The sequence below is a fragment of the Pieris napi genome, chromosome 2, assembly GCF_905475465.1.
Source record: "Pieris napi chromosome 2, ilPieNapi1.2, whole genome shotgun sequence".
NCBI classification, from domain to species: Eukaryota; Metazoa; Arthropoda; class Insecta; order Lepidoptera; family Pieridae; genus Pieris; species Pieris napi.
Genome location: NC_062235.1, coordinates 7,375,660 through 7,662,091, shown reverse-complemented (window position 1 = coordinate 7,662,091; position 286,432 = coordinate 7,375,660). Strand labels below are relative to the sequence as shown.

General features: G+C 32.8%; 10 protein-coding genes and 2 long non-coding RNA genes across 20 annotated transcripts; 10 read left to right on the top strand and 2 right to left on the bottom strand.

Annotated features, from left to right (window-relative positions):
* Positions 1-1,235: 1,235 nt before the first annotated feature.
* LOC125062525 (structure-specific endonuclease subunit SLX1 homolog) lies at positions 1,236-3,057 on the top strand. The gene is made up of 4 exons (XM_047668521.1): positions 1,236-1,665; positions 1,799-1,850; positions 1,989-2,180; positions 2,604-3,057. The coding sequence occupies exons 1-4, from the start codon at positions 1,487-1,489 to the stop codon at positions 3,006-3,008; spliced, it is 828 nt and encodes a 275-aa protein (XP_047524477.1). The 5' UTR covers positions 1,236-1,486; the 3' UTR covers positions 3,009-3,057.
* A 7,150-nt stretch (positions 3,058-10,207) lies between these two features.
* On the top strand, positions 10,208-17,330 carry LOC125058831 (aldo-keto reductase AKR2E4-like). The gene is made up of 7 exons (XM_047662978.1): positions 10,208-10,339; positions 11,672-11,767; positions 13,059-13,229; positions 14,063-14,179; positions 16,081-16,248; positions 16,607-16,807; positions 17,111-17,330. Exons 1-7 carry the CDS (start codon positions 10,301-10,303, stop codon positions 17,297-17,299), a joined length of 981 nt encoding a protein of 326 aa, XP_047518934.1. The 5' UTR covers positions 10,208-10,300; the 3' UTR covers positions 17,300-17,330.
* Positions 17,331-19,090: 1,760 nt separating this feature from the next.
* LOC125059944 (ubiquinone biosynthesis O-methyltransferase, mitochondrial-like) lies at positions 19,091-20,953 on the top strand. The gene is made up of 5 exons (XM_047664661.1): positions 19,091-19,337; positions 19,617-19,731; positions 19,953-20,087; positions 20,216-20,483; positions 20,777-20,953. Exons 1-5 carry the CDS (start codon positions 19,210-19,212, stop codon positions 20,890-20,892), a joined length of 762 nt encoding a protein of 253 aa, XP_047520617.1. The 5' UTR covers positions 19,091-19,209; the 3' UTR covers positions 20,893-20,953.
* Positions 20,954-21,181: 228 nt separating this feature from the next.
* Positions 21,182-22,819, top strand: LOC125057679. Its single transcript, XM_047661480.1, has 4 exons — positions 21,182-21,568; positions 21,899-22,120; positions 22,567-22,689; positions 22,782-22,819. Exons 1-4 carry the CDS (start codon positions 21,478-21,480, stop codon positions 22,817-22,819), a joined length of 474 nt encoding a protein of 157 aa, XP_047517436.1. The 5' UTR covers positions 21,182-21,477.
* Positions 22,820-23,354: 535 nt separating this feature from the next.
* Positions 23,355-26,829, bottom strand: LOC125059939 (aarF domain-containing kinase 1). Its single transcript, XM_047664649.1, has 6 exons — positions 26,217-26,829; positions 25,646-26,056; positions 25,286-25,459; positions 24,908-25,108; positions 24,631-24,837; positions 23,355-23,793 (listed from the first exon to the last, which is right to left on the bottom strand). The coding sequence occupies exons 1-6, from the start codon at positions 26,655-26,657 to the stop codon at positions 23,647-23,649; spliced, it is 1,581 nt and encodes a 526-aa protein (XP_047520605.1). The 5' UTR covers positions 26,658-26,829; the 3' UTR covers positions 23,355-23,646.
* A 2,073-nt stretch (positions 26,830-28,902) lies between these two features.
* Positions 28,903-31,054, top strand: LOC125058582 (60S ribosomal protein L18a). Its single transcript, XM_047662692.1, has 4 exons — positions 28,903-29,038; positions 29,474-29,650; positions 30,293-30,472; positions 30,861-31,054. Exons 1-4 carry the CDS (start codon positions 29,021-29,023, stop codon positions 31,017-31,019), a joined length of 534 nt encoding a protein of 177 aa, XP_047518648.1. The 5' UTR covers positions 28,903-29,020; the 3' UTR covers positions 31,020-31,054.
* Positions 31,055-39,354: 8,300 nt separating this feature from the next.
* On the bottom strand, positions 39,355-84,811 carry LOC125062729 (endoribonuclease Dicer). 7 transcript variants are annotated; one of them, XM_047668842.1, is made up of 36 exons: positions 84,678-84,811; positions 84,209-84,324; positions 84,006-84,150; positions 79,793-79,903; positions 79,437-79,611; positions 79,046-79,172; positions 78,085-78,271; positions 76,898-77,076; positions 76,432-76,556; positions 75,757-75,973; positions 75,032-75,150; positions 72,931-73,041; positions 72,380-72,492; positions 68,072-68,174; positions 66,840-67,009; positions 66,164-66,276; positions 65,574-65,706; positions 64,558-64,838; positions 63,508-63,685; positions 62,493-62,578; positions 61,374-61,512; positions 60,928-61,142; positions 58,407-58,489; positions 57,986-58,088; positions 56,678-56,767; positions 55,795-55,882; positions 55,226-55,395; positions 54,357-54,593; positions 53,766-53,901; positions 45,716-45,916; positions 44,782-44,886; positions 44,323-44,478; positions 43,574-43,785; positions 42,564-42,717; positions 41,909-42,093; positions 39,355-41,154 (listed from the first exon to the last, which is right to left on the bottom strand). In XM_047668842.1, the coding sequence occupies exons 2-36, from the start codon at positions 84,244-84,246 to the stop codon at positions 40,995-40,997; spliced, it is 5,145 nt and encodes a 1,714-aa protein (XP_047524798.1). In that variant the 5' UTR covers positions 84,247-84,324; positions 84,678-84,811; the 3' UTR covers positions 39,355-40,994. The 7 variants fall into 7 exon arrangements, with proteins under 7 accessions (XP_047524798.1, XP_047524783.1, XP_047524791.1 ...); XM_047668827.1 differs by having other exon boundaries at positions 84,006-84,133; XM_047668835.1 differs by lacking the exon at positions 84,678-84,811 and adding an exon at positions 84,565-84,583 and having other exon boundaries at positions 84,006-84,133.
* LOC125062762 (juvenile hormone epoxide hydrolase-like) lies at positions 46,747-53,100 on the top strand. Of its 2 annotated transcripts, XM_047668897.1 has the most exons (8): positions 46,747-46,916; positions 48,154-48,339; positions 48,681-49,070; positions 49,159-49,316; positions 49,652-49,842; positions 50,687-50,915; positions 51,344-51,601; positions 51,635-53,100. In XM_047668897.1, exons 2-7 carry the CDS (start codon positions 48,154-48,156, stop codon positions 51,555-51,557), a joined length of 1,368 nt encoding a protein of 455 aa, XP_047524853.1. In that variant the 5' UTR covers positions 46,747-46,916; the 3' UTR covers positions 51,558-51,601; positions 51,635-53,100. The 2 variants fall into 2 exon arrangements, with proteins under 2 accessions (XP_047524853.1, XP_047524843.1); XM_047668887.1 differs by having other exon boundaries at positions 46,748-46,916; positions 51,344-53,100.
* Positions 58,697-59,494, top strand: LOC125062768. The gene is made up of 2 exons (XR_007119326.1): positions 58,697-59,120; positions 59,207-59,494. It is a non-coding gene; the product is annotated as an uncharacterized LOC125062768 (long non-coding RNA).
* A 3,295-nt stretch (positions 84,812-88,106) lies between the features above and the next one.
* Positions 88,107-91,090, top strand: LOC125061228 (PRADC1-like protein). 2 transcript variants are annotated; one of them, XM_047666559.1, is made up of 5 exons: positions 88,107-88,240; positions 88,496-88,632; positions 88,731-88,846; positions 89,074-89,199; positions 89,478-91,090. In XM_047666559.1, the coding sequence occupies exons 1-5, from the start codon at positions 88,180-88,182 to the stop codon at positions 89,647-89,649; spliced, it is 612 nt and encodes a 203-aa protein (XP_047522515.1). In that variant the 5' UTR covers positions 88,107-88,179; the 3' UTR covers positions 89,650-91,090. The 2 variants fall into 2 exon arrangements, with proteins under 2 accessions (XP_047522515.1, XP_047522506.1); XM_047666550.1 differs by having other exon boundaries at positions 88,109-88,426.
* Positions 91,091-115,713: 24,623 nt separating this feature from the next.
* LOC125057661 (protein couch potato) lies at positions 115,714-247,167 on the top strand. The gene is given in 10 exon segments (XM_047661445.1): positions 115,714-115,855; positions 123,015-123,588; positions 238,385-238,462; positions 239,079-239,132; positions 239,206-239,268; positions 239,973-240,117; positions 241,093-241,265; positions 241,648-241,835; positions 242,537-242,741; positions 243,004-247,167. Coding segments are annotated over 9 exon segments (1,002 nt in total). The 5' UTR covers positions 115,714-115,855; positions 123,015-123,528; the 3' UTR covers positions 243,040-247,167.
* A 23,885-nt stretch (positions 247,168-271,052) lies between these two features.
* On the top strand, positions 271,053-273,571 carry LOC125060159. The gene is made up of 3 exons (XR_007118806.1): positions 271,053-271,218; positions 272,300-272,353; positions 273,089-273,571. It is a non-coding gene; the product is annotated as an uncharacterized LOC125060159 (long non-coding RNA).
* Positions 273,572-286,432: the final 12,861 nt, after the last annotated feature.

The following is a 286,432-nucleotide window of genomic DNA, read 5'->3' as shown; positions in this document are numbered from 1 at the left end:
ACGAACGCGAATTAGAGTTAGAGTTAAAGTACAAAATAAATGAATGACATACAAAAGGTAAAACATACATACAAGTAGCAATTTACAATTTTGGATAATATTAAAACTTTATGAACCTAATTACCTATTTCTGTTGCGGTGCATAGTAACCATCCACCATCTTCTTCTTCGCCATGGCTTCGTAATTTTTTTTTTATGGTAAACGTGAAGAAAATTATAATAACTTATTGCACAAAGACAAACAGCAGCAGCGGTTTCCACGTCCATTATTAACGGTGTTTTAAATACAAATAACGTAACGAGTGTGTACAGGCTGCGCTCTTCTCTCGGTCCTCTCGGTCGAGACTCTCGGCGAGAGGCTCTCGCCGAGTGTGTACAGCCACCATAATATTTTAAATATTTTGCTATAATATTTTATAAGCCAGCAAAAGCAGTATATATAAATTATAATGTACTCTGTAGAGACTAGAGTGTAGACTGTTCACTGTAGTTACTGTGCGTTTTCCAATTACAGCACTAGAGCGCATTATGCGGCATAATGCTCAACTTGAATGTTCCAACTACAGCAACGCTTCGCACAATTGAGCACTCTCAAAACTTATGCTCTCGCGTGCTTCTCGCAATCAATACCAACACAGTGACAGAAAATTTACCAGTGTTTTTCTTTAAGTTGGCATTTATCGAAATTTTCGTTAGTAAATATTATTTATTGTTGAAAAATTTGTAAGGCTTTCGTTTCCTCGTAGATTTTGAAAATAATTAAAGTTATTTCAAATTGCTAAAAAAAAGAAATATAGAAATATAAAATAAATAGTTACTTTTTTTATATTCCACATTTAAAATATGAATACAATTTTATTTTAAAATTCGGATCTGTAAACAAATTTATTTTACAGGATTATACTTTTGTAAACATTGCAATGGTTATGAAAAAGTATATTTTTTTTTAGAAATCATTAAAAAAAATTACTCAAAACGTAAATGATGTAAAGTTTACCACATTATTTATACATTAATGAGGTTGCTAACTCTATTAAGAAGATTTTTTTTTCAACACTGACTTAGCGCACTCTGTTGATGCATTTGAAAACTAATTCACGTTCCGACTAAGCTTCAGCATTATGCGGCATTGTGCGGCACTGAGTCGCATAATGCTCTGTAATTGGAAAACGCACACTAGTTGTGATGTTGTAAAAGTAGGGAGTATGGCGTATGCCATATGAGTGAGAGCATTAGTGACATTTGAGGTTAACAGATGTCAATTGACAAGTAACAAATTATCGATATAAAAATAACAAAATAGCGGGATTGTACTAAAATTGAAATATAAAACTGAGTTATATATTATTAAGTGTAATTAAATTCCCGATTGATAATATGGAAGTATTTACTACACTGTTGTTTTTTATCAGAAGCTTTTCCCTACCTATTTTTAGAACCAGTTAAGAATATTCCATTGTTAATGTTGTAAATATGTACATCTAGAATGTCATCTCCAGAAATAGTTGACGATTTTTATGGGGTGTATTTATTGTACAACATAAATCCTAAGTACAAAGGACGAACCTACATTGGGTATACTAGGGATCCGCTTAGAAGAATTATGCAGCATAATAGAGGCACTTGGGCAGGTGGAGCTCACCGGACAAATAATAAAGGTCCTTGGTATGTATAATTAATAACTGAGTGAGAGTAAAAAAAATATCATGTTTAGGTTGAGGTTTCATAAGTTAATGGGAGACCAAATAGTCTCAAAATGTTTAATACTTATTTTTTAAACATACAATTTATCTTACAGGAAAATGGTGTTAATAGTTCATGGGTTCCCAAATAACATTTCTGCATTAAGGGTAGGCAAAATTGAGTCTTGCACCTCTTTTATATTCCTCACAGGAATATATATTCTTATGATTTTTAATTACAGTTAAGCTAGATTTTGTGAAACATATAATTTACATTGATGCATTAACTACATAATTTTTTTTTAGTTTGAATGGGCATGGCAGAATCCTACTAAAACAATAAGATTGCAACATTTAGACCTCAAGAAATTACCAAGAAAGGAGACTGAGATACAATTTAAAATCAGGGTTTTAACAGAAATGCTGAGAGTGGGCCCATGGTATCGTCTACCTTTAACCATTCAATGGCTGGAACATGACTTTTACAAAGAGTTTCCTGTAAGTAAAATAAAACCAAATTTTGAATTTATTTTACTGTAATAAAATATATACTATTTTTATTTACAATATTTTATATTGAATACATTATTCTTGAATACACTCAATAAATAACTATAAATAGTATGTCTAACGCAAGAACTCATCAGTACCAATCTAGTAGATATTATTAGAAAGATACAGGTGTAGACATTTTCGAATTTTAAGAAGAATTAGTAAAAAAAATTCAAATTTCATATAAAAACCAAAATAAATCATAACTCTGCAGGGGTTGACCTTAGAGACCTCCCGTAGAACAATTTTTTGCCGCTGATGACCTCATCTATCCCCTATTTGCGTTTGATCCACGACTTTTTGGCCACCCTGTATAGTAGTAATAATATATTATTATGTAAGTACTTATTATTAATATAATAATTTCAGCCAGAACGAAAACCGCCAGGCCACATTATAACCGGTTTTGGTCCAGTCAAAAGCAGAAACCTCAGAGTCTCCCAAGTTCTTTCAACATTCGAAGTTTGTCAGATTTGTTTCGAATATATTAACGATAATAAGGAACTTAAATGTGTCAATGAAAAATGTAATTTAGTAGCCCATTTAGCTTGTTTAGCAGATTTTTTTTTGTCTCCTGGAGAATATGTTCCAATTGAAGGTTCTTGTCCAAAATGTAATACCATTTTAAAATGGGGTGTTTTGATACGAAAAATGAAAGGACGTAATTATGTTGAAGATACGGAGTCAGAAGTGGTCAACGAAGAAGAGATTTCACAGGATAAAATGTTTGTTGATAATAATTCGTGGTTTCTTGATTGTAATGATGATTTATGATGACGATGAATATAAATTGAAATTAATATTAAATACAACAATTTAATAATTTAATAAATTTTTCGCAGTTTTTTTTTTAAGTTTGCCTTATTCTTAATATTTCCTTTTATTCCCACTGAGATGATGTCATAGAAGGTAGACAAAAGATATGTAGTAATAGACAAAAATTTCCGTGTTTATCATTATTGTTACGATGTTTTTTCTATACATCAATCGTTTCTGATAACCATGGTAACAAATATGGTATAGTCCTTTTCATGAAAGAAGTCCCCCAGACGCGGCGCTGCAATCGCATAACGTAATGTTGCCATTAATGAGTAAAAAATTTACCTATTTTATTTAATAATAATAATAGCAGATGTAATTTATCAAATAATATTATTTTCTGCATACTTCGATGAAACAATATTTCTGTTATGTAAAAAGTATATTTTCATTTACTTATATTAGCGATGTTCTACCTACTTACAGGGAAAAGATGAGAAAATAGGGTAAAGAAAAGCAATACAATTTTTTATTCAGAGTTTTATTGCATAATTGTTGGTTTACAATTTTTTTCGAAGTACATGCTGCTATTATACCTTCGTTTATAATTCTTGTTACAGTTTTCTCTGACACACCTGCAATTGAATTATGAACAATTAAAAATAATAGTAACTTTAAGTTTATAATGCTTATGTAATATGTATATGTTTTAATTTCAGTTACCTAGTTTCATCACGTTATGTATTTATTCAATTTTGTCGCCAAAACGAATTTATATCATAAAAGTCCCATCAATACAGCAAAAAATTATTAAATGGCAACTCTAAAAAGTACCCGTTATGGCGCCAACTCTCTTCCGAACATTGTTTAGTGGTATTAAAACACCTTGATTCTTATGTTCCGCTTCACAGAACTCTTTCACCTTTAATATCATTTCTCGAGCCGAACTTTTTACAACTTTTGGCATTGTAATCAATCTTTAAAATGCACTAAGCTAGTTAAAAATTCACAAAAATCTACCACAACAAACGAACTTCATAACATCGACGAATGACAACACTGCCGACCTGTCAAATTTAGTTCCAAAAATCGCCGCGGGACTTCTTTCATGAAAAGCACTATAGTTAGTAACTTTAGTTTACGCTTTATAATTTTTTTATAAGATGGCGAATGAGCCAACTGGACGGCCATAAAAAGCAGTCCATGGACACCCATTTTGTTAAGTTTTGTTGCCGACGTTTGTGGGAATGGATAAACCTCTTTTTTTTAATACTTAGTTTTCGTATTTTCTTGAGAAGACTTCCACTAAGAGCTGATTAAATAATATAATAAAGAAAATTATTTTTATCTTCTCTCGGCACTGAAAATAGAATCTTTCTTTATTTTTAGGTGCTTTTATCTTTTCACTAAAAGAATTTAATTGCATACATCTTAAGATATAACTTTAAGATCAGAATGCGATGAATATTAAATGTTACTTGTAATTAGATCTGCGTGACGAAGAGCGTTACACTCGATTGGTGTCAAATTACGTTTTGCATTAACGTGCTTTCACTGTCGCGTGACGCATTCACAAACCACCGTGTGTTTTAAGCCGTGTCATAAAACAAGATCATTGGCAAGGTCCATATATTTTATTAAACATTGCGTAGGTATTATTTCGTAAATGTTATTTTTAAAGAATAATAAGTGAAAATACAAATGTATATCTATAGGAATAATAAAATATAAACCAATTTTTTTTAAACATGTACTTTTAAAAACTTATTAAAATACAGATATTGCCTACCAGGTACAAATTCGCTTGGTATTATGATAAAAAATACTTAGTAATAATATAAATAATGGTCTTCCAAGTAGAACAGAGAAGGTAAAATACTTATTTACTAAAATAAATTACCTAATAGAAAATATTATTTACAGTACATTTCTGGCGCTTAATTTTAGCGAAAAAAAATTTAACTAAGAATAAATTACAAAGGGTTCAGTAAAAAATTAAAAATAAATGCAAAAATTATTTGGTAAGTTAAATAAATATACAGTAAACAGCACAATTATAGTCAATAGCCACTCTTATATAAATAATGTACTACATACCAATCTTACTTATGAATAAACTCAATAATCATCAAATAGTCCACCATCATCATCATCATCAAAGTCATCATCGTCGTCAGCTCCGGGGGGTACGAATGCACCGTTTAATATTCCACTTACAGGCTCTTCAAAGCCCAGTACTTTGGCCATACCGTACACTACTCTCATCACAAGCAATCTTGTAAAATCAACTGGAGACGTCTCTTTACGTTGTAAAACTAATTGTTTTTCCGTTGGATAATCCATTTTTCGAGTCTTACACTCACTTACGTATATAAAAAATAATATCGCACAGATAATTAAGTAACGTTTCATTTTCCCGCCAATGTTTTTTTTCTTCTATTTCAGCAACGAAAATCACTGCATAATATTTGAAATGTTAAGTTGTAGTCTAGCTAACGGAATGTCGCACGAGTGAATGAGGACTCTGGTGTAAACTTTTAAAGCAGGGAGGTGTCACCAGAATTGTATGTCATACCAATATGTATATGGATAACTGTCCTCAGCACGTTGCGACCTGAGAGCATAACGATCTTTACTGTTATTTGTCCATGGCCGTGAAACCGTGGAGAGTCATCCGATTAAGTTTGTTATTCGGTTAATGACATTTAACTTTATTATATAATTTATGTCTCTACTCTCTCTTTAGTTGCAGTAACTACATTACAACTACATTGAATTACAATATGTATAATAATACACATCGCTTGACACTTAAATAGGTAAAAGTACCTAATTGGTTTAAATGGTTTTTTAATAGTATGATACTAACAAACTTTTTTTATGTTTATAACGTCATAATAATGTTATGGATATTGTAATATCTATAGTATAAGACTATCTAGTACTTTCGATATTATTTTTTTTCGAATAAAATGTTTCGCTCTGTTGACTTCTCGGAATACCGTCGTAACTTTGTTAATAATTAATAATAACATTTTTTCTAAAGTAAAACCGGCTATAATTAATCAAAAATATTATTTTATATAAGTTTTATGTCTTTGTTTAAAAATATAAATTTGCATGTTTATTGAGGATACATTTATTGTTTAAATTGCTTCATGGCCTTACTGAATCAAAGATACCGCATAGCATAAAAAAGTTTCTATTATCTGTGGCTATTATAATGTCACTTCTTATTTGGCGGGAAAAGGTGATTTAATTTATTGGCTTGACGATTTGGTATCAAATACGCTGGTGAAAGTAAAATCAAAGTAGGACAGCCTGGTTTTCGTTTTGATGTAAATATTCATTGCTATGCAATACGGGGCATTGCATCTCTTGAATATGGACTAAACCGGACCTAGCCTTCATTTCGATACCTCCTAAGTATACTGAGTCATCTAACAAATTTAGGTATTTTGTTTTTTTTATACAAAAGTACATAATAAACCATGATCTTAATGTTAGTGTTATTTTTTTTTTAAAAAGAGATATAATTACCGAGATAATTTCACGTATACTAAATCAATTTCAACATCAGTTAAAATCGTACATTGTATACTGATCCAAATAACATTGTATCAGTATTCGCGGGGCGTGAGGAGGGACGCATTGATACAAGTATATTATGGCTCAGTATACGATAAATGACGGCGAGGGCGCGATTTTTTTTTAATTTTCTCAATAATAAGGTGAATAATACAATGAGCAATATCTCAGGAATCGGTGATATAATGCAAAACAGGGATGAATATGGTAAGTTACATTGATATACTTTATTTATGTTACATATAGTGTGATTTTGCCATTTTTGTTTGATAATTGTTACACGTTGCTTAGTACGCCGTATACTGATACAACTATATTTACACCTGTTTACAACGAACAAACTTTATAAAGAAGACACTTGATTTATCTGGCTATAATAATGTACTAATTAAATTTTTGATATATTTGTTTTAATTGTGGTATAATATATTTTTTTATGTGTTATAAATTTTATAACTTGATATTGGCACGTTAAATATAAAAATATGAATTCTTGTGTTTTTAATTGTTGTTTGTTTTAGAGTCTCCATTGCCACCGGATGCAAATTTTATGGAAGAGGAGCTATCAATACTTGATGATATTGATTAGAAGGAGATAATATTATTAAGACCACAAAAATATCGGTTTGCAAAACTATGTTCTTGAGAACCCTTTCTATTAGTTTTGATTTTGCTTATACAGATTTAGAAAAGTCCGATAAAGGTAATGGATTTATTAAATCAGATCAGCGTGGTCTTTGGATGAACATATAATCCATCCGATAACGTTCACAGTGTTATAGATCACGTTGAAGCATTTTCTCCTGTAGAGTCACATTACACTCGCCAAAAATCAAGTAAAAATTATCTGGAAGGCTTTTTATCCTTCCCAAATCTGTTCATGAATCGAATGGTTTATGGACTACCGTGAGACAATATCTATATATAGGTTTTATAAACACAAAAAAGATATTTGTGAACAATGTCACATTTATGAAAATAACAAGCAAGTTCTGCAGGCAGATAAAGAAAAGCATGAAAAGCATTTTAAAAAAAAGAGAAAGCTAGAAAAAAGAAAACAAAAGATAAAAAATCAGCGTTACAAATTAATGAAATCCTTACATCAGCATCTGATCTTCAAAAGTGTCTTAATGTATGTACCTCACGGAAGCGTGAGTACTTTTTATTATAAACGGAAACATTATTTGTATAATTTCACGATATTAATTCTGGGATCTCGCCAAGGTGATTGCTTTTGATGGTATCAACAGACAGCAAAGAGAGTTGCAATTGAAATTTCCAGCTATCATTTTAAGTTTATAGAAGATACGGGTGGTGAAGGTGTCAATGATTACCGGTTTTAGTCAGACAACTGTGGAGGCCAAAATAGAAATAGGATTTATTTCTTAATGTATATGTTAGGTAGTTTAAAGTGTAGTATAGCTATTAGCCATCGCTTTCTAATAGTGGGTCATTCACAAAGTGAAGGCGACAGTATGCGCGCTTTAATTGAAAGACAGACAAAGATAAAAAGCTTTATATGCCTGATCAATGATATACAGCTTTTAGATACACACACAGTTATTGAAGTGTCTCAGGATTTAATAAAGGCCTTCAAATCATAGTCAAAACTTATAAACAACTGGACAACTACTAATGATGGATCTATCTATCTATCTAAATAACTCTAATGGAGCAGAAGATAGAGTTCAACCTTTAATATTTTCATTTATTTTGGTTAACCTTATAGCAATTTTTTGAGCGTTAGAATTTCCTAGATTTTTAGATATTTATATTATTCATATCTATTATTTTTATTAATATTGTTTAACGTAAGTTACCATTTTTAGTTTCTATTATTTTTATTGATGTTTGTTACTTTTCAAGAAACTTGAATGATACTACATTCTACAAAAAAGGGTCCTACTTAGTATAAACGAAAAATACATCGTGATTATTTAAATGTGTTGTTTTGTTAATGAGACTACTTCTTCCTAACCTTTATTAATTTCGTGAGTTATTCGAAATACCTAAAATGACTTATTAAAAAGCCTCGATTAATTATATTAGTCCAGTATACGTTGAGGTTTTAACTACTAACATAGGTAAGTACTTTCCTAGTATAATGAGTCAAGTGATGTAATTTCAACATTTTATTACTAAGTGGGAAAAAAAAAATTCGAAAATAACCAAAATTAGTATGATATTAATAAAATGATTATCATATTTCGTAATATTTTCGAGTAAGCCATAGATTTTCATGTACAACGTACATGAATATAACTGGTAGTTAAACCATTTTACTATTGAGTTCCGCCCGTGTATAGTGAGTCATGTACATAAAATATCATTTAAAAACAAAATTCAGCAAAATCATGTTATACCAAAGGAAGAGCTTTCAATCTTTATTAAAAAAACATTTAATTTATTCCGAATTAGTTTGATTTCATTAAAATATAAACAATTTGCCTTAAAATGGCTCTCCTGTAAAATTACTAAAATGTCAGTTGACTCAGTATACTTAGGAGGTATCGATTTTATTCTAAATATGTATAAATCTTGATAGAATATTAATAAGGGTAAATACAACATCTAAACCAATACGCTCAGAGAAAATGTAACATGTGAAAGATAGTCTTTGATTTTTTTTAATTTCGTAGGTGGTAGCTTCATTGTCTTTGTAGGATCAAATGTTAAGATTACACAATTTTATGATAAAATGTACCTATTGGAATATTTTCCAACGTGACGTCGTTTGTTATGCACCACTATTCTGAATTCTCCTAGGTATAGTCTGGTAAGCACTAAGCATTTCAAATAGGCATAATAGTATTGGGACGCTTCCGCTTCTGGCCTGTTTTTTTAGTTATATCTAGAAGCAGAACGAATTTTATTTTACGTGTACACTAGCTTTAACAAATCTTGTTTTATTTATAATTTTTTTCGTTATCAATCTTAAAAGTACAATTAAAATATGTATAACGTTACATTATTTTGATTATCTTTTTTAGATTCTTTTTGATAAAAATTTGAGAATAAATCTAGCGTTTGTTTCGTTTATGGTGTTGTTTTCCTTATCGTATATCTAAAGGTTGACCAAGGTGATACAAAGTGTAGCTTGTTTCAAATTCTTATCCCTCGCATTAAACGGTGGTTCGGAAGTAAGGCTCGTATATAGGATTAGGTGTGGATGTAACTTATTATCATAGGTTGTGTTTTTTTGTTGTCAGTACAAATACTGGTACCTAACACATGGACCGGCACATACTTGAATTATTCAACGCGTTCAGCCCGGAAGTCCTAAGTTTTATTCTCTAGGGAACATGCAATATAAAATAAAATTTCCGGTTATAAATACACGGAATTGAATCTGTTTGTCTACTAAGAAATATATACAAAATTTTATTGTCTTTCACGCACAACACTTAAAAAAGAACATAGTATTTGTTTGCTTCTTCACTAAGGCGTTATTTATATTTAACTTATTACTAATTTAAAACATGTATTCTATAAGATAAGCTTAATTGTTATTTGTTGGCGGTTGCGTGTCTTAGCTTATTGGCCGAGGCCTAGTCAACCCTTTTTTTCGTTATTCTTTATTATAAATACAAAGTATTAGATGCAAATAGACTAAGTGAATAATCGTGTTAAATAAACAGATGTTCTTGTACTCGACTAACTAGTTATAAACAAGATATTTGCTGCCCCGTGGTCAGTGGTCGTGGAGCTTTTGTTACGAGATGTTACCTCTGTTCGCCGTTTTTGTGCTTTTGTTTCAGGTAAGTGGTATTAGATTAGGTCAGCATATTGTATAAAAGAATATTTATTTTGGTTACTTGACTTTACCTTTACGGGTCGGTCTATTTCTTCAACTATATCTAGATTTAGGTAGTCTAAAAATCCAAATGTAGTACAAGTTCTAAATCTTGACATTTAAAATTGTTCAAGGATACATACTCTGTCGCAGTTCGCAAAATAATTTTATGTACTAATGTTATTAAATATTAGTTAAAATAATAATTTTACTTCATTATGTAAATAGTATAGACATTCATTATGTAAATAATATAGGTTCGTTAACCTTAGCCATTAAAACTACAGTTATGAAACACCATTAACTTGTGATTTAAATATTAATAAGTATTTTAGATTATAATTATTGAAAATAACTAAGTAAGCACGAGTACATAGTTTATAGGTTTGTGTCTAAACTTGATTCCAGGAACTATGTTTTTTGAAGACTGTAGGTATAATATGTAAATGTTAAAAAACAAAGATACATCAAATATTTTGGCCATGTCCTTGTGTTTGAAAAAAAATAACGTGAATTGCACGCAAAATTTAAATATTTTAAAACCAAGCTAAAGCTATTGTTATAAAAAATAACAAAGACGTGTTAAGGTAATTACGTGTAACTGCACAGGTATTGAATAATCTTTAGACAATTTACGTATAATTGCATTCCAATGAATCAATCCATCTTTTGTTGTTATTTATATCTTTGAAATGTATGCTAATTATTATCTGAATGTAATAAAAAAAATGTTTTATAATTTAAATACGTGTTCTATGTATGACCTTGTGTTATCGTATCTAAATAATGACTGAATCCACTTTATTTTATGTGTTTAAAATAAAATGAAATGAATTGTATATTTCAAAACGGGTTTACCATCCATTATTTAAAAATTTAACTAAATTAAACATTAAATTTTTTCTCGAATAGAGTAAGTAAGCCAGTGTAAACAAGTTATTACTTAATAATGACGTGATGGGTTGTCAGTGTCATTCGGCATTTATCCGTACATATTTGTTTTGATTCAATATTCATTTTACGTTATATAATTAAGTGACCTTGACGTCTTCACAAAATCGATAATAATTAAAGGTTTTTGTTTTTTCGTGAAATCATTAAATATTTTTTTATTTATAATATTTAAATAATATTTTTTTGCTGCAACACTCATGCTGCTGCTGTTAGTAAAATAAATCGTAATTTATTGAATTATAAAATGCAACTGCTCCTAACTAGGTGATCGTTTTATTATCAGATTTGTCTGAAAATCATTTTCTACACATTGAGCATTGAAAAAACTTAATATTTTTTTCAGGTGGCAATTGCTGTGACAGCGCCAGCCATCCTATTGAATGATGGCTACACAATCCCAGCAGTGGCTCTGGGAACCGGTCGAGGTACTGCTAAAGAGGTAGGACAGACAGAAGTTTTTTAACGACGCGATGTATATAATTTATTATTGTTCATTGTAATTTAAATTTGCTGACCTTTATGATAAAATCATCTAAATATAAGTATAACAGTGGTACAACCTTTTAGTTCTGAACGTCAGATTGTATCTGTTTTATGTTATTTTTTTATCTAATAGGCAGAAGACTGACCACCTGTGTTCTGTGCCTGACACACGCCGTCGACTTTTTAGTTTTAATCCATTAAGGTTTCCTCATGATGTTTTCCTTCACTGTTCGAGCCTGTCTTAAATAAGGACATAGAGAGAAAAAGCCCATAGGCGTACAGCTGGGGTTCGAAACTACATCCTCAGGGATGAGAGTCGCACGCTGAAGCCGAGGCTGAAGTAGACCAACATTGTTTTTTTAGAGTATTATCCAATAATAAAATCCTTCGTTGTTGGATATATTGTAAATTATACTTTTTGTGCGTTATTCGATTGCAACTTAAACATGACGTGCCAATTATATTCTAATGAAATATTATACTTATGTATGTAATTATATCTCGTATGGAACTTGCACTGTGCCATAATATGATTTTTTTTCCACATAACCATGTTACTAATTTGAGATTATGAATGAACTAATGATATGATGAGTGATGACTTATGATTTGACATAATATTCCGAATATATGCGCATGTTGTAATACAAATTACACCATAATTATTCAACTGCACTAAATTTAAAAACATCGATATTTGCTGCTAAGAGTGTAAAACCGGCATGCTTATTTGTAACGAGTCATTTTATATACATATTTAATTTTAAACTTCGTCGCATACAGAAATATAATACAATTGACAAAATTAAATGACCCTTATCGCTTTTGAGCGATCCCTTCCAGGCAACCACTGTAAGATTTTTTTTTAAAATTAGATAAGGTTACCAAGACAGATAGTTATTTAGACAAAACTAAAACAGGAACAAAAAGCTATATACTTACACAATATTTATTTCATTTATAAAAATAATATTTACAGAATTATATATACATTTAATTTGTTCATATAATCAAGTTAATAACTGTCGAACTATAATGACGTAACGGGGTTGTGTCAATACAAAAAAGATTTATCACAAAAAAAAATTTGACAGTTCTATTTCCATTTTCCGTACAGACTCAACAGGAAACCGTGTCCATGACTGACAAAGTAATTTATACGAATTGAAATGTATCTGAGATTAAATGGTTCTTACTATAGTTACATACTCTCCATTGTATATGATTTTGTTTTATAAATTTTTCAGTCAGAGTCTGTAGACGAAGTTCGTCAAGCGGTTTATTGGGCAATTCAAGCGGGTTATAGACACATAGATACGGCAGCAATATATTTTGACGAAGAGCAAGTTGGCCAGGGCATTGCGCAGGCGATTGCTGACAAACTCGTTAGTAGAGGAGACCTTTTCGTTACCACAAAGGTTTGTATTATATATATAGTAGTAAATAAAAAGTTTATTATTATCGGAACTAACAATATGATCATGATGATGATAACAATCGTCGCAAGGAGCTTTCATAGATGATGATAGAGATGATAGAGGCATAGAGTAATAACTGACTAATTTATGTTTCTTTTTCTTTAATATAAGTTATATATTCAGGCTTTTAAATATAGTATGGTATACTTTTTAAAATCGTGTACATATACAATTTCGACTAAAATATGTTATCCTTTTTGACTAAATAAACATTTTGTGGTATTAGTAATTTAAAACACTAATTTAAGCGGGAAACTGTCTAGACGTCATCTATAACTCAAATTTAAGAAATATATTATAACTAGCGGACCCCACAGACATTGTCCTGCATGATATTTTAAGCGATTAGAATATTAAACAAAGTATGGAAGTACCGACTTCAGTGCCATCTGCCGGGCTGATTTGTGCATCAAAATCATCCAGGGCTCCACCCAAACGCATATAAAAAAACCATTCAAATCGGTCCAGCAGTTCAAGAGTTCAGTGACATACACACGTACATTAGAATTATATATATTTAAACTATCCTATCTTTTATGTTAGATCAAAATGCACACAGTGGGCAAATTTGAAATCGTTTAAGTAGTTTAGGAGTCCATAACGGACAAACAACGTGACGCGTAATTTATATATACATATTAAGATTAAGGAATTTTATAAATTTTATTGTTGTTAAATTATAATTATTTTAGACAAGAGAATCTAAACTTAAGGTGTATTAACATAATACAAACGGGAGCTCTCAAATTCATTTTGAAATTAATAATTTTCAGTTATGGAATGACAAACATCGTCAAGAGCAAGTGGTACCAGCTTTAAAGGATTCTCTGAAGAAACTCGGCTTGGATTACGTTGACTTATACCTCATTCATTTCCCAGTCGCCACCAAAGTGAGTATATAACATAGTTTTAGTAGTCCCAGAGTCATTGATTAAGAATTAAGTAACTTTTTTTTAATAGTTAACATAATCGTATGCTAATCGAGTATAAATCTTGCATAGTTATTTAGATAAATAATTTAATGCGTTAAAAATTATTGGATAATAAGATATAATTTACTACTACTACTACTACTTGTCTAGGCAACTGTGTACCTATAGCTGTTTCGTATTCATTACAGATGTATATGAGCTAAAAACATTCTTCGTAAACCCATTAAAACTTTTCCAATAACTATTAAAAATAATTTTATATTAATAGTCATTGAGTTGGAAACAAAGTTATGTTTCTAAGAAAACATAATTTCCTTTTGATCGTTTGGTTTTCACATTCATACGAGTTTCTTGAAATGATGTTTACAAACTACGTAAACATTGTAAGCTTGTCTTCTGTTTCTGATAACTTTCAAAGAATAATTAAGTACTAAGAAAATTTGTGCAATAATTGTCCTGTAAATATTTCTAATTACATAATATTTTTATAAACATTCAATATATATATATTCGTTATGTTCATTTATTTTGTATCGTAATTTTCATTAATCCGTTTCAGTGATGTAACAGTTGCCAGCTATTTGGGCTGTTTAAAATATAATTTAATTCATTATACGTCAGTGTTACCTAGTATACTTTTCTATACCACTTAACGCATTTTTCCTAACATTAGAAATGTGTCGACAGCGCGACCTAGGGTTGACGCTATTGACAAAATATTCAAATATGTTGTATCTAATAGAACATGTACAACAATTATACGTGATCAATTAAATAATGCCATTTCTATACAATTAATATTACGAGGTTAAGCCTGAGTATGGACATATATTTAACCCTGCGATCCTCATATTGGGTAAAAAACTCCAAAAATAAGTAAATTGAGCCTCAATTGAATCCCACAACACACTATACTAATTACCCTGGAAACAGATACAAATATACTGGTTTGATATTTTTTGAGTTAAAGTACTAAACTAAAACTATGATTACAATATATTCGATATTTTTATGATTATTATCGAAATATAATGTGTCCGAAGTAAAGTTTCAAGAGTAAAGAAGAAGAAATTGGCGAGACCGGACAAGTGCATAAATTTTGATATATCTGTTTCACAGTTTTCTAATAGAGACAGTCGCAAATATCATAAATTTGTATTCATAAAAATCTATTTACCTCCAGGCAATTTAAATACTCATTAGGTGATAACCCTTGCAATATACAGACGTTATTCTGATTACTTTGATCTAAATGTATATTTCTTTGTAAGTAATCATCATTAGGAGAATGAAAAAGTCTATTTTTTGCGAGTAGATATAAATGCTTTCACGGTTTTGAATAGGAAATAAGATCATGTACCTGTATGTACCATGAAGTATACTTTTATTTTAAACTTATTTACGGGCAATTAGCCCGATGCTAATTTAGTAATTTAGCTATTTGCATATATTAAGTTTTCACAAAAAATGACTGATTTTAAATGATCTGTTTCCCTCTTAGACAAGTACGTAATGTTTAGTTTTCTGAACTTTATACGCCGTCGATTTTTGGGATTTTTTCTCTCGTCACATGACGTTTAGTAATCATAATATTTTCGATAAGATCCATCCATTGTATATATGACATACAGTAATGATTTAATCGCAGGCTCTGAGGTTTAAGGGTAAAATCCAGAGTTGAGATCTAGCGCTAGCTGTGACTCCCGTAGGTAAATAAGTGTTTAATGTTTGTTTCTCTTGTGATACAACTGATATATTAAAACAGTTCTCACTTCACTGTGTCTGCACTGGACGTTTAAATAAGAGCAAAATGTTTTTGTTCGAAATCAGCTTCGATTGAGTCACAATTATTCTTCTAGGCAGATGGCTCCCCAGACAACGTCGATTTCACAGAAACATGGAAAGGTATGGAGCAGGCAAAACACCTTGGTCTCACGCGTTCAATTGGTGTGTCCAACTTCAATATGTCACAAATAGACCGACTCCTATCGACTGCAAAAATCTGGCCAGCAGTCAATGAAATTGAGGTAGTTATTAACTGTGTCTGGATATTTATTACTAATTTGAATATATGTTAAATCATTTTTTTTAAAGAAACAAAACAAAATTAAATCATCGTGTCAAGAATTCGATCGTCGAATTACGTCGTATGTGAGTTGGTTTGTTTCGGAATCCAAAATTAGTTAGTCTATATTCATGCCTTTTTATTAGATTGAATCTCAAGTACAAGATATAAAGATTGTAGTTCATAATCACGTCATTCTGCCTGTAAAAGCAACTTTACTAATATGTGTGTCTGTGGCCTAAAACAATGAAACAAACTTCGAGTAACTTCTCCGTTGTGCTTCAATAAATAACATTATTTCGCCGTGAACATAATTTCAGGTCAACCCAACCCTTACTCAAGAGAATTTGATTAGCTACCTCCAAAGCAAGGGTATAGTGCCAATGGGCTACAGTCCATTTGGCTTTCTGGTCTCCAGAAAGATGGAATCCGCACCACCTCCAAGGGCTGATGACCCAGAATTGGTCAAAATAGCACAAAAGTATGGCAAGAAGACCTCGCAGATTGTACTTCGATACTTGGTGAGTATTCTTAGCGATAACTCCTGCTATATATTGAGAGCAAAGTTGGCGAATATGGAATAAAGATTATTATTTTTAAGATAAAAGTTGTTCTAAAAAGATTGATTTATTATTATTTTCTTTTTTTTTATCTATTATCGTATGTAAACACCATTCTAATTCAGAAATCATACAACATTTTTAATATCAATAATTTGACAGACAGACGAATTACGACAGAGTCATATTAAGTCAATAATAAAGTGCGTCATAAAGTAATTACATTTGGCTTTTGTTAACATGAATTGTATATTTTTGTTTCAGATCGACAGGGGCATAATCCCGATTCCGAAATCCACAAACAAAAACCGCATTGCTCAGAACATAGATTTGTTCGATTTCAGCTTAACAAAGGATGAAATAGCTACAATTAGCCGTTTCAACAAAAACATTCGCGTCATAAACCCCGTTGATTGGAAGGATTATCCTAACTATCCCTTTGTAGAATATTAATAATGTTTTATAAAGATTTTCTATGGTTTTATTATTTTGTTTCATTCTTCCTTTGGACACATTCCCGTGGCAACCTACCTATTAAATATTGTTCGATATATCAACGTTAACTAAAATTTTATTGCATTCTTATAGAGCTCCTTTAAAAATACTAGTAATACTTAGTGCGTATAAAAATCCGCCTTTTTTCACGCATACAGATGTATTTTTATTATACACATATTCTATATTATTTTAATACAATCTGCGTTTAAAATCGAGAAGAATCATTAGTCGTATAATACCTAGTTATGTAGTTTTTTGGTATGTTAGTAGGTACCTTACAGTTTTGCTTACTATCAAATATTATCTAATCTCATCTATTGGAATATAATAATAAATCGTTGACATCAAACGTTTGAATGGCACCGAAATTGGAATGTAGATTAACTAAATCTATTTTAAGTATAGAATTTACGCGCCTTTACGCGCCGCAGGAAAAAAAATTCAGTTGTTTTAACATCGGATTGACCAGTAACGTAATAATTAATATTATTACATTGTATTATATGTTTTTACTTTTGATATTTTGTTTTAATTACGACTTCAAACCTTACGATACTCTATAAGATATAATAACTACTACAACACATGTTATGTATGCATGCATAACAAATTTACTATTAAAAATATTTAGCTATCCTATCCCATACCAAAAAAGAACATGTGTGTTACGTGACTTTACAAACTTTAATTTATTCCTTAATTTTAATGTTAAAAACATTGATAATGTCTTTTTTAGGATCACGCATCGAATTTTTCAAATCATTACGATGTTGTCATCCATGCCTCGGAAATAATGAACACGAAATTATAATGTTGAAACATTTCTTAACACATCGCCGTTTACGCACAACTCCAAATAGAACGCGATTATTACATTTATTTCATCGTAATATTTTTACTGAGAATATTTAAAAGCGGACTTTATGAGATAAACAGTTTGTTGCGAATATGCCTCATAAAGGTAAGATACTAATTTGCATAATTTTAGAGGTTTAAGTGATCTAATATATAAATATTTAAATATATGTATAATGCTAGAAGTCAGTCAGTTTTGTTAGCAGTTCATGAATTCCCTTAAACAATACCGTAGGATGAAAAAAACAGACCAGAGACCAGACAACAGACAATAAATATCTCTACGAATAAATAATTTCCATGAATTTTTTATTAGACATATCTACTAATAAATTTATTATTTCTCTCTGGTTGTTGAAAACTGCAAAGACTGCAAAGTGGATAACGTATTCGGGTTCACGTAGGTACTTCCCGTACGTAAATAAATGCATTTGGTACGCTGTCATCGCAACTAAACTTGACTAAAAAATGTCTATACACTCCGCTATGTATTAAATATATTTATTATTAATAAATTGAGTTGTTTTGTATCTTCATGTCCTCGGTCGTCCCTTGTATTGTGGCACATAATAGATATGCAACATTTATGGCATTAGATTTAAGTATTAAATCGTCGCTGTAAATAGACAGTAAGTTTTTTGTCTTTGCTGTTCATCTACTGATTTATGTATCTATATAGTGATAAAAAAGATGAACGATGTTTTTTTGATTGTCTTAAAAATTTACAATATTTTACCCAAATCAAAAAATATCATATATATGTTAATCGCTACAAAAACATTTTAAATCTTAAAATGACGTAAGTATTAATCGGTTTTGTTTTTTATTCAACTTATACATAATTAACGTCCTCATATTCGTAAAATTTTCATTATACATATTTAATTATATATTTTGTGTAGGTCGACTGCAGGTTTATTATAATTGGTGTTAGTCGTTGAAGACAGTCGCGTGTGTTATAAGAGTTTCAACTGAAATTTATCAAGCATATATCTAAGTTTTGTTAGAGAATGTCAGCTACACATGATGCTTTTACAACAGTTGATGAAGGAGAAATTGAAAGGCATAGAAATATTAAAGACCTGTGGTGGGACCCACATGGCTGCACTGTGACCTTACACAGCTTGAACCATCGCAGGTATCTATATAGTTATCACGTTTCATGTAATATCATGCGATTGAAACAGGTTTTAGGGAATACAATTTTGGAGTTATTTAAAAAGAACAGTGTCACCGTTTTATGTTTTTATTTATTTATTTTATAACGTATTTATTGTATTCTATGTCAAGGTTATATACAAAAGTATTAATGAGATGTTTTTTTCTAGATTTCGAACTCCAATTTTTGTAACAGTAAGCAGTTCTTTTAAATGTTTAAGCGAAATATATTTTTGTTTATCGATAATCATTGTTTTAGAGTACCATATATTAGGGATGGACTTGTATCAAAAGACGAAATATTGAAATTATCACAACCCCTGGCAAACAAGAAAATATTGGAAGTAGGCTGTGGAGGAGGCATTTTATCAGAGGTAATCCTACATCTCAAAATAAAAGGAACGTTTATAATCTTTGCCATTAATACTTCTCAAAAGAAATATAGAACCCAAGCGGAAGTATTGATATGCATGCTTATAATTCTCTCATGTAATATGAACCTACCTAATAAACAGGATTATTTTAAACGATACTATTTGAAGAACCAAATGGAGAATGCTCGGAGTTAATTAGTAATGATAACTTAATATTGTAGGGCTTAGCGAAAATAGGAGCCCAAGTTACTGGGATAGACCCGTGTCAAGAATTAATTGACTTAGCAACTGAACATACAAGCGTATATCCATTAGTAGCAGGCAATAGACCAAAATACTACTGCACAACTATCGAGGTAAGTCTTTATGCGGAGATTTAATCTTCAACATTTCATTAGTTTTCATTCTTAGGGACGATGTATCTAATAACATGCTGCCACAGAATAATTTGTAAGAAACATTGAGTGTAGAATATATTTTTTAGGATCATGCTCAAAATCACCGCAACTATTACGACGCAGTTGTCGCTTCAGAAGTGTTAGACCATGTAGTGAACAAGGAACTATTTTTAAAGCTATGCATAGAAACCCTAAAACCCGGTGGTAAAATATTCATAACAGCGCCAAATAGAACATTAACAGCGAGAATGGGTGTTTTCTTTTCGGAAAATGTTTTTGGTTGCGCCGCAAAGGGAATACATGATTATGAAAAATTTATAACCCCAGAGGATGTTACAAAGATTTTGGAAAAGAGTAAGTTAAATTATTTAAATTATTGATCCCAATCTATCCCAATAAAAACATAAATGCAAACACGATCACGTTTTTGCCTTTAAAAATAAATATATCAGTGAAACATTTATTAGTTTTTGTACCAAGAGAGGAATAAGTATTTCTTTTTTTGTTTGTAAAAAATACACATTAGAGTAACCTCTAAATAGTTTAACTAAATACACCTCTTCCTAAATTCTTCATCTAAAAGAGCTGAGTTGAGACCAGTAAAAAGAAAGTACGCTTGTTTTTCTACTCAATACGTTTATTTTCAGATAACTGTGAAGTCAACAACACTTGTGGATTAATTTACTACCCCTACGTTGAAATCTGGCAATGGGTATTTTTTGAATCTATGTGGTATGCGATTCAAGCTACGAAAATTGACTAGGTTTAACATATATTTATAATAATTTTTTTTAAGGATATTTAATAAAGGTATCGGAAGTAAATTTTCTCGTAATGATTTTAATGATTAAGTTAGAAATTGTTTGGAGGTGCTGAATTTTTTTTTACCAACTAGAGTCCAATAAAAGTCCTACTTTTAGTATATTCAAACCTGACAGATGAGGACAAATACATACTTATTAAAATATTCAGGAGATCACACATAAGAAGACGCCATAATTACTAATAATAATTATATCAATAAAAAAGATGGTCGGAACTCGGATCGATTAGGTATTTTTTGTTTATGAATTTATCATAAACAAAAAAAAACATTTGTACATATTTGATATCAAGCTAGAAAGAAGTTGTCAAACATGTATCTGATTCAGACGCTTTAATATTCGAGAAATTATTATAAGTTTTTGTAATGTTCAATTTATAATATATACTTTTTGTGATTCTTTATATTAATCAAGTAAAGAAAAATGCAATGAAGTTATTTTTTTAAATATGTTATTAAATATTTTAGCAAATTATAGCCTTGAATTTATCATACGAGATGAATAATTTATGATTTTTTTTTGCGATGTCGTTCATTAAAATATTGAAGGCGCCGAGTAAATTATTTAAAAAAGATGTTATAACATTCTTAACAATTCGTCGTCATGATTTAGGCGGTAAGTTGTTTATTATGTAAGTATTTGCCCTCGATTTGGATCACTTGGATATCACATTTACGGATAACAGATATTTTCTGAGTAACGTACCTATGTGTATTCCAACTGCTACTCTATCATCTATGTGCCAAATTAATACAGATCGACTCGAGCGTCCTACCTTGATTAAATTGCTTAAATATTTGTTTGTGTTTTTGTTTACGGCTGTCGTCTCAAAAAAAATACCCTTAAACTATATAAATCTTCAATATTAGTTGAATACGTAACTTAATTCTCTATTAAGAAATCTTTATAATTGGCCTTGAACATTATTCTAGTTTATTCTTGCAGTGCTAGACAACAAACTTCACTACATCGCCGTAAAGCCAACAGCATCAATTTCAGTGCTGAGACAAAAAGTGTGGCATCTATTAGATCTGCCAGATTATTGTGATGAGATTATTAAACTAGAATCGGAGGATGGCAAAGAGCTACCGTTGACAGATCTGCGTATTGGGAATGAACCACAACATCCTTACATTTTAGAAGTGTGGTTACCAGGAAACCAGTCATGTACACCAATATGTTACCCTCATATCACAGTATTAAATATATTATCTAGTATGTATAACACATAGGTTCGATTCCGAGACACAAAAGACGTCATATACACAGTGTACGTTCATTAAAGGCGGGGATATTTTTTGTTGGCTCTTTAGATTTGGTTACGATACTAAAACGTTGTATATATGTTTCATTATTATTTTTCGACATATTTTTTGCCATGATAGAAGTGTTGCGGTAGTTTGTTCAGATGTTCTCGAGTTAATAGCTATAATAACATATACATACTACACAATATAAATAGTAATGTAATCGGAATGACGTAATGGTCTTGGTCTGGTTTACACGTGTACTAAGTACACATTTAATTAATAATTCCCACTTTATACCTATGTAAAATCAAATTTATCATAGACGCAAAAATGCATTGCGTAGCACGCTCACTTTTTTTCTAGACACTTCTGGATTCCATAAGAATATGTTAACAATGGGCGATAGTAGTATCCTTAACCGAAACAGTTCAAGTGGCACCGAATTTGAAGAGAAAATCCACAATGATAGTAGTACAAAGTCCACTGGTAAGGTTTATGTTGTTATTGTGTGGCATTAATGTAACGTTAATGTTGTGAAGCAAATTAATAATTATAATACGAGTTGTATTTTTAAACAGTGATGGTCTTATGGTCGGTTTCATCCCTAAGGCCGTAAGTTCGATCCCGGTCTGTGAACTAATGGACGTTCTATGTGCGCGTTTAACACTAGCTCGGTAAAGGAAAACATCGTTTGGAAACCGGGATGCCTTTGACCTAAAAAGTCAACGGTGTGTGCCGATCTAATTGCAAATAATCACGAAAAGTCTGAGGCTCAGACTTAAAACGTTTTAGCTCCACTGGATTTTTATTTATATTGTATTTTTTAATTTTACATAAAAAATAATTCCATATTAATACTTTAGTGTATAGTTTCAGATTATTAATTTAAATAACCTTTTAGGTACACCAATTTCTAAAACAACAGTGGGAATAAAGACGAAAAACGAGAACAAAGCAAACACTTTGCCTTCAGATTGCAAAAGCGAACTTTGTTCAAAAATTTCATCGACATCGCTCTTCTTTAAATTACATGGAAGGAAAAGTCGTGATAACTTCACTAATATTTTACTAAAAATTCAAAACGACCTCATCGTTTTGAGTAACAAATTATCAAATTTGGAGAATAAAATACAAATTTAAATAAAACACTATGAAAAAAATAACTGATTTATTTTCAACATAGCCGTGTACAAACAAATTAAAATCTACTAGCATAGCCCTACACGATACTTAATATACAAAATGTACAAATTGTAAATACGACTATAACTTAATTATATATAATTTTCCCGTTTTGAAGAGGTAAAGTGTATCGCGTGACTAGCATAAAATACCCCGCAAGTCATAAATATTTCTGCATATACAATTTCAATAAATAATTTGCGCTAAGTTTCTTATACAAAAGTAGACATCTATTCATCATTTCAAATTTTCCTGTGACACTTAAACGGTAGCACAACAATTTGTGTTGTATACATACGAATTCCATTTCTCTCGTACTGTTAAATAGATTGCGTAGAAATAGAGGACACAAAGAGACCACAGGTACTTTATACTTAATAATTGTCGTTTCACTTGTGAATTTTCGTTCTGCAATAAAAATACTCTTATTAACATTGTTAAAATACTTAAATTGAATACATGTACCTATTAATAAAAGCCTGTAAAGAAATATATATTTGAGAAAAAATTCACACTACAGCAAAATAGATTTTGGGTAAGAAACTCACCAAGTCACCTCAAAGTTACAAGACCATTATGGTATTTGGCTAATTGTTATGTAACACTCACTAGGTTAGATTAGAATCTTAGGCCAATTTAATATTGGCCAACAAACACCCAAGACTTGATTTCACTATCTAATTACAATTTTATTGTATCACCAAAGAAATTTTTGTTAATTTGGTGATACATATTTTATTACCATCTCTCCAAGATATTTTAAATATAATTTAGAGCTGTATATCAGAATAAATACCATTGGTTCTTTTTAATACGAAGTCGCAAGATTTATGAATACACTATATGTAAATGAATATTCTTATTTTAAATTCAAGCCAGGAACAAGGAACTCAATATATTGTATCTACGCTAAAGCATACTTTGAATATAAATTAGTATGGACAGAATAACAGGCCTACGCATTTATGTGAATTTTAAATTATGAAAACCATCTGAGGCATCAATGAGTCAACTGCTAATAAACCAAGAAAATTCTTTCCAAAAAAATTGTATTTGTTTAACAAATTATCTTTTAAAATTACTTATTTATGCACTAATTATGACACTGAGAAGTAAATTAAGCCCAAAACATTACTGAAACTATAACCTAGATTTTGATTAAAAGTATATTTTATGATAGTGTAATCATTTTCTTACTTAATTGTTAAATGTTCTTTAAGCAACAAATCAATTACAAATACAAACCTTTAATTCCAGCTTATAAACACTTTCAGTGCAACACTTTGTCATAATCATAAAACCACACATTCTATCTTGCATTTCCAATGAATACTCTATACTTCGTATCAGATCGTTTGTCTTCATAATGAGTAGAGCTTGCCGGTCTACATACTCTAAACATTGAGAGACACGATTTAAGAAATTGGGTAACTCATTTTGAAATGTAACTTTCTGAAAAGACAAATAATATTAACAAAAATTCCATAATTAAAATTTTGGACCTCTTTAAAAAATTAAACACCTCAGATGCTGATGGCTTTGTTATGTCAATGCCCTTCATAATGACATCCCAAGGCCTTCCTGCTACCATACAAGCAAACAGCCCATACAATTCCTCGTTAATGCCCAGTTTTCCTGAATAGAATTTAATACCCTCTTTGTCTTTTGCAATTATTGAGAGCCACAATTTTGAGTAGTGGTAACGAAATTTGTCTGACAATTGCTGAAACAACATTTAGTGATTTAGTGATGACTTCTTTTGATTTCATTTAATTAAATTATTTCTGTTGATAGTTTTATACTTTAATTCTGGTGTCACTTGTATTAAATATATTTTAATTTTTCACATAAATAAAAGATATCTCATCAATATTTACTCTTAAAAATTTACTGCACTTACCGCATAAAGACCATGGTCCAATAAACAAATTGTTACTTCTTTATCTCCAGGTTCTTTTTTAACAATAATATTACCAGGATGTGGATCACTGTGTACAAAACCAGTAACAAATATCATATGTGAATATAGGTCACCTAATTTTGTACATAAGTCAGTTCTACTAATATTGTGACTCTACAAATGAGAATAATATATTAATATAATAAGACATTTTAAACAATTGGAGAAATACATATACATTACTAGACCTATTTAAAATTCTAGATGAAATAAAAAAAAACTATTTACACTGTCTACAAAAATTATTGACTTTACTTTAAGGTTTTTCTCTGCTATTAAGGACTTCTGAAATATACATACATCAATATATTTAATATCATTAACTTGACCTCCAGTGAGATATTCCATGACAAGAACTCTTTCCGTACAAAACTCCCAGAATATCTTTGGTACTTTCAGCCAGGTATAGTTCTTAAATAATTCTGCAACTTTTTCAGCATTTCTACCTTCTTCCATGAAATCAAGTTCTTTGGCAATATTTTTTTTAGTTTCATCAACCAACCATTGCATTTGAAAATCAGGAAAAACTTTTGACATTATTTTTATAAGGAGTTCCATCCATTGGAGGTCAATGGTAGTATTTTTCCTGACATAACTATGTTGAACTTTAACAGCTACTTCTGTTCCATCCTTTAACCTTGCTCTATGAACTTGCGCAAGTGACGCAGTACCAAGAGGTTCAGGGTCAAATTCAACAAAAATTTCAGCAGGCTGAAACACACAAATAAAAATTTATGAAAAAAAAAATTGGTTCAGAATAAATAATATGCAGAAATATTATGCAACAATGATCATAGTAACAACACTTATTATTTTATTAAATTTATTCTAACTATTACTAATAGTTCTAACTAAATATTAAGTTCCTTACATCATGCTTTAGGTCATCCTTTAAAACCTTATATAGCTCTTCGACAGTGTTCCTTGGTGCATCTTTATGTAAAATTTTCATTGTTGTTACATATTCAGAGGGTAACAAGTATTCTAGAGCACCAACGTGTTGTCCAACTTTAATGTACACACCTTTGTTTGATTTACATAATTCAAGTAGTTTCTCCGCTCCCAATTTATGAGCCTCACTTCGCACTTTCAAATATTCTTCTGATGTTCTATCCCAATTCTTACTATAAAGCATTGATTTATACATCTGACTAATCTCCAGAGCAGTTCGGGCAGCTCTAGTATGTCTTACAATGGGTAGAGAATTATAATCCGCGTCCGGGTAAATGGATGTTACAAATGCACCACCACCTATAGCTACACTCCCGTAAAGGCCATACTTTACTACGCGTGATACGTTTCTCCTGAACATTATAATTTTTTAGTAAGATATTCACATTACAGTTTATTATAAATTTTAAATCCTGAATTGGAAAAATATACAATGAACCAGGAAATTCTCAATAATTGTCACATTTCCTACTACAAAACACTAAATACTAATCTCGACATTCGACTATTCGCGCAATTTATACCACAGACAAGGAAGAGTCATACCGTGTACGACGTATTATTTACATAATGCATTCTATGGTACAACACGGTGACAACTGACAGACATGAGATTAGCTCAATACAGTGACGATACTGTGATGGTGGCTGTACACACTCGGCGAGAGCCTCTCGCCGAGAGTCTCGGCCGAGAGGACCGAGAGAAGAGCGCAGCCTGTACACACTCGTTACGTTATTTGTATTTAAAACACCGTTAATAATGGACGTGGAAACCGCTGCTGCTGTTTGTCTTTGTGCAATAAGTTATTATAATTTTCTTCACGTTTACCATAAAAAAAAATTACGAAGCCATGGCGAAGAAGGAGATGGTGGATGGTTACTATGCACCGCAACAGAAATAGGTAATTAGGTTCATAAAGTTACGTCCACGGTACGTAGCCATGAGTGAATCTCGCTTTTTCTTTAATTAATCAATTGGGATATCCATCGGCCGGCTTATTCGCATCCAAGCATCATGTAGAGATTGTTTATTTTTGTGTCCTACATCCTTCGGATTTCATAACAACGATTCCCTTTGGTAACACTCCAAAAACTCTAATTCGCGTTCGTTAGACCACATTGTGCGATACGTCCTGTCACAACCACAGTCATCGAGCAAGTGATTGAACGAGTGTGTACAGGTCGCTCTCGTTTTACTCGCGAGACCCTTTGACTCGTGCGCAAAAAACCGACAGGCGACCGAGAGAGGCGAGACCGACTGCGAGGAAGCGAGGCGAGACGAGAGCTCTACTGTACACTCTCGCCCTCGGCCTGTCTCGGGGTGTCTCGCCGAGTGTGTACAGCTACCATGAGAAATAATGCATGGGAAGACCGAACAAATGAATACAAGCGGAAAGTTTTATTAAAATATTATATTACAAGATTTTTGTATGAGTTGCAAGTTTTTAATTTTGTCTACCTTTCCTCACAATATCAAGCTGCCACGGAACGGCGCCTTCACCACCAAAATATTCCTTAAATTTGTTTCTTACTGAAAATACATACTGTGTGGAATTTCTACGAATTGGATTTAAATCGTGGTGTCGCGTGTTGGTAATGTGCACGATGGACATCGGGTGTCGACACGTTGCGTCGCGTGGCGTTTTAGTAGTATGTTTCCACCTTTATTGTGTTTTATACCAAGGCCTAAAGGTAGGAACTGACCAAAGTTACGAGGTGTAATGTAACACGTTACACAGCAAGCATTCGTGCAGTCAGTACGTCGTTTTACGGGAAAACCAGCGAGCAACGAGCCGCTCGTTGCTCGGTTAGAATGCTCCACCTGGTTGTCGGTTTTTTGGCGAATCCTTCGACTGTTACGCGGTTCAGTTAGTACGCGTCGCACGTCGTGAGTGATCATGACTATGATTTTCAATAAATTGTGTCTTTTTAAGAACTTTTGGTCCAATTAAATTCAACAGTCCTTCAAATCGATTGGAGATACGCGTACAAAGTTTTTATACTGTCCAGTAATCATTAGGTTTTTCAATATTGCAATCAATGACAAACCACCACATACGCCTGTGTTTTTAAATAAGTTTGATGTACAGTAACGTTTTTTCCTCTTCTTAATTTGGATGAAACAATAATTAAGTAGAATCAAAGATACCAACCCGTCCTCGCTGTCGCCGCTGCGCTGCGAAAGCGGACCACAGAGTTTTGACGAGCATGTTTCGCCGTGTTTATCATTCAAATAGATATCCTTTGTCAAACATATCTAATAAATTTTAAATACAACATAAAAGACATTAAAAATAGCAAACAAACTTAGAATATGCGTGAATTTCTAAATGAAGGTCATTAAGAGATGGAAAATTTATGAGAAAGGTATATTATAGTTTTTTGGTTGGACAAGGTTTTTTGTAAATTACTTGAAATATAACGACAATAGTTGGAAGTGTTGGAATAAGTTCCTGTCTGGGACCGGAAGGGATCAAAAGCCATTAGGGATAGGTTATAATTTATAATACAAAGCTATAAAAATACAACAATATTTTCCTTAATTGAGATAGCTAATAATAGTACTTATTTTATTTATTTATAAATGAAAAAAAAAAAATGAAACTCTGATAGTCTGTGGATATTGGTAATAGAGAGTAGAATAGAACAAAGACAATTACGCCATCTTCCTTTTCTGAGTGTTCCGCTTCCGTTGACAGTTCTTTTTAGCTAAAATCACCGAAAATGAAAGCTAAAGGCGAGGTAAGATTTTAAATTAAATGTAGATGTTGCTTATAAATTGTAGTGTTTGTTTTATATTAATTATATCAAAATATGTATAACACATAATACTTAAAGATTTATTGTATTTAACTTCCTAATACGAATAACGTGAAGTCCTGCTTGTATACAGTGCATGTACACGTTGCCGCACTGTACTATTACTAATTATCATGCTAATGTAATTGAATTTGTTTTATATGCTGTTTATTTATATTATTGAAAATGAAACTAACTATGTTCTTATTTGCTTATTGTTTTTTTGCCTTCGAATATAATATTTGTATGGAAATTTTAGGTTATGTCATGTTGTCTGTATGTTGTAGCTTATTAATTTATTTCAGCCTCTTCAATGTTGTATATAAATATTTTGTATAAATTGTATAGTTTACTTTAAATACAATTTAAAAATTTCAGTTGAACGAATATGAAGTCATTGGCCGTAAGTTGCCATCGGACAATGAGCCGAAGCCACCACTGTATAAAATGAGAATCTTCTCGCCAGACCAAATTGTAGCTAAGTCACGATTTTGGTACTTTTTAAGGCAACTGAAGAAGTTCAAGAAAACAACAGGAGAAATCGTTTCAATCCGGGTAAGTTTTTTAAGTTATTAATTGTACATAAAATAAAAACGCATGAATGTAATTCGAGTTACACATTTATTCATTATTAATATTTCTTGAACACATACTGGGTTGGATTTAGAAATATTATCTAGGTAATCGCGACCCACATACTAATACGATTTTATGACATTACGTTACTAGTTGCTTCGTTTTTTTTTAGCTATTGTGTTACTCCTATTAAATTTATTATTTCTGAAAAAAAATCATAAAGAATGTTTTACTATGAATTTTCATAATTTTTTATTGCATTGGTTAAAGAATTATTAAATAAGTCAAATAATGAGTCGGTGTGAACTGTGAATAGATAGAAATGATGTTTGCCTTATTATTAGAAAATTGTTATGTCAGTCATACATGATTTTACCCTTTACTATGAATGAACACATAAAATAATCTCTTATAAAAGGAATATATTTTCCCTGATTTTAACTTTTCATTAATTATCTACTATTAGTAGTAACAGTAAAGATGTTAGTCTAGCTTTTTTAGGTAAGGCACAATTGTACATTAAAATAATTTTTGTATTCAAACCAGTAGTTGTAAACAAACTATTTTGAAAACAGTTATTGCTATAGTATTCATAGATTAATTATCATTGTATAATTCTAGGAAATTCCAGAGAAAAGCCCTATCAAGATAAAAAACTTTGGTATATGGCTCCGTTATGAGTCTCGCTCTGGAGTACACAACATGTACAGGGAGTACCGCGACTTATCCGTTGGGGGAGCAGTGACACAGTGCTACCGTGACATGGGAGCTAGACACAGAGCTCGGGCACACTCTATTCAGGTATGGTAGAGATGCTAGACATACTAATTTTACCTCAATATTCAATACTGAAGGAACCGTGTTACGGTGAAGGAAAATATCGTGAGGAAACCAGCTTGCTTTTGACACAAAAAGTTGAAGGCTTGTGTCAGGCACAGGAGGTTGATTTCCTACTTGTCTGTTAGATTGAGGAATGGTCATGAAACAGATACAGAAATCTGAGGCCCAGCCCTAAAAAAGGTTGTAGAGTCACTGATTAATTTTTTATTTATATTATTTTGTTTAATACTGAAACAGTTTTAACATTTGAAACTCAAATAATTAAAATAAAATCAAATAATTTAAAAAATAATATAGAATTATGATATTCACATATTATGTTATATTTATAAAATAAAAATTTCCTTAGATCATCAAAGTGGAGGTCATTAAGGCAGCTGCCTGCCGCAGACCTCAAGTGAAGCAATTCCACAACAGCCGTATCAGGTTCCCCCTGCCAAAGCGTGTGCACCAGTACAAGAAACTCAACACCTTTGCGTACAAGAGGCCCAGCACCTACTTCTTGTAATTTAACACTAGAATAAAGATCACTTGATGTGGCAATGTTTTGTTTTCATTGGTCTAATTTTAATTATGTCGTTAATTATTCCATCTTACATTTCATACTGATCTGATGATCTTTATATTTACTCTAAAATTGCAAAAACTTTCTGACTATGCAGAAAGACTACTAGTTTGATAACTATAATACCATCCTTTAGATATAAGAAATTATTGAAATTTTAATTTACATTATAATTTCTAAACTATAAAATTAGTTTACAAATAAAAAAAGCTTGCCTCAGACAAAACTGTCAACAATTTAATGTAAATAAGTTTTATAAAATAAACAAATACTTTCGTCTTCTATTAATGGCAACCTGAACCAAAAACAATCGAATTGGACACTTGTTTTCTAAATATATAACGTTTACTGGCAATAAAATTATATAGACAATCAAACAAATCAATAATAATAATTCAAGATTCAAGATTCAAAGCCTTTATTTTTAACTAATACAAGAGAACAAAATATAAATGTATATAAAAAAGAAAAAAGTTTAACAAGCACAGCTGTCCTCTTGTATAGCTTGCCTTTGTGGCACAAAGGCCTCCATCTGTTTCCATTCCTTCCTATCCCTGGCAAGTCTTTGCCACAGAGGACCAGTGGCTTTTTTAAAGTCGTCAGCCCACCGGGCACATGGTCTTCCTCTCTTTCGCTTGGTGTTGTAGCGAGGTGTCCATTGGGTGACTTTTTTCGACCATTTTGCTCTCTGGCCTCTGAGCAAGTGTCCTGTCCATCTCCATTTAAGCCTTTTGGCTCTGGTCATTGCATCTTCCCAGTTGGTGATCCTTCGGAGATCTACAGCTCTTTTCCTATCATTCCGTGTGTAACCTAGTATGCTCCTTTCCATACTTCTCTGGCAAGTCACAAGCTTTTGACTTGTGACTTGCTTAGTGGTCCAAGTTTCGCAGCCGTACGTTAGGATAGGTAAGATACAGGTGTTGAAGATGCTCCTTTTGATCCTAAGTGGGTACTCTTTATTCTTTAGGATGTGTTTTAATGACCAGAATCTTTTCCAGGCATTTGAGGTTCTTCTCTCTATTTCCTGATGGGCTTGTTCTGTCATGGAGATGAGTTGTCCCAAGTATATGTAGGTTGTCACATATTCTAGGTTTTCGTTCTCTAGGATAATAGTATCTGGTGTTCTGTTTGTCATGGCTTTTGTTTTTGATTTGTTCATTGTTAAACCCACTTCTTTGCTTTTGGTTGCCAGTTCTTCGATCATAGTTTGTAGTATTCCCGGGTTGTCAGTTATGAGCACAATGTCATCTGCAAATCTCAAATGGTTGATCCTTTCTCCATCTATGTTTATACCGCAATCTTCCCAGTGTAGGTTTCTGAAGACTTCTTCCAACACACTAGTAAAGAGCTTAGGCGAAAGAGGGTCTCCCTGTCTGACTCCTTTTTTGAGTGGGAATGATTCTCCCAGCATCTCCAGCTTCACCCTGGCCGAGCACTGGCTGTAGACATTTCCGATGAGTCTAATGTATTTCCCTTCAATGCCTTGGTTTTTTAGCGCTCTCCAAATGCATGGGTGCTCCAAAGAGTCGAAAGCTTTGCTGTAGTCGACAAAAGCCAGATACAGGGGATATCCATATTCCTGGCACTTTTCGACAATTTGCTTCAAGGTGTGCATGTGGTCTATTGTGGAGAATCCAGACCGAAATCCGGCTTGCTCGATAGGTTGTTGTTCGTCAAGTTGTTTGGTGATGCGGTTGAGAATGATTTTTGCAAAGACTTTATACACGTTGGACATAAGACTGATAGGACGATAGTTGCTAAGGTCTTCTTTGTCTCCTTTCTTGTGGATTAGGATTATTGTGCTTTGTGTCCATTGTGTAGGTATGTATTCAGTATCCAATATTTCATTGAATAGATTTGTTAATGTTGTTAGTGTGTCCGGAAGTGCAATTTTGATTGTCTCATTTGTTATGTTGTCGGGGCCAGGGGATTTTTCATTTTTCTGTGTCAGGATTGCATATTCGACTTCCCTTTCTAAAACAGGTGGGATAGGTTCTTCGTGTTCTGGGTCAGGGTTGGCATATGTTTCGGAATTGTTGTTACATGAGTACAGTTCTTTAAAGAAGGATGTTGCAGTATCTAGTATTGTTTTTCTATTTGTAACTAAGTTTTTGTCTTTGTTTTTTGAGTCTTGGTATCCATTGTTTAGGTGGTTGTAGTTCTTTTAGGGCTTTCCTTATTCCTCCTGTTTTAGTAATATGATTTATTATGCAGTCCATTGTTTTTTTTGCTTTATCCTTTTTTATACTCTTGTTAATTTCTTTGCTGATCCTTGTTATTTCTTTTAATGTCTTTATCCTTTTTGTTCTTGAATAATTCTTTTCTTTCCGAAATTAGTTGTTTGGTCTGTGTGCTTAATATTTCCTTCGTCTGTTGTTTTGGTTTTTTAGCTTGATACATTCTGTTTATTTCTTTATTGTATCTTTCCTGCATTGCGTTCGGCGATTCTAGCAGATGGTTTGCGTCTAATTTGGTAGTAAGGGTGTATTCCTCAGAAGGTAGCACTTGTTTGTAGCGTTGCCTAGATTTAACCTGGTTTTTGGAGTGTAAGGTTGCTCTGACCATTCGGTGGTTGGTGTAGAAGTTGAACTGGTTGATTACCTTTACGTCTTTGAAAGCTTTGGGTTGATTGCTTGTTATGAAATCGATTTCGTTATGGTAGCTACCGTCTGGTGACTTCCAGGTCCATTTTTTGCTAGGTTTTTTCTTAAAGAATGTGTTGAGGATAGCCAGGTTGTTTTCGTGACTCAGATTTACTAGTCGTTCTCCGTTATTATTTCTCTTTCCTATGGTGTATTCGCCGGTGATATTTTCTTCTCCTGATCTTTGCTTGCCAATTTTCCCATTGAAGTCTCCCATAATTATTAAGTTTTTTTCTGTTACATCTATTGTTTTGGATAGTTGATGATAGAATGAGTCTTTTGTGGCTTCTTCTGCTTGTTCTGTTGGTGCATACACTTGTATCAAGGTCCAGTGTTCTCTGTAGCCTGTTATCTTTATTTTTAGGATTGCTATTCTTTCTGAGATGCCTGTGAATTCTAGTATGCTGTTCTTGAGTTCCTTTCTGACCATGAAGCCTACTCCGTAGTGTCCTTTTGTCTCTCCAATAGAATATAGAATGTAGTCGTCATGTTCAGTGATTTCTGTTCCTAGTCTTCTGACTTCGCTAAGGCCTAGAATGTTCCATTTAATGTTCTTGAGCGCCTCTTCCAGTTCCATAAGTCGATCGCATGTTCTTAGTGTTAGTACGTTGAGCGTGCCGATATAAATATTGGTGTTTATTTGACTTCGTTGCTTAGACTTTGGTAGGTTGGGCTTTGGTGGGTTTGGATTTGGTAGGTTGGGTTTTGGCCGGTTCTTTTGCTCCAATGTGAGTTTCAGAGATCTCTCTCGAGGGTCAGCTGGAGGGCTGCGGTTGCGCTTCCCCACGGAGACCGCTGTCCGGCTTGAGGAAAGGTATATTTTGTTGGTTGTTTGTATTTGTTCTTTGGTTTTATTTTTGTTTTGATTCCGGGGACCGCTGTGTACTAATTGTTATTGGTTAGATGTTTCTGAAATAGAATTTGTTCTGTGGCGTATCATTTTTTCAAATGCATTGGTTACAATCATTTTCTTTGGCTCCGTCTGCCTTGTACCTTCATAGCAGTCAGATTGCGTTGGTGTTTTAGATGGTGAGCGCTTCCTTTTCTCAGTTGCCTTGGTTGAGTTTGTTTCCTTTATTATGAGCCGATCATATCGGATGAGAGCCAGATTTCCTTTCTTTCTTTCTTCTTGTTGTAGGGACTTTAATTCTTTTCTCTTCTGCAGTACTCCTTTGGGGTAGTCTTCAGACACGTATATGTTTGCAGGGAATCTTTTGTTGTTTTTTAAGATTTCTATTTTTCTCCATGCTAGAGTAAACTTTATGAGAATAGGCCTGCGTTTCTGGTCGACTTTAGAGCCAAGTCTACGAGCTTCACTTATTTCCCATTTATCAAAGTTGTCCAACTCGCAATCTTTACCCACCTCGTTAAGGACCTTCAGGACCAGTTGTAGGAGTTCTGCATTATTGCTTTCGTTTTCCTCTACTCCGTGGAGTATTAAATTATTTTTTCTGACTTCTCTCTCCAGATTTTGCACCTTATTCTTCATAATTGCCACGTCGTTTTTAAGTATTTTATTCTCTTCTACCAACGGTTTCAGTTTTTCTTCTATTGTCGACGCCATACTTTGGGTAAGGCTTTTGGCGAGGGCAGTTGTTTGCTCACGAAATTCGTCCCTAGTATCCTTTTTGTTTTTATTCAGTTTCTCGTCAATTTCCATTATTTTTTCTAGTAGACGTGCCAGCTGTTTCTCCATGGCTGTGAGTTAGCGTTAGTACGTGTGTGTAAAATCGATTTTTAGTTGGCAACACTAAGTTAGCAGCACTGGTTGGTAGTTGGTATCACCGGTTGAAGTTTTTTTTTTTTTTTCTTTTTCTATGTAATATTTATTTTGCACCCTGGTATGCTTATTTTCGCATTTACGAAAACAATCTTGCGGACACTGCCCTCTATTGACAATTAGTTAGATTAGTTACTTTATATTATTATTAAATATATTTCCGTAATTGCACAACAATAAATGCTCTCTTTAAAAATGTCTCAGTTAAAATTGCACTGCAATAAATGCTCTTCACAGTAATGTACGTTTCAGTACTTATACTTTATATTTAAGCAACTCACAATAACGGTCGTTGATCCAAAATAAACACGTATTAGACAGAAAAAACTGTCAATCTGGGATCTCAGTTCACTTGCACAAAGTTTTTTTTTTTAGTTCACAATTTATAGTCACCAACACAAAATCATTTTTGAAAAGTCGAACTATTTGTATATATTCCGTACTCCACAAAGCACCTATCACTTCCAGAGATGGACAATTCACTAATATTGCCTTATTATTGCTATTTATGATATAATTCTACTTTTAACTATATTTAATTAATTATGTTATGAGGACACGATGTGTCTGTTATGACTACCCGCCCGTATCAATAATAATAAACCCCATCAATCTATTGCCGCCAAGTACTTTAGTCGATGCTGCTGATATAATGTAGGTTAATTCGCAACTTTGCTTCCTTTTATAAAATGTTGATTAATCTAAATTTTAATGTTAAGTAATAAAATCAGAAAACGTACGTTTTGTTAAAATCGTAAGTACGTTACTAGTTTTTGTTCGTTGTATTTGTTTTGTAGTATCATAGATAACTGTGGTAATGAGGCTTGGTTATCGTATCTGCAGTTCGATTTGATACGCCAGTAATTTAGTTTGCTTTGTTTGTATTTTTTTTAATAAGAAATCCTACAGCATACATCCCTTCAACTTGTGAAAGACCTAAAGCCTCCATTTGGGTTTAATAAAAAACGACCGACTTTTGGCCACAATCCCATCTGATGGTTAAGTGAGATGCGGCAAATCGGAGGGTACGCCTATCTACTATCTAGCCGCGCCGCTTGAATGAACGTTTGTTACGAGCTAGGGGATCGGATAGAAAACGCTGTAGTTCTCTTAAAGGGTTTATTTTTAAATAAATCAACGAGGAATTTGTTAACACTAAAAAGCCGAACATTCTGGGCAGAAATACACTAATTATCATACACAAAATACGGTCACTAGTTACTTCAATGACGCGCACCTCACAGAGTACTTATCACTTGTCTTCACTACTCTTGCGAGTACTTTATCTCTTTCGCACATCGGTGTTGTTTTCGTACGGCGTTCAAGAAAGTTCAGTCTGGCTTCTAGAAAGTTCCGTTCTTCCCTCTCTCTTGCGTGCCATTCCTTCCTTGTCTCACACCTAGAAAGTTCACTCTACAATATTCCTTCTTTAAAAGGGTATAACCAGTCCTGACGCCTGAAAACGGGTTTCCTGAAAGCTACTACACGACTACACTTGTTCTGAAACTGCCTGAATATATATTTCAGCCTCCTGAAAACGACAGTAATATTATGCAAATTACAATTTACTAATATGTGATTGACCCTCTCCTGTTACGGTCAGAAATCACTCTCAGCTTGCTGAAACTGGTGAAAAAATGAAATGAAGAAAACATTTCAGTCCACCCATCTTCGTAAAACTGTTATACTCTTTAGGAAAGATTGAAGATCCAAATCGTGTAGTTCGGCACTTTCCAGCAATTCCGCAAATTCGAGCGTGCTTCTAGACGAGGGTAGTTTGAAAGGGGATGACGAAATCAGGTTGTGTAGTTCATAGGAGCATTCTCCGGTGCAATATGCACTAATAATATTAATCATGTTTAACAGCAGGTAACCCTTATTTGCGGCCAGATTTAACTAGGCACCCATATACGATAATTAAAAGTAAAAAAAATAGCTTCAATTTGATATAAGTATAATTAATAAATGTACGTTATAAACGTTTAAATGTATCCATTTGTGCGGCCAGGTGGGTAACGTCACCCGTGATTTTTTTTTAATCTTTATTTAAATTGCCGTGATGTAGACGATATTTATTTAGATAACACGTGAACGAAATGTTTTCCCAAAAAATCAATTCAAAATAATTTGATTAAAAATACTAGCGGCCAAATTTTGATAGGCAACTTGGTAGATATACATTCTCCTAATTATAAATATACATAAAAATTTGGTTTTAAGAAAATAACCGATAAGCGCATTAATCCTGCAGCCGGATCTCGTACTATAATTCTAATGCCGGTATAGTAAAGCACCAGGCGACAGGCACGCTGGATTTGTTCACGTCTAAATTGCGTATATTTTGACATCAGACATGTATAAGCCACAATGTCGAAGTGTGTGTGGCAAAGATTCAGTTGGTTCTAGAATTGGAGGCGAACTAATCCGCCTTATCTTTTTCTGTATGAGCAAAAACTTCATTGGTTCTTAGTAATTGTGGCAATGACGGGCTACAGAAGTTCGATTTGATCCCTTTACCAAGGGACTAATCTAATCGGGCTGCCCTGATGATGTTTTTGCGACGTAGAAACTTCACTAGTCTCTTTTTGACGCGCTTTGCGGAGCTCTGGCTTCCGCTCAGGCTTAAGCAGGTTATTTGTTTGTTACAGTCACAATACACTGATCAAGAAAGGAACATAATATTCCATACATTGACTAATCACATCAGCGATATTGCCGCACAGGCTTACGGGTGGTAGAGAAAAGCATACCTGCTGCCAAGAAGAAGACACAAAGATATTACGCATCTCTTCCCGGCCCACCGCCGATTTGTATGTCTACACTCTTCTCCAACCCTTATAAAGTGAAGGAGCAATCTCTTTTGCACGGTGTTTTTGTTCTTAGTTTTTATTTCTTCAAGTGAGTTGTTGTATTTTTTTTACTATTACAACAGCTAGACTAGTTTAGAAATGTAATAAAAGACAATGCAGTAATAAAATATTATATTTTGCCCAACATATAAAAGTTCTATAAACATAACTGTGGTCTTTATGAACTAAGTACTAATGAGATAAACTAAACTAAAATTTAAAAAAAAATATACGGTTAATAAACAGTAACCCTTAGAAAAATTCAAATGCACAAGCTACAACATATAAAGACTCTTATATAAATACATATGTTATGAAAGTTGTCAGAAGAGAGACATCTGGTTATCAGTTGACAATCCATTGTAAAATTATTAATATTTCAATGTTAGTCTTTAAATTTAATTTTTATAGCACTTAAACTTTCGTCCGTACTTTGCATTCCTCTAAATAAATATATATACAGGCTGGCAAAAAAAACGTGGATCAAACGCAAATATTGGTTAGATGGGGTCATCAGCTGCAAAAAATTGTTCTACGGGAGGTCCCTAAGCTCACTCAACCCCTGCAGAGTTATAATTTATTTTACGTTTTTTATAAGAAAGTTGACTTTTTTTTACTAATTCTTATTAAAATTTGAAAAAATCTACATTCTGTATTTTTTTCATAATATCCACTAGATTGGTACTGATGAGTTCTTGCGTTAGACGTACTATTTATAGTTATTTATTGAGTGTATTGAATATAATATAAAGTTATATGATATAAAAAAAAATTAATCATAACTTTTACACAACTTTACTAACAGAGGTGGGTCCAAAGTAAACATTACTTCGGACCCCCCTGTGAAAAAAAAATACTGTACCGAAAAGTGACCCTGTACTACAAGTTTTGGTGCATTTAATAGGGATTCTGAAAAGGTATTACACATGACCATGAGTCGCTCTAATATCTTTCTAGAACAATTACAAACAACGATTGTGAAATAATTGATTAATCCCGTAGAACAATTTTTGCAGCTGATGACCTCATCTATCCCCTATTTGCATTTGATCCACGACTTTTTGACCACCCTGTATATATAACATATCCAGTCTTATAATATGCTATTGAGAATGAAAATTAAAGCGTTATTGAGTGATCTACGAGCCCCGATGCAAAATAGTTCGTCTAGTGTGAAGTGTTACTTATGGCATTTTTTAATTATGAACCAATAAACTATTTTAGCTTTTTAAATTTATACATAACCTGTTTTAAATTTTAAGTTAAGATTAAATATAAGCAAAATAGTTCGTCTAATTATTGTTAATGGATGCAAAAGAGTTCGTATTTTGCGAGAGTGACAAGGATAGAGGAATACTTTTGCGTTATGTTTTTTTAGAATATTTTTTAATTTTTTTAATGTTATGTAAAGTCATGAAAGAATTTCAGTTATGTTAAAATAAACTTTAAAATGTTCCTCAAATTGTGGTTTACTTTTAATTAAACGATCTTAATTATTTTACCAATATTTACTTTCTATATTTTACATTTTGCACTACTTCCCATACTTGACGAACTATTTTGCATCGATGCTCGTATATAAAGCTTTAAAAAGCATTATGGAGTTAATTAACAATTAAAAAAATATTAGTTGAGTAAATGTCAGTCATGTCAGCTTCTTGAAATTATGTATGTTTAATTTGAATTTTTAAAGGCAATACTTAACAGTATTAAAAATAACGACTTATATAGCCTACCTATTAATAACCAAATTAGAATAAGTAGTATTAAATGGTAAAACTAGTTTTTGAGATACCATTTGAGACGTGTTTTGAGTAACACATTTTACAAATTTGTGTGGCTTATGTATACACATTAGCTTTCGGAAATAAATGCAGTCCATGTATAAAGTAACTTAAAATTTCGATAAATAGTAATAATAAATTTTGGCATCAAATTCACTTGAAAGTCGAGATCCAAATTCAAAGATTCGCCATGGAGTCATTTTTGAGATTAACATTATTACTAATACATATAGTGTCATTTGTCAATGAAACGGTTTGCATTATGGTAAAATTTATAAGTATTTTACGAATATTTTCATATCTAATATTCTTATTAATTTAATTGTTTACTTTTTTTATTTTGAGTAAAACTTACTAACAAAGTAATATAGGAATATCAAAAATGTATTGCAGTAGGTGTTAACGCGAAAGTTGGTGTCGTTCTAATTAAATGGACAATCGATGCGTTGGAGCTGTCAAAAATTTTCATTTAATCTAAAATTGCATTTGGCAAAGAAGTCACAGTTAGGGATCTGATAAGTCTAAAAATCACCAATTCATATATCACATTTTTTATGCTAGACAATACAATATAGGAAAGAAACCATACATACATCAAAATTAATCTTAGAACTGAAACCTTTCGCAACAGTCCCGACTCGTTTATATCCATTTGATTTTTCCATTGACTCGTATTTCATATCCAATGAAAGTCCCGTTTGCAGCGAGCGGTTACGCATACATGGAAAAATCAATTGATCTGTACTCTGATTTTTCATTCCGTAGAATTCTGACATCATAAATGTTTCTAGTAAAAATAATGTCCACCGAAAAAGTACCAAAAAATAATATTACAAGTATAAAAAATACAATATGCGAAAGATTTACGTCGAGAGAACTTTGAGGGCGAGTTTTGCAGCGGCGCGTTTTGCTTGAGCCTTGTTGGAACCAACGCCGTAATTGATGTGTCTATGGCCGTCGCGTGTGTATGAAACAGGAATCATCACTTTGGGAATACTATTATCCGGAGTCGCCTTAGCTTCTCTGAAAGACGTAACGTAGCTTCGTTAAGAGAAATAAAGGCATAGACGGAGAGAAAAAGCAAAACTTAAAGCAGTTAATAAAACAGTAGATTCGAGGCTAATATTGTGTATGGTTAAGGCAAAAAACAATTCAATTACATTTAATTAACATGTATTATTAACCTAATTCTACGTTCCGGGTGCTTATCAGACAATAATTTGATATTACACATATCGCCTAAATGTTGCAAAATGAATCAGGATTGCTCAAATTTCTTCATTCACATAATGTTACGTTTTAAGTGTAAATACTTAGAGTATGTCTTTGAATCTGGAAATCATCTGCAGGTCGCAATAGAGACAGGGATCCCGACTTTAGCTTAAACTATTAAAAGATATTTAAATCGTATATAAAAACGTCGAAGACGCTGTCGATATTGAAAGCTGCAAATAACATAAATCTATTAAATTTAATACCAGTTCAAGGACAATTTCTGCAATCACTTTGGACTCGTCTTCATTAAGTCACTTCAAACGTATTAATCATGTCTTAAGTACTTTAAGCTCGACTCTTTAATATTCTCTCTTTAATAATTTAATAATAAATTGTAGGTACATACTGCCTTGATTGTGAAGATCACAATATTTCTTCTTTCCCAAATGTTTTCTTGAATCTACCCTCAACTTTATTGAATTTAAATGTATTGTATCAGTTGCAAGTTAGAATTTAAAAATAATTACTTTTGTGCGAAACAATTACTAACTAATTAACTTACCCAAAGCTAGCACATGCGTACATCATCTCCAATAAGACGCGAACGGGCTGTTTGGGCACGCATTGCGAAAATGCAGCGATTTCTTTCCACATTATGCGATATACTACACGCCATACTGTGGCTAAATCGCCATGGCTATCGAGATATATCGCACCTATTAACGACTCGAATATGTCACTTAGAACCTGTAAGGAAAGTAGAAAAATTATGGCGAAATTGTTGAGCCCAAAGTTTTTTATTTTTTATTTTCAGAGAACACACAGCTCTTTATTAATAATTATAATATTTAAAATATAAGAATGAATAGTAATAAGCCAAAAAATGTTCACAAATTAGTTTTTTACGGTCGAAAATTAAAAAAAAAATACAATAACATTTTGTATAAGCGTCGAGTACGAGTCTCAACTTTGAAGTCGTTCATTAAAATGTGATCTGATCTACTGGATTTTTTTCTAGAGCAATTGTTTTAGGTTAATATGGAGTTTTTTTTATTATGTAATTACTAATAATAATAATAATATAAAAAATTTGTTATGTCATATTTCTTTGTATCTATAAAGCATACTTATCGTTTTAAACTTAAAATAAAATTACATCGAAATGTAATAAAATAAAATTACACGATACATTTTAGATTGTCATGTTCCGTGATTACCTTGGGTACTTCAATGTACTCAGCTATGCGGCATTCCTCTTCATCAATAAGGTAGAGTACATCTTCAGAGATGTCATGGTTTCTTTGCTTCTGATGTTCTGCAAAGTTGATAATTGCCGTCTCCAGTGGCGGGTTCAGCTCATAGCATAGGAACCTGAAATATTTACAATATTTTTTTATTTCTGCTACAAATTTACAACTTTGTGGTATTTTTAACTAGGTACGAGCATAAACTAAAAAATTAAAAAGAAAACATATATCTTTAGGTTGGTTGTTCTCAACATTAGAAAACAAATATGTACTCGAATTAATAACATTATTTACATAACTCGAAGTTTCGAGTGCTTTTCAGTGATTAGCGAGCAACTGCCAAGTTGACAGAAAACTATTGATATTTGAATTAGAGTTTTTCGAAATGTTGTCATATGTATTGATGATGGTAAATTTTATTTAATTAAATATGAATATAAATTTTATGTAACTGGTTGTTGGACTGAAAAAGGACCTTATGATTGGCCTAGAGGTGCAGTAACAATTAAGCATTAAGCGAAAAGAGAACTTATGCCAATAAATATATTTTTTTGCCCTACGCGTCATTTAATTTATTTACTCACCAAAATTATATACTTATGGTTTTGCATACTATGTATCAAAACGATTATTACTGCCAACCTATAATGCAACACAACATAAGAGAGAGTTCTTTTTCCGCAAAAACTCCCAGTTAAGGATTAAGAATTTTGTGAGTTTTCTATCTATCGAATTAGGGTTAAGTTGCTGTAATCATGGAAAATAATAAATAATTACTATTTATTAAATAGTAATTATTTATTAGTTTTACTTTGAAGGTTTTAGTAACAGATCCTGGGTTTCGTTCAAGGATGGGACAGCTACCTACTAAGTCTTCTGCGATTACGTATAACTAGGCCAAAAAATTGTCTATTATTTTCACTTTTACAAAAAAAAATCTGCAGTGTAGGCCTGTGGTTATATAAAAATTAACGACTCACTTGTGAAGACCCAATTTAACGACATATGCTGCAAACGTGACGTTATTTACGAGCGCAGATCTTAAGTCTGTCAGCTCTCCGGGCTTAAGGTTGCCGCAGTTTTCAAATATGTGTGCGGTTATGAGGAAATCCAAGATGGCGTCGCCCAAAAACTCCAGACGCTCGTATGACCGAGTGTAGCGGTTGCGGATGTATGATGGATGTGACAAAGCCTTAAAAATATACATTGTTAGTAGTTTATGCAACTGTTGCATGAGGATTATTAATAAAAAAATATGTATGTTAGTTGCGTACACTTTTCTTGCTATCTTAGCACAAATGGTAATTTTTTTTAAATAATTCTCTCTGGGATAATGTAGCATTTTAACAGAGGAATATTTTTTTTTATCAGTTCAGTTGAGTGTACTTATATTATATAATTTTTCATAGACTAGACAGAAATTTTACATCTTTTAGCAAAAAAGTTTAATAGAAACTTCTTGGATGTTGTTGAATTTTATCGTCTATTGCACTTGACATTTTTGGGTTTGAGAGCATAAAATTTGTAGGTCAAAAATTTCCACACCAAAAAAATTAAGGCGTAAATAAAATGTAAACAATCGTCGCACACTTCAAACGTGTTCACACTTCAAACTTCAAAGTGTTTTATTTAAACATATCCATACAAAAAAACCGCCACCAAACTTAACTGCTACACTAATATTCACTCATACAATTTAGGAAGCTTCTAGAAGCATTAATTATCATACCTCTAACAAAAGCGAAGGATCCTTAAACTTGTACTGTATTATGCTTTCAATATCAGCTTTTGTGTAGTTTAGCAAACGATTTATATCGTTTTCGGCAACTTTTCCCTCTTTTATCACTGTATCTACATCCTTTGAGAAGTATGTTAAGAAATTGTCCTGGAAACAAATCGAACATATTATATCCAATGCGATAATCCCAAAAAAAAAACTACAATATAACATACATTTATAACCATATACACACTTGCAGTAACCACACAAGGATAGTTTTAAATCTTTCGTTTTGATAGTGCGAAGTGAGTTAAATTAGAAAATTGTTGTTGTTGTTAATATACACTAACAGACATACTAAACAGAATTTACTCGTTAAATTTTAATAAAAACTGACATTTCGATTATTCATATATGATATTTGGAATTATAAAAAAGTACTACATATTTATTAATTTATATAATTACCTGTATTGGTATAATCCTAAGCCATTCCAATAACAAGCCGGCTGCCTCAACGCCACCACTGAGCAGGTAGGTTCCAATTAGTGCTTCAACGCAATCTGCTACCGACTGTAATATACCAGAGTAACCAATCAGTACTTAATCATTCTTTTATATACTATTTTGTTAATTTTTCATATACTAGCTGTGGCCGCTCCACTCGTGTTAATTTAGTGTAGCCTCTCTCAATCTTGTGTGTAGCCCGCCCTGTGCGTGTCAATCGAAGATCTATTTTTACCAAACCCTATAAAGCTGGGGTATCAACAGTTCGTTCAGTTTAAATTAGCCACATCAGGAAAATTGCTAATGTCAAGTATAAACATATTTAATAATGTATTTGTCGGAACATAATTACATAAGTTGTTGTGTTTTATTTACAACGATGTGAATTCCACGTGAACGGAGTCATGGACACTAGCTACTATAATTATTGACCCATAGTCTATAATTAAAATAATTTTATGTGAGATATTTTTTAATTTCTCAACCACATCCTTCAAGGCACAAATACATTTCTACGTCTGTCCATAATATATTTTTTAATAATAAAGAAACTTTCTGTACCGTCAACCCGAAATAAGTATAAGTATAAGTAGAATAACTACTATAACATTAATTAAAGCAGAATTCGGACTAATACACAACAAATAAAAATAACATTTATACGTTAGCCGTTTCAATTAGGACGAGGTAAATACTATACTGTAACATACTGTACTATACTGTAAAAAAATAGGTGATTTGACTGGGATTAGCGTAGATAGGAGTTACAGAAAATGATTATCGCCATATTCGCCATACTTCGAAACCAATTTAATTTTGCTATGACAATTTTTTTTTATCTTAATGATAATTATTTACGGTGTGTTATAAGTATTTATAAAAAAAGGTATGTTACCTTGTCAGACACTGCTTGTGCCCCGATATACCGCTGCATTTCATTTTGAACGCCACCCTCCGGTTCGGGCTCGGCCGGCCGAAGTTGAGACGTCGCCTCAATAAATCTATTTTGAATTAAATTCATGCTTCTATCTGACAGCTTTCCACTCAATGCTTCCGAAGTTGGAAACTCCATTCCTATAAGAATTGATGGCCGGATCTGAAATCAATGCAAGGCCATTGTAGATGAACAAATATTAATGATATATTTGATTACATACTAATGTCACCTATTATTAATACTAATATTCAAACAATGCAATAGTTAATATCGCAAATGTCTATCCAATACAAACAAATAATTTGGCATTCGAATCCGAAGTTCCTGAATCAATATGTCAATGTTTTGTCATTTAGCATTAATCTTTCGCATAGGTATGTAGTGTGTGGGGTTGTTGCGTGTTCTCAAAAATAGTGAACTCACGTTTACGCGCAAAATAATGCAAAAGTGACGCGCAAAAATTGTAAGGACAAAAAATTGAATAAATAAATAAAAGTAATCAAAATTTTAAACTATCATAAAAAAAGACATTAAAAAAAATCCTAATTAAAATTAGTAATAAATTTTGTTTGGATTGTTTATGAAAAATTTTCTCATATCTCAGCCGTTAAATAAATATTCAAAATTATGGGACCTTACCGAGCTATTAATTATTTTTAATTAAAAATTATTTATAAAAGTTAGAAGTATTTTTTAATTTTAGTTATTAATTAAGGTAAAGTTAACAAGATATATTAAAAGCATTTTTATTTTCCATGTTTATCTTACTGTTTTGTTTAATTACGTTGCAATTGCATTCACGATAAATGTAAAGACTACGTTATATAATAATTGACACCTTTTAATAGAGGCCTAAATTTGATATATAAATAAATGTTATAGAAATATTCAGTATTCTTACAAAAGCAACATTTATAATAATTTTATCATTATCTTAGAATATACCGGTGTCTGCAAGGTCGAGGCCGAATTCTAAATGCCCATAGACACACTAGTGACTAGACGCTCCTCGTGTCAATCCGCGGCTTGCATATCTCCATAATATAATTTCGGCGTCGCGAGCCGGCGCAGACGCACGTGCCACCGGTTGTTAATTATTATAGTGACGTTTTCGCAATCTGTGCTTCTTTAAAATTAATATATCGCCGAAACTGTTAAGGTATTTATAACTTATAATTTTTTTAATAGAATGAAATACATTTTACGTTTTTACCCTTTTGTTTTTTCCTCTTAAAAGTAGGTAGTAATCAATTAAAAACTTTCACGTGTCGCAAATATCAGAGTATTTTGTCCTAAATTTAAGATAAACGAATGTTTAGCGCGTAAAAGAAGCGGTCATCGGCCGTAAAGTACCGCATATAATATTAAAAAATAACTGTAGCTTCAATGGCCGGTAAAATCAGCACAATTCAGACACCTATATATCTACACACAATTTATAAGGCGGTTTTAAACTGTTTGTAATAATACGTTTTCACGTTGGTAATTATTGTGATACTTTTAATAACACTTTGTCAGGCGATCAAGTGTGAATTGTGAAGAAAATTACATTTATTATAATTATAAAAACTATGACAGATTATTAACTCCTGTTAGTTTTTAATAAAAACGAACATAAAATATTACCGCTATGGTAATTGACACGTACAATTTCAAATCAGGTAGGTAGTATGTACCTTCGAAAATACTTTCTTTAAAAGATTGAAATGTATAATATATGTATCAAAACGGGGTAATAATTTTTTAAGCAAGTTTCTATGCTAGAAAACACCTATGTATGTTATGTTTTATTTATGGTAATATATTTAATCTAGCGGTAATTACCGTTTTGACGTACAAATTCATTCATCAGTGAATGATCTTATACTAGTTGTTGGGTAAACAACACGTAAATAAATAAAAAGTACTTAATAAATACGGTTAAAGCGGAAGCGATAAACTTCAAATAATAAAATGGCTATACTGTTTGTATATATTTAGTTGAAATAAACTGTTATAATTATCATTATAACAAATACATATATTTTTAGTAGTTTTACCGCTACATGTATTGGGCAACATAGCTAGCATGTTTTGGTTTTTTCTATCCTTAAAACCCGCCACCAATTAGTATTGTACGTTCAATCGCATAACGTGTACCCCGCATAAAATAAAATATTGCTTACGATAAAAATAAAACCTACGCTACAACATATTATTTTTAAAATATTGATGATCATACGTAAATATAATATTTATAAATAATACACAGTTTAATTAATGGACACATATTTTCGTTTAAATAAAGGAAATGTGTTATTTAAATGCACACTGTTTATCTGATATTTGGAGATGGCTTCTTTAGATTAATTGTCTCTTTGAAGGGATATTTTTCCTTAAAAATATTAATTTTACAGATGTTGAGATCGACGATATTTTATGGTGCTGTTGTGGCTTTGGGGATAGGAATCGGATTTAAGGTGTATCTCCTACGCCCATCTCCATTACCTCCAATGGACTTTGACCGGTGGTGGGGCGATGGCCCACAACCCGAGGATGAAGACGCATCTATACGACCCTTTGTTATTGTATTTAACGAATCGGTAAGTGAATTTGTTTAGCCCGATTTTCCTTTTTGGGATTTGGCAACTACGGCGATAGTAAAAGTGCTGTTTTCATAATTAATTACGAACGTTTTTTCTAACCCTAGAACACAAATATAGCCTTCAAATGTAATGTTATTTAATAGTTTTGATTGTAGGAGGAGACTGTACTTAGTTTTTAGAATACTGGTTTTGTTGAACGAAGAAGTGATCAAAACTTTTCTTTGGTTTTATTTTAAACGAGTTGTTAAAAAATTCTTTCCAAATTCATAATATTGCGTTAATAAACTACTAAAACCTACATTGGTTGTTCGTTTCACTAATATTATATTATGTACCAGATGGTAGAAGATTTGAAGAGTCGTCTGAGAAACAGACGTCCTTTCACACCACCCCTGTACGGAGCCCAATCCCAATACGGTATGAATACCAAATATTTGGATGAACTACTTACATATTGGTCCGATAAATACAATTTTACGGAGAGAGCTGAAAGACTGAATAAATTTCCACATTACAAAACAACAATTCAGGGTCTTGACATTCATTATATTCATGTGAAACCAGAGGGCAAAGGTAAGAAAGTACTGCCTTTGTTGATGCTGCACGGTTGGCCCAGTTCTTCAAAGGAATTCGATAAGGTTATACCGATGTTAACAACACCCAAAGATGGATACGAGTTTATATTCGAAGTTATTGCCGCCGATCTTCCTGGATTTGGCTTTTCGCAGGCAAGCTGTTTTTTTAATTGCGAATTAAAACGAATGCTAAGAATACAATTTATGCTGTTATCGAGTAACGATAAGCTAAATGTTACAGGGAACTCACAAGCCCGGCCTGAGTCCTCTGCAAGTTGGCACAATTATGAGTAATCTGATGCGTCGTTTAGGACACAACATGTATTACATTCAAGCTGGGGATTGGGGTTCTCAGGTGGCGACCCATATGACGACCTTCATACCTCATGAAATTTTAGGGTAAATAATTTACATTCAAAGCAGTAGTAATTTAAACATTGTTGTACCTTTGTAATGGATTTCGTCCTTCGTCACATTTAGAGAAATTTGATTTGATTTTTGTTTTTATAGAATTAGGAGGATTTATCAGAATATGACTTATCCATTATTAATAGCCAAATATCAACACTACTAAACACATTCTATAAATAGGTTTTTTATAGGTATATTCACTCAAAGCGAAATTTTTATGTAATTAAATGCATTTAGATTCTGTAGAAGTCTATTTTTATGTATAACTAATTCAAGTTGTAGATTGTTATGACATTTTGTAATGAATATGATATTACTTTCAGATTTCACACAAATATGCCGGTTTCCTCAAGACCAATCAGTAATGTTAAATATATCATTGGATCTTTATTCCCAAACCTCATAATGGATAAAAAGTACATTAACCGAATATATCCCATAAGGAAACTGTTTGATTATATCCTGCGAGAAAGTGGTTATTTTCACTTACAAGCTACAAAACCAGACACAATTGGTAAGTCAAAATTGCAGTTTAAAGTGTTACTCTCAATCAATTATTTTTTATCTTCTTATCAAGTATCTAATTAGTTTAAATATATATTCTTATCTAACTTCTGCAATCGGAATTGTTATATTATCATCTTACAAAATAAAAATGAGCTTTTTTGTGTGAAGATAATTAATAAAAGACTAAATAAAAATACAATTTGAGGTAAAAATATTGTTCCGATATTACGGTATTATTAAGCAAAAAAAGGATGCGTGTACTTATGTACGCGCGGAAGAAGTTATACTTCTTTTGCATTATTAATAATACATACGGATAGTTAACCTCAATTGTATTGAAGCAATTTTTCATAACGCGCCTAAAGAAGTATAACTTCAAAAATATAAATATATATTCTATAAAATGTTTTTTTTTAATTTAAATTTTATATAGCCTTTTTGATTGTGGTTTTAAAATTCGAATTTTAAAAGTATATCGTTTCTACTATTAAAACATAAACTAAGCTTTAAAAGTATAGTAATGCGAATTGTTAATACACAAACAAAGCAATAATAACGCCACCTTATTTTCAGTCAAATTCAAAGAATAAAATAATATTGATTATGGTATAAGGCACTAATTAAACAATGATCAAAAGGACATAGTGATTTATATTACGAGCTATACATTTCACTTAACTGATTAAGAAATGTGTCTGCCCCATTCATCTGGAGACTTAAACATACTTGATATCTAGTCGTATTACACACATAAGTGTACAAAATTTCATTACGTTTTTGATATATAGGAGTTTCCTAACGCTAAGTCTCGACTCAGAATTTTACTTATTAATGCAAGTATATATTTTCAGGAGTAGCACTGTCCGATTCTCCTGCGGGACTAGCAGCATATACATTAGAGAAAATAGGAGTTTGCAGCAACAGGAATCAGTTGAACACACCCCACGGGGGGCTTGAAAACATTGACAGGGATGATTTGTTGGACACCGTGACCATCGTGTGGGCAAATGAGTGTATCGTCACCTCTATGAGGATATACGCCGAGGCATTCGCTCATGCAGATGTATTTATGATGCATAAGTAAGTATGCCAAGTGAGTAGTCCAGATTTTTCGTGGTGGGAGAAAGTTTGCGAATGCACTTTTGTTAGGAATAAACCTAACGATGTCTCAGTACTTGCCCGAGATATTAAATAAATACGGGGAATTCATTTTTGTTTTGCTGACGTTCATAAGTGTACTTGTTAACATGAATAAAGTTATTTTGAGTTGACTATGTGTCTGATTTAATTATCATTTTTCATTTGACTTGAGATTTGTGACACTATTTTGAACTAGATTCATTTTGGAATAAGTTTATAGTTTCTACAATATAGGGCCTACGTCATAATTAGTTGGTAGTACAGTTTTAAACATTAAATATAATATATTATATTGCCGAAGCAGTTTACGAATCAATTATATACTACATAAACAATTTTAAATTTGAATTAATACATTTATTTTACAGCATACCGACTGTCGTGCCAACAGCAGCTATAAATTTCAAGCACGAAGTGGTGTATCAACCTGACTGGATATTACGGGACAAGTTTCTTAATCTTGTACGATCCACTACCCACGATTTCGGGGGTCATTTTGCCGCCCTGCAAACGCCGAAGGCATTGGCCGACGACGTCTTCGAATCAGTGAAGGAAATCATTAGCTTCCGACTTAATTATTAAGCATGTGTACTTTCTTTTATTTTTGTGTGTGTTTACTTTTGTATTTAGTTTTACTTTGTGTGTGTTTACTTTTGTATTTAGTTTTTAAGTTGACAACAAGCGATACACATTTCCACTGTATTCTCAGGTGTGCACAAACATGAAACATCTTAAACCCAACTGAGAAAACGTGAAAGTGTGAATTGTTTTGTAACAACATCGCTTATACCACCAAATATGTTTTTTTAATTTTCTCTTTATTGTATTTCTAAATTTCTTTTTGTTGCCGCATGATAACTCAACATCTACATGTATCAGTGCTTCCAGCTTCATGTACCTTAATACAAGTTACGCCGGGAGGGCGTAACTTACTTTCCATAAGTATTACATATTCCTAATGTTAGTAGTACTGTAAATGCCTACACTCAGCAGGGGCAAAAGCCCAAGAGCTGACAAAATAAGTGTCAATGCTCAGGTAGGAATCGCTGATGATACGTGAAAACACTACACAATTTATTAATGGTCTCAAACCTAATAGTAATCAAAGAACTGTTTGAATGAATCCAGGAAGTCTACTAATTCTAAGGGCCAATCATCGTTTAAGTCTCATTTAGTGTCGCAATAAATATGAGTGCTAGAATACGCTGATGGCTGATATGATCATTGTGCACATTATTTAACCAAACGGGCGAAAACCTAGCGCTCTTAAACATTGCAATACTTTAATGAGGTCAAGAGGAACTTTGGCTTTTAGGATTGGTGTCTCTTCTATAGCAAGCATTGAAACAGTTCCCTTTGACAGAAACAGTTTTCATGTATTTGTGAATGGCCATCGGACCAACATAGTAGATACGTTTAAGGTACATGCCAACGAAATGTCTGGCGCCTCTAGAATTTTGTTCTACCTCTGTAAGAGTAGTTCACAGACAAATTCACTGACAAGTACAGTAGGTTGTGTTAGTTTTTAGCCACTGAACAATAAATGAAAACCGGCTTTTTTCATTTTTATAAATCACCTGTTTTTTAATGTAAAAAAGTTAACACTAATCTACTGTATTTTCAGTACTGTATTCTTAGCTAGCAGTACAGTAACATTTATTTTGCGAGCTGGAAGCAAAGTTATATTATATGAAACATACCCTAAGTGTAACTGACGATTTGATAATACAGACAGTGTGACGTGATTCCCTATTGACAAACCGAACAAAAATGTTTGGATTACATTGCTGTTGTGATTGACCCTCATATTAATTCTTAACAACCGGTACATTGACCGTTAGTAAATATTTGTTTTAAGTAACGGGTACAATTTGTACAAATAAAAATTGTTTGCGATTATTGTGCGAAGACACAGACTGATCTCTTTCTAGTATTATTTTCTTTATTATGTAATTATCATTCAATGCAATCAGGTTATTATATCGTCTTTGATAATTTTTATAATGTAATGGCGTGATTATACATGGTGTTAGGGTTATTATTTATAATGTAAATTATAATTCGGCACAACAAATTGAAATAATTGAACTGAACAAAAAATAAAACATTCCAATGAGTTCTGAAATTTGTTTTTATATTGTCAAGTATTTTCGTTCTATAGAAGCGTTCAAATTCATTTTTTATAAGAGATATAGGTCATTTCTTAACTAACCTTTATCGCTTTGAAATGGTAACACCTAGTTCCCAAGTACACTGGTGGATAGTGTTCTATCCAATTTCTACATGAGTCGGTGGTAATAAATATTAATGAATCAAATAATTGACCTTCTTTGGACTGCTGGACAAAATAATTTAATAAAATATAAAATTAAAGATAAGATTGTCCATTATATATTATCTTTTCCAAGTTAAATATCTGTCTATCTATCTATTTGCTTTTTATCCTTAACGTGTTATGTATCAAATCTTATCATTTTAATCGCAAGAAAAATAAATATGAATTGCAATAATTATGTAAATATTTTAAAAAACATGCACCGTAGACTATTTTGTTGTAATTCCTTTCAAACTTATAATTATAAAGCGATATATAGTTTATGCTACTGTTAAATATAGCCTTTCTCCAACGTCCTACAAAAATAAGCCTTTAATAAAGGATCACGCGAGTATATTTTTTGGTATTATATGCAGTTTATGAGTAGGTAGAGTACCTTCAAACACAAAGTTGTCGAACTAAATATGAATAATTTTAAACTAAAACCATATACATATTTTAAAGGTAGTACTAACCTTTCGTTCTTCAATAAAATTAATAACTTCTTGAGGAGCTGCAAATCCAGGGACCACAAAATCCATCCTTGGACTAAATTGTTCGACTTTGATTCGCCCACCGAGACCAATACGATTGCCGGCATAGAACAGATTCCTAAAATATTTGAATTTATTCTTGAATTTGGTAAGTTTTCGAATACGGGCTCTTAGCTTCACCACTTCCAGTTAATTATGTTATTAAGTATTTAAGCTTCTACAGCTATACTACCCTCCACCCGCAGCCGCGGTGATAAAGCTCTCATATTTTGGCGAGATTAGTTGCGACCTCTTGAAGATAATATATACACGAAAGAATATAATTCAAGATTCAAATTCATTCAGAAAAATCATAATGTAGTGACAACACAATCTTTGGTGAAAATGGAATTAAAAATCCGTTCGGTAGTATTTGTGTTTATTGCTATCATAGACATACAGACGTGGACGAGGGACTTCATTTTATAATAAGGATGACAAAAATAAGATCACATCCTTAGAGGATCCCCAAGTGCCCGTCCCACCCCCATACTTTAACCAATTTGAAGCATTCCAGAAAAATAATGAAAATACCTGTTTCCTATGAGGCGTCCTTTAATATTTGTTAGCTGTCCTTCATTAAGCTTGGGAAACTTGTGGAATAGATAAAGAGTCGCTGCAAATTTAAGGAAAGCGTCCCCAAGGGTCTCCACTCTCTCCAAATCGAAGGAATCATGAGAGTTGATGGTCGTTAGAGCTGCGAGGACGTCGCGCAATTCCGGCCCGTTGCCTGTTGCTTTACGAGACAAGAGGTTTATCTTGTCTGAATAGCTATAGAAAAAGTATAGACTATACACACATGTAAAAGGCTATGAATAAAAAACAAGCCATTTCATGATAATGTCTTGTCATATGTTAGACCCTTAACATGCCGAGACTTGATAGCAAAATAATAAGGTAGCAACTAAAAAAACAACAGTCAAATGTTATTAAAAACGAAATTCAAGACGTATTTTTATGACCTAGTATCGTAATGAAAGATTTTAGATTTCATTTATGAAAAATTAACACTATAAACACATATAAAATATAAATTAAATTATGCATCACTCTTTCATTTTTTATTCTATTTATAACTAGTGAAATACAGTCCTAAATTTATCTAGCTATATCTCCAGCTATGAGGGTATAATTTACCTTTCGTGCCAATTACAGAACCATACGTTCACGTGTGGTACTTATCCAGTCATGCTCCACTGAGAGGAAGGAAAAATCATGAGTGAAACGAACCGAGAAATGTGAGGGCCACAAGCTCTAATAATTACTATTAGTAGTCGAATAATATCTCGAAATTAAACGCCAATAAACCGTACTTTTGTTTTCATTTAAATTTTTATTGTAGTATTTTTAAATCAAAAGGTGAGTGTGAGCAATGAAATTACATAATGTTTGTGTATTCTTACTTGGGTGGGGGTGGCATTATAGCGGTGCCGATTGGTGGATTTTTGGGCATAGCAATGGCCTTATTTTTCTCATCAGACACAGGAGCCATCGCAAATGTGTCATAGCATTCGATATCCAGTAATGTAACTTCAGTAATATTTCTCTCTATATCAATTGGTTCCGCGTTTTCCTAAAACAGACATATACGCTACATTCAACAATTATTTGTTAGTCAGGGTCAAATCATTGACGGAAACAGTAAACTTTATTTACATGCGAGTATCCCTAGAACAGTAATAATAGTCTATAGTTTAATTTGTAGCTACAAAGAATATCGTAATGATCGAATTCATCGACAGTTTTATAATATAAACAACAGATACCACACTATTTTCAAAATATAGTTTATAATTTTTACCCATCCCTCTGTGTATCATATTTAATCTGTGGAGTACTTTTATGTTTACTAAATGATACATCATACAATCCATGTAGTTATATAGTCATGATACGATTGAGCATGTGATTATAATTGTGCGAGAAAAAAAAAACAACTAATAAGCAATTTGCAACACAAGCTAATACAAACCTCCCAAGCGTATTCCGCACTCATTTTCTTTTTCTGAAGCTGATAGAGACTCTCCTTCATCGATATCGATACAACAGGATCACTTATCCTACACAGTTATGAAAATGAAATAACATGAAGTAACACTGGTATTTATTTGAGATGAGAGGTAACGATTTTGAGGTCCGACATATAGTTGGTATATAATAATAATAATTTATTTGCAAGAATATGGTACAAAAATGTTATGGTGGTACAATTTAAAGTTCGTATATTGTGCCACAAAAGCTGCAAATTTGTCTTAAATTGAATAGAAGTTACAATTACATTAAGAGTCATATAATTATAGGCAATTCTTATATTATTTGATCACTACATTGTATATATTGCCTCGTGTTAATATCCATTTTACAATGCCCAAACCTTTATATTTTTGCAACGTGCTGCCAAAACAAAAAACTCTATCTACCTTGGACATGCAAGGCCGGCAACGCACTCGCAAGCCCTCTTGCATTAAGAGTGTCCATGGGCGGGCGGTATGACTTATCAGTTCTATAAAAAATAGTTATAAGTCTAGATTTAATCGCTAAGGGTTAACAACTCTTTTAAGACGCCTTCATTTTCTCGTTTAGTCCTCTGTACATAATTGCAGCAACATTTAATAATAATAATCCACTTTTCTTCATCATTTAGTACCTTCATTTAATTCCTGTTCATAATACATATATAAACACTGCATATTTCTAATTCTTACGTGATGTGATATAAAAATATACTTTTCTACTAATGATGTGAATTAAGCTTGTCATACAACCCAGTAGATGTACTTATATGTATATGTTTTGTAGTAATTCCTTAAAGTATAAAGGAAACCGTCGAACAGCAAAGATTTTCAAAATCTAACCTTGTATGAGGCGATCTACTCCGCTCGGGTGATGGAATATATTTTCGGTTTTCTGTACGAAATTTTCTTTCTCTTGTATCTTCATCTTCACTGTAATAATGCTTTGCAAATTATTTGTGTCCTATGGTTGTTTATTGATTTAATAAAATTTATTATTCTCTCCCCTGTGTTTAGGTAATGGACAATAACTCTATTTCGGACCAACATATTTTGTACATCATAGAAATTTCTGAAGATTGTTTCTGCCTAGTAATATTTTTATAGCGACTCTTTAAAAAAAATCTCTGTTTCCTCCATTACAAGCAACAGTTTTTTTTACACTTTTTGATTCAAGGAGGCGATTCACTTCGCTCCAGCAAGGGACTAGATTTTCTGAACGCATTTTCCAATCTTTGTTATTGCTTATTTCACCTTAACCATGTGCCTTTATTTGGTGGTATAAAATGTATAAGTCTGATTAATGTTGGATTAATCAGACTTATACATTTTTAGTCTTATGGTTTAGGTTTATTACTGTTACCCTTTCTTTGTGTGCTTTTAAAATAGCTTAGGAAAGCCAGTTCATATCTCCATGCAGTTTTGTTTATGTTTCTTGTATTCAGGCGGTTCAGCTTTGAAAAGCTTCGAATTAGTCCGCGTAATTTGCCATCGCTCGTAAGCAAATCAAGGATTGTTTTACTTAACATACGATTTCCTTGTAAACGATTATAACATTCAGGTAGGTTTCATCTATTTCATTACGTTATCACGCCTAGATTAGCACAATAAAGTAACCGCCACATTTACTGGCATATAAATACCAAAATACAGATCTTCATAAACAACTTACAATTTTAAAAGCTTGAAGCAACGTTACAATAAGGTTAAGCGTTTCATGATTCAGAACCATCAAATCGTTTTTTTACATACAATATTGAACGTCAATTTAACACTTGCTTAAAGGAAAAGATTTTGAGGAAATATCACCGACAGACCCAAAAATAGAAAACGTGTCAGCCAGAAGGCTGATCATTTACCATCATACGATGCAGAGATTATTAATATTTTGCCGTATACTTATTTGCAAATTACCACGAGATATATTAGGAGAAAAGCTTACAAAGCTACTTCTAAGAATATGTGGGAATATAAATAACTGAATTAATAAATAATTAATATTTAATACAAAGGGTTGTAATTAAATAATTATTCACGTTATTAACTAAAAATTAAAGAAAGTCACGATGGTGTATAAAACTGAAAGGAATTCTTGTTGTCACTTTTACTCGGCAATAAATATTAATCATAGATATTTTTTTTTTTAAATACCTGTCAATGCTGTTAATGCTGGCCGCTGCTGGCTCTTCTATTTGCGAGAGTAAGCTCTTTTTCGCTATATTAATATTTGTTTCAATGGGCAACCACTTTTCCCCTAAAGTTATTTAATACGTTAACCGCCAATCTTAGCAATTACTAATAATATTTAATTCAGGTATTATATACTGACAAAAACGATATAATTTGTACGTGGGCATTTTATTGGTAAGATGTAAGATTGGCAATCAAAAAATGAATAAGCGTTATTATTATTAGACTGCAATTAAAAGGGAGAATTAAATTTTAGATTTATGGCACTAAAATGTGTTTATTGCGTCAAACAAAATTAAAATCTCTCAAAAATAAAGTTAATAGTAAGTAGGTAAAATGGTTTATTAAAAATATAATATATCAATATACAAATTTTACTAACCTTTTTGTGGGTGAGGTTTACCGTAACTAATACCTTTCGAAATTTCCGCCCGCAATTCGTAGGCTACCAATAACATAGTTATTCTACAAAAGAAAATTAAAAAAATATCTCTTTATGTTTATTTTTTTATATACCATAAATTAATAAGTACCATGACTACAAGTTTATTTAATTATTTTAAAAATCTGATCTCAAGCTCTTCAGCTCCGCTTCCTACAGAAAAATCAACAATTTATTTAAGCATAAAGCCGCACTCAGATTATACAAGCTGTTCTGTTCGCCATGAATAATTTAGGGCCAGTTTTTTGATCCGTAGTAAAAAATGGTTTTACCATTTGTTACATTAACTATAGTTAAATGAATAACCATTGGTAAAATCGTAAATGCGTTTTTCAATGCCTTTTTTAACTATAGTTAATCTTAACAATTTGTCAATTTGTTGCCAGTGCAATGAGCAATGACATCCCAAAAAATGTGGTTGTTTTTTGTGGGGAACATTTATTTTGTATGACAACACTAGACATATTGAGTGAATGAAATCCATTTTTGCCATCTTCATTCGTTATTTGCGCTTTGAAGAGTTTGAAGTGTCAAATTAATCTAAATAACACGATATAAATAAAGTTGTTTTTCTGTGTTTTAATACGGTTTACACTTTTTACGATACTTAAATATATAAATAACGATGTCCGCAAACAGCCAACGGTCAAATAAGTAAGTAGAAACATATTTTCGTGTTATTTATTCCGGTTTATCTTGTGTTTCGTAATAGAAAGTAATACATTTATATTTTGTTAAAGGGACCATACTGCTAACTTCGCCAAAAAAGAAACTGCCAAACTGGTGATGCTTCTCAAGGATTACACAGTCGTAACCTGCAAACAACTGATCACTGCAGCAATCTACAAAAAGATGCAGCTTGGAAATCTCTGTGACGTTTTCAACTCAGATGGGTCTAGACACCGACGTGTTAAATTTAATATACATTTAATGAAGGTGTAGGCACATTTTTATATTTATTCTTGTATAGCTGTGTCGTACAACAAAAGGAAAAAATCTTTTAACCCTTTGGAAACAAGGAAGCGGATTATGATCCACACGGATAAAAAAAATTGAGTTTTTGAAACAAAGACAAATAAGAGAGGATGATTTGTTCAATTATGCTAAGGAAGAGCATCAAAAACATTTGCTGCACCAATGAGAGGCCCACCAAAAATCCATACTGCATAAAGAGGAGGTGCACCAAAAAGTGATGCAGCAGATGGAAGAAAGGCACAATAAATATATGTAGCAGCAAAAAGAGTTGCATCAAATTGAGGTGAAATGCAAGAAGAAACAATTAGAAAATATTTAATTGCTACTTTAGGGTTTCATGTAAATTTTGTAATGTTTTTTTAATAAAAATGGTTTGTATATATATATTCTTGGTTTGTATAAATTCTTGTAACAAAGTAGGTAGATGCAAACTCACAAATGTAATAAAAGCCCTAAAGAATATCATAGGTCCCTAACTAATGTATAGCTGTAGTTTTTAGTATAAGTACATACTTGTATGTACTTATAATAATTATAAGTTAATATTATTAGTAATATATAAATAATATTAACTCTAATTCATTATGTATTCTATTGCCTATAATATTAACTTATAATAATTATAAGTTAATATTATAGGCAATAAAACACATAATGAATTAGTAATATACTTAATTATATACTGCTGCGGTTCTGTAACTAGTAATGAAGCAAAATAGGTTTGTATGAGCTGCTGTCTATATATACTCATGTTCTTGTATTTTATTTAATTATAATAATTATAAGTTAATATTATAGGCAATAAAACACATAATGAATTAGTAATATACTTAATTATATACTGCTGCGGTTCTATAGTTAGTAATGAAGCAAAATAGGTTGGTATGAGCTGCTGTCTATATATACTCTTGTTCATTGGCAGTTTAAGATCATTCCCAATTTCAGTAACAATCCAGAGCACTGTTCCCTTCGATAGGGGGTAACAGTGACAAAAATCTACATCATCCCAGGTTTCTAATGGCGGATGACATTGCCTAAATATTTTTGGTCACTCATTGACACATTCTCATATAATATTATCGTCTTCTTCATCGTCTCATTAATTAAAGTATCTCAATATGTTTAAATTCATCATTAGATAGTAATAAACGTATTTATCATAGTTTGATTTCTGTGACAAACAGCTGTTACTATATAAATTACCAGCGGCCATCTTTTTAACCCTCCGATACTGAGTAGTTAACTTTTTTGCCTAATGGTTACATATTTTACCATTGGATGCTCTTACCACGGATCAAAAAACGCATTTTGCTGATATTTGACTAATAGTAACGATTTTTTACCAATAGTTGAGTTAACTACGGATCAAAAAACCGCCCCTTAGGAAAAATACATTAATTTTATGCCAAAATTGGGAGTTTCCCAGATCGAAAAGATTTGCTGTAATAAAATATCGTACGAAAACACTATATTATACTTATATTACCTGTGTATTATACTGGGTAGCATATACGCCTTGTACCAAAGAACACTCGGAAACTCGTATTTGGTACACAATTCGGGAACAAAGATCTCTTTAAAGGCTTTCGGCTTTTCATCGTCCTGCGCTTGCGCAATTAACTTCATTTGTTTCTCAGATAGCGACCGGATTGTAGTCCCACGGGGTAATAAACAGTTCATTTTGGTATTTATTCTGACAACCTGAAATTATTGTTTAACGGCTTTATAATCAGGTGTTTTCTTACGTAATTCTAGACTATTTTCTTATTTACTTTATTACTCCAAATGCTTGGTTGTATTATCTCAAAGTATGAGAAAAACGGTAAAAATTTCGGAAAGCCAATACTTTTTTAAGATATAAAAACTTCTGAGTAACGCAGGATTGTGTTTGAGTCTTTCCCTGTTAGTTTAATTATTACTAAAAAGACATACCTCCAACAATGGTTGATCTTGAGGACCCAAGAGCTGTAACTGATGTTTGTTTGTGTAATAATCAGCGTATGTTTCAAATGAGTTGGTTACGAACTGAGATTGTGGTGTCATATATTCGAGCACATTTGTCACAACGTATCTGTAATAATATAATGTGTTTATATAAAAGTATAGTTAATATATATAAAAAACGGGGTTTAATTATTAATTATTAGTACTTGGAGCAACTATTGCTTTTTAGTCCACAAATATTTGATATAACTTTTTATACCTACGTTACATAAAAAACCTTTGTAAAATAACCTTTAATAAAGACTATTAAAGGTTTGAATTATCATGTTTTAGGAAATAAGCATAGAGTAAAATTGTCTTAAATAAAAAAAAATAAGTTTTCAAAATAATTTGTCACATCGATACCTAGTATTTTATTATACTAGAATCCAATCAATAAATAATCACAATAATTTGTACAGTAAATGCAATTTTAGTGTGCACTTTTTGCGCTACTTATGTACTACCAGGGCCGTGCTTACGAACTCTAACTATACTAATCTATTTTAGCAGATTCTTGAACGGTGTGTAGTAACAGTGTAGTCCCACCAAAATCAACGACTAATATAAATCTGAAGAGTTTCATTGAATGAGTTAATCTCAGCTACCTCACCCTTGTAAAACATTTGTGATAAAGTTTTTTTAAGAAGGCTATAGTTATAACGAACTTGGAGGCTACCTGGCAAAAAATCTAATAGAATAAGCAAAATATAAAAAGTTTAAATAAATGAAAAAGAGGCGATACAAAAGTTCCCCACTTTTAATTAAAAATTACGTAATGAAAGCCTTCTACCAGAGTAATTAAAAATGTTTAAACAATATTTATAGATCTTATTAATACTCAAGTTTGACGACAAATTGGTCTAGTGGTTCGATCCCCGGCTGAGACGAACATCGATGTGATGAGCAAATGGTCTTGTGCCTCGGTCTTGGATGTTTAAATATGTATTTATATGTCTATCTATCTATGTATGTATATCCGTTGCCTAGTACCCATAATACAAGCTTCACCAGCTTAGCATGGGACTTGTCTTTAAAAAAAAAATGAATAAGTAATATTAGGTTTACCTGTCAGGAATGAGATAAGGTTTATACCACGGCGTAACCACTTTCCTCTGATGCGTTTCCCGCGAAGCTTTTGTTGACGCCCTTTGCTACAGCAACAAAACAGTTTCAAAATTAATATTTCAGACATGATTTCAACAATATCTAACTAAACTTAACCTTGCACCTCGCCAAGTTAAGTAACGTGTGTTGGTTATTAATTGTGTTTAAAAAAAAATATTTTCAAAATTTTCAACTTCACGACAACTCATGAAGCGAATTTGTCAAATGTTTTTCGGGCTGACCAGCTGTCTGTCGGGCTTTACATGGTTGAACATTTATTATTTTTAATATTTTAGTAACAAATATAGCTCATGTTACTCAAGAATCATCCTCATAATAAAGTAATTTGTTCGTTACTTTCGACTTTCGCGTAATACTGTTGTCACTCGTCTATTACCAAATTGAACAATTGGTATTATAATGGATTATTTTTCCGACCCAAATATCGGCCAATAGAATTGCACCATTCGACGTCACGTGGTACAACCTACATGGTATTATACTGATAATTTTTTGTGAAAATTTTCTCTGGTCGTTGCTTCAAGAAAAGTATTAAGTAGTTGTTTTATTCATTATGAAATTCTTATTTGTTAACTGTACATTTCGTCTCATGGTGCAATTCTATTGGCCGACATTTGGGTCGGAAAAATAATCCCCCGAATACCACACGAGCTTAAAATTTTGAAGCTCTTGTGGTATTATAAGTGAGAATTTATAGGCGAGCCTTCATGGAGACGAAGAAATAGCTAACGCTATTACCCTTAATGATATACAGATATAGTTATGATATATAGGTACTATAACTTATACATATGTGAAACAACAGAAAAGCGACTACTTCAACAATAGGACGGTATAGCCTGGCAAAACTTTTAGCGGGAAGTTATTAAATTATTATCTGCAGATACTCCACATAAATGCGTATATATGAATAAATTTTATTGTAAAATAGATTTAAAAAAATAAAATTAAAAACCTTGTCTGATGGTATCTCATTGGGTTCTATTTCATTATGCGTCCGCATTACGTTCCAGTTGATATCGAATCCGTCCTTTTTAATCGTAGGAACAACGTAGAGGCAATTCACAGATCCTTCGAATATCACGAATTTCTTAGCAACCGCTAACAATTGATCGAATATGAAGAAATGGAATCTGAAAATAATTATCCTGTATAAAGGTGCGTACAGACTATATAACATAACATGTTTCAGATAATATGGACACTGAATGTTATATAACATGTTATTGATATGTATGCTAGGACGAACCCAGCATCTACGTTTTTCTGTTTTTCTTTTGATATTTAAAATGGTTATATAACATTGTTATATTGCATTGTTATTCTAATGTGTACAGTATTGTTTTATGTTATAATGTTGAATAACAAGGTTACATAATGTGGACGTGTTATAAAACACAAGTTATATAATATGTTACAAAGTCTGTACGCACCCTAATATATACGTATATATATTTGATTATTTTTATAAATTGTCTCTTCACTGAGACATAATTTAACATCAATCTTGCCTAACTAAGACTAATAAGTAATTTAAGTCTAACCTAATTTACCAAAAAGGATATTTAACACAAGAAAGTCTCTATTAAGGGGAAGACATTCTGTTCACTGCTTAGCACTTAACACTAACGTGCACTCGCACTAATTCGAATGGTTTTGTCCTTTTCAATCTTTTCGCTAGGCCCGTGGTGTCAAGAGGTTGAATAGCTTCGACATTCACGAATTATATATATATATAATTTGTGACCTATATATTAATAATGCTTTAGGTAATTTCGTATATTCTGAGTTCGTCGACCCAGAACCTTCGGGGTGTTTATTAACTATTAAAGCACGCTGGCGGTTTAAGTTAAAATTCTTAAAAAACAATTTCGAAAGTGTAACCATCCTGTGACTAGAGTATCTTTCCGTATTACTGATATTTCATTTTAATAAGCAGGTGTATTATGTATGTTTTTTTTAAATATTTTACATAAATTTAAACATATTGTCAAAATACACTTACCGTTTGACCAATTGAAGCTGCGCTGTATCCAATGTAACGCAGGCATAATTCATTTGTATATTTGTCATAACTTGTCCAACTCTTAGATACATTGGAAAATCACATATTTCCGGCAAAGGCCGCATTGTAAGAAACCCAAACCCTTCATCCATTTTTAAAAGGTCGTAAAGCGCTATTTCGCGTGATTCAGTAGGTTTTTCGAAAGCGACATCCAGTTTTATTAAATGTAAGTAGAATTTTTGGTTGCCTACAGAAGGCAATGCGTTGAAATAACTGGGATACTGCAATATAAATTATTTCTATTATTCTCTAACGTAAACGGGAATTTGTTTTATTATTTATCGGCGTTGTCAGATAGTCTTTGAATATCAGTTAATGGAGATTTAAAGAAAAAACTTTTTAACCGGATTAAAGTTATATATTATTATAAATTTACAATTATTTAACATAATTTTAAATTTATCCGACGTTTCGCGTGCTTTACAGCGTGCGTGGTCACGGTGACTGAAGGCAAAAGGTGTTGGATGTCAAAAAGTATCACAGCTGCAGAGAAAGTTGCATTATCTGTATTTATTTCCCCGGAGTTGGTATCGACTAAAACATGGAGGGTTTTGGCAAAAATGGCTCACGGTGTCCTCTATTTTCGCGGATTGTTTTTCTTTCTTTGCAACTTTCTCTACAGCTGTGATACTTTTTAACATCCAACACCTTTTGTCTTCAGTCACCGTGACCACGTACGACCACATAACTTTAATCCGGTTAAAAAGTTTTTTCTTTAAATGTGTAAAGGTTATGTTAATCAAAGACAATACTATAATGGAGATTTATTTATTTTAAGTATTTTTAGCACCCTTTACTGGGTCGAAATAGCAATCGTAAGGTTTTTTATGATTTTTAACTATATATAGCGCCGATAAAGAAATATGACAAATGAATGTAAAAACAAGACCCAGAAAAGATTGTATTGAATAATTTTTAATCTCCTTCGGTTTTTTACACTGGGTAAAAAGACATACCACTTTCTTGTGCTTGCGAACGCGTTTTTTTGTGCCAGCGAGTGGTGTCCCGTCTTTATTATCTTCTTTGGGGTCGTCCCATGGCCAATTAAGGAAACACTGCTTTATATCCTCTTGTTCGAATTTTATTTCTCTGAAATGTTTATATTCCTCTATTTAAGCACTTTTTAAAACTTATTTAGAAACATACAGCATTCCTTTTTGTGCAGAATGCCAACCGGCAAAGCGATTCGATTATACGAAATAATAGTACTTATTTACTACGCAACATTTAATTTATTCACAACAATTATATATTTATGTCAAATGATACGACAGGAAAGACTTTACAATAGTATGTGTGGAAAGAGTTGAATACAGACAGACAGATAAGGAGCCAAAGATGGTATTTGTTGCCATGGTTACCATTATTTTTATATAGATTTTTTAAGAAACGCACACATATACATTTACATACAATTTCACAGGTTGTAACTATGTATGTCATAGTTTTTTGCTTTAGCATGGACCAACAGATACATGTTAAAAGTGCAAGAAATATTTAAGACACAATTTGAAAGAAATAATAGATAATTAATTTGTAAACTCACCCATATGTTTTTGGGAGAAGGTGCTGATCAAATTCTTTAGCTAAATATAACTTGACACAGGCTTTTAATGCGGCCGAACGCTTCGCCGTTTTAACACTATTATAGGGGTCGCCCTGGAAAAAGCATATTTTATTTTAACTAATAGTCCTAGCTGAGATGAGAAAAGTTTTTGAAGTTATACTTATTTTGGCGCGTTAGGGAAAAATGATGAGAGTAAATTTTTACGATGCGTGCGCACACCGTCACAAAAAACCGACACCCTGAAGTTAGCTTTAGTCAACGTTTTAGTTTTTTTTGTGATATTTAAATAAACTTTATTGAACTAGATAATGCGTTATAATAAAACTTTCAATGTATTAAATATACCTTTTTTCTACAAAAGTAGAATACAATTTTTAAAAAGATTTTTATCTTATTACGCCAAAGAAGTATAACTTCTAACACGTGTACACACATACACACACGTATTCTTAATTTTGTTTAAATTTAAGTTTTTTTATCGCTTTTTACTCTAATATAATGTTAAATAATGTATCATTTATTATGTAAAGCAATTGAGATTGGTTGACTTTTTGTGTGATATCTATTATATAATAATTTTGCGACAGTTGAGATCAATTTGCCGTTGATTCTATTTTCTTGTTAAAGTTTATTGAGTAACGAAATAATGGTTTACCTTAATCGGTTCTTTGATGGAACAAGCTATTGGCATCACGATGGTGATAACCGGGTTCAATTCAACATATTCTAGTATCCACATCGGAGTGAGTAGCGTAAACTGGTCGGTAGGTAGGCTGTTACAGTACCGATGTAAGAGACTAATGGCTGATGTTGCGAATAGGCGATCTAAGACATAGACATAACACTAAAGTTCAAAGGTAACGTTCATAATTCGTTGTGTATTTAGTTCAAACGAATAATAATTTAATTAGAATGATTACGTAAGTAAAAATAGGAGCTGTAGTGCGTCATTCAAATAATATATATATATACATATACCAATAGCGCGACAACCTTTTATGTCTGGGCCTCATTATCTTATCTTAATATATATAAATTACGTGTCACGTTGTTTGTCCGCTATGGACTCCACTACCGAACCGATATCAATCAAATTTGCACACCGTGAGTAGTTTGATCCAACTTAAAAGATAGGATAGCTTACATCTCAATTTATACCCGCAATGTAATTTTATTGCAAATTATTTGTTTATTATTTGACACAATTCTAACAGATGGCGCAGTGTTGAAAGTACCAACGTTTCACATAAGCTACAATTTAATGGCCTCCAAAAACGCATGGTGATCCCCATGACTGTATTTTCCTGCCGTTCCTTTGAATAGTTTACTACTATGTCATATTACAAAAACCTTAGCCACAGCAACGCTTGGCCGAGTCTACTAGTTTCTGTATATGTTCTGTGATCACTTCTAAAAGGATATTAGGGTATCAACATTCTGGCCTGACACAGTCGACTTTTCGGGTCTAAGGTGTGCCTATTTCCTCACGATGTTTTCTTTCATCGAACGAGTTAGCTAAATAAAACAGAAATCCATTGGTGCACAGCCAGAGATAGACCCTACGACCCAAGGAATGAGAGTCCCACGTTGAAACCACTAGGCCCACACTGCTCATAGAAATTCAAATCACAAAGATGATTACATCATACAAACGAAGATTTGCAGTCGAAAATAAAAAAAGGAATTCCTACCCTACAAATATACTGTGTAATTTGATCTCACCATACATTTAGAAAAACAAATATATATACATATCTATAGTCAATATAGATAGTAGTAGATGCAGCACATATTAGTAACATAAGTGTGGCATCTATCGCCTACCTGCTATTAGTAATATTAATAAATCAGTCTGTCTTAAGTCAATTTCTCTTTATGTATACTAACTTCCATTCGCGGTGACGAAAGGTGGTATATCATCATCTTCATAAGCTGCTTGAACTTCCTCTTCAGTTGGCGACGCTCGATCTTTAGCATTACCCATAATTAACTGTAATGGACAACAGTTATCCAGGGTTATAATAATTAATAATAACTCATCAATTTATGGATAAGGTATAAAACTTTGAGCAAAGTTTAATGGCGAGATAATTTGTTTTAGTATACTTAGATTAGACTGGTAGGTAAGTCTAGCGACTAATTATTACCATAGCTTAAGACTTTAATGCCTAAAATGACACTACTAAGGGGGCGTCCATAAATTACGTGAGGTGTTTAAGGGGGGGAGGGGGTCGAGTCAAATCTCATTTAATCTTACGTTGGAGAGAGGGGGGGTCTCGGCAAATATCACGCAATTTTTTTCTGGTTGAATTTTTTTTAATAAAAATGGTTGATCCTAAAGGCTATCTCTGCAACTTCCCGCTAACTCCATTAGTCCGGTCAATTTAGACATCCAAGGTTACAATAATTCGCACTTGGCTGAATATTGGTATGATTGCTCAATACACTATTATAAAGGAAATGTGAAAAGTCCTCATCGATCCGGCACGTGCAAAAAAATTTACTCGGGGTCCAAGATCACAAAAACGGGTTTTCGCGATTTTCAGCAAGATGGTAAGTTTTATCATAAAATTAGTTTAGACAAAAATTGTAGATCAGATAATTATCTATAAAAAATGTCTGAATACTTTTTTTCCTAAGAGCCACCGTTTTTGAGATATAACGATTCAAAAAGTTGAAAGAGTTGTAATCGTCATAATATGCACACGTTTCCAAGCTACCTTTGAGGTTGTGTACTTAGCGCGTTTTTTTTAAATGTGGTTTCCCCGGTAGGCCTATTCCACTGATCTTTTATGACTCTGTTTAATTTGAAACTATTGAATAACTGTAGATATTGACAAGGGTTGAAAATGATGAAAGGGATGTAAATTACAAAAAATAAGAAAATTTATCCGTCTGAATCTAAATCATCATTAACTTCTGCTTTCTCTTGTTCTTGTTCTTCTTCTCTTCCTTCTCCTTCTTCTTCTTCTTTATCTTCTTTTTTTTTATATAACGGGGGGCAAACGGGCAGGAGGCTCACCTGATGTTAAGTGATACCGCCGCCCATGGACACTCTCAATGCCAGAGGGCTCGCGAGTGCGTTGCCGGCCTAGAACGGCCGGTTGCGTTTCTTCATTCTGGGTGTTAATAAATTGTCCCAATAATGACACATCGCATGTCTCTTCGTCAACATCAAATGAATCTTCAATTGTTGGCAATTCAACATTGGAGCATGACCTGCCTTGACAGTTAGTACATGCTACAGAACAAAACAGTCCAACTTTTTTGCAACCACATTTAGCACTATCATCCCTTTTTACAGTTGCAAAAAATGGTGTATAGTAGTTTTTCTGGTGCAGGTGGAAGTAAAGTCTGAACTGGCTCTAATGAATTGTCGACCAAGTTCCAACCCCAGTCTTTTGGGTCTAACTGATTACCAAGCCACACTTGAACTTGGTAATATACCCGAAAAAGATGTTGATGAGCAGCCGCTGAGGTTGGAGGAAGACATGCTAACTGCACTTGTTTTTTATTTCGAGTATTTTTAACGAAACATGCATATCTGAATTTATCTAAGCACGTAATTTTTTTAGGAGCACCATACATAGCGAGAAGAAAGCGAATTCCGTTGGTGATAACTTCTTGTGAGTTGAATTACTGTTTTTAAAAACTAAAAAATAGGTTACAATAAACACGTGTTTTCACTCCAGAGCGATGTTGCTGAGAGTTACACTGGCGTAAAAAATAAAGGACTGGGTTTTTTTTACCCGAAATTTTCATATTTTATATGTGTAAGTCACACTGACCGATAGAACGATATTTTTGCTTGTATTACGGCTTCAGTGATGTATATACGTGGTGTACTTATACATATTATGACGATTACAACTCTTTTAACTTTTTGAATCGTGATATCTCAAAAACAGTGGCTCTTAGGAAAAAAAGTAGTTAGACAATTATCTGATCTGATTTTTATAGATAATTATCTGATCAACAATTTTTGTCTAAACTAATTTTATGATAAAACTTACAATTTTGCTGAAAATCGCGAAAAACCCATTTTTGAGATCTTTGACCCGGAGTAAATTTTTTTGCACGTGCCGGATCGATGAGGACTTTTCACATTTCCTTTATTATATTATATATTAGTGTATTGAGCAATCCTACCAATATTCAGCTAAGTGCGAATTATTGTAACCTTACCCCTATTTTTTAGTCTAATTTGACCGGATTACATACCTAAACGCTCAACATTACACTTATTTTGTTTTAGTCGTAAATAAAAGCTTACATTTTTTTTCTTTTTACAATAACAATCCAACGCGTTTACGTAAGAAACCCACGTTTTGAAAAATCTCACGTGAGATTGGGGGTTGGGGGAGGGGGTTGAATAAAATCTCACGACATCTCACCAGGGGGGAGGGAGTCACAGAAAATTTTAAAAAACACCTCACGTAATTTATGGACGCCCGCTAAGATCTGTGTCTAAAATAAAAAATATCTGATCATTAGTACTGCAGGTGAACATAGAGAAATAAAGTATTTAAACTAACGTTTGGATAAATCTACATAGGGTGTTTTCGCGGGATATACATTTCTTTCATAATATTTACTTATAATTGAAGTAAGCTATCGTTAAAACACAAAACAATTTATTAGCTTAACCCATTGATATACAAAAAACCCAAGATGCACAGTCTCGAATAAAAGTAACGCTCGAAAGTGTCCCGAAACACTATTTCTGTCCCTTTCTATAACAGTAGGTCTATAACAGTATATGTTACAAGCATATATTATTGCAAAATCAACCTTACGCGAATTGCTTAAAGTTGTTATTACAACGCAGTGTATACGTACTTAAAGCAATAAAATTTTACGACCGACCGTGGTCGGTAGGACAAGGTATTGAGTGGAGTCGAACATGACTTTTTTATTTACAACTATTTAACATAATTTTAAATTTATCCGACTTTTCGGGTGCTTTACAGCGTGCGTGGTCACGGTGACTGAAGACAAAAGGTGTTGGATGTTAAATAGTTGTAAATTTATAATAATACGTAACTTTAATCGGGTTAAAAAGTTTTTTCTTTAAATTAAAAAAAAATGTTAAATTGGCTACCTCCTGACCTACACTTTATATAGCGTAAATATATTTGTCAAATCCTACATACAAAAAAGTTCAAAAGTACATAAATTTATTTATAAAAAAAAACACAAATAAATAACATCGACTCCACTTATTAGACGCGAGACTATTTGAAATGAGCGCACAATTTAGAATGTTGCGCTCATTTTTTGAGGACGTTTTTTTGACGTTGAGTGTGCATCTTGGGTTTTTTGTATATCGATGGCTTAACCAGAATTGGCCCGCCTTATAAAACACTTGTATCTCTGGTATCTAACAGGGTACTCTTTTTAGTCCCACATCTCATAACTAGACCACATATTGGTATGTTATCTAAAGCTGACGGCTTCAACACATGTAAATGTGTAGTGTCTGTGGATAAGCGCGAGGCGTCTTGTCACACTGAATATGCATCATGAAAAGACTGTCCGTCTCTCTCGCGCTCGGTCAAGCTTATGAGTATAAAAGAGACAGTTATTGTTTTGCTACTGTTTATGTTGATCTTTACTGTACATGTTGATCTTTTTTCTCATTATTATTTTGCCTGTGATTGTTTACTTATTTGGTTCAAGGTTAGAATACTTTGAAAAAAATGTCTTATGAAATATATTCCGTCTAAACATTAACAGGACAATCTCGTGAAATGGTGTACAATGTTTTTAATTATTTTAAGCATCCTAATAAAAACAGTTTAATGAAAAATTGTAATTTCTAATTTGAAATCAGATGCGACTGGTGTTTCTAAGAGGAGTATTGAAAAGTAAAAGTGAAGTGTGTTGAGCTAGATGGAGCTTATGTCGAAAAATGAAAATTTATTTACACAAACTACTCTTTTACGTTCTTGGTCGGGCTTAAAACTTTTGGATCCACCCACGTATGTACATAATATTATTTATATGTATTTGACACATTTTTATTTATTTACAACCCACTCAACCTTACTTAAAACCAGAGTAGACCAAATATAGCTTGGCAAAAAAAGTTATATTTTTAAACATACTGTATAGTGAAATTGCATTAGTGAGTACTGTGAACGCGCCAGCTTTCGATAACCGACCTACACGTATTATCAGACATAAATAACTGACCTGTTGAAGGCAACTTTCTAATGTCTGAAATCCATAATATTTACTTTGAAACTTCTCAATTTCCGTTTCATTCACCATCATAATATATTTTGATTCCCTGTTCCTTGCACGACCTATAAAAAATACATAAACATCAATCTAAGAAAATAAATATAAACAAATTCTATGGAATTAGAAAACCCATTTGGGTTGGTGGGCCAGAAGAATTGATTAGTAATAATAGTAGAGCGAAAGAATGTTTGAAAACGTCTATATATTATTGGAATTTTTAATTTAATATGTAATTTTATTTTATTTTAAAAGGCACACTAACGAAACACATACAGATAACACATGACATAAAAAACAAGATACATGCATGTGCATCAATAGCAAATGTGCACAACATTTAGAGGGAAACATTACAATGATAAAGAGAAAATAACTTGAACATTAAAAGTAAAAAAACAAACTAGATTAAAAAATACAAACGTGCAATTTATAAATATAAAAAAAAAGAAAAAAAAAACTAATTTGCAATTATCACTATTGGAGTGGCTGCAGTATCTTACGCTTGAAGACATGGAGACTGTCATTAAATGGATCTGCTTCGCATGTACTCCGAGCGTCGTTTAATGTCGATAGAGATGTGTGTGTTTCATTACAACCGACGTTGGTCCTCGCTGCCCGAACGTAAAAAAGGATTGATGCGTTTCTTGTGTTCCTCTTTAAGAGGAAGTTGACTTGACTTAAAACATTAGGTAAATCTACCAAGTTATTTAAAATTTTGTAAACAAATATAATATCGATAACGCGGCGTCTATCGCGGAGTGATTGCAAGTGAAAGAAATAATTATTATTATTTAATCTAATGTTATTATTTAATCGGCATAGATGTTTGGAGAAATGGCGGTTAATTCGTTCGATTCTGTCAACATGGACAGAATATTGAGGGTTCCAAACAAGACTACCATATTCCAAAATACTACGGACCAGAGAATTGAAAAGTATGATTTTAGGCTTTATATTTCTTCATTATTATCAACAAACACTAAAGCATCAATGTAATGTAATAAACATTACACAAAGCGACATATATGTCGGGATTCTAGCCACAGATTGTTACATTCATACGATAAATTATACATATTTTTAAGCTAATAAATTTTCCTCTGAAATTGATCCCTTCCACTTCTCTTACTCACAGCCACAGACCTATCTTTGTCCAAAATTTGCAATAACTTATCATTTATATCTATTGCTTTTTAAATCACATATTTATAGATTGTAAGAATTCTGTTAGTTTGAAATAGTTATTAATATAAATCAAGCTGTTTGCTTAAAAGGGTGTAAAACAAATTATTATTGCTTTTACGGTAATGCCAGTTGGTAAACCTATTTAAATAAATAAATAAGTTTCTTACCAACAATTAATATGAAAGGATATGGCGTGCGTTATGAACAAATAAAAATTACTAGTAGCCTGTGTGAAATGAGAACTAACTTGGGATTTAAGGTATAGTCCTTTTCATGAAAGAAGGCCCGCGGAGATTTTTGGAACTAAATTTGACAGGTCGGCCATGTTGTCGTTCGTCGATGTTATCAAGTTCGTTTGTTTTGGTAGATTTTTGTGAGTTTTTAACAAGCTTAGTGCATTTTAAAGATTGTTTACAATGCCAAAAGTTGTAAAAAGTTCGGCTCGAGAAATGATATTGAAGGTTGAATGATAAAGAATTCTGTGAAGCGGAACAAAAGAATCAAGGTGTTTTAATACCACTAAACAATGTTCGGAAGAGAGTCGCCGCCATAACAGGTACTTTTTAGAGTTGCCACATAATAATTTTTGCTGTATTGAAATTGAACAAATACATAACGAATGAAACTAGGTAACTGAAATTAAAACATATATTACATAGTATATAAGCATTATAAACTTAAAGTTACTATTATTTTCAATTGTTCATTATTTAATTGCAGGTGTGTCAGAGAGAACTGTAACAAGAATTACAAATAAAGGTATAACAGCGGCGAGTACTTCGAAAAAAATTGTCACCCCGGGGAAGAGTCGCCCGCATCCGAAATAGTGTCAATATAAAAAAGAACGTGATACTGAAACAAAATCTGATTTCCATTCACTCTTCAGACAGTGATGTTCCTATGGCCGCTGATCACAATTATTCAATAAAACTCTGAATAAAAAATTGTAATGCTTTTCTTTACCCTATTTTCTCATCTTATCCCTGTAAGTAGGTAGAACACCGCTTATATAAGTAAATAAAAAAGTACTTTTTACATAACAGAAATATTGTTTCATCGAAGTATGTAGAAAATAGTATTATGTATTTGATAAATTAAATATTCTAAATGTAAAATAAGTAATTTTTTTACTCATAAATGGCAACATTACGTCACGCGATTACAGCGCTGCGGCTGGGGGGATTTCTTTCATGAAAAGGACTATACATCCCTTTGCTCTATTGTTATGTTAGATTACATTATCGAAGTTTTCAAACAGATGTTTTTTGAAAATATTCTATAGACTATACAGGATAATGTAGGATTCTAATGCAGTAATTAAGGCCCGGTCAAACCAAACAAACAATTAAATCTTTTCTCTTCATTATATTAGTATAAAAAAGGAATCAGAAAGTCATTTTATATTTTTTTAATTACCTTTGCTTTGTATATAAGAGCGATAGTCAAGCGGCAGGTCAAATCGCACGACCAGGGAGCATTGTGGTACGTCCACACCCTCTTCTATCACCCGTGTAGATATTAGGCAGTTCAAGTCCCTGTATAGAAATTGCTTATAAATGCGTAACTTAACCTTTTACAATTCAACCACATCTTGTATGCGTTTCAATATTATTATCTTAATATATAAAAATTACGTGTCACGTTGTTTGTCCGCTATGGACTCGGACACTATTTAGGAAAATATCGGAGTCTAGTATCAAAATCTTTCCTTTGACACACGTGAAATTTGTAATATGTATATATTCTCTTCATTATAAGTCTAATTTAAGTGCACAAAAGCGCATCTTTATATTAAAAATATTTTTTTCCGAGTCTATTTTATACAGATGTTTTGTTATTCATTAATATACTAGAATATCAAGTCTGATTTGATATTTGATCTGAGATTTTTTCTTAATCTTAATATATATAAATTACGTGTCACGTTGTTTGTCCGCTATGGACTCCTAACTCCTGTTCTCCTACCGTTTCCCTTGAATAGTTTGCTACTAAGTAATATAACAAAAACCTTAGCCACAGCAACGCTTAGCCGATCTGCTAGTAATTATTATATATTAAACAATTTTAAAGTGGTTTATGTAGTTTTTGACTTTGATTGTGTTTCAGATTAATAGTCACACAGAAACATAAGTTACACGTACCTATTTTTAAATTTCAGCAACGCCTGATTACTGAGTTTCTTAGCGTAATGCTGTTCTCTCGTGTTATTAAAGGGGTTCACGTTAAATCCCACAATAAAATCGTGTTTAAGAAAACCGAAGTCTTCGGGGTTTGATTTTTTTACGGCTTTGAGTAAATTGTATAAAATCTTCGAAGTGAACCTTTGCTGTGTAAATATGATTGCAGATAATGGTTTATCTGAAAAGAGAAGGCCATACATAAGTTACATTGACTGCTATTTACTTTATAGATATGCTAATCGACGTTTATGATAGTAAAATAAATTGCTGTTGACGATTAACATGTTTTAGTTGAAAGTCAATTTGGATAGGTTAAATAAGTATTTTTTTTAATGTTAGCGGGTCAGAAAGTTTAATCAAGACTACAAAAACACCTTAAAAATCCAAATATTACACGAAATAAGTACTAAAAATTTAAACTACGCTCCAGTAACAAGCGCCACACATTTTTAAAAAGCGTTAATAACCAGCGTAATTGCAGCGTCATCTATCTCTACTTACAAGTGCGTTCGAACCCGACTAAATACAAATAGATTTTACATGTGTAGATTTATTGCCTTAATTTGCAATTTGCTGTTATATTTTGTATTGTACTATCGTGTTGCGTGATCACAAAGGAATATTTAATATTCTTACCGTTTTCGGTCACTTTATATTCTTTCAAAATATTTAACAAAACTTTAATTTTAGGCGATGAATGCTTAATAATCTTCGCATATCCCTTTTCATCGTCCATTCCCTCTAATAATACGAGTTTTGCCCTGAAATTTAATAATTTTAATGTCATACAAGAATTACCATCTTTATACTGGACTTACAAAATATATCGATAACATGATTCTCTAATCTCGCATCGTACTATGAAAACTAATACTTTGTATAGATTACTATACGTATTCTATTCGAACTTTGTGCATGCATGCACAAGCGTCTAGTTCCAAGTATGACCACTTAAGTATTCCGAAGAAAGATGTATTTTGGCATTACAGAATTTTCAATGCGCAATTCAAAATCTAGTCATGCACAGTTTCATATACAACTTTAATTTCTTGCTATAAAATATCTGAAATCTGTTTAGAAGCTAGTAAAACGTAGTATTTACTCTGTGCAGCCCGTTATAGTGAATTGGTACAATAATTCTTCTTCGCCGGAAAGTGCTCGTCGTTTTAGCCGTTCGAGTAATATCGTATACGCTATAATGCACAGGGCCCCGCCGTACGCACCCATTTCATCGATATGCAACGACATGGATGTCACCATATTCGCCAACTCCCGTTGAATCTAAAATTATATATTTAAAACCGTTAAGATCAACCATTCATAAAAACTAAATCTGTATCATAAAAAAATATATATTTAAAACCGTTAAGATCAACCATTTATAAAAACTAAATCAGCCTAATTAGGCTGTAATTACTTTCGGACATACATTAAGATGTGATAAAAAGAGATGAATATTAAATAGTCCCTGAGTCGAGATGTTGGATATATCTTTAGCGGTCGGAATAACTCATAATGTGACGTCATGGCAGTGACTGTTACCATACATTGTAGATGTCGCTACAAGCTCAATTAATAACACGTTACAGTTACGTTGTACATAATTTGTTATCTATTCGGAAAAAAGCGATATCTCAAAATTGATATTTGATCATTGTGTATGTTTGAATAAATTATCGGCCGGTTACTGAATTGAGAACACCGGCGTTTTTTAAAAGTAGTTTTCATATTAAGCATACAAAATAAGACGGAAATAGCTGTCACTTCATCAAAAAGTACTAGCTGCCTTTGGCAGGAACCAGCATAAGAGCTAACTTTACATCTACGATGATATTAGGATTCCTGTTATATGAAAGTTAAAAAATAAAGCTTTAGTGTCAGTGAACAGTTACAAAACAAAATTTTAGTAGTGTTATAAGACAGTATTTTAAAATCAAATTCAGTTTAAATTATACTTAATTAGATTAATCTTAAGCTAAAAATACCTTAACATTAATGAAGTCAGAATCTTTATCAATCCAATTTAAAAACTTGCCGAATTTGTACAAAAAATGTTTTTTTTATTGAACAGGGGGTAAATAGGTCACTTGATGTTAAGTGATACCCCCTAAGATAAGACTCGAGTACGTTGCTGGAAGAATTGGTACGCTCTTTTCTTGAAGGACCCTAAGTCAAATTGGTTCTGATATACCTCAAAGACCTGCTGGTTCCATATAGTGGTGCTGCTTGGTAACTTCAACAAATAAAAAGTCTATAGACCTTGTACTTATTAAAACGATTTATACGGACCTTATTAGGATTAGAAGATATGTCCCGCTGTCCATGTTGCAATTGGACATTTTTTTTCACTACTGGTAATTTATAGTTATGGATTAAATTCATCAGTTTCAGTAAAAGCTTTTTGGCCTCCGTCTTGGCTGAAGTAGGGGACGATGGGCAATAGCACTTTAATATTTCTTGCGGGTTTGTCGAGTGACTAAAAACAAAAGACGTTTAGGTAAACGCAGGTCGCAGCGAGTTTTTACGCTATAATAGGCTAAAATTTCGGTCTTTTATTTTGTTAACTCTCATTTATTCATCTAAATCATTCACAAGCAGTTCCTTGTGAATGAGTATGCACTATGCAGTTGTAAAGGTACAACTGCAGCTGCAACTGCTGCTATAGTAAAAAAAATATTTTTTGAAACATTGTCTGTTTTTACATGCTTTATATTAGCTTCACCTGTATGTATGTATGTATGTAACCGACTCCTTTGGACTCGATGACCCACTTTAAACGGACAGATTTAATTCAACCTTTGTACACTTATAAAGAATCAGCGATAATATAATAATTTCATAGGTTTATCTCGAAAAAACAATGAAATTTTTTTTAAATCCACAAAGCAATACGATTAAATTGAGACAACACGTATTGCTGCTAAGACTAAAAAGTGGAAAATAAATATAGTTTAAAAAACTATAAAACACGCTTTTAAAGCATATCAAACTAAAAAGTGAAAAATAATTCCTAATTTAGGCTGAAAATGGTAATGAACAAAAAATACTGGTATTATTGTGAAAAAGCGTGGGTTGCTCGATAGACGAAAAATATGGCACAGAGTATATTTATTTATTTTAATAATAATTGTTAACCAACATTATTAAAATTCACATTCACTCAAACTGCGGCACCAACTTGGATAAATTCTTCACAGGTTGTTAGATAGAATTATTAATATATTTTATAATTATATATAATTTTACTCACTTAAAGATCTCTTGTACATTTTCATGAACTGTGGCTATAGTCGCTCGAAATGTCGTTTCGAGTTCCCGAAGTGTATCCTCAACTTTGTGTAACGTAACGTTACAATTTAGCAATGTTGCTGTTAAACCTATAATAGTGGGGTTTTAAAATCGATTGTATTAATTGCCTCATTAGGCTAGCGGTTAGTGTGTTCAACTCCAGATTTCGACGTGTACAATAATACATTTTTTATAGAAAATTATTTTTAAAAAATCAGTATAAGAAAAGGACGAAAATCGTAAAGAGTTTTGTATCGGCGACAAGTCCAAAACGTTTAGTTTGACCTAAATCGTATGGCATTTTTTATATATTCTCATGCTCTAGATTCAACCCAGACTGATAAATTACATACCTATTACTCTTGGTTGTTCTCCACATAATCCGTCAAAATGCCTCATAATTAACCTCATTGGATGTTCATCAACAGCATGGTGGCATTCATCAAAAATTAATAAATTTATATCTTCAAGCATGATGTACTTGTGTGTGAGCATATCATGTAATATTTGAGAAGTCATTATAATCACCTGAAATTATATTTTTTTAATTACTGACGCAACAGACGTTTTACCAAAATATTGTACAGCCTGATTCAATTCTAATAACATGTGACCATCAATTATTTATAGTTGAGTGTCTCACACTTAGTTTACAAATTACATTTTGGCTTTTGACCAAAACTAGAAAATTAAGACATTATATGCTTACTTGATATTGAGAAAGCTCAGAGTCCCATTTTATTTTGTTCCAATAATCAACTTTATCCTCTCCACTGTAGGCTCCAACTGTGACTGGACACATTTCTTCAATCACATGTTTCTGAAAAAAAAAATGATGACACAAACATTATTAAAACTATAATCTATGTTTGGTTATGGACTTGGGAGACACGTAGTCCTTATTCATTAGCCCCAACCATTTTATGAACACACATTTTTTCTTATTTACAAACCGCAATATACTTGGATGAGCTGTGATAGATTGCTTTAAAATAAATATAGTTCTTAACTACTAGACAAGCTTATTATAGAGCAGTGCACACAATGCAACCTGCACATAATACAGTAATGGTTTTTCCATTTTGTTAGTTGAAGCATCTATAATTCTATAGCCTACCCTAATCTATCTTTCCCAATTAATTCAGAAAAAAATCTGAAATAAATTGGTGTTTTCAAAAAATAAAACACTCTATAAGCTTTATAAAATTAGTAAAGTTAATTAAACAAATGGACTATTGTTTAGACAATAATTTATAATAGGATAGTACTTAGATAAACCAAGGAGAGTTTATTCAAAATATAATTAGTTTATAGTGGTACTTATATTGTAGTGGTTCATACGTAGTTCACTTAAAAAATCCTTATCACAGCTGAGGGTTTATGACTTTTGATAGTTAAATATTTTTTTATTTACATACATTTTATTCTTCACATTATTTTCTTTGAGAAGAGTTAATGGAAAATGATTTTGAAGGTGTATAAGTCAAAATAAATATTAGTTATTTAAAAACAGTTAAATTAAACTGGCCTATTTAATGAGTTATAAATATCGAATTTCTTAATATTATTTATAGTATGATAATTATTATTTATATATTTAAGTTCAGTTGTTACATGCATGGATAGAATGGCAAAAAATCAAGTAAATTTTGAATTGGGATCTAATCTGAATTATAGTTCTAATCCTGTGTCAATTTTGCCAGTTCTCAGTAAGGTGTTTGAAAAGTTAATGCTCAATGAAATGTTATGTCACTTCAATAAAAATACCATCTTTCATGAACACTAGTATGGTTTTACAGCGGGGAGTTGTACGACTGACGCCGGTGTTACCCTAATCAAGAACATTTGTAACGCTTGGGAGGAAGCGCAGGACGCAAATTAGTCAGAATCAATTGAAGATGGTGTTATTTGCAGACACATCATTGATTTTTAAAATAGATCGAGGGTCCCAAATCTTGACGACGTAAATAATTCTAATTCTTTCCGTAATAATTTTCTACTTATTGAAAAAAAAAACACATTTATTAGATTTACGATACCAAATGTGACATCATGTTGAACGGAGGAAAACTGGAATTTATAAACAAACAATATTTCTAGACATGACGGTAGACGACAAATTACAATGGGAACCTCATATCTCTTGCGAGCCAGCTGAGCTGCCTATGCCGTTAGGAAAATAAGACAGTTAACAAATGTAGAAACCGCGCGTTTGGTCTATTTTGATTACTTTCACAGTATAATGTTGAATGGGGCATTTTACTGTTGGGTCGAGCTGCAGACATTGAATCTTATTTTTATCTTGCAGAAGAGAGCTGTCAGGGCCATTTATAATCTACGTCGCAGTGGGGCCAAATCCTGAAAAGCTGGCCAAAAGTCTAAAAATAGAATTCAAGTTTCGGTAATTTCGAGCCGTGGGTTAAGTTGGGTAAGGGTCCGAAGGTCGAATTCTAGGAATGAGCGCGCCCAATCTCTTATTCCTACCATTGTAGGACAATAGAAAGAGGACCCTTAATCGAACTACGCCTGTCGTGAGAAAATATTTCAACGGTATATTCAAGAGGTCGTCAAATCTCTAAAAAGCAACCGATTTCTATTTTGTAAAATGGAATCAGTAGTTGCAAGTAGAAAATGATTATTTAACACAAAATCAATAATAATAGTTTATGCGATAACAATAACCGAATCATTTGTACGAAAATTAACGGAAGATTATTACAAAAAAATTTAAACACGAGTTAGGTAGTGACTAGTGAGCGAAGGCGAAAGGGTTTTTAAAAAACAAGTTGTATGTGTTTTCTCATTTCTGCTTGAAGAGCAAAGCAAGACTGATCTTTATTTATTATTCCAACTTACATCAAGACTTATCTTCTATACTTAAATAAACAAAGGGTTATATCTTAATCGTAATGGCTTCCTGACAAATACCAGGAAGTCATGTGTACAGTAATCTTATTACCTAATTATTCTAAGTAACAAAGGTGGTCCTTATGTAGTGACCTTGTTACGAGGACATAACTCACGTAGAGAAAAGTTTATAAATTCTGTAGAGATCTAAGACTTGACCGATATCATGTTGTGTATGGAGTTATTATTTAGTGACAAAAATCGAAACTAGCTGCCTCTGTCATAAGTACGAGTTATTGCAATGTAAAACAAATTTTCTGAATTTCGTAAACGGCGCGGAATGTTTTACTGTTTACTTTAAATTATTATTATTCTCCAATTTTAGGATTTGTTGCTGATGAACGTTAAGCATGTGGCCTGTCGAGAGGGGAATTTTTTTCCATATTGAAAGGTCATTTGAATGACGGAGCAACTGAAAAATATGCAGCGATTGAAAATTTCATGTCTGCTGAATTGCAATGCACCTTCGCTATATCAGACAAGGTAAAACCTGTCTTCCGCAAGTTGTTTCATGACTTTCGCAAAAAGTGGCAACAAACATCAAGAACTGAAAAGAAATTTTTGCAAAAATATTCTGAAAGGTTGAGCGTGTTTCTTTCGAAGAACAATCTTCAATAAAATCCCATGGCTAAAAAAATGGAAGACATTTTTAACGCTTATTATTAATATCCGATCCATTAATTTCGAGCTTTCGCGAACTGCCACGAAAAAAGTCAAAGTCGTTGCTACCAGAAGCAACTCTATTGATAGTTGCGCCACGTTTATCAGCAAGTACAACAGGAAGCTACAAGTTGAATCAACTGATTGTGAATCAAATTATTCTTCGGATGACGATGTATGAACTTCAAAATTAACCAATTTTATGTTTTACCGTATTATACAACATAAATATATATTTTATACTTTCTCCATAAGTGTTTTTTTTTCAAATCCGCCATTTTGTTTTTATTTTTAATTTTGATTCGTAATCAGCGACCTCGAAAACCCCCGAGGACTGACTTTCAGCCAAATTTATAACGTTTTAGACTTTTGGCCAGCTTTTCGGGATTTGGCCCCACTGTGCGTCGTCGCGAAATATTTAAAAAAAAAAATATTATGATAATGCCGTGTTGTATATGAATATTACGAATGTTAGAAAGAAACCACAAATATTTTTAGTAAAATAAGTGAAAGACATAATATTAATATTAGAAATAGAGATCAAATTGATCAACCGTCATTCAAATTAGGCAAAGTACAAACATCTTTTAGAGGGACTATACTAAATGTTACAATAAAATACCTTGACATTTAAAACTAAAACCTAAGAAAATTATAACTTTTATTAAAAATACATGTTGTAGACTAGCATATTAAAAATGCTGAAGATTATATTCAAGATAAAAATGCTTGGAAACATGCTGGTCCTGCTACATAAGGCAATCAAACTAGACAAAAGCAAATCTAGTTATATAGGTTTATAGTTCTTTTTTTAAAAAAAGGAATCAACTTTAACATAGCTCTCACTGTTTGACTGTATGTTTATTATTTATTTTCTTAGAAAGAATAATGTAATTATATTTGGAAATATGTAAGCATGTATCTACATAATAATATTATAGTTATCTGTTGCATTGTTTTTTATAACACCATTCCTATTTTATTTAGTATAGTAGGTTTTTTTTGTTCTCGGTACATGGTCTTCACATATCAAATCAATGTCTACAAAATATTGTAAAAGCTTTTAAAAGAGTATATGAAACTACCTTTTGGAAGGGGCAACTAATCACTTGTAATTTTGACTTTCAAAAGTGCCATTTTAATAGGCCTAATTGAAATAAATGATTAGATTTTTTTTTGTGTTACTCGCTAAAAATATGTACCACCATTGTTTAAAATATTACTTTGGAAAAGTATGTTGCCAAATAAAATATTGTTAAATTTATTTAATACTTAAATCCTATTATATATGTGATAATATAAAAGAAAGATACCTACTTACCAATCATATTATTATATGAAAATAAATTTATTACCTGTTGGTTGACCAATGGCACTGTGTTGACAAGAAAGAATGTTCTTTTACCACCTTCTCCCCATGGTTTTTTTAACTGATTCATAAATCTCTTAATAAGACGTGCAGCAATAAAAGTTTTTCCTGAACCTAAAATTTTTAATTTCCTTTATTAAAATGATAGCTAAGATAAATATAACTTTACAGTTTTCACAATTAACATACCTGTTGGTAAATATATAATTGTATTTTTTGTTATACATATTTCTTCAAGTTGTACTTGATATAATCTTGGTTGTAAAATTTTAGATCGAGAATCCATTATGTTATGTAAATTGTACCTGAAACATACAAGTATATTATAATTTAGTTTATAGCTTAATGAGCACATTTTAAATGAGTTATAACTGTCGTATATTACGTCAGAAATCATCGGTCAAGAAAATTTTAAAACAAAAGTTAATAAAGAAATAATTGTCACACTCAATTCCACACATGTGGTCCTAGTTTATACCGTCATAATAAACTTAGATAATTAAATGTTATTATTACAAATAAAATATGAAAATGAAACTATATACCGTAGAGTAAAATGAAATGGAACAACAGGATTTAATAAGTTGTTTTTATCAATTAATATATAATAATTTAATTGTAAAACCCACTATTAAGTTTTTAATTTGCAACAACTCACAATTATTTCCTCGCATCAACTGTTGCCTCACCGACGAATCACTTTAATAATAAAATTCGCACTCGATTTGTATTTGTTTTGACATTGTTCAATTTGTTATGTTTATTCGTTCCATTTTACGAAATGCTAATTTTTTCTCATTTATCTGTACTAACAAATTCGCCTTCTCAAATAAAATATATATTTTTTAAATATTATTCAGTAAATCCAAACAAATATTTTTAATTTGTAAGCAAAACTAATTTTAAGTTGTTTATTTTGACATTTTATTTAAATTACATATAATATAATACATTTGAAAAATGCGTGCAATGAAACGTTATCACGAATAATTATTTTGTCTATTCTTGGGCTATAACCCTTTACTTTAAAAACACCGTACACCACGTGGCAAACTTTAATTGGTTTAAATTATTTATGTTATATAAAATTTATTCTATTATCTATTTTAGTAGTAGTTAGGTAGTAACCCCTACAACATTTTCTCATTATAAGGCGGAAAAATACTACTAAAACGCGACGCGACGTGTCGTGTCGACACCCGATGTCCATCGTGCACATTACCAACACGCGACCCCACGACACGCTTGCAAATTCAGAAGTCATTTAGCTGATTTATTCCCCGCGCAATGTGCCAGCAAGTTTTTACCAATTTGAGGTTCAGATTCAAGGAATGTTTGCAGCGCCATGGTGCACACCTGGATGCTGTTATTTTTAAGAAATAAATTTCCCAGATGTCTATTTTACTTGAAATAAAAAATTGTATGTGTATTGTATTTAGTTTTTTTATTATATTTTTTTCAAATTCGCAAATCTTTCTGGCCCACCCTGTGTTTTCTAATAAACTGCATTGATTAGCAGGTTATTTGTATTAAACTAACAACATCCTAATTCCCTGTTTTTGGCCTTGTATTGAGGTAATCTTATGTCATATAAAACAGAATATTGTTTCACCAACTCAATTAATTGTTCGTCGTTCATTTCGCCAAATAAATCCAAAAATATCTAAGTATATAAATTGACATTCGTGTCAAAAACTCGAAAGCATTGACGCATGACGTCATCATCACAACATCCACAACACGCCGATCCAAATCGATTGGATGTTACCACGTGTGATCACATGGCGTGTTGTCTATGTGCATCTGACCATATTAAATATATGGGATTGATAAGTACTGACATGCATCGGATGGCGTGGTGTAGCGTGGCGTTTTGGTAGTATGTTTCCGCCTATAGTCCTTTTCATGAAAGAAGTCCCCCAGACGCGGCGCTGCAATCGCATGACGTAATGTTGCCATTTATGAGTAAAAAATTTACCTATATTATTTACATTTAGCAGATGTAATTTATCAAATATTATTTTCTGCATACTTCGATGAAACAATATTTCTGTTATGTAAAAAGTATATTTTTATTTACTTATATTAGCGGTGTTCTACCTACTTACAGGGAAGATGAGAAAATATGGTAAAGAATAGCAATACAATTTTTTATTCAGAGTTTTATTGCATAATTGTTGGGTAACGATTTTTTTCGAAGTACACGCCGCTGTTATACCTTCGTTTGTAATTCTTATTACAGTTTTCTCTGACACACCTGCAATTAAATTATGAACAATTAAAAATAATAATAACTTTAAGTTTATAATGCTTATGTAATATGTATTATATGTTTTAATTTCAGTTACCTAGTTTCATCACGTTATGTATTTGTTCAATTTCAAAAACGAATTTATATCATAAAAGTACCATCAATACAGCAAAAAATTATTAAATGGCAACTCTAAAAAGTACCTGTTATGGCGGCAACTCTCTTCCGAACATTGTTTAGTGGTATTAAAACACCTTGATTCTTATGTTCCGCTTCACAGAACTCTTTCACCTTTAATATCATTTCTCGAGCCGAACTTTTTACAACTTTTGGCAATGTAATCAATCTTTATAATGCACTAAGCTAGTTAAAAATTCACAAAAATCTACCACATCAAACAAACTTGATTACATCGACGAATGACAACATTGCCGACCTGTGAAATTTAGTTCCAAAAATCACCGCGGGACTTCTTTCATGAAAAGCACTATACTCAGATGAATCAGCTAGCGAAAAAAATCGGTTGTCTGTAAAGTCGGTTTACTGACGATAGTTGAACGTGACAACGTCATAAGAAACGCTGCCGAACGCGGAGGCCTCTTTGTAGGGATGTGAAAAAATAATCGAATATTAAAAAAAACGATTATAATCGATTTTTTTTAAAGTAAAAATCGTTTTTTTTACGCGATTTTTTATGCAGAATGTCACATTCTACCTCTTTGTCACTCGTTCCGCGCTCTTGCTTGCATTTCAAGTCTTAAATGGAACGGCTCAGAGCGAGGTAACGCCGCATGAGTCATGTTTTTTCGTGCGTGCAGCCGGCTCCATCGAATTATAAGACGTTGTCAGGTCAAAAAGTAGTTTTAGTTTTTTTTACCAACTACACAGTAAAGGTTTAATTGAGTTTATTTTCTGAGAGCTGTTTACATAAAGAAAAAACGTTAAGCATGGTCACACTGTGAACGCTCTATATTCAATATGAGAATCGTCACTCAACAGAACTAGGGATGTGACATTCTGCATTAAAAGAAATCGATTTTTTATTAATCGATTATTTTTTTAGCATGAAAAATCGATTAATAAATTATAGATGTTTCTTAAAAAAATAATTAATTTTTTTATTAATCGATTTTTTCCTAATTTTTGAGTTAATTTCAAAATAAACAGCCTAAAAATTTTATTTTAAATGTTTTTAATTATTCAACGAAGAGCGGTTCGAACCGTCGATGACCAATCCCTCTCCGAGCAGCTTGATCCTTTGGCGTTGCGTAGATATGTGGGGTCACTCTGCATCTTCTACCGTATTCACCATGGAGATTGTTCAGAAGAGTTGTTCGGATTAATACCTGCAGCTGAGTTTCAAGATGTCCGATCAGTTGAGGCAGAATACGAAATTCCACCCTTATCACCTAGACGTCCATCATCCCACAACTGAGCGTTTCTTAAGGCAGCATTTACCGCACACCATCACCATGTGGAACCAACTGCCCACTGAATTATTTCCGAACCAATTGGTCCTTCAAGAAAAGAGCTTACCAATTCTCAAAAGGCCGGCACCGCACTCGCGAGCCCTCTGGAATTAAGAGTGTTCATCGGCGGTGGTATCACTTAACATCAGGCGAGCGCCTTCTCGTTTCCCTCTGTACTAAAAAACAATTGTATTGAGTTTAAAATACGAATACAGTCACAAAACTAGCACTTTTTTGGGCACAGCGCGCTTTGTTATGGAATATGGAGTAGCCTGTAGCAACATTGATAACCTATCTTTATTATCTGCAGGCTTCTCAAATCTGTGGCCAGTATACATTTTTTTTTACAATTAAATTTGAACTTTTGAGTCTTATATTCAAATTTCAAACTATTCACTAATAACTAATCTGTGAATATAACCTAAAGAAATGAGGACATTATGTTATCAATGGAATTAAAAACAATTTCTTTAAAAGTTAAATGGTCCATTTTTTTAATAGGTAAATTGGCAATGTACAATAAAAATAGGAAAACCTATAGACTATTATTATTCTAAGCAATGTATTTACTTAACTTAATATAATATAAACGAAAAATAATGTGTTCTATAAAGGCGTACAACTGTACAAATTTTATTTTAGTAATTGTTTTTGCATTGCTAAATATAAAGCCAGTTTTACCTGGAGGTAAGTTACTACTTGACTATAATCTTTTTTTTCTGCCTGAAATACATATTATACTTTTACGATTTTCAGCAAATGATTTGCATTTTCATGATGGATCGTCGTCGGCTGATGTCATAGCCGGAGATATATTTTTTGAGATACTAGATCCGCAAGAATTGCGTTATTCATATAGAATACGACCTGCCAAAGATTTTGGTGCAACTTTTGTAAGTTTAATATTTCTGTTTTTAATATTTTTGTATCCTATTTTAAAATTATCTATTTCTCCCATACAAATATTTAAAGTAGAGGTATTTTTTTTCAGAATGGCAGCTTTCACATGACGAAGGCAAGATTAGTACCAACTGTACCTATAAACAGTTGTTCTGATCTTCACAATCAAGAAGACATCTCTGGAAATATTGCTTTAGCTGAGAGAGGGTAGGTATTGTACAATATTTAATAATTTAAAAAGAATCAGGTTATGCTTATGGAAGTAAATAAGCATTTAATTATTGTTCAATTTAGTCAATACTCTTTGGTCTATTTCTATTATTATTAATTTAATTATTTACATATGGATTTTATCTGTTATTCTTTGAGAAACACTAGTTCAGACCTTGATTCAAAGAGAAATGACTATAAAATAAAATTCAAGTTTTTTTTAGTGATTGCTCGTTTGTTTTTAAAACTGCCAAGGCTCAGCAAGCAGGTGCAAGGGCTATTATTATAACAGAGTCTGTTAACAAATGGGATGACGCATTGGATCATCTAATAGAAATGGTGGATGATAAGTAAGTAGAATAGACTTTTAGTAAAGTTCTTTAGTATGTAATAGAGGGTATGTAAAATTGATAGTCTGTTGCTTTTTTAACATTTTTTTAATGTAGTGAAAGAATTCTTAAAACAAGTCCTTTGACAGAAATAAATTGAAAATTTTTATTATCAGAATAGTTTATGTAGAATTTTTGTTCCATTGAACAATTTGTTTTCTTGTAAGCTAGTTAGGTTTGTTTTCAAATCAAATGTTGATGTTACACCATACAAAATTTATTTTTAAACCTATTTTCAGAATGGACATAGATGTCAATATACCAGCAGCTTTTCTATTAGGCCGTAATGGAGCTACCATTTTAAGAACACTTAAAAAGTTACATATGAAGTATGCTATAATAAACCTGCCAGTTAACATGACTTATGTTCCAATAAATAAAATGAACCAACCACCCTGGATAACATGGTAAATTTGATGTAATTAATTTAAATAAATTTTATCTTTATTTAGTATATACTGTATATGTTGCAGTCAACTAACTTAATTAGCTGTTCAATCAACAGCCTAGACTCTTAACTAAACAGTGCCGTTACTAGCGGCCTGAAAGATATTCAGCCAGTTTATCAAGCAGCTAGGCAAATTACTTGGATCAATGATGAATTATAACTTGCATAGCCTGTTGACTGTTAATTTAAATTTAGTTCCACTTTCTGCCACTCTCAAACTCGAAACGAAACTTTTCAAATGGCAAACCACAACTTTGATGGTGTTTTCTAAAGGTTTAATGTACAACCACAAGTACTATGGAAGAGTGTAGTGACAATTATAAAATGAATTTAGTGAAGAAATATTTTTTATATCAGATATTTCATCTCTTTTATTTCTGGTCACTCTATTGTATGATTGGCCTAAGCATTAGCCAGCCAGCCATATTTAATGTTGTTACAAATGCTACAGCTAAATATCTGTCAGGCCGCTAGTCAAACAGCGCTGTTTATTTAAAAGGCTAGGCTGTTTATTGAATGGCTTATTATACTGCAACATATACTTTTAAAAAAAATTACACTTCTTCATCAACTTGATTCAAGGTTCAGAACATGATTAATAAAATATGAATATCAATAGATGTCTGAAGGAAATAGGCACTTGTCACAATATTTGATGCTTGAATTTTTGCTCACTTTTTATTTATTTTCTATGGACAATAAGCTAAAAATAAAAGTTTGTTGACATTCTACATTAAAGGTGTTTATTATTTTAATTATTTTCTATCATTAACATATAACAACTAGAATCTCATATATAAACTCTTTTTAATTTATCTATAGATAATGGTACAACCATACAAGTTGTATGATTGAACCATATCTTCGAAAACTCAATGAAAACATTTAAATAGAATGAAAATCAAAGGTTAAATTTCCATTGAGAGTTGTTTGTTAATTTTAACTTAAAATATGACTTAACGATGGACAAATAACAGCTATAAATATAAGTGAAGTTTGCAATAACGATATTATTTTAATTATTATATTTATGTGTATGTTAAAATTGACTTGAATTTAAAATGTTTCTGGGATTGGGTACCCTAGAAATTCTAGTCCTGTCAATTTATGTATAATCTAAAGTTCATATAATAATATGGTTTTATGTAAATGACCCTTTAAGTAAACAACTTTACAGTCTTACAATGATGTTTTAGCAGTTAAAATAAGACGTAAATGCATTAAGTGAACTAAATATGGAATTTTCAAATAGGATCTATTTGGATAACATTCTATTATGTGCCTTGTACGGCTGTAAAATATTATTACAATATATTATTTGTGTGAAGTATAATTTATTATGTTAAAACATTCCCTTTATTGTATATAATGTGTGGTTTGTTAATATAAATTGTTTGAAACGTTTTTTTTTTTTTTTCACCTTAGCTATAAACGCAACTCAAGTATAGGTAACTCAACCAAGAGACTGTTGAATACAGAAATAATCAAATAGTAGACAATCATGGGGTGTAAATTTTTTAAAGAAATTAATAAACTTTAATATGGAAATCGACGGATTTCATTAAGAGAAAATTTCGGCCAGTAGTTTCTACTAGAATATAAATCTTATCCACTCTCCACCTTAAACTCCAACATTTCGTTCTTTTATGAGGTTCTCACGGATGGTAGGTTAACCAGCAGCGTTGGTATTGGAACGCTCTAAAGTCCAGACCGAGGGCGAACTTAATCACTGAATAACGTCTGATCAATCCAGAAGATTGGCAAATCTAGGCAATCTTCATGGCTTATCACTAATATCTTCCCCTTGCCATTGAGATAGTACTTTTGATGAATCCTAATTAAAGGAATTACAGCTGTATTCAGTAGTTTATCAAATTATCTTTATTGGTATATCTATATATCGAACGATGTAACTACGAATCTGAATGCTAGACTAGTTCACGCCACATATTAAGGAAAAAATTGTCTGTACTAAAATCTTTAAAAACCTAAGTATTGTTATATACTATCTCTTAACAAACAACAAGCTGTGCAAATAGAAAGAATCAGTAGCGATGGAACAAACATTTGCGTGTGTTTGTTCAACATCATGCGATTGAGCTATTACGATATGATTCCTAGAACGCGCCTTGTGTTATTCCATTAACGCTTTAATTGTATACCATTTTATGGTACTATGCTGAAAAATATTTTATCTACTAGCAGCGACCCTGGTGCAACAACTGCACTGCTATTTTTTTAATTGTTTCGGTGGGTTATTTAAGGTTGACCAGCATTATTATTACAGTTGGCCAAATAGGGTTGATATAAGAACATATCATAAGTGTTTTCTTTTGAAGTTTTACTTAGTTTTAATTTAATTTTTACGATGTGTGCGCACACCGTCACGAAAAACCGACACCGTTAAGTTAGCTATAGGCAACATTTTATTATAAGATACTTTATTTAACTAGATAATGCGTTATAATAAAACTTTCAATGTATTAAATACCTTTTATCGATTGTTAGTATCGTTATTTCTACAATAGAATGTTTGAAAAGATTTTTTTCTTTTTACGCCAAAAAAGTATAACTTCTAACGCGTGTACATAAGTACACACACGTCTTTTTTCATAATTTGGACCCTTCATTATTAAGGTCTAACATAATTGTGTTATTTAATTATATGATAGTTAAATCTTGGGAAATTGATAATTGGACAATAACAAATACTAATAATGCTAATGGTTGCTTTATAATTATGAATATAGTCTAAAAATGTGTAGGAAATGAAAAGGTTCAAATTGTAGCGTAAAGTTACATCAGTATGCAATGTCGTCACAGCGGCGGCCGGCCAAGTGCATAAAAAATTCAGCAATCCCCGTTTCGACTTTACGAACGCTCCTTCTGTTACAAGTAGTATGTAAGTCAGAATACTCTAAAAAGACGATGTGAAGTCTGATTTTAGAGAAAACATACTTATACTCCATTCGAGTAATAAATAAAAGTAAGCAAATCACATACTTAATTAATTTGATTAAACGAGTCTCCAAGATTTGCCCGAAAACAATATATTGTATACGCCATATGTGAATACAAAGCAAAACTCAATTTAGTTTATTTACCAATGGGAAGTCAATAGCTAAATTGTGTAAAGGACTACTACATATATAATTTACGCGTTTAACTAAGACAAGTACAATTTGAAGTTTTAATTTTCAATAGCTTCTTAATATGTATATATTATTAAGCTAACTTCACGACGTTTTTTTGCTAAATCATTGTTTCTTTTAATTTGTACCGAGATACCAAGTTGGAATAATAAGCTTATATAAGAAACCGTTTTTATTCCATAAAATTAACTATGCATAAAATGTCAACGATTCTCCTGACTATATGCTGGCATTTACGATACATAGGTACTTTCTATTTATAAGGACCTACAATTGCCAGGAAAAATTTGAATGGATTGTGTGGTATCCAATAATCACTACTGTTTAGTTGTTTATTGTTATAGTAAGTGTTCATGTTATAGTAATAATTTTAGGGAGACTGTTGTTGAATCTGTTTGATTCATTAATGAGAAGTAAATTATAAGCCGTCTGTGCTTTATCTTGAAAAAAATAATGATTTCTTCGTATAATTTTTACATACACTGCATGTATGAATATACCACGGAGTCGACTTCCTTGGCAATTTACAACATATTGGGAACGATCAATCCCTAAAAAAAAACATGTTATACTAATTATTCAAAAGTTTATCGATGTAGTATCACGCAGGAGATAAATTGTCGTAAATATCTTTGGGGTATCTGGGGGATGAATTGGTGTATTTATTTATCGCCAACAACAAGTCAACTAAAGCATCTAAAATTAGACCTCATTAAACCAATGTCCGTGATCAGGTAGTGGAATTGGAATGTTACAAATGTCACCGCTACATCGTATATATTTTTCGTACAGGGTTGAAACCGACCTACAAACAAACATTGTATTCTAACACTCGAAAAGCCAGTGGTCAGTGATTTGTCACCGAGACCGGTCGTTACCTGCGCGCGCTAGTGAATTATTTTTCCACGAGTGCAATTACCTTCCTACCCTCACTGTGATAGTGACTAATTATTATGGAATCGTTTTTGTGTGTTTTATATAAGTGATAACTTCGCTACTTGCCAATTGTTTCTGATTACAGGAACAAAATGAACCCCCAATCGTTAGTCAATAACCCTAGTTATGCTACTGTCACCCAAAATACCATGTTCCCTAAAAAAGATCAAGCAATTGTCATCGATGCTTTAGAAAACGTTCAAATCAAAGATTATGCCCAAGCTTTAGGAAGAATCATAGACCCATCCCAAATCCGATTTTTATCAAGAATATCAAACAACAGAATTTGTATTTACGTTTCTTCAAAGGTAATCGCTGATGAGATCATTGACAAAAAAAAATTTGTTACGATCCAAAACCACAAACTACCCATCCGACCGCTGATCAGCAGAAACAGACGTATCATAATATCGAATGTTTGTCCCATTATACCGCACATCGATATTGAAAAGAAGCTGTTAGAAATGAATATCACACCGCAGTCTCCCATCTCTTTCCTGCGTGCTGGTTTCAATGAAACAGGCTATAATCACATTCTAAGCTTCCGAAGACAAGTTTACGTAACTCCCGAAGATTTCACCCGACTTCCAGAAAAACTATCTATTGATTTTGAAGAAACAAATTACTGGATCTATTTCTCATCAGATACTATGACATGTTTCATATGTAAAAAAGACGGTCACGTAGCCTCTAAATGCCCGGATAATAGTAACGACTCAAATGTTGTCAACGAAAAAACACTACGGGATACTACGGAGACACCAATTTTCAAGCGGCCACACCCTCCCACTGAATCTTCGACTACAACTGATTTCATGGAGTCTGAAACAACAAGAGAAAAAAACCTAACTAGCAACGAAAATAGTGATGAGGACTTCGATGATAAATCTTCCCAGTCCAGCTTAGATGAAGTACACATATCCAAGAGTGTAAAAAAACTTAAAACATCGCCTCATAGCGATCTTGAATCGATCGACTGGGATCACGTTGAAAAGTTTACAACCAATTCAGGTAAAGAGTACCCACTATCTGGAAAACAAGTCAAAGATTTTCTCACTCACACATATCGGGTTAAGGATATATCGAAAATAACTTACAGCTATACAGAAGACATTAGTGCCTTAATTGAAATGTTTTCTGACTTAATACCGATCATATCATATCGTAGTGTTAAGAACAGACTTTCTCGTATTATAGGTAAACTTAAGCTCTTAGCTATTAAGAAAAATCCCAATTTAATTAAATAAGTTACTTTTAAGTCAATACTATTTACATAATATATTTATTTTTTGTGAGTTTTGATGGTCTCGACCATCGGATTCAAACTTAATATTATTCAATGGAATTGTCAAAGTCTTATACCAAAGTTAAGTGAATTGGACGTATATCTACATTATCAAAAGGTACATATATGCATTCTTTCTGAAACTTGGCTGCAATGCGATCACCAAATTAATTTAGCAGGTTACTCTATCTTTAGAAAGGATCGAGCAGATGGATATGCAGGCTTAGCTATCCTGGTCCATACATCTATAAACTGTAGTCTCAAACTTCTCCCAAGTAATTTTAATAATATTGACGTCTTGTGCCTTGAAATCCTTAATAGCAATAAACTTCAACATATCATAGGGGTCTATTCTCCTACAAATGTCACAGTTAGCGTTGGAGAATACCAGGAGCTTTTTAGTCACTTTTCTGAGAAAACTCTAATAGTCGGAGATTTCAATGCTCATCACATGGCTTGGTCATATACTACTGACACAAGAGGTAGGCTTTTATCGAACGCTAGCATATCACATAATTACGTATTTCTTAACAATGGAGACTTTACCCGTTGCGCTAAGCATAATGATAGTATGATATGCACATCACCTGATGTCTCCTTTTGTAGTGCCGATCTCTCACTAGACTTTGAGTGGAGCGTCACTAACGAATCTCTTGGCAGTGATCACCTCATTATTTCTATTAAAACGTTAGACAGTACCCAAAATAGCCCCGAATTAAAAAGGAACATCAAAAAGGCCAACTGGATAGATTACACTCAACACATAGAATCTGCATGTGAGGGATTAGATTACGGAGATAACGTTCAATATAACTACGATAAACTTATTGAGGTTATTGAAGAAAGTGCTAATAAAAACATCCCATATATTAAAACCGGTTTTAACCCTAAAAAATTCAAACCTAAACCTTGGTGGAATCCTGATTTATCGAAGGCAGTAGCTGAGAGACGATTATCTCTTAAAAAATTTAGGAAACTACGATCGGTCGAAAACTATTTAATTTACAAGGAAAAAGTAATTATTGCTAGAAAACTAATTAAACTTGCCAAAAGGAATTCCTGGCAACAGTTTTGTGATAGTATAGATTACAGTACGCCCAGTTATGAGGTTTGGAGGAAACTCAGATGGATTAAAGGTTACCGAAGCCCAAAGCATTACTTACCAGAAAATACCGCAGTCTCCTTTTTAACAGAACTCACTCCTGACAGTGTTTCCATTCAGCCCCTAGATTCCAATATTGATGGTTTAAGTCCTTTTTTTTTTACTCTTACAGAACTTATCTTGACTCTTAAAAGAGTAGATACTTCGGCAGGTTTAGATAACATTACTTATTCTATGATTAACCATTTGCCGGATAACGCGAAGGAATATCTCTTGCACATATTTAACACTATTTATAAAACAGGTGAGATACCAGAGCAGTGGCGTAGGATCAAGCTTATTGCCATACTTAAGAGAAACACTGATAAGTATCGTCCTATCTCACTCATCAACTGCCTTTGTAAGACCTTTAATTTAATGATAGCTCGTCGGCTTGAGCATCATTTCGAAAGCAAAAAATTATTTAATAATAGCACTTTGGGTTTCCGACGTGGACTTTCTTGTCAAGACAATCTTAGTAGGTTTATTGTAGACACAGAAACGGCTTTTATACACAAGGAATACGTTTTGTGCGCTTACGGAGACATTAGTAACGCTTATAACAATGTGGCAATTGAACCTCTTATAACCTCATTAGCTGAATTTGATGTCGATCCGTTCATATTTAGATACATTAGAGAATTTTTAAAAGAAAGAGTTTTGATATATAGGCTTGGGGATGGTACAGAAATAACTAGAATAAGCAGACAAGGTTTAGCTCAAGGTGACCCAATGTCACCTATTTTATTCAATATAGTGACAATTAAATTGTGCAACTCACTCGTTAAGACAGTTAAGGTCTCACAATATGCCGACGACTTCGCTTTATACTGTATTAATCAAAATATTAATTTTTGTGCTAGTATCATTCAATCAAGTCTTAACACTTTTATGACAATGTTACAGGAAATTGGATTAGAAATATCTCTCTCAAAGACTAAAGTATGCATCTTTACTAGAAAATATAAAGTGCCTTTTATTAGTTTACGAATAAATAACACTGAAATTGAGTTTACAAATTGTACAAAGTTCTTAGGTGTTTGGGTGGACAGCCGCCTGAACTGGACCCGCCATGTTTTAGAAACTGCCCAAAAATGTGTTGCATATGTTAATATCCTTAGTTGCATAAGTAGTTCAAAGTGGGGTGTCCATCCAACTCACTTAAGAAGATTATATTTGTCTCTGGTACGATCCCGACTAGATTATGGATGCATTAATTACGGTAACGCCAACTCTAGGCTTCTCCAGAGGTTGGACGTAATTCAAAACCAATGTCTTCGCCTTTGTGGAAGTTTTATTCGGGACACGCCAATTTTTGCCATGGAAAGCGAACTTTGTATTCCACCCCTATATCTGAGACGATCATATTTAAGTGACAAATATTTTCTGAAACTTTCTTGCAGATCATCTGACCAATTGAAAAATCAATTGGAAACATTAGACAACGATTTAAATTCGGGTCCTAGATATTGGCGCAAAGACCAAATTCCACTTCTGCTTGAGAGTTTCAGAAAGTTTTCCAACTTGGCTATGTCACAATTTGAGATTTTGCCCCAATTTTTGCTTTCATTTGATGTTAAATCATTCCCCTGGGATAATATCATATTACATAGAATTAACACTATTAATGAATCGAAAGCTAAACTACCCATTAACGATCTTAAGAAACGTACCGAAGATATGATAGATGTTCAGTTCTCGGACTATATTAAAATTTACACTGATGGATCCAAAACAAGAGACGGCTCAGGTTGCGCGTTTTACGATGAGGCTACAGATTTTGGGGCAAAATTTCTTATTGAAAATCCAAGTATACCTGTAATGGGAGTTGAACTGACTGCAATTAATGAAGCAATACATTACATAGAGTCGACACCATACCATAAAATAGTTATTTTTACAGACTCAAGAAGCAGTTTACAACATTTGTTAGGATGTGCTAAGGGCGGTAGTGTCGGTAGAAACGAAGCTTACCTTATTATTAAATGTATCTATAAATTGATACGTAACGGGGTTGAAGTTCGTCTACAATGGATTCCTTCACATGTGGGTGTCAGGGGTAACGAGTTTGTGGACTCTCTTGCATCCAAAGCTCTACAGACCGGCATACCTCTCGACATCGTACCGCACTACATTGATCATCTCCCAAAAATTAAAAATCACAATTTTATGAAATTTAAATCTTATTTTAATGAATGCTCTCAGGACAAAGGCATCTGGTACAGGACCATTGTGGACGAACCTCCACGCGAGCCTTGGTTTTACTCAAGAGTTCTCAATAGAAATGATTTAGTTATTTGCTTCCGAACCCGTACTTACCACATGCCACTTAACAAGTTTAATTTTATTATGAAAAAAAGAGACGATCCAAATTGTACACGATGTGAGAGAGAAGAGGACCTCCTACATTTAGTTCTCGAGTGTAAAATCAATGAAAAAGCTAGGTTGGATTTCTTAAAGGAATCTCGATGTTCTACTGGCGACTTTCTCTTCTTTCTCCATCAAATATTAAGTTCAGGGTTCACTGCTGATTTTAGTGACAGATTTATTAGTTATATTATAGAGTCATTGAACCTTAGATCTGAATACTATAAAAATGCTCGTTAATTAGTAAACTGTTAGAGTAATACCTTTGTCAACGTTCTTATATTTTTAAGCCGCCTTAATCATTAGATGTATGGCTTATAAAATAAATAAGATTAAAAAAAAAAAAAAAAAAAAACACTCGAAAAGCGTTTAATTCGCACGTGCGACCCAAGGGTGATATATGTAATATTTCTCCTTTAATTTAGTTACTTTCTAAGAAAATCGTATGTAATGCTTTGTTACCAGGTAGATAAAATAAATAACATGTAAGCAATGATCGATAATGAACAAAAAACATGCGGGTTCATTGCGTATGCGCATAGATAGTTATTTAAATAAGTGCACCTTAAATGAGCATAAGTACTTATTTACCAAAGCGGAAGTCGATAAATTTATATACCTGTATTGAGTTGTACCTACATGGAACTTAAAATTGTAATAAATTGTTTATTCTCTATATGGGGCATATAGCAAGATGCAACATAAAAAAGGTGGACTTTAAAGACAACCATGCGGAAGAAGAAGTTGAGGGTGCTCTAGAAAAAAGTAGAATGAAGATATAGCACCGTTAGCGGCAAGCTAATGGAGAAAGTCGTGAATAGAGAAATCTGGCAAATGCTGGAGGAGGCCTTTACCCGTGAAATGGTTCCGATCAATGGTACCTACTGAAGTAAGTAACGAGTTGAAAAATAGGTATATAGTATATACATATATATTACGTACGTTAGTAATACCTCATCGGGTAGTAATTTTTTTTATATGTATAATTTTATGGTAAGAAGTGTAATAAATAAATTGCCGCTTTGCAAAATATTTTTTTTTGTGTAAAACGCTCAGTTGTGGAACGCGAATGCGGTAGAAGATTCAAAGAGACCCCACATCTCTACGCAACGCCAAGGGATCAAGCCACACGGAAAGTGACTGGTCGTTGACGGTTCGAATCGCTCTTCGTCGAATGCGGTCCAGCGAAGGCTTATGATTATTATTATTATGTGCAAACCTAAACCAGAACCTGCAACTTGTGGATAACACCTTAAAACCTTATATATAATGTATGCTTTATCATAAATATCAGATTTTATATGTATTGTATTATTCACAATAAACTTCATTATTTAACTGCATCACGCTCTAATATCCTCGGCATTTAAACAGCGTACAATGCTTTACGCCCGTCGATTTCTACTGCGAACAATGTTTATGTAGAAAAAAACGGTTCGCGCTTGGCCAACCAACCGCGACCGACACGGCGTGTGCGCTGTGCTCTATGCACGCTAGCTTGGATGCGATGCGCAGATTAGGTTGCGCTTGGTACCAGCGATCATTTACCCACTTTGTTTTTCATCACGGACGTACGACAGTTATATTACCTTCGAAATTCAAAATAAACACGCAGCAACCTTTAAAGTTAACAAGTTATTATCTGCCTCTTTGGTCTAGTGGTTAGGATGTCGACGATTCCAGATGAGGCCTTAGTAGTAGCCGTTCATAAGGTCAGCAGGAAATTAAAAGCACGCAATTTAGATTTTTGTAAGGAATGCAATGATAGATGTTGTTCCCACGAGAATGTAAGTGCGTGCTCCTATTTCACCATGCCTCCTGCTAATAGAGGACAAATCTTTGTTTTTAATTTATTATTATTTATTACTTAAGATGTCATGTGGAACATGGTGTAATGGTTGCAACTCCTTATAAACGTTGTAAAACAAAAAACTTGGCGATTTAAAAGAGTGGCGGAGAGTTTATTGCCAGTTCTTCTCTTCCGTTCTACGCCCATGATTTGAGAACTGGCAGTAAATGTAAAATTAGAAGCATTTAATTTATATTTATTTTTTGACGTTCATAAGCGTACATTGTGTTACCTAAATGAATAAATGATTTTTGACTTTGACTTTAGATAAAATTTCAATCTTACTATAAAAATTGGTGATCTTTGCACCCGTGTGTTGGATGAGCTAAAGTATTTGGTAGCGAGTCTTTAGAGTATTTTTTAGTTGTTTTTATTGATATGAAATATTATTTGTAAAGTAAAAAGGTTTTTTACAAATCCTTAAATTATTAGCTATAGCAGATATCTGGATTGCACTCCTTTAGAAAAGTACATACAATGTTTCAGTCTACATGACCTACAAAATGAAAGCTACACACCAGAATGCTAATCAGTAATACAAGTCTAAATGAAAATGGTTCTAATTAGTATCAGAGAGACGCTACGTTGTTTGAATAGGATTTCTAATTGTTGCTCTTAGCGGATTGTGCAAGGCACTCTTAAAAAACGAAGGTACGATTTCTTCAGAGCTAATTTAAATTCAACAATATCAACTTCATTTTAAATTATACGACAATATAATTGCACAGTGGCAGGGGGCGGTTTTTATGATACCAATGCTTATATTAAAAGTAAAAAAAAATTAAATTTGTTGTCAGAATGACAATGTGATGGTACATTTGTGCATAATGAGATTTATTGCGAATACTAAGAAGCTAAACAAACTATTTCCCTAGAGTAATGCTAACAATTGGTTGGTAACTCCATTTTAGGGGTATTCTGATGTCAAAATTACATTATTACACAATGACTCTCGGCCCCTGATATCTACAGAAGACTGATACATTCCTTAGAATAGTTCTAAGGCACGTACCAGTCCAAAATGATGAGAGTCTCTACAGCTACACTGGTATCGAGTATTGTGTCTTGTCAATGCTTCTTCAAGGCAGCATTTAATAGCAAAGTCCCTTTAGGTTCAAACGTTTAGGCGTGAACAAGTGCACATTATGATTATGATATCTTTTTTCCGTTATGTACTCCATTTTAGTATTCTGATATCAAAATTACGTTATTACACAATGACTGTCGGCCCCTGATATCCACAGAAGACTGATAGATTCCTAAAAATAGTTCTAAGGCACGTACCAGTCCAAAATGATGAGAGTCTCTACAGCTACATTGGTATCGAGTACTGCGTCTTGTCAATGCTTCTTCAAGGCAGCATTTAATAGCAAAGTCCCTTTACGTTTAAACGTTTAGGCGTGAACAAGTGCACATTATGATTATGATATCTTTTTTCCGTTACACGACGAAGACCCAATAAAATATACTTGTGAAGCGCGTGACGTCGCAAAATGTTGTTATATAATCTTAATTCTTCTTCATCGCTAATTCTTCTTCATAGGCATTTATTACTAGGCAATTAAGATTTAGAATATCTATATGTATAATATAGCGTTATTTTTAAATCTGTAATTTTAACCCTTTACTCATAAGAACTAAATCTCAATTACAATACTGTTTTAAAACTGCAGCTGATCTGTTTCTTCAATATAAGCCTAAAACTACTTAGTATAAGTACTAGGTTAAAAGCGTATTAAGACTAGTAATTATTTATATTAAATTATTATGAATAAGAGCATATGTAATATAACTTATTTAAGGCAGTATTTTTTTAGGAACTGCCATGGTTTGGTCTTACACATAATTATAGTAATCAAATCGATCTATCGAAACAAAGATCCATAGTTACAGTCCATTGATCCTTAACAAAGAACAATAAACCATTAATCGGAAGACAGTTTATTGGTTTCGTAACAGGACATTTGACAAACATATTGTTGGTGCTATGAAAATTATTGCATATAATAGTGCTCTGCCAGTCATGTAGAACTAAATGCTATAAAAATTAAAACCAAAACAATGTTTAATAGTACGCTTAAATACATGTAAAATTTATACATTGCAATTAGTTATTAACAAATTAGAATAACATTTAGCTACTAACAATGCTTTAAAATAGCATTAGTAGCCCGATATAGTTAGTTATCTAGGGATTGCCTACTTTTCAATTGCGGTAATAAGTGAAACTAGGGCTATTGCTGTATCGACTTTACCGTCGTACTTGTCAAAACACCTGCACTGCGCATGCGTCCCGTTTGACAACACTGCACGCCTCGTTATAACCGCACCACGTATTTATTATCACGTAAAATAATTAATATTCACAGTTATCATAACATGAGTATTTAGTGCTCACTTTGCCATAACATTTAAGTTTTTTTCCAATTAATTCGTGACTAAAACCACCCTTTTCATTCGGGACATAGCGCGGTGTATAGTTTTTATTTTTCTGTGAAATAAACATAATAAATCATGGACATTGAAAATAGTTATGGACAAAACAGGGACGTCCGATGTGAGAGAGTTAAGTTTTAATCCCTAAGTGCAATGGTGATTTAAGAACAATCTACGTAACGAACATTTAGTTTAATTCAACAAAATACATATCAAATACGTGCCTATATCAATAATTATTCCCTATACATATTTTACCTTTACATTATTTAGTGAAAGACATTTTATAACTATTTTATCAATTTATAAGTGGATATTTTTAAAAAGAGAGAAATCACGCAGATGTACATTTGGTAAGTAATTTTATATTTATATATTACACGTTCACCGGTATTGCATCATATTACTTATTACTATACATTATTTATACGTAATATATATGTAGCACTTCCGGTTATGACATTTCTGTACTAAGGCAAAAATGTATACCTACTAAACGCGCTAATAATTCTCAAAATAAATATTATACTATGTAAATTATTATTACACAAAATTAGACGCTATTATATTCGGTTACTTTGAGGGTTTCTATGGTTCGTAGAGTTTATGTAAAAGAACATAGATGTCACTATAATGAATCTTGTATTCTTAACGACTATTACTTAGATTTTTCTAAGTTTTCTAGTCGTCTTTCTTTCTTTAAGTTTATTCAAATAAGTAGGTACTATATGGATATGTAATATCTAGATATTTTTAGCGTTTAGGTTGTTAAACTGCAATTAAAATATTTATATTTGTCAATTAAATGAGTGCTACTGAAAAAAATTGTGTTATCAAACCACGAAATAATGATTATTTGTTCGCAGACAGGTAATAAAAAACACATTAACATATATTTGCCTACAAATTTCCTCGACAAAGTGATAACCTGTGCAAACTGACAGAAAGCTAAATATAGGTGTGTTAAGTTACGGTAAAATTACATTTTTCCGTGACTCAGCATTTGTACATGTTTGAAGTTTATGAAAAAAATAATGTAACCCTTGCCCTTTAGGAGTCACATGTTTTTTCGTTTTAGTAGCGACATGAATTAATGATTTTAATTAAAGATAGCTCCTTATAAGCCACCGGAGTTTTATGAATATTTTGTACAATATTTTTATATAATTTGTTTTCAATAAGCTTTAATATTAAATCTGGGATTAAACTGTTTTCTAGTACCGAAGTAGTTGCAAAAGTATGTAGGAGGGAAAAGTATTATAATTACTCGCCTAAAACGATGCCATAGGTACTTAAAACAACAGTGATACAGCATTTATTTAAAGTTTTAAAAAAAACCAACATTCTTGCCTCAATCTTGCTTGTTGTCATAGTATAGAATATTATATTGTGAAATAAAACGGTTTTCTTAGTCACGCAACGTCCAATTGTGATAGTTTTATGATTATAGAATGTATGTATAGGCAAATTTGTGTATTATTTAAACGTCAATAACTGTTGGTACATAGATAATGGGTTCAGTAATAGGCAATAGCGGATGCACGTAGCCAGCCATGACGTGCCTAATCCAAACGTCGCGCCTACTTCACATAGAGCGCACTACCGCGACCGTGGCTATTTGCTTCGTGTGTCACAAATGCTTTACTTTGTGTCTTAGAACCCAGAAACAATGTTAACAATCCAGAAACAGATTTTTGCACTACCATAGATTTTTTAATTCAGATTTTTATTTTATTTCCACCCGTTTTTGTTCAGCTGGATCTACCAATTATACAGCATGTTTTATTTTTAGTTATTTTAAACTTATTTTATAATAGAGCTTTTACTGCTTTTATGATTCTATAACTGAAAAATTGCTACCTTGTATCAGATTTAGAGAAGTTACCTACTTCTTAATTAACTTTCTAAATATGTCATTTTGAAATGATTTTACATTTATTTACATTCATTGTTCTAGTTCCCAGATGATATTGCAATAAATACAGATTATTAAATAAAAATAAGATAATTATATAAATAGCGCAATCGACACAAAAATAACGCAATTCAATGAGCCTTTACACAATAGATCAATGTGTCGGACGCGATTTCATATCCTGTGCGCGGGCGCCGACCCGTGAGCCAATTTCCGTCGATGTTACTGCGCCAATTGTTGCAACCTAATAGACTAAACCAAGGTAATCTTTTAGATAAATATGAAAATTTTGTATATTTTGTTAATTGTTATTTAATGCGATTGTCGGGAAATAACATTCGATTTGACTCGGCTGATTTTGGCATCGATATATATAATTGAATTCAAAAGTTTATCTCGCAATGCTTCCCTTACCTACTGCTATATATATATTTTTTATTAGAAGATTAGTTTCCGTTTTCTTTTCTCGCCTATGATTAGTCTTAGTAGGTCAAATATGTATTTACATTTTTACCAAGTGATGTACGAGGTATAGATAATAGTTTATTATCTATGTTTATTTTGTTATATTCGTAATGTATCTTTAATGTGTGATACGTACGTAGGTAAAAGCTTTATTGTAAAAGTCATTATAGAATAAATTATTATAAAACATTGTGTACTCTGAAATACTAAGTAATCATTTTTCTCTACTCTAAAGTATACAATGTGCGTGAGTCACGCATTTTTTTGGGTGTACTAAATTCCGTCTAATACACTGTTTTATCGTATGGTTGTTCTACAGTATTGATTTATTCTACCATTGGTTTGAAAATTGTACTATTTACTTATGGTTAAAAGTTAGTCGCCTGTAGATATGGGGTCCATATCCACAGACAATTCTTGAGTGAAGGCCTCCTCCAACACTTTCCTGCTATTTCTACTATCTCATCTTCTTTTTGGCCTGCACTCTTCTTTATCCGGGTCCAGATTGACGCAACATTATGCCTATTTATTTTTATGCATATATATTTTAAATAGGATTTCTCTAAAGAAAATCTAGATTGTACAAATGTATTCAAGGTTTTCCGTTCGCGTTGAGTACGCTCTTTCAGTGCGTTTCTAAGATCTCCAAAAATTGTGTCAGGACTCGTGAGTTCTAGCGCAAAAGCCATTTGCTTTGTTCCCATTATATCCTGAAAAATATATACAAAACATAAAATAAAAACTTTGCCTTATAAAGTATTTTTATTTTTACTTTAAACAATACAAGTTTGTACTTTATGTAAAGGGTTAAATACATAAATATATGTAAAATGTGTTTTTAGATATGTCAAAATAGCGTAGTAGAGGTTCAGCAGAATCCTGGAACATGAAATTATATAATTATTGATTGGATTACTGATTTCTAGTGGAATAATAATTGTTTACGTTTTGATTGTATAGAAGCCAAAACGAAATTAAATTCCTAAAAATAAAAATATTCACTCTCGTGAATTCGGCAATTGATGCTTAATATGTCCACCTCCAAATTCACCTTCTTTAATTAAAAATATTTAAATTGTAGTTTAGTTTACCGCTACGCTATCACTTGTTCTTAATAAATCAATTAAATTATGAAGCGCAGTAGGTCGTTAACATCTTATACGTACGTATCTAGTTTAAGGCAGTAATTGTAGGATTTACTATAATAAGTGATTTCTATAACATTGCGTAACACTTTACTGTATTATTACTACATTATCTTGGAGCTATAATTTTATATTGTTTCTAAATACGCTTGAATCATATTTGAAAGACTAAAGATTTAGCCATCGTTTGACCATTGGAAATATTGTTTCAATTTGTCGAATGAAACATGGCGTAATGGTTGCGGTTACTTACAATTTACGGTTGATAAAAAAGAGTGGAGGAGGAGTTGTCAGTTCTTCTAGCCCACTCGGCCTTGATTTGAGAACTGGTAGGAAATGTAAATTTAGGTCAGACATGTAGATCTTCCTGTTTTTAAATATTGACATTCATTAGCGGACATAGTTCCCAATATGATTGAATAAGAAAGTCGAAATATATGTAATTAATGATAGAACAGAACAATATTTGTCATAATTTATACAGACATGATTTCATTATGAAAAAATAAAAAATATGTACAAGCATCGTGCGTATTCTTTGCTATTGCAGTCAACTTCGAACCAACAAACTCATAAAACATACACTAATGTATAGTGAATACGGCGCCTTACCGGCGTGTTGTGGGGCGCGTTGCCATAGCAACCGCCCCGCATACCTCCCCTCTCAGCTGACCCAACGACCTCCAGTGAGGAGTTACATTGACAGTATGGGGTTTGCTTAACTCTTTCTTAGCGTTTTTAAATATACTTGTCTGCACGAGATTGCATGGTACTTCACACTTTTCTATGTAAAACTGTATTTTTATCTTAACACGCTAAGGGAGAATAAAACTACGTGGGTTGTACGGTTTAAATATTTTAATAATCTTGGAATTAATATTCGTTTGGATTACGATAAGATATGGACAAAAGTAAAATACAGTTTTATCCAATACTATTTTACTATTTTATCGGACTTAGAATCAATTCATATTTTTATTATATTAATAAAAAGTTAAAATAATTATGGCATAATTAGATGCAAATGAAATTTAACAAAATCTGTTTTTTTAATTATGATAAAAAGTAAATAAAATTCAGACCATACACACATATTGTAATATCAAAGCGAATTCATAATCCAAAACCATCCAATCCCATAGACCGCCAAAAAATTATGTTTTGTACATATTTTCCAAAGTGTACAATGATTATTCTAAGAAAATAAGTATCAAAATATATCGCCCCATAAAAAGCTAAAATACAGTCTTTGTTTGAGCTGTAGATTAAAAACATGAAGAAAACTCATTAGTAGAGCATTGTTTCCTTCGACCTTTTAATACAAAAGGCTAATTACTTTTTAACAACAGCTGATATGGGTCTGAATGTCACCCCTGCGATTAAGTTGTCCTTTATACCTCTTTGAAATAATAACCAAATTAGTCTCGATTATTATAAAATTAATTTCTCAACTTTGTGAAACTCTACAAAACTCTTGTGAAATTCATACATTTCTTCTTGCAGCTACCAAGTGGTATTGGGATACTATTTCTGTCTCTGTTTTTCACATCTTTTTTATCCAGTATATGTGTAGGTGCATGCGAACACAATGCTTTAACTGCACCCATAGTTATTCGCAATATAAGTTTACTACTAACACCCCAAGTAATTTTATACAATTAAAAATAAAGTCTTTCCCTTATTAACAGATCAGGAACGAAATGCCATTCTTTGATATATATAATATAATATACACTTAGTTAAGCATTTAAGACAATTAATTTGGCGAGTTGTAGAACGGCTGTAAGAATTATAAAAGTCTATTCTTAGAATACGTGTCCTTTATGCTGATGTAGACACATTAAATGGATATACTTTAATTAATTGACAATTGTCACACTATTAAAATTATACTATTTTTTTTTATAAAACTAGAAACAAAACAATAAATAATACAATAGCGTGCAACACGCACAACTATTGCGTTCTAATATTATTTATTTATATATTTTTATCGCAATTAAATGTATAAGCGACATCGTAAAGTGTTTTATCGTTTCAATGAAATAAGGGGCCATATATTTCTACAGCGGAGGTACTAACTTAATCACTTTTCATAATTTGCAGCAGCAAATCTCACATGTTGGAGATCAAAGGCATAATTATGAGGCGAGTAACTCGTTTTTATGCAAATTGTACTTCGATGTTGACATCGCATATCTAAAAGGCCTATATGTTCTAGGGGTTAATGAATTTTTATATAATACGTATCCGATAATCATGTGGCATGCTTTTGTTTACTGCATTTCATTGAAGCTTCCATGAGATTCTATGTCACCGAAGAGACAATAATTTTCTGACTCACCCACTACTACTACTGCTAAATTCCAAGTTTTTCTATTTTGTATATTGTGACAAGTGAAATGAAGTGATAAAAAAGTATTATGACTATGTAGTAAATGTTTAGGAATGTAATAAAGTAAGTGTGAAACGAATTACGAACATTATCCTGCAATGCGTCTGTTTTTGACATTTATCATCACGCGGACGGCTTAATAGGCTTTTTGGAACAGTACCAAGCTACCTATATTGTGTGCCACACCAGGGAGCTGTAGGCTGTAAAGAAATTGTGAATTGTGATGTCGAAAAGGCACGCCTTCTTGGAACTTAATATATCAAGTCAAGTCAAAAATCATTTATTCATATTGGTAGCACAATGTACACTTATGAACGTGAAAAAAGAAATATACATTAAATGCTTTTAATTTTACATTTATTGCCAGTTCTCAAATCAAGGGCGTAGAACGGAAGAGAAGAACTGGAAATAAACTCTCCGCCACTCTTTTTAATCGCCAAGTTTTTTGTTTTACACAACGTTTGTAAGGAGCTACAACAATTACATCATGTCATATGTCCTCTAAACCGCAAAAACTAAAATACAAAATATACGTAGCCATATTCAAAACGAATATTTGAAAAAACATTTTTGTAAAGTATTAGTAATGTCATACAAACTACTGTATTAGTACGTATATATTAGTAATATTCACAGAAAAACCATACTTCGAAATATGTTTCACAGATTATAATAAAAATGCTTTCATAGATAAATATATAAATTAACTTTTTATATTGTACTTTTCTCGTAGACATGTGTAGCGGAAGTTCTACGTATAAGCTACGAAGAAGTTATCTAAGCCGTTTCTTTCACACAAATGTTAGGCAGATATCGCATTTGTAATTTTTTTCCGTATTAGGGCTTAATGTTATTGAAACATTTAAATTAATTATTTTAATCATATGTTTCATATTTCGTATTATACAAACGGAAACGTTTACAAAGCACACAGATAAATCTCTAAAAATAACCAATAACAGAAACATTATTTTCATATGTTAATACGTTTACACAGTCGTATAGAATCTCTATTATATTTTAACTTTTAAATGCATGGTGCAATGATGGCGCACAAACGTTCCTGCGTCTGGTTCAACGACAAATGTTCTTTAGTTTCAGATAAGTGATTTGTAATTGAAAATCAAGGCTAGAACCGTGTATCAAGCCGAACTATATTAAAAATAATACATTCATCTATATTTGTAGAAAGAGGAAAAAACAGTGCCGCTGCAACCTTTAAGGTCTGGGCCTGATCAAATGTGCCTAACACCCAACGATTTCTCACAATGTTTTCTTCACAATGGGAGTGTGTGTTAAATGCACGCAAAAACACAAAGTCTATTGGTGTACAGCCGAGCTTCGAACCTACGAGTTCACGGATGAAAGACGCACGCTGAAGCCACTGCTCCACCAACACTGCTTTTATAGAAAAAGGAAAGCCTTGTAATGTTTCAATTACTTTGTAGGGAATTAACTCAAAAACTACTTGACTGATTTAAAAAAATCTACCACATTTTCAAATTATTTAAAAAAGAAATGTCAAGCCATGCGAAGCTGGGACAGGCGGATACTAAAAAGAAATTCAATCCAAACAACAGACTTCCTTAAATAATAATATAAACTAAAGTGCTAATAAAATACCATTTAATTTATGATAAAACAGAATAAACGCTCAAAAATTAATAGCATTCCTTAGCGAGAAGCAAGTAAACTTATTTTTGTATTTACTTTCTTGTAACACAAGTCGGGTTATTCTTTTCCTTAGAATACAAAGGAATTTAATAAAAGCATTGTTTTTTAAACCTTTTACAGGAAAAACAAATACTTTTCTCTTAACTCAATGCAACGAGTCTGAAGGAAATCTTAGATTAATTATACAATAAAAATATCTTGCCTTTTGATAATACGCTTTTTTAATTTTTATTCAAAGCAAACTTAGTATCGAATAACATCTGAAGATAAATTATTAAATTCTAAACGACTTATTAATTAATATAACTCCATTAAGACGTCAATAACTGTCGTATAACCATGTTATGTCATACCGGTCTAATGAATTAAAGTCCACATCGCATCTTTGAATCACTACAAACCCAATCACTAACGTATATTTCACCCTTTTGACAACATTATGTACATTTGCAACGCGTAACGATACGGGCACGGCACAATTTCCATTAACTCGAACCAACACAGGAAAGGTTGAAGATCCTTTGATAACTCGACTTTGACCCTAATACAAACGACATAAGAGTCATATTACAAATTAATATCGTGTTTGGGAAACAGTGCCCCACCCGTGAAACACATATCCTATTAGCAAAGTTATCTTACTGCAATTAGCTTCAGATTTTTAGGTTGTGAGTATCGAATGTGAGAACATGAATAAAAATTCATTTTAAAATTTTAAGGCTCTTAAAATTAAATCCTCGTATTGCAGTTTTCATTCGCTGCTTCAAATACAAATGGTCCAAAATAACAAATAACAACGCGAATTTTAAATACTACCTTAAAAATATTTTCCATTAGGGAAAGCAACTTGAATGGTTAGACAGCGATCGGCTTATACCTGTTTTATAATAATAATTCCAAGCTAAGGAAGAAGTAAATTAAATAACTATTGTATACGTACATATATTAGGACTAAAAATATCTATTATGCGTATAACTTATGTATGTAGTATGAAAAGTTAGCGACGCAAATGACTGGGTCGGATTGCTCGCTATTAGTTGGAGATCCTGGGTTCAGTTCCCAATAAAACAATATTTATTAATATTCGGCAGGATAGAACCGGGAAATGGTTGGACGATACAGAAAGCTGATGATACTGATCGCACACATATATATTTATGTTACATCCAAATAACGCAATAGGGAATAATGTGTAATTACGGAACTTCAAAGCTCATCACTATACGGTACTTGAGGCGGTGTGCTAGTAATTGTATAATTAAATGAAATATCAGATTAAAATAAGTGAATTAACAAATAATTATCAGGCATTCCATTAAAACAGGTGTGTGCAATTAAGCAGGTATACGTGTCGTGTCGGGACTCCACACTCACAGTCAAATTAGGGCTTGTCTGCTTATCCCGAGCAGTGGGTCGGATAATTATTTATTAAAGTTGTTACCATAGCAGCTGTGAGCGGCTCATATGTTATTACCTGCTGTGATATTCTCTCTACATTTGGCATTCTGAAGGATTACAGCGTTATTACGCTTTGAAACTGAAATATTAAAGAAATTCTTAATAAACTCATCTCTCATCGACAATAGAATTATCTCTCGGAGATGAATCTTTTCCGTGTCATAAAACACGCCGATAACGTAGTGTGAAAAGACCGTCTTAAATTTAATCTCTTAGCAGAGCACATCACGTAAACTGAAAGAAAAGTAAAAGCCCTTAAATAAGAGAATGAAAAACGAGCGTACAACTCGTACAACTCACACGATAAGCGTTTTAATCTGTTAAAGTGTTCCCCGAGTTTTGGCTGGGGTACACGTTGCAAAGAATTCTCTATTCACTAAAGCCTTTTAAAGCTTAAACATTAATATAAAATAAATTTATAAAGGAAATAGGTTGCGCGCTTCAGCTATAAATAATTGTATTAATAGTCGGATTTTCTTTTAAACAAGAATATTTTCAAATGTGTCTATGGTGACGATTGGTGCATTGTTTAAAGTAACATAAACCAACAGATGTCTATAAGCGGAAGTATCATTCACCCCTGTCAAACATCCTGGTTCTATCCTGACGAATGTAAAAAAGATAATGTTTATTTAGACGACAAGGTAGCCTTCGTTAAGGTTTAAATGTTAAAAACGTCCGGTATTTTTGGGATTTAATTATCTTCTTGGCGATCGGCTTCGGGCGAGGGTGTCGTGATTGACGCGGCATACTGCATAGCAGGTAACACGTGAACATAACGTATGCATCAGAAATTCAATTATAAAATTTGCCCTATCCTCGTTGCGCTGTTTAAAATTAACTGAGTGCCAACAATTTGGCTACGTAACCTAGGTGCATTACATTAATTTCTAGCTGAAAGCTGGGGCATTAATTTGCGCCTGGCTCTAGGGAAAGCCGCAAAATACTAGTTCCGTTGCTATTCATAATAAAACCGTTGCAAGCCGCTAAGTGCTTCAACATCTGGGTATAATCCGAATTGTATTACAATGACGGAAGACCGTGAAATAACTTAATGTATTAACAGCGTTCCATAAGATATGCAATAGCTATGTCACCGTAAAATTGTAAACACCGTTAGATTATAATCTATTTTGCGAGATTATAAACTGTCGAAAGATTGTGAACCTCAACGAACTGCTTACAATTTAATGTATTATTATTCGGTAGTTATATGAAATTGTTGGAAAGTAAAATTAATCTGTAATTGACCAAAGAAGTTTGAATGATAACTAAGTTAGTGTAGTACAATCTACCAAATAATAATATGTTAGATTATAAGCAGTAAGCTGAGGTTCATAATCTTTCGACAGTTTATAATCTCGCGAGATAGATTACAATCTAACGGTGTTTACAATTTTACGTTAACAGCTATAAAACATAATCAGCCTTTATAATAAACCCACTGCTAGCGTGTTGGTCTCCTATGAAGTGTTCAATAGTATACGTTTCCAAGTGCGGGTTCCCTGGGTCGTTTTAAAGTAAATTTTGGTGCACAGCCGGGGTCTGAAACCTCGACCTCTGACTGCTGCTTCAATTCTCAGCTCGTATAAACATCAAGTTTATTATAAACATTATGATCATCAGTTAACAATTAAAAAAACTCCATAAAAATAAGCGCACTAAAATATAGTATTTACGAATTCACAATGACATTAGATAGATTTGATTAAAAATCGTCTGTTATAAGTCAAGTTTGAGGGAACAATCAGGATGTCCTTGTTATGCTAAGCATGTACCTCATCTCGAGAAATCGATTCTTTATTGAGATTTTCGCAGGATCTCGGTTAACGGTGGTGTAACTGAATTAATTGTTTGAAATAATTCTGACCCGCATCTACTAACTAGAAAGTTTTTTGTCTTGAAAAGTCAAATAATGTTTTTTGTCGTATCTCTTCCTTACAGTTCTAATTCTACTCCTTTTTTAATTTTACAGTCTTCATTAAGTTACAATTACTTGACGCAATAATGATAAATACAATTGAATTAGTATTAAAGGATTATTAAATTAGTCACATTTAGAAGTATCAAAACGTTCACGCGTTTTAGACGCTCGTATTATGAGTAACATATTCTGCAAGTTTTGTTTCGTTTTATTACCCATATGACATTATTACTTTCAGAAAATATCATATAAGAGGTACAAGTTGAGTGACAATTTTAACGTGGAACATAATGTATGTCCAAAAATACATTCGGTGTTACTAAGTACTTTCAAAAAATTATTATGATAATCAAAAATTTACAATATATTTTTCTACTAACCTTCTATATAAATATACTTCTGAAGTATGAAATAGCATTTTAGTGGTTTAATCTTTTTATATACGGATTATACTCGTTTTAATTATCTAAATTCATCCAAAACCGTACAGAGAAATAATTTGTTTTATATTTTGAGCTCTGTCCTGGTGGCTGGTTGGCAGATTAGTCCTCAACTGTAAAGCTCTTTACATTTCATTTCAAATTAAGTTCATGAAAAGCGACGGAAACGTTATTTTAAAATATATTCATTGCATACGCTCCTGGTAAAAGCGATTAATTACGCGGTACTGAATAGTGATTCTTGAAATAATTTAAAAATATTTATCCGTTTTTAAACAGTGCAGGGAATATTATTATTCCATTTAATGAAAATTACACACAATTTATTATTGTCGAACTTGTTTGATGCGCTGTTTCTTTTGGGATTTCAAATGTGTTCTTTCAGTACTGTCCGACGGTTAAGTTAAAGTTATCGCGCTATAAACTAGGGTCAAAGTTGGCAGGCGATCGATAGTCAGGTTTACTTATCCATGGACGCATGGGGCCGGACACATCGCGTGCTACTTTTAATACAAAAATATCGATTTTTCCACAAAGCCGCGTCACCGCAATTAATATGCCTTTCCGCCCTATGCCTAATTACGCCCACCTACATCAGTCAAACATCCGTTAAAAGCCCCGTAATCACCCCGCCGTTGAAATAGGTACCGTTGAATGTCTGAAAAACAGCGCATACTGAATCATTCAAAGTGCACAGGAAAACGCTTCATTGTAAACGTTTTATTTAATTTTCCCTCCATTTACTTTTTTATAATTTCTGCCGGGCATAAAAAACGATCCGCCGCCGCAGGAAGCACGCACACAGCAGCGGTATGTTGTATCTGGATGCACACACGGATGAAAACACCTGTCTCGGGAACGAAAGGTGTGCTCGTGCGTGAGGGAAAGAGATATATATATGCGATGTTAAGTTGTGGGAAAAAGAGATGCTGATGCGCGCGCAAAGAGTTGGCACGCCCGCCGCGCGTCCCGCTCGCTCATGAGCCCGCCTGAGAATTAAACATACCTATAAAGCAAACTAGGCGCTATTTTTCAGCACATTTTCAAAATATAGCACTTTCGTATGCTTAACTTTTGGCTTACACAGTGAATATTTCTTACAAATTACATGTTATCTATTACAGCCTAACTTTATATTTTTATGATATCATATGTATATTTACTAATTGAAATATTCATGTTATTATTGACACTTTTTACTTTTTAATTTTATGTAAAATGTCATGTAATATTTTCCATGAAGAAAGATCATTCAAAAGTATAGAATATTAGGAACGCAAAAGCTAATTAAAAATTTAAACAATGTAGCTTGTAAGAAAAACTAGTAAGAAGTGATTAACACAAACATTAATCAGCGCTAAAAACAGCGGTCTGAATAGTACAGCAGCGCTGTTTTTGTCGAGGAGTGGTGAGTCGAGCTCGAAAATCGTCAGTTAGTCTACCGTGTGCAAAGGTTGTGGTCGTATGTGCCTACCTTTGCTCCGTCGCGGCCGACAGTGTCCGTAACTGGTATTCGGAAAATTGTGCATGTGCGTTTTCCGACGAAAGCAGTGTGTGTGCTTGTGATATGTGCTATTGTTTTCTAGGTAACGGAGGTTTTTTGAAAAAGGCAGCTCTTGTATTCGCAATATAAAATCTAAGTTATTGTTAGCTTTACTTGTTTCGCGTGGAAAATAAACAAAAGTTTATTTTTGTTATAGATTGTGCTTCTGCAAACAAATATCCATTGAAACGGGCATGTAGTATGAAAGCCCGCTATTCTTTTACTGGATACATACTAATTTATGATCCGTTAATTGTTCGCGCCGCTTAGATAAGCATAACAAACGCTCTATATCTACAGCTGTAGTCTGTACTGTATCAAACATGTTTGAAATTACTTCATACGTAGCAAACTATTTCACGAAAACCTATTTATAACGTTAATGAGCCAAGGGGTAAAGTCCAAAGTAAAAAATTACGAATAATGTGTAATTTTTTACTTTGGACGTACGTACCAGTGTACGAGAAAAACGTATAAGAAAATAAATACACTGGTAATTAAGTTAAACACTTAGATTGTTTCATGTAACAATACGTATATCATGATGTAATTTCTTTAATTATAGAGTCAATATTGTAGAAATATCGGTTTCACAATATTACATTGTGAAAGAAATTCCTTAATACTAGAACAGTTAGTATCGCATGTTGCATTGAACTAACTCATTTTTAATGCTCTAATAAATTAAACCACATTCATATAAAATACGCAATTATTTATTTCTTATAGGTATAATTGTAATTGGTTAGTGCTTCTCTGGATCTGCCATAATTTTCCTTGGTTTAATTATATCAACACATTATCAAGTACTTCGTTTACATGTAAAATACATTTGGTTCGATTCCTGGAAATGCTTCTAAGCCAATGAACGAAAGCAGAAAAAGTAGTTCACTGATAAATGTATAATTTGCAAATCATATTATTAATGTATCAGAAAATTATTAGACGACAAGGTAGATGAAATGTTTATTTTTTTGGAAAATGTATTTCTACGAATATGTACTTAGAAATCGAGTTCTTCTTTGTATGAGCAGATGTATTGACTAATTGAAGTTAATTGACAAGAATGACCTTAAGAATGCCGGTGTGATTATTAAATTTAACTGCTCATGTTAAGAGGTTAATCGAATTAGATTCACATTCTGAATGGGGGAATATAAACGCTTATGAGCGTAGAGAAAATAATTTGTCTGATATGGGATTATTATAGGCACTACAAAAATATTAATTAAACCCGTGTTTATAGTTTTAAATCCAAATTTAATGCCATTTAAATAGGTTTGTTACTATGAACGCGTAGTAAGTAAAACACCTAATAAGTAATCTATCTCCATTTCCTTCATATTTTTGCTAGCTATTGCAAACAAAACTTCTTTATAAACTTAGTATCTATTTACATAACGTAGTTTTAAGATATATTTTTTATGTTAGTTATATAACTAATAGGTTCTAATTTATTTCGTCTTTATGCAAAATCATAGATTTTTTGATTTACGAAATAAACATCAAATTTCTATTTACTATCGAAAAATTGCATTTGTACATTTTAAAAAGGAACATTTCTCTATTGTATTATCAAAGAAGTTAAAAACTATAGAAAAGGAATAAGCGATACATACGTCTCGTACTACACTTATTGCGGATAAGACTATGCAATTGAAAACAATACAATGCTATTGTTCTTTTCAATCAAGAGAGTACTTTTCGCTTTATATTCGTTTCATTGTTTTTTTTATTACCCTGTTGCTAGAATATTTTTAAAAAAGTACTTACTTAATAGGAGCAATCATGATTGTTGTAATCGGTTTGATAAGGAAAATCAAGAGTTGTATATTTCATTACATATATAGAATTATAATTTTATAAGTTCCAGTTAGAAATTCGTGACTGTGAGACAACATATCCGTGACGTTTAATGCTAATTACCGCCAAAATGTAAAAACGATGACTATAACAATTGTTTCGCTCGCGCGTAGGTTACATTATAAGTTAAAAACGCTTTCATTATAACTTAAACTCTTTTATCTATAGAAAGATTTCCCGTTATAAATGCTAACCACCAAATTATAAAGATTTTATCTTAGATTTAGACTGTGCCTTGTGCATGAATCAGGACTAGTAGAATGTTTCTAAATACCTGTCGTATATGACAGTACATACAGAACACATCGTGTTATTGCGTAAATAGTTTGATATAGAGCCAGCAATATCCACAGAACATTACAGTAAATCATATTTTTTGTTACGTCTCGATTATTCTTTCCGTTCCACATCTATTATTATAGTTTTTGTTGTCAATCCGTTCTTGTATTCGTTGGCGTAATTACCGAGGCGAGTCCGAATACTCACTTGTACCAAGGCCCGCTATTGTGCCTGTCGTTGCGTCACAAGACCACGCCATGAGAGGGACTAATAGCGGCTTGTTAAATTAATTGCTGGTATTTTGATCTAGATAAATGTTAGGTGTATTTAAAGAACGTCGCCTAGGAACTAAGGAATTGTAATCTATTAAAGGTGCTTGTTTGGGTACGACAGATTTTTAAAAAAGCATAAGTCGAGTTCCTTTATAAGAATTCCGCTATACGAAATTTGTTACTAAAATGATTTAGTGCCTTAGAGCAATATGGTAATAACTTTAAGCAACGATACTAACTGTAATAATATGTTTCTTAGTTATCCATAAAACAGGATTGCTTTAAATGGATTTGTTCCTGAAATATAGCGTTAAATGTCACATTGTTTGCACATTCAAAGATATGGATCACCCGTGATACGATTCAGACTGTCAATCTGTTTTAGTCGTTTTGCAAAACTGATTGATTTGCAATAAAAAATAACTCTGTCACGCTTTCTTTGACTCGATAGTTTCACAATGTCGTTGAAATTGTAAATTTTAATTAAGTTTCTGTTTTTAAATATGGACTAAGAATAATTAGTTTCATTATTGTATTAATGGAACCCTATATCTCTGTGCAGAGTGGATGATTGCAGATATATTATGCAGTTTTCGGTAAGAGATATATTCTTAATTTAATCTGTGAATTAGATAAAGTGTTAAATAAAACACTTCGAAGTGAGAGCCAAGGAAAGGCCAAATAGTGTTAATTTTTTTATTTCATGTTAACGAATGAAATGTATCGCTATGTAAAAATTAGAAACGCTGATTACTCTAGGATGACTGCAATTTCCGGCGAATATAAATATTTGTGGCAATAAAAATCTATTTAAGCTATTAATAAATTAGACGACGGCTTGTTTTTATGTATAACACGAGTATTAGTATATTCGAGAATTAAATGCGCTGTGTCATATTACTAGTAGGTACATACTAACACATAATTTGTTTTAGCTATATTTTTTTCATCAATTTACGGGCTTTAAATAAAACTAAACTAGTATTATCAGATCATAAGGGTTGTTTTAAAGACATGGCTTATTAGTAATAAGACCATCCTTGCCCGCCTAAGAATGTAATTATCTAATCAAAGAGTGTTGTCACGCAATGTAAAAAAATCATCCAAAGGAAATATGGCGGTGTAAACAACAGCTGATGTCATTTGCAACGGCTAGAAACAGGTGGTCGTGGGTGTTCTGTCTCGTCCCAAGTGGGTAAATAGGCCCAATTTAGGACACAAGCCCCGGCTGGCCTGATTCAACACTTCGTTGTGGCAATTAGATTCAATTTGCGGCTCGCTCTACCTAGAACAAAAGTTCATTTCATTTGTAATTAGTAGTACAATGATGAAACTGCTAGAAAGTGTTAAGTGCTATTTGCTATGTATGGAAACTTACGATTTCTCTTAATATTCGCATTTTTGCCTACGACTGTGCTAAAAAGGAAGTCGTCTTAATGGAATGCTTAATTTGTAGTATTTTTGATTAATTGAAAACAGAATTGGATTATAATGATGTTTTGTATTATTTTATTAATAATGCATTGCGTCAATTTCAATTAGCTAACGTCTAAACTTTTTGTCAATATTACTAAATACAATAACTAAATATTAATAAAACGATGTAAGATGAAATAGTAAAATACATCTTATGGCAAGACAACTACAGAAGATATATGACAAATCAAATATTGAAACAATCTTGAAAATGGTGATATGGCACCTATATATGGATAACTAGTCTACATAGTCACATCTATATGTACGAGTATTACAATTATGTTGGCTCTACAATAGAGTTTATTCCAGTCGAATTTCATTACGTGAATGGTTCTATTGGTTGTCGGCCGGCATTGTTAATTAAACTGCTTTGTTTGTTAGCCACATTTATGGAATAACAGTACAGAGTGAACCCTGTATTCGCATTTCATGTTTTTATATAAAACATACGTTTTGCATATGAGCAATACCTAGTATTGAAAGGCATTATTTAGGCTTTTGTTTATATTTTTCCACTACTATTGCAATGGGATTCAAAAGATATAACATTTTTCTTTTAATACTATGACATAGATAACATATGACAAGAGTAAACCTTAATATAATCACTGTGATACGGGACATTTCTTGTTTTGACTCTGTCTAATACACCACTAAGAAGTGATACACAAGTTTTGAACGAAAAAATCACAATGCTCTAGTGAGCTTTCTAAAGGCACTAGCCCTTACACAACATATCAGCCAAGGGCCCACTTAAATCTGTAAAAGAAATCTGTTTTCCAATTTCGGCTACATTAAGTACTCGAATCCCTTTGTCTATCTTTCTTCAAAATAACCCGCGGAACAATTTCTTTGTACCCAACCGCATAGTTTTCGAATTAAACTTGTTGGTTTAGGACGCTCTCCTCATACTTCGAGATTGTTTCATAGAGAAGATATTTATCATAACTGAGAACTATTGTAATATCTTATTTAAATGTTATATGAGGTCCGTGACCACGAAATAGTAAAACATGCAATACAGACACCGCAATTATAAACTATACTAGCTAATTAAGCAATCTACTTAATATATTTTACATAGTTAATAGGTAGGAGACAATGACGTGCAAACAGCAATAACTAAAAGGTATTTCTTGCGGTCTTATTGCGTAGGCATACCAAAGATTAAAGAAGAGTTTGTACAAATTATTGCTTACAATAAAAGTAATATATGACAAGTGGAGTCGTTTAATTGACTTGACGGCTCTAATTGAAATTCTATGATAATCTATTGAAATTAGTATGACTAGTTTTTAAAAGTCATGTGTGAAGCGTAAATAAAATATAAATGCCAGTTAATAGCGTAACGTTCTAGTTTGTGCAGGCGTTAAAGTAGTTTTTTTGAAAGTGTTAATAACATTCAAGGTTGCGCGTACTGCGCATGAGAATTTAGTCTAACGTTCATTAGACATGTAAGCCTAAAGCTAAAGCATGAATCATATTGAATGTAATGTACATTTGCCATATAACTAAAACAGACTATATACACTGTTTTAAAGTATTCATTTGTGTCCTAAACTGACGTTACGCTGTGAAAAAATGCTTCTAATAAAACGAGCGTTTAGTTTTAGAGCTCTCAATTTCCAAGTAATATACAGCATTAAGTGAGACATCCGAAATATAAAAGTATTAAAAAGAAAAGTCGGTAATAGAAGTGTTGTTAAATAAATTGATGATATATTGGAAGAGTTATAAGACTCAATAAATCAAAGCGTCGTCGAAGCTCCGTTCCCGGGGACTTATAATAGATGAAACGCAGGCTTCGTACTTCCGTAGCCTGCAGCTTATTTACAAATCACCTCGGTATAAAACGCAAAGAGACTTTAAGATTATTTGAAAATAGAATTTTATTTTTAGTACTGAATGTGAATTAGTTTTATTCACTAGAACTATAGAACTTATGTCGTATAAAATAACACATACGATTCAAAAAAGTGGCTCAAAAACTTCCTCTTCTTTCTTTTAGTTATTGAAATAATGAATTTCTTATCAAGTAAATGTACAATATAAGGAGCTAAGTGACGTCAGAGCTCGTTTATTGATGCTATTAAAATGATAGGAAAACGTGTTTGTAATTAATTGTTGTAGGCAGTCATTAACGCGTTTATAGACAATGAGCAAGTAACCATATTTCGTTGAATTAAATTCTATTACATTTTTGGCAAATACTGCTTTTGTTTTACCCGTGGGATGACTAGATAAATAGATATAAAAAATAAAAATTACAGGTATATCCTAATAACAAAACGGACTTGAACGAAAAGTAAAAATTAAGGTCAATCATGATAGATCTTATTATTTGATGATCGGATTTAACGTTTCTTTTACACATATTAATTTGATTTCTATGACAACAATTAAATATAAAATCTAAATACACATTATATATTGGTAAAAAACTAGAGCTTTTTTACCCAATTCTGAGTCATGACGCAAAAAGCTGTGGCCTTGAATATGATCGAATTCAGTCGTGATTTTTATATTGATTGTCATTAATAGATTTGCAATGAAAGTCCTCTTTGACAACTTAAATTTAAATTAGAATGATGTATTAAAACTAATTGTGCTTATTACGCCATTGTACCAATACCACTGTTCTGTCTCTATACATAACATTGTTAACATAACGACGGAGTTATAAAGTGTGTTCAGATGCCCAAAATATGGAGCATTTTTACATAACAAAATATATATTAGGTCAATATCAAAATATTTTAATGGACAAAAATTACGTAGGTTACATATTAAATTGCACCATTGCCAGTGTGACAATTGACTTTTAATTGAGTCCAAACATGTCAAAATAAATGAATAAAATATTTGCTGTTTCGATAAACGGACATTACTTTGGGTACTTCACAAAACTCTAATAATATAATACTAGTTAATTGAAATCAGGATCGTGTTTTATCTTATCCTGAAATAATTAGCCAGTAGCAGAAGTTAATCGAGTGATGTCACCGTTTCGCTCTTTAATTTAGATAATTCTAGGTGTTTATTGCGATGACTAACACAGTAAATGGCGGTCTGACACCCACATGCACACTGTGACAAAGTAAAAATAACATTATTTAGCAAAATTTTAGTGTTTAGGACTCCGTATTAGTAATGTTACCATTTGAAAGCCTATTTATCTTTATGATATTGATAATTAGTTTTTAGGTGTGATTACTTTTTATTAATGTAATTTCTATCGAGCTGCCTTTAATTAAAGATGAATATTTTCTGTTTAAAGAGTATTACTTTAACAACGGGTTTTCTTTCCAGGATCGCTTTACAAGTGGAATATTGGAACGAATGAGATCGAAAGTGAGGAGCTGAACGAGAAGTTCGTAGGCGCGTCGCAATAGATTTTTCGGAGCCCCTGTGCACCTCGGTCAGTGCTTGCCAGAGTCCCGCGACTCGGCCGGCACGCCCCGCCTCCGCCGTGGATAACCTCGGCCAGAGCCCCCTCCCGGTCAAGAGGCTGCACGAAGCGCTTCAGACCGCGCAAGCGAAGCGTCAGCGTCTCTCCCCCCCTTATCCAACCGCGCCTCCCGCCATTCACCCCATACATCAACTTGCGGTGCAGCAGCACATCAAAGTGCAGCAAAGCATCGCGCAACAGCATCAACTGAATCTGGCCCATCAGTCGCTACAAAACCTGCAGAACCTCCAGGCGGCGCAGAGCCCAGTGGGGTCGGGTGGCGCAGGAGCGCAGTCGGCGGGAGGAGCGAATCAAGGCGCGCTGGTGCCGCCGCAGCAGCCATCGCCGCGGGCCGCTTCTCCGCATCATAAGAACATGGAGCTCGCCCTGTGCCAGAGCATGGACTCCGTGAATACGGCTACTACAGAGGAAGAGGTATGCAGTGGCGTTTATTATTTTAAATAGATACTTAATAAAGTCTTAATAGGTTTGCTTCACACGTAAAGGCAGCCAGACAAGTTGGCATGTTTTCTCCAAAAGTTTAGCTTGCATATTTCTCTAGGAATTTTTTTAATTCAACTTTCAGCTGGTCATGATTTAACAATAGAAACTATAATGGCTCTAAAGTTGTATCGCAGAGGACTTAATGTATCGCTTTAGCAATTTGTCATCGAACAATTGTTAAGTAATAGCTTAGAGGCGCGGCGCCGTACCCCGTTTCAATAGGAAAACGTTCAGATATACAATAAGCATTCACTAACACAATAAAAGGAAATTCATCGCGACTGGCTGCTACTGGAAAGCGTAACATTATTCACAGTCACAGCTATTGTAATATATTAGCTCTTATTGCAACAATTGTGGTTAAATCGACTGAAATGTTTATCGATATTTGGCGCTATCGAAACATGTCTAACTGATCATTAAAATTGTTTGTGAAGTCGGTAATGAAGTTTGCGTATCCTTACAACGGCGTATGTAACGCGTCTGAAGTAATAGTGCATCTCTTTGATGTGAACTCATGCACTAAGCAAGGGGTGAGATTATGGGCAAGAGCCTTTGGCTCATGGATGCAATCATTCAAGCGACTACATTGCTATGTATACTAAGTTGAGCCGCTCGGGACTTGTCCTTTATTCATATTAGGTTATATTAGCCTTGCACGTTTCCATCTCTTAGAACGCGCACAAAGTTTGTGCATGTCATAGTAGCGAATTTAATGAATACTTGAGTTTATGACTTGCTGAATTTCTTATATTACAATGTCACAAATTTGACACGCGATTTCGACAGGTAATTTAAGATATGCATATATTATAGTGATCCAGTGATTCTGTTATATTTATAAAAACCATGGATGTAAGTTACTACATATATTAGAAACGCTCTTAGGATCTCGTTTTTCGTCGAGTTTTGAAAACGTTGACACTCTTGTTCGTTTTTATTCTATTACTAGCTGTACCCTGCCACGCTTCGCACGTATCACGCACATTGTGATTGAATGGTTGAGAAATGAGAAACAATACAAAGAATACATATAACTTTAATTTTGCAATACTTGTGGGAAAAAATAGAAAAATAAAAACAAAAAAAATAAATAAAAACAATCCTTGATACGGATTATATATCATGCTAAAATTTCAGCTCGATCGGTGCGGAACTTTTTGAGTTTTTGAAGCGTACACATACCAACATAACATTTGTATATATAACGTATAGATTAATAAGAACAAAATGGTTAGACTTTTTTATCAGCCAGGAAGAACTTTTTGAACAAGTTCTTTAGTATAGACTAGAGACTTAAGACTACAAAATTACTTACGGTCATTTAAAACTCAGTAATAACTAATTTAGCGCCGGTTTATCATCACATAATTCATCGTCAAGCTTATCATTGTCACAAGTTATTCGTGTGTGAACAATAGTGGGAGCCAAAACCCCGCTTAAAGCCGCGACGAACATAAATTATACATATTTAAAGTCTAGACTAAACATATGCGAATTCAGTTTGAATAACAAAGTGTGGGCCACAATATTAATGTTTCATACCTGTCACTTCTCGGATACAACTTAATTGCGCAATATAATTACCGCACTGATTAAAACCCAGGTCACATGTATAGTAAGGTTGTTGTAGAAGTTTGTTCTTACTCGTTGCTTGCTTTTAAGCTTTGGATAGCAATCATTAAAAAAACAATGGCGCTACCTTTTTGGGGGGGTGGGGTCTCAGATTTCTGTATCTGTTTCATGATCATTTGTTAATCTAATAGGCAAGTAGGTGATCAGCCTTCTGTGCCTGACGCACGCCGTTAACTCTTTGGGTCTAAGGCCAGTCGGTTCTTCACGATGTTTTCCTTTACCGTTCAAGCGAATATTAAATCCATTGGTAATCGGAACCACGAACTCAGGGATGAGAGTCCCATGCTGAAGCCACTAGGCCAACACTGCTTGATAATAATCATAAGTAGAATATTTTGTTTTATTTGTTCTTTTATGACGTGTAAAGGCAGTTAAAAAACTTGCATTACAACAAATATAAATAAAAATATTTTTTTTACGAATTACAGTTTATAAACTGTAAATATATTTTGTATCGTATACCTATCCTAAAAGTGAGTTTTAAGTATGTTAATATAACTTAAAACACTGATTTATTAGGTATGTGTAACTTATCGAAAATATTTGTACATATAGACTAATTCCGTCTCGTTAATTACTTCCTTATTGCAACTATTATGCATTACAACATTTGTCATAAATGTTGTTAATCTTATACGTAAATAAGCTCTGAATAGGACCCATAGTTTTACATTTAAGTTGTCAACTTATTTATTTTAAACAATTGTTTAATATACGTAAATAAATATTGTTTAGACTGTGTTCTTATAAGGACGTTAGAAGTTCTTAGTAAAAGGAAAATAGTGTTAAATGAGGAACGCCTATTATAATTGATAGTAAATATAATTTTAATGCATTGTGGAATTTACGGTTATTCTAATTAATTAAAATGTACGGTTTTATGTCGAGTCAGCTGGTAATTTAAAAGCTAAATTGGTTTTCGATTTGAACAAATTGCCTAGGTTAATTGAAAAGTACCTACGTAAACTAAATTTTAGTTTGCGGAGAAAAACGTTGCGATATTTGGAAATGAGATTTATTTACGAGTCCGATGTATTAATTTATTATTGGTTTACTTTTATAATTATATAAATTATTAAATAGTTTTTACTAACAAAAACTGTTTTAGTTATCTTACTCTAGGTCTATTATAATGTATTTAAGCTAATTGCTTTGCCAACCTAAGTACAACAGGTGCAAAACTAAATTATAAGAATTAATTCAATAATAAATACCACATGTTACAAGGAAAAGAATAGCTCAATTCACCTATGAACATCAAATTAACATTTTTAATGGATATAAACGTGTACTTAATCAGCAGTAGTGGTAAATAACGTTACGTTGAGGTCCTAATACTTTAATAACTTTTATTTACGTAAACCAGAGACAATAACTTTCAATATGTTTAAAAAAAAACTTGACTCTTATGTAACAGTTGAGCATGCAGATCCCAATACATATTTTGTAAAAAGTTTTTGTAGTTAGTAATAGCTATGGTATAAGTTATAAGTCGGTTGCAAGGACGAGGTAACAACGTCGGGCGACGGGGTAGATGGCGCCGACGAGTCTGGCGCCGGCCACGTCTGTCTGTTTCACTTATACTTTATATTCCTTACAGCTTTTATGTTTTTTCAGCTCTTTGTATGAGCGATATTTCAGCGCTTTTTTCCGACTGAATAGGTTTCTCGTCTGAAAGGCCTTCATCTACGATTATATTGTCATCTTTTTTAAAATAGAATGTTAATATAGGCGCATCTGACGTTCTGATTTTAAAATGGAAATTTTCCTCGTATTCGTACTTTGAGATTAAATTACACAAAGATGATTCACATTTACTAAATTATTCAACGCATTTGCAGCTTACTTGGTAACGCACCTTGCTTAATCCATAGGATTGATATGCCTAGGGCTGTATAATATAGACATAAAATGTGTCTAGCCTATATCGCAGCAGATTTTATAATACACATGCAGTTTCTTAAAAACAAAAATGTTCAGAAACTTTTTAAAAAGTCAAATAGTTAATTAGGTCAACTTTTGATGTTATGTCAACTATATTTAATACTTCCGCATTTATGTCCAGCAATTTGTCCGCTTAGATAACTGGATTTACTCCTTATAAACAGAACTAAAGCAATATATCGACGGTGAAACCTGAATAACTTGTAGTTCTAGTTTTTATAAAATTCTCCGTTGAAAGGGAAAATACCTGTCTATCTTTTTAAAAGGAAATGCTTATCTAACAATAACGAATTAGCGAGGGAAGTAGTTTTGTCGCAATTATTATATATGTTACCGTAATTTGACTATTATGACGTAGGGACCTTGTTAAATATATTTTTTTATAAAGAAAATGTATGGTAGCCTAGACTCGTTGGAAGATCGGTCTACAGATTTGCATTGTTCAAGTATCAGTGGGCACGCGAAGACTCACTTGTAAGAGTTCCTGAAACCTTGTCTAACTCGTACAAATAAATATATTAATACTTCCAGTAAGAACGGCTACAGATAAATTACAATGATACAGAATATAATTGGAAATTGATATTTATATGGTATTTTACTGCAATAGATAATGTCCTCTACTATTTGGTAATCGTATCGCATTTTTAACCTGTCAAATTACAAACATAACTAGTTGTTTTGATCGAGACTAAAATATTGTATAACATCTTAGGTTTCCAATAAGGTTCTAGTTACTTGCGGTATTATTACAAGTTTCTCTTTACATGCGACTGATTACGTTATATTTTATAGTTTGCAAATATGTTATGATGTTCTCATTATTTATTTATCAAAACGCAAATATCATATTCACTCGGAAATTGCAGGAAGTTGCTGAACTCTACGAACCAAAAATTAAATATTATTCACATTGTTGACCGTAGAATTTAAATAATACGTGGGGTGAATGCAAGTTCCTATTGAAATTGAAGTGGAAATTATTAGCTCACTTGTGGTGCACTAAAACGATTTAAGAGAATTCACATCGAGTAGAATATAGACACCTCAACCGCTTCAACAGTTTGTCCACCTAATTTGTTCGTCGGCGCTCGACTGTAAAAACAAATAGCTCCCGCATTTCCCTCTCCGAGTGACAGAGACAGACTCTTCACTGATAAAAGGAGAAAAAGGAAAGATAGTTTTGCAGGTTTCAGCTTGAATGAACGATTGCCGTTTACGTTCCAGCTTTTGTCTAGTTGGAATCTTGTTTGTCTGACGTTATAAAGAGGTTCCTTTGTAATAATTAATCTAACGTTGGTCGGTTTGGGTTACTCGTGAAGAAGTTTTAATTGAATTTGTTGGTCGATTTTGGCTTTTTGACGAGAGCGTGTTGGGGCTTTCAAACAATTTTTAGGTAACGCTTGACTGATGTTTCGTTTATAAACCTTTCACCTGCCGAGGTAACTTCATATCTGGAAACTTTCGTGGACTTTCATTAAATAGCAACAAATTTAATTACATTTGGTTATTACATAATTACATTATCATTAGTAATATTAAATATGAGGGAGTTTTGTAATTTATTTTACAAAGCCAAGAAAAGAAGCCGCCCGCAGCCCGCACCTACGTGGTTATTTTTTGTGTTTTTATATTATAGTATTGCAATTATATATTTTATTATTAATATTACTTACGGCCACGGTGTCTTCGCTCCCGTCTAGCATATAAACCGGAAAATGTATTCGATTCCCAGACAAATTGGCCAGGACGGGACACAAGGCATCTTTAATCGACACAACATCATTTGTTTGTAAACAAAAAAGTTACTTTTTATAAAAATCTTAATGTTCTTCGATATGATATGTATACTATGATATTTATTTCTATTATTCATATATAATTGTAATATTATCTAATACGTAGGTATACTTCTTATTGAAACCGCTACAGAAAAACTGTGCTAAGTAAAATAGTTCTCATTAAAATCGACCGAGACTAAAGTTGAATTCCCACGAAAAGAAGTATTTTCAACACTACGGATGGAGATTATTTAAATTAATGTAGTGGTGATTTAAATTCACTTGCCATTATTAAAGTTGTGACCACAGTTTGAATTACTTTGTATTTCAAGGTGTATTTTTTGCCTTTTAAAGTACTTTATACAAATAACCTTTATTGCGTTATATATGTTTTAAACTCTGCCGTGTGTATGTGTGTGAGCTGACACTGACAAGTTAATTATCACGTTTATTATGACAACGAATTTGATAATTAGCGTAAAATTGATTCTAGTACAGTAAGAAGGTTGAATTTAAGACAAAAATATCGTACACGAATCGTTTCTTATTCACATTTACAAATTCTAGATGAAAAATATATTAGGAGAATTTAGGTTTATACGTCTTATTAATATTATTATTATTAGAAATATGTAGCTTATTAACCACAGATATACTGTTTTATATTAACATGATAGGATAGAAAGTAAAACCGTACAAAGATGCACTGGTAAGGTTTTTACGGCTCATGTTTTTTTTATGTAATAGGAGGCAAACGGTCAGGAGGCTCACCTGATGTAAAGTGATACCGCCGCCCATGGACTCTCACATTGCCAGAAGGCTCGCAAGTGCGTTGCCGGCCTTTCAAGAATATATATCTTTTCTCGAAGGACCCTAGGTCGAATTGGTTCGGAAATACTTCAGAGGGCAGCTGGTTCCACATAGTGGTGGTGCGCGGCAAAAACTGCCTTAGAAAACGCTCAGTTGTGGAACGACGGACGTCGAGGTGATACAGATGGTATTTTGCATTTTGCCTTGACGTCCGATAATGAAACTCAGCTGCAGGTATTAGACTGAACAACTCCTCTGAACACTTTCTATGGTAAATGCGGTTGAGATACAAATGCACTTCATATGCATTATTTGCACTATAACATGTAAGCTATCATTAAAGATGTCAAGTAACTGCTTAGTAGTAATACTTAGATTTATATGTAAGTAAATTTAAAAATTATTTACAGTTAAAGAGTTGAAATTTAAATAGAACGCTACTCTGGTTAAATTAAACGGTTTAAAAAGTAATGAACACGTAATATGCTTGAAATTGTAATCGAAACGAAGCAAATTCCCTAAGAAAATATATAACAAAGTTGTAAATTGACGCACCGCTCCACCAATTGCGTTAGTATGTGCTAGAATTTTCGTAATAGGAGTGAAGTAATTAAGAATAGCCATAGAAGTACGTATTTACTGTGCTTTGTGCAGTACTTGGCCGGTGGCCAAAGTGGTTCTAAAGCTTTATGAATTCGAACAATGTAATAATTCAATGATATTTGTCATAAGGGTCGCTTAAAAATTTGTTAATCTTGATGAATAGTTGCAGTAAGTCGTGGTAGAGGGGTATATCATCAGCTTAGCGGAACAATGCGAATTGAGATCGAATGAGCCGCGGAACTATATGGAATGCAATACTAAAAACGAAGCCCGCATTGTGAGTGGAAAATCGAACTCGAATGTCGCGAGACGAAAGGCTCTTTGTGCACAATCAATGGCTCCTCGATTGCTGATAAGTTTCTTTGCAGTCTACGAGTTTAACTTGGAAACTGCTCAGAGTATCCATTTTGCGATCGCCTGGTATCTGATACTTTTTGAGCAATAACTAGCAGCAAGACGCAGAATTAGCTCTATTGTTACCATAATTAAAATTATAAAGCCGTATAATTTTGAATGCTTGTCACGCAAAGAAATTTTAGGACAATTTATATTCTGATATTAATTAATGAGCCTTTGAAAGAAATTTGATACAGAGAACAAATGTTTGGAATTCTTAAATTTATCATTGTAAAAATATTTCCTAGTAATTTGCAGTTTCATTACCGGTTTCATTAATTTTGTATTAATTATTTTTAATGAGTTTAGAATTTATAACACTATCGTAAGCCCCATTATTACGATCACGATACGTTGTTGCTATTTAGAATTTAAAAATTTAATATTATATTTAAAATATTTTGATAATAAAGCCGAATATTAATGTCAAGACTAGACAGGAGACAAACGTGTTTTAAGCTCTTGTAGCAAGCTCGTCACTGTCTCTATCAGGGCTTATCGCGCTGACGTCACTTTGACAGAGGTATTAACAAGGATCATAACTCGCAATCTCACAGTTAGTGCAGAAATTAAGATGGCAGCGGTCACGTACGGGGTCGCCTTGTTTGAAATACGAAGGAACTCATCGGTCTAGAGCTCGTTAAGCGTCGAAGCGTGCTTTTATTACAGCAAGCGTGCGCCTCGGACGGGCGACACTTGAATATTAAACTAGCAGCATTGGGTCATGCATATTGTGCCGAGATCTTTTGACTGTAATCGAGCGCACTGGTGTAGGCTACGCACGATTCGATTTTCGCTTCGGCGATTCCGGTATGTCAGATTCATTTAAATAATTGATTTCTTGGTGTCAGCTGAATCTTTTCATAGTAGACGGACACAGATTTACTTCGTTCTTCTACATATTTATTATCAATGTATTCGAATTTTGTTGTAACTCAATGGTGCTTCACACAGATGTTGTGTAAGATTTCTACGTTTCTTATTGTTTATAACGTTGATAAAGCTCATTCAGCACAATATAAGCTCTATAGGATAAGCGCTTACAATTTTCTAGCTTTCGAGAATGTTAAAAGAAATTTGTTACCAATATATGTCAAACAGACAGATGTTTGTGAACATCTCAATTGATTTAGAGCATAACTAAGGCGTCAAGACTTTAACAAGAATTCAGTACAGCTGTTCTAGCGTGTTCTGATCTTTATTGGTGTTACGATAATTAGTTACGATGTGATTACGAAGTGTGCCAATGCAATACCTAGGTGCATTGTTGACTGCATATTTGATGTGTGCGGTCAATTTGGTAGGCGTTATGCGAGAGACCTACATACGCAAGGTTGGGGTATATGTTTATTGATTACGATCGAATTATGCTGATTGGAATTGCAATTGTATATTGTTAGTGTTGAATATTAATTATTTGTATCTACTTGTTACGTTATAGAATTATGTCTTCATATGTAGCTGAAAAATATTACGAAATTTTAAGATATTTTTCTTCTATACTGTGTATGTTTTAAATCAGACTCTTGGCTTTATGAAGCATTAGCCATCTCAAAAGGAACATATAATCCGTAGATTTAGTTAAGTGTCAACAAAATATCAATAAAATTCATCTTATAAGAAAGGTGTCAACGATCTAGTATATTCCATAAATACTTAATCCACGAAGTTATCGTTAATACATTAAATAACTGTCCAATGAATATTAGTAAAATATCACCTAAAGGGATCAATTCTGTGATCCTGTATCCGCAGTGAGCGTCAACACTCACGTACCTACGTCATTCATGTCATTCATTATGATTTATTGATTAAACAGAAACATTTTGGGGTAGCAGTATTGATCTGCTGGTGTTCAGTTTTAGTCTAATTCCTTGTCGAAGGTTTAAGTATTAATGTATTGATGTTCCAAACATGAGATGAGGTAATGATATTAATAATACTTTTTACAAGGCACGTTTAGCAGCCATGATTTAATTTTTACTAGGCTTTTCTAGGGTAGGTCTTACGGCCACACTATTTTATTCTACGTTTTTTTATCATTCAAATTCCACAATCTCAAAAATATATTATATCAAAATGCTAATAGATGAGCAACTGAACCTGCTATTTTGTGGAATTCTAGATTTGTATTTTCTTGTAATCATATTTGTTTTCTTTTGTATAAATTTTTAAACACCGCATATTACCCGCGGTTAAACAAAATCGCGAGAATGCGCTCAAAAGAGGTGAAAATATGTTTGCATTTATTTATTTTTTTAAATAATTTTGCATTCAATTAAACAGTAAATACACGTAATAAATTAAATTGACGCGCCGGTAGAGATCATCCGGTGGCGGACGTCAGCGCGCCACAAAAGGTGATGTGATTTACAGTCGGGCATTGACGGGATTCAACATATTTAATAAATATTTCTGAAAACAGCACTTAAAAGCCACTTTTTGCTATTTGTATTTACACTCTACTCAAAATATCTTGCTAACAACATAAAATAAAATAATGCGGAAGAGGTTTACTATACCAATTGTATTATTTATTTACACGTTAAGATAAAAGAATAAAGATTTATAAAAATATTTGTGAATTCGATGTGCGCACGCACAGTCTTTCATATAGAATTGTAAAGTCGCGATGTATTTTGTTTTATTATACAATTATTACACTGAGGCAGTATAATACTACTTTAGACCATAGATCTTCTTGATATAACACAATATGCGTATGATTTATATGTAACGTCCTCACTACCTTAAAAGTAAGCGGTGTTGTCTCTGAGGAGTCGATAATTAATATTCACAATACGTAGAGCGGGTGACTGCTATCGGAACAATGGCTAGTTACGAAACTCACGTTAAATTGTGTGACAAACTTGGGATGTAATATGAGCCTTTTGTTACCTGTGCCTATCTTGATTAATTTCATGTTTATAGTATTAAGGGTATAGTCGTTTAAGGGTGTTTAATGAGTTCGAAATTCAAATTCCTCAATATTGAAAAACTACTTTGTTTATCGGGCTTAAAATATAGATTCCATTTTTGAAAGTTTCTCGTGGTTTATAGTGTGAATGTTTCTGCGCCTAAAAGCCATCGCATAAACATGAGGCAGGTGAATTATTATCAGCGTTCTTTTAATAACAAAGTCTAACCTAGGACCTCAGGGTTTGACGCTATATAGTGTAAAACTCTAAGCAACAGAGGCGGTATCTTATTAGTAGGTACTGTACTAAAACATAGTATTGAAATATAAAAATGTTGAGGTGTAATAAATAACATGTACTCAAGTCGTATGTCAATGTGACGTGACATAGCCTCAATAATTATATGGGGTATATGAAATGATGTAGTTCTAATATTGTTCATATAAAAAAGTGAATCGATTTCTGTATAGATACATACAGAAATCGATTCAATCGAATTCTGTATAGATACATACAGAAATCGATTCAATCGAATCATCTTACTTAAAAATAAAGTATTTGCCTTTTAAAACTCAAGTGCACCGACAAGTAGTTTGCAGAACTTCTGAAGTCTGCAATTTTCTTAAAGACTTTATCAATAGGTTTTGCGCGTACGACAGTGAAAGTTAGCGACAAAAGGTTAAGTTCTAACAAGATCAAATACACAATATTTTATTTCGAGCTTCTAATTAAGACTCGGCTATTTTTACTCTATGGGAAATGCCAATTAAATGTAATTGGTGGCGTTGCGCAAATAAAATAAACCGACCAGTTTGATTAATTAAGCCACGTTCACGTTTTACGGCTGTGTACTCGTGTGTTAATAAATAAAAAAAATAAAAAATTAACCCTTTCAAAACCCTAAGGTGTATTTTTTTACTGTTTAACTTCTATCCTTATATGGAATGCCTAACTTAAATCAATGAATAAAATTATAGTCAAAATATACATATTACTATGTCTAAAGTAGCAATGTTTTGACCCTATAACTTCGCATATAAAATATTCCTTAACCATTGACTTTGTTAGGCAATTTATACTTCTAATACTACTGTTATGCAGAGGCAATTTTCCCAAATACCGTATCGTCCTATTCGTAGTCCTTCAGCGATTAAATATTGTAAAGTTCATTGATTTACAAAGGTACGATAAGGTCATAAATACAATACATTCGTGCGGCTTTTAGTACATTTATGAACAGATGAGAAATCTAATCGTAATAAGCAAATTCAAAGACCAGTCAAGAGCTTTATCAACAAAGTTACACCCCTATAAGACCTTTCGTATTTCCATTTCACCCATTGAATTCGCCACAAAATTATGTTCTGAATCAAACAACACCCGTCATTTTAATATTCATCGCGCAGTTTGTGTGTCAACAGATACAAAGATAATCGGATTTACTACGTGTATGCCCTGAATATCTACAATGTGGTCCGCGATACAAAGCCTTACCTACAATAGCTACTATTTTTATAAACTTTATGGATATTAACTGCTGATAATGCAAGCATTGTATCAATTATTTTGTTGGTACTACACGATTGATACACGTTTATGTTGCTACTTGAAACATTTAGGCAAAGTATTTATTTAAAAAAGGAATCAATTTACAAGTTCTTAGATGCGCACGAATAAAAATATATTATAAAAGTACATTAACTAAAAATATAAGTACATTAAATAAGCCTTAATATAACGAAACTGTTTAATTTTAATGTCCTTGATTCTGCGAGTAACAAACGTAACAAACTTTTTTAACAGATTTAAATACGAATGTATTATTTTGACGACGTTTTGAATACTTTACAGCAATCTTCCGCTGTTCAAAACAGCATTACGCGGTACGATTGTACATTATAAGTTAATTCGCGTTTAATCCATTAAAAATATATATTAAAATTTCACAATAATGGTAAGTTTTAGTTAGATTAATATTCTATGAAATAAATATCACATTTCTTTTCTTTATATAAAAAATGGCGTAATTATATGGCAGATCTGTAAAATTATTCTTTTTATTTGCGGGCAAGTCGAGACTTTTTGCTAAGTCTCACTCCTGTATATTTGAATGTCACCCTAAAAATCTCGCCAAGTAGCAGAGAAGAGTGGTCGTTTGATTGTCATTATAAGATCGCTTGTTCATCGTCTTGCGTTGGTATTTTTTGACATCTGATTTTCATATAATATCGGGCTTAGAAACAAACATCAAATTATTGTTTGGTAATTCACCTTGAAGATGTCGCAAATTATAATTCGCTGTAAAGTTTTACCGTTGTGCAATTCATTAACTTCTCTGCCAAAACTTATGGGAGCATGACGACTTTGAAACGTGTTGTTAAATTTTATTAGGAGATTTTAACTGTTCCTTTTTTGCAACATTTTGGAAATAAAGTTGTTGTAATTATATTTCACAACGCGAATTTTTTTAAAGTGATTAACTAATAACTAAAACAAAGAAATCGCTTAAGCTTCGGGATGTACCATATTTCTATCTTTATTTTAAACAGTAATCAAATAAATAAATTAAATTTATTTATTTCACTTTCAATGATTGCTTGAAAAAATAAACTAAGAAACTTAATCGGGTTGAATTTGGTGTAACCATGAATACATCATACAGACTTCTGAGAGTCATTAATTGCAACCACTAAGATCTTTCTTTAATCATTTGCATTATAGTAGACGTTAGTATGTAACTATATTAATATTATAGAAGCTTGTGAGGTTGTAGGGGTTATCTCTGGGTTTACTGAACCGAATTTGAAAACTGTTTGACCAACAAATAGCCACGTTATTTGTATATTAACCCGAGAAATGGAAAGTCTTTTTCGTGGGAATCGGAGAAATCATGGTCAAACGAAAAGAATTGAAATATCGAGATCGAGTTCTAGAGAAAAGTTGTAAAGCTTGAATAAAACCAAACAAAAAAGTCAGGGAGTGCATGTGGCCAACTTTTATATTATGTAAAAACAAGTCCTTCACAGTGTCTATCAGTCTGTCTGTACGCAACAAACTGAAAAACTACTGCATGAGGTTTAGGTTATAATTTTTTCAAGCTTGAAGGGTCATGGTTGCCCGTGCTAAGACGTAGGGTCGCTAGTTACAAGTATAAGAGATTTATCTAAGCGTAACAATTTAGAATTCAAGCATTCGAGCATTCAAATGCTACGTAACTATTCAGAATTGGAATTTCTTGTATTGCGCAATCGTTGGCATTGCTTTTATCTCCCGTGATTTAGTATCAAGTTCTAGCAAAGGTCCTGATGAGAGCATAAAATAAAATGGAATGGTCAGTCGGCACGGGGCTACACAGTGTTGGTCGCGAGCCAACTGTCGCCTGCATAGGTGGTTGATATCATGATAACGATAAGGTTATTTCTACACTTGCTTCACTTAGCACTTTTTAAAATCATAACGCCTCTATATCAGTTAAAAACGGCTACATCTCTATTGTGAAATATAGACTATAGTGTACACATATATACACACACACACACACACACATATATATTATATTGTACACATGCGCTAGGACACAAGTGCACTCTGTTCAACAACTCTCACACTGCGATGGGACGGATGTCCGTCACAACAGCTTTACGTGCTTATCCGAGGCACGGGGGTGTTTAGACACCGCCAACTACCTAACTTAGGGTTACATTTCAAAAAATGCTTGGAAATATATTAAGTATTGTCGATGATCTGCAGTAACACATGCTACACAATTAACACTTACAAAAAAGTCAAAATATATCTTCAACATTAAATTTTTTAATTTGGTATTTAAGGTAAATTGTATCTTCAGGCAGTCTTTTCTTACATCGAAACACCCGTTTTATAATTTGAACGTAGCTATTGACTTTAATCATCATTGCGTCAATAAGAGACAATATAACTATTTATCATTACAACCGTAATTTTTTTGCAAATTATGTTTTTTACAGTAATAAACACAATCAATTCTGAGATCAGTTTCAAGGATAGGAATTCGATCACGTACATATTGATTACTCACATAGGAACGAGTAGATATCTGTTTACGTCAGCTATAATTATACGTACCTGTTGATATTAATTACAGAATTCTACGGAGTTTAAACTTTATAAGTGCATAAGTTTTGTTCCATATAAGGATAATTTGTATGAAAAGAAAAAAGAATCAACACGGCAGGAAAAGTAAATTTTTAAAAATATTTAGCCTACGTCACTGATAATGTAGCATTAGTAAAAACATTTTTTTTAAATGTCTAGTTTATTCGTTACAAATATACAAATCTTTTGTTATTATAACATAAGTATAGATGTACATAGTTGTACTAGAATGCCACCATTTTATAATATAAGTTAAAACATTGTACTAAAACAACTAATAATGGTAATAATATAAAAATATTATGAAACATATTTATAAACGAAACACTAAAAATCAGAATTATTTGGCCGGCCTCTGAGTTATTTGTATTACTAGACGAGTTCAATCTTTATAATCCAAGATGCGACATTAAAAACTATTTTTAAAAGAGCGCTATAGCTCTTATGAAAATTTATTTTGTTTTTCTGTAGGATGGATTTTCAAGAGAACTTCGGTGAAACCTTTTAAGCGCCACCCTTACTCAGTATTATAATTTATAAGTAGTTTCCAATATTTATGTTTCTACTATATAAAGTTTTACGAACACAAATTTAATTATAAAATACTGGATATATGTACAATATTATTCGTTATCGCTATTACCCTAACCCATACATAAATTTAAATATTACTTTGTATTCCTTCAAAGGATCAACGTTTTAATTTGTTAAATGTCATTACAGTTTAACAACAACAGTGTTGCTAGAGTAATGAGGGATCCGTTTTTCCATAGCATTAATCATATTACCTGAAATACGCCATTTGTGCGGGCCATGACGTGTTTCAGTATAATTAACATACCGCGAGCATTCGTCCGTCGCTGGTATCCGTTCGTATGAAATTTCCCACATCGTATGTAATCGAGCCCCAATGTGAGCGCATAATTGCTTATTTGCCTCGTTTGATATGCATTCGCGATTGCTGTCCGCCTCTCGGTTTATACCTATCCGCTCCACAGAGCATATTCACTTGTTGGACTGATTATTTTATGCACAAAGACACCGATTCTGACCTAACGCACCTGGCGACAGTTGATTTATTGTGAAACGTACACGTACTTGACACATTACGACTTTTACGCATTTCTTTTCCGGCCCTTACCAAAACGATCTGTATTGTACAATATGATGTGTTTATGTGCGTTAGGTGACAAAACTATATTTAAGATAAGTCAGTCATGTCCATATTTCAGAAGATAATCGCTATTTATATTTAAATTAATAGTAATAATTTAGATATTTATTTCCTAAATTTGTTTGTTTCAGGTAAGAGCATTAATTTTTACACGTTAAACATTTTACATGTTACATAGGTAAGTCTCTATGAAATTCATGCTTTATGGACAAAACATATTGTAATTATTATTTTGATAAATGAATTTGCGGAGTGTGTATTAATTTCAGATGATAATTATAGCTTAATTATTTGCGGCAGTGATTTAATAACAAAGATAATACAGTGCATAAAATATTGCCTCAGTGCACATAACTTATGAACATGAAGAAAAATTAAAAAATATGCTAATTTCAACGAACATTTAATGTAACACTAACGAAAGTTAGATATTTATTCTTAGCTGAATGACAGTATAAACTTTGTTTTATAGAAAGTGTCATTCGGTTTTTTTAAATTCGATTGCCGTATAATATAATTCGTCATTGTTATACCTATTACTAGACAGCGTTGTTATGAGAAAAATTTAACATTAAAAAAAAACTTATATACATGTAGACAGTTATGGAGCATCTGAAGAGAAAGAACATGAAGTACTGTAGATGTCTAACTTAATTTAAACAAATTTTCATTTAATTACTAATGTGTTCACTTTGTAGGGGAGCGCGGGGCTTGTTGTAACAGGGGTAAATAGTAACAGACCTTTTTCAATAGGAATTTGAATTTTATTCACGTTTTTTTTTTACCTAATCTTAAACTTATAACGTGCCACGCCACTTTACCACAGCCAGGGTCCCACCAGACGGCGTAGTGAGAGGGTGTGTGCAAACGCTTTATTGTTGACGGGTAACCTATAATTTTACTTACGTAAATTTTTGGTTAGTTTTGCTATTTTCGTAGCTTTAAAGTTTTATATTTTTTATTTTATGCTACAATATAACTATTTATGATGATGTGTAACAGTTGTCGAGATTTCTAAGTTGATTTAATAGTTATCGTGATAAATATTAAGAACTATATCTAGGGGCTAGTTGTAACAAAACCTCGGGGCTTGTTGTAACATGTTACAATTTGCCCCCAGATTGCTGTAAGTTACTGACGACCGATGTTTATTTTTCCCCGGCTTAAATACTCAGAAATGTTCATTCGCGGTGGACCTCAAGATTGCATTGGAGCTGGCAATTCTTCAGGGTGGATGACTAAAAATAATTCTTGATTTTTATAGATCATTTTATCAAACACGCGAAACCTACCAAGAAAGAGCCAGTTCTGTTACTGCTCGATAATCATGGCTCACGTATGAATATTGTAGTTGTCGAAAAAGCCAAAGAAAACAATGTTATCATGTTATCGTTTTCCCCCATTGCTCCCACAATTTGCAACCTATGGTTGTAGGAGTCTACGACCCTTTTAAAAACCACGTGAACAGAGCACAGACTGCATGGATGTATAATAATCCAGGAAAAACGATGGCAATTTATGACATCCGAAGTGTAGTGAAGGAGTCATTATCACTTTCCTTGAACCTTGCAAATATCATCAGTGGATTTAAAGCTTCTGGTATTTGGTCTTTGAATGTTTTATATTTTCCAAGATAGTGACTTTGCGCCCTCTTATGTTACTGATCGTCCAGATCCTACAGAACAATCAGAAAATGTTCTAAATGAAAGTGAGAGTTTATCGTTGAATCTTGAACATCCACAACTATTTATTAGATTCTGCTCCTGAAGTGGATATCACCACAACAGAAATATACGCCACATTGAAACTGCGAACAAACCAACTCCAAGTTGCTCTGGTCAAAATCAATTTTCCCAATGAAAGATTAGACCATTACCAAAGGCGCCACCACGAAAAACAAATATAATTTGCAGACACAAAAGGAAGTCTCCTATTCTGACAGATACACCTGAAAAAGAAGCTTTGAGAGTGGAATATGAAGAAAAGATGAAGAAAAAGCAAAAAAAGATGATAAAGAAAAGCGAAAGGGGAAAGGAAAATTTAAAAAATCTGCGAAAAATAAAGATTGAAGGTGTCATATTGTTGTTTTTTTTTGTTGTTACAACTAGCCCCAACCACGGGGTAAGTTGTAACACTTCCCTTTTTTCAAAAAAATCATAATTGTGAGATAGTTACCTGTCGATTTGATAATATTTCAATTCGACTTCATAGATTAATAGTTAGAGTATCGATCAAAGTTTATTTGGTAATAATTTAGCCAATACACTACATGATATTCAATTATTTGTTAAAATTGTTACAACTAGCCCCTCGCTCCCCTAATATAATTTAAAAACTTTTCTCACGACGCAATAGTTTCTCCATTCAATAAGATATTCGAAAAGACTTCAAACTGCCATTGAAAAATTTGCTGGCTAGTCATAAGTTTTGCATTTAACAGATTTATACACATTTGTAGATATACTATATATTATTTGCCTGTTGACGTTTAGCTCGATGATTTCATAAAATACAGCTTCACAGCGCTGTTTGCTATCCTCCTGACTTGCGTTTCAGAAATATGTGACGGTAAATAATTCAAGTGATGCGGTTACTTTTAACTGGCGATGTTTGTTGTGTGAGATTAAACCAGTAATTTTAACCTGTTAGCCTAGAAATTTCTCTTTTGTTTGGTTGTTAAATATATGTAGTAGTAGAACAATTCGTATGATGGCCCAGAATCGGGCCTGGTCACCTTTGTTTACCTTAGTTTATTGTGTATTATATTTTCTGTTACTAGCTTAATAATACTTATTCTTAACCTTCTAGCCTTAATCAACTAAATAAATATTAACAATAATTTTTTCGCGGGAATATAATTTTAATTTATTCTAATGTACTTATATAGAAAATTTGTCATAGCTATATATACTCAGTAATTCGAAATATTATATTTATTTTATTTATCTATTTACACGTCGTTGAAGTCATAATAAGTGCAATTAAAATAATTAAATAAAAAAGAGGGCAACTGGCGGCCTTATCGCTTTCGAGCGATCACTTACAGGCAGCCAAAAAAATTAAAGTAGATAGGGTTAGCGCAAGAATTGCAAAACTACATAAGATACACAATTACTTAGAAAAAATAATGGAACAAAACAAAGCAATTGAAACATATGTGTGTGTAAGGGACAATAAAAAAGGACACATGATAATGAAAAAGAATCACAAAAATTTCAGTTACCAGTTAGTACCACAGTTAGGGAAACGATTTGGACAGGTAATGCTTTTGGACAGTAGGATTTAAAGGGAGACAGAGAATAGTATATTAGTATTCTTAGCAAACGTTATATGATACTTTACAAACGACATCAGTTAGTATTTACAACCGAAAGTACATTCAGCCAAATGTTGTACAATGTAATCAAAAATATTGTTTTGAGTCAGCTACTGAATTATTGGAAAGATGTTACAGCATATAAATACAATAACTGAATTCCAAAGAGACAATGCAAATGACATACACACGGTCAGATGTGCTTACGCGAGCATTTCGTAACTTGCAGTTGCACAAGGGAACAATACTCGGGCCGACTTCTGTGAAATATTACTGTGAAAGCACAGTTTACTTGACCAACAGTTGTTCACACGTTCAGCGTTCGTTATTATCACACTGCGAGAAAATTAACTGATGTAAAGTATGATGCATTCGCTTAGACTTTAGATAAGTCTGAAATACCCCAACCAATAACCAATACCCCAAATGTGAAAAGCATTTAACACCAACAACTTACGAAGATCATTTAAAAAAAAAGTGTACATTACTTCATTTGAAGTAATTTTTATCGTTAGTAAAAAGGATATAATACTAATAGGACATTATAAATTAAGTTTTAATGACTTACGGAACTACATGTGACATAAGATTGTTAATAAATGTAAATAAAGGAAATGACAATCAGCTGGCATCCGGTGTGACATTGACATTTAAACTGATTGTGGGTAAATTAGCGGTGCTTAGGACGCGGGGTCTCATTAGCAAAATTAAAATCTAATGGTATAATTTTTTGTTTATTTCCGATAGATTTTTGTTTATTAAAATTTATTTAGTAGGCTTTAATATAATTTAATTTAAATTTTATAACACAAAATTAAATAATCGTGGGTACTAAATTACTATTAGAATATTAATTACGTTGTACGATACATCTCATTAATATTAAACTGCGTTAGTAATTTTAGTTAAATGGAACCTTACATAGTCTAAAATAATAATTAGAAATTAGAACGTTCCCGTAAAGGTGCGGCCACACTGGCGTTGTGAGCTAAGGGCGTGTCCACACGCGAGCACCCCATTACGAACCATAATATTTTATACACGCTCATAAAATATGCAAGTGACATGCTCGCCTTTATGACAGTTTGTTGGGTGACATGGAAAAATATTATTTCATTGCGACATTTCGGGACACGCGAGGGAAAATATTTTAAGTTTTCAATTGGGCCTGTCACGCTTGTCGGTGGGGAGTCTTCAGGAAACTTCTACATTTAAATACTAAGACGTTTATTCGAAAAGCTTTACCGCTAGGGTGCAATCATCATTCACCTACTCAATATAAAATGAAGCTGTTTTAATTTCAATTACAAATCATATATCAATACCAGTACGTACAAATCCCAGCACCAAGCAAGTAATAATTTAAAAACTAGGTTATAAATATATGATAGCAGTAATCGCAACTCAAATTACCCTTGAACGATCAGTCACTTTCCGAGCGGCTTGAGCCTTTGGCGTTGCGTAAAGATGTGAACCCTCTCTGCATCTTCTACCGCATTTACCGATGTTCCGAGTTGTTCGGATTAATATCTGCAGCTGAGTTTCATCATCGGACGTCGGCAGAGTACGAAATCCGAATAAAAATAATACGGCAACGCACTTTCGAACCCTCGGGTTATATATGAGTGTCCATGGGCGGCGTTATCACTTAACATCAGATTAGCCTCCTGTTCTATAACTTGCGTATAAAAGGCGGCCCACGCACTTTAATTTATTTCAGCGTTACGAATATCGATCTGTGATAGGTTATCGCTGTTTATGAAAAGGCTTTGTTGCTGAAATGTATCATTTGTTTTAGATAACCGTATTATCAAAGCAAATATTACCAATATGCGATTAAAGGGGATTATTGTTTCTACAGATGGCTTATGAATTGTATGTTACATTGTATTGGTTTAGAGTAAAGAAAGAATAAGTTATTATAATACATTCGCCGTAATTTTCCGTTATATGAAAGTACCTTGTCGGCGTCGGTTTTTGTATGCATTAATAGTTGAGGGACGTACGATTAATTTTGCAATGTCATTTAGCTTTTTAATGCTTTTATAAAAGGTACAACTTGTAAATTTAACTTCTCCAGCTACATATTGCTAAGTAGCTGAACTCAATGAAAAATTAACGGGTAACTTTCTCCCTACTATGCCAGTTATAACAAATGTTCTGAATAAAAGAGACTGCGACGAGGAAGTAGAACGACGCAAAACAACAATGAACTAACTCAAAAGCCAATTTTTTGAAATTCATGACAGAACGAAAAGTCAAATAACAACGGTATACTTGCATATCTATAGCATGATATCGCATAAAAAACAATACGGCTAAAATGAGACAGTGTGATAGGTGAGCGTGTGGGTGGGAGAGAGACAAAGGGTATGTTTTCATGCACCTGCCATCCCTCACCTGGTACGGGCCCGTTCATATTTGATTAAGCTCTGACGGGGTCGTCAGTAGTAACTGGGAATGTTTCCTCACTTAAATTAAAAGTGTAATACCTTGTATGTTTACCCGTTGACGTCAGCTAGCGTGGGTTGCTCGTTATAACTAATGATAATTATGTAGAGTATTCTTTTCAACGTTTTTCCTAGTTAAAACTTGAAAATTTGTGCGAATAAATCTTACTGTTTTAGAATTTAAACATAATAGTTTTGAAGTGTTATTAGTCATAATATCGTAGTCTTACGATATTATGATCGTAGTCTTACATTTTAAGAGTTTATTCTTTGAAAATTTTAATAATATGTCGCCAAAGTTATTGCAAATTCGTATTCACAAATTTACTAAACATCGGTTGAAGACGAACTAATACATTAGCGTCGAACTTTCCTCTCTATTGTTTCTCTAGAGTTGATTTCAATAATGGAGTCTCCAATGACTATATCCCCTTGAGGTCGGATCGTCCGCTAGCCTGACCGCAAGCCCCGGACTCCCACGGAACACTGTGACCACATCGTCAATTCGGAAACAGCGTATTGCTGGCGATAAAAAGAATATTGTTGCATGTCGATTTTTTTATAAATTATAGTGTGTTGCTAATCTGGATTTTTTTACACGCTTTATATTAGCTTCACCTGTATGTATGTTTGTATGTATGTATGTATGTATGTAACCGACTCCTTGGGACTCGATTTTGACCCACTTTAAACGGACAGATTTTATTCAAATTTTGCGCACCTGTCAAAGATCGATGACAATACAATAATCCGAAAAAAAAAAAATTAAAAAATTTAACTAAAAAATAAATAATAGTTTAAAAAAACTAAAAACACGCTTTTAATGCACATCAAACTAAAAAGTGAAAAATAATTATGAAACAAGGTTTAAAATGTTTTGGTAGTAAAATATTAATTATATAACATTATACATACTTTCATCAACCTTAGATCAATTCGTATAAAAAGTTACGTTTAACGTTAATAAGAGTAATTTGCTATGAACTTAATACCAAATTATAGACTTCTATAAATATTACCAAATACAAAAACCATAATTTTTAATCTACCCTAGGTACCAAAAACTGAATACAATATGGTCCGTATATCGCATATGCCAAAGCTGTTATCTTTTTATTATAGAGGGTGCCTTATCTATTGTTTTTATCAGATAACCCCTGTCCAACTTTTATAGTCAAGCTTTAATTAAAAGTTGTCATATTCGGTATTCTCTATTGAGCAGTGCTTCCCTAGTTGTTAGTTGCATTCAAATACTGGCCGTGCGCTTATTTTTTTTACAAGTAATATATGTAAGTGTCTGCTTCTATTTTGGCCGCTGACTCTAAGCGGTTACTTTATTACTATAAAATTTTGCTTTAATATATAAAGTGAAGCATGTCGTTATGGTTGCATTTCCTTACAATTTCCTTGTAAAACAAAATTTGCCCAGTTCCACTCGCCCGCTCTACGCTCGTAATTGGGAAATGGTAGTAAATGTAAATTAAGTTCTTTTTATTAAATTGACGTTCATAAGTATATATAGTTATCAAATGTATTACATAAATTTTAATTTCGATTTACTTGTAAGCTAAAGGTAATTATCGTGAAGTGACCTTGTTGAGACGTGTAATAGACGACGGATGGATGGACTCTCCCATCAGTTTTGTCCCTTTATGAAGTGGCCATTAAATCAGAATCTGAAACAAATACCTATTTAGATTGTGTATGGACTTAAAACAGGAATCGAGGATCGATGAAGTACAACCAGCGTAATGTTATTATGCCTTGTATTGTCATATTTCAAGCCCATTTACGAATAATTAATTAACCTAACTCCAAGTTTCAGTGGTCATAATGTGTGCTATATTCATAAAATATTCACATTCTATGTTTAAAAGTTTGCCGGGCAACCGGAAGCGTGGCTTTTGACCGGATCTTTCCACCCCCACGGCGAAGGGTGATGAAACCTTTGAGGGTTCAAACAAGTTATTAATTAATATCTAAAAGCGTATTTTTCTGTTTATTTTTCCGGCTAACAGCTCTTTATTGTTATTTTATAACTTATTTGTATGGCTTTTTCCAGAGTTTTTTTAGCGAGTTACCTTGTAAGTTTTTTTCGTAATTCTTGGAAATTCGTTATTTTATATAAGCAGGTAGTATTTTTGGTTAAGTAGATTGCTTTTTTTTAGAAACAGGATTTGTAAAAGTACCCTCAATTAGTTATGAGTTTAATATAATAGTTATACGAACTCCGGTACCAAATACTATACAAAAATACAAATCAACCTACTACCTATAAAACACTATAATTTTCTTTATATTTGAATACAGTTTGTTTATATACAATAGAACCATTATAACCCAAAAATAATAACCTCAAAACCAGGATAACCGGAGAATCAGAATTCAGGATAAAAAAGCTGTTTAATTTTTAGAGTGTTTGTGGTACAATTTTAAAATAAAGACCTAGAACCAATCTGTGCGACCTATTTATTTAGCAGGTTATTAAATAAAGCATTTTTAATTAATTACAATCTACAAAGCGTTCTACATTCAGGGAATGGATAATTACACAATATCACGCCATACAGCGTTGACAAACATTCTCTGAGTGTGTTACTGACTTAGCGAGTGTTAATTTGATGCTAACTGATGGAAAACAAACACTGTTAATATACAACAAACAGAAGATTGGAAGGAAGCTGCTTCCTGCCTGTGTCAATATTTTTTGTTATGAATCAAACTATCATTGTGAACATATGAATGGATATAGTAAACAAATACTATTATCACATTGAATAACCACGAGACGGCAATTTAAGAAATGTACATACTTTACACATTTTATACTATAAGATGAATATATATTTGGTTTATGTTCAGTTTTATATTTTATACACAGGTTATAATTGCTTCAAATCGTCAGTTTTTATGTAAGGGTAGTTTGCGCTTTACCGAGATAAATCGCAGCAATTACGAGTACTTAGTTATAGAACTAGCGATAGATGTCGTACCAACTCTTTAGTAGACATTTCAGTGCGTTATGCATTGAATATATTAATATTTTGATAAAATCTTTTCTCCATTACCTAATTAACAAGGAAATTAGTGTTAATTTTATAAATTAAACCGATATAGGAGAGATTGTGTTGACATGAGTGGGTTAGTAACACAAAAATGTCAACAACGTAATAAACCCATTTATGTGTTAAACATTTTTATATGACCTAAAATATAGTGTGCACATGAAATTTATACGGCAGAAGGTTGATAAATCGTGTTTTGAGTCTTTCCCTCTCAGACTAGTTTGCATTTTAACCACCCGCCCGCATTTACTAGCCGATTTATCCCCTTATTAGACTTAGGGCGCGGAAAATACTTAAAGACAAAAGAGTTCTACCCTAATTCCACCCTAGTATCTTTTGTTTCTATGTTGCTATATGCATTTACATACATAGGTTTAAATTAATCGTTACATTTGATTGACTATAAGATGGATATGCTCCTAGACAAATCTAGGTCTTTTACGTTGCTTCGTTCCTTACATTTTTATTTGTTTAACCATTAGATAAAATGTAAATAAATTTATAAGTAAATTTTAAAGTTACCCTATGTATTAATTTTGACTAGTTTCTTTTACCTTATTAGTAAAGTAGTAGTAATAAGAGTTCACGTAACGTATACAAATGTCGATAATCTAGCTCCGCCATTTGCAATGTGAATAAAAAGTATTGCTTAGTTTCATGTTTAGGTTTTATTGTATTGACTTGTAGGCCATGTGCAAGGCTTAATAGGATTACATTCGCCTAATGAAATAAAGTTGCAACGAACGATGGGACTTTATTAAACAACGATTTTTATTCAATTATCTTTGTTTTTATGTGTATTAATTAGAATGTTAACGTTTATGTTTGTAACGCTTTAATCACTCGATTGCTAAACTAATTTAAGTTAGTTACTTAGTTTATTATTAGTAGATTTTTTTTATTTATTCATGGCCAATTATTTATAAACAATAAACTACAAGCTCCCACCTTTTCAGAATGCCAAATCATAAAATGACTGCTTCACGACTGATTTGAGAGCGACCGCCGATGCGAAAACCGCTGTGTGAGTTCGTGAAGTGAGTTACAGAATCGCAGGGCAGAAGTAGTATTTAGTCTGCTATTTAATATTTTATTTGTCAAGGTTATTTAAAAGTTAGACTAGGATTTGTACCTATAAAATTCTAAGGTCAATTTATATTCAAACTGTATATCTAAAATGACTGAAACTGCTTACTCATTATATCTCTTTTTCATAAATCGTGATAAAAAGAGGTGTACTATATCTCCGCAACTACTATAACAAATGAACTATCCATAAAAGACGTCAATAAATAATAATTTGAGGTCGTTGGCATTTAAACGGGGCATATGTGAGCTCACCTGTCAATTCCCCTTCCAACAACCCCCTGACACGTGGAAAATATTAAATGTTTGGTGCACCCGCGATGTGGGCGTTCATATTGTGTCAACCTTATCTCTCGTAAATTGAAATGGCATTTTAACGTATTTACGAAAAGCTAATACTCATATGAAACGCCTACGAAATTACATTTATTCTGTTTTGAAATATTATATTACGTCTGGAATATATACGGTAAATTATACAAAATTTATGAAGTTAAAAAATCTGAAAGTTATCTATCATTCATCATATTTAGCTCTCGTCACCATAATTTCGTTATTTTAAGAATATGAGTGACATAATCAATATATGTATATATTTATATCTTTAGTTTACCCATTTAAGTAAATTAATTGGAGCAGTTTTAGATAGCCACGACTGTGTTGTTAAATATTAAAAAATATCGAGTTTTATATTTGTAAGAACTTTGTAGGACGGATGAAGTCAATATTAGTTATGTCCTACCTTTGTCTTACTTTAATAAAAATTGAGTTAATAAAAATATTTAATTTATAACGAGCGCTAAGTATACTGGTTGGATCTAGACTAGCGAACATGAAAATATTACAAACAAAGCAAACGGTTATACTACTACACACAAGTACAATATTAATGTATGAGTGAATATGATGTCACTACATATCCAAATAAGTGACATTTATTTATTGCTAACTTCGTTCCATTAAAATAAAAAAAATTGTTAGGGATTACTAACCAGCGATCTCTTCCAGGCAACCCGTGGACCATCTAGTTTCCCAAAAGCTAAGCAGTAGTTTCATAGTCGTACCACATGATCATACACTACACTGATCACCACAAATCATTAAACGATTTTAGTTGCGTAACTGTTCATTTCCACGACCTTCATTAACATCTTATAACCATATTTTGATATTTTTATCTTAAATAACTAACATAATTTACTTACCTAAAGTTCTACAGAGACCGGTTGTGTAATCGATATTTTTTAATAGAGCAATAATATATTTACCTATTAATTCCATATTACAAGTATAGATTACCATATCAATTGGAGCAATTTAAATAATTTATGGTTAATTAATATTTCTTGAACCAAGCATCATCAATTTACAAAACTATGGAGCAATAATAACCAAAGGCAATATAAAATAAATATATAATTTTCATAATTAAAAAAAAAACAAAAACATAAGCGAATTACATCTTGCGGTTTTTACGTAGGGACGGGTGAGTGAAACAGAAATTGACATAGATTAGGTATTGAGTTCTTCAATTAATTCGTCATGAACTCCATTAAAACGTCAATTTCGAAACATTTTGTTTACTGAATCGGCAAGGTTTACGTTAAGTATTTTCACACCTAACGAATCGTACCGATTTATTTGATATAAATAAATTTGATGAAACCCATTGGAAATACGCGAATATTTTTATGTTATATAATTGGAAATGTTTTTTTACTTCAGGAATGTTCAAACCATAGTTATGAATCTCTTAAAATAAATCAATTCCTAAATCCTGTTACAAAAAGTAATTAGGATCTAGAATCCAGCACTTCTGGAGTATACGGCATGTTCGTTTATCGTACAAAAAAATGAATTTGGTTAAAATTTTGTGAAATAGTAAAAAAATATGTGTAGTTATCATATTCTAAATGACAAAAAACTTGACATCTCGCATAGGTGCATAAACTTATATGCAGTATGGTAAAAATATGAACACTATAAGTAGAAATGCAGTGTTATTATAAAATCTTATTTGAAATATACTTTCTTTAAAATTGTAGTCGCTGCTTCATCTCAAAACAAATTCGAGCATTCGTAGATGGTCACTTTAACCACGATATAATTTATTATGACCGATTCCAAGGAACATCTCGATGTATCACGTTGTTTATTTAACATCTTCGTGTTTATTTTAGTAACAATTTATAGCGTAGAAACGCTCGTGTCTTTGAACTATTTAGCACGAATCGAAAAAAAATTCATAGAAATTTTTACGAAGTTACGTACATTTAAAATTAGTAATAAAAAAATGTTACCCCGTACTCCATTGGGTTCACGGGTCTAGATTTTATTTATGTAAAAATAAATTGTCTAAATGTTTTTGAATAGCTGTTAACGACCGGTTGATACATTTATGTGAATTTATGTTTATATTAAATGTAGGCCATGCTTTATGTGACAAGACCTATGTGATGTCTAAAATTGCAATATTCATGAATGTTCTGGATTATTTGGCGCCACTTACCACATAAATAATTTATTGCAGTGTTTTAAATATCTCTCCTCCGTATCCGTAGATGAAACAAACGGATGGCCGTATTTTGTAATAAAACTATTTATGAATTGAATGTTCTAATTAATTAATGAAGTTATATTAAAGTATGCATTTAGGAAAAAATATTTATTATGCGCCATGTAAACGTGATTTTTGATATCGTTATTTTCATGTGTATATTTTCTTAACAATAGCCAATTTTCAAATAAGTTTTACTGGGAATCGAACCCTACCTGGACATTGTTTACATAAAATACTATAGTATATTAATTTTAGAATATAAGAATAATTGGTGCTTTCGATTTATGCGTTTAAAACCGTAATGTTTTGGGTTCCATTCATATAGCATATATGTTTTTCATTTTGTCCTTATATTACACAATGAATAATATTATTTATAGCTAAATTGCTTACGTGAATATTTAAACGAATATAAAGTGGAACGAGTGACGATTTTTAAACGAGCACCGGTAAATCCAATTATCTGTATCGACAGCTCCGATGTACTGATCATTAACGGTGTGAAAACAATAAAATTGACTTTAACAATCAAACGTTTTCATTAAATCATCTCACTCACTGTACAAATCCACGATAGAAAGTCACTTACACATTATAAAAATGTTTATTGTGGTACCACAGTTTTATGGCCTACACCAAAATGTTCCATTTTCAAAAATACGAATTCAGAACTCATCCGTTTTCCTTACGATAAAGTAATAAGTTTTGCTGACTACGTCCTAATTCACTTCTATTTCGAAATCAGTTCACGAATTTACCTCACTTCGAGCTAAATCATGAAACTTCGAAATCGATTGCGTAGTTGGTAAACAAACGGCCCTCACTTTAGGCCTGGGGCAATAAAAATCACGCTTATTCTGATTTACACACTATCATTTTATTTTGTTGCTTCATTTATCTTGCCCGGGTTAGGGTCTCGTTAAATTAGCGTATTAACAATTACGTAGACTTTTATGTGTAGGGTCCACTAATGGGGAGGCTCGATAGTTATAAAACCTTTAAAATTGGTAGTATAAGATAAGTAAATCTGTTTTAGTAGATTTAGCATTGAGCTTTTAGAAATATATTAGGACAAAAAAGTCAGATAATTTCCTCGGTCTTATTTAAAAAATATTTAATAGGAAAAATAATTAGAACTAAAAAGATGTCCTTCAGGTTTATTTTACTGTAAATTTGCAAGAGCCATAATTAGCTTTGTCCTTTTTTAGAGGCGAGCGTTTTAGTTATGTACTGAATAACATTAATGAAGCCTTCTCGCACAAAAACCCCAATTAAGCAGTAACCCCAGCGCAGTAAAATTAAAGCACGATGTTTTAAAGTAGCGGCCAAATGGGTACGATAAAGAGACGATATTATGTGAGTTATGATGCAAAATGACCGCAACAAATTAGCTTACTTGTTCTATCTACCCAATGTTTTGTCCTATTTGGATAGTTATCGAATGAAATGTTGGGAAGTTGTTCCTGTTGAATGTTATATCTCTGTATTAACAAGTTGAGGTAAGGGATTAAAAATGCACCTCGTGAATTACTGAAAGCAACTGACACAGAACTAAGAACGATGGGGGATGGGAGGTATCAAGACATGTTTTGAGTCGCAGAGCCAGCAGTGCGCGGAATTAGCTTATTTTAAATAAATGTAAGCAGAGCAGTGTTGGCCTAGTGGCTTCAGCGTGCGAGTCTCATACCTGAGGTCGTAGGTTCGATCCCCGGCTATGCACCAATGGAACTTTCTTTCTATGTGCGCATTTAACATTTGCTCGAAAGGTGAAGGAAAACATCGTGAGGAAACCGACATGTCTTAGACCCAAAAAGTCGACGGCGTGTGTCAGGCACTGGAGGCTGATCACTTGCTCATTAGATTTAAAAATGACCATTAAATAGATTCAGAAATCTGAGGCCAAGGCGTAAAGAGGTTGTAGCGCCACTGATTTTTTTTAAATAAATGTAAATAAAATTAGCTACGATAAATATAGTTTAAATTTAAATATTACCTAAAAATACTTATCAATGTCTGAAAGTTTCCTTAACAAAAGAACTCTTTGCCGACAGTGACTTGTTTATAAACTCACGTCCGCTTTTGATAACTTAGTTTACTGACGTTTGTTAAACAATTTAAACTTTAATGTACTAAGTACCTACAAAATGCTGTTTTGACTTAATTTTTTACCATTATTAGTATTGTTGATAGTTGCTTAGGTAATATATAGTCGTGGCACAAGCTTCTAGGCCTTAGATTTCTCTATTTTTGAGCATTTATTTTTATTCATAGAGCCTTCTGTGGCTGACACATGCTGACTATTTGGATCTAAAGGGGACGTTAGATCCACACATAGAAAATTCCACTGGTACACAGCCGAGGTTCCAACCCATGATCTCACGTATGAGACGAAATATAAACTCATTAACATGATCAGATAAATAGTCCTAGACTTAGTCCTTTCAATAAATAGAGTTAAATTTACCAGATAGCGTTGTGCCAAGTAGCAGTGTTTACATGTATTTAGCTCGGCGCGTTGACATTTTTACGAGCCAAGGAAATTCCTCACGAAGCAGCTCCCTCCCCTTGCTATCTCCTCAATTGTTTCGTGTTTGTTTGTGTTTGTTCTCGGTTGCCTGTTTTCATAACACACTGTCTGTCTTTGATGACGGTCTGTTTGTATAGCGGTCGCCTCTCGAATTTGAGTAATATGCTTGCTTTATTTTCATCTTCTCTTTTATAAAACCGTATTGATAAGTTCTGCACTAAAAAAAACGTGTGTGTACTTATGTACACGCGTTAGAAGTAAAACTTCTTTGGCGTAACAAGATAAAAACCTTATCAAAAATTGTATTCTACGTTAGTAGAAAAAACGACACTAACAATAGAAAAGCGTATATTATACATTGAGTTTTATTATAACGCATTATCTAATTAAATAAAGTTTATTTAAATATCACAAAAAAAACTAAAATGTTGACTATAGCTAACTTCAGGGTGTCGGTTTTTGTGACAGTGTGCGCGGGCATCGTAAAAATTTACTCTCATAATTTTTCCCTAACGCGCCACAAGAAGTATAACTTCAATAATTGCAACAAAATATATTTATAAATCTTATTTGGCGCTTAACACGGTGACATAACAATGTTGGCTTGTTAAAGGATGATCAAAATGATGTAATTAATTAAGAGAGAGAAGATCGATGCCGCTGCGAAGCAATTTATTATAATAAATTAATTGTAAGGTATACCAGCAAACAATCTGCTCACCAAATTGCTAATCCCAGGGTGGGCCTGATATTATTTGCTCCACTGACTTTTGGCCGACGTCCACCAATGCATCTTAGCGGCTCATGCCCCTAGTAATGTTAATCCATTGTTATTTATAGTTAGCGTAATGCATAATAATTATCTTTGTGCCGCTATGTTAATTACAAGCACTGACAAACGCCGCGAAACCCGACGTGCCTGTCACAGACTTGTGTTAACGCAAACGTCTGTACAAGTTTGCGATACGTAATAACTTATCTGTAATTTGTCAAGGGATCGAGCACGTTTCAAACTATTTCGAATTCAATTCAACGTTGCTGTGTAAAAACTGCGCGACTACGATGTCAAACCAACAGCTTCCGTGACGGGGCAAAAAAGGAATAGTGTCGCAATTTGTTTCGGTTTGAAAAGTATTAGAGCGGATCGTGACCACTTTGATTGGCGTCCAGGGAGCGCTGGTCAACGACTTGCCGGTCAATGTCAACTTTCTTAATACATTTTCACTGTAACTACGTAAAAATTCGCTACAGTACAGCAGCATATACAAGTATTGTGGTGCTACAACCTCTTTAGTTCTGGCATCAGATTTCTGAATCTGTTTCATGATAATTTTTCAATATAATAGGCAAGTAGGTGATCATCCTCCAGTGCCTTACACACGCCGTCGACTTTTTGGGTCTAAGACATGTCGGTTTCCTCACGATGTTTACCATCACCACTCGAGCGAATGTTAAATGCGCACATAAAAAGGAAGTCAATTAGTCGAACCTACGACCTCAAGGATGAGAGTTGCATTCTGAAACCACTAGGCCAACACTGCTCAAGTATTACAAATCAATATATGAAGTACTATTTTTTCAATATACGTATTACTATAACTGATTTAAATAATTAATATTCTAACCTATGGAATATGATAAGGCTAAAACGGATGATGCGAAGTTCTAAGACGATCCCAAGTTAAATATTGATAAATCCATGGAGTTGTATTATTCCTTTCAAAGTGCACTTTTCTGGAATTCTCCCTTGTCTACAGAGCGGAATCCATCAAAGGATTAGGGTGGCGTCTCGGCACGATATCGGTTGATCGGCATTTTCTGGATGTGGAATAAATTATCCACCACTTAAACCACCGACATCTCACAGATTTTACATTTATGCCGTTTTACTCAAAGAAATTCCGCATTAGGTTGGACCACATATGAATAATACACTGGGTCAATAGATTTTCTTTCATAACTGAATGAGTATTCAATATTCATATACGCGGTAGGTGTTACAAGTGTGACGCGAACGACGACGAACTTGTATTTGGTACGCTGTTTTCTTGGAAGACCCTAAGTTGAATTGGTTCAGAAACACTTCAGTGGGATTCTAGTTCTACATAGTGGTGCGCGGCAAAAACTGTCTTAAGCAACGCTCAGTTGTGGAACGACGGACGTCGATGTGATACGGATGGTATTTCGTCTTGTATTCTGCCTTGACGAGCGATCATGAAATTCAGCTGCAGGTATTAGTCTGACCAACACATATAACAATAGGTATCGCGCGTTACTTAAAAAAAATACTGAATCTTCTACACTAAAGACATAAATGTAAACACATTTCATAATCCGTGGAAGATGCTTGGTATATCAATTTTAAATTCGAAAATGTGGCTACGTTCAGCCCCACTTTGTACCGATTGTAGGATCGCGAAAATCAGACAATGCCAAGATGTTGTGTGATCTGCGGTTTCTAAATGCGCACTAAGCACAAATCGGTGGGCTTCAATCAGCACAGATTGTGCCAGACCGCTTGCAGTGGGATTATGGACTGCATGACTCAGCACATTACTTGAAACGTCAGTTCGTTTCATTCCGAATGGAAATTGGACGTTGTTAGACTGTTTTCCATTGAATTTGTGACATATATAATGTCTATGATATTACTGTTTTTCTGAAAATTTTGCTCGTTAATTATGAAGTAACGTAGTAGTATAGTATAAACCTATTTGATTAACAATTTACTAATCTAATTAGTTAATTATTAAATGTAAATCCAAATATTGTTTATACGAATAATTCTGATAAATACATATATCGCGATAGTGATGATCCGGTGTATGTATATAATTCAGGAAATCGCAGCGGAAAATTATGTAATACGGAAAAAATAAAATTATGACAAAATTCTCAGTCCAGAATTATTCATCTACTTTAATATTCATTTTTTGTTTTGTTTTATCTTAACAATATTTAGTTAGGTAAGAACTGTTTTAATATACTGGTAGTAACAGCTATAAAGAATACAATGCAGACAGATATTTAATACATACATTTCTGTTTTGCAATTATTCAAAATTCCAAGGGAAGAAAACGCTACACGTTTAATTTTCTGTTTTAATTAATTTGACATTGGTATGCCAATTTCTGTTTTGATGAGTCCTAATATTAATCGTTAACACCTTGTTTGGAATTTCGGATAGAAGATAATTACTTACAGCGTCTCATCAGAGATAACATTTGATATTACGACTTGTGTAACAGATCGTGTAATTAACAAGTTTGTTTTGTTTACAATGTCATGTATGTTAATGCAAAGAAAGATGTAGGGTTATGCAAGGCAAAGTAGAGGAGTAAAGAATTTAGAAATAAAAGTCTGGTAACAGCAATTATAATTTCAGAATCACTGGACAGATATTGATGATCTATGTTGGAAATGACTTCGCCCCAAATAGCGTAAAACTGTTAAAATATCAAAAATATTTCATAAACTAAATAAGAAATAATCTAGAAAAAATGCACAGAAAATACTCACAATGTTAACAAACATATAGAGAACAATTGAGAACTGTCAAATCAAATTCGAAGTTATAACAGCCAGTATGAGATCTATAAATGTGATATATTTAAAAAAAGAACTAAGTATAAACTATAGAAAATTACGAAATATATGAGCGCTATTTTCAAATACTTTGTGTTATTTGATAAATTTAGAAGTTTGTTGTCGTAAGTTGACACGAATGTAGGTTACGTATCGTGCGTAAAGTGATAAATGAATTGAAAACTAACGGTAATTAATTCAATGCAATTCGGATTGCGACGGCGCAAGAAAGCAACAAGCACTTTTGAATATGGATACTTGAGAAACGCAATTATATAGGGTTGTTAAAGTCAACTATTCTTTATGTTTACCAATATTAATAATTATTTATATAATGGATAATACAACGTTTTTATAAATCAGGCTAATGTATCCTAGTGACTAATCATTTATCCATTTTGTGAATACTAGTAAAACAATGCCGTTTCTGAATCATCATTATTTTAGAAACAACTAGGTGATCCATCTTTGTGACACATCTCATCGATTTTTGGTTTTTGAGACGATGTTTCCATCATCGTAGGAGCAAGTGCTAACTGCGCACATCTTAATTAGTTCACTATTTTTACCAACCTAACCCGAACTTATTTTTGCGTATATACTATTTTTTTATATTTGCTTATATCACATTCTAAGGCGGCAACCCTATCCTTTCGTACGCCAGACACGTCGCAAAGGCATTCTCTCCTCATACCTATAATGTCACTAAGAATGTGCACTAAGCAGTTACCCAATACTATATTTAGTTTAATAAGCTATATGAATGTAGTACATATGACATATTCATATATGTATAGGTGACTGTTACGTTTGATTGCGTGCCGTCCCAAATTAGGTATCTGCTTGATTAATGTACCTGTAACGTCTTAAATTTTAGTAACATTTAAGACGTTACAGGTACATTAATCGATATACGAGCTAATTGTTTATACATATAAAAATTAGGTTACATACATTATTTGGCAACTTATCGCTAAGAAGCGATTTCTTCCAGGCTACCCTAGTAGAGATAGTACGTTTATTTAAAATAATAATAGGCTTATTGTTAACGGGTGCCCAAGGTACATACAACGAAAAAAAGGGAGACAACTTAGAAGGTGGATAGACCAAATGAAAGAAACAGCAGGTGGTACATTTGCCAAAAAAGGACACACAGATACACTAAAAGAAGATTCAAATAGAATCTTGTTTAAATGTAAATGTATCTGGTTTAAATGCTATTATTATTATTATTAACAACAGCGAAACTTAATTTTGAATCTTGTTAATATACTGATAACTATTATATTATAATTCTTGCCTAAGTGGTGTTCATAAGCTGTTTCACACTCACCAATTCCGCATATGATTTCCCTACTTAACCATTTCCTCAGTTATGCACCAGAACGCTGTTTGTATACAGATTAAGGAATAAATATTTTGTCTAAGTGGAGCTTATGAACTGTCTTTCGCCAGCAGTCACTAATTCTGCATATGATTTCGCAAACCGTTTCCTCGGTTCTGTACCAGAACTGGATCACCTCAGATGGTCTGAGGTACGAATGTAAGAATTTTTATTTATAACTGAAAAAAAATGTTAGTAGTTTAACGTAGTATGCATCTATGCTGTAATTTAATTTAGTTTAGCTTATTATTATAGTTACTTTTATTTTATTTTTATCCTTTTAGTTATTTTTCTGTTTGTTTGTATAAATTTTTCCTTTGATAGATTACTTATGTTCTTATATAATTGATGTATATGGGTATGTGTGTTAAATTTGTGATGTCATATTTTCTTGTAGGCATACACATTGTTTTAGAACGTATAAATAAATAAATAAATCGCTATCACAACATCAATTTTAATTCGAAAAATATTGATATCGTTTAAATGTATGAGCTATTAAGGTAATTCCTTCGTTGTATTTCACACAAACGAGCAAGCTCTCACTAGATGGAATGTGGAAATTCGTTCTGGGATTGTGAGCACGTGTAAAGATTTATTATTCTCACAGAGATGTGAAAAGAGCGTAATGTTTTCTTAAAGAATTCGCAACCTGCGGATAATCGCTTTGTGATTTGTACGTATGGAATTTCATTTGCTTTTCTGACTGTGATTAATTTGAGATAATTTTCACAGATAAGAAACAAAAGATTCATGAGATTCGTAATTAGAATTACTTAGATTTATTGCTAGCTTTAAAAGATAGGCTCGTACTAGTTATCTGTAAATAACAATTATAGCGACTTAATCTCGGTTCGATTCCCGACGAAACCATACCATTACAATGCTGGTTAGTATAGAGTATTTTTTGTTTTTCTATCACAACGCCGTGTAACGCTAAAATTTAACAAATAAATAATTGCGAATGTACGTACAAAATATTTCTCATTTCTAATTTTATTTATTTGCTCAACGGTATTTAATTATAATTTTTATTTTAATAGATCTTGTTTAAAATTCTTATATTAGAAATGAGTTATATATTCTTTATTTAATCTAACATCAAAGAAGCAAGTTTGTTTTCAAGTGTTTAATGAAAGTTGGCAAAGGCCAAGTACCCTTATATATTACAAATTAGTTTTGTAACACCGATATGGACGCACCCGTCAAACAAATATCTTCTAGATGAAGTGAGCTTAAACTCAGAAATTTGGAATTCTTGTGGGCAGATATACCATGGCATGTAAAATAATATATATTTTGTATCAGAACAATTTGATTTGAAATTTTCTTATTAAAATTAATTGTCTTCCATGTAATAGATTGCAAATATCAAGCATGTAACATATATAATACGTCATATTCAATATACAATATTTGTTCGTACTTTCCACCCCTATGAAATCAAATTAAAATGAATTCTTTCATTTTAGTGACTATGTACAGTTACGATCGTCAATATTAAAAAACGAAGATCTAATTATATTTCCTTTTTGTGAGTTTATTTTTAATTGAGATGGAACCTTCTTATTATGTATTTCATTTAGCTCCACGTTTATATAAATTACATTATATTTTCTTTAATAAAATTGTTTTAATGGTAACCTTTAATTCGTCATTTTAACTGAATTATGCTACTGCTATATTTAAAGTAATGCAGGATTGCGTGTGTCTCTTTCAGGGCATTTCGCTCAGTAATCCAATAGTAGGGAAAGATAAAAGCGCAAAGATAAAAGGGGTGCTTAATGGAATTAAACAAGAGTGGGCGGGGTGTAAGCCGGACTTGCGGAATGTCTTTGTTGCGAATGATGCCTATTGCGGCCCTAAAATAGACGTTATTAGGCCCGTGTTTAACTGTTATTATCTTTTTTAGATAAAGGTCGCTCGATTAATGCCTCGATTAGCACGCGGCGAGTAAGTGAATGTCCTGCCAACGCCTCGTATGGCGCGCGCCGTGTTCTAGGGTTGCCATAAATTTTACCTATTTATCTAATAAATAACAATTTATTTATGTCCCATAACCTGTTTATAGAAAATAAACTTCATAAAAATATAAACGCTTTGTTTTATAATACGTGTTTGTTATGAATTATCTTGCTTAATGCGCGAGTGTACATTTGACAGTTAAATCGATAGCTGTGTGAATAAAGTTATTGTATTAGAGCGTCATTCGACTAAATTGCTACGAAACTATAGCAATTACCAATAATTACCCGGTTTACCTAATTGTCCGATCTGTGAACGTTAGTCTTCGGAATACAATTAGAAGTTTAAACGATTATCATTGTTAATTTAAACTTAATCACTTGACAAAATTTATCTACAAATATTTGTATAACAGAAAATTTGATTATTATTAATATATTCTGCAAATAAACTAATGTTTAACTACATTATTACTAAGTTTGAGAAGACTTATATTCCAAAATATTAACCACTGAGCTGTCATTAAAAAAACAAGGCCTTTTTTTATTACTTTAAAATTAAATCGGTATCGGAAATTTGGATAGCTTAGTTTTATTATATAATTTAACATTTTGTTTTCTGCCTATAACTTACTGTCTCCGATTAGACACTTGTTATAAAATATGCAGTGGTTTTTTTATTCGCACTAAACGTATACAACATTGACAAAAATTAAATGCTAATATGAGTGTATTAGTCTAGTCCAGTGCTAGCCCTATAATCGGCACCTGTCGTGATCGCTCAGCGGCGCAGCGCCAACATCTGCCGGGCATGCACTCTTTTGTTTTTTTGCTTCCTAATTGCGTGGCAACAGCCGGCCAGTTACGGCGTTTCAAGAGGTAGCACTTTGTTAGATATTCGAAATTCAAATTGTAATACGAATGGACGTAGTTTTCATTGAAATTAATATAATAAATTTTCTCGACATAGATTGTTTTGCAATAAAAATGCAAGTTACTTCGGAGCTTATTTTATTCGCTCACAAATTCTGGCGGTGTATAATATTTTATGCTCTAAATAAAAGCAATACAAAACTCATGAGAGCGCAGAATAAGAGGAGCCACCAAAAGTCGGTCCGATGAGAGCGTGAACTGAGATATTATAATTTTTTAGTATTATTTATTTATTTACACTTTGTTGCATAATAATATAAAAATTTAACATAATTACATGTAAAGGAAAGGCAACTGGCGGCCTCATCGATTTCGAGTGATCTCTTACAGGCAACCACTATTATATATATCGAAGCAAACGCGTCACTACCAACGTGCGATCTAAAATCTATAAATTAACAAATAAATAATTATTATTGTTCACTTACATAACTAAGCCTCGAGTCGGAATTTTACCCTTAGAGGTAATCACCGACTAAACCAGCAACGCCTCAAACGATGTCGTACACTTAGGGGAGGGTAGGCAAAATAAATCAAAGACAAATTTAATTTAATTAATCTGCAAATATAAGGACATGATATTACCGTGAAGTAAACACGTATCAAAAACAGAAAACATTTCCAAGTAATATACGTTCTGTATAACATTCTTGCATTTGACATATTGCCATAATATAATGTTGTTTAAAATGTGTCTGCAACAAGCTTTAGGTCTACTTTCCTGCGTTATCTCTTACGTACCTATCACACATAAATTGTCTCAAGTGAAATATATCTTTGTAAGTATATTATTTATTCAAGGATTTTTCACTAACAAACAACTATGTACTATAAGTCTTGATGATAAATAACAAATCCATATAATAAGATGAACCTTCTATCTAAGCTCTCTTAAAATGTAAATGTGTTAGGAAATTCCGGACGCTCTCAGGTAATGTGGTAGAAAACCCAGAGTCTGTTTGGCTTCTCAGCCTATGCATTGAACATACCTGTTCGTTTATAAATATTATTTCGCTTTTAATAAACTGTTTCATTATGATTTACAGATTAGATTAAAATACTTTCAAGTGGAGTAAAGCCAATTACACCCTTGATTGTGTCAAAAGCTAGTGGATAAGTTGCTTATCAATCATCTGAGACAGGGCTTAAGCTCTAGATCATTAGGTAGTTTGACAGCTTAGGTAATTAATCAAATTTATTGTTTACCAGCGTTAAGTGATCAACAAGTTTAAATTTCGTAATTTCTCTAATATCGAATCAAATTCGAAGAACCTTTCTGTTATTTTAAAAATATGTGTGTTTATAATGGGATAATTGTTTCGGCCGACAGACATCGAATTTAATATCATGAAACGTTAGCTTATTACACTCTTTGTATGCTTCTTTTGATATTAAATTTTCCACATCTCTTCATAAATGTATAAGTTTTGTATCTATGAATAAGCAATATGATTTTGAAATTGAAAGTAACTCGAACTTTTAGAAAACCCCTATTTGTATTCTGGGTCCATAACTTCTCGAACCGATGCTCCCTTGTTTACCCTTTTCGTACTTTTGGGTAACAAATTTATATCTCCTAATTGGATAATTCGAGTTAAATCCTTTCGTAAATCCAATTATTTATTTCATTTTTCATTGAGCCTCCATTTAAATACAAAAATAGCAATTTCTGAAGAAATTTTCGCCCGTGTTTTCATTATAGAAGTTTAAAAGGAATTAGAATTTTCATGTTCAACGTTATACCAATTGGCAATATCGGAAATTGAATAAAGAACAAAGTGCCGCGCCGTTCGGAAATTAGCTGGAAGTGTTCGAATTTGGAACGGAGAACTCGTGATCATGACCGGAATTGCGTCAGACGGAGTTTCTCTGAAGTTGGTGTAAACTGCACTGGCAATGTTTAGGTTTAATCTTATACCGTCCGCAGGTGCCTTACTACGTCGATGCATCAGCCTTGATATAATAAATGCAAGAGTACTTTGGAAGATACAAAATTGTTAGAGGCGACAACATTTGATAAATTTTCATAAACATTAATAGTTATCAGACATTCCCTGTGCCCTTTGACCTTTGTCTGTTTAAATACTTTTTACCTTTATCCTAAAAAGTAAATATATATTATATAAAAAAGTAAAAGTAGTAAAACTACATTGTTAACTATTTAAGGAAATTTCTTGAAAATCCAAAGAATCGCAAGCACAAAAGCAAAAAAAATCTTGATTACCTGGATTTATAAAATGGATAGACATATTCAAGAATTTGTTCTCATTATAACCACAGAAAATACTCTTTCAAGTCTATGATTCGTTTCCAAACACTTTAACATAAAATATGCAGGCGCTTCCATATATCTGAATCCTGCATGAAAATGATGTTGATGAAGCGATCCGTAAATGCTCCAAAGTAAACAAAAGATTGTTTATTTATTGTTTGTGTTTATAGAACAAAGTTTAAACGCATACGGTTAGGTAAAGGTGAAATTATTCCACGTGTTTTGTAGGTAAGATATTCATCAAACGAAATCTTTATACTAATAAAAACGTTAGCATTTTATTAATTGTATAAATCTTTTATTAGTTGAAACTGGGAGGATTTGAAAATACTCTGTAAGTGTAATTAAGCAATTAATTCCCCAAACGAGGTCTCATAATTTACTGTCTATTTTCGTCTACTCGCGACATTTCACAAGGAAAGTGGGCTATGAGAAACGTTCTATACAATATTAGTAGGTATTATTATCTAGCTGATTTCTGCTATTTTTCTATGTACATTAAGGATAAAAAGTACTAAATTCATGCATCTTTATTTATCTTAATGATAATCCTAATCTGTGTTTGTTGTGTTTTTAATTTTCTTGTAATTTTAGCTATAAGCACTTCGGGATTTTATGTTATTCTAATCATATAAATAGTTATCGTTACAGACTGAGAAGACGTAGATCTTTAGCACTTAGACGATCCTAAACTAACTAGATACTGTAAACAATATTCTCCCATAATCGTATCCAAATAGAGGGAGATTTAGAAAATATATCGTAGAACCGTTTTTCATACGCCATGCGATCCGGATTACCCTCCATAACGTCTTGATGTTGCCATCTGCCGCACGAAACGACTCAGGGCAGATGTTCTTTATATTTTTTATCCAAGACCGTGTGATATGCGAATTATAGATCGTTTTTGCGGCGAACTTGAAATATTTTCTGGTTTAGTGGAAAATTATTTGTACCTTAATACCGTTGAAGGGATTTAGATATCATATGCGTTTTGCAATATTGAAATTTTGATTAAAGTTGATCATGTTTGCTAACAATTGTATTTTACATTTAATGTTTCTATAATGAATTAAAACAATTACATGTCAGTGACAATCTAATTGAATTTGAATTAATAGTTTACGTCGCTTCATGAAAAAAGACCTGATAAATCAACATGCCGGAAGAAAAAATAAACAAAATCAGGAATCTATAAAAACAAACCTACAAAAAATAACTGATATAATACTTGTTTGACGACCGCTTCCAAACAGTTACGTGTGAACTAGTAGAACGGGTAGTTTAAATCTTACGGATCGGTAACATCAGAAAATAAGTGCTGTCGTACGCGTACTTAACATAATTGCACTGGATGATTTATTGAATAGTTGTGTAATAAGATATGTAATGCCGGGTAATGCAGTCTGAATTCCGCATACAATATTAGATGCGACATGGGGTCAACGACGGTATGAAAATAAACCACTTTGTCCACGTCGCGGTACGCGTCTTCGTTATTTTTGTCATTTTATCGTAAATAACTTGGTCATTTTAAAATATGACGATTATCAGAAACAAAACAGGCTCAACATTTTGAATTTAGAGCAATATTCGTAATAGCGTATGCGGTACGAAAATAAAAAATCCCAATGATTCCGAAAATATTTATGTCCGATGTCGCACATGTTTCGCTTGTACTAAGTGTGTCTGTATGGATAGCACTTATTTTCATCCGGACACATTTCGGCGACATGATAGCGACAAGTTTTATGACGAAAATCATAAAATCGTGTCGCACTCCTACTTTATAATATTTCAACTTTATATTCGCGTATTTTTACTGTTATTTAGTTTCTGTATAAAGTTTTTCACATCTGAATAGCTTGAAAATGAATTGAATTTTAAGTTTTTAATAGTTTATATGCTGTTCACATAATTTCGAAATTCTAAGCCCTTGAATGTATCGTTAAAATTCTTTCTTAAATGAATTAATTTGACTAATACAATATAAATGTAACAAAGTTGAACTATTTAAATTGATTCAGTAAATTTGGACATTGTCCAACTAGAACTGGATTCAGGTGTGAAAAGCGTTTATTATGTATCAAAATAAAAAGTCGTTATATATGAAACATGGTCATTACATAGCACATAACTTTATGTATTATTATAGCAATATTTTTCAAATATGTCTCATTATAAAGTTTATATCCATTCGCATTTCGAATTCCTAAATAATAAAAACCATCAACACATTGAGAGTTATTTCTCAAATAAATAACGTTTCGTTAATAATGTTATCAATTTCTGTCCTCTAACTGAGTTATTTATATTCTGAAAATATTTCGATGGAAATACCAATTTAATTGCAGAACAAGGACGCAACAGTAAATTTATTAATAACGGTACTATATTTTTAATTAAAACCTATGAAATAATTAAAGTATCTGAGATTCCGTGTTACTCGGAGTTCTTTATTAAGAGTTAACGGTTAAATCAACCAAAATCTTAGATCCAATAAACTCTCATAAGTATTTCACTGTTCCTTAGTTCCTTAAATCAGTTAGTTAATAGTTATATTAAAACAAAAAACTTGGTTATTAAGTAGAGTGTCGGACAGTTTAATGCCAGTTCTTCTCTTCCGTTCTACGCCCTTGATTTGAGAACTGGCAGTAAATGTAAAATTAGAAGCATTTCATATATTTTTTTTCGACGTTCATAAGTGTACATTGTGTTACCTATATGAATAAGTGATTTTGAATTTTTAAAGGTGTATGTGCTTACGTGTTATTGATATTATATATGACTCTAAAGAACACTAATAAGCTCGGTTAAAACAAATCCGATTTGTTTGTATTAATACAGCTATAGTAACCTTTATACACTGAGGGTTTAAGCTAGCAAAAGCAAAAGAGAATATAAAGAGAAACGTAAAGAGCATACAGCCATTGAAATGAACGCTGAGTCTTTCAAACAACAGCTGGTTGGAATGAGCGACCGCATTCTCATTTGTTGAAAAATGTCGACATTAACAGGTTAATCGCGTTAATACATTATTTTATAGTGTATTTATTTATAACTTTACAATCGTATTTCTCTAATAAAACCTTTGTGTTAAAGAAGAAAACGAAATAACTGCCAACTGAACCCCGGAGATCGAAAGCGGTATTTCAATAATATGCTCAACCATAGGACCCCCTTTCAAAATTCAAAAATCATTTAATCATATTGGTAACACTTTGTACACTTATGACTTGTCTGTAAAGAAATACATATAAATGCTTCTAATTTTACATTTAGTGCCAGTTCTCAAATCAAGGGCGTAGAACGGAAGAGAAGAACTGGCAATAAACTCTCCGCCACTCTTTTTAATCGCCATGTTTTTTTTTTTACACAACGTTTGTAAGTTTTTTTTAGGGGCCAAAACAATGCACAGTTAAACTTAGACCTGAATTAAATGAGAATTGCAACAGCAATGTATTCGTTTTTACCGCTTAAGTGGCTCTGGCTAAAGACTGTATATAAATATTTGTCCACAGCAAACAAAAATATTAAGCGTTAAACAGATGCGTCAACATCATTTATGTGATTTACACTCATTATAAATGCAAAGCCGTTTGCTAACATGTACACAATCAATCTGATGCTTAAACAGCATAATTACGATTAATGAAAACATACGTAATTACAATGCCATAAATTGTAATATCCAAATTAATATTGAAATGTACTCCCACTCAATAATTACATGGTTCAATTAGACCATTTTAACATATATTTCAAGCTCTGTTTCTAATATAATAAAAGTAAAATATTATTTAAAAATTACGTCATTGCGTTCATATGAAGTATGAACACCGCACGTGCTCAGTACCGTATAGTACGTAGTTTTACGTACGTATTCGATGTCAACTTTTTGATTTGAATTCTAAATTCATCATTGCAATGTATCATAGATTGTAAATCATAAATCACACAATTCTATTTGTCAGTTACGCCACTGTTTTCCGAATAATTACAAGAGTTATCAGGCAAATAAGTAACCAGGATCCCAGACCATTGTTGGTGGCACAATGTGTTTCCGGCAGTAGCCATTGCCAGTTCTCACGTGTGTCTAAATCAAAAGTTGTATTCATAAAGTACGTTGTACCTACTGTATTCATTGGTTCATGCTGTTGTTTGTAAACGTTGCTCTGCAATCAAGCTAGTGGTGTTCCTCTTTTCGTTTTTTGTTTCGTCGATATAAATAAAATAATTATAATGTAAAAAAATCTGAAGTGTTATGAGTATCACTCGAGCGAAAACGTACTTGGTTATATTTTTTATTTTCTCACAAAACAATTTTGTGCTTTAAACCTGATTTTTTTTTAAATTAAAATTTTGAAATTACGAAGTATAGCCGTGGGAAACTAGATTAATTCCATTGTTGAGACTATTGCTGTCATGACTTATATAGAAGAACCTTGTAAACTATTACAAGGTTATTTGTAAATAGTTTCAGAAAACACCGCTTTGATAAGGATAATTTTGATAAATTGAAAATTACATAGCCATGGACTACTTATAGTAATTGAATTGAGTAATTATTGTAAGAAAAACCAGACGAATAGAGACGGTATTCATTTGTTTGTCAAAACTGTATTTCATATATAGTCTAGTCGACAAGTTGAAAATGGTACAAAATAGAGATACTGCTCTTAAAATTATGTGCGATAGCTCATTGGATCCGGAATGACGTCTAGAAAAATGTGCCAACTGTAACTGTATTTAATATTGGTTAAGATATTAAAAAAGTAATGACTAGTGCGACAAAATTTGACATAAGATTTCAGTTAAAAGAAACAATTTCGTTCTACCGTGTCTACACACATCACTACTCAGCTGTAACTTCTCACGGCCCGTTTCTAATGAGCTGTGTTGTGTTGGGTAATGGAGCAAAAGCCTTTAAAAAATACTCCATTCAGAGAGAAACATACCGTATAGACAAACCTTTATTTTCATTACTCTAACAGCACACACTATTTTCCCTACGTTATTCACTTGCCCGTGTTGTAATGTTTTAAAACTATTAAACACGTTTTCGCTTCTAATTTTAATAGAATGTTCAAGGTCTTCAATTTCGCTGTAGAGGCAAGAAAAGAGTTCAACGACCTAGCTCGTTATTGTTTCCGTACTAACATATATTTTTATTTAAAAGTTTTGTTCATATACGTATTACGAAAGGACTCTATTTCGAATACTGAGAATTCAATTCTTGCAATGAATTATTGATCAAATAATTGCATCATTTATTATAATATTAATATGTGTATAGACAAAAATACTAATAATGCGTAGATCTATCTTACCACATCAAAGTATCGTAGATCTAAAGTTTGTAATTAGCAGTGTAAGCGGATGCAGACGCGTCGCGGCCATGGCAAATATTCTCATTGCGAAATAAAGCAAAACAGCTCGTCCTTTGTTTGTCGCCGCGTGTTTACTGTTCCTTATCCACTATCTCCTGAACTAGAACTCTGCGGTGCAACGACCTTTGCCCCTACCACGGTACCCATATCACCTGTTCGTGTACTTGAACCCTCGTTTTCAAAATGGTTCATGTCTGACAGATACAAGTAAGTTGGGTAATTGCGGACGATGAAATTGGACCTAAAGGGAACTTTAGCAAAAAAATAAATTATACTATCAATTCTTAAGTTAATATCAGACATATATTCGACTTTTGGATGATTTTATAGAAATAAACGCGTTGAATATAATGTTTTCAGTTAAAACTTCAAGTACAACACGTTAATTCCCGTAAATGAAAATGCAGTGTTCATACTTTGAATAAACAGTATCACGTAGGTCAAGCTAAGCGCACTGTATTTTAACTCCCACTAATTTGAATATTAATCATGTTTTTGTTCACCAGATGCATTATTTCTGAACTTACGTAAATATTCTTGCATTCTGATTTCAAATTTATATGCAGTTGAAGTTGAAGTATTGAGATGCTTTTAAATATACAGATAATTATAATTCTCTGTTATCCGTCAATCGTTTTATGTTTGTTCTTGGTGTAACATTATCTGCAATAAATTATGAACAAAAAGATTAAAGTTTCCGTTACTATGCGGAAACAGACGTAAGAATAACAGAGCAACGATAAAATAGAAAACAATTTAATTATTTTTATTCTAAGATCAAATTTGTCTTAAAGTTGTATAGTAGGAGACATAACTGTTTCGTATATGCGTGGTTACAACAAAATATTATAAAACATTACTTAGCGTTATGATATTTTCTTATTTTAATGAACTTTGCAATTTTCTGGAAGGAATCTTTAACGCGTGCCAGTATAAATAAACGGGCGCTGAAAATGGGAACATTACTAAAATGATTTCTTAAATTTTCACTTTATTATTACGGCCATTGTAAATTCAAACGAGCTGGGACTAAAGTACCGTGACGTTACTAGAACAAAGAATAAGACAGATAATTTTAGAAAGTACGTTGAGTTGTCAAACTTGTTATAGTCAATTGTTTTTTATAGTTCATGGTGAAATTGTATCAAGTGTTTATTGTACAATTTACAAGTATTTTTTTGTAAGATAAATATACAATAAGATACTTTGAGGTTTTGGTACTATATTGGGACTATTTCATACTTAGACTTTCAGAATCCAGACTTAGCTTTAAGAATGACTTCTTTACGTCAAACACTTATTTATTAAAAAAAGGTTTGGCAACATGCATTACATTACATCTAGAAACAAACTGGCAAACACAGCATTCTTTATACTTTATCAATATTGCTAACTAACAGAATTCATATATACTATAAATATGTCATTTAAACAGCTAGAAACAAAAGATATTTGCAAAATTTGGTAAAAGATAGCTCTGTGAAAATGTAAGAGAAGTAGAATTGTCAATTTCATTAATTATTATCTATGAAACCCTAGGAATAGCAGCGTACAGTATAGTACATCAGTGACAATACAGAAAATTAAATAGTATACTTATTACAGTAATGCTAGGAATCTTAATTTGTATAAACCATAATATACATTCAATACATGTATACAATGAATGTTTAATATTAATGTTACAACTACGCGTACAATTATATTATCGATTAAAAGTATGTATTTTAAATAGGTAAATAATAATAACACTTGCTTTGCAACATAATAAAATAAAGAAGAGGATAGATAGGATGTAGTTGGGTGGTCTTACAGCTAAAAGTTTCTTCTATACAACACAGACGTTAAAAGTTAAAGAGGACACCGTGAGCCATTTCTGCCAAAAACCTCCATCTTTTAGTCGATACCAACTCCGGGGAAATAAATACAGATAATACAACTTTTCCTACAGCTATGATACTTTTTGACATTCAACACCTTTTGTGTTAAAGTTATGTCAATAAAAGACAATACTAAGTTAAACATAAAAAAAGGCTTCATCATAAAACACACAAAGTATTTAAACTACTTAATATATAAATGTTTATGAATAACTTATAGATTTGTGTGTTATTTGTTAAATTAATATACTTCTATTTAGCATTAATTGTTGTTTCTTTTTTGTGTTAATAATCGGTGCAAACAAATTAATTATATGTAAAAAGTATCACCCTTTCGTTGTTGACGTCCCCAGGCACCGCACTGATTTGGATCGTCGTTTCTTGTAAAAACAGCAAAAGAGTGGAAGAGCTTGCCCCCTTCCATCTTCCTTAGACAGTTTAATATGTGTTCATTTAAACGGTGGTCCTTCAGTAGGCCGCATCTCACTTAACATCAGGTGGGAATTGTGGCCAAACGTCCGTCCAGTTCTGTATAAAAAAAAAATCGGTTGTCTGTAAAGTTGGTTTACTGACGATAGTTGAACATGACAACGTCATAAGAAAATACTGATGGAACGGTTGCATTTTTCAAAAGAAAATTTTAATTTTATTTGTTTCATAGATATTTTGTATGGATATAGAGAAGGAGGTAAATGGAAATCACAATTGAATTGATCAAGTTACATTTATTTATACGGATAAATACAATCATGTCAATTTTAAATGGAACGCCTCAGAGCGAGGTAACGCCGCATGAGTCATGTTTTTTCGTGCGTGCAGCCGGCTCCATCGAATTATAAGACGTTGTCACGTCAAAATACATCCGAGAATGATAATACGTATCTAAATAAAAATTATCCGAGTCGTAGGCTCGACCGAATGTCATAAGCAATTACTTAAACCAGCCATCTCGTCATGAAAATCTCTTGGAACATAACGGTACACCGTTCGGCCCGCGTCAGCAATGCTCTTCTACAGTAATTTGCTCTAATACTCTACCCCAACCCAATTTTCACACAAAACCCTACAAGGCATTGTAATCCTTCCGCCTATAAACCCAAAGACGAGAATCGGACGTGACAGTTTCGTTAATGCTGCTTAATTTATGCGGTCGATAGTACTTGGATAGCTATAAGTCAAATCAGAGTCTGAATGATGAGGTTTTAGTTGAACTGTGCTTGAGAAGCTTCAACAAACTGTAATTTCAATTTATACTTCGACTCTATTTGTTTTAGCCAATCGGCACATGATTGATTAAAAAGTTAGCAAGTCTGCTGTATTATGTTTAGTAACCTAATTTATTTCCTTACAACCATACATGATTAGACAAATAAAATTCATATATTAATTATTATTTTATCTTGATATGTATCCTATTAAGAATTAAAAATGATACACAAAAGGTTAAAGATACAAGGAAGCAGTGGCTATTCGATACCTTCTTCGTGCCTTGCATCTTTGTAGTATGTCAAGACGAAAATTCTTAGTTCTAAAATTGATTCGATACAAGTGTTATCTAATTGCCGAATTAGGTTAGGGCTTGTTATTATTAGTTAAGTGTATTTTTATTTAACATTCTAAGTATCTTAAATATTTGAACCTTTTTGTAAATATTATGTATTCCATCACATATAATTGTTTTTGTTATATATAATTTATGATAGCTGTAGGAGTATGAAATAAATAGAGCTTCAAATATATGTATATAAATAATAGAGTTTACCAGGTCCCTAGTTAAATTCCGTTAACGACGATGACTCGCCGCGCCATTGTTCATCTGATAATGACTGATGACTTTCTTGTGATCTCTTTGTTTGCTGGTGACAGTGACGGGATGTAATCGCCGCACAATTTTAAGGAATGTTATTATTGATTTCTTATATTACTTATATTTCGTACTCGGGTTGCTTAAGATAAATTTGTAATTATATACGTTAAGGTCTCAATTAGATTGCAAGTATTTTTTAGCTTTAAGTATTATAAAAGTACGTTATATTATACTTTTAACAAATTATTAACTAATATTATAATAATTTACTCATTTGCTATTTACCTTTGCATGTAAATTTTATTGTAAGTTTAAGTTCTAGGTGTGATCTATAGTTAAGTCTGGATTGTCTGGAAGAAACTTTTATCAGTATATGAGACGATATTCATTTGTTTACGATGTGCAGCAATGCTTTTATATGCTAAAATTTTATACAAAATATGTTTTGGTCAACATATATAATAATAGTAAAAATATGTAAGTTAAATTACATTTTGTACTTATGGCTTTTAAAGCTCCTAGCTACTGGCTAGATTTTCGCATCTTTCCAGTTGTATATAGGAAAGAAACAATGCAAATATAAAACAACAGATTTAATATTCCTTAAAAAATTTAGAATTAATATATAACCATATATTTTATGCGTCGCTCTCGTCGCTCAGTCGAAGGCTACACGCTTGCCTTCGCGCATCCGTCACGGTATGTCTAACTTTACGCTCTGTGACCTAGCTCAACGGTGATTATGAACTATTATTTATATCTGAATAGTTTCACTGGATATTCTCCAAAACTACTCGATTTAAAAAAAATCTCCATTAGAGTTCTACAGTATCCGTGATGAACATAGGCTATATATAATATTTTCAAACATGTCTGTAAGGATAATGTATGTTTTTATGTAAATAAATAATAAATGTTAGGAATCCATATGAAAACTTCGATAACGTAACCCAAGGTGTAAGAAAATCCCTATATCGCCTACGCTGCGTGTATCCGTTGACAAAAGAGCTAAGTGGTGTACTACAATTATGTAGAAGATATTAATAGACACAAAAGTCCAAGCGATACCAAATCCTTAATACATTTTTAATATAATAAATATCCATCTGAAGACGGGACTAGTAATAAATAATTTTCCAGTGAAGAGTTGTGTGACTTATATATTTTAATACTTTATACAATTATTAATATCGTGTGAAAAATAAAAGAACTGCCGATGTTACGCTTTATCACACGTTGAATTAACGAACTGTTTGACTATTCATCCAAACTTAAAAGCTACATGCAGGTTCTTGTCCTATGAAAAAAGAATCCCATTTTACGTATTTTGCTCTTTGTTAAAATAATTTTTAAATCCTACACATGTGTACTGCATAACTGAGATGATGTATCACGTTGTAAAACTTCTACATTTATCTCTTATTTACACGGCTCTTTAATAACACCGTTAAGTGTACTTTGAACATCCCTTTGATATTCGTAGAGCCGGCTTATGATTTATTATTCAACGAGTCGACGAAATGTTCAATTTCTATCCTCGCAGCTTTGTTTTCGCGTTTCCAATGGTCTGTGCTAACTGGCGCTACTGAAACATTCATCCGCGTCTTAGAAGGTATATCGTTTTAAGTTCGCCTTCATTTCTCAATGGGTTGACCTACATTTTTTCAATAACGTGTAACAAAGGGCGTGAAGACGAGCTACTTGTGAAGCGAGATTAGTCTGTAATAGTGCGCTGACAAAAACAGCATCAATTAACTTTTTTCGTTGGGAATGTAGCGAGTATTTCCAATTGCTCGGGGCATCGCGTCCCGTTGGAGGGAACATCTTTAGTCGTGCGATTTGCTCCCGATACGATTGAGATCGATTCTCTTTGCTCGTTTTATACCGATTTAAATTGTATCCACGCTGCAGGCGATTAAGGCTTCCGCTCTTGTACTCGGACTGTGAATGAACAAATTGGAAACAGTTCGAAAATTATTTGATTTAATATTTTCTTATTTCTCGGTAGTAAATACTATATTAAAAAGAGGTTTTAAACTGTCGTCTTCATTAAACTTTATTTAAAATGTAAAACGTTATTTATGTGGTGTTACTAAGAGAACGGAAGCAGTTATCTGCGACCTTAGGGTTGTATTTTTTAACCACATTTCAATTAGCACCAAATAGAGCGATAAATTCAGGAAGCTTTCGGCAACTCTGCTAAAGGGAGCGTTAAAATGACGCACGTATGGTTAAGAAATTACGACGGGATTTCTCTTTTCCAAAGTTTAATTTTTGTATCTTGAATTATATAAATTTACAAGGACAAATATCATAGCAATACTACTACTAGTACTGTAATTAAATCGGACAACGCATGTAACTGAGAACTGTTTGACAAATGTCAGCTAATGTATTCTAAAACCTGATTTTGGGCAATAATAGCACCATTTCTATGTATTTTACTTGAAGAATGACCTTTAAATCAAACAGTCCCGTAGAGGACTTATTGTTCCGCCAAATATTTGATATTAAGATACATATTCATTTTAAAATTCATAATTTAATATTTTGCGACATTGGAGATGACCTTCCGATGGCTTTTGCTGTAAAAATATAAAAAGTGGTAATAAAATCTGTATTTAAAAATAAAAACTTAATTGAAACAAATAATCCGTTAAAAGAGAAACGTTCATTACGACAATGCGACATAAATAGTAAACCAAAATTTTCCGTTTGATTTATTATTCCATTAAATGCATTATCTTAGCGCTCACACAATGAACAATGTAGTTTACAATTCCTCCGGCAGATGTTTAGGAAGAATCAACAGTTAACGGCTTCGTAAAAAACGAATGTAAACAGTCACCGCTCAAGTTTTACAGTCACTCCCTTTTTTTCAACAAATAATTGGACGGTGAACATTTCTTAATAAACCTACAGTTTTTACAAGGCGTTTCAAAATGTATTAATGGACAAGCAAAAACATCAATCATCAATTTATAAAACCTAAACGGTATTTTAATCAAATAAATAATTTAATTTTTTTTCACGTATTTGTGAGTGATAGAAGAAATATATTTCTAATCTGCCCTGCGATTCTGTAACTCACTTTTCGAACTCACACAGCGGTTTTCGCATCGCCGGTCGCTCTCAAATCAGTCGTGAAGCAGTCATTTTATGATTTGGCATTCTGAAAAGGTAGGAGCTTGTAGTTTATTGTTTATTCGAAAAGTGAGTAACAGAATCGCAGGGCTGTAATAGATTTGCGAAAGTCACGTTTTTTATATTTGTATAACATAGGGCAAACGGGCAGGAGGCTTATCTGATGTTAAGTGATACTACACTCACAATGCCAGAGGCTCGCAAGTGCGGTGCCTGCCTTTTTTCTTGTGTTGATTTTATCTATGGTTGTATACCATACCACTACCATACCAAAGCATATATATAAAGTATATAAATTACATATCTAACTTAGTACGTTATTAAATCGAACAGTTTTAATATTAGAATGTAGTTGTAATATGTATGTCGCGACGCAAGATATCGCGCATAATATTTTGTGATATTTTAGTAATATCCCGACCTTCGATATCTTCATCATACCAAACTTATTTAGTACTTTAGGAATATTTGCATGTCAGATTTGCGCATTGGGAAATGTTTAACAAGGCTAATTTTGTTTATTATACAAAAGTAGAAAATCTTGCAAGTTATTGTCTATAGCCGCGCCCGGGTTCAAGAATTTATCCTGTAAACTCTACTGTACTATAAATAACTTTTCAAAACGCAAACTAAATACTATTTATGAACAAAATTTCCTGCTTTCAACAAAATATGTCCAACAATATCAATCTGTTTTGAAGGTCTACGTTGTTATATTAGGACATGTATTATAAAATAAATCAGTGGCGCTACAAGCTTTTTAGGTCTGGGGCTCAGATTTCTGTATCTGTTTCATGATCATTTGTCAATCTAATAGGTCTAATAGATCAGCCTCCGCGCCGTCGACTTTTTGGGTCTAGGGCAAGCCTGTTTCCTAACGATGTTTTCCTTCACCATTCGAGCGAATGTTAAATGCGCACATAAAAAGAAAGTCCATTGGTGCACAGCCGGGGATCGAACCCACGACGATGAGAATCACATGCTGAAGCCAACACTGCTCTTAAGACATGACATGATATTATTTCAAGTTATCTCATACATAAATGCAATTATCTTGTATTCTGTAATTGTTATATATCAGCAACTATCCTTTCAAAATTCTACGACTTATTTTATTATATTACCTAGTATTTATATCATAAGAAAAGACAATTTTTTTAAAGGTTGATTAAAACCTCCTCGTAAAGCCGATGTATCGTGAGTGTCCCGTCTTGAGACCCTTAAGAAAAAAGGCACTTCTTCTTTTCATAATAATCCATTTTAGTCTTTATTAGTCGTATCCTCTTGTGTACATAATACACTCTCCAAGCAATTTATTGATTATGGTTGAGGTAAGAATGTCAGCCAGTTCGCGGAATGTTTGTCTAAAGAACCATTTGCTATATGTTTAGTAATAATTTTCGCTACAATTCCTTGCTTATAACTATTGGTTTGGCACTCGTTTTAATATCCCACACATTGTATCTAATATGAATGTGATTAATATTGATTTTCGGATTCGTATTGAAACTTTCCTCCACTTATCGAGATGAAAGGAGCGATGAGTGGAACACTTGCTTGGAGCCGCAAATGATATACTTTCACTATAATAAATCATATCATTCTGTTGCCATGTTAATCAACGGTCATTATATAGGTCAGGGTGGAAGGGGCTTACAAGACGCACTTGTTTTATTTTATACTAGTAGACTCGGCCAAGCGTTGCTGTGGCTAAGATTTTTTTACATAGTAGTAAACTATTCAAGAGAAACGGCAGGAGAACACCAATCCACCATGCTTTTTTGGTGGTTATGCCATTAAATTGTAGCTTATGTGAAACGTTGGTAATTATTTTGATAAGGATCAATACCTACGTACGAATAAAGAGCCTTTTCTAGCGGTGGTATTTTAATAAAAAAGAAATAATAAAGGGACGCTTATTGTGACGTAACTATAAAAAATAGAGACATGCTGTCGCGACATTTTTTATACATAGTGATGTGTCCTGAAAAATTTTAATACATCATTTTGTTCTATCATTAATAGTTTTCGCAGCGCACACGATTGAAGGAAGTTTTTTGTTTAAATTTTTTTCCTTGGGTTAGATATTTCAAGTTTTAGTAAGCATCCCTATTTTTTGAAAATGAAACATAGCCTATGTCACTCGGTAATAGTGTAGCTTGCCAACGGTGAAAGAATTTTTAAAATCCAGTAGTTTCGGAGCCTATTCATTTCAAACAAACAAAAAATCAAACCTTTCCTCTTTTTAATATTAGTATAGACATACAAATAAGTTTCTTAATTAAGAAGTTTCGTTTTCCAAAGCGAAAACGTGTTTTCGTTTATTACTGGTTCCCAAAGAAAATATTGCGAGGTCAATCGTAAAGATGTGTGTCAAATGCTCTAAAGTAAATAGAGTTGTGTGGATACAATTAAAGTTTCGTTGTTTACAAGCATTTCGATGTAAACAGGTCGTTAGGTACTGAATTAATGAAGAGCTCAGAACTGTTAACTGCGATACAACGTAATGAATACACAAGATGCAACAAAATGCGTCATAGAACAAATTAACAATTCAATATTAATTGTTATTAAAGTATTTATTTCTTTTCAACTTTGCCTCTAACTAAGATTTTAAGATTTATATCTATCAAAAATCCTATCAAAACTAGGAATATTGCCATAAATTTTCGCCATTATTAGACAGTATTAGAATTCAAAGATAATTATATTCTATGATTACAAATGTTCTGTACTTTTTGGTTGTAAAGTTACTAATTTAATCGTATATGAGCGTGGTCTGTATTATTATCACATAATATGGATGCTATAACATCGATTGATTTACAATAAAATGTATGAGCCAGCCCACTCAAGATATAAATCTAACAATAGCGGGCTGAAACGTTTGTAATTTGTTGATATTTGCGGGAGTGTAGCCAATTGGTTCCCATCAAACGTATCACATACATATGTGATTCTATTTAATAATAGCAATGCATCCAAGATAAACAAATACTAATATGACTATGGTTTCAAATATCAAAAATTAATTTATTTTCTTTAAACTAATAAAATGCTTTAAAAGCTTGTCTATTGAAATCAGTCAATAAGAAATGCGCAATGTAATAAGTGCTTACCTATGTATAATTCTGTAATTAAATATGCTTGACTGTTTTGTTATAGACAGTTAATACAAAATAATATTATTTATATCTGATATTATAACGAAGAATAATAATAAGATTAATAGTTTTATTAATGTTAATAATATTTGCTTATGTTTAAATATGTGTGTTTGTTTATATTAAATAATTTTAAATTGTCTTGTTACAGGTAATGATGTTTTTTATTTCGGAGAGCGCGTAAGTGACAACTGAAAGTGAATTTATTCAATCCCAATAGGCCCAATACAATAGAATACTAAAACGTAACTTGAATCCCAAGAGGATTACAGTCTTAAGAACAAAATGGGTTGAACGTCTCATGAGAGTAGATTTTTATTTTCATATATTTTATACGATATCAAAATTGAAATCTACTTTTTTAAGTATTAATTGTACAGATAATGGTTGGACTTAAATATCGGCCACTCGGGAACCCCGGTTATGTTAGAGAGTTTCTTTACTTAACATTTTGAGATCTTAAATGTAAAATATTTATACTTAATATTTATGGCAAGTCTTGAGCGGTACCGTGCAAGTCGTACAAAATTAATATAATAAATAAAAATCCGGTGACACTACAACCCTAAATGACTGGCCACACACTGCCTCTTTTATTTTATAGACAAGTAGCCTTCTGCGCTTGACATATTATGTCAACGATATTCGGGTCTAAGACATGCCAGTTTCCTTATGATGTTTGCCTTTACCCTTACCAATTCCAAGTATGGCCTCAGGGCTGACGGTCGCAGTTTGACTGCAAGCTGCCTAATATAAAAATGATCAAATAAAATAAAAATACGAAATGATTATACAAGTACTTTATTATAAAAACTTCTAATGACAGCATATTTTATCAACGTATAAAGACATATAAAAACGCTATATCATTTTTGTATGACTCCCTAGAGGGTTAGTTACATCCTTCGGCCCTCTATTCATTCGCCAGCGGCACTCGGCTATGTATTTTTTATTGCGCTTTCGTAACTCTCTTAGAAGTTGTCTAGGTATGTCCATGTAATAATCCCCTCGCTTATTTCACCACGGGAGACCTTATTAAAAACGGAATCGCAAATTTTGCAAACAACGTAGAAATACAAATTTAATTTCACATAAGCTTCATACTTATAATACATAACTTGTGTATAAACGTTTTGCACTATAGAAAGTACTAGTTATGTTCTTGCATCGAATATTAAATTTTATGTGATTGTTTCATGTATACACTAAATGATTCTCGATATATTCAAATCTATTACAAGTTTTTATGAAATGTAGCATATATCGGAAAACCATACAACTTTTTAGACAACTGTAAGAAAGTATGGAAGGACCGGAACTTTTCTTTAAAAACAAATAGAGCAAGATCCCAGGGCCGCCAGACATCACGTATTTTCTGACGGATGAAATGTGGACGATTGGGTAGTGTTAGTATGTACTATGATCGTATGCCTACCTGCTAGCTTGGTCAAACGGCCAATTTCCAGGTATCAGGTAGTCAAGGTACACAAAAACATTACTTACTTCACGTAAATTCTCATGGCTGATTTTTATATATGTTTTCGAGTGTATAGTTAAAAATAAATTGTCAATACTCCCAGACACTTTCCGTCGGCCATATTGCTTAACAGACGCTTTAAGGGTCTCAAAATAATTAGTCAACTTCACGTAAATTCTGACGCTCCATTTTTATATATGTTCATCCGACAACTATTTTAAAAGCTTTGACAAGAAGACAGACCGATCCAAGGGGCCAATCATCCCCTAAACTAAATTTTAATATCTCTATGAGTGAGAGAGCATTATCTACGCGCATGAGACTGAGTGAGACCGACTGCGCTGTTAAAGCCATGAAAATTACTTGAACAGATATTTTATAATTTTTAGAACTTTTGTTGACCAGTAAATTGTAGCAACAAAAATAAGAAAAAAATTGACACATAATAAATAATACTAAAGTTAGCCGACATTTTTTTTTTTTTCAATTTATTAATTAGAACTAAAAAATATTTTTTAAAAATACCACTTATATTTAAATAGCAGCAATTTTTTAAATTAATTATTTATTGGAAATTTGGAAACAAAGTGGAAAAATATTAATTCTTCAATATTTCTTAACAGTGGCTTTTAATCTTCATTATCATCATCATCAAATATCAATCTTGAAATTGAATATCTAAATCGTGATCGTCATCATCAGCATTATCCTTATTTTCTTCCTCTGTAAAAAACAAGTTAAACAATGAAGGTCTGAAAAAACTAAAAAGATACAAATAATATGAGAAACGAAAATAATTTACCTGATTGTTCTTCCAGCGACTCACTGACAAAACCCGGTAATTGATCTCCATCGAACCAATGAAAATCATATTTACCATCTTGTAGTGTCCAGCCATTGTTTTCGGGGTTGAAAATATTTATTATCTTCATACTTGCATTGTTCCAAAGCTAGCCCGTCGAAACTGTTGCCAAAGCTCACTTTTACAAGGTGGTAAGTTACAGGCATCGAAGTTTCTTAAATTCTTTCGATTGAATTCTTCATTTATATCAGATATCATGTATGTAAATGATAAACAACTGTAGTCTGGCAGCATCTACATCAATTATTCCAGGAAAATTGTAAACATCACAGATAAATTTTTGTATTATGTTGAATACACGTTTTTCTTCATCTACATCACCAACAAAATCCAACGTACCAAAACGGTGAAATGCTTTGTTGGTACTCTTCATTTTTCTTCAAAATATTAAACGGCTTTTGCTTGCCCTTTTTGAATAATAATAATTTTTCAAGTAATTTTCATGGCTTTAACAGCGCAGTCGGTCTCACTCAGTCTCATGCGCGTAGATAATGCTCTCTCACTCATAGAGATATTAAAATTTAGTTTAGGGGATGATTGGCCCCTTGGATCGGTCTGTCTTCTTGTCAAAGCTTTTAAAATAGTTGTCGGATGAACATATATAAAAATGGAGCGTCAGAATTTACGTGAAGTTGACTAATTATTTTGAGACCCTTAAAGCGTCTGTTAAGCAATATGGCCGACGGAAAGTGTCTGGGAGTATTGACAATTTATTTTTAACTATACACTCGAAAACATATATAAAAATCAGCCATGAGAATTTACGTGAAGTAAGTAATGTTTTTGTGTACCTTAATTACCTGATACCTGGAAATTGGCCGTTTGACCAAGCTAGCAGGTAGGCATACGATCATAGTACATACTTACACTACCCAATCGTCCACATTTCATCCGTCAGAAAATACGTGATGTCTGGCGGCCCTGGGATCTTGGACCAAAAGAAGAAATTGGTTGAGACTCTGGTTTATAGGATTTTCCTTTATGTCGCTGAATCCTGGACAATACAAATTACAAACATCTGAATAAGGAAAATAGAAATGTGGTGTTGGAGTCAGATGCTCGGGATTCTTTGGACAGCTAAGAATATAAACGTGTTAATACTGTGTTAAGACGGTAACAGGCAAATGACAAATCTCATCCACGATATGTACCACGCAAGGTCCTTGCTTCTCCTTGGTTTAAAGATCTGATCTGGCTAGCTGCTCGCAATAAACCATAGATAATAGACTCGCATCCGTCGGACTTTGACAACCGCAGTGCATAGTGTACATAGCCTTATGGTTGGACATCGGATATCTAACATATTGTGGACGGAAGTCGCGTAGTATTCGGTTTCACTTACAGTAACTATGGAGTGTGGTCTCGATTTCACCCGGTGGATTGAATTGCGTCGTGTCGGTTTTGTAAGCTCGCTGATTGGGTTTCGGATTGAAATCCTTACTAAGTACAGCGTGTACGCTAAAACCACAATCAAAGAGCTTGCAAAACAGTGAAATGAACATTTCACGTTTTGTTAAGCTTCATAATTAACTGGAACTTTAATAGTATTGATAAGCCAGAAATTACATATACCGTTTCGCTTTTGGTATAATATACTTACATATACTTTGATAAAGATAGTTTTAATGTTTATTAACATCTTTATTATTAATATCATTTATATAAAATAAAAAATAACCTAACGCATCAGATATTAGACATTACACAAACTTTTATACTTTGGCTTTAATAAAATAAATCGAATTCCCCTTAACAACGTTTCTATTCACGTTAATAATAAATCATAACGAGTCATACATAATTGTATCTTATAACCTATTTTATCAACTAGTGGCTGTCAATAATTGTTGCCGAGATTATTATGAACTAGTTGAAGCTTACACAACTCCGTTGTTCCCACGACATTGAATAAAATTACAGTTATTTTGACATCCATTGTACATAATGTGTGCTGCACTTACGGTGTGTATACACGCTTCATGTTTTTTGCATTTTTATTTGCTATGTAAATAATTTCTAAGAATATATCTAATTGTCTGCATTTATACTCTTACTTACGTATTACCCATTACTTTTGACTGGCTTGAAAAATTAAAATACCCAATACGTTTAATATACGGGAGTCACGCTTAGTGCCAAGACTCGACTCTGAATCTTATTCTTGACGACAGAACAACGTACTTTTTGCAATAGTTATTGTTGTGTATCAATCTCTAAAGTGTGTATGAATCTAAAAAAAAAAATCTACAGCAATTCTGCGTATATTTTTCAAATAACGAACAAAATTAGAAGTACGTTTTGCTTTTGTGACGCAAAAGTTTCACTACAGCTTTCCATTTCGTATTCGGTTATTAGTCACAAACAATATAAAGTAATCTCGTAGATCTGGGGCGTAACAATTAAATGTCGGACTCGATTTTCGTGAAACAACTTAATCTAAATTTTCAAGTTTTATTTTGACGTTCGGACATTGCATTGTACTCAGTCCGGCACTGATTACACCGCCCAAGGCCGGCTATTGTTTTAATGTTGGATGCTTGCACGCAATCCCATGTCGTCAGGCTTTTTGCGACTTAAGATTTATCTCGGTCATGTTATTTAATTCTTGAATTCATTTGAATATTCAGTATTTGATCAAAAATGTAAATGAAACATGAGGCAAACTTAAAAATATTTATATTAATACTAGCTGCCCCCGCGATCTTCGTTTCTCTTTAATCCCTAGCCTATCTTTTTAGTCCATACCAACATGGAACATTTTGCTATGCTACCCCAGAGACTTCTGTTTTCAGGAATGAAAACTATAAAAAAAATAAGGGTTGATCGTAGAGAAGATGAAAATTATGAGTTGAATGTATATTTGAATGTATATTGTAATATCATAAAAAACTTGTCTAAAAATTTAAAAATTGTTTTTGGGATGGACACCCCTTAGAGGTTTATAAGGTAGCAGATTCTCAGACTTACTGAATATGCATAAAAAAATTCATAATAATCGGTCGAGCCGTTTCGGAGGAGTATGGGAACGAGCATTGTGACACGAGAATTTTATATATATGGAGATTAAGGAACTTAGGTTAATTATAAAAGTACCTGTGTTCATATGGGCATAGGATATACATAGATATTGAGAAAAACAATGTGTTTCGTTGTCAACACAGTTATTCGTTTTACCTTCGACTTTTCCAAACTTTGTTTAAAATGCCCCGAAGCTTTTTAATTTGTTACTTGATCAACACAATGAATTGCACATTGTTACAAACAATATGAGCTGGAGACAGGTTACATAATGGCACCTACGTGATTGATTGCCGTTCGTACTTTACATTGGCCTTCAAATAGAGACCATAATAAGTAGCCTATTAGGGATGCATGGGATATTTCCAATGAATGAATAGATAATCATATATACTTAATGCATATCTGATAATCACGCAAACCTTTGATAACATATCTAAAGACATTTATGCGTATTTTTATATCGAAAAGCAATGTAAGCAGTGTTAAGTACAATCTATGGAAATAATAATAAATAAAAATTCTTGTATACAAATAACGAAAGACAACAAATTAGGTCGATGTACCAATCTTTTAAAAATAAAAAATATTGTGTGTGAAAAATAAATGGAAACTTTTTGGTACATCTTAGTTTTAGAATATTTATTTGAGCTCTATTCACATTATATATGTCGGCAGATTCGACTATGTCGCTGCAGGCTATACGTGGTGTATAACATATGAAATAGTAGTAATTATAATTATTTATGACATTTATTGTCCCAATTATACGACCGTGGTCATATTCCGCCCAGAGCACTGTTAGTATAATGTATTTGCTCACATAATGTTCCATATTTGAAGTAGACCGGATAAACAAGCCAACTGTGCGATAATAGGGAATAAAAAATTCATAGCGCTAACGAATGATCGCTAACGGTGCATTACGTTGTAAGATTATATTAGTGGTGCGGATGTGGAACTGTGATTTTCCTATGTGACGTATGGTCAAGTGGACCATGCTCAGAGAATTGTGAGATCTCTCTTTAGTATTAAAAATAGGAAGAGGCTGTTTTAATGTAATAAACAAATCGTAGTAGTAAACTTTAATTAAATTTAAGGTACTTTCATTAACATATTATGATAAACAGTTTAATGTCATTCATATTTATTAATTTGTTTAGTATGTAGAAACACAAAATGTGATCTGTTAATGCCAATATTTAATTAGTTGAAAATTTTATTAGCTGAATAGATATATTATACCGTGCCGAGTGCTTTCATTCGCCTGCGCACGCGCCGTGGTCATTCGATCATTATTTGCATTCACCGGCGCGCGACCACAGGAAGCGGGGTCCGTACAAACTGCTCGCTTCCGGAACACCTTTGGTTTTATCGTAACAGTTAAATTTTATTATCCATTATGACGATATTTGGGTGTCAGAATTGTTTTTCACACGAGTTTTTTAACGAGATTGTTACGCGAATATTTTATAATCTGTAGTAATATCAAAGACATAGAAGTATCTGTTGTACTTATAATATATTTTGCTATGAAATAAAAATATATCTGTAAATAACATAAATCCTCTTTAAAAGATTTAGAGCAGATACATACTACTAATTTGTTCATACTTGAGACGCTACGTTAACCAGTATACCTTTTATTTATATCACGAAATTGTAATAGTTCGGTAAAGACATTAAACAGAAACTCCAGTTCCTACCTTGTTATTTATTAACTGTTTTTATCTGATGAAGTGTTGACGATTTTATTAAGTCAAAAATTATACTCGTACATCAACTGTACACGTTTAATCCGGAAAGTGGACAATATCTCTGAATAATTCAATTTCCATCGTGTTCGTTGATCCGCTTAAGCAGCAAATGATAAATGAGCATACAGAATAATTTCGGTAATATAAAGTTTGGGCCCTTCAATATGTTTAATATTGTCGTGTGTTGTAATATTGTATACGAGTACATGTCGCACGATATGTTAGTGTCCTTGAAAATTTTAGTACTAAACAGCAATGTAATGAGTAAAAATCAAACAATACAGAACTTACTACAGCAGTAATACGTCGCGACTTAATTAGTTTCGAAGCATATCCTTTGTTCTTCCCAGCTGTTCCAACAAGTTCGAAATTCAAAACACGTATATGGCATAAGTAGGAAAGTGGAAGTAGAACATAAACTAGTCCTCGGATAAGCCGCGTATACAATCGCTGCGGTCGCCTGTTGCGTAAGATGACATCCGAGCCACAGATTAGCATAACGCTAGTGATGTGCATGTGTATAGACTATGCACTTTGTCATCACATTACAGAAACAAAACGTTATTTAAATAGAATGCAATATCTACTTTAATGTATACGCGTTAATCCTACCATCACCAATTAGTGTTTTCAAGCGTAACCCAAATTACAGATTAATGTAATTAAAAATGAAGAATAGTTGCAATTGTAGTAGCCAATGATTTGTGTTTATATAATAGTTATTAATCCTTTGTCATCCTATGCTTATAGAATACAATTGAATCCCCAAAGTCCGAACACGTGTCGGAAATCGGAATCAATGTTTCCTTTTATATCGAAGCACTTTATAATTCTAACACATTCCGTGTGGTACATGACTAGCGTATTAGGCTTTGATGCGACATGACAGGCGTGATTCACTGGTGTGTCATGGTGCTATACTAAGCTTGAAATTAATTTAGAGTTAATCTATAAATAATAAATAAATATTATTAAAGTTATAGTTTATCTACTTATGATTTTATTACGATATAAGCTAAAGAGCTTTTCCCATAAGTTTATGAATCTATTTGAAATTTGTATCACCTTTGGCGTAACTAACATATTGGAGTGCTAGTTTACCCTAACAATATCTAAATAAGATTTGAGTTTCATATATTGAGCTGTTCGATATTAAAAGAAGAATGAAATTCATATCAACGTGGATATAATCTGTATCGATTTATCGCACCGCACGTATTTTTAGAAATTTCCGTCGATGTTATGATGGTTTTCTAGAAAATTTGCCACGACACGGGAAGTCGTAACTGTCTTATGCCGTGTCATATTTACTTATTAAAGTTCTAGGAATCGATAATCCTTATTGAATAACGTGGAGTATTTTAATATGAAGCACTTTAGTCTGGGTCGTTATTTTTTTTTCATAAGATTATGTTCTTAGTTGTAAGGCTATTTATGCACTGAGACCTTTCTCAACAATCAAATAGGGTTTTGACATACGGGAGTCATACTTAGCGCTAAGTCTTATTTCTGAATATTACTCTTAGATATGCAGGTTACCTCGCTGTGTTTTTGACGTGACAACGTCTTATAATTCGATGAAGCCAGCTGCACGCACGAAAAAACATGACGCATGCAGCGTTACCTCGCTCTGAGGCGTTCTACTTAAGGCTTAAAGTGCAAGCGAGAGCGCGGAACGAGCGACAAAGATGTACAATCGGCAGCGTTCGTTCGTTAAAAAATTGACATAATTGTATTTATGCGTACAAATGTAACTTGATCAATTCAATTGTGATTTCCATTTACCTCTTTCTCTATATCCATACAAAATATCTATCAAACAAAATGCAACCATTCCATCAGTATTTTCTTATGACGTTGTCACGTTCAACTATCGTCAGTAAACCGACTTTACAGCAACCGATTTTTTTTCTTTAGTATTACGAGCACATTTGAAAATAGTACAACGTCGAGATCCGAACGCAAAAGCTCATCACAGAATTGACTCTAGTAATTATTGTATTTGGTACTAATACCAACGCAGATTAAGAAATGATGTTTGGTTTGGAGTTGGAGTGTTTCATTCATAAATAACAATCTAAAAATTACGTTCGCGAAGACAGAAATATAGCTACGATGATTATAAACCGGTTTAATACAACTAATGCCTGCCCAATTTTATTTTAGGGATTTTGACGCAATCTTATTGATATTCTGGCAGGTATTCAGACGATAACGATAGTATCGTTGAGAATCTACGAATTGTATGTCATTATAAAATTGGTTAATATCTGACGCGAGCCAGAAAATGTTGACCTGAATTATCTTTAGAATCAAAACTTGAAATTATTGAGTACATTAACATGCTAAAAGTTGTTATATTTTGCATTTATTATATACACACAGATGTTTTGTGTATATGTATATTTTTTACATTCGCGTTAAACACCTTTTTCGATGAATGGACTATCCAAAATAAAATGATTTTTCAATTCGAACCCGTCTAAAATAACTTCGAGTAAACAAATAACTTAACCAACTAAAATAAAATAACTAACTAACTAAAATTGAGCAGTGTTGGCCTAGTGGCTTCAGCGTGCGACTCTTGTAGGTTCGATCCCTGGCTGTGCACCAATGGACTTTCTTTCTATGTGCGCATTTAAAATTTGCTCGAACGGTGAAGGAAAACATCGTGGGGAAACCGACATGTCTTAGACTCACAAAGTCGACGGCGTGTGTCAGGTACTGGAGGCTGATCACCTACTTGCCAATTAGATTTAAAAAATGATCATGAAACGGATTCAGAAATCTGAGGCCAAGACCTAAACAGGGTGTAGTGCCACTGATTTTTTTATTTATTTTAAACAAATAGCTATTCAGTTTTATACCAGTATAGGTAAAGAGCTTCTAAATCCTCTTATAACACTATAAATGAGTACATTTAAGTAGATATGAAAGTTTAAGCACGTTCCTTATTTCCGTTAAGGGCGTCAGTAGTGCCCTAGACCCAGGTTATTCCCAGCAAATCCAAATAGAAACAAGATATAGTCTATAATAAAATATTTTCCGTGTTAAAAAAGAGGCTTAAAAAGAAAAATGACTAGGTTATAAGATCTAAGATCTCTCAGGCTCGTAACAATATTGCATCCTAGTTTTTTTTTCAAATCCTTTTTACCGTATTATAAATGGTCTCTCAGAAGTAGAAAACAGAAGTTGTATACTGTAGTCATAGAGGTAGTTTCGAAAACTGAGAAACAGTAACTTATAAAGTAGGGAGCGTAAATTAGATTAACCGTTAGCTAAAAGGCTAAACTAATAATTACGTTCTCTTTACTATGCATTTTACTCTACCGAGAAATAATGATATTCTTGAAGCGTTAAACATGATTACCATACACAGATTATAAGGTTTCAATTCACTCTGGCCGTCATTAACTATCAAATTGTGTTTGCCTCAATATTTCAACTCTTTATAATACACGAATAAATTTTGACATTTGGGTATTAGGAATGAACAAATAATAATATAACGAAACCATATAATTACGTATTTTTTTTATAAACATTCATCCAAATTGATTCAACTATGAAGTTTATGCGCATATTCAATTTTGGTATACATTAATAAAGAAAATGTTCGAAAGAAAATTGAAACTTTTTATCCCAACATTGGGAAAACCTTTCGAGAGATTGATGGACATATCTATATGAATACTCGTTCTCCACTTACCGTATTTACTTTTTATCTTGTGTCTAATGTTAATTTTGATCACATATGATTCGCAGAATATGTACTGAGTTTATTTAATTATTTCAGAATACACAAATATCCATATATTAACTCTATAAATTGTATTGAGTGAAATTCTTTTTTCTCCTTTCTGCATATACGAAGTGTCAATAACGTATAAAATGTTCAATAATTACTTTGGTTTATATTAGAATAAATTTAAAATAGGATACTAGAGTATTCGGGATAGATTCTTATGTTATATATGCAGTTTTAGTTTTATCCAATCTGGCAAAAAAATCAAATGGCTGTTACGTCCTCCGTACTTTGGTACTCTCTTTGGAGAGTACTGCGATATGTGGGTATCATCTCACTCCAAGTAAATCCTCTTCTGTAAGAGAGCCTGAGCTATACCCACTAAAACAAGCTTCTATCAGCCCCAGCAGTAAATAAAATTAGCATATTACATGGCCACCATTAGGAGGATGTTATAATTACTATTTTGAATTGTGAAGAACTATAATGACATTTATATTGCTTCACCAAAATGACATAGTACTTCATTCAATATTTCATACATATTTTTATTTATACTTAAATTTAATATTTAAAACTCATCCTATTATTTACTAAATATTTCTTAGGTATTGATATACCTTCCATATACATATTGGAAATACCTTTCTATATCATATTATGCAAGTCTGATGACGGTCGTGTTTCACTCATTGAACACGTAATGTGAATGACACGTGCTTTCAGTTCATTGAACCTTTATTTTCATATTAAAATGGTTATTAAGCACTAATTACTTGCCTATATTTTTGTTGTATAAAAACTGTTATATCATTAGCGATGATATTCGAGAACATTCCTTAAAATATACGTTCATTGTATACATTATTATGTAGTCTTGAATACTTAGTTATATATTAAACCTCATTATAGAAATAATTTTTTTAATCAATAAAAAAGGGAATTAAATAATTATTACTCCGAGATAATGTACCTCACCTCTAACAATGTTAGCTTTATTCTAACGATGAACTAATTTTTGAAATCGGTCCACTGTTTATGTGTTTATTCTTTACAAACATACAAATCGTTAAATAAGATTAGTATAGAAGCTAGATAAAATTATACACTCATACTAAATACTTAGAATAAAAGAGGTCAGAGCGTTTTAATCAGAGGTGAGGATCGGAATAAACCTAGGTTAACAATCCCGGCGTTCACGTACAAACCTTTGTAGACGCACGCACGGATTACTCTATTTGTATGTATATAGTGATCCCGTTAGTGGTGTAAAGTTTAGTTGGGAAGGCTTGGGATAAAGCACTTTATCTATATTATGTTCGTGGCTCCGTTATAGAGGCAGAGATTTGTTTTACCACTGTAACATGATTCACTCGTTAAATATTATTCGTTAGAACGTCGATCATGTGAATAAAAACATTTTACGTTATGATTTTATTAAATAAATGTACCCCGGAATCCTATCGAACGGATTTTTGGATCGTTTTTACCAACAGTGTGACTCCTTGAAAGGAACGTTTTGGTGTTTATGGTTTTATGACAATTGACTAAAATATGGTTAATGGAAATAGCCGTTTCAAGATTTCTAAAAAGTCTTGTTTGGCTTTAATACATCGTCCATTTGAGGTAGACGTTAAATTGAATTCATTCACACGTTTCATTCAAACACCCGGACATCCACTTATGCCACCCACACACAACCATGCATTAGATACGTTTTGTTACTTTAGTTTAGTATGTATGTAGTCTTCTCTATATTGCTAAATATTTTCTACCCACGATGGTAGGCTGGTGGACAATAACCACAGAATTTATATAGGCCTAGAATAGGCTAGCCTCTCATAAAGATAGCCAATACCTATATTTTGTAAACTTGTAATCGTGCAAAATTGTGAGGCAAATAAACTTATTATTAATATCGTGGAAGAGGTCGCAAATGTGGGCGAAGCTGTTGGCGGTATTAAGTTTAAACAATATACTGTTTGTCTTGAACGAAAATAACTTGTGATGTTTTATAATAGTATTAACCAAGTAGGAGCGCAACTCACAACTTCAAGGTCGTGCGTTTAAACTCCCACTGTCCAGCAATGGCTTTCCTGTGCGCAAATAAACTCACGTATACGGTAACGGAAGACATCATAAGGATCAGTACGAAAAATCGATGCCGTTAGATGGGTCACATAGGCAAGTGAAGGACGCTGATTTACAGAAAGCCAAACAAACGTATACCGTTATAAATATATACGTACGTTACATTGACAAGATTTGAGGGAGAGGTTTGTAATTACTTTGGCCCGAGTAAGTAATATTGATTTTGTAATCAAAGTTCGTCGTAAATGGCAATTGCGACCATGTCAGTGGTCAGCGACATGCCGATGACATGTTTTCGATAGGATCCGCCCGCGTTGCAGTTTTGTGCAATGCTCACTGATTTATTTGCGTATCTTGTATTCCTAGCGAATGAAAAATGCTTTGAAATGCACTTTGTAAATGGTATGTGGTTTTCCGTTAAAACAATGCTAATATTTTAGTATGGGTTTGTAATTTTAATGTAAATAAGAACTAAATAAGTGCAAAATTGATATTCAAAGTCGTATGAAATTCTATACGGAAGGGTGGAGGACATCACTATGATTAATATATCACTCGCGACCGGGCTGGGCCCTTCCACCCCGTTTTTGCGTATCACCACTAAAGTAAAAAGGGCTGGATTTCAATAGAAAATCGGCATGGAACATTTATCATGACAGTAATGAATTATCGGAAAATTTCCAATAAGCTTATAGCCGAATAGATTTGTATAAATATATTATTATTCTTTATATTTTTATCGATATTTTATAAAAGAAGCACACATAAAATTTATACAATCAAGTATACAGTATGAAAGTATGTAGTATTTTTTATTTATTTATAAAACTAATAAATAAAATAAAAATACATGAAAAAAATATACACAATATTTAGTTATTGACTTTACATAGGGCTAGGATTAAAAAGGGCTTTCAATGTTAAAATGAATTTAAAACGTTTTATTTGACCGTGCCCAGATACTTAAGCGAGTTTGATTTTTGCGTTAATTAAGTTTATATATATTTTTTTATAAACTGGGAAATATAATGTAGACTAAAGATAATAAAAGTCTTTAATTACATAGAAAATCATTGCATCTGTGGTGATAAAATAACCTGTTATTCTTTACTTTTTATAATAAGGCCGCAGAGCTTTTGTATTTATCTTCTCCACATCGATATTACATAGTCGTTGAATTTTTTGAGTACCCTCAAGTGTTATTAACAGATTCAAAGGTTTCTGATAAAACGAGTCTTCACCTTCGCAGACTCGGAGCGACTCGAAGAAATTACTTATCTCTCAAAGTCGAGCCTTAATGAGGGAACGCGAAACTTTTGACCTTCTTATGTTTGCGTGGGCTTTCACGTGCGGAGTAATGAGTGGTTACAAACACCCTCAACCACTGTAATTTATTATGTGATAAATACGTCGTGCCTTTCATACACGGGCCTTATTAGTATTGCAGTGTTAGGCTTAAATAGGAAGAGTTGTATGAAGAGATATACAACATTTGATCATTTTTAAAGGCCTTCCTTTCATCACGTTTCATTAATTGGTCTAACATTTCTGCGCTCTGCCAACACGTCAAATTGTTTGCTATCACTTAACTTTTTTTAATTCACAGACATCATAACTATATCTGAATGAGTATTATAGAAGAATTCCTTTGATATTCAAAGGTGTGAATACATTAAAAATTCCTAACATCTCCATTCTAACGAACGCTTGAAGTTGTTGTAAAAAGTATGTTCTTATATCGTGATGTCATCTCATCCGTCCTCGACAAAGCGAGGCAGGTCAAAGGGCAGGGCGCAGGTTGAGGGGGCTCACATTGTTAACACACGACCCTTACTCAAGAACCTCTAATGATATGTTAGAATAGGCAAGTTCCAGGTACGTATAGCCTTTTTAAACAAGTGAAATATCAACGCCTCATAATATATACTCCTTTGAATAACACGAGGGTCTTAAAGGGCCAAAGACGTTTTTTAAAAACCCCTATTTAGGTAGGGTAAGTAAGTTAGCGAGGACAACCTATTTTTCACTTTATCAAAGGAAGTCGCCCTTCCTTCCGACCCAAATGCTAAAAAATATACCGTAAAGTGTTTCGTACATCAATATTTGATTTAGGCACATTCAAATCTAGTTAGCGATAACGAGAAATAGAGCGTTTGAGAAATTCTGTATTAATTATCGTCAAATGAACATTTCTGAGCCGCAAACGCCTCGTCAAGTGTATCCTTTCTCGAGTCTAGTTTCAATTCAAACTTGGTCGGAGGCGGTGCTAAAGTAGTGTTCTTACGAAGGCTCAACTCCTGAAAGCGGAGACGGATCTTGACTCGACGAAATTAATCCATCGTTGCTCTCAATAGGAACGGAAATGTATTAAGGTTGTCCTTAAAACGCGGTGTACTTTACCGTAATGAAGCTATAGTCTGATCTCGTTTGACGCTGAAATATGCTACACTTAAAGGGGAACAATTTGTATTGACTTCGTATATTGTCTCGGCATAGCAAGGTTGTTGCAAATAATTTAACCATTATCTGTATAAATGACAGGTCTTTTCACGCTTCAATTCCTGTATCACGGCGACAAAGATGGAATTAAAGGTTTGTACCTATATAAATATACTAGCTGACCCAGCAAACCTTGTTTTGCCATGTATATTATTTGCAGGAAACATTTTTTAGTTCAATAAAATTAACTATCAACTATAATAAAAATAGGGGTTGATCGTAGAGGGGTGAAAATTAAGGATTGTATGTATTTTTGTATTCTGTATCATAAAAAAATAAAAACAAAATTTTTTATCTAAAAATTTAGGAGTCGACAACCCTTATCACTTAGAGGTATGAAAAATAGATAGTAGCCCTACTAAATATGCATATAAAATTTGATAAAAATCGGTCAAGCCGTTTCGGAGGAGTATGGTAACTAACATTGTGACACGAGAATTTTATATATAAGAAGATTAATTTCTCGAAACCGCAGGGAGTAGTTTCAAAGTTGCTTCAATAACTTCGAAAGGATTTCGAGACGGCGCGGCACAACAGTCAAATAAGTTTCTTGATTGAAATTTAGCGCAGTGCTATGTGGGTGGTGGGGTGCCGTGGCTATAACTCAATTTAAATGATTATTGCCTACTCCATGCCATACTTTGGATAATCCCTCTCTTTGCGAAATTCGGCTATAAATAAAAACTATTAAAATACATTTACGGTGAGAATCGATACTTTATGCTATACAATATTTATACATTCATCCAAAAAATTAATGTGTTATTTATTAACCGTCACGTACCGCTTTAAACTATATGATCTAAAATGTTTAGATGACCTTAAATTATTCTACAATAGTATTAAATAAAATTGAGTTCGATAAAAACGTTGATTACAACATGCTTTTAAGCGGTAAAATTATCGCTTGTTCGAATCACTAAGACTTTCCTCTAAGGGTTGTAAGCTGTGTAATGACACTTGCACTAAGCTCAACTCAGACTCATTGGCGCCTTAAAGGGCAACAACCTGTAGTCATTCAGCTATAAGTGCCTTGGGGTATTGTTTAATGGTTAGACGAAAAGATGTTCTTTCAGAGAAATATTTTAACAATCTAAAAAGCATCCGAGGCATAGACCAAATTGTTTTGTGTTTTTAAACACATTTAACTCCTGGAAACTTGCTAATAATTAACCTTTCAAAATGTATGCCAAAACAGGACTTCTTTGATGGCCATCTAAAAATCATTAAAAACATAAGTGGTATAAATACACATAATATGTTGATTACAGTTCATTTGGTCAGTTCGGTGAATTCACTAAGTAGCATCGGGTGGTGTCGAAGTGTTTGAAATTTTAATATTAATAATAATTAAACAAGGTGACAACAATATTACAACATAAACTTAGTCCATAAAAACTACACAATTCGGAAAACTCGCAGGATTGCCTTGAATATTTTAGTAGGCGCAATAACCGTAAGTTAAAATTTTAACTAGGAGGTTAAAAATTAACTAGCGCAAAAGCTTTTAGTACATGTGTTTGCTCTTACGTCGTTAATCCAAACTTTGTCAAACAACAAATTGCAGTTTATGACTCCGAAGCAAATATTTATAACGTAACAACAGCAAAACTGTCATCAAGTATTTAAGTAATTTTCTACGTTTCCGCTCTTGTAATCAGCTAGTGCTATGAAATTGGGTGCTTTCCCTAATTTTCGCGACACCCTATTAACCAGGCACGAGTTATTGCTCATTCTCGAGGGATCACGGACAGGGTTACTATGACAACGGATCCATGTGTGCGTCTGCTTTTCCGGTTTTATGCGGGAAACTTGTGGTCGACTTTCTTGGCCGCTTTTATGTTCAATTTATACGGGCAATTTGGTACATTCAATTTACATTGAGCATAAATTTTTGGAGCGGTACAGAAGCTATTTTATTGTAGAAATAAGACATTAGAATTTTTATTAAGCAACCAAATACAAAACTTTTTCAAGTCGATAAATAGTACGGGACAATCTTATACCTTTGCAAATCGTAAATCACATGATAGTAAGTACGTAATATGTAGTACGTAATATTTTTCCTTAATAACCAAAAATATAGCAATAAATAAAAAAAATACTTATATCTTTATCAAACACAGATAACGTACTAATTTCTTAGCTAATCCAAACATATGTATTATAACAATAAAGGCGCTGTAAAAAAACCGTCTCATTTTCCTTCACTCCCCCTATAGAACGGGTATAGAATTACGAAACATTCACCCTCGAGACCTGAGTATCGTATTGGATGAGTTCGCTTATCGTTGGTTGCTGCGCAGCTGACATATCTGTCATGGTTCGGGTCTTGTCATACTGATTTATCGAATCGAATAGATTATGAATCTAAGCGATGTACGGATCAAGATCCCGCCGTCAAATCAAGTTCTTCATATCGATTAGTTACCGCGTAGGTGCGTCCTGGATTAATTGATGTGGGCGAATTCCGAGAATTCAAAAATAACATACTTTTTAGCTTTGTACTCTTAGAAGTAAGAACAGACTTAAGTTACTAAGTAATCCGACGCTAAATTTCTTAGTTATATTTTAATTCGAATGAATCTATGTAAATTAATAGTCTAAACTTTTCAAGTCACATCAATAATAAACGTCGATTCGTTTTCAGAATGTCTGAAATTTACCAAATATGTATTCTGTGTCCATTAAAACAACAGTCCTAAACAAACAGCAGGCGCGTGTGGTCACGCCGATAAGTGTTGCCAACGATATTTTCCAATTAGAACCCCAGAAGACTGTGCAGAATACATTATTGCGAATTTTCCGCTGAAAATGCTACTCCGAGAGATGCAAAAGCAACATTACATAAAATCAGCACATTTCTAATTTTAAAAGCTTTCTATATCTTCAAACCATGTAATATATAGCTACTTTAAACCAGCTAAGGTAATCTCTAAATTATTCCTGATTTTTCAATACATTATTGCCATTTCAATGATTCTTGATTTAAATAATGAAATGAACAAATTGAAACACAACAGTACTGAATAAGTCATAATATTTCAATAACAGCAAACGAGTGAGATATGGAAAGGAAATTGTGACCTTTCCAATAAAATTCCACGATGTATGAAATTCACTGGAATCGTTTATAAAGTAAGCTTCATTACTTCCGAGGCGAGGCGTACATTTTTGAATATTCCTCGTGGAAATGCGAGGTGGGGTGGTCGCTTTTCACGTGTGACGTGAGTCAAAGGACCGTCTACACCTTTCGGATTGTAAGGGACTGAGGCATGAATACTTAAAAACACTAGTCTACGCTGTTGAATAAATCTATTGGTTTATAAAACTGAATAATTTTGAGTACATATTATATTATGTCAGTAAGAGACCTGGCAGTTCGTTTGGATGCCCAACTCGAGATCATATAGTGGACATTTGCAAGAAAGCATACGCAAGATTGGATTTTGTGCTTCGAAGGGCAACTACTAATATTAAAGCCATCTCAAGCTTGTACAATACATTGGTTACAAGTTTGCTAGAGTGTAACTCGTCTGTTTGGTCTCCGTATGAAGCTAAATACTGCCTTATGTTGCAGGGCATACAGAATAAATTTTCACGATACCTTTATTACAGAGCGTATGGGGTCTATCCCTTCTATCCTTTAATGTACCCAACATTATTTGTCTTAGGGGTACAATAAATTGGAAACCAGACGGGACTTGGCCTACTGTAAGTCTTACGAGTGGCGGTGTGCAACCAAGTGTACTCCAAGAACTTGGTCTCTTTGTACCTAGGGGATATGAGACGGCGAAGGTCAAGGTTGTTTGCGATACCAAGGACCTAAACCAGTCTGTTGCACAGATCCCCGTTAACAAAGACATCGCGCCTACTGAATGCTGTCTCCGACACTATTGACATATTTATATGTTCGCAGAGTGAGTTCACAGTAGCGATATTGTGTATGTGTTTAATATTATATACTTTTTTTTCTTGTTATCGTATTGGCATCGTATTGGTCTATAAGGATGATATACTATGTGGTTCTGTAAATAAAATTAAAAAAATATATATTTCTAAAATGCATCGGTTTTATTTGCATTATGTTACATAATACCTCATGTAGCTTCCAATACTATCAATTCAAAATCAAATAAATTACTATTTTGCCAAAGATGACCATTTTATACCAAGTTAATGACGCAGCGGATTCCTCATAGGGCGTTGCATTAAAACAACTTTCACGTCACCGCCCGCGGTGTAAATAACATTGGGAAGATATTGGTCAACCCTGCGTCATGGCGTTCCCAAAATGCGTATGTTACTTGGCAAATATTTTCACGTAAACTTCGATTGAAATATGGTCACCCTAGTATTGCCATCTCGTAAAATGTATCTTGATTTATGTAAGCTTTTGATATACGAGTGATGTGAGTCAACGCGTCCGGATGTTTTTGTATTTTAGCATAGATGCAACGAATCTAAACTCGTCACGTAATTTCATTAAATTAAGTATGTTCTTGTTTAAAAATGGAACAGTAGTAACATGGATTACTGTAATTAAAAGAATATATATATATATATATACATTTTAGCTAAGTCAAGTAAAATAACTTTTAAATATTAAAATATGTATTCGGTCCAACAAGAAAATCCAAATTATATTTTTCGCTTGTTCAAGTTCACGCTTATGAAAATTCGATTCGCAACACTGGGACAATTGTGAAAACAGCGGGAAAATTTAACTTTCCCCCAAAGACTGATATACAATAGACCGAGTTATAATGAAACACATCTAGTTTTCCCGGCGAAATCTGCTAAGATTGTTTTGTTTCAACATTTTTCGTTCATTCATTTTGTATGACGTCGCTTTACATACGTATTGTTGTGATGTTTTATTCATTCATCTTTAAATGTTTCAGCATCTTGTTCTCGGGACGAATACGTCTTATATTTCTTATTTTATCGGTACAAACAATACAGAAAGAAACTTGTTAGCATATTTCAAAGGTTTCAGCGAATTGTGTATAGCTGGAAATACTTTAATGCGTACTAATAATATATATCTGAGAATAAATGAACTGTAACTGTAAGAATCGTATTGTTGATCAATAAACTACGAGATAGTTACAGTAATAACATTTGTGGCTTTCGGCGAAGGCTGGGCGGGTGGGTCGGTGGGGGAGGGAGGGGGATCAATCCACTCACGTCAGAGCCGTTGTCACATGTCCAATCAACTGACACACTGTTCACTAGGGATCGCTGTCTGAAGTGTAGTACGTAACTAACGTACGCGTTCTTTATTTGAGAAAACTTATTTCACGGCACTTAATTTTCGACGTACAACGTTTTCTGAATACAAGTTTGGATTTGGTACCAATACGATATTGTTAACGTTTTTCGGTGTTTGAATTCTAATAGTAATCAAGCACGTATGATATTTTGGGAGATCCGGTCACGAAAATTGTATTCATAAAATGAAACATTCCTCATCTTCGATGATACATGTTTATTATATTAGAATTTTATTTCTAGAAAAATGCAATGTTTATACATTTGAATATTTTCCCGATTTCTTTTGATGTTACATGAATCGTTGTAATCATTCAAAGAGATGGCTAAGATTAAAGAGTGTAGTTTCCAACGATCGTTATAACAAAATTAACTAAAGGAACAATGGTTCTTTGAGGACTGCGGTTTTTGAAGTATTTCAATATTGGAACTCAATTTCAGTGGTTAGTTGACCGTTTCGTCTTATCTTTGAGCTACCATTTTGGAATAAAACAAAGGCTAGATATTTCTTGTCATACATATCTTAATCAAGAAATATAAGGCAATAGCGATTTAATGATTATAAATCTTTATGAAAGATTGTTAGGCGTGTCTTGTTTTATATTACATATCATCTAATAATAATAATAATCAGTGGCGCTACAACCTTTTTAGGTCAGATTTCTGTATCTGTTTCATGATTATTTGTTAATCTAATAGGCAGGTCTAAGGCAAGCCGGTTTCCTCACGATGTTTTTCTTCACCGTCGGAGCAAATGTTAAATGCGCACATAAAAAGAAAGTCCATTGGTGCACAGCCGGGGATCGAACCTAGGACCTCAGAGATGAGAGTCGCAAGGCTGAAGCCACTAGGCCAACACTGCTCACATATCATCTAAGTACAACAGTATAAAATGTGAAATTAATTCTTATAGCGCATATAAACTTCGTAGTAAAAATATTTCCATGCATTTTCTAGTTGTTTACTCTATACATTGAACGTGTCCCAACGCGCTTGGCTGACCTCACAAACAATTAACTGGACTGGCTTACGTAGTCCAGATACAACACTACTCAACTGTTATGTATCTTTTCATTTTCGCTTTTTAAAATTCATAACTATTTTGCGTGTCTTTTAGAGCGTATTGGAAATAAAACCTCATTTCGAATTCGTTTGACATTACAGTGTTGCCAACATTCAAATTGGGATTAATAACAAAAACAGGAGGTTGTTTTATTGTAGTTAACAATGTTTAATTCACCTTCATTATTTTACATTATCAGTCGTGATCGTCACTTATATACTAATCAACGAACGTCTTGTGGTATCTAAAGATATCTATCTAACTTTCCTGCGTACTGTTTTTCAATCCATTTGTTAACCCTATTGCGTTTATAAACAGATTTTTGCGTCAATCATTTCTGACGTAAACCTTTACATTTTTAAATTGGATAGTAATCAAGTTTCACATCGCTACAAAACATAAAGCAACGGAAAACTCTAGTTCAAAGAATTAATACATCTGTATTCAATTCTCGTAGAGGGAAAACGGAAAACCAATCCATCCAATTTCTCGTTTACTTCGCTTTTGTTTAATTTTGACACGACCCTCGGTACATTGTTGGATTCTGGACAAACATAATCTAACTTGTCTGCTGTGTCTACTTGCCACAGCTTAGCGGCTCACGACTCGTAGTCGACAAAAAATTCTTTACTTTTTCTCATACATTGCTTTGATATGTAGCCTGCGTATCTCGAGGGTAAAATGCCACGTTAAAATATGGCGCCCTGTTAAAGAAAAAGTTTCTATGAAGCTTTTTCTGAAATATTTTAATCCTGATATAATCGCATATCAGGATTAAAATATTATATTATATAATATATATATATTGTTCATAGTTTTTGAATGGAAACTGCTATAAAATGTATTATTATTTCATTCTTAAGATAATTGTTAGATTACATATGACATGAGGTATAATATGTAACACGAATCAAAAATATGGACATACAATTTTTCGTTATATACACATAAAATACATTTTAATCAGTTGTTAAAAATAAATAACCTACGTTTGGTGTGCTTTTAATCATTGCAGCTGTCAACAAATGAAAATAAAATTAGTAGGTAACGTATTCTAAGCTTTGCAAATTAATTAACGATCCCTTTGGGTGAAACTAAAGAGAAAAATCCATTTTAATTATCAGTTTTATTATGTGTATAATGGAACACGATATGCACGAATGACAGGTCACTTCCGGGAAACGGCGGTCAACTTTACACATTCTATTACACCCCGACATATTGGGGGCGGCTCAACCCTATGAATGACGGCTGTTTGGCTAAAATATTTCATAGTTTTCTTACAAGCGAGCTGAAAAAGAAAATTATTTCAATTAGACTTGCGTTTTGCCGCTCAATGTCACGCAGTTATTTATTTTTCTAAAAGCCAGAGTCCGCCTGTTACTTGCAACTACCCTCTATTTATCTTTTAAATAGAGGGTAGTTGCAAGTAACAGTAAAACAGTAAAATTAGAAGCTTCAGGTACTTTAGTTGACAGATAGACAATGTTAATATCATCCAAATTCATTCATGAATATGTAATATGTATTAATTGAAGTAGAGTAAATCGATATACCCTGTGTAATTCAGTTCTGCCTGGACAGGCGTTAGGCGGAGACAAGTTGTCTACATCTACTTGATTATATCGAAGCTTCCAACGTTCCGTTGAACCAATCTTGATATTCGTTCTAACATATATTAAAAGGCGATGAGTTCTCTGGGATTTGATATTACAGATTGACTTTAGTAAATAGTTGCTGCATTTCATGTACTACAGATGGAGAATTTGTACATATTACATGATTGACTGTAGTTCCTATAGTCTTTGTTGTACAAGTATTTAGTATCAGACATAAATAAAACAATTTTTAGAAGGCGTTGTCTGGAAACATCCGTGTCTTAGATGATTATTTTCTGGTCTTTCATCTTCACTAAGTAATGGAACAACACTATAGTACCTCTTACCTATGAATGGCCAGTCTCAATAGAAATTAGATGTTTGTGGCCGATGAGACGCGGACTATTAATATAGACATGATAACTCTAAATAACGAAAACTTATATTACTGGTACCAGTTAGAGCTTTTATGAATGTCAAAATAAAAAATCGTGCTACCCACATAGGTATATGAGTTTTATCTATACCAGACCGGTGGGCGGTCTTTTGAGAAATAGTACAATTATAAGTGACGGACATAACTAATTTGAAAAAGTGTTATAGGAAGAAAATATCGTGTTCTTGTTAGCAGAATGCCGCAATACCATTTGATAAGATTCTTAACAAGCTGCAATACATTTACAAGTTAACAAGAGTGGCGATAAATTGCACCTCAGAGCTAGGGAGACGTCGCCCGCTCTTGATAAGAAAAATAACGGCACTATTTTTCACTTAAATATCGGTATAATATATTGGAGAAATAGTATTATTTTATATCATACCAAGGCTTATATTGACCCCACTCAATATTTTAGTTAAATTAAAGTCCCAATATCCTTGTACTAAAAAAATCGGGTGTCTGTAAAGTCGGTTTACTGACGATAATTGAACGTGACAACGTCATAAGAAAATACTGATGGAATGGTTGCATTTTTCAGAAGAAAATTTAAATTTTATTTGTTTGATAGATATTTGGTATGGATATAGAGAAGGAGGTAAATGGAAATAACAATTGAATTGATCAAGATACATTTATTTGTACGCATAAATACGATTATGTAAATTTTAAAAATGGAACCTCAGAGCGAGGTATCGCCGCATGAGTCATGTTTTTACGTGCGTGCAGCCGGCTCCATAGAATTATAAGACGTCACGTCAAAAAACAAATACGTTTCTTAATATCTAATGATTTAGCAATCAGAATTGTCTTGGAAACATGTTTCTCTGAAGAAATAGTTTTTAAAGGCAAAATTAATTAACTTCGATATAATTTATATAAACTAAATTTAATTACCACTCAAGAGACATTTCGACACATAGTGTAACATAATCCATACATTGCTTAAATTCAATGTTAGCGAATTCAACATGGGTTTCAATTCTAATTCCAGGAAATTTGTCTTAGCAATAAATGATTACGCAGCTTAATAACGACCCTATTAGAGTCGTATTTCCTGTACTGTATAATAAATTATTCGAAATTAAACTACACATAAGGTGCCTTAACTACGTTATCTATATGAGTCAGTAGGTATTTATTTTACAATCTCATTGGTTCTAGCATGTTTAACTGCATATGATATTTGGTTCGATTCTTACGTAAGAGAAAATTAAAAGTACCACGATGTACTTTTAGCACGTAAAGCTTGCGTCTGCGTTTGTTATACTATAATCGCCGAAATAAACCGTCATGGTCACGTCGCCTGGAGAGCATTATTATTTTATTGTTATCTGCGATTTCATATTATTCATTCACATATTTCATTCTAAAGATGTATTCCTTTGTCAAGAATATTGCATTAAAACATAAACTACTCGTATATGTCAAAATAACAAAGCTTTAATAATATTTTACTTAAAATGTTCTAAAGTATTCTGAAAATCAATAAATATTAAAATTAAAAAGCGTAAAAAGAAGCTTCTTATATTATATAACAGACGATGACTGAATGTGCCTAACAGAGAGGTTATGATGTCAAAGAAGGCAATTGATCAAGCTAATTCCCAAAGCTTTGAGAAAAATGTCACCAATTTGTCACGTCATAACGACACGCAGATACTTATAGGCCCCGTGACGTGATCTTTAAAAGTGTAATGAAGCAATATTTTATCGTTTCGTCTGAGTTCTAGTCTAAGCGAGTATAACAAAATAATATTTCCTGTGTAGATTAATTTAAGAAAAACTATATAGCAATGTAAGTTATTATATTATAATGAATCATAATGTAACGTAATCAAGTAGAACTTTGTTCTATAGCTCGCCTTAAATAAGTTAAAAGTATGAAAATTTAATTCCTATTATTGCGGTCCTACATGATTTTGATTGATCTGTAAAGTATATTTTACGGTGTTTTAGTAACATAGTTGACATAACATAGTAAGATGTTAAACTATCCAGTAGTTTTGCATCAAAATTCAATTTAGGTAAATTCTGATTCCAGAATAGGATAAGAATACAAGGAGATAAGTAACAGGAGAATAGCAAAATAAACTCTTATTATTCGGGTAATTGCAGTACGTGCTTTGTACGTCGACCTAATCGATTTATACCTACTGAATAATCCACTAAGCTAACCTCCGAACCAAATCTTGCACAAGCAAAATTCGAGTATTAACACACAATTACGGACTCCTCTTCGCTGTATTCGATTTTGATCTATATTGTAACGTAATAAGAATCGTTCGATGTTAACTTTAGTACAGAAGTGAGTGTGTTCAAAAGTAGGTGGATGAAATATGAGGGCACAAAGGAAGAATCCCATTCTGTTCCTGCCTGGAGCTATGTTTTAGGAACGGAAAGTATGCATTCGTTCAACGGCTAGCCTCGTTACTTTATTTTATTATATAAAATTCAGTTTAATAATGTTACTGTAACGTCTTATATTCCTGATGCACCTGATTGTATACAAGACTATTATTGTATTGTGGAATTGAATAATGAAATATTACCCAGACTATATTTTTATATCTCGACCCAGTTTTATTGCTGTAAAGGAGTCGTTTTTCATTGTTACAATCGGAAAAACGGAAAAGAAGCAAGGTCTCTTTACGACTGGCCCAATAAAGAAACAAAGGAAAGTAGTAGTGAATCGTAAAAACAACACTAATCCCAATGTGTCCCGAAAAATCCCGACTGAAAGTGCTGGCCTCGCGCTCCGCCGAAAATATTGTCCGTGTTTTGATTTATGGGCCTTAAAGCGGCCCTTGTTCTACGCCTCCGGTTATTATTTTTCCTCTTATGAAAACTGAGAATTTTCTCGTTTACGGCTCACTGTGTCGAATTAAATTCTGTTCTGTTAAATTCTGTGATTCACGCCAGGCTCTTCTAATCCCAAAGTGTGAAAGTTGAAAAACCAATTTTACTGAAATGTGCTGTCTTGACCCGTTTTGCGCGTTATATAAATGCGCTGCATTATGTTTAGTGCAACTGTAAATGAGTGTATTTGAAACACTAAAGCAAAATATTGTTAGGTTATCAAATAATAAAGCTAAGTGCTTCCAAGTATGCATATGGCATAAGTCACATTTATAATTAAACACGCTTCGAGCCATATGAAAATATATTTTTTACAATATATCGAGTCGAGGCGATCGTTACCTTAGGTTTTAAAGCAACCCCGCAACTTTGCCTTGGAAAATTCTATATGTGTTGTCTGTACTAGATTTTCTCTCTTATATAAAAACGATTAGGGTTCTTGGGTTGATCTTAAAATCAACGAAAAACTCACGTTTGTCATCAAATATTATTTTTATTTCGACTCTATTTATTACTAAAAAATAGCATAGGATTATTAAGTTTTTAAATTTTAATTAATATACAACTTTCGTGTGCGTTTGCATGTAGCTTTGCATAGTAGCTTTGCGTTGTTTTTATAAGCTTTAAATGTTTCTACATAGTTTGTACTTGCGTGAAACAAAACACAATTTATAAACAGTACGGCATTTAAGGCATTTGAGAATTTATGAGATTACTTCAGCCCTATGAAATTTCGTCGATAAGCGAGCACATTGAAGGAAATATCCTTTGATATGAAGGTAGTTTGTGTCACGACACATTGCGTGCTACATGCTGACTATAATTACGTTACCTTTAGTAAACAGGAACTATTAGAATTCGTCCTTAATCATATTTTTCATCTACACTAAAGTTGTGTTTGATATTTAAAAATTTTATCGCACAATACTAACATTCTTCAATTAATTATTATATATTTAAAGAAAAGAACAAATGTTGGGAACTTTATTGCCCTTGTAAATTTTGATTGGATCTATGGTTAATTTTAATATATACTAAGTAATGGTTAACTTAATATTAATAAATGACTCAGATCAAATACACGCGTTATATTATTAGTTATTCTTCGAAAAATTATATTAATACGATGTTAAAATATCCCTTACGTGTAAAATAGTACTAGGGGAATGATGTCCGGTATTTAAAAATGTTCTTTCTCGGTTAGTTATAAAAAAAATATTTTAATTGAACGTTGCATTTTCCCCGTTTTTCCGTAAACGTTAATTATGCCGTCGAAAACATTTCATGATATAATAATTGAATCGTATTGAAACAGTATTTTTTTTCATGTTTTTTCTGCAAATTACTGCGAAAAAAATATTTATTGTGAACATATTTGGCAAAATGTATTATGTCTTTTTATACGATAATCTGAGACCCGCATTTCGTTACATAAATGGTCATTATTTTCTTACGGAGTTATTATATAAATGCCCTCAACCGCTTTCCAAAATTGTAAAACATATATTTATCGCGTAAGAGTTTATACGACGCTTAACAAAACGAATGAAATATTTTACGACCTAATTTATTACCTAACTACTAGTTATAATTTTTGTAATGATATGTCAAAGTGGTCCCTAATAGCCCAGAAATGATAGAATCGTAAATGTTACACTAGTCTAAGTTATAACTTATGATAACCACTCTGTTATTATTCTTTGAATAAGTATAGCGTAATTTGTAGGCGTACATCGGTTTTGTTTGTGTTTCGTTGCTAGGATACCTCGACAGGTGTACACTGTCACACAGTGTATTGATTCTTTAATTATTATTAATACAAGGACGAATGGAGACTTTCAAAGTAATTACACATTTAATATTCCACTTGTATTAGAATATTTTATATGGTATTGTGCCTATTAAATATTTAAATTATAATGAGGACAAACGATGGTAGAACGAACTTTTAGAATAATAAAATTTTTAGGCGTGGCATATAACACACCCATTTTTTACTTTAGTGGCATTTAATGTGATTATGTAACGGGACAAGTTACAATTAAGCGGTAGTAATCGATGTCATTAGGCACATTTTAACTCGGCATCCTAATTAAAACATTTTCAGGCTTACAAAAGATTTATAATGATCCGAAGTAGAATATAGAAAAATTTAATCAAAAAATCATAACAGAACTGTAACTGAGTTACGATGGAACTATTAAATCTTCTAACATATTCGATACATGATACAAATATGTACAACCTAATCGGATCACGTACGTAAAAAGATCAAACTCGACGTTAAATACAAAATCGTCTATTAGATATTGTATGTTTATATTGCGGTGGTCATCGGTCATGTAATATGGGATTAGGCGCGCGATCCTTTCTGTAACTATTTCACAAGAAATGCTTATATGACTTTTGGAATCCAATATTAGAATACTTTTTGGTATAAAAATGTACTTTTCTTTTAAATTAATAATTTCTGTTTTCCTATCTATTTAAAGAACGTAATTTTGTTGGGTGTAACTAAAATGGGGTGAAAGATGCGAACTTAACTATGCTTCCATGGCTGAGTATAAGGGTTCCTATTTTCGACGAAAATTAATATTGTAGTTGAAAGGTCACCTATTTGTACATAAATTAAAAATCTATTTAACCAGTGACATAAACAAATAATAGCACTACATAAATACAACATATATTGATAGTTTCTTTATTAACAATAATAATAATTTGATTAAAATAAAGAAAAATACTTTTACGTTAAAAACTATTACGTTTAGAAGGTTTTCGATTTGGTCAAGTTTCCTAAGTACAAAACATGTGGCGAATTTAAATCAAGCATCTTGGATTAACAGTATCTGTAGAGCTCCCAAGCGGCATTGTTTCAACGTACCTATTGTTGCTCTACCCTCGATCCGTATTGTGAAAAGTTGTTGGCCGATTGGGCCGAGTTGGCCAAGTTTCACTGGAATCAGACAAGTTACAATATTCCTAGCGGCTTTTACTTGGAAGTTAGCTGTTGCGTGACGCTGATTCGACCTCAAACTTTGTTGTTTATCAGCCGGGGTTTAATTATGAGGGTGAAATCAAAATTCCGTACACAATGGGTATGTGTTAATGTTTATTTAATTGATTTATATGGGTTCTAGCGAGGTTACGTTTTATTGTAACTACTTTATATGCCAAACGTAACTCGTAACTTTTAGGACCAGTGTAAAATATGTCATAATGATTATATAAATTGATGATCATAGATAATGTACGTCAACGTCAAAATTAGAGCACAAAATGACAGCTGACAGAGATAAGTAGATAATGAGTGACAGGCTATTTCAATATAGATTTCCGATGAGGCTTCGACGCAACTAGAGGGTCTGACAATAAATAAAGCTCAGCCGCCCACTAAATTATTTTAGCCCATTAACGCGACAGGCCCGACACAAATTAATCACGAGAATGACGGTAAAGGCGTTAAACACTTCCCCAGTGACTGGCGAAAATGTTTTGTCGGTGACACCTGTGGTATACTAAATGTCATTTGTATAAAAGTCTGGCATAGTGTCGGTTTGGTAACTGATTTGAACCGACGCAACTGGTGCACATAAATTAAACATTTTATGAAACTTCATCTTTCTTTTAGAAAGACAACAATATCTGTAGCGTCTTTTGAGTAACTCTTAAAAGATTTTACAGGATTTTCGTAACAAGTTAAGGACAAATTATAGGGATACCGCTCCACAACATCATCCGTCACCATCGCAAGTGTCAAAGTGTTCTAAATCGATCACACGAGAACTAATATCGAAGTTTAGACTAGTTGCCCAACCGATAAGTCGACTGATCGAGCAAAGTTTTTAGGTGCAACTGACGAATAGCATACAAGGTTTTATTGGATGTTTCCGACAAAGTTTCCTCGTCGTCGCTCGAGATCAACGTGATCTTTGAATTGTTTCAAAGTGCCACTTATTCAAAATATTTGATATCGTTATTGGCAGTGTGCTCTGTGTAATTCGTTGTTGTTCAGATTTCTGTTAAAATATTTTGGCATTGTTGTAGCAAAAATGAAATACGATAAAAAAGCTAGCACTAAAAGAATAACGCGAAAACGATCCATATCTTTCAGGAATGTCGGAGCAATATAGAGCAATAACAATATAGCGGCAGACAATAACAGTGCGCGAATGTGTGCGGGGCGAAGATGCTTATTTATATTTTCCTCATCGAGCCCTCGTAAGGGTCTAGTGAATCTCGGGTGACGATGTTTGCCGGAGGATATGCCGCGACAAACGAGGATCGCCGAACCCTAGATTAAGCCACACAATGCCCAAACCCCTGATGTCTCGATATACATTATCTCAGTGACACCACGTCATGTACATCGTTTTTGTTACCAATTTTCTCATTGTTGCAGCGAAATAACTTTAGACCCGAGAATTTTCAACGCTTTTGTCCGCGTAACAGAAAATTCTGAATGAAACATTAATAAAAGTAATGCCCATATTACGTAGGGAAAGAAAAATAATTGTGTCATTTTTCCTCGTCCACAATGTGTTATAATGCCGTGTAATATTTTATTTAATAATAAAATTTCATTAGTCTTAATAAATGTTAACGTACTTATTCAATATCTTGATGTGCCTATGGATTTATTAACTTATTTAGAAATATAGTTTCACTGTGTGGTATCAATATTATCAAGTAAAAGTTCAATACTATTTGCGTCGCATACAAAAATTTAACGTGCTAATTTAACACTGATTCTAGAAAAAGTCATAATTATCATTGGCTATTGAGATATCACAGGTCGCTGGTGACAGTGGACAATTAAGCCACTTGACCCATTGTAGGGTCGATCTAATACACGGGGTCAATCAAGTCCGCCGGGTCAAAAGGCAAGTCCGACACACTTGTGCTCTCTCAGATGCTTCTTCAAAACTCCGATAGTCTTAAAGTTTTCTTGACTATAAAGCTTAAATAAAGTTTTCAATTTTCAAGCTTCATAAAATATGCTACCATTTAGTTGATGGCTGGGTTTATTTAAAATCTCTTAATAATGCATAGTAGCAATATTATTATACTGAAATGAGAATATTTCAAGCTATGAAAGACAGAGAAAGTATTTAAGTGTAAATTAGCTTCTTTTTATTATTGTTTGTCTATATTATTAAAATCTCTAATATTAACACATTCTTTATTAAATCGTATACCTATCCCTAAGTATAATTACATCTTTAATGTTTAGTAGCGTAAGATAGCGTAGGATTATTTTCATTATTTTTTACTAATATATTGTAATATTAGTAGTAGTAAAATGCAGATTTTAGCGTGTTATTTATTATAAAAAAATTTTATATTAATGTTTTGATATACCATTTTATTAAAATACCATTTGTCTTTGTTTTAGGTACGTATTGAAAGTTACTTCGAAGAGCTATGAGTCCCGAGGGTAACTATACGTTTCAAATATGCTCCATTCCATAACGCGAGGTTATCTTTGATTTTCAATATTCAAATATCTTTGATCAAAAAGGATCGTTGCCGTATTCAATTTGATATAATATTTTTATAAGGGTCGTGTAAATGTGTTTATAAGATAATATATAACATATCTCTTATGCAATTAAGTTGATATTATTCATATGAATAATCTGCTTTTTAGTGGTTTATGTCAGTTAAATTATATACTACTAGCTGGCCTGGCGAACATCGTACCGCCTAACAGTCGATTCTTTATTTATTTTTAATACTTATTCTGCTATTCGGAACACCGGTCTAGCTAGTAAGATAAAAAAAAGAAAGTTGATAATAAACAAATACATTATGTCAAAAATAAAAATTTACCTTCCCGGAGCCCCTCCTCTAACACTTGAACTTTATGATATGGTATTAAAGTTCAAATTGCCTTTAAATATTATTACGAATATTTTGTATGGGAATATAGAAAAGTGTTGTTTTTAGACTTTTTCACTCAATTTTTTTTTAATTTTTCTCTCCGTAAGAACCATCCTCATACTTCAAGGAATATTATAAAAAAAGAATCAGACAAATCGGTCAAGCCGTTTTCATGTTATGTCGTGACAACAGAAAACGGGTTTCATTTTTATATATATAGATTTATAGATTCTTTAAAGTTTTTGTTGAAACTGCAAAGATACTAAAACTACTAAAACCTACTTAAACCTTTACAAGTCTTGAATTTTAGTACCGGAAATTCCATCAGTTTGACATTTCCAGATTTCATATAAAGTAACGGTCGAATGAAAAGGTCTCTTCATATATACCATAAGTATTTGGAGTACATCAAAACATCCCTTGACTCGAGAAAAATATTAAAATATCTGTCTATAGGGAGCAAAAATACAAGATGTAAGAAAAGATGAGGCGAGCACAATTTTGTCGATTCGATGTCCCCAATTCGTTTGCTGAATTCTTAATGGTGCCTAGGGGTCGGCTCCGTTTCGTAATCGCGACGTTTTCGTATTTAATCCTCGTTCTCCGCATTCGATCTCACATACCGCAGAACGTATCTAATAAGAATTTAATTGATACGCAGGGAATACGGCATTTTATTCCTTCAGCGTTGCGCAAGTGTTTTTATTAACTTACTTGCTACTTGGGTAATTTTCCAATGTTATTCATGAAAGTATTTTTGTATTTTATATAATTGGATTTTATACTACGTTTTATTAAAGTGAAACTTCTTTATCGGGGTTGGAAAAAAATTTAGTGTAACATTTTTCGGTTACGCGTCACATGTTTCGGTTACGCGTCACATTTGACCGTTACGCGCGTCTTTTTCTCGTCCCTACCACGGTTGATTCGAAGAGATTCTAAACCATTAATAACAAAAATTTATAATAACTATAACAATGATACTAAAAATTATATTACAATTTATAAAATTCTGTAATAATCTTAGTGGTAATAAGGTAAAATGAAATAATTGTATTATTTGTATTCAAGTCTGTGATATTAAAAGCCTTTTGTTAAACTTTATCTAATTTAACTTTATTTAACCAATTTCTGTAAAGTTAGTTCATATAGATAATTTTTCTAAAAATAAGGTCTTAAAGAAGTTTCACTTCTAACGTGTGTACACTAGTACACGCACATTTTTTAAATATATGACGATCTATAATTTTTAAGTTATGTAACAAGAGTCGTAAGATCAATACAAAACTTTGGTCAAGGGAAAGACGAAGAAAATTTCACAACTTTTCATAACTTGAGCTGACTTCGGAGAAAAGTAAAGTACAAATTACAAGTTTTTCCTTCCTTTTATCAAAATCTATCAACCGACCTATTATTTGACTTTCTAAAGTCATAATTCTACGTATAATAGTTCGACGAAAAGTTTTTCATAAGAAATCTTATCATAGTACAAACGCTTATTTTGCCTCATTGAATATGTCGGTAGTAACATCCATTAGAAGGGTACATTAGGGATAATCCGAACATAATTACAAATACATTCTATCGACGATAAACGCCGTTACAAGGAACCCAACCGGACTCGAAAATACAAAATTGTTTCTACTATGTGTACAAACAAATATGTACGTTATTTCTTTTGTATATATTATATGTATTGATAACATTTATATCAAATAATACGTTATTTAAGATTAATTATTTCATTAATCGAAGGAATGAACACGCGTGGATAACCAACAAAATAAATGCGTAGCAATTACGTAGCATGTGCTACGCCTGAGCTACATCACTCACTAATAAACAGAATTAGAAAATATGAATTGCTGTATTTTTAAGAGATCAATGGTTCTATAAAAGTAAAGATATGGTTACTTTCAAATTATCTCTATACTCATATTAATATATTAATACTGTCTATTGTTTAATGAATGCTAAAATTCACATCAGAAGTGTATTAGGAACATTTGTTTAGTACGGTATCCTTTCCTGAACCCGTCGTAAATCTCTACCGATTTAATGGTTTACCAGTCCCAAGACTACCCTCTAATTGAACTAAGTCGACTATGAGATAACTTAGATTATGCCAATCTATTTTTACCACGGCTTTATTGAACTTCACCTGGTTTTAGTTAACCCGTTTTATTTTTAAGATTCAAATTGTGAAAATATATGCCAAAACAACATCGTAAAATCATCGTTATCATTTGTATTAAATAGATACAAATTGAGAGCAATATTAATTACAGTACTGCGTAATTTCCCCAGCGATAGCAGAAATAATTAATACACAACAGACTATCAAACTCGACATCAATAGTAATATCCGTTAATTTTCTCCGCACTCTACAATATGTATTGCCAGATCAAAATACTAAGGTAATGTTTAATGAAAGTGCTTAAATGCTATGTTGTGTACAAGAATCTTCAATAAGTTGGGGGAAGTGGAGTACCCAAACTCAAATTAAATAAGAAAAACACCTTACTATTTTGCTGATATGAGCAACGCCTTTACCCTTAAACCTTCGACCGTGAAAAATATTCTGTCAAAAACGACTTATTGCTATTACTTTTTTTTTTTTAATTTTTTGATATTATAAGGCAACTGTGGATGGTAAAATTGGGGGGTAGGCCTTGTCGTACATACCTGGACCAAATCCAGATCGTACTTAAGAGATACATGTTAAAAGTACTCATAACCGTCGAGCATGCATGGTCAAAGTTATAAAAGTGGATGAAGCGAGATTCTGTGTCAAGACCCTAGCAAGTGAAGGTCCGAGGTCTCTGCTTACCCCTTCGGGAAAAAAGACGTGATGTTAAAAATAAAATAAATGAATAAGTTTACCTTATAAATAATATTGCGTGTGTTCTTAATTAGAGAAAGACAGAATATAACCAAAATACAGACAAAGTCACAAGATTGTCTGGAGGTTCCTCTTTCATTCATCTCATCAGTCTCATCCATCATGAGCGAATGATTTTCATATTATCAAAGTGATATTACACCAAATGGTACGTAACGAGTGATGATCTATTGCGCGGTTTGTGTGCTCCGACAGATAATTTTAAGTTTTTTATTACTTTTAATATTAAAAATACAATACGTAAAATATTTTAGAATTACTCTATATTAAAACCACTATTGATTTTTAAATGAATATGTTATAGAGGATAGTGTCTGGATAGAAAGCTGTAGTAATTCGGTGTTGTAATTCAATTACGGAATACATATACAACATGCCATCTCAAGCTTGTTGTCATTTAGCTTTACACGCTAAAATAATAATATCCTTTGTCTTCACTCATAAAGCATTAATTAACTAATGAAAACCTTTATGTATCTCAGTAAAAAACGTTACATTAACAAAAAAGGAGAATATTATATCATTTAAGTAGAACTCCGTGAATACTGTTTTATAAGTAAGCCCTTTTCCACGTGGCAGTTGTCAGTGTAATTGATCGTCTCTGCCCTAGCGAGATAATTCCATCCTGACGTGATCCGCATTGCCGCTACGGTTTTATTACGCCCTCACCTCCAAGTGTACGGGAAATGCAAAACAAACCTTGTTAATTGGAACAGATCGTTCAACAAAACAAAAATATTTACGTTTAATTGAACTTATATAAACAAAATATTTTTTTACGTTATAAAAAGGGTGTCAAGGGTAAGCTTTTGATAGTCGTTCTTTTTAAAGACTAATCTACCGTTCGTAGTAATTAAGACATATTTGGTGACCGAACTTATAATCTTAAATAGCAGATGTAGTGTTTTGTACAAAATAACAATTACTAAGGATTAGTTGTTAGCTGCTGCACAAGGCTTTAATGCACTTTGCATCGTTCAGGTTAAGCACGTAAGTGCAGGTCTTAGGAAAAGAGGCTTCTAGAAATTCCAGGTTTGAGAGTTATTTAACGCAGTTCGACGTGTGTGCACGAGCCGATAGTTTTAGATAGTTCGCGTTGTTTTCAACTTTGTGTTCGCAAATTAATAGTAGAAGTGATTTATAATGTTGAATTTTTTAAGAATCTATATAAGTTTCGAACTATCTTTAATTATTTGAAAGGCACAATTTATATCTAATCTAATAAATCATAATAGGAATTAAGACGAAGACTTAAAATCATGACTATTCCGAAAACTTTTTGTTTTAAAGTCCAAGGGTTTCTTTGCGTTTTTTTTTATTTTTTTTTACTACTATTTATACGTCATATGCATTTCAATCAAAGCTTATATAGCGTCCTTGAAACTGACATAATTAAAAGCTTTTTTTCGATGAAAATATATCATCGGAGCATTACAATGTACGATAATGCTATATCAATAATTGTTCGGCTGTGAGACGCTTTGTTTTATTTAACCCCATTTATGATTCATATCTCCAGTCTACCCCTTTGTGGTAAACCCTATTTCGGTTGTGAATAGAAACAACCGTCTTTGACGGCAATGTAAAGTTGTTTCGATAGAATTAATTCTATTGCCCTGTTCAGTCGTGGTTTGTAAATATAAACTTTAAAATTCAGCTCACAGATTTAGTTGAGTTTGTACGTTTCGAGTTTGATGACCCTTGCTAAGTACCCATTACTTTAATGTTAGCTTACCCTGATATTTTTTAATTAGTCTAAATTTCTGGTTTACAAAACCCGTATCTTTTATGTGCTGTTTTATAAACTGTATTTAGGTTCCTACAGCCACATCGGTAATTTTATTATTTCTTTCATTTCACTCTTAAAAATTGGTTACAAACAACGTGTTTAAATTTCTTATTATTTATGTAATTAAAAACAAAAATGGAATAAATGATAAAGGATAATTGAACCTAAAATTCAGCTTTAACGGCAACATGTTCAGATAAATAACACATTAACAAATAATCATCGGTATCAACAATTTCCATTATAAGCAATTTGTCCGTAACCGATTCATTCGGTGGTTGGCGATTTCCAAACGTTACAATTTCCCGGTATAAAATTATATTCATCGTATTACATTCACAAAATTATCATTTATTGTGAAACCGGAGCCGTTGCTATCTCGATTATTCCCTATGATCGTGACGCCAAATATTGATATTGATTTGCACTCACCGTGGCTGTATTCGATTTATTGCGAGGGAAACAAAAATAAACGTTATTTTGTGAGAAAACTTTAATGGTTTACTATTTGCTTTGTGCACTTTCGAGATTCTCGAGTTTTGTGCGTTTTTATTTGCGGAAATGAAAATATAACAGTGGTTATAAGTGTTGTTTGTTGTGGAATACGCAATAAAAACAATTCATTTATCAATGTTCTATTACTTCTACTCTTATTTATATGAAACTTCTTTTGTTTATGTAAACTGTACTGTTCTCTTGTATTATGTAATAAAATAGTTCAGGTAGGTCTAACTCCTTGATATTTATTTGCTTTTGTCAGCTTTACATGTGCAACTTGACAACTTAACAAGCTTTCGATTTCATTATATTACATACAACCTTCTGCTCCTTAAGCTTCGTATATCTCAATCATAATTCAGCTAAAGGAATTCGTTTATATGGAACGATGGTATAACGTCCTACTTTCACAAACCTATAACTCGTTCTAAGCAGTTCCCAATTCACACATATCAGTGTCGGCTCAAACTTTGAAACTACTAAGCAATTATTATAATTGTCGGCACGTAAACTAAATTGGGTAGAAGTTTATCCGATTGTCAGTGTAAATGTGTTTTATGTTGGAATACGCTGACCTAGTTTCCTCTAATTGAACTAGTAATTAGAACTTTAAAAATCTATAAAGTTCTTTTGCATTTGTTGTCGATTTTAAGGTTTTTATAATTCGATATTGAAAAGTTGATATACTTTTACTGCACAATGCACATAGCATGTAAAACACGTTAGACACTTAACGAGTATAATTTTATAAGTTTACCAACTACAATAACAAACTTCGATAGTTTCCCGAGACGCGTGGATTAGTTGAACAAAATTGCAAAATTGAACGTTCAATTTCGAACAAGTTTCTAATGTTGGTAACACCTGTGACGCTACGTGGGGTGTTTGTTAAGTCTCTCCTTTGACCTGGAGGTAGTACCCAGGGTAATGACGGAGAATAAGTCGACATTTCTCGCGCCTAATTTGGCAACCCGACGCGCGGAATTTATAGGGGTGGGGCTTACAGCTTGAAATATTCGAAGGATCCACTCGGCCGTGAGTTATGAATGAAACCCGTTAAAGAACCCGGAAAATTTTAACGTCACGCGAACCGAATTACGATTTCATACGTATATAATTTAATTCATCTGTGATTTTGAAATGTGGTTGATATGACTGGTTATTAGTGTCAAAAAAAAACGTATGTAAAAGATTTGTTTTCCAAAGACCAAACCTCTAAATAACATAGATTACAGAAAAGAATAGCTCCACATTCAAATTTGTTTGATTTATGCCCAGCGTTGCTGCCCTCGTTCATACCTCACCCTCCCAAGTAGGAGTGCCAAGAAATATCGCATATATTTATAATGACTTCCCCAACTCGGAACTGATAAGTATTAAACAAATAAAAGGCGTCGCTTATAAATTTCAGTGGCTAATGTATGTAATAAAAGCCATAATACCTCCAGGGCGCAAACTACAAATTGAATTTTCACTGGCGTGAATATTTCAGAGGGCCGCTGTTGACTTTACACGCGGTTTTCTGGGTCGCACTATGCAGTATTTTATTGAAACTTTACAACAAACATGCTTTTTCATATATTGGGAAATGGGCCCGAAATGACACAATAACTTTATTGCGTAGCATATGAAATTAAATTTGCTTTAAACGTGAAATGCTAAAATAACTCACATACAAAATACTAAAGGGAATACTATAAACTTTAAATTGACTTTTATAGATAACTATTCAGACGCTATTAACCCTTAACCCTCAATGTTCTACCCAAGCATAGATCACAGTGTTTATAACGTATAGAGAGAAAATTTCGTATTCGTTCCTTCGTTCAAGAATACTTGGTTCACAAATAAAATCGAATCATCCTATTAATATTTCACAACTGTTGATGTGCAGTAAACTATATTTAGTAAGTAGTCTAGTCACGTGCCGGTTCGCTTGCACAGCAATACTGCTATTGGATCTAGATGTATCCACAAGATATAATCCAATGGAAGTATGGAATGGCCTGCCACCTTATACGATTGCCTTTTAGAATATCGTTTTGTTAAGGGAGGATCTGGCAAGTTTTTGCATAAAATAAGTTATAATGCTAGACATCTATATATATATATATGTAGTTCTTATTTATGAGAAAAACGGAAATGCTCTCTTCATACGATTAAGATTATAAATCTAATCAAATAAGTATTGCTTCCTAGTATACAGATACAAAGTAAACATATCCTTCAAATTGCCTACAATGATATTTAGTAACATTTACCGATCGATTTTCACTGAAATAAATGTATAATTAATCATTTTACAAAAGCTTTATATGGAGAGAAAGCAATATCAATCTCAACGAGACTCTATGTATAACTATTGTATACAAACAAGCTCACCGCATAGGGCCGCCGCCCGCCCGCTAATTTTCATACTAAACGAGCTAGTACATTATTAAAATGTTTTCCAACGTGACAACCCTCGCTTGACAGCGGGTATTTAAACTTGGTGACTGCACACCGTCTTTAATATAAAAGTGGCTTGTAAAATACGACAATTTCCTTAATAGAATTTTATGTCTTCTCCCAACCTTTACGAGCGATAAATATCTATATACCACTATGAAATATTCACTTTAGTTAAACAAATTTCAATTGCATAATCTGAACATTTATATAACATTTTCCGCTTCATATTTCGTATTCATACTGTACAGTTTGAAGTGACCATTTGCAGTATAAACTAAAGAACGAAATCCTTCAGAATACATCTCGGAATATGAAGCCCAACTTTAAAATAACTGGTATTCTTGACATGTTTGTACCATCTATCTAGCCGTATTTTCTCTACGCTGAGAGCAGGTGTCAAAACTAAGAGATGTTAGGCTAATGTATGCAGATTGCATCTTTCGCTACCCGTAGCCGAGTACTACCCCTGTTGCGTCGAGTATACACATCACTCCATTTACTTTTACACCGTTTAATGTTGAGGCATGCAGCTTTTCGCTTTTTAATGCAACAAAGTAATTTCACGCTCCAAAATACAGTCTAATAATACTTAATGTAGGTCGAATTTCAAAGTGAGATTACTTAAGGTGATGCTGAAGTTCCCAAGAAAAGAGTAATGAAATTGAATTCTCAGCTGTTTGCCTTACGAGACGCGACTTAAGTTCAAGAAGCAATACTTATAAGATTAAATTTTTTAAATTCACTTAGAGCAATTCACTACGAGTCAGGAAATATAATCCTTTAATGGATTTAAGAAGGCTTGTTATTTGATTTGTATATTCGTGTTTTTTAGTATTTCATAATTAAATTTTAACGTAAATAAAGTTAAAAGTAATTGTGTACGCGTACAGAGTTATGTCATAGTTTTATTTCGCAATAATAATTAACCGCACTCAACGTAATTGGCTTTAACAAATGATACAAATGCTGTCATTAATTGTATTGTTTAACAAATTACATTGATGTAAATCATTTAATGTAGAAATTGGCTTTAAACAAACGAATATATAATATTAATAGGTATAAAAATTACAAGTTCCATTTTTGAAAATTTGTAGAAATCGATGTAGATGTAAACTAATGAATTATTTATAAAAACTTTTTATATTAAATTTGATCGTTGTCTTGTTCTTAAGATAGTGACGATCAGAGTTCCATTTTTAAACATTCAACAAGTTCCACAGCACTTTCGGATACTTTTAGGGATAAGAATCGTCTGATGCATATTTAAACTCAGAAGAAAATGCTAAAACGAGCAGAACAGTGCTGAATAATTTAATAGAAATAATATAAATAAACTGTTTGTGAATTACGTACAATTTGGTTTCTAAATTTCTATGTAAGCTAGACAATATAAACACACATACATGAACAGTTTTAATACATTAGCTTGATTAAAATTTACAATAATACTAGCCTGTAGCTGGTACTGGATAAGTCAAGCGTGGACTTTAATTGGGGTCGATATTAACGCTAAATTAACTAAACACACAGGTATTAATACCGATTTATATACGTGTATAAATCTTAAATTCACTCTACACAGAAAAGCTTTGGAAATTATTCACGGAACAAATCCGAAGTCTTCCAAGACACCCGTCAAATAACAAGACGGGGAATGGCTTGCGGCTAATTAGATTATTACTAGCGTAAGTAAATTTAAATTAACTAAGCAATAATAAACAAAGATTTATATTAAAATAAATAGATTACATTTATTTATCTATTACGTTAATATTCATCTTAATTTATAAAACTAATTGTCACGCCTTTCATAATAATGGACCGGGTTTGATACCCGACGGAGCAATAATTGTTTTCGATTAAATTCTATTAATTCTATAACAGATATAGTACATTTCTTTAACATATCAGATTTTTTATTATTATTGCTTTACCTAATGTAATAATATATATACTAGCGGACCCCACAGACGTTGTCCTGCATGATATTTCATGCGATTAGGTTATTAAACAAAGTATGAAAGTACCGACTGCAGCTCCATCTGCCGGTCTGATTTGTGAATCTAAATCCAGGGCATACAAAAATAGTCATTCAAATCGGACTAGCCGTTTAAGAGGAGTTGAGTGACATACACACGTACAGTAGAATTATATAAATAAATATGTAAGCTATCCTATCTTTTAAGTTAGATCAAACTGCACACGGTGTGCACATTTGGTTGAAATCAGTTAAGTAGCTTAGGAGTCCATAGCGGACACGTAATTTATATATATATATATTAAGATATAAACGTTGCAATGAGCTACAAAATTTAATACCCGATTTATTACGGATACGGATCTACGGAGAGCTTCTACAGGAGTAAAGTATTTTTAATCTGAAATTGCTGTACTTACTGCTTGCATATTTGTACATATCAGTTCTATTTGCTATATGTATTAAATATTATAGAACTGAAAAGGTTTTGCTAATCTCAGGAACTACTGATGCAAATAACGTTTATGTTAGATATTACGGTCTTCAGTCTAGTATCGAGGAATGCTATATAACGACCAAATAAACGAGAATAAAACCATGAAGTATGTCATAGTTTATTTATAAATATCTTATTTCAAAAAACACAAAAACTATTAAGAGAGTGATATTAAAATATTGCTTATGAAATAGTGCACTAGCCCCCAACACTAGGATTCCCTATTTCCCTAGGTCATCATGATATATAGCCATTTAAAAGTACTAATAGTAATTCAGTATATATAAAATGATTAAGATTTAAAACTACCCAATTTTCATTTGAAGTTAATTACGAAAAGGTACTCAAAGTTTGTTTGTAACTTGATTCAAAAGTTTCTACTTTAAAATTACATGAGATTTCAATTTGAGAAGTTTAAACAGAATTTTGTAGTAAATTATTAATTAAAATATGCAACAACGTCTTACAAATTAATATTTTAAATATCGATATTTTTACTGTTTTAACCGGAATTTATTCATTTATTTTTATAACATTACATGTAAACTTATGGACTTGAATATTATGAACTATATGAATAAAAATTCTCTAAATTTACATTTATTGACCATTCTTAAGGACGTAGCACGCACGAGAATAATAAGCATGTTACTCTAAAAACAATTATACCTTAGAAATCAAACTCCAGTCTTTTAAACACTGTTTTAGCTAATGTAAACATTTGTTGTTGTTGGTATTTTTTGTTTAATTTTCATTATACAGAATGAAAAAAATGGAAAGTAATAAGATTTCAAATTACTTTTTTAGTCTAAATAACCCCAGTGTAATATTCTAAAAGGTAAAGTCACTTTTAATATAATTTTAACTAAGCGCTTCACGTCAGTTTGGACTAAACATTATTACTTAAGTTGAAAATGTACTTGCTTCAATTTGTCTACGAGATAAATCCGACCTCAGACAGCTGATGCTAGAGACACTAGAAGTAGCATGTATTTACTCCGCTTAGTATTGCCAGTGTATAAAGTGTGCATAGCAAGCGATCCGTAGTTAATATTTCAAAGAAATACCTACACTTTGAAACATGATTAATCGATTTTCCGAGCATTGTTATAGCATTTATCAAGTTAAAACAGATTTCTAGATTTGTTTGAAATAATTTTGAATTTTAACGCGTGTTCGCTGAAAATTTACAACATTACTTAACTGTGTAAATATATTGAATGTTGAATACTAATGATTGTATTACTGTCTCTTGAGACCTACATGATAACATTAGTACGAAATTAGAAATCTTTCAAATAAATTAGTGTTTCTTATATTGAAAGCGTAAACAAGAGTTAGTATTTTAAATCAGTTAATTAGTTACCTAATCTAACGACCATATTTAGCCAGAAGTGAAGTTACCACATTTTCATATTTCCGTACCCAATAATTAACGAAATGTTTATATTTTCAGGTAATTTACTAATTGACGATTGACACCATTCCACGGTATGTTATTAGCTGAAGTATCTACTCGTCACCTTCGCGAAGCTTTCAAAATATCACTTATTATCTCTACTTCAAAGAAAATCGTTAAATGTCAAGGAAGGCAGATGTATGTGACGCGTCAAGCAGGAATACCTGGCAAATGTCAACATACACTGCCAATTTGAATGTGAAATACATATTTCGTTCACCCGAAACAAGTGTATTTTCTCCGCGATAATTAAATTTAAGACTATATTGGAATTGTTTTATGTTTCACGTATGTTCTATCATAATACTAAAATCGCCTGAAATAAAAAAATTATATAAAAACTAGCTGATCCGGCAAACGTCGTTTTGCCATGTATATCATTAATAATAAAAAAATAGGGGTTGAGCGTAGAGGGGTGAAAATTAGGGGTTGTATGTATTTTTTAATGCTGTATCATAAAGAAAATTATCTAAAAATTAAAAAAAAAATAATTTAGGGGTGGACTTCCCTTTACATTTAGGGGGATGAAAAGATGCTGTCCGATTCTCAGACATACCCAATACGCACACAAAATTTCATGAGAATCGGTCGAGCCGTTTCGGAGGAGTTTAACCACAAACACCGCGACACGAGAATTTTATATATTAGATTTTAAAAGGATTTTAAGTCTTACGTGTTGACACAAAACTTTTGCAGTAACTGCACTACAGCAAATCGCCTTTAAGTCCTTAATAGCATGACACATACATCCTAATAGTTATAATAATAATAATCTCAAATCTAACCCTCGCACGCTGCAGATACTAGGCCAATACTGCTTTTATATACACACAAATATTTTACTATAATTACTTTCTGAAACTTTGTATAGTAAAAATAATAATAGTCTATGTCTTTGTATAATAATAGTCTAGCCAATTTTATATATATATATAATATTTCTGAAAACACTATAAATTAATATTTACCTAATATCAATTATCAACAGAACTATCTCCACTCTTACCTAATATTTGTACGTGGTATTTGGGCGAGGGCCGCTCGGGTAACCTTTTCAATACGACGATCGTAAAATGGGGAATGTATTCTCCAAGCCATGAATACCTTAGGCTGGTCCACTTTAATAGTTAAATAGCTGAATGAATGGCGTTGCCCAACTTTGCCTTCCCAGTTATATAGGGATTTATTCAAAACTGTAGACATATTGAATACTAACAGTACAAATTTGTATTTTCTTATGCGAATTGCTTGAGTCTTTTGCGTTGACTGCCTCAACTGCCTTTCTAGAATATTATAACCGTTAACCTTGAGTTTTAGTTAACCTCTTTAATAACCCAAAAATATACTTTGCTCTTTTAAGTAATTAAAAACAGTTAGTTTTTTTTTAATAAATCTTTTCATCGTTATTGTCAGTTTTAATCGTTATTCTTAGAGTGCTTATGGATAGATGGCGTTGACCATAAACTTCCTTTCTATGTTCATAATTATACCATAATATACCAATTTGAAATGCGTTTAAATAAAACGTAAAATAAAAATGCATTTTTAGTTTTTGTTTTATGAGTCACTTTAATAAAACTTTAAATGGTTGAATCTTAACCATTAAAAAAACTGCTGAACTACATGAATTAATAATATTGTAATTTACATACGCCCACCAAAATATTCATGACATATCACAAATTATGTAAAAGAATTGAGATTGGAATATTATCTCTTTGATAAGAACTTCGATATTTCGCTTTAATATTCTATTTGAAGGGCAAGATTACACGAAGCTAACATACGATAGGTTCTCGGATATTATTTAATCTCCAAAGGGCGTGTAAACAGACCAGGATATAGAATTCATAAAACAAATTCATTATACGTAGCAATTAGGTTTATGTATAAACATTACTGAATTAATATAAAATGAATATATAAAATCTATATACACGGGGTTTTTTAGAATTGATGAACATCGTCTTTTCATATCATAAACTATTATAATGAATTAGTTTAGAAAAATATTAATTAATACCATTGAAACAGTCTACAATTAAACAGTACGGCATTTTAAAGTATATATTTACTAACAGCTACGCTAATAAGCTTAATAGTAAACTAAAAATAAAATCTGAAATATATACGTATTGAGGCTCTTCTTGGATATCACTTCAGCTCATCAGGCTCGAAAGTGGTAAAAAAAGAAAATCTATATTGTGACGATTTTCTGTTTGTTACACCATCATTCTACTGACACCGATTAGGAATAGTTTTTTAGATGAAACATTAATTAATTAAGATAAAGTACTCGAATTTAAATAAATGTATCTAGCTTATATAGCTCTAGCTCAGAACGTCTCGTCCGTACTTTAAATTCATAAAACTCTCGTAATATTTTATACAAAACAAAATAACTTTTGCGCTTGACATTCCTCAAGTGTAGAATATTATTATCCGATCCATTTTAAAAGCTCAGTTAAAGTCCGTAAGTCGTACTCAAGGGTGAAGTTCAGCTAAGAAGAGTCTAGACGATGCGAACCTTAAAACTTTTAAGGTTTTAACCTTAATTCTGTTACTTAATGTTTTGAAATATTTTATTATAAAAATCGCTATCTGGTAACTGGCTTACTACCGGGGCGTATTTCGCGAGACTCGTTACGCGTCATTCGTGAACTAGTTTATTGTAATTAATATATTTGTATCTTTTAAAAATTTAAGAGACAGAAAAAGTCCCTGGACCCAATGGCAGTATTATATTATAATATTAAAAAAACTGACTTATTTTACGGAAATTGTAAAATTGATAGTTTTACTATACAGATTTCACAGTATCCAGTATCTGTGAAATCTGTATAAACATGTAATAGGTATGCGAACACGCTTTCACATATGTCCCACACCTATGAATACTTATAATTTAGCTATACAATTCCTCTTTTCTCCACTTTTGTTTAAGCCTTTTATTAAAAACACAATAAGGTAAATCTCGAAAATAGTCCATAGTATTAAAAATATACGTGAACATATTTGAAAAACACGCCATTTTCTAGCAATAATACAAACATAAAGGAGGAATAATACAACCCCATATTTTTATCACTTGTACAATTTTAAAATATAAACAGTATTTCAAAGCTGCACGTATTGCCTCCACGGTTTATATTAAAGTTAGAAAGAGTTTCCTTATAAAGGGTTTTGCTTATTATGTATGAATGTTCTGCAGTCGCATAAGCCTGTATGGCTATACACACATTTCATAATGCTTTATAAACTACTGTGGCAATGTTTGTGTTTATTTTTATAGTTTTATGTTCATTGCTACTATAATTTTCAAGATAATGCCAATAGTCATTGCGATGTGATTAGTAAAAGATCAATGGTTATAGATCTAGAATACTTATTAAATGTAATTTTGTGAAGTATTTATAAAACTTTACGTTATTTTTGAAATTGCGTCGTAAATTGAATTAGTAACAATTATACATAATTCATAAAACCACTCCGGGCCGAGACATTAAATTGCTCACAATTCACAAAGCTTCAATAAGAAATTCTCCCCCAGATAAAGATGCCCTAGAAATGACTACAAGCAGGAAATTTTAACGCTTCCCCTTCATTTGTATACAAGATTAGTATTCTGAGGTAAATGTTATTTTTCCGTTATTAAGTTAATTTTGTATTTTTATAATTTAAAATTACTAGGTACGCTTTTAGTATGAATTAGGCAACGTATAGTATAGGAACGTCTATTATACATAACGAAATATTGGCTGTATAGTGTGCTGTTAAAAATATAAATTTACACACACATTAGTAGTTAATTATATTAATTCGCAGTATAATTTGGACATTAGCTTCCCCAATAACATTTAAATCATAAGCGCGATGAAATGAAACGCGCCACCGTTTTCCTTAAGATTTATATCCATTACAAATTACTTTTAAATTAAACATATAAGACACTGTAATCTTACCATAATACGCCGCTACCGCTAAGATTAAACTAATCAAGTAAATACAAAATAACCAACAGTAATACATGCATAAGTAGTACCGTAGCCCATCTCATGTGAATGATGCCGAGTGTTCCAAGGTATGTTGTTAAAACTCAAGCCGTGTTGAGTCGCGCTCGCTAATTGTGCTCCAGCGTCGAGTGTAACACCCCCACAACCCCCCACCCCTCACCCTCTACCCAGTGCTCTACACTCCTTGTTTCGGCGGCTCATTGTACCTGGAGAAAAACTTATAACTGTTGACATTGAGCGCGCCCAGCATCACTGCTATAAAGAGAACTGTGTCTTTTTAACTCTGTTTTCTTGTTTCGCTGTCACCTCGTTAGCTATGTTAATGCGGAACCCTTTCACGATGTAATGTATGCTTTGTATGCTTTATGCACTACTTAACCGGCATTTTTTATATGCCTTTTAGTGCGTGTGAAAAATTGCATATGAAAGGATATTTTTTCATCAAAGTGCTACTCTGTTGGCTTTATACAAACAAACACCTTTCGTGTTTTGTAATTACATTTACAAATCCAACAAAAAGTTAGGAGAAACCAATAAACGTCGAACAAGTATTGGTAGTTTAATCGCAGCTGCACAAAACGGCGACAAAACCAAGCCAGGATCAGAACCACAACAACGGGCTGAAGTTTAATTCAATCGCTGTGCCTCACTGAGTGTAGCAGGGTTGGGCACAACACTGAAGAGTTAGGGTTGACACTTTAAAAATCGTAACCCGTAATTAGTAATTAAAAAGAATATGTTCGATATTCGCTATAAAAAAGCGTTTATATGATTTCTACGTACCCCTAGTTTATGGCGAATACAAATGAGTTTGTAAATAACATTAAATGAATATCAAAACTAATAATTAGTGTGGCAACCCTAGGCCAGGCGGTGTTAATTACCACTCGTGCGGCAAGCCACACATCGCGAACTTCGTCGACCGACGCGACGCAAGCTTCGCCACACATTTATCTTAAAATAGTGCCACATAAAAGCAACAGAAAACTACATTATAATATCTATAATATAATTAGCCCAAAGATCGTTTTGTTGGCGTAAAGTTCGTAGCAGATTCGTAGCACGCTCCTTAATCATACAGAAACTAATTTTATTATAAAATTTATATCCTATAGTAAACACAGTGCAACACTGTTTGTACACAGCTAGTATTAGTTATAGAACGCATTTTGACTTCCTCACGTTTGTATTTAATCAAATTGTAACGTGAATTTTTGGTGTAATCCAATATAAGTTGAGAGTGTTCGCGATTTCAATTTAAATGTTCCATCCGTATTCCACATGCTTGCGGAAGATACCTCAAACATTCCTACTCCTTGTTAGAAGGCAGCCCGACCCAAGGAACGCCTGTCCCGCTTTTCTCATGTAAATTATTAAGATTTCCCTTCGAAACTCAATAAACAACTTACGTAAACGACAAGGCGACCCGAACGTTTTATGCTTACGAAACTTTGGGAAATTAAAAAATGTCAGGGCAAGAACTAATTTGCATATTAAAGATTAATTTAAATTATAGTATAGAGGCAATATTAAACTTTTAAATCTATTAAAACATCTAGAGATATTTCTCAAAGCTGTATTTATCCTGCTTTCCTTTGAATATCTTTTACCGTCTAATATTACTTTATAGGAACAGTTTTAAAAAATTGGATGGCACTTTATGAAATAAGCTGTTATAGAATCGATATTGGGCCGTCCGTGGGGTCCATCGACATAAATTGGCATTAGTGCCAGCTCTAGTCGACTTTACGGCGTTTTCGGGTCCTTCCGCCGCGTTCTTCGGTGAAATATTTGTTCTCTTAAATATATACCTCCTTTTTCTTGTGCCTCAGTATTAATTTTTAAATAACTGTTTACCAATAACTGTTTTTAATGAAATTTTTTATTCATTTTATTATTCAAAGGTTACGCGTGTAATAAGCTAAATTGGAAAATATACTACGAAGATGAAATTATTAAAGAAGGGAAAGTCTTTAAGTTAATTTTGCCTTCAAGGCGAGTCCTAAGTAGGGACGACATTTTAAAGGTGCCGTAAAGTTTCTAAGGAATTCATTTGGGATTGTCACGTTGTCTAAATATTTGAGATTAGATAATTCAATTAAGGTTAATTGTAATGGATTCGATCTTTAAATTTGATATTTTTAATATACTCTTCTTAAATTAATATTAATGCTTTTTGGGTGATTAGATTATATTATAGTACAAATACATGATAACTGAAATATAACTATGCTAGCTGCCCGCTGAAGTATTTCAGAACCAATTCGACTTAGGGTCCGTCAATAAAAGAGCGTACATATTCTTAAAAGGCCGGCATCGCACTCGCGAGCCCTCTGGCGTTGAGAGTGTCCATGGGCGGCGGTATCACTTAACGTCGGGTGAGCCTCCTGCCCGTTTACGTCATCTAAAAAAAAAACTCTCTATTCCACCAACTTTATACCACGACTCATAATTTCACCAGTCTTGGATGTCTGACAAAGACACAGGATGTCAGATCTTTACGTTGCTTATGTTGCACGGAGAGGGTTTAAATATTGCCAAGTAAAAAAACGAATAGCAGAGATAACTTCGGAAACTACCACTATATTATGAATCGAAAAAAATTTAATAATGATTCCAAAACTTTGTGATTAACAGTCACCCGGGCAATTTGGTCTTTGCTATCACGAGTCCAGCCCTGCGATTCGAACTCACACAGCGGTTTTCGCATTGGCGGACGCTCTGCGAAAACCGCTGTGTGAGTTCGAAATGTGAGTTACAGAATCGCAGGGCAGGTCATGCTATTGCCAAGATATCATATGAAAGTTCTTTACGAGTGCCATGACAGTCAATAAATATGTAGACGTAAGTGATTATTTAGGCCGCCTGTCAGCAGAAAATTAAGTGAGTTTGTTGAGTGTAAACAGGGATAATCCTTGGCTTGGCTATGATTAGCATATCGCGGCGGTCGTGAGCCATCTGCAATTTAAATCAGGGACTTGTTCGGAACGGGCCCGTCGCTTCTCGTTCTCGGAATTCGAGATTTACCACGATTAGATGATTTCATCTTCGATTTTCCGCCTGTTAGGATTGATTTTATTCCATAATAAAATTGTGACGAATTTTAATTGCTTAGATTTATTAAGTTATTATTGCTTTAAGGATTTGGCAAAATTATTATTATTTAACTATTTTTAGGTTTAGTTTAGTATCCTAAAGCTTAAATGGAAATTAGTTTGACTACAGTAACTGATCCAATAAAATAAAACGTGTGTGTACTTATGTACACGCGTGAGAAGTTATACTTTTTTGGTGTAACAAGATAAAAATCTTTTCAAAATTTTTATCTTTCGCCTTATTCTACGCTTGTAAAAAAAACGACACTAACACTAAAAAACTAAAATGTTGTCTATAGCTAACTTCAGGGTGTCGGTTTTTTGTGACGGTGTGCGCGCGCATCGTAAAAATTTACTCTCATAACTTTTCCCTAACGCGCTAAAAGAAGTATAACTTCAATAAAGTATGTCTAAATAGCTATTAGCTGATTACATGCGAAAGTTCAATTATACTGCATTTTCGTATAGATGGTACTTATGTCTTAGTGAAAAATAGCCGCAAACGTAGACGTCTAGTGAGGAATTCCCTTTCCACTCTTACTCGGGACTAAAGAATTTAATCGTCCCCGTGGGGACGTTATTTATGGCTATTTTCCTTCATTCTCTGCCAATTATTTATATACCAACATACTCCTAAGTCGTAACCACAGATAGTTTTACGTTTGTTTGAAAAATTTATGTTAAAGCCCAAGTAATGACCTATCTAATATCCAACATAAAACTGTCGTATCCTGAAACTACTAAAAAATTTTAAAACTGACTTTTGCCAAACCTATATTTATTTAACACTATCAAAAATAACACAGTTTAAAAAACACTTTGTTCATAATCTATCCTATACATGAATAATAACACTTATTAACATGAATAAATTTACCTAAACAACAAGTTTAACATGAAAAGAACGCTTAAAAAGAAACATTTTAACGACAACAAAGTGCACTCGCCCGTACGACACTATTGATTTCCACAAACAAACCCGATGCCTTGATATTTGCTTACTTTCAATTGTTTTCTTCGTTCAGCGTTTAACCATTTTATCGGTTTAGTGGTTTCCTCAGAGAATTCATTGACTTGAATCAGTAGCTGTGTTTCTTTTTCGGCACATTTCCTGTTACGATTTCGTAGTTATTTAAGTATCGATATCAAATATATAGTTCAATAGTGTCAAATTGTAATTCCTCTACCGGCACGCCATAACAATAAAATTTCTCGTGTGAGTTGACAAAATACCAGTTTATATACGTCAATTTCCTTTTAGACTATAATATTAATAAACTATTATTATAATTACTATTAAATTGTTATTTTATATATAAAGAATCAGCCTTCTGTGAGTGAAATTAACGTAAAATACGTAAAATTGTAAATATAAGCTCCTAAAGGTTCTTTTGAGAGTCGCACATTTAATTGCAACGCATGTTTAAAGAACGTCAAAGACGCAAAGTCTAATAATCTTAACTGACAGTTTTCAACCCCATATTTGACACGAGTCCAAATATTGTTGAGAATATATAAAATAATATTTAATAAAGCTGTGGTGTCGTGTACAGTGCCAGTGAATTGAATTGAGGTTGGCGAATCTAAACCGTAGAGGAAGTTGGTCCAATCCTACTCACCTGCAGCTACATTTGAATTTCAAATAAGATGAGACAAATCTGCTTCGTCGCTACCCCAATGTTTATCGCCCAATAGTTTTCTCGAGCTCTTCTTTACTTGTGTTGCAATTTAAGTAAAAGCTTTTCTCAACGTGCGAAAACTAAGCAAAAAGCAGTTTAAATTGTGTTAAAGTGGCTCAATTTATTGTAAAAAATAAACTGAAATTTATATCTATATAGTTAAGTTACTAAAATAATGTTAGATAAAAAAAAACTTAAACTAAACTAAACTCTAAACTTGTGTGATAGACACTAGACCCTTGGCCTTGAGAATCTGGAAATTTCATTCGTGATCTCAATTAGAAATATAAATTTAATTAATGTGCATTGTTCCTAGTTGTAAATTTAAATTGGTATGGCTAAAATTATTAAATAGCGGTTTTTCTGAAGAAAAAAAGCGTGCTTACGCTATGCTGTTGATCCTGCGCTTGTTGTCGTAATACTCCGGTTGTATCGTATTATGAGTGTTGAAATTTTGTCTGCACAAACATTGTGCACGCTCGCGTACCAGTCAATAGAGCCTTCATGGACAAGAGAGCCTGTATTCTTATTATAAAATTTAAATTTTGTACTGCCAGTACATTAACATCATATATCATGTCTCAATAATAGTTTTACCGAAAATTTTATATATTAATTAAACTCATTATGTAAGAGAATATTCCTCGTAATCAGTAGGTATCAATATCTCGTACTGATAATAGCTTCCATTGTTATTGAAGAGAACAAGAACGATTAATTATCCATTGAACATAATTTGGGTGGATCAGCTTCCGTAATCTACCCGTCTCGTATTGATAATGGAATGCCGATCGGCAAATATACTAGATGGTACAAAGCTTTACTAAGCTTCATACAAGTTATAGAGGAATGCTGTGTACATTCTTGGTTTATCATTGATAGTTAATTATAAAGTCACTACACCTTAAATTTAATATATTGATAGTTATTATGTTCAACTGCAGATCATGAGGTGAATATCTAAGCTTAATATTGTAAAAAGTACTAATTTATTACCTATAGAAAATGTGTTTTTAAAAGTCCTACTTAATATTCCAGCTAGTGAGTAACTTATTATAACAAAAAAGAAAAGTATGAAAATTTTGTATTAAGATCCGAAAAACGAAACAAGTAGAAGATTAATTGTTTTTCCCGGATTTTCCAAGTTTGAAGTTGAGAAGCTCATGCGGTGTTTCGCTGTGATAAAGATGCAAGGACTTGTTATCTTCCAAACTTTTTCCTTCGCATAAGAAATTCCGGAACCCCTCTTAATAGAAAATAAATTGGTCGTGCGCTTTTAATGTTACTTTTGGCTATAATGTTGAACAACAGAAAGCTTTAACGTAACTCAATAAGCTTAACTTCCAACAAAATTGATAAACTCAAAGTAATTGAATAAAAACATATATACGAGTATGCACGTTCAAGTACCAGATAGTACGTATATTGGTGGTGAATTCAGAATTAAGAATCAAACATACTTAAAGGTAGTAAAAAAAATTTTGCATCAAAAATCCTTAAAAACTTAACTATGTCTACAAGCGCGAAACTGAACGATCACGAGTCACAATTTTATTGGCAACAAATTGAACCAAAACACAGAGCACGTACCACTAATTCCAACAATGTGACTTCTTCCTACTTTTTACCCCTCCAACTTGTTTTTGGAGATATTTATTGTCAGCGAGTTTCCCTGAACTGGCGTCGAAATATCCTTTTAATGACCGTCGGAGTGTCGGGTTTCTGCAATTTAGATTAGTCCTTTAATTAAATTAACATTATGATCCCTATCTCGGGAGCAGGTGGGCGACGTTATTGCCCTGTTAGAACTCTTTCCCCTCTGCGTTCAAGATTTTAAATGTATAGGACGCGTAGTCCCAAACGACATCCTTAAGTAATGTCTGTAATTAACCAAGCTCTGACAATAAAATCTTTTAACCTGTCAATTAAAGGCGTTTCACAGATTCAAATATTTGTTAGATAATAAGAGGTTTTAAAATAGTATGTATTAAGTTTTGATAATGTAATATGGTAAATGATTACTGGGCAAGAACCTTGAGAGGAATTTTTGAACGTTGATGTAAGTATAAAAAACAAATTTTTAACGTTAGGTCAAAACAGTTGATTTTTCTGTTAAATAAACGCAATGAGTTTGACTGTGTTCAAAGCACTTGCTATTGGCTCAAACCTCGTCTACAGTCTGAAGACTTAATTGAGCAGTTAAAAGTATGAATGCAAAGAAAAGTAGAGCAATCGACTTTGATTAATGATCAGCTACTTTCTATAAGCACCAGTGCTTTCAATTAGCACGAACGCTGCGGTAGCTCTTCGGACAAATTTAACCCTCGTTTCTTTTCCAATCTGTTTGCACTCGGCTTTGTCTATTTTTAGGAGCTACGAGTATTGGAGCGCAGGTCGAGCGAAAAATTAGAAATATCTCTATCGGAGCCGATCGCGATCGACAGCTCCCAATGATTGTTCTACGTTGCAACTTTCTTGTTGGAAATTCATGTCTTTATAGGGATTTATTCTTTATCGCTCTACGTTTTATTCTATTGTATTTGAAACGTGTATACAATTATTCTGTTAGTACAATCGTATAGATATATTTATTTTTATTTATTAACACTTCGTTGCATTACAATATATAATTAAACATAACTAAATGAAAAAGAGGGCAGGGATCACTTACACTGTTAGACAAAAATTGTATTAAATTAGATAAAGTAGACATGAAGTGCAAAAATACATATAACATATAATAATATAGTTATTAAGACAAAACTAAACAGGAACAAAAAACGAACTAAACTAAAAAATTATACATGAAAAATAAAAAGTGCACATGAAACACGATAATTTAATATCATATATATAGGTATAGTTAAGAGATATGTAACATTATAATTAATTATGCCTATTGCTATACTTGGACAGCTAACATATTAAAGCTAACAATATGTAACATTCTTATTCAATAAATAATAAATAAAAGTGCGAAAGACAAAGAGATATCTCAGAGAGGGAAATACCTCTGTCGATATTTTGCCTATTTCTGATATTCGAATTGCTTTTGACGTTATTAAAGAATTGCCCTCCTCAAGTTACATAATCGTTATGATTAATTACGTCATAAAAATATTATTACACGTGCCTGATTTATTACCTCAATTTTGATAATGAGATATGCGAAAATTTGTCGAAAAGTGAAAAAAAAATGATTTTTCATTATTTCATAATTATTTGTTGTTAACATAAAATATTGTTTTTAATATGGTAATGTTTACGCGCCATCAACTTCGTGGATTCGTAGTGTTATGTCAAACCCGTATGTTAATTATTTCCTACTAGTCATAGTACTAATTCAAATTTAATAAAAAAGTTACTAATTAATGTAATTACTTTTCTTCATTCATAAACATTAGAGATTTCAAATGTATGTTTTCCAGGAGTTTTTATTCGTTTCATTTAAATACATTATATAATCAATTAAGTGTGCAATTAACGCATCCGTTAAGCACAACATTTGCACTTAAAAAGGACTGTATACACGTATGACAAATTCGATGTGCACTGCCCCAAGCCATTCCGCTCCACTCGCTGCACGTCGATCGATCGTGTGCACACACCTTTATTCCTTTTTTATTTATTCACATTTATTTTGAAAGCGTTATTGAATGTCGTCAGATAGTAAAAATAGAAAATGTTTACCTTTCATAAAATCCAAACTATCCAATGTAAAATTTCAAATTTTGGTAATATTTTGATTGGATTTTCAGGTATTTTCAAATTATTTTTGTAATGTATGATATTTTTACTGGGCACATTTCGTAATGTTTGTACGGTTTAGCGTATAGAAACGAAAACGTCTTTTTCTTATTATTAACGTCAACTTAAGATGTTATCAATTCTCCAGGCGGATCAAATAAAGAGTTCTTTCATTCAAACTAAGTTAACCGTGAAATTGAGATAAGCAGGAAGTAAAATCAAGTAAATATAATTTAATACTCTACTTTCTAGCTATAGTAGTAGTTCAAGTAATAGCGTTATATATTCTATACACGGTAATACTTAATAAATAGAAATTCTAGTTTCTATCTTACAATAGAGTAGTACTATATAGTGCGCTGGTGAACGTTGTTTTTGAATAATAATTTGAAACTGAAACTGAAATTCAAGTATAGTTTATAATGAGGTATAGAACATGTAGTCAATGTGTCGTAAAATATCATTTAAACAATATAATAAATGTTTTAACGACCGACGAAGTTAGACGTACGTACATTATTCAGTTAAATTGTTAAATTTCATGAGCTTGAAACATGGTGCAACATGATAATAAGTTCTCACAGAGAAAGCTCCAGTGTTGGTTCTGCGAATTTTCCTCTTTTCTCTGAACGAGTATGAAACATAACTCAATAGTGAGGGGATTCGAGCGCAACCGAGTGTAAAACGGTCGACGTGGAGGGCGCATTTTCAAACTGACCGGCCACCGGTGCATTCTCCGTGATTTATATATAACATTGTTTGACGTAGATGTGTTTTACGTAGCACTTCGCGTATGCGCGTAGCAAACCCTACGAAACCTTACGGCGTAGAGAGAAGTGTTATTGCTACTGTAACTTTAAATTTATATTTACTAATAACACTCCTTTCTTGTTACATACATTTTATAGTTAACTTGTACACCAAATAATTAAGAAATGTTTTACATACATACAATTGCTACGTACAGCCTCTAGTATATTTATGACTAAGGGACTTATTCTTACACAGTTTTGTATTTTTATATAAATTTAATAATATAAATAATACATATAGATACTGAGATGAATATTATGTGTTCCAACCATATGTATTTTAATATCAGTATAAAATTTATTAAATATCACAATATCGGAAAGAAAATAAGCGTCTATATTTAAAATTGGCGAAGCAAAAATAAAACGTATCCTTGATACGGGGATGCCCGTTCAGCGAAGTGGAAAATAGCCGACATAAAGGTCCCACATTCTGGTGCTGACCGGACACGGAAGCTATAAAATATATACGAGAGGCACCCTTCACATCGAGTGCCATAACCTCAACAAAATATGTTTAAAAGCCCCTTGAAATACATTTTTATAACGCAGTAGTAGTATTTTCTATTCGCTTCTGTGATAGATTAGAGAATAAATTTCATAAAAGCAATATTAAAATGGCCAAAATTCATTACATTCTAGTTGTTATGGTTTTCATTATCAAACACCGTACTTTATAAAATTAAATTTTCCATAATATGCATTATTTAACAAAATTTGATGTTGAAAGAAAATCGAAAGGAATAAAATTGAAATTGAGGTACATAAATAAGGTGAACAACAAGATGGCGGCGAGCGGCGGCCGGTGTTACCAGCAATTAATCTCCATTTCCCGCACGCGCCAAATCGCGTCGCCATTACGAGCACTGTTTTATTTCATTAAATGGACCCGCCGAATTAATGCGTTGAAACGTTTACTAAGAGAAAGAATAGAAAATCTACTAAATGGGCCGCTCTTGCATTACGCTGCTCCTTTTGATATTAAAACAAAAGCTGGGCTCCGCCATTTTGAATACAGTTGTCGGAATTGGTTGGTACCATTGATACTTTAAACCATTTTCATCTGCTTTGACTTTAGTTAGAATAAGTGAATTCTCTTGACCTACATAAGCCTGACATATTTTTAAGGCTGTAATAGAACAAAATTGGTTATTTGCCTTTGTGCCTTTATAAGCATTATTTTTCATAATTACATACATCTAGATGTAGTAAAGTATGAATTGAACTGAAATATAAAATAATATATATAAACACATTTAATACTATTAATAAAATTAAGTAATCCACAAAGGTAGTAAAAGACAAATGGTATGTTGCAGGTGCGGACTTTGTTCGTGAGCGGACTTCCCATGGACGCAAAGCCTCGGGAACTCTATCTACTATTTCGGGCATATGAAGTAAGTTTTGACGCCAACTTCACCTCAAAGGATGAAGTTAAATAAATCACTACCCATCTATAAGTTTCGCAGTTTAAGGATGAAGATACATTATTATTAGTCTGCCTGCCAGTCAAACGTCGTTTCAAATCCTAATCTAATCCTAGGATTTGGATTACTAATAGTAGTATTATAAGTATTATAACGAAAAACAACACAAAGGTACCAATACACTGTGATCTGGTTTTAAGTTATCTTGCCTGTATTGGAAAATCGAATTCTGTTCATAAATCAAACATATTTCACGATTGAGAAAATATTATGAATCGCGTTGCGTCTCTCGTCACGCAAAGGGCTCGGTTGGGATTACGGCATCGTAAATATCATATGTCATGCCCCGATACGTAATATTTGGATTGAATCGATTCAGTTCATCGATAAGGGGGATTAGACTCGGCTGGCACGGATAGCACCGTGGCCATTTCTTCCTAAAGTTAAACGAGGGTTCAAATATCGCGTGTATAAAGGTACACGGTACGGAGTGATACCATTTTTGATCGTTAAATGTATTTTGTATGAACTGAATTTCGATTAATATTCGAAATTGAAAATGATTAATGTTCCTTAATTCTTGCAGGGTTACGAGGGTTCGCTGTTAAAAGTTACCAGCAAAAATGGAAAAACAGCATCGGTAAGTTAAATGATAATAATGTATACTAATCATAATGGACTTGATTTTTTGATAACTAGGGATATTTTTTCAGCCTGTTGGATTCGTCACGTTCCACACTAGAGCTGGAGCGGAAGCTGCTAAACAAGATCTTCAGGTTGGTTCAAAATATATTTAAATGCAATATATCTTAAAATAAAACTATAAATTACTTTTAAAATTTTATTCAAAATTATTTAATTAATCTTAACTGATTTGATAAAAACTAACATTATAAAATGACAGTATAAAATTGCCTAAAAGCAATTCGCTTGAGACACATAAAAATTCACGTCAAAATCTCTGCATACGTACGAGATACAACACCAAGGTGATATTTGTAAATACTAAGACGAGAGCACGGTGTTACTAAACCTCTTCTCATCACATGCCTCAACACAGCCAAAACGCACATAGTTAATATTGTCATTGTAGACTTGAAATAACATTTTCCCGTCTCCGAGTAACCGCATCGTTTATGCTAAGTCCATGCACATGTCGAATTGCCAACGTGAGCCCAACGTAAGCCACAAAGCCCGGTCCCAAGTGGTCTATTAATTACGGTGTAAATACGTACTGCATGTCACTGTTTGACAAGTTTTGATGTCACATCCCGAGCACAGTGTGGCACAATTGCAGGCGCAGGCGTTAAATACCTTCCAAAAACCTATCAAGACAAAACGAGATCATTCCGGTTATTGATAATAGACAATTGAGTACAGAAATGTTAAGTTCTATAACGCGATTATGTCCCCTTGTGGACGAGCGGCAATGACCATCGTCATTATATCGGAGCGCCGCACCGCTCGCGGCTGTTCACAGCAGGGTGTCCGGTTCGACCCCGACATGCCGCAAACGATTCGGCTGGAGTTCGCTAAAAGCAACACGAAGGTCAGCAAACCGAAGCCGGCCGTAGCCACAGCCGCGCCAGCAGCACACCCCGCATTGATGCACCCGCTCACTGGACGTAAGTACCGCCCTTTGCACACACCGCCCCGCGTTCGCTCGATTATACCGATTAGCCAACGCGGACGAAAATTCCGTAGTAATCTAAACGATGGCCTTTGTGGAGTTTTTTCCTACATATTATTTTGTTTTTGATTGACGTTTAATAGTTGCTTACTGCTGTTTCTCAGGAGTCAGAGAAGTTACCATTACTACTATAATTTATACAACATTGCTTTATAAAATGTGTATGTAAACTTCACTAAATCTACAAATACACAAAGTAATAAAGACAAATAAATGAACTACATTAGACCATTTCGCTAATTGTGGTTAAATTACAGGCCAAAGAGAATTATTAGTAATAACCCTAAAGCTAATATTACATAAAAATAATGAAACTGAAGTTACGAAGTTACCCTGAAAGCTTATACGCCGAATTCTAACGTAGCTTTTTTATTACGAAACAATTAGTTACGAAATAAGTTTAGTTGGCTTACTGAACCTATAAAATGGATTAACGGAAACTTTCTCCTTCACTACCACATGTTCCTAACATTCATGCACAAACATACTGATTTAAATCCTTAAGTTTATCCAACACAACCGTGTATGATGGCGTGTCGAACGAACGCAAATTTTGGGCAAGTATATGTAATCGCTTACACGTACCACGCAAAGCCTGACTCCGCGAAGCTATTACCTATCAGTCGATCTGTCGGGTTCTTTACTGCTATTCTATTTAAACACATAACGTTTTTTGACAAGTCACGTTCAACTAGCTTTCTTTTTGATTAGCAAGGCACGTTATTGAAACAATCTATTATACTTATTAGTCATATTCCGATAGACTAACGTTTTCCAATTCCAATAATGCTTAACTTTCCAAAGAAAGCCAGCTGATAAAAAAGTAACCAATGAGAGTAATTGTATATGAAGTTGTAAAAGCCTTTGCCGTTGTATATCGTTGTATGCTTAATTGTAACTCTGTGTACAGACTTAGCCAGTCCGTTCTTCCCCGGAGGGGGCGCTGAGCTGTGGCATCACCCGTTAGCCTACGGGGGGGAGTTGCAGACTTTGTCTCATGGACTGGTGCATCCAGCCATCCACCCGCAGATGGCACCCGTCCGTTCTTATCTCTGACTAGCTGCCGCCGATAGGCCACACCACGTAAGTACAAAACTATATAACAAATAGTAGCATTTCATCAAAGAAAAAACTATGATTTGTTTCCTATATTCTTAGGTAATTCCCAAGTCTTAGTATTTATTGAGGATATAGTTCAATCGTTCAATCTTCTATTTTCGATCTTTTTGTATAAGTTTCCAGCGCAAGGACCAAATTTTGGCTAAATAGTTGATACTGAGACCGCATTTACTATGAATTAGAGAAAGATATATTTTCTAAATATATTGGGGATATTTATTAAAAGGAAGGATTTTCGTTATACGCGTACTCTTAGTACATTGGTGTATAGTTGCTGTTCGAACGCTCAGCTTGGTTTCTAATAAGACGCTATAGTAGCCTATATAATTTTTATGATCGCTGGCAGACCCCGCTGACGTTAGGCGCCTGCGTGTTACCGGCGCCCGCGCTGGGTTCGCCAGGGGCCGCCCACGCTCCGCCTGCGCACCCCGGGCACACACCGCACCCAGCGCATCCCGCGCCCTGCTCTACTCTTTTCGTCGCCAATCTTGGCCAGTTCGTATCAGAACACGAACTCAAAGAAATTTTCAGCAGGTACGTCTGTTTCGATGGTCTTCTGTTTTCAAAAGGAACCAACTGGGTGTAAACTGCTTTGAACATGAAGAATTCATTTAAATATACATCTTTATGTTAAACAAATTTTTGATATAGGCACATTTTTATACCTTTCTTTTGTATACAAATTAAACCTAATCCAGTTGGTTACCTTACACAATCTGCATGGATACATAAATGAATTGTAAGAAAATATATAAGATATTGAATGAAAGATAAATGTTTCACAGTGCATGTTGCACCATGTGTCCAATATGGATTTAATAATAAACAATTTATCTGACTCAAACTATAAAACATTTTAGTTTGCGTAAGGTAAGGCCTGCACCCGTATCACCTCAAGCATGACATCGACATTATGTACACAATATCACATAGCGAATGACAGCACCAATTAAATCACTATACTGACCGCAATGCACCTTTTAAACAAAATAAACTATTCCAAATTTAAAACAACATTGCAACGTGCGTTTACTTTTATTTTGCCTCGGTTAGTACAAGTTATTTTGCAATTTCAACAATAATTTACACAGTATTTATTAAAGGCTTCAAAAATCGCGCTTTCCACGTCAGAACGCTGACCTAAACTAAATATTATATTTAAAAAACATTATAAATGTACAACATACACGTGAGGCTAGAGGGGATACGAGTGTGGGCATATGTAATCATGACAGTTGTGCGGGCTTCTCGCGATTGCGGCTCTTGACCGGCGGAGGTGGTTCTGGCCCCGTAGCCTTCGTCGACTTCGTAACCCCAAGCGAAGCGGCCGCGGCTATGACTCGTCTGCAAGGCGCTCTGCTCCTCAGCTCTGAGGCGCCTATCCATCTCGAATACGCGAGGCATAAGTTGGCACACAACGGCTGGATACTCGCACATGAAGTATGCACGCGCACTGCTATTACAATACTACACCGTTTCCTATCTATTAGAGAATATTTTAATAAATTACTGAAACTGTGTAGCATGATTTGATACTACGGATTCCATTTGTTTTTATACCTCTATTAATTAATGTTGGGTCCAAAGTTTAATGAGTCTTGTTCTAAAATCACTTGCACCTTGCACATAGTTAACCACCCGCTTCGAGTGATATGACTTGCGTTTAAATCTTTCGTTGACTAATGCTTCTTTCTATCAGCAGGGAGTCAAAGGGGGAGAAGAGAGCGAACAACATTAATTCGTTCGTGGCTCTCGGCACTTGACAACCAGCGCACTGAGGGACGCGCGATACTTTTCCTTCGAACCATATCCAAAATAGAATTTCAGCAGTGGAAGATGGAGCTCGCACAACCCTATACCCAGTTTATTGCTTACCTGGCCACACATATTAAAGTCAAAGTGTGAACGATACTTGGTTTTGATAATTTTCGTTGTTATATTTGGCTTTAAAATGTTAGGTCACCATATTGTAAGAGCTCTCTTCTTATTTTATGTTATTCGTAGGAACAACGTCTAGAGGTGTGGTGTATTATGTTGATACCAAATTTAGCGTAAATTTATTATAAGTTTAACATTCCACTTTATTGTTTACCGTTTGCAATGAAATATTTTAATATATAATTTTTGGTAATATGTTAAAGTATCTTTTATGTAATATTTAGATTTATTTACAACTAACTTATAGTATATTCGTTTTTTATATAAAGGCCGATTTATTCAACTGAGAACATTTATTACAATTATTGTAATACTCACTGGGTAAGGACTAGTATAGAACTGCTTATTGATTGTATTTCTTGCAATTTATAGGAACAATTCTATGCTAGTGTTAACGCAGTTAATATCAGAAATTTAATACGTTAGAATATATCTCATTCGAATAAGCTAAAAACCAAAGGTGCCCTTCAAAGAAAGATTACGTTTTGTTAACTAAATATTTCAAGTTAAATGATTTTTTTAAAAGTTGTAATATAATAATACTTTTGTTTAGTCTCTTTAATATTAGTATTTAAATGAATTTCACGAATATTTCAAATTATATTTACCAAATGCTTTCTTAGTGATTTTTATATTTGAACACTCGTTAAAACGCTGGCACTTTAGTGTTGGTCTTACGATCCTATCTATTAAAGGATAATGCAATAAAGGTAATATAGTGTCGCCCCCTGGTGTCGCTTACTGTAAAGTGCAATACATTACTGAACACTCGAGTCCCAACAACCGGCACCACCGCCGTATAACTTTCTACTCATAGTATTAGAACTAGTGAAAAGGATTAAAAGATAATTTTCTTATTCCCAATCTTATAGCAGCATAATTGATATTATGTTCGTCCTTTCTAATTTTCACTAGCTCTGAAACTACTTTTACGTACTTGTGCCTTGATCTATTCCAAAATTTGGTTAACAATCTTTCTATAGTTTGTTTATCTGTAATATACGACAGTGGTATCGAGATCAGTTCAGTGTTGCGAGAATTTAGCCTTGGCCTTATAAGATTAAATAAATGTAACCGTAATGTTAAAACTAGTTATAATTAACTGGCGACTCGCCGTGCTGAATAGTGAAATGATTGTTCTATTTGCATGCTTCGACGAGCTTCTTGGTTATAATCTTATAAAACAAATAGTAGATTTACTGTGTAACCTTTAGGTCAATACCATATAAATTAGGTAAGGGTATTTATTGTAGATCACCATAGTTACATTAATAATAAAAAAGTTATTCATACATAATTATTAAACAATGTATTGAAATAAAATTTTGAGTGTTAGATATAATTGAAATGGAAGATTAATATATTTTTATTTTTAGCTAGTTAACTATCGCAAGCAAAATGAACTTAGTTACCATGTGGTTACAAGAAAGTACATTGCGTTGCGATATAGCAATAAACCAAAAAATGTATAAATTATAATTGCCTAGAAACGTATTCTGCTGTAATATGTAAAAATTATATGAAAAAAGTAAAAAAAAAATATCCCTGCATAGGCTAATTATAAGGTTTCGAAAGTTTTGATATAATTGACGTGACACACCGATGCGTGCACGCAAGTGTACAATTCCGTAAGTTCTTATGAAAAATATCTTAGTCAATATTTAATAGAAATATCGTCAATTTTTAAACAAACTTAGCTAAATTTTATACGTTGTTTATAGTAATCGATAAATGTGAAACATACCGATCGTAGCGTATACACCAAAGATAAACGATTTACATAATATAAATACTAACCTCTGACCGTACCAAACATTATTTGTAGGCGCGTACTGCGGGAATATCGAATATCTAATATTCCAATATCTACAGGAGACCAGGGCCTTCTATATTCTTAAAATCTTATCGAATTCCAATTTAACATCATATTTCTATTCAAAAATCGACATATTCATCTCTAATATTTAAAAGGCCCACGTCTTGCAAAAGATATAATCGTGTTACGCGAAAATCCCAAAATCACTGTCATCTAACTACTAAGTCAATGTTTACTTATTTAATTCGATATATTATGCTAATTCGTATGTAAGTGATTGTGTAATAGTGTAGTAGAGATCTCCCATAACTCCGGCGCGCGGTGACCTCTATGCAAGTGAAATACAACGAAATTCCTGTTATTGAAGTTTGTGCATATAAATGTAGTTTCTGGACTTTGTATAAGTGGGCAGCGCTCAGGCGTTGAGTGCCCTAGAACTATGAATCGATGTTCCTTCTACGTTTAATTGATTTCACCCTCTTAGTTTCGCGTGTCTTTTGACAAGTATTCCTGTGTTCAGAGGCTGCTAGGGGTCGCCAGTGCCGCCAAGATTCCGTCCAACACACTAGCTAGCGTAAGAGACGTCCAGTGGCTGCGGACACGGCTACGTCACCTATTGCGGGACTACTCGATACATATCATCGTGTAATATTAATGTAATTAGAGTTAAACAAAACTGTTTCATAGAGACGTTTATTCTGTATCCTTGTCTACTTCTCATTATGCAATCGGCTATATGTCACGCTAACAGTTTTACGTTATCGGAATTCTCGCTTGGCTAAATTTCACCTTGATATTTCAGCTTGTACGAAATAGAATTATTTAGCGAAGATCAAATTAGTTTGAGAACAAACGGGTGGATACGCGATAAATAATTGATGATTGTTTACGATACAGACTAGAGGCGAGCGTGACATTGCGCCGTGAGATAGGGTAGTTGGGGTGTAGCATCGCCTTGCAAGTTAGGTTAAGTGACGCGGTAACACACAAACGCCGTGCATCGGAAACATATCAATTCTGTGCCCCTTAATAAAAATAAAAGTTAGCTAATAACTAATATAAGAAATACATATGAATAGCATAAAGAAACAAAATAATCGTTCGAAGTATCAAATACATTCTAAGTGTTGTTTTCGCACGCCGAGACATATTGCGAATTAGATATTCTCGAAATCGTTGACGCATAGTACCCGAGTAGTGTCGCGCAATTTTTATTAATTTAACTTAATTATCGCAAGTAGTTTTAATTTTTCTTGTTATATGTAGGCTAAAGGCTTAATTACTAAAATAATTTTTAAACGCTTTCGTATTCAGTATTAATGAACTGGTTTTTGTTTATTGCGGTGACAAGAGTAAGCGTTGCTGAAAATTTATTTGTATATTCAGCAAATTATACCATACAAATATATAAATTAGTGGTTAATTGTTAGATTTGTGTGACTTGGATTATTTAAAGCTTATAGAGCAAAGGTAAAGTGTTATTGTGGTTTAAGAAAAAAAAAACATAATGACATTGTAAAAATAGTGATAAATTTAGCTTAATTGTATAATTATTATGACTTTTATAGATGTTCATTGATTTTTCTTTTCTTACTTCATTGACTATTGTGGCATTGGAGACGTCATTGTTAATTCAAATAAATTTGAGCTCATCCTCAATCGAAGTTTTTATTCATACATCCCTTCGATATTGACGTAGATCAGTCTCCAAATTGAAATCAGTTCAGTAAATTTCTGTGACAAATTTTCATTTTCTTTTTTGAGTACAATCAAATTCTATATATAAACTGTATTAAAATCCTTTTCATTCTGTCATTTGTAATTGAAAATCTAGATATTAATATTATATGTCTATTTTAGGATACCAATATTAGGATAAATATTAAAAGTTGAGCTTTGAATTTGCTTTGTAGTTGCTTTAATGCGTCTTCTTGTAAAACGAGTTACATTATTATATATTATATAGTCTTTGTTTTACAGAGACGACGTAGATTGCAGGTTAAATCGCTAAATTATTTCCGTGATTTCAAGGCAATGTTGTATTTATGTTATAATTAGTTTTAAAGCATTATAGGGTCCAAAGATTGGGAATAAAGATTATGCGAGAAATCATTCTTGTTTCCTTAGTTCAATTGGTCCTAGCAAAGTATCAGAAGTTTTAATGACAACATGAATATTTGACTCCCCTTCGTATATGATACACATAGAATAGAAGAAGAGGGGTGGATACAATAACTTGCCCCAAAGGCAACTCGTTAGAAGAATGGTTCAAGTATCTTGTTTAGGAACAAAAGATTAGAATCTGCCGACATACTAATATGTTAAAACAGCTACCAATTTATAATTAATGAAAGCATATATTAACTTTGGTTTACATTGTTAGACATCATTTTAGTTCCAGCAAGTGTAAATAAGGCACTAGACAAAGCAATGGTGAACACTGGCTGTTCTAAACTAAAATACTATATAATAAATAAAATAATGTGGCGCCACAACCTTTTTGAGGTATAGGCCTCAGATTTCTGTATCTGTTTCATGATCATATTTTGTCAATCTAATAGGCAAGTAGGTGATCAGCCTCCTGTGCTTGACACACGCCGTCGACTTTTTGCATCTAAGGATCTAAGGATCGCGTTTCCTTCATCGTTCGAGTGAATGTTAAATGCGCACGTAGAAGATAGTCCATTGGTGCACAGCCAGGGATTAAACCTACGAGCTCCGGGATGAAAGCCGCACGCTGAAGCCACTAGGCCAACACTGCCCAAATAGTTACGGTACGTAAGTACGTACGGCGAAATTTCTAGATTCAGGTCGTCGAACTTCAATATTTTTTTGCACACGGGAGTCATACTTACTGCTAAGTGTCGACTCTCATCTTCTTTAAGTACATTTTGATCAGCCTTTTGTGCCATTCATTAAAATAGTGTCACCTCAACATTAATTACAAGTGACTGAACATTATCATTGCATGGCATACTCAAGTGCAATACACACGACATAAGGCGTCATAGTATAACGCCAGTTAATTTACATGTTAAAATAGGTGTTTAGGACCCGGGGGTTCAGAACGAAGACAATTTGAACTTACTTCGACCCCATTCGAGACCTCAAGTAAATTAGTGCAATTAATATAACATTAGCCTCAAACTTGTACTCAACTAACCTGATATTACGTAGTTAGTACATTCTAATTAATTCGCTCTGGATTTTCTTAATGACTCCAACGATCGAGCGGCCGTGCATCTGCGCTGAGACGGGGAAGCGGAAATACCTTCATGAAATTACATGTAATATGCTATTAATTAGTATTAAGTGTGGTAAGATGTATTTTAGATAATTATATTTTGCGATTCTGTACGTAGCTTGGGCTTCTATGATATTCAACCCTTGATAATTATTTTGCCTCTAGTTATGTCATGTAGGAATTATCAACAATAGTATTATGAAGACAGTGATCCTTTTTAATGTGTTTAGAATAGATACAGCCGAAAACTACTAAAGTTTGAATAACTTTAATTACATCTAAAGATCCAGGATAGGAATTTTTGCAGGTTTAAGCCGGTTGCAGACCGAAAACTAAGCTATGCCAAGGCTAAACTAAGCTATGCCAAGCAAGCTAGGCTAAGCTTAGCTAGAAATAAATAGCGTGCACACCAATAGCTAAGCCAAAGCTCAGTCAGTGTGGCGAAGGATGTGCAAAGGGTGTGCGGGGTAGCGGGAGGGGCTTAGCTTAGCTCGTGTAGCTGCGCATCGGCATACACAACTAACTTAGCTTCGCATATTTTAGTTAGCTCACATAGCTTAGTTCGCATAGTTTGCGGTCTGCACACAAGTATGGAAAACTGCGTCAGCTATGCGAGCTAAGCTAAACTAACGTAGCTTAGTTCTTGGTCTGCAACCCGTATAAAAGTACGATAACTTCCCTGAGGTTAACGTTAAAGTACATATTTAAGAAAACCGCTTTGATTAATATATACACACTTTGAATTTTTCTTATATGATATAATATTGTAATAGTGTCTTTGTTTTTAAATTAATATGAGGTGATATGCCCATGAACACTGACAATGCCAGTACGTTCCCATGCTTTAAAGAATGGGTACACGCTTTTCTTCGATTCAAGACAGGATATAAATAAATAAATCTTTTATTTGCCATGAAAGTGGTAAAAAATAAAAAAAATCGAACAACAAGAAAAAGTCCGCACAATCAGCCATACATAAACAGGCATGCAAATGTCATAATAAGAAGTCAAGTCATTTATGAGTAATTGTTAAACTTATGTTCTAAATACTCGGTATATATAAGTGATCTAAAAGCTACAATTTTTAAATAGTTGTGTGGTTTTTTCTACCATTAAAGAAACCCTGTTTATCCAACCAACACATCTTCCTTTTTTGTGCAATCTTGGTGAAGAAAAACATCGCGAGGAAGCCGACTTACACCCATAAATCGAATAAATACAAAACTTTAATGGACTCGTATAAATACCCACACACGTAAAACATTTTCATTATAAGTTTTACCCGAAGAGATTTCTTACATTGTACACAAATAGTTAACTTTACCAAGAAATTTCCTTTGAAGTACCAGAAATTTCTGTACTAACAAAATCGTAAAGTCAACACTTAACAAAGTAGGACCAAGTATGCACTTGGAAATTAAAATGAGCACAAGTAGGTAACTGTATCGTTGCTGCATTATTTTTACCGCATACAATAAACAGAATAGCTTAACTAACAATAAGAAGCTACGTACATTGCAGAGAATTCAGCTGTTACCCGTGGGAGAAAACTTTTAAAGGACTCTCTACTACACAAATTGCCTATCTCTGTTCTTGTTCATATAACGAGTATTCTAATTAAAATCCCTATAAATACGTAGTTTACATTTAAGCTGATAAATTTAATGTATAACTTGTTATTCGTAATTGCTGAAATCAGCAAATGTTGATTAATATCAATAGAATTCATAATTAAACTAGAAAAAAATAATTGACTACGTTTATTAAATAACGTTTACGAGACAGAATTGTTAAAAGAAAATTCCTGAAAAAAAACAAACGGTAGAATAGACATAAAAAACAGACTTTTAATTTTTCATTACAAACACAAAAGCTTTGTACTAGCTTCGGTCGCCTCCATATTTTATACGTAACTTCAGAAATATATACGAGAACACAGAGTATAGAATTGTAAGGTTTTGTACAATAAATAAATACATACATTGAATTTGGCAGATAAGTAATTAAATTTTAAAATTATTCATCTTCAAGTAATTCCCAACTCAAAGCAATAAAATATTCTAAATTGTGTATAATGAGAAAGTATGTCTATGTATAACTAAATCCATGCGATTAAAACATGTTCCAATAAATTTTATACAAGCTTAAATTAGCTTAATAATATTAATTCTTAAAGGTATATAATTTTACAGTTGATTGCAGTTTATCTTAATAAGCTTTATACAACAACACAATATTTCGACAATCGACAATTTTACTGAGACATTCTAAGTAAATAAAAACGAGATAAGATGATTAGTTATTTAGCAATTATTAAAACAAATTGCGAAATGATAAACGTTCATTTGTTTCAGTGGAAATAAGTTGGCATTAGGAATAAAACGAACTATGTAATTTCAACTAAACCACAATTCAGTAGATAGGTAGTGGTCACGAAAGTGCAGCACAATGCATTTCCAATACCATTGAGAGTTTCAACCGTGATAATAACCGAACCTAGCTGCTATTTAGATATCGCTACAACCTAAGCAGAAACTTAACTAGCATTTTCTCTTTGACTCTACGCTTTAAAATGGCTTCATTTCCTATTATTTAACGGTGTTTTAGACAATATCTTCCGCTTGAATTAATATAATAAAACCTATAAGATTACGTACAAAAATAACTTTAATAAAATCACTTCTCGCGGTGAAATCAGGCGCCCGCTTCCGACACTTTCATAAATCTGTTCTTTTCTTTATAGTACATACGACTATCTAAGTGAATATTCATTATATCAACTGCAATATATTGTCTGTTAATTATGTATATTGGAAACAATACACTTATCTAGCGATATAGAAAATATAATTCGTTAAATTGGCAACGCAGTGTAATGATATATTTGGTATACAAGTCTATAAGACATTGCTCAAAGAAAACATATAACAATAAAAGGTAAACTTGGGTATTTACTTAAAAACAGTTCACAGCATTCATCACGTAGAACTCTATTCAGAGATCGCAAGCTCTATACCGCGAAGCCCGAACTAAGAAACGAAAAAAAGGAGCGCGAATGAAAAGCGAAGTTAACTGGAAAGCTTTGTTTACATGTTTCGGTTTTGAAATTGTGGACTGCCGGGACCGCACCCGGTTGTTTTAATTAAATTCGTATTGAATAACACTTAGTGCACATTGGAATTTCCAAATGAATAGACCTCGTTGATGTAGCAAATAAAAGCGGCCTGATTAAACGAGATTCCCTTTTATTGCAAAGTATTGAGGACCGGTGCGTTGTAAGCGCAAATGGAATTGATGCTGGAATAAAAAAACATTCATACCTACGCATTACGATTAAACGCACGCAACATTAATCGATTTCAATTTACCGATGCACGCTGCAGTGCTAGCTATAAACATACCGTTTATAAGCTTAAGTGATTTCAACATCAACATACACTTTTCATAAACGTATTTAAATTGCGTGAAAAGTAACAGTTTTCATGAATACAGTAATATAGTTATAAAAAACGTGTTGTATACCTTCTCATCCAAATATTTTAGTTAAAAACAAAAAAATCCATTGTAAGGTGCATTACAAATATTAAGTAACGTATTAAAGATAATGAAGTGCATACCATTGGCAATAGTTTCTTAAAGCTCAATATTTAAAGAGATCTACAAGAATACTTAAGTAGTACATTCGGTGCTAAAACAGACTTAAAATGTGAAACAGCCGTACGTGAAACCCAAAGAAGGTCCTCATAGTGTCTGGGTGAAATGTGGTGTTGTGTACCCGAATAACAAGTAGATGCTGCGCGCTAGCATAAGCGTACGTGACGTCACGTACGGCACACCCCTATGAATACACCGATACTGAAACTGAAACGTTTTAACTAATGAGGATTTTTATTTGAAATGCCAATTCGCATTCGATTCCAATCGTTGAATCACAAAAATTGCGAAAACTTTTAAATATTGCTCTTGTGAATAAGCAGCAATGAGATTTTAAAGTAACGATTACCCTTTATTATAATTGGGTAGCGTATCGACTAGAAATCAAACTAAAAATAATGGGGCTACAATCTTAATTTATAGACAAGCTTTCTGAGTTTGACACACACTGTCGAGTTTGGTTTTACAGCAGGTATAAATTGCATTTTATAGGTAAACAATGGTTGATTGTATGTACGACCTCATTGTTGAGAGTCGCACACCTAGGCAGTCGACTAACCCTATGGACCTGGATAATTTCTACACAAAAACTAATAAAATATCCACCTAGAGACTATAAATTATAAAAAAACTAGCTACTCTCACTAAGCCACAGTACAAACAAGCCCTCATCCATATAAACCTTATTTACTACCTAAGCATGCCCGCAGAACCTCCAATAGTTGCGACCTCCGCCTCAGATTCTTGCTTGGCCAAATTAACCCATTCAATCCACATTATGCACCCGAAATGTACGAAGGATTCTTCAGAATAGTGTACTGATGTAGCCAGCTCTTCTGACACTCAATTACGGGCTAAAACAGCGTAGTCTATGAATCTCATTAAATACCGCAGACTCCTTGGTAACGTTTAAGCCACAAAAATCTCACCACTTTACATATCACAAAAAATACTCGTAGATACAGTTGGGACATAGACTTGATGACAGCTCGAACGGAAAATTGAAACCAATTAACCTTTTGTAAAAGATATAATAAAAAGAATGGTTACCATGGTAACGTTAGTCTGTGTTAAAATTAAGGCAGAGTTAAATTCAACCAATACTCACATAAGTCGTTTAAGCTACCGCGGAATTGTATGAAACAAATATTGACAACGCTAAAATTCATAAACTTTAAATATCAGAGGTGACCTATATTATTAATCAAAGGCTCAGAATCATTATCTAATAAATTATTATCGATAAGACTAAACGATTATTAAATTAATTGCATCTCTCAGTTGAATCTGCTTATGTCCTCGCGAGATAACACTAATAATTCGATTTTAGCGTTGATATTAACACTAGCTTCAGCAGAGTTATGCTTTAATCATAGAGAATTTTGTGAATATTTTGTGATTCTAATAATTATTTCTACGTGTATTAATTTTTTTTGTGTTTTATTAAAGTATATGTATAAGTTAACTTAGCGTGGCAATCTATCACTGACCATGAGCTATGTAAATAATGTAACAAAATTATTTTGTACCCTATCATAAAGAGAAATAAATAAGAATAAAAAAAATTCTAGACCGATTTTTACAAAAAATCACATTTAGAATACTACATTATCCCTGAAGTAACGTAAACTTTATTTTTTTATGTAGATATTTTCGAAATATTTATGAAGTAAATGTCCAGCCGGAGCGATACCGAGACAGGTGAATAGGGTTCATACCAGAATAAGAGATATATGAGAAACAGTATTTATAAAGATGTTCTACTTCTTCTTTCTTATATTATTCATAAGCGCCTAGATTTTGTAAACATTATAGTTTTATGAGCAGTGTTAGCCTAGCGGCTTCAGCGTGCGACTCTCATCCCTGAGGGTGAAGGTTCGATTCCCGTCTGTTCACTAATGGACTTTCTTTCTATTTAACATTCGCACGAACGGTGAATGAAAACATCGTGAGGAAACCGACATGTCTTAGACCGAAATAGTCGACGGCGTGTGTCAGGCACAGGAGGCACACACACAGACACCTACCTGCCTATTAGTTTCAAAAATGATCATGAAACAGATTTATAAATCTGAGGCCCAGACCTAAAGAGGTTGTTGCGCCACTGATTTTTTTATAGGTTATTAAATTAATAAAAACCATCGACAAAATAATTGACGGAACATACTACGTAACACTCCTAAAAGAGACCACTTGTCTAAAAGGACTATTGTTAGGTCACAGTCCTCACTAATTAGGAGATCATAATTTTTTTTTTTGCATTGCATTGCTTTCCCGCATGTATTGACGTACTTGATACCAATTTCGATACGATGTAATGTATAGACCATCCATTCGTTTTGTTCACTGAAAATTGCAAACCAAATTTTTCATTTGTATGCACTCGCTCAAAACGATGTTTATTTCTCATTTAATAACGATGGTTTCTGCTATTTCAGCAACTTCAATACATTTTTTTATATCTTATTGTTCGCTAGTACTTGAGCGATGTAACATAATTTGTATTTTGAATTATGAGGAAATAAACTTTTCGTGTAAGTCTAAAACCGAGAATTTATTTTTCATCAATTTCATTTTTACTAATTAGCTAGATTAGATAGATCAAGCTTAAAGGTTTCTAAACATGAGAAACGTTTTCAGAGCATTCAGATTTTAAAGGGCTTATAAAAAATACAAAAATAAAACCAAACCAATTATTTATATTTATGAAAATACTTTCCATTAAACATGTTTATTCAAGTAATATTTCTAAAATAATATTTACAAAACACCAGCCGGATATAGAAGATGTAAATGAAAGCCTCTTCAAAACATTTGTTTAATGAAATTCCCCGCGTAGCAATCCTTCAATTATTCAAATATTGTTTAAATTTCCATTCAAAGAATATCCAATCGAGACCGAAAATTTTTAACGTAAACTCTACTTTGGTTTCTTTAATTTATATCATTTAAAAAATATTTCTATTTAATATTTACATTAGGAAACTAAGATAAGTTACTAACTTAAGATAAGTTTAAAGAAATTTTCTACGGTTTTAAGTTGTATTTGTCAAGGTCTTGCACAGATTACTTAACTATACTTTTTTCTTTACCTTAGTACCATTAACAGCCTCGTTGGCGCATTAAAAAATATCAGCAATAAATCGTACGTGACATATGTATATGAACTATGTACAATACCTAAAAATGTCGGAAAACACTCGAAGCTACAAATGGGACATTTTTATAATCCGAATGATGAATATTTTTTATACATTTGTTTAATAATTTTTATCGTACGACATTTATTTTTTTCGTATATTATTAAGGTGCAGGGACAAACAGTTTTATAGTGATATCTTTTGTCATACCTCATACTCTCTACCTTCTTTTGCAACTTAGTGATAGAATAATAAACAAAGAGTTAATAAATTAATATAGAATGTTAAACCTATAACATTCCATTCTTTCACAAAAACGTTTAATATCTGCTCAAAGAGATGTCTCAATTAATTATAGTACTTTTTAACTTTGTAAATGCTACAGTTTACGAGTTAAAAGTCTATTAAACTGTTTTTATACTATTCCACTAATATGAAATCATACATATCAATGTGATTTACCCAATACTGTATAACAATATAAAATACTCTACTACCTTATTTAAATAAAACTTCTTTTAAGGATTTAAACGTGAAGTTATTGCATTATTTACATAAGTCGATGGTTCGAGCGCTTTACTGAAATCAAGGAAAAAGAATTCGAACTAAACTTAATCTCTGACTCTGAACACTATTCAAAAAAGGATAAAGGGAGGCAAAAATAATAATTATATTAATAATTTAATCAATTCACGTACATGTTCTTGTACTTAACCTGACTTATGGTACATATATGTACCATACGTACATATATGTACTTAAATATATGTACGTATGGTAATATTTTTGACAGACTTTTTGTGTTTCATTGCTTTCGTTCTGTACCTGAAGCATTTGTTGTTTCATTACAATATGTTTCTTTACCGTAGAAGCCGCCTTGCTATTCTGTAACTCACTTTTCGAACTCTCACAGTGGTTTTCGCAGCGGCCGTCGCGCTCAAATCAGTCATTTTACGATTTGGCATTCTGATAAACAATATACTACAAGCTCCCTCCTTATCAGAATGCCAAATCGAAAAGTGAGTTACATCGTCGTGATATACGCAAAATTCCTTTGAGATGCGTAAACTTTTCCCTAAGGCGAAGTAAGTAAACTGTGGACGACCAAGGACGAAAGCGTGGCGCGCAATCGGCTCCCTAATTACTGGCAGTAAAAACTAATTGCAAATGGCTGAGTGCCGCAACGTCCGCGCCCTCTATTATTAACACCCAAATGTGACTAATCTACTGTTCAAATATTCATGTATTTCGAAGATACTACAGATTCTGTGTTGTAAGATTGTCTCCTTTGAGTTCATAAATAATTATGAAATCCTATTATTCTATGGTTATCCGTATCCGACTGTTTTAGATAATTAGTGAGCTTCAATTAGTTATTAGGTAATACAACAAAAACTTTTTTTTATACACTACTTAAGTAATATAGTTGTTGTAAATTATTTTAATTCTTGTATCCTTCTCAATTTTTATATTGATTCCTTATTGATATTTTCATGCCTCGCCATAGGAAGGAATACAAGTATGTAGTACATTATCATTAAAACTATTAATAATATATAAATACTAGCTGACCCGGCAAACGTTGTTTTGCCATGTATATCTAGGAAACATTTTTTTAGTTCAATAAGAATAACTATCTACTATAATAAAAATAGGGGTTGATCGTAGGCGGTGAAAATTAAGGGTTGTTGATACAAAAATACATTTGTATGCCGTATCATAAAACTATCAAAACATTTTATTTGTCTAAAAACTAAATTTAGGTGTGGACCCTCCCTTAACATTTAGGAGGGTGAAAATCGGTTATTAAAGATTTAAGTTGGCGCCTGGTAGATAGTACCGGTGACCCCAGAGCTGGCACTTTCCTAGCTCAACGAATAAGTCTTGCAATACAGCGAAGAAATGTTGCCAGCGTTAAAGGTACACTGCCACAGGGACCAAACTTTTTAAATTTGTTTTGATTTTCAATGTATTTATTTTTATTATTACTTTATAGGTTAAGAAAATTGTAAATACTGTATTTGTGTAAGTAAACTCGATAAAAAGTAAAAAAAAGTATAGGATGTACCTATGTTTTAATTGGTTTCGAAAAGTATTCGTCTGCCTAGACCTAAAAGGTCTTCAAGGCTGTCTTACCGTTTTGTTATCATTTATTTTTCTAATAGCCAAATAGGTGATCCGAGTGTTCTGAGTCTGACACACGCCGTCAACATTTTCGGTGTAAATTTTAACATATATCGAAACATAAACATTTTCTGTAAATTCAATATTTTATGTACCACTTACCATAGGTTTACATTTTCTCCCAGGCATTTTCCTTTAACTATATATGCCTGTATATTCAAAAGCTTTTCGTAAGGATTTAGGCTTTGGTATGTTCCTGGTTCTAACAATATTCGTAATATAGTTATAGTAAAATGAGCTAACGTCAACGTAATACCGTCGAATATCTTCATGAATGGCTGAATAGTATTAGAACAGCCTTACACGTTATTTGCTTACTAAAACACCCCTTTATTAATATTGTCGATGACGTGCTCTAGGACTAAGACTCACGTTGGGTCCTTGCGCCCGAACCTAAGTTCTTAAAATTAATCTGTATTTTTAATATAATACATAATACATAATTGGCGTAATACATAATTGGCCTTATTAAAAAAGAATTACCGTGATATAAAGATACTATGTTTACTATTAAAAGCTTTAATTCTCTTTTGTAATTAGGTTTTATAATAAGGATTTGTTTATAAGTGACTGAAAGAAATGGCAAAACATTGTTTTAAGACTGATTTGGATTTTTTGGATTAGCGTCTCGCAACGTGATAATGCGGGTAATATTTCTAAGAAAACGATATTTTTAACATTCTGCGTAAATTTCCTTGCTTGATTTGTTTCCAAACAAGTAATTAAGGGCGTGCGCGCTTTTTTTAGTGAATCAGTTTATATATTTAAATTTTTCGACTAAAACCGATCCCAATATTTATCCCGACGTAGAATTATCCAACGTATTTGTTACCAACTAAGCAACAGAGGGGACATGAGCACATATAAGATAATATACTAAATAGTAAGTCAAAAGCCTAACCATACGTCGTGTTAACATTTTAAACTAAAGTTGTTAACAATTTTTATTTACGGAAACTACTTCTCGCGGTTAAATCGCGAAAGTTAAACGAAGCTTAAAAACTTACGTTCCTAACTAAAACCTCTTGAAATACCTGCGTATTTCATCTTTTTTTAATTAAAATGTGAAGGAAATTTTGCTCTAATAGTCTTCCTTTCATTTTTAATTCCTGCCGCCATCTTTTATGTATAAATAACATTGCATTAAATAAATTACTAGCCAGTTTGCTTCAGTTTTCGGGAAGTCTGTTTAAAATGTACGTTAATGATTTAATATCCTTTTAGGGTAAACAATTCACAACTTATTTCCGGCACACACACACAATCTTAATTATAGAATAATTGCCGTGCGTGCTGCTTCAAATACACTTTTTTAACACAATACTTATTCAGTGGAGCTACAACCCTATGCTGGTCTTGAATTAACCTTCTGACACATGTCGTTGATATTTGGGTATAAAGGTAAGGTAACGTCTCCCGCATGTCAAACGCAGATTCTGATAAACAAGAGTTAAACTTTGTACTTAGTCCCTACTCTAAACCTTACTTTCATACTTGTCAATTTTTGTTGCCTTGTTTAATGCGCACATGGAAAAAGTATCAAGGTTATAGCGGGGATTTAAACGCACGACCTCAAGTCTGGGAATTGCAAGCTTAACCCAACACAACACACTTAAGGAAACATTATTTATTATTACATTATTTATAATAAATAAATAAGAGTGGTCCTGGTCAACATCACACAAAACGTAACCTTCTCTCTAGTATGTGAATGCCTTCAGAATTAGTCTGTACCACCATTAAGCAATAAAACGGTAATTTTAGAACCTTGACAGGTAGGCACATAAAATAAAAATGGAAGGATTTTTATAACATATTGTCTGGACATAAATCCAGCTGGTTATGAGTTACGGCGTGGCGGCCGCACAATGTTCGGACGAATTAAATTACCTACCCGTAATAGAAGCCGATATATTACCCAGAAGATAACACCATGATGGACTCGTTTGTCCGCTTCGGCCAAGATAGTGACAGAGTCTAATTTTTAACTATATTACAGGTTAAGTTTTAGGTCCTCTATCTTGGTCCTTAAATAAAAAAACCTCTTTAGGTTTTGACCTCAGATTTCTGAATCTGTTTCATGATCATTTTTAAATCTAATAGTAGGTGTTCAGTCTCCAGTGACAACTTTTTGGGTTGGTAAGACATGTCGGTTTCCTCACGATGTTTTCCTTCACCGTTCTAGCAAATGTTAAATGCGCACATAGAAAGAAAGTCCATTGTTTCACAGCCGGGGATCGAACCTACGACCTCAGGTATGAGAGTCGCACGCTGAAGCCACTAGGCCAACATTACTCATCTTGGTTCTTACCTGTGGTTTTATTCATACCTGATGAATTAACATTATTCGTACCACATAGAAGGTTGATCACCTACTTGCTTTAGATGCAAATTTTTTTCTTCTTACGTCCAAAGCCAATTTGAAAAACGTTTAACACAATGTAGCGTTATGAAAGGAAAATTAATTATCTTGCGATATGATATTGTGTTGTTAAGGGAAGTGACCAAATTATTTAAATAAATAGAAACTAATTACATTTTCTCAGTATTCAATTAATAACGTCATTCAGTGGTGTTAGCTAAATAAGTCCCAATACAACATTCGATATATGCAAATATCAATTTAGTAAATATGAAATACAATACTTATGCAAATTTAATTTCAAAATGGATCCGTCAGTTCATATGTACATTAAGAGCTTTAAATCAATAGTAGAGTAATAAATTAGACCCGGCACTTATCCCAGTTATCCAATGCGAAACCGTAGCATAAATTAAAGCTTACTTATCCATTCAATTACCATTTCACTAATTAATGCTATGGTTTTATTCCACATCCCAACCTAGTTCCGGGTACTTTAGTCTCTTTTGTAACAAATATATATAAGTATTAAATTAACTGCTAAACAGCATGTTCTTTAAGTGTATATAATATTACGTTTATTACCGGACTCACGCTTTTAATACAAAGGAAATTAATTAGGAAATAATCTTACAATTTATTTTAGAAAAGCATATGCACAAGTGTAATATTTTAGTACATTTTAGTCCATGCGTATTTAGGACTAAACGGTAGGAGGAGCATAAATCATACTTTTGTTTATGTACAGTTACCCAAATGTATCGAGGAGTTACTGGCATTATGAACGTCTTCGTTGGTAATACCAGTAATTGACGGATAACATAACCTAAAAAAGTTTGTCACGAATACGATAATTAATTACGTCCACGTCAATTCGAGTGTTCAATCTTAGTATTACGCATGGAGCGCTAAACAGTTTTTCGTACAAATGTGACGCAGATCTAATGTACTTTAGCGTCTAAGATGTCAAATATTATGCTGAGCTACAAGCTACTATTATGAAACGAGATTTCTATACTTCTACGACTCGTAGCACTTGCGATTGGTATTTAAAATCCAGGGGTGAAGTCACAGTTTATAGCTTATAGGATAACATATTCCTTATTATATTATTTTGTCATTTCCGTCAAAACAGACGTCCGCAAATTAAGTTTATTTAGCGTTATTAAAATACATTCGAATAAATTTATCGTAGACTGAATTGAAGGCTAAAAAGGCCATTTTCTATCCCTTGTTTCCCTAAAACAGAACCTAATTAAACAGTCAATATTTATCATACCAGTTTTACTACTAGAGATTATTTTATAAACGCCTATGGGAGCCGCTGTAAGATTAGCAAGCGGTATGAATTTTTCAACAAATTTCGATAATTATATTTGAGTGATTAGATACATTAAAATAAATTGAATACTCAAAAAGTACAATGAAAGAGCACGCAATCAGCGTTGTAATACAAAGGTCGTGAAATAAAACACCTCTCTAAGATAAATGTTAAGCCAGCAATCTTCTTGTTACTGTCGGGTGTCGGCGTTTGCGGAGATAAAAACCCCATTTTAGTATTTTAATTACCCGGAATTTTCTAACCAGTCTTATAACGAATTGTTTAAGTCTAACAAATGATGTGGTTTAACTTAAGGAGCTTTGCAAACAGTGCGGTGATAACGAAATTTAAGGAACTCCCTCTCAAATTCTATTAAAGTTTTCGTATAGACATCCTATTTTTTGAAAATTGAATTTTGAAGTTTGCGTTGTTGCGGCAGTGTCGCTATGTAGATTTTAGGTTAAAATATTAACCTTAATATACTAACGTAACCGATGATATTATGTTTTCTTCCGTTACGTTCGGATTAATTTAATTTCATATAAATCATTAGTTTATGCAGTACAAACATTTTTGTTATTTACATGCCTGTTAGATTTTATATTTAAATCTATGTTTATAATAAATATTACTATATAGCCTGTAGAGCACAACCCTTACTTTTTATATAGCAATTCGTTTTAGCTACATTATTACCTTTTATATATAGGACATTGTTTCTATATTTATTAGAACACGGCCTATAACTTGAAATATCGCAACAACTATAAAGAAAGAAAATATATTGAAACATTTCAGCGATATAAACCAGTAAATAACGGTAATATTTTACGTAGCAAAACATTTGTTTCGTTATAAAAACGTGCAGTGTTCAAACCCACGTGACAATAATTACTTTAAAATTCAAAACTATAGATTTTAAGTATTTACTATGATTTTGTTTACAGTTTATTAAAATTAAATACTTTAGGCACGGCAAGATAAACGTCTACAGTTTTTCTAATAAATATTTTTATTTCTTTAAAAAAAAAAAAAATGGCTTTAAGGCGTTTTTATTTATTTGATTGCAACACCTGCCACCGATATATTTACGTTTGAATTTGCTGTCGTCCTCGGATTACATACATTTCTAGAAAGTTCAACCCCGAACGTTTATATAAATATTATGAGAACTGCGTAAAGCCATAGCAAAAACTTTGCACGTAATAACTCTACACCCCTCGGCGCCGAGATACAAAACTTACCGAGTTTAATTTCCTGCTTAAACCAAAGAATATTAACGTGGTAAAACTGCCATCTGAGCGCTATTTCGTGATATATTGTTTCATTACTAAGTATTACTTAAGCTACGAAAACAGACTGTTAAATACATTTCCACAATATAATACTAACCATCCCTATAAAGTACTATACTTTCAAACGTAACGTAAAAATCATTTAGAGGTCACTGCGTTCTATGTTTAAAATAAAAGAATATTTTTATTAACGTTAACCTTATTTGAAAACACAGCAACCGCAATTTCTTAAATTATATACTTAGTTAAAACGCAAACCTTAAAGTTGAATCTACGCACGCAGCACGGACACAGTTACTGAATTTTATAAAGCAAATATTGCCAGAACGTGACTCTTGCACGATTTCAACCTGAAATATATATAATGTGCAATGTAAGCCTAGCAGCCAGGCAAGGTTTTAAGGAAACAAATGGGCACCACGTGATAACTCTGTTTCTGAATTCAGTGCAATGCAGACTTGAATTTCCCTGTTGGTGTCGTAACTAGGGATAATCGCCTAAACTTCTTAGCTAGCTTCGTAAACGGCCAAAGTGAACCTGCAGTGTTATCATATTTTAGTAAACTTTGGCGGTTGTGAGGTAATATTGACTGAGGACAAGCAAACTGAGTAATGTGCTTCTGTATTAGCTACATATTTATTTTATATGTTAATTATAATCTACCAGTCGTAAAGGTTGCCTAGATAACTATTTAATGTCGCTTTATTTATGTTAATTGTATAGTGGCTACTAACAATATACGCGAATGAGTTATATTAATTTTAAGTCAAACTGATTTAAAATGTCATGAAGACATTTCATGTTACTAAGGTTTTTTAAATCTATTACTATGAACGTTTTAACGCCTTTTGTTTTTCATAATTGATAGGTCTTTTATACTGCATAGGTTATTGAGTTATTTAAAAATGTTGACATTGTTATTTAACGTTTTAGCACCCAAGGGAAACCTGACCTTGTACTTGCGCATTAATAGAGCCTTATTTATACTGTTTTATACACAGAATAAAGAATAGTCAAATATGAATACATCTGTTTCTATAAGGCTCCACAGGGAAGTATTAAAAAGAGTGTGGTCGGGAAAACCGGAAGGCGTCCATAAATATTTTAGTTCGACATTGTGACGACACAAAAGGTCTTGCAAGCAATACAGGAAAGTTTTTTATTCATGAAACCTGGTCACCGGGATCGTTTTACGATCTTTGCTTTACCAGTTCGATTCACGATGGAAATTTACAATTTACTACCAAGCAATAAAACGGCAACTTACATAAAGTATTTCGTTATTGCTTCTCGACCCAATATTACTTTGAAATTTTTTGGATATGAAATTGTACAATTACGTACGACATAAAACGAGACAGTTTTAAAACATAAAAATTCCAGTTTATGCATACTTAATAAGTATAGAAATAAATCCAAATAAAGTAGTATTAAGTTAATTTAAAACTTTACCTTATAGGCGTCCGATCCGATCTTTAATATTGCTATACCTCTCCTGGTCAAAAGCAGTGTTGGCCGAGTGGCTTCATCGTGCGTGATCCCCGGCTGTGCTCCAATAGACTTCTGTCTTCTGTCAATGTATCTAATACTCGCTCGTTCGAGGAAAAAGTCGTGACGAAACCGGCATGTCTCAAATCCAAAAATCAATGATATGTCAGATAGAAGGCTGATCACCTACTCGTCTATGAAATAAAAATTACCACAAAATCGGATGCAATCTGAGGCCAAGATCCATATGCAGCGCCACTGAATTATTATTATAACCCTTCCTGATATATTATATCAACTTCAAATATAATTGTTATTATACGTAGATAGATTATAAAGAAATCTAATTGTAAATAATCATTCGAACAAAAAATTTGATTACGATAATTTTATTTAATATCAATACATTAAACAATCCAATAGTTGAAATATTAAGTATTTATTTGTATTTATATTTGGATATATTTGATATAAATGTTTTACTGTATTGAAATTGTAGGTCGTAATGTAATGTTATATCGTCAGTGCATATGGTTTACTAATATAGTAATTTACTGTTGGGACGACCATATTTCAAACAAAGCTCTCGCAGAGCTTTTCTCTATGTATAAGGTCTTTAAAATAATTATGAACAGTTTACGAAATCATCTTCTGTTCATGACAATAATTTAATTGTTTTAATTAATTAATAGTTTTACGTAGATTTCATAAATTATTTTATTAAAAATTTTGGTAATAAATAACTTGGTTAAAACGTTTATAATCATTTCTTAGATCAATTCAGAATTATTAAGCTAGCTCTAGTAATATCGTATATGTAACAGTTTGCAGTTTATATGGATAAAGTAAAAGTTAACATAATTTTTCTTTTTATATCTTTATGTTATAAAATCAATTATAAGTGTTACCAAGACATATGAGGTTGCGTATCATATATTGTAGTGTGCTTCTATAAAGAAATAATCCAACGAACATATATGTTATTGCCGAATAATGCTCTTAAATAAACGCGGGAAGTGGTTGTATTTTATTCACAAGCCGCCAGCTACCAGGCATGTCTAAAGTTTGAGTGCACCTCGCTTTATTTCCGTTTGACCTGTCTCGATCGAAGCTGTTCCAGGAATACCACGACCAGACATGTTCAATTTGCGAACAGCCCAAATGCAACTCTTGACAGCACAGTCACAGTCAAAATTAACGAACCAGTAGCTCCCCGCTCTGGGCACACAATAGATGAATTCTCTACGTGGTTCCCGATATATGCGAGTTCTAATTTCCAGACGAGATACTCAATTAGTATTTGTACTGTGCCACTGTCTGTCGCGTTGCTGCAACGACATGGTTCTGCACTTTCATATCTGAATATTTAATTGCGATTATTTTGGCGCACGCCGTATTAATAAAACAAATTGACGTACCTATTTAAGCAGTCTACGGCGGACTATAGAATGTATAGTCTACAATGAAAATCGAATTTAAAATTCTAATGTGTGCATCAGTTTATGGAAGGGTATTTTACGATTGCAGCCAGAGTTTTGTTTTCTTTGTTTAGTGTTTTATTTCATGCATTTCTAAGGCTACGTGATACGGGCTACGCCGTAGTTGTTCACATCTTATAAACTATTTTCCAGTTGACATTTTACTCTTTCAATATAATATTTGTGTTCGTTTTGAATATAACACGTTTATGTTTTTCACTGAAACTATTTGACGTCTCACGTAACGCAATTTTTGAGATTATTGAACCCCCCCCCCCCCCCAAGTAACTCGTCGTAACGTTTTTCAGTACCCAAGTACAGTACTGTACCCAAGTATAGTCAAATGTTTCGTGACCACCTAGTGACTCTTTAGTTACTATTATGTGGTGTAAGTCGAAAAAAATATTAACAATAACGCGTAATTTAATCCCCGCCCCGCATCGTAACGTTTTACAAAAGGACCCCCCCCCCTCCCAAAATACGTTACGTAATACTTGAACGCTCCCTTAGTAGAAAATTATTTAAAATCTATTATATAATTAAACCAATTACATATCTATGAGAAATCATATATAACATAAAGTCAGCAATTCTCCTACGATTTACTGAACATCGAAGATTAAATCTTGTACAGTCTCTAATTGTTTTGTAAATTTATAAACAAAATTGAAATTCTAAAATTGAAGTTTTAAAACATTCCTTTAGTGTAAAGCTAATAAAATATTTACAAGAAACGTCGGTCAGGCATTCGTAAGATTCAAAATGGAGTTAGGAATGTGCCACAGGAGAGGCATCGCGTTCGCCGAAGGCACTAACTTAGATGTAGTCGCTTCCAGAGTTCTCGAATTTAGTACAACCTTTACGAAAGCATTATTTTAGAAAAGGAATAAAATTAAACAAAACACCATCAAAGAGCATATAAGGTATAAAGCGTAACAAATTCAATTATGATTCTTATCAGATTATCATAATAATATCAACGAATGTGTATACTTAAGAATCCTATTAGCGAAAGAAAAACTCTCCTTGCCCTATAAATCAGAGTTCCTGAATTCAATTACTGGTAATACTATTTTTTTTTTTTTTTTATACGAGGTGAAAATGCGCTTACGCAGGCCCGCATCAAGGATGTCGAGCTTGACGCGGGGACTGTGGGGCTGGGTCTACACTCAAAACCCTCTGCTATTCAGAGGGGTAGCGAGACCCCACCGACTAAAAACACCTCAGCCCTTCACATGCCCTTAATATGGGCCCTCGGGGTTCGCTAGGCATTCTACCCAAGGGACCAGGGCTTATATCCGACATAGAGGGCTCATTCAAGACCTGCGGTTCCGGGCCACTCGAGGTCGAGCCCCCAGCCTTGAACTACCGGTCAGTCTACGGTCATCCCCAGACCTCTCCCTCAATCGCTCAGCTGCCTCCTTCTGCAGCATTACATGCTCACAGAAGGTGACTATTGCACTCCAGGCCTCCTCACTTCCTAGCATAGCTAAAATAATACCCGGTAAAGAGACTGGTAATACTATTAGTTTATCTCGCCTCAAATAAATATATATCTATCCTTATTAATCAATCTATATATATTATAAAATCTATATATCTAATATATTATATCTGTCCACCCCATCTATTAGAGGATTGCTAGACCTCAAAAAACAATAATTTACAAAACCCTGAATACAATTCTTTATATCTTATCTTATACATTGTGGTATATAGAGGTAATCTTTACGGATTTTGTCAGAATTGCTAACTAATAAAATTACATTCCGATACCATTGAGCAGACACCTCACTAATTGGTTTATTAGATAATACGTTACCTTTCATAACTAACTAACTTATTCAATGTGTTCTAATATTTAGTAGTATTTAAGAGTATTGTGTAAAACTGGATAAAGAAGGAGTTTGCGATATATAAAATAATAAATTAAACCGCTGAGATCTACCGCTACATAATCACGGAAAAATGTTATTTTTGAGGAAGTTGGCTGAACTACTAACTGAGGTTTTAATTTACCATGTACCATGATGACAACCATGATTATTCATTAACTATTACTGAACTCCATATAGATTATATAGCATTGATATTAGCATTGACCATAGTAGCATTGATTGCATAAAGGCACCCGGTTCAGATGGCCTCACCCTCAATTTGCGCACGGGCAATTCTGTGGGATACGGGAGTGTTCGTATCAATGGCAAACAAATTCGTAATGGAAGACGTAATTCCTATTATTTATATGGCAGTCATGGAGCCCATAATCATTTACGCGACAGCAGTATAGGCTCCAGCTACTAAAAAGCTATAAATTAGGTAGCAATTAAATTAAATTCAGTCCAATGAGGCTTCGCACTGATGCTCTGTAAAGCTTACTGAACCGTAACATTGTACGCCAGATTGATCCTCGCTAGACTACTGTGCTTGACCAAGAATACATGAGGCTGGTATGTTATACGAATTAAAAAGAGGGTTATTACAATCTGAACTGGAAGTCAACCTGGAGCAAAGCGTTCCTGTATTCCTATTCCTTCAAAATATCCTGATATAAAATGTATAGCCTAGTGTTAAGATAGATAAAAAATAGAAGCACTAGCAGTAAAGCTAAATACAAATAAAAGTAAAATTGACAAATTGGTTAGTAGTGAAGTTTTAGAATTAGAATTAAAACATCAAGACAAACAAGTGCAAAAGTTTTTTTTAGCGAAATATTGCAATCTTTCCATATTCGCAATAGTTTTGTCATGGCGTCTTTGGTCATTTGTGTTCTTCGCCGACTTTTCTAGCATCAAACAAAAGCGAGTTAGCCGAACTACCAAAATGTATTCGAGTACATACGAGTAAGTTTAATAATAATATAATTTAAAAAATCAAGTAGCATTCATGAAGTTCAAATTGTGATATGCCAATTGCCATAGACATCTCGAAGCAAAACATATATATATACAATTTGCATTGTTTCTTGATTTATCACAACCTTTTTACTATTACTTGGTGTAACAAAATACTAAAATGCTTTTCTTTATACCGATATTAGCGGCCTTCACACGTGCAGTTCGGAATGGCATTTCTGGAACTGCGCACCAATCTGCAGATAAATCTGTGCAGACTAGACCGCGCGCTGATCTGTGCTTCTACTTTACGCTTAAATTGTAATAACAGTTTGAACTGCGGTTCAAACTGTCTATTTCGCTTTCCTGCAGATAAAACTGTACGTATAAATGCTTTTCGAGAGTTTAGATCGCAGTATGGAATGGCGCGTGGAATGTCGACCAATTTGAAAAGTTTTCTTTCAGTTTTAACCGGTACAGTAGAAATGGATACACGTCTAGTGATCGCGTTAGCTGGTTTCGTGGTTGGTTTTAATAATCTAAAAAGGAGACGTGTATGGGTTAAGAAATATAGACGAAAATTTGGACATTTACCCATGTTAAAAGAAATACGAGAAAACTATCCAGAAGATTTTAAAAATTACCTAAGGATGGACGGCGATAATTTTGATTGCTTATTGGAACTTATCCGTCACAGAATTACTAAGCAAGATACAGTTATGAGAAAATGCATAACACCAGAAGAACGTCTTTCCGCAACATTAAGATATCTGGCAACTGGACGTTCATTTGAAGATTTAAATTACGGTTTGTATAAGCCGACTTATTTTTAACTTGCCATAAACATGGATGTTCCCGATATATCCTTATAAAACCTGTCACTGCTTCCACGCTCCAAACTGCCATTTTGAAATAATTGTCATCCACACGAGGTACCCGCATAAAACTGTACAAACGTTCGAACACACCAATGCGCCGCATCGAACTGTCAAACCACCACGCGCTTGTCGCGTCTACACGGACGGATTGGACGGCAGATCGGAATGGCGCGGGCTGTTTCCTACGGTTCGAACTGTACGTGTGAAGGCCGCTAATAGCGGCCTTCACACGTGCAGTTCGGAATGGCATTTCTGGAACTGCGCACCAATCTGCAGATAAATCTGTGCAGACTAGACCGCGCGCTGATCTGTGCTTCTACTTTACGCTTTAATTGTAATAACAGTTTGAACTGCGGTTCAAACTGTCTATTTCGCTTTCCTGCAGATAAAACTGTACGTATAAATGCTTTTCGAGAGTTTAGATCGCAGTATGGAATGGCGCGTGGAATGTCGACCAGTTTTAAAAGTTTTCTTTCAGTTTTAAGCGGTACAGTAGAAATGGATACACGTCTAGTGATCGCGTTAGCTGGTTTTGTGGTTGGTTTTAATAATCTAAAAAGGAGACGTGTATGGGTTAAGAAATAGAGACGAAAATTTGGACATTTACCCATGTTAAAAGAAATACGAGAAAACTATCCAGAAGATTTTAAAAATTACCTAAGGATGGACGGCGATAATTTTGATTGCTTATTGGAACTTATCCGTCACAGAATTACTAAGCAAGATACAGTTATGAGAAAATGCATAACACCAGAAGAACATTACGATATCTGGCAACTGGACGTTCATTTGAGGACGTTCATTTTAAATTACGGTTTGTATAAGCCGACTTATTTTTAACTTGCCATAAACATGGATGTTGCCGATATATCCTTATAAAACCTGTCACTGCTTCCACGCTCCAAACTGCCATTTTGAAATAATTGTCATCCACACGAGGTACCCGCATAAAACTGTACAAACGTTCGTACACACCAATGTGCCGCATCGAACTTTCAAACCACCACGCGCTTGTCGCGTCTACACGGACGGATTGGACGGCAGATCAGAATGGCGCGGGCTGTTTCCTACGGTTCGAACTGTACGTGTGAAGGCCGCTATTCTATTTTTAAAAAAACTTCATTATAGAATCGTTTTAACATTCGAAATTCAAATTTACGAGTTAACACTTTTACATGTGTCAGAAGTATGTAAAATTATTTCTTCGAGAATATTCGAAAACAAGCTCGATGTTGACCTACGCAATAGTAAATTCTAATATACCAAACCGCACTCCATTCATCGGTGACCAGTGTTGCGTAAAAAAGAGCCCAATGTAGGTACCGTGCGCTCGAATAACTACTACCAATGAAAAACTCCCGATTGAAATGTTTATTCAAACACAATGGGATATATGGATTAAACCTCTCCTACAAAAATATACCGATTTCACTGAAATCCCTAACAATATTTTAGAATTGAAATTCAATTTTAAACGCTTCAAAATAAAACTTAACATAAAAGGCCTTAAATAGGCGTTAAATAGGCTGCTTTACGAATTTCTTTCTATATTAATTATTTTTAATATTAGAATTTTTTAAATATTATCGATTTATTTTCATTTAATAAATCGACTAAAAGATCTTTAATATAAAATAATTTTAAAAAATATACGGTGAATGTAACTAATATTTTTAATTACAAAAACTGTAACCGGTATTATCCGGTATAATAGTATTTTAAGGCTTTCCGGGCGCATAAGAGTCACTACTAAATTGCTAGGAGCAAGCACTTCATTTATTTTCTGATTTCTCTGCTCTTCAGCTAATTAGCTAGCTTGTTGATTTCAAGTCGCATGGGATTAAATCTTTAACAGGTTATAAGAATTATCGCACTAAGTACTGATTTCAAATTAACTTCTACTGAATAATATTATTTCTTAAATTTTTGAATGTCTCTGATAAAAAGGTACTTCGTCTGCAATACCACAACTGAAAAAAAACTAAATTCGATTTTCGAATTACATATTTCAGTATTCTGTTACCTTTTAAATCTGTCAAAATCGCGTAAATAAACGATATTATGAAATAGAACAATTTAAAATAATATTCTGAGTTCGTAGTCCGGAAAAGGAAGTAGCAATGTATTTGATTGTCCTCGACGTATAGGAAAAAGAGGAAAAGTGTCAACAAAACCATTACAAGTAACCTTTTTATAAATCGATTGGGAATTCTCCTCTTCCCAACAGGAAAATTCCATTTTGCAAACACAAAACTGTGAACAGACGACACAGACCTAAATACCTTGTAAGTAAACGAAGCACAATAAGTAAATAGCGTCTTCGAGAAATTTTTACAAGCACTCGTTTGAAAGTTCTGACAATTTTAATCAGTTTACTATGTTAATTTTAAACGTATAAATAGTTTATAATTACATGCTTTGCACAGCGGGATAATATCAATTTAAAATATTTTGTAAATAAAAATAGCCTAAAATTTGAAGGTATATAATATATGAAATTAATTATTTGTATAAAAATTTTCAAATATAAAATTGTTTGTATTTTTTTTTATTTCAGTTACCTAATCAAAGTAATGACCCAAATTATCAAAAATGTTGCCATATTGATGGCTGTAAACGGTGTCTCAGCGCCGATTTTAAACTTTAAACACAAATTTATCGGTAACATGCGGGGCTAGCGGGAGGGGAGTGGTAGCGTTCGGTAGATGACGAGTGCTGATTTTTTTACCGCTATTTCGCAGAGGTCTGGCGCTCACCGCGCGTACGCAGTAGAGGCGTACTTTTGCAATGAGTTTTCGTTGAGTGAAGCACAACGCAAGTTTTGTAATCGCTTTTATTTAATTCGCGAAATAGACCAGTGCGATCGATTGAAACATCGACCGCGTCGCTGCTGCGGTCGCAATCGACGACGATCAGCTAGAAAACATGCTACCTCTTTGAGCCTCCACCGTCCAAGTCTTCAACGAATTTTGGCCTTAGACTTAAAATTACATCCTTATAAGATCCAAAAAATCAAACCAGAAGATTTTAGAGTTTTTTTTCAGAGGAAAATGTGATGGACATGGACAAAGTTTATTTTAGTGATGAATGACACATCACCAAAATAAACATTGTCCATTTCACTTCGGAGGGTACGTCAATCATCAAAATTCCCGTAGCATTCACCAGCATCAATCAATCCAAAACAAAAACATCAGAAAGCAGAAATACATTAAAAACATTAGCAATTTATAATTGCGATTTAATCGTTAGTTATTGCTGCCAAGAGTCGCGCATAACAATAACATGACGCATTCAAGGTGTAGATAAACTGATAAGGATAATGTAATCAATGATTACTAACAAATCAATTCTTTTGTTATACAGTATACTGTCAGTGAACAGTGAACGTGAAATATTTAACTGAGGGGGCCTATAAAGGTTTGTGTTTTGATAAATGATTTTAAATAGTTACGAATAATATACATTAATAATATTCGATGCCAGGTAAGTAAAAGCCGTAATTACAAAAACTATTTCAATGTTCTTTCATAGTTTTAATGACAAAACTAATTTGGTGCGTAAATCAATATATACATCATAGTTCAGTTTGTGGTGAGGTAATTATTGTTCGGGTTGACCTAGACAGAAAACTAGAGCCTTAAATCATGGTGTGATACTGAGGCGACGCCTACAATCTGTGCCTATGAATCACTACGATTACGTCACATCCTGAAACGCGCTAATGACGTTATTCCGGATACTGAGGGTATGTACAACTTCTCGATCACTGGGGGACCTTCGAGTCGGCCAGACTGTCGTTAGACTGGTCGAGGATCCTCCCTTTAAGTTGAAGAAACAGTGCACCATCCTTCCTCCACAATACATAAACAACTCATCGAACTGTGTTATAAATCTAACAATAAAAGTAAATGTCAATTCAGGGTATATATGTGAAATGTCAATTCAGGGAATATTTGTCAAATCTATCCGAGACTCGGGGTAAGATTTAGATTCAAAACGTGAAATTATATATAGTATAGGATTTAGTTTATACAATTCGAAATCAGGTCAACTTAGAGATAAGAGAGCTAGCTTAATTTTGTTGCAATTCTATCCATTGAGAGACGGAGGTGTCAACTATATTTTACGCCAGATTTTGAATTGTCCTTTCAGAAATGGCGCCACCTCACTGTCTTCCATGTGGACCAAACTGCAGGAACGGATTCTGTGCCCCATACTGCTATTATAGCAGTCTAGCTCCACTGCCCCCACATCTGCAGACGTACCAGCCACCACCGTACTCACAACCACCAGGACCACCGCAGTATAATCCGCAATATCCCCCGCAATACCCAACCTATCCGCCGACTGATCTACCAAGCTATCCACCCACCAATCCTCCGTACAATCCACCATACATTCCTCCGGCATACCCGTCACCATACCCCTCTCACCCTCCGCATTTACCTGATGATTTCAGGAGGTAAATTAACATCACCACTTAATTGGTTGGTAACTTCGTATTATTTCTATCTGGAGTCAACGAAAATATAATTTTGAATAAAGTAACTGTTTTTAAATATCATCAGTTCATACAATTGTCATAGTCTATATAGTTTACAAGAAAACTCATTGAATAAAGACGCTTGCATACTATTTATGGAATAATTATAACTTTTAATATTAGGCTTTATAGAAAGCAACGACTTAAATATTAAATTCGTACATTTAAATGACAATTTACTATTAACTCAAATGTCATGTCAGTACATGGAATTTAATATTAATTAATAAATTTAAATTAAAAAAAACTGTAACTATGAACAAATTTTTTTTTGTATTTTTGTTGTGTATGTTTGTGAATAAGGTAATAAAGCATAAATAAATAAATAATAAATTCAGTTCATCTAGTCTCCTAGATACTTAAATTTATATTTAAACAAATAGATAAAAAACGATTAATTATCTAAGTGAGAATAGACTAAATCATTGGTAATAATAATCATAAGTAATTATTACAACTCTCAAGAGAGGATTGGTACCCAACATTCTTATTAAGAAAGTTTTTTCTCATAACAAGATTACGTACCAGATGTGTTTGATCGTATTGGGCACAAGTATCATGAGAGAAGTGGTGTACACGACTCGTATACTAAGTAATTGATCGATATTATTACAAATTGGAATGGGAAAACTGATTCAATTTGAAAACAAATGATAATCACAAGGATTAATAAAATTATAACAAAAGAAAATGTTACGTAAAGTTTTATCATTCATGATTCATTGATATTGATACAATTAAGCTAATGTAACTGTGTAAAAGGATCGTTATTGGAGATAAATCTTGTGTAGTTTATTTTATTTATTCGAGTGTAGGCAAATCAACCGTACTCGTTTTAACAAGCAGGGTGTTTTAAATAATTTATTTCAACTACATTGAGATCCCATCAATCTACCAGGGTTACATACATTCTGAATATCAAACAGCTTAACGCTTTAAGCGAATAATGCTACGAGTTCATCCGGTCAGGTATACCGCTGCCCTCCAATATCCGGGTTCAACCCTTCACGTATTTTTTAACCATTTTGACCCAAAAACACAATAATAAAATCTTTTTTTACCATCGTTTTTGTGCCCTCAATATTATATTTATACTTGCTGATTAATTTCAACACAGCGCAAAGTAACAATTGAAAAACTGCAAGTATTGTTCACCGAAAACAATACGAAAATTTCGGTGCTATATAACAAAGTCTGTATTTTTCTATAAAGCCTAAAGTTATAGATTGCAAACAAAGCCCTAGACGCTGTAGACGTACAAATGAACCGTCTAGTATCATGCACGAAGATAATATCGCGTGTTTCACTACGAAACAACATAAATTAGGGACTCGACCTACATATTTTTTATTCGACATTCGTGACTGTAGGCACCTACGTGCTGTATATTTGTCCATTATGCTACGAAAGTACTTTTTCCTATAATTACGAGCTTCTATATGATTACTACACGACATTTTACATTGTTACTGGTATTGTAGAATTTAAATATACGGCAGACCTATTATTGTGTAATTAACTGAATTCAAACAATATCAATAAATGCGTAGCATAGTTTGTTATATATGTAATTAAATTTGTACTAAAATTAACCTCGTTTCATATAAAATAAAAATAGATCTTAAAATAAAATAGGTGTTAGGGGCGAGTTGAGGTTTCTTTTATTCGGATATTTGTAAACAACCGCAAACATCCAACATACTCCACTGTAATTTGACGAATGCATTACGTTTACTTATTTATACACTTACTCGTAGATATTACTAGTTATGTACATTTTTTTTATTTATTTATCAATCTAAACAATTTAAAAAATATATACTACTTTTAGATATAGTATATTTTTATACAAGCGAATACAGTCCAAAAGTAGCATGTCAAATCAGAATTCTAATGTTGAGGCATATCTCGGGTCACGACTCTGGCCCCAATCCTACGCCAAACTCATCTAGGTTACACCCGCAATCCAGTTAAACTGTTGGCTTTTTCACTTCAAGTGCTAATTGGCACGGTTTGAACATTATACTAAGGCTTTGATCATCTAACGCCGAAACTTCGAAGCTAATCATTACTTCATTATAAATCTAAAAAGTCTATGGTTAATAAAGAACTAGGAACAAGACAATGTTACATCAATATTTTCTTCGAAGAACAATTTGAAGTTAACCAAGATATACTTAAATCGGTTGATTTAATTGTAACTGCCTTGCTATTCTGTAACTCACTTTTCGAACTCGCACAGCGGTTTTCGCAGCGGCAGTCGCGCTTAAATCAGTCGTGAAGCAGTCATTTTACGATTTGGCATTCTGATAAACAATAAACTACAAGCTCCCTCCTTATCAGAATGCCAAAGAGTGTCAGAGTTACAGAATCGCAAGGCAGTACTTAAAGTTTCGAAAAGAAATAAGAAAACATACATAATCAAATATATTTCTTAGTATAACTGGAAATTAACGAAATCATCTCATTAGTTCCAGGGATTCCAAAAAAACAAACTTTACTATTATAACGTGAAATGAAAAAATGATGATAAAAACCAGTAATTACTTGTCAACACATATTTTTAATAATTGTGCAATAAATTAAGTTTAAAGAACCATCTCCGCTATAAGTCGTGTTTCCCCATAGGCTTAAAACACTTAAGGGAGTCGTCTGTTTTACATTTTAATAGCATCCTTTTGACTATATTTTACCAATAAACACATGTAGGTGTAGGTAAAGCAAGAAAACTAGCCACTTTAACAATAAACGAGCTCAGTAAAGACTTTCCTGCACTTAATTAAAAAATTTCACAACAGGTCGCTTACCGCCACGTTCTAGAAAATGAGCAATATAATTTTTTGCTAGCAGGTGCACAAAGACTGTACTGACAATAATGAAATCAAAGATTTCTCTCAGTCGTTATTACCCCAGGCTTGGTTGTAGCTGTTTGCAATGTTCTTGTGTAATGTAAAATGCAATAATTACATTTTTATATAGAAGTTCCTAACATATGTAGCATTAAAGACTTTTTACATGCGCTACTCTATTGTTTATTGTCTGGTCTTTAATAATACGTCTGATTAACACTTTGTGTTACTCTTTTTTATTTATTCTATAAATTGTTCTATAAATCGTTTTATTCAAATGTTTTGATTACCAACGATATAAAACACATTTTATTAAAAAGAATGTTTTGAGTTCAAAATTATTATATTTTTCCTTGTAAATCTTCCCTGTATTCCTTTTAATTAAATTTTTAGTCGAAATCACTTCTTAGGGTAAATGTTAATCCTGTTTTAATAAAGCATCTTTAATATATTTTATTATGATACCATAAACGTCAAACTAGGTTATTAAAAATATGTATTTATAATCTGCTACTAGTATATATGTTCTGTCTGTAATTTTGGAAACTGTATTTTCTAAATTGCTTGTTCGAATTTATAATTAAGCTTTTTCTATACTAATGGTTCAAAAAGGTCATATGCTAGACTTATACTCCCATTTGTTCAGATAACATTTGTTGAATGTTTTATCCTTATTACCCACATGATATTAGAGAGATTATTAGAGAGAGATTTCTTATAATAACGTAAAATAGAGCTTTGTAATAATATATAAGGTAAAAATATACAAAATGCCACATGAATTTCTAAATCTCAATAAATAATATTTTATTAAAAATATCGGTGTAGGAAATGTTCTTATTATTTAATATTTCGAAATCCAGTAACAGCGAATTCAATACTGCGGCTCGTACCGATGCAAATGGCGCATCGTTGAAATATGCGACGCTAAATGAAATCATAAATTCCAGTAAATAGGACCTAGAAGTAAGAAGTTTTGCGACATTTCCCATGATTGCGGATTCATACTTGTTTTTTATGTAAAGGACTACGCTACGCTACCGCTACCTACACCAATATAACATAATATTTTGTTTCGCCGAGTTTTGGTAACAAATCAAAACGATAATGGATAACCGTCAAAACTATTTATTTACAAAAAAAATACGTTAATGGTTGAAAGTTATAGGTAGGGTTTTGTCGTACTCAGCACCTAAAGGCAGACAATATCTCTTTATTGTCAAAACGCTGTCATTGGAAGCTAGTTTCTCAAATTAGCGCGCGCAGTGAAGATATCATGTTTAAAATTCGGAAAGAGCTACTAACCTACAAATTTTCAAAACTCCCTACTCCTAACCTAACCTAACCTTCCAGCCAAAACTCCTACTTGTATCTGGTACCTTTACACCTATTTACTCACCTAATTAATAATAATCGTTATAGTTCAAACTGTTTGGTAAACCACAACATTCCGCCTGTCTTGTTCAACTACGAAGCGTAATTACATAATATTGTTCATACATTTGAGCCTGTAATATTTTCCAAAAGTTCAAAGAGCTATATACTTAAGAAAATGGATTTACGCTCAAGTAAACACACACCTTCATAGTTTTATGAGTTCCACTTTATGTTTGCTCCTAATAATGTATTCAGAATATTGCCGAGAAGCGAGGCGTGAAATTATTTTATTAAATCTTCAATGAAATCTACGGCTCATAAAAGAAAATCTTTTAATGCTTATTAAAATCCTCGTAAAACTCGTCAGATATTTATCCCATCAAGATATCATACATGTCTTCGTCGACACAGAGTAAATTATATCCCGTGATCAGTTTAATACATTTTGGTTCACTGAGATGATGTGTTTCGCATGCTGGTCACAACCTATCGACCCCAAAACAATTATCAATTAAAATCAAATCTAGGTACACGGATTTTATCCGATTGAATTATTATATATGTATTTATACATACACGACGTAAAACACACACGACACGGATGTCTCGACACACATGAATATTTTTAATGATAATATACGATGTTACCGAATTATATTATTGAATATATCTAGTGATTCTGAATATTATCACTCACAAAGCTAATAACAATATATATATACGATAAGACAATACATAATATCAATATTTCTATCAGTATAAACAGGCTATAGCGCATGTCCAACTAAGTCACCTGACTCAAGTACAAATGGGAATCTAATGCTACTATAAATTCTACTTTCACCCTCCACTTGAAGTAACGTGCGAATTAGTATCGATTAGTAGGTAGCAGGAATACCATTACGTTATGTTACGTAGATAGCTGTGATGAATTTAATACTAACCAAAATTTGCTTCACCCAAGCAATCATATTTTAGTTTCTTTAAGTATTCGTAAGTAAATAATGCAATATAAACTTTACGAGTTGGCTTCTACTTTTTGTCTATTTTTCTTTAAGTTTTGATAATCTAAAATAATAATAATAATCTTCTATGTTTTATGTATAGTATTATAGAATCATTTTGACGTTTGTAATTTAATACAAACGATAAATAATAACATAATCAACATCTTTTTTTACAGACACAATAACACTGTAATGAAACAAAACACCAATTATGTATAAGCAAATATTACGTATGAGTATAAACGATCCTTATAAAATATTAAAATGAGGAAAATTATAGTAAAGATACAATGTAAGAAATTTCCGCGTTCCGCAGTCGGCATACATTACTCACGGAGTGCGCTCTTGGCAAAATTAAATTTTGATGGCTATTTGGATAATGTGAGGAAAGAGATTTTTATACTAGTTTATGTTTACGCTTCTCATATTACTAAGTAATTTTCTTCCTTTAACTTTGGTACACATTTATCGACACAATAAATTATCAAACACGCATATTAAATTAAATGAAAATATGTGCACATTTCGAGCAGGTATACTAATTTGAAGGCTCGATACTAATAAATAATGGTTAATTATTACAACTTAATATTGAAAGTTTAAAGTATGACTAAACTACGATAATATAAACAGACAAAAACAATTGAACTGAGAACTTATACTCTGTGCCTTTTCATACACTTCGTTTATTTCCAAAATAGAGCAGCCAAAAGTTAATTTCCCAAAGCCAATCCCTAAGGTTTGTTGCCAATTTATCACGAATCCTAAAGACTTTGTTAATCTTTTGTCGAACAATGGAGGCCATATAAAGGGTAAGGTTAACAAATACATATACAACAACTTTCTGAAGATTGATGGCGCTGTCGCGTGACTAGGATTAATATTATTAATTGGTTACGACAAAATTATACACGACATGTCCTATACATGGTTAACGAATTATGTTTATCAGATAAAGCATGATTTTAGAACGTATACATTATATAAGTACAAACCTACTTCTACAACATATTTCACTAGGGATCCATAGATCATAGAAAATGAGTCAACTAACGAAATTACTGCAATGTGTGTACCATATAATACATAATGTGTGTACTGTGTAGCATACATAAAGCTGAAATTTGAGTTCATAGAAGCTCGTTTGTTAAAGTCATCTTTTAGATTGAATATACCTACAATTGATTGATTGATTTCTCATTTAAAATCCCATTTGGATTGAGGTGATTAATTTAAGCAGGCGGCCATTTCCAAAAAGCTGCCCTTGTTTATAAATTGTAAGGCTAATGAGAGTTCTTGAGTTTATTGTGTAACTGAGCGAGAGAATATTCAAAACTTCTGAACTTATTCGAAGTAAATCACGTTGAAATTTACACCGTCATTTATTTATAATGAAACGTGCTGAAGGTTCAGGCATGGCGTGTTTCATGGTACAGCTTTGAAACGAGAATGTGAAGTTAATTACTGTTTGCCCCCGAATTCCGAAAATACAAATTTTTCTGAGGTGATTATTATTTCGAAAGAAAAATAAGCAAGTGTCACAAGTATTTTACTTTCAAAGCAATCCTCGTAAGCTGTTGTTACCGACTAAATAAATTGCTGGATTTTTTAAAGGCTTTACGCGTTACTGTGATCAATGAGGGAGCTTTGCAGGTTGTAATGGAGGATTTTCTACGTCCTTTTCTCTATCTTAAACTTTAGATATTGCCGTCTCTGTCTCAAGTTTTCGCGTTATTTTAAAACCAACAATTTGTCAATTCTTATTAACGACGGTTTTGGTTTGCTCAAGTTTGTACATGCCCTTGGTAGGCTTGGTGAAGAAACACTAATAGTTTGTTTTTTGTTTCGTTGTATTAGTTTATAATTATCAAATGTTCACTAAAAGGAATTTCAATAATATTTCGTATTATTTAGATACATAACATAAATCAAAAAATATGTAGATTCTTTAACGGTATTTAATATTTATACGAGGAAGTACCAACAAACTCACGCTTGCAACGTCCATAGAAAGTGTATGAACTATACAGTGTTAAAAAGCCACGTCATCAATTTACGTCGCTTTGCCACAAAGATGAATAGCTTAAGCTCATTCTTTTCATCTAGGCTTTTGAGCGGCATATATAACTCTATAGAAAACCGCCGTTAAAATAAAAAGTGCTAGGCATTATTAATAGTACTTATACCAACCTTATTATATGTATACGTAAGTGTTTAATAATGGATAATATTTGATTAGGTAACTCTTATTTTAGTCTCAAGAACATGAAAATAATAATATATATAGAGAAAATTTTAAAAAAATGTACTCTGAAAATTATGAATTTGATAATTAGAATATAATACGGACGTGGGCTTATTAATGATACTAAAAAGACAAGATTAAATCCAGAGCAAATATGAATTACAATAACTACATTATGAGATAGATACAAACGTATATGATTAACATTTAAAGAAATTCCTCACACTAAAACATAAATCAACATCTAGATCTGTAATTACTGTAATGAATGTCTTTAAAGGTACACCAGGAAGTGGAAATGAAATCAGCGCTGAAAATTGAAAAGCTCATTCATGAAGCGGTATTTTGAATAGTGTTTTAATTACTTAGAACCAAAGTCTGTATCGGAAGGGGTAAATAAAATGCGGCAACCAACAGCAATAGACCGTTTGCGAGATGAACAGAAAACTGAGCAATTCATGAGCTAGAATAACGAAACAGTTTGCTTTTTCATACTTTGATTGAGAGCAAATGTGAATAAGCTTTAAAGTTAATCATAAAGTTAAGACGCAGAACTTTTAAATTATCAGGGACATGTTTCAAAATACACCCTGATTCTAACGGAGAATATAAAAAAGCTTATATATATTTTATAAATTTATTTAAGTTACATAATATACCATTCACAAAAGCTTTATCTAGCCCGCAGACGCTGTTAAGCTAATTAGTCAGCTCTCGCCGAAATAACCGGGCCTATTAAAAATTCAGTTTGTTAAGTGCAGATCGTTGTCACTGCATTTAGCTGCAACTGGTCTGCAGTGCCTGCCATGTCAGCCTGTCGCTCCTTAAATAGACCTTTGCACATAGAACAAGAGATCAACAATAGAAAAATTTATTAACAGTATCCGATTAAAATATCTTGCAATATTGATAAAAATGTGAAGATTACAATATCAATAATTGTGGACCATCACATTTTTTCAAAAGCTTTATTTACGTTTTGAATGTTTTCATCGAGTCACTCTTGTGTTGGTTTGAAAACTAATTACTAAAGCAACATATTTGTTTTAAAATGTGAGTACTAGGTAGTACTCCAATACTCCTCCTACTCAATATAATACCTTGAAGGAACTTAATATATTTTCTTAAAGTGCTTCTGTAAATGTACAATTTTATAATTAATAATTAAACTAATTTTATATATATTAAAACTTATGTTTTCAGATACATTCAAATTTAAAATCAAAGGTCGCAATTAAGAAAAGGAAGATATTAAAAAAAATTAAGGCAAAGGTTCCAGTAGAATTATTCACGTAAAAACTCGACACCCTAATATAAAAAAATCGATGGAAAATCTAGAACACTGAAGCGATTTTATCGTAAGTTCCACCGGCTTAAGCGTGATTGCGATAAAAAATAAATCCACCTTTAGCGCGACACTGGCAACACCGGCTGGTCTAATCAAAGCATTTTATTTTAAAAAACGCCTGTTTAATCGATTTGCTTTATTTCACATAGGAATTTCAGCATTACCTAAATACGCTTTACAGAAACTTTAGATTTGGGCGTAGGTTCTATGTAACATAGAAAAAGTAATTTTCGCTTTCCCTGCATATTTATTCCTATCTGCGATAAATAACATTTGACCTTTCTGTCGATACATCACATGATACCAAATTAAGCTACCCTTTTTAGTTTTTCAAGTTTAAAAGTTGCTTGAAATATTATAGCACGAACGCCGTACTCAAAGACGCTCATTAAATTAATTTTATTGGTAGAATTTAATTACACTTTTATGTCTATGGAATAGATCAACTCACCTTTAACGTATTTAGTCTCAGTTTGGGCCTAAAAAATATTTTCTACTAAATGATGAGGTATCTAAAGACTATGGATGTAATACCTACACAAGATAGCGTAGTTACTATCTGGTAAGAAATATATTATTTTACCATAATTTTTTATAGCCGCGATGGAATGCTGGATTGACGTGACCTGTTACCACAAGACTTCTTTGGTCCTATTATAGGCACCAGTCTCTCAAAAGACAACTATGATTTGTAAATTTATAAAAATTCGAAGTTGTGAAGAGGCAAATATTATTATTGAAGATGATGAAATGTTTATATTGGGTAGTCAAGATTGAATAAATAATTTTAAAGTAACTTATTCAAGCCTATCTCTTAGTGCAAGATAGACGGCTAGACTTCTGAAAATAGCTGTAAATGTGAAAATTGATTTTGACACCGCGCTCTATCTGAACCGGTGTATTGTAAAAGCTTTTGTTAATGTAAGATCCATTCCGGGCTCGACTCGTCAGGCGCAATACTTCTCAAAATAATATGACATTTGAAAAATTACTTCGCAGAAGTAGCTTTTGACGGTGAGTTCTGTATAAAGAGTTGAACAATATTTTACTGTATATTAAAATAAAGAGTACATTACAATAGACAAACAATGACTTTGAGTGGTAATGGTAGTAAATAAATTACCGTCATTGCATAGCAGTGATCTATCTGTATGAGTTTCTTACTCTTGGCGATATTATGATGATAAAGCTATCGAGAAAAATTTAACGTATTTTTATTATATTTCGTTTAATATAAATGTCCTAATGGACATATTAATTGAACCTTACTTAACTAAAACCTCGCTTTATTTGAAACTTTAACTATTTTCCAATATCTTTCGCAAATTCTGTTTTCTTATATGTTTACTTCGACTACGTTGTTTGTTAGTGAAATAGACGCCAAACTAAGTGCTTGAAACGCTACGAACTTACCCTGAAAGTTCTAACAAGTCTTTCGTCTTACATTAAGACGTTTACCTCGTTCTCCTTTACCACGATATATGTACTCTAAATGTAATCATTAAATAAAGCTTATCTGTCTTAATTTTCTATCTGTTCTTAAAAACAATCAAATGATCATGAGTATGTATACAATAGGCTAAACTGTGATAAATGGAAGCAAACATTTTATAAGTATCATTGAAAGAAGCTTTATATTCTCCTTTAAGTTCCGCCGAAAAATAATAGAAGCTGATATTTAAACGGCCACCAAAAGTTTTTGTTTTCTTTGTACAACCTCTGTACTACAACTTCTACCAAAGTTTTGACTGAGCGATATTTATTTAATGACCTCACTTTTATTTTCAACGCCTTTATTCTTCGAACTCTAAATTTGGAAGTCATGGAAAAGTTTGAAATGAGAGAGAACCGCGTCACTTGCCACGCTGGTAATTTATCACGACTTTAATAAAAAATCTTAGATTTTACAACCCATTAACGGGATAAATATATTTATTTTGTACTAGCTGGCCTGGCGAACATCGTACCGCCTAACAGTCGATTCTTTATTTTTTTTTAATACTTATTCTGCTATTCGGGACACCGGCCTAGCTAGTAAGCAAAAAATTTGATAATACAACAAATACATTATGTCAAAAAATAAAAATTTACCTTCCCGGAACCCCTCCACTAACACTTGAACTTTATGATATGGTATGGTATTAAAGTTAAAATTGCCTTTAAATATTATTAAGAATATTTTGTATGGGAATATAGAAAAGTGTTGTTTTTAGACATTTTCAATCAATTTTTTTAAATTTTTCTCTCCGTAAGAACCATCCTCGTACTTCAAGGAATATTATAAAAAAAGAATCAGACAAATCGGTCAAGACATTTTCATGTTATGTCGTGACAACGGAAAACGGGTTTCATTTTTATATATATAGATTAACACCGTCTCTATAATAATGATATATTTAGATATAAAAACTTAGTAGGTAACCTTGAAAACGTATAAATCCAAAATCACTTGTTTTAAATTTTCATGTATTAGCTATAAAAAAAACTCGCTTTTTTGAAAAACAAGGAGTAAATGTTCCGATATGTCTGTTGTAATACATACAACAAACCAATGAAAACAAGTCTCGCTTTGCAGCTGAACTCGTAAAAGTAGGAAACATTCAATGATTCCCGCATGTGGCGTGGCTCCTTGTTCTCGTTTCAAGACATTTTCTCGATGTATTCCGTAAAGTTTTCTTTAGCACTTGGAACCCTTGTTTAGGAACTACTTATAAAATCGGTAAATACTGGTGTTTATGTCATATTTCATCTTGTGAACAAGTGTGTACCGCTAACCTTTACATCTATTCAAAGAACATGGCTAAACATTTTTTAAATGATTTTCTGATGATTGGCATAAATGTAGAAATACTTTCGTTTCTTAAATATCAATAAACCACAGAAATATATCTGTTCTGCCCATTTTGTTCATCATAAGAAATTTCTAAAGCATTTTAATATTCCATTTTCGGTGGTAGCTTTTGAAAACTGAATTATATTACTGTTATTATTTCAAGCGAATCAAGCAAATTAACTTATAGTCTCACTAGACGTTAAAGGCTTAATCTTGTCTTATTTCTGTTTCAAATAAGCAGCATCCTTTTACATTAAATGTAGAATAATAATAATTCGCTACAACCTTTTAGGTCTGGGCCTCAGATATCTACATCTTTTTCATAAAATTGTTTTTTTCTCAAAGGCAAGTACGTTATTGGGGTTCTTCTGACACATGTAGCTTTTTATGTGTAAGGCGTGTCTTAAATCGAGTGCTAGATGCGCACATAGACAGAAAGTCCATTGATGTTCAGCTGGTGATCGAACTTACGACCTCAACGAAGAGAGTCGCACACTAAGGCCACACGCCTATTATTAGCAAAAAGTAAATTTAGTGCGCCATTTAATAAAGTTTTTCACGTCTATAAATTAATATGTTTTTACTTTGACAACGCATGTATGTTCGGCTATAACCAACTTATGTACCGTAATAAATTAAAACACGTCTGGTTAAATACCAAGAACAGTCTTTATGGGTAATTCTGTATACATATTAAGCAAATTCAATGGGGCATGTATTAGAGACGTTCGCTTACGACGCTCTTGGGCGATATAACGTCTACGTTCGAGATGTAATTAATTATGTTTGTCCATATCGTCTGCATGTTATAATTTTGTATATGCAATTTAAATAAAATATCTGCAAACTGAAAGAATTTGAATACACAATTTCCTTAATACAGTTTTAATTTGAAGACTGGGCTCTGTAACAGTAATTAGACTAGGTTCAAATACCAGGAAAAACGTTTGAAGCAGGCGCCCGATTAATAAATAAAACGTTTGACGTGCGTCTAAATGTGTTAATTAAATTAGCTCGCTGTTACGTGGACAACTTATGGTTCACATTTCACAAAATTATGTCAACAATTGACGAAAATTTCATATTAAAAGACAAACAAAAAACCTTTACGCCCGGTATTTTCCTAAATAACTTTTCCATCCATTTTTTAAACATAAAAGACATCTTCGTACATCTTAAAATGCTTTTTGAGAAACCAAATACATAGGTCTAAATTATATGTACTTATTTAATTATGTGAAAAACAGTAAGTGCTACGTTCAACACGCTTTAATTGAAAATGAAAATCTACCCC

Bases quoted from the DNA above. Each gene is read 5' to 3' on its own strand.
- LOC125058831 (XM_047662978.1), top strand. From the start codon at position 10,301: ATGTTACCTCTGTTCGCCGTTTTTGTGCTTTTGTTTCAG. The intron at 11,768-13,058 runs GTAGGACAGACA...TAAATTTTTCAG, and splicing joins GTCGAGGTACTGCTAAAGAG to TCAGAGTCTGTAGACGAAGT. The intron at 16,249-16,606 runs GTAGTTATTAAC...ACATAATTTCAG, and splicing joins CAGCAGTCAATGAAATTGAG to GTCAACCCAACCCTTACTCA.
- LOC125062525 (XM_047668521.1), top strand. From the start codon at position 1,487: ATGTCATCTCCAGAAATAGTTGACGATTTTTATGGGGTGTATTTATTG. The intron at 1,666-1,798 runs GTATGTATAATT...TTTATCTTACAG, and splicing joins ACAAATAATAAAGGTCCTTG to GAAAATGGTGTTAATAGTTC. The intron at 2,181-2,603 runs GTAAGTAAAATA...TAATAATTTCAG, and splicing joins ACTTTTACAAAGAGTTTCCT to CCAGAACGAAAACCGCCAGG.
- LOC125059944 (XM_047664661.1), top strand. From the start codon at position 19,210: ATGTCAGCTACACATGATGCTTTTACAACAGTTGATGAAGGAGAAATT. The intron at 19,338-19,616 runs GTATCTATATAG...TCATTGTTTTAG, and splicing joins CACAGCTTGAACCATCGCAG to AGTACCATATATTAGGGATG. The intron at 20,088-20,215 runs GTAAGTCTTTAT...TATATTTTTTAG, and splicing joins ACTACTGCACAACTATCGAG to GATCATGCTCAAAATCACCG.
- LOC125057679 (XM_047661480.1), top strand. From the start codon at position 21,478: ATGTCGTTCATTAAAATATTGAAGGCGCCGAGTAAATTATTTAAAAAA. The intron at 22,121-22,566 runs GTACACCAATAT...CTTTTTTTCTAG, and splicing joins GTTACCAGGAAACCAGTCAT to ACACTTCTGGATTCCATAAG. The intron at 22,690-22,781 runs GTAAGGTTTATG...ATTTTTAAACAG, and splicing joins TAGTAGTACAAAGTCCACTG to TGATGGTCTTATGGTCGGTT.
- LOC125058582 (XM_047662692.1), top strand. The intron at 29,651-30,292 runs GTAAGTTTTTTA...GTATAATTCTAG, and splicing joins GAGAAATCGTTTCAATCCGG to GAAATTCCAGAGAAAAGCCC. The intron at 30,473-30,860 runs GTATGGTAGAGA...AAATTTCCTTAG, and splicing joins CTCGGGCACACTCTATTCAG to ATCATCAAAGTGGAGGTCAT.
- LOC125062729 (XM_047668827.1), bottom strand. From the start codon at position 84,305: ATGGATTCTCGATCTAAAATTTTACAACCAAGATTATATCAAGTACAA. The intron at 84,134-84,208 runs GTATGTTAATTG...TAAAAATTTTAG, and splicing joins AATTATATATTTACCAACAG to GTTCAGGAAAAACTTTTATT. The intron at 79,173-79,436 runs GTATGTAATTTA...CCACTATTATAG, and splicing joins AGAACAACCAAGAGTAATAG to GTTTAACAGCAACATTGCTA.
- LOC125059939 (XM_047664649.1), bottom strand. From the start codon at position 26,657: ATGTTCAGGAGAAACGTATCACGCGTAGTAAAGTATGGCCTTTACGGG. The intron at 26,057-26,216 runs GTAAGGAACTTA...TGTGTGTTTCAG, and splicing joins AGGATGACCTAAAGCATGAT to CCTGCTGAAATTTTTGTTGA. The intron at 25,460-25,645 runs GTATGTATATTT...TCTCATTTGTAG, and splicing joins ATGATATTAAATATATTGAT to AGTCACAATATTAGTAGAAC.
- LOC125062762 (XM_047668897.1), top strand. From the start codon at position 48,154: ATGTTGAGATCGACGATATTTTATGGTGCTGTTGTGGCTTTGGGGATA. The intron at 48,340-48,680 runs GTAAGTGAATTT...ATTATGTACCAG, and splicing joins TTATTGTATTTAACGAATCG to ATGGTAGAAGATTTGAAGAG. The intron at 49,317-49,651 runs GTAAATAATTTA...TATTACTTTCAG, and splicing joins ATACCTCATGAAATTTTAGG to ATTTCACACAAATATGCCGG.
- LOC125061228 (XM_047666550.1), top strand. From the start codon at position 88,339: ATGTGTTCTATAAAGGCGTACAACTGTACAAATTTTATTTTAGTAATT. The intron at 88,847-89,073 runs GTAGGTATTGTA...AGTTTTTTTTAG, and splicing joins ATTGCTTTAGCTGAGAGAGG to TGATTGCTCGTTTGTTTTTA. The intron at 89,200-89,477 runs GTAAGTAGAATA...ACCTATTTTCAG, and splicing joins ATAGAAATGGTGGATGATAA to AATGGACATAGATGTCAATA.